Genomic DNA, 263,282 nt, shown 5'->3' with positions numbered 1-263,282 from the left:
AGTAGCCTCAGATCTGAGCTACCTCTGAGTCAGTGCTGAACTGTACACTAATGGGTGACTGACTGACCAACATCATCTGTTGGGGGGGTAGAATCAGCTGCAAGGATACTTGTGCATCAAATGAAAGCAGAAAAGTGAGAACAGGCATCTGAGCTAACCACAGACTCAGCCATTATTACAACACTTAATTTTTGGTCCCCTCCTGACTTTCCCATAGAATGTTCTTTGAATCATGGAGGAAGTGGTAAACGGGCCCTTTATGAAATATTTTTTAGACAGAAGTTTGATAATTAAGGTGTAGACAATGCTGTTCACTGGGCTGCTGTCAGGGCAAACTGGTTTAAAATGTGTTTTGAGGTATTTTAATTATTGTTTGCAACTAGCTTGTTTTTTTTATTTAATGTGCTGTGTTTAAATATTATAAGCCACCTTGAATACCAGTTTGGGGGGAAAGGAGGGATATAAATCTATTAAACTTAAAAATTAATTAAGTGCAACCCTGATATCTCCCAATTTAAGTCAGCTAATTGCACACACAAACACTCCTCCTCTAAAGATGTAGCTAAAGAGGCCATCACCACTCTGAGGCTGTTGTTTAACAATGAAACAGTACAAATTCTATGAAATAAATAAAATAGACAGGGTCCCCTCCTGCTTCCTTATATATTGTGTCCATTTCTGCAGCTGCTTCTTTCCATTTGACCCAATGCAAGTCCCTGCTCTGTTTTAGGGTTATCATTGGATACTGCTTGAACAAAGAAAAAAAAAACTGAAAACCATCTTGTCTAATACAGCTAGATATATCTCACATATACACACTTTACAAGTGTTTATACATACGCAACCTTAGTTTCAGTATACTGTACAAGATGGGTACTGAATGGGAATGAATCAAAAGCTACCTTTTTAAAAGGTTGATGTGTTTCTGTCAAAAAGTACGCTAAGAAAATTAATTTAAGGAGGAACATCTAAAACATACACTTGGAGCAAGTCCCCTGGGCTGTGAAAGGACAAACAGATCACTCCAGGTGCATCTGCATTACATAGTGATAAATTTATGTATATTTCAAATAAGAATCCCAATCCTTTTGAGGAAAATACTAGAGGAATGGGCTTACCATAAGTTACCCTTTTTCCTGTTATGAATGTTCTGTCTCCAATAGACCAAGCAGCATTTCCTAATAGTAAATTCTTAAAATTGTAATTTACAGTAACCCTTAGAGATCAAGCCAGTTTAAAGCAAAAACAGTAAGAATGCATGCAACACACATCTATCTTGTAGAAACAATAATTATAGTTTATACATGGGGAGTTGATTACGATTGTCATTTCTTTCTTCCCCGACTCCTCATTTCAACAGAGAACACACATTCTTCTATTTTAAATTCTGCTTAAATCAAAAACATTGTTGGAAGAGGCCTCTTTAACTGAAGAGACTTCTCACACTGAACACCTAGAGAGCTGTTGCTTCTTGCCAGGAACAATTAAAACTTGCTTCTACAAAGTTTCTGCCTGATCGGCCCATGGAGCTGTCCAAGGTACTTGTTTCAGTCCTGAACTAATGTCATAATTGTTCATGATGCATAATTAGTCAATGTGTTTTAGGGTTTTCAAGTTATTTCTGCAGTCTGGTTCTAGGGAAAATGTATGTAATGACTCTTGGCCCTATTGGTAGCAAATAAAAGACTAGGTAGCTAATTAGTTTTTAAATAAAATTTATTTTTATCCCACTCTTCTACATCAAGCATTCAGGACATTTCACAAGTAAAAAACACAAATCAAACATAAAAATTAGAACAGAAGCAACACACAAAAACTAGAACAGAATAGTGTCAGAACAAAACATTGAACAGATGGGCTATATGCCAGAATGTGGGGACACCCAAGACAGATTCAGAGATCATGCAGACTGGTTGGAAAAGAGACAGAACAAGTAGTATGTGGGTCCTAATCTAGGATTGGGCAGACTTCAGGTTTGTTGGACAGACTTCAGGTTTGTTGGAGCTACTTTGTTTTTTAGTAGAACCCCAAAATTTACTAGCAAGAGCCAGACTAAACCTTATAAGTAAAAAAGAGGGGGAGGGTGCCTCTGAGTACATTCTGAGCCTAGGCATTTTTTTTCAGTAGCAGAACTGAACTTTATTCATCGTCTTCATATTATTTCTGTGTAGCTCTCTTTATTTGGCAGTCTAATTCAGGTGGGGAAAGTCATTTTGTTAGTGGTGCCAATGTTCAAACAAATTGGGAGTCAGAAATCCTTGCAGATCTACTAAAAAGCATCTATCAGATGATCCAGAACTATCTTCAGCTTACCCCAAACCATGTAGGGGAAGTTGAAAGTACAAACTGAACTCAGTTGGAAACATTTAAGCACTAGCAAGCTACAACCCCCAATGCCAGGTCCCAATTAGCATCCCAGCAACTGTGCTCAGAACTAACTACAGTATCAAAATTCAAAAGCTTTTCCAAGGGCTGCACCACATACAGCAGTTCATTACATCCGAGTTCCCCAAGGATCTCGATGCTACAGCACATCTGTTCAAATATTACAAAACATAGACAAACATGCAAAAGGTAAGAAACAAAGCTAAAACACAACTCTAGCCATTCAGTCTTCCACGTACTCTACAAATCTTAACATTCATGTAAAGAATTTTTATGTATATTTTATGCTTACAGGATTTCATTTTACCCAACAAAACAAGACAGACATCATTTTGAGCAGCAATAATAAATAGATCAGTGCAAGTCACTAACATTTGTATACCCAAATGTAAAATTACATTTAACTTCCAACAGCAACACACAGTCACACCGTATTTAAAGAGTAAGGCAACTCTCAAACCATAATCACAAACATTCCAGCCCATATTTCTTATACTTATGCGCAAAGCCTATATAAAGTACAATTTGCTGTAGATTATGTTTGAACAATACTTCATAAACTTTGTATTTCCTTCCCCACTTTAAGAGTGCCAATAAGCTATTGTTTAAAAGTGTTGCCTCAGTATTAAGCACGGGATGAATTTTGAGATTTGTTAAAGAAAATTGCGCACATTTACAAAAATTCAATAGTGTAATTTTAAAAAGAAATATACCTGCTGATGTGTTGCCACTCTGTTCTCCAGCAATGAGCTGGTGGATGCCCTAGCCTAGGTGACAAATGGGCTGGCACACTGGACAGGAAGGGAGGTGGGCAATAGCTTAGAGCCCAAAGGAGAGCGTCCTTGACATAGAGCCAACAAATGTCCAAGCAGACAGGTAAGGGGCAGTAAGTTAACAGATGAGTGAATGGCTGGCAGCTAGTAACACCACAACTAGCCTTTTTGTGGGTAACTGTAATAAGAACAGAACAGGGTTGTAAGTAATTTTAGCAATTCTCCCTCCCCTTGCCACCACCCCATTTGCTCCAGTGAAGATTTGGGGTGTGTGCAGAGAGCAGGGGAAATTGCTGAAAACTGCTTCCTTCCCTGTTCTGCTGACAGAAGCTTAACATCCACTGAGCACCACTGAATACAACCCAGTACCCCTAGAAACACATTCACATTGACAAACCTTTCAACAAATTCTAGCAGCACAAAAACATAGAAATGAGCCAGCAAAAATTACATACATTCTCTCTTTTTTAAAAACTGACAGCAAATACAATGTATTGGAAGTGCAGAAATATTTGCCATAATTAAACATTGTGTTTTAATTTGGCATCGGTGGTTACTAAAATGTCTTTGGCATCTCAGGATCAAATTTTCTGGATTCTTCTGGGTAATCTCCATCTCAGTAGTTGTTTGCCCTAGCACTCCCCTGAAACCAGGCCCTCTCCTCAGGTGATCAGGAGAACCTGGTTTTCATTTCCACCTTTCACAATGCAGGTAAAAACAAAGTTCTCCCCACCCCTTATCCAAAGGGAGTGGAATGTCATTTTCACACCACCACATCTTATAGGATCCAATCAACTGATGGGCCATCTCCCATTGCAATGTGTTGGGAAGGGTGTGCAAGTGTGTTGAAAAACCTCCCTTCCTAACACACTGTGATGGGGTTGAAACCTGCTGCTTCCTGAGCTGATTATGGTGGGATCAGTCAAGGAATGGCTGGTTTTCATCCCCACTGCAATGTTAAGAGTGTTGTCTAAAGCCCTCATTCCATTCACTCAATTTATGCTTGAACAATGGAAATTTCCCCCATAAAAGATTGGGGGGCATGCGAAGGGAAGAGGGGAGAGTTCTGTTGCACAAGCAGAAATTTTGCACTAAGGGAATGAATGACTTAGCACTGCTCAGCTGTTTTGCACAAATCAGCTGAAAGGGTGGGGGATGAGAACGGGGGAGTGATTGGTGTGTGTGTTTTGAGCAGGGCAGAAAATAGTGTGGCACCACTTTGGCCCTCAGAGCATGGGGATAGGTTCCTCATGCCTGTACTAATAGGTGAAGATCACACTCTGAGCAGTTGTATATAGTTGTATCTCTCATTATCTCTATTGGGTGGGTAGTGCTAAATTAAAACCGACACATTACAGAAAATGCCACACAGATGTCCAAATGGTTAGCAACCTATTCGTTAGCTTTCTGGCTAATGGCCCATGTGAAACTTCATATGGAAGCGGAATTCTTCTAGCTCTGAAAAGGTCTTGCCACACAAAGCACAGGTGCGGCAGTTGTCTTTAGCACCGTGTGTGCGCCGCACATGGCTGTCATGGGCAGCATGGGAAGCAAATGCTCTGCCACAATGTCTGCATTTAAAAGGCTTCTCTCCTGAATGCTGGCGGATGTGGGTACGCAGGATGCTGGAGGCGGTGAATGCCTATGGAGATGGTGAACAAAATGATTTCAGGTGGCATAAAAAGCTTTTACACACAAACACACACACACACACACGAGAGAGAGAGAGAGAGAGAGAGAGAGAGAGAGAGAGAGAGAGAGAGAGAGCGCATTCAGACACAAAGCTACAAGTGACAAACAAGATGAAAGGAATCACATGCTCACAAAATTGTAATTAAGATTCAATGCTTGTTTCTACAGCAGGAGAACCAATTGGACTTTTGCTGGGTCTTATATATGGCAGATTGGGACGTGGGTGGCGCTGTGGGTTAAACCACAGAGCCTAGGGCTTGCCGATCAGAAGGTTGGCAGTTCGAATCCCCGCGACGGGGTGAGCTCCCGTAGCTCGGTCCCTGCTCCTGCCAACCTAGCAGTTCGAAAGCACGTCAAAGTGCAAGTAGATAAATAGGTACCGCTCCGGCGGGAAGGTAAACGGCATTTCCGTGCGCTGCTCTGGTTCGCCAGAAGCTGGCCACATGACATGCTGGCCACATGACCCGGAAGCTGTACGCCGGCTCCCTCGGCCAATAAAGCAAGATGAGCGCTGCAACCCCAGAGTCGGCCACGACTGGACCTAATGGTCAGGGGTCCCTTTACCTTTACTATATATGGCAGATAAAATGCCAGCCTTACATGTTCACAGCCAGTGAAGGAGGGATGTGGGAAACTATGTGCAAATCACAGCCAAGCTATGGCATTCTGTAAATAGCCTTGAGCAAGTCATCATTATCTCTCATACAAGCCTAGTTCACAAGATTGTAGTGGAAATAAAAAGGGGACTCGCTCCATATACATTTCCACAAGCTCCCCTAAAGGGCAGGCAGGCAACACATGTGACAAATCAACTTACAAGTCAGTCACCATCAAAAGGTGGTATTTTGTTTTGCAGTCTGTGATGCTGTTAAGGGAGGACTTTGAGGAAGAAATCCAAGGTCCCACTCAGCAAAACCACCCCCCCCGGGGGGGGGGGGACCCAGCAGGGCTGCCTTGCTACTTTAATTATTTATCATCTAAGTGGAAGAGGGCTGCAAGAAGGTTAAATCCAGAGCCTAAAATTTCATCAACCACACCACTGTTTTATAACAGTCTGTTCAGGTGTGGGACCCCAGGAATAAAAGCTTGTATCAGATAGCCTTATATCCACCTAAGGAGGCTGAGACTCCAGTACATTGCAAATAGAAAACATTGTATTCCCATGCCTTCCCAGATGCAGTAATAACAAATGCATATGTTGGGAGACCTGCCGTGTGTTTTCTGCATTACATCTAACATAGTTGGGGCTCAACATTAAATTCAGAATTAAAACAGATTAAACTGAGCATGCCAGAGAACGTAACATCCTACAAGCAACTAAAACCTGCAAAGGGCATGGTTGTCCTCACCTTGTTGCAATACACACATTTATAGGGCCTTTCTCCAGAGTGTACTCTCATGTGCTTGTTTAGACTGGAAGACTGAGAGAAACTTTTGGCACATATAGAACACTGAAAAGAGAGAACACATAGGACAGTTTTGTGGCTGCAGCGACAGTTACAGACATATTTGCTGGCATGCAACATGTATGCGCATTTAGATAACAATACAAGACAAGAGATTTAGATAGGAATACAGACGAGACAGAGAAGGCAAACATAATTGATAATGTGCTTTTTTACATATAAAAAATAATGCATGTAGAATGTAGAAATATACAAGGTTTCAACCTATATGTATGAATCATGCCAAGAAGATTATTCTAGCCACAGCCCCTCTCTGCCTGTACTACGTGCCTTCGCTGTGTAGGCTTGAAGCCTACACACTGATTTGCAGATTCCTCTATAAAGATGCTCTGATCAATTTGTGGGGACTTGGGTGCACAGTGATAACAAGGCCTGAGAGTCTGATTCCCCCCGTCCCCCAGAAAACACTCTGGCATAAGCCTGTAGTCTTGTCCAATACTGGAGCATTGGTGCCTACTATATAGTTTCACGCATTTTCAAAGCATTGTTATGTTAAAGCAGAGGCTGATCACACACACACACACACACACACACACACACACACACACATATACAGGTGTTCTGGCCCCTCGCACGCATAAGTGAACTCGTGTAAAGTGGGGAGCAGCTAACTTTAATAAGGAGGGCATGCAGGGAGGGAGGGGAGGGAGGGAGAGACTCATTATCTGTGGCAGCTGCCTAGCCTGAACTGAGCCTGCCTACCTGAGGGGGGGCAGTGTGTGCAGCAGCAGTGGCTGGCTGGCCAGAGGGCAGGGGCAGAGAAGGGCGTCCAACGTAACTGGTGCCACGATGGGTTCATGGACCCACAATGGAGGTGAGAAGCCGCTAGTCAATCAAAGGCCACCTTCCCTCACTGAGGCAGCAACTTCTGGGCAGCAGCCCCAAACAAGGAGAAGTCTATCTATCTATATCTATCTATCTACCTATCTATCATCTATCTATCTATCTATCTATCTATCTATCTATCTATCTATCTATTATGAGGTCTCCGAGTGGGATGCATGTAAGGGGAGGTGCACTTGTAGTTTGCAACCATTTTACAAAACTATTTTAACATTGTTTATTATCTGGGACTTCTTAATTGCTACCACTTAATTGCTACCAAGCTGAGCCTCTTTCTGTCCCTGTAACAAGGGAAGAAAATGAAGGAAGATGTCTCACTTTTTCCTCCCGCTTAATCAGATTTCAAGGCTAGGGAATGAGACAACTGAGTTGAAGTTGTGTTTATATGGCCAGCTGGGCTTGAAGAAAGTGTAATGCTAGTTCGTGAGAGGTTGTTAGTGAACAGCCATCAGTTCAGAAGTCATGGTTGGATGCTAAGTTAATGTGCTAGCACCTCCCTCCTCCCCATTCCTGTCACCCTTTGTGGAGAACAAAGCACCCAAGAGAGGTTCTACATCTGGGGTGTTCTCTGCAAGTTTTATGGCAGAGTGGTACAAATCAAGGACAAAACTAAAATGTTATAAAGCTGTCCTAAGTCTGTTGGATTGAAGTTAAAGTATTTAAAAATACTTTTGTTAAAAAACCAGAAGCCTTTTTATTGGGTATAGTGGGTGAAGAGATATGAAGGGAAGATAAAAAAAACTGTTTATGTATGCAACAACTGTGGCAAAAATTATTTTAGCTCAAAAATGGAAACAACAAGAAGTACCAATGAAAGAAGAGTGGCAGATGAAGATGATGGACTTTGCAGAATTGGCGAAGCTGACAGGAAAAATCCGAAACAAGCACCATCAAGTATTCCAAAAGGACTGGAGTGAATTTATTCAATATCTGAAAGATTATTGTAAGCAATTAATATCACTAGCAAGGTTATCTGAAGACTTGTAATGAGAAGTTTATTTATTTACATTTTGAGCTATTTTGTAATGAGTGTGATTAGAAGTGGGAAACATACGAAATGTAATGATATAAAGGTTAATTTTGAAAGCCATGAGGTGGGAGGGAAGGAAGTTGATAGACTCTAAAGAGCCAGGGTGGTAAAGTGGATAATGATGATGTGAATGTATATTATTAAATGGAAGATAGTACTCAGCTATTGTCTGGAATAGCAATCAAGTCAAGTGACACCTTTTCAGAGCACATTCCTAAGACTATCTACTTAGAAGTAAGCCCCAGTTAATTTAATCAGACATACTCTGATGCTGTTTCCTGCTTGGCAGGGGGTTGGACTCGATGGCCCTTGTGGTCTCTTCCAACTCTATGATTCTATGATTCTATACTCCTAGGTAAGTATAGGATTGCAGCCTCAGGCTATAGTTCTATATATACATACATACATAAAGGCTGGTCTGTCAGTTACTTCTAAGTAAAAGTGGGTGAGATCAGTTTCTCACTATGAAATGAGTCTTCTTTCTCCTCCCCCTGCCAGGAGCTCTAACACAATTCAAATAAGGAGCTGCTCTTTAAAATATGGCACTTATGGGAATTCCCCTTTGCCTAGTTCATCTTTAATTATTCCAGGCAACCGAAGATACTGGAGAGGCTACAGGACATTTCAGTGCCTGGAATCCTTGGGTGTAGCAGGGGAGAGAAGAGACAGAAAGCACACTTATCTCTATATTTAAAAGTTCCATAACCTTTCCATTTTGTAATTCTGTTTCCAAAAGTGTAGTGCAATTGCAACTAAATGCAACACCACGCTTCTAAATTTCACAACAGGTGAACTATCCAGAACCATTACCTTGAGGAACTCGATCCACCCGATTTCATTGCTAGGGGTTTTGTGTGAAGATCACTACCGTCACAAGCAAACCTCATTGGCTTTGAATGAACTGGGTCTGCTTTCAGACAAGTGCGCTCCAGAGGTGAGGCCGAACGCTTGCTCCAATAAACCGCAAGTAATCATGGTTTTAAAAAAGGAAGGGGGGAGGGAAAGGGAGGGACAGCAACAAAACAAGAGGAAAAAAGATTTCAGGGCAGAGAATCAGCAGAGGTGGTGAGTTTTGCAATTGTGGTTTCCTGGAGCTGCAATCACTCCCTGCAGTGAAGCAGGCGAGTAGCTTGAACTCTCTGCGTTGTTTTTTCTCAAGGGGGGGGAGGGGGCACAATCAGGACCCCTCCCCGGAAGTGTCACCATGGTTTTCCTTCACTCCCTAACTCAGTGGTTCTCAGACTCTTTTCTTTGGGCCACGCTTTCAGAAGTAAAATTTGCAGGCGCCACACCGATTTTTTTGTTTTTTATCGATAAGAAATACATTGGAAAAGACAAAGAAGCAACTCCTAGCAGTGCATGACTTGTAACTCAGAACACAGCTGCTTTATAATACGATGATGGGACACCCAGAAAAAACAATGCACCCACATAATAACATATAATATTGATTGTATTTGAATCCTCCCGCCACCCTCTACTGCCACACCCTTTGAGAACCACTGTTCTAACTAGACCGCAAAGAAAACGTACTCTTAATACATAACTACTGCATTGAGTCTCTGCCTCAGCCTACTTAGGCGGAGCTTAAACGAAATCAAGTGCCCACGGAGAACAACCTATCACAGTCCTTTAGACTCCTCCGCATTCACACACACAAATGCAACACGTAACAGCTGCAGAGGCTTTCGAGGGCATCCTTTGTGACACACCGTATTTAAGCCCGATGCCATACAAAGCAATGTTTACTCGGAAGTCAAATCCCATTGCTATCCATGGGACTTACTCCCAAGTAAGGCTACACGCACGGAGCCTTTTATGAAAACGACCAAAAGACCTTTTTAAAATTAAAAACAGAAGAGTAAAGTTCCCGTTGGATGAAACCACAATCACGCAAAAGCAAGTCACAGAACACACACACGCACAGAGAGAGAGAGATGGAGCAGTGGCGTAGCGTGGGGGGTGCAGGGGGCCGGCCGCACCTGACGCAACATCTGGGGGTTAGGGGGCGCAAATCCACTGGTTAGGGGGCGCAAATCCACGGGTTAGGGGGCGCAAATTACTTGCCTTGCCCCGGGTGCTGACAACCCACGCTACGCCACTGAGATGGAGAAAGATACACGGACCGTTCAACTTGCCCACGATTCAAGGATAATTGAATCGTCTTATTGAGGACGATTCCCTTTGGCAATCCTGAATCTATCGCCTGAGATGTCCCTGCCCAGCAATGCCCCCCCCCCATCGCACACATTCCCCGAGTCTTGCTTCCATTCCTGAGAAGCGTGTTGGGGGGGGGAGTTCGGGTGGCACTCTGCACTCTTTGAAACACTTATTTCCTGCTGCTGCAGCTGCTTCGAGGCAAGGCGGGCTCTCCCGCCTTCAGATTCTAAGAGAAAGGCGGCGGCGCCAGTTGGCGATCCCTTACTTTGTGAGGCCTGTGCTTCTCGTGCACGTGCAGGACGTGGATCCTCAGCCGGTCCCTTTTCTCAAAAGATCGCTTGCAAAGCTGGCACGGGAATTTCCTGTCCCCTTGGTCCACGCACCGGGTGTACTTCAGGTGCTTGTCGCGGTAGTATTTGTAGGCGAACACCTTGCCGCAGCGTTCGCACTTATAGCCCTCCAGAGACTCTGAGGGTGAGAAAGGGAAGGAAAAAGCCACCGTCAGGGGTGGTTGGTTCTTTTATAGCCACCTAGTTTCAGAAGCAGGCGCGCGCTCAAAAAGTGAAAGAGGGAAAAGGAGGAATAAATGCAATGAACTGGGAGTTTTATAAGTGGACAACCAGACTATAAAGTGAAGCATTTAACTTCTTTTGAACTTACAAGCGGTATTAGGGGATGGGGAGAGAGCCAATGTGCAAACAGAGCAGACCGTTCAGATTCCCGGCTGCAACAGCTCTGAGCGCGACTCTTACGGAGCCTTGGAAGGTTGCCAACTGACCTTCACTGTGCGCCTGGACAGGCTTCCCTTCCGCCGTTCCCTTCAGGCTGATAGGGATGCCCAAGAACTGCAAGTAGCAATCCCCGTACCAGACCAACAGCTCCTGGCCGGGCGTGACCTCTTTGCAGCTCTCGTAGAATATCTGCCCCTGGCACTGCAGGGCCGTCAAGTTCTGCTCCTCGGGGAAGCGGGCGCAGTTCACCAAGGACATCCAGTTGCCGGAGGAGCCCCTGCCGTCGATGAAGTGGCTCAAGCGGCCGTTCTCAAAAATCTGTGGGGATGGACACACAAACTTTACACACGGTTGCTCACCGCGCTTATAGCGACAGCAGCAACCCAGGAAGGCAACGCCGCTCCTGGCAGGGAGGCGGGGGGGGGATCTAAACGCCCCTTCCTGCTCCCTCGCCCCACTCACGTTGAAAGCAAGGGGTTTGGCGTTCAGCTAAACCGCAATCCTCATGGACGCGCTTAGTTAGGAGATAGCAATGGGGATTGCTTCTAAATCAATCTGCGCAGGATCTTTTCATAGCCAAGCCACCTATTCCTCTAGAGTAGACAGCGGTGGAGGAACGTCTGGACTTCAAGATGGGACTAAAACACTCGTCTTAACCACTGGCCGTGCTGCCTGAGGTTGATGGGAGTCCAGCATCATACGCCCTTTGTTTATTTTTTTGCATTTATATTCCACCTTCCCTACAAGGAAGCTCAAGGCGGCATTCACGGTCCTCTTCCTCCCCATTTTATCCTCAGAACAACCCTGTGAGGTAGGTTAGTCTGAGAGACTGATTGACCCTAGGAGTTTCATGGCTCAGCGGAAATTTGAACCCTGGGCTTCCTAGTCCAACACTCTACCATTACTCCACACTGCTTTCTTCATAAAACACCCAGCTGAGGAGGGAAATGCGCTATCTCCCTTAGAAAGCTGGAACCGCGTGCGCATTTACTGGGAGTAAGACCCCTTGGAACCAGAGAAACTGGTTTCCCAAGTACTGTAAGCGCGGTGATCAGCTATGCAGAGGCGTGGCTTGAGGCATCCAGCCCCCCCCCACCTCCCCTCGGAGAAAAGAAAGCGACAGTACACCAGCGAATTGTACCTCCCACATCAGGGAATTGTCGTCGTAAGTCTTGATCTCGCTGATGTTGACAACTTTGCCCTGGAAAGGGCCGAACCGAACGCCGACCGGGATGGTCTCGGTACAGAAGACTCCCAGCTGCGGGCTGTCCTCGTAGACGGTCTGCAACACCGTCAGCCCTACAGAGAGGAAACGGGGGGGGCGGGGGGGGGAAGAGAGGAATAAGGGAGAGGGATTAGTCTTTGGGTTGAAGAAAACGAGGAGAACTCAAAAGGATCAGCCTTGATCCCTCTTCCCCAACCACCCCCTTGACAAAAGCCAAACCAAACAAACGCAGCTACCTTCCGGGAGTTGCAGAGAAGACCTGTCCAGGAGCGGCGGCTGACCGTCAACTGCGCCTAACGGGAAAGCAAAGGGAAACTAGTACTGCAATCAGACAACTGGGACTAACAACGCAATCCCAACCATGCCTACTCAGAAGTAAGTCCCACCGAATTAAATAGGCGATTCCCATGAAAGTAGAGCGAGGATTGCAGTTACACGGGGTCTACGGACCCTGCAATAAAATAGGCTGGAATCAGTATTTGCCTCATTGGAATTTGAATAGAAACTCATAGGATTCGTGCCTTTACAAAACGTAAACCCTGTTACACCGGAGTAATACATCCGAAATAAACTACCCCACCCTTCAGTACCAACAAGATAAGGTTAGAAAATAACCGCGCGGGCACAGACACATCTAAAGGTCCCCACTCTGTCCCAGTTTAACCACTTCTCTGAAGCATATGGGATGGATGGTTACAGTGGGGGTGAGCGGGTAATTTATTCCATAGCCCTGCTGTTAAAGTGCAGGATTTCCTGACTCTTATCTGGCAAAGGCGTTGGAGTCTTGAAGAGCATGATCAGGGTCTTCTTTCGCAAGAGGAGCCCTTCTGAGAAAAATTTAGATTCTCTTATTTGGGGGTGGATTAAATGTAACAAAAAAGGGAGTCAAGAGAGACTCTCCAGAAGCATTCAGAGTTTCTCCTTCCACAGAAACATTTTTGCTTTGAAAACGTATTTAACCAATACATGGACGATAATAAAATACTTACACCAGTTCCTCACCCAATGCTTTTTAAAAATCACCGACAGATACAATCGTTTTCATCAGTTTAAGCAATATACAGTAAACACATGGCCAAAATAAACTGTTGGGTTAAAATAGAATAGAGAAATTGACTCCAGCTGTGCCATTATCTAGTTTTTCCACAGAACTGCTCCGATTTTTTAAAACCCAGTTTAAATTTGCCTGCAATTAATGGTTGAACTTCTACTTCACTCTCTCCTCCCACCCCATCCTATTCCAGTCATTGGGGGGGGTTATATAAAAAGGGGGTGTACTTTTCTTTGCAAAATTTGGACAGAAGTTGACCACGGCTGCACCAGAGTCTTTCTAGGATATTGCCATCTGCCCATTAAAAACAGTCCGCAAATTCCAGCCACTTTTCTTTCTGTATGTGCACCAAAAACCCAGAATTCAATGTATTAGAAGGGTTCTTCTTGCCCCTGTTATTTAACCCGGGGGGCAAGAGTTTCATAACGATCTTAAATCTGGGAGCAGATTTAATGGGGTGGGGAAAAGTTCCATTTCTTTTGACGCCACGCTTTACTTTTATTTGAGGAAACGTTCCTATCCAAGGAGCCTCGCGTTGGGGCAGTGAGACGTCCCGGGGAAAAAAGCTTTTGTGCAAACTTGGTCGTCCTCGTCGAAAAGTTTCTTCCTATGAAGCAGCCACCCTCTCACCCCAAGCCCGCCTTCTTCCTGCCCTCCACCCTCCGCCCTCTAGGCTGTGGGGAAACCCCGCGCGGGTGCCTTCCTTACCCGGGCTGCGAGGAGGGTGGCCGGCTCCCGCCATGGCGCCCTGCTGCCTCCCTCCTGGCCCGGCCCCGTAGAGGACGGCGTGCAGCTCCTGAGCCGTGAAGCGGTAGGTGGGCGCGCGCTGCTCGGCGTCCGGAGCTCCGTCGGGGCTCCTCTTCTTGGGCGACGCTCCCTCGGAGACGCGCCGGCGAGGCGACTCGCCCTTCCGAGCCAAGGGCGACGGGAAGACCACTGGCAGCGGCTGGGGCCTGGGCAGAGGAGGACCGGGCGGCGGCGGCGGCAGCAGCTGAGGAGGCAGGAAGGCGGCGGCGGGCAGGCGCGAGAAGGGGAAGGGCGCCAGGCGAGGCGAACCGGGGCTCAGTCCTGCTCCCAGGGGCGTCTGGAAGGGGCAAGCGGAAGGCTGCGCCTCGAGGAAGCGCGGCGCTGGCAGGACCGGGCCGAAGGGGGAGGCGACGCCGGGCCCGGGCTGGCAGCCCCTTAGGAGCATCAGCAAAGACTCGCTGCTGCCTTCGCCTCGGTCAGGCTCGGCGGAGAAGGAGGAGGAGGAGGAGGCCATCGAGGAGCGCGGCGCGGTGGAAAGCGCGGGAACCTGTGGGGAGAAATAATAAGGCAGGGGGGCGTGAGAGGCAGCGCGCGCCTCGGGGAGGGCAGGGAGGGGGAGGGGAGGGGCTACCTGCTGGAGGAAAAGGTGCTCATGGAGACTCGACATGGGGTGCATTGTGGCCAGAGAGCTGAGGGAAGGAAGGAAGGGCCACTTTTCCTCAGGCACAGTGGAGCTGAGGTTACCTCAGCTACTGTCAAGTTTCCGTCCCCGGAGGCTTATATAAGGCCTCCCGATCACTTCCCCGTCAGGGAAACACTCTCCGCCCTTTTGTGCCGAGACCCTTTCATAAGTCCCCACCCACCGAGGACTCTCCCGGAGGGTCGTCATCTGTGGGGTGTGGCGGGAACACCCAAAGCGAACACGAGGGGCTATTGCGAGGCAAATGGACACGAAACAACAGGAGCCCCAGCTGTGACAAGTCCAGGAACGCTTCCTGCACCGAGGAAGGGAGCGCCAGTTATCGACAGAATACAGATAAACCACCATATCTTAATCCTAAGCATGGCTTCTCAAAAAGTCTGCTCAGAAATAAGCCTCGCCGAGTTCAATGGGCCTTACTCCCAGGTGTTTCGGGGTCGCGACCTTCTTCCCGCCATCTCCCCTCGAGCTTCGCTTTTTGGCGGGCTTCTAGTCTGTCACTCTCTTTGCTCGCAGCCTGAACCTTTCCTCAGGTGTCCAAGTGGATTCGTGAACCTACCGATTCTACATGAGAATGTGGCGTGCTGGGGGGGGGGAGCCCCATCCCCATGGATTAGGGAGACTTTCTTCCGAGGGGACCAGAGAGCAATATTAACCTTCGTGCGAAAAATCCATCCTGGGACACCTTTCATCATCGCACCATTTCCACAAAAACAGACCCGCCACACCGTCCTCTTAATGATTGCCATCTGCAGGGTGGTTTTAAACCACTTTCCTAAATTCCAGCCCTTCACCATTTACAGTGCTTGGGAGCCAGAAACATTCAAAATAAATCACTGGGGGGAGGGGATGTAATAAGTAATAAAAAAATCTCCCCATGCTGCTTTTCATGGGGTAGAATAAGTAACGGGAGGAAATGCCTGTCAGTGTTCATTTTTTAGTTTCCCATATCATGCTAGGCTTATTTCTGAATAAAGTTGCCTAAGATGAGGCTGTAAACGCATCTTGGAAGAATAAGCTCCTTTGAACTCTGATGGAGCTACTCGCGAGCAAACACTCCTAGGGACTGCACTGGAAGGGATCTGTGACTTTGGGAAAGCTCTGGTCCAGGAAAGCGGCGCTTCGTGGTCTTGCTCCCGCAGGTCTCCTCGCCCTGACGGTGCTCCCTTTCCGCCAAACCTCGAGGAGCACCTCCGCAAGCAGCTCTCGCAGAGGCGGCGCTCCCCACCATAGCTGTCAAGGATTCCTCGCAAGAAAAGGGGAAAGTTGACAGCTATGCTCCCCATTCGGGGGGCTCCTCCTGCACCTTCCATGGCTGGCCAGGACCAGCTGAAATGCCCCCTTCTGCAGCGGACCCAAAAGAGATGCAGCCGCCCAACCTCCTGAAAGACGTCGGATTGCGCACAGAGGAGGCCCTCCTGCGCTGCGATCCTGACCACCCTTTTCTTATTTGGGAGATAAGTCCCATTGAGCTCCACGGCAGAGGCGCCCTAAGCTAAACAGAGACACTAAAAAGCGAGGGATGCTATTCAGAATCCATGCGGGGAAATTTACTCTGCCTATGAAATAAAAATGACTCCAGGGACCAGCGGTGGGTTAAAGACTCCTTGATGCTCCCTACTTAACCATCAGTGAGATCTTTAAAGGGACTTGTGGTCCACGTCTGGGATCTGGCCCACTGCAGTAGCAGGGCTTGCTGTCGTCCCAGAACCTCCCTGCTTTCTTGCCCTAGAGACCCAGGACCAGTGTCGCCAGCCCAGCCACCTCCTCTTCCGGAGCGAGGACACCAGCACCAGTCCTTCCCGTCAGATCTGGCTCTCCATCGCTGGCAAGGGACAGAGGGGGCCGAGCGCTTCCTACTCCGCTTAAGCAACGAGCACCTCCCAAGGGCAGAAGCGGGCCCTCGCAGGGCAGATCTGCCCCGGCTGGCCGGCAGGCTCGAGTGGGAGGCAAGCGAGACGCCTTGGACTAAGGAGCGGTCGGTCCTCGCCCCGCAGCTAAAGTCGCAATACTCTTCCCAAACACCTACAGAAAGCAGCATCCCTTCTCTCCTAGTAATTCTGCTGGCAAAAGTGATCTGGCGCTCGCTCTAGAAATGGAGTCACTCCGATTTTCTTTGGCAGGCATCTACGCTAGAAGGTGTTTGGCATAGCTGTCAACTTTCCCCTTTTCTTGCGAGGAATCCTATTCGGAATAAGGGAATTTCCCTTAAAAGGGGGGGGGGCGTTGACAGCTATGGTGTTTGGACGCCTCCCGCTCCCCGGCAACGTCAGAGGCTCCCGGGATGGAAGGCAGCCAGCCAAGGAAGGGAAGTTTGCTGCCCGCAGCTGCTACTCACTCCGGAGTTGCTCAACTTGCTCCGCGACGGTTCTTCTGGCCGCCCCTCGACGCTGCGCCTCCCAGAAGCGGCTGCTTAAGGAGGAGCCACGTGTGCCTTGCGGGCAGATGGTGCTCCAAGGATGCTCGCCGGGAGGAGGCGGGCGGGGAGATGCAAGTCTCTCTCCGACCACCACCTTCGCCCGCCTCCTTAGACGGCACCAGCTATTGGTCAAAGACCGGCTTGCTTAGAGGAGAGGAGGAGGAGGAAGGTGGAGAGCCTTCGCTCCGCATCACATCTCAGCAATGACTGCCCAAGATGCAACCGGCACTGGCGCTCAGTTTTGTTTCCAACTCTCTTCCGCTCTCCCTACATCAACAGCGTTTACTACATGAAGTGTTCAAAAAGAGAAATAAAAAAGGAGGTCTTGTCAACTTGTACTGTGGAAACATCCGTAGTCCTACCTTCACCAGGGAAGGTTAAAATAAACCGAAGGAAAAGGAGTGTTCATCCGAGATCTCTCAAAGATGAGGCGCTCCTTAGCATCCAGTTCTACCCAGCCCATTCTCTCAGCCAAGGACCACTCATCTTTGAGTGTCAATAGCTGGGGGGGGGGGCTGGGAAAGCGGGGGTGGTGGTGGTGGTGAGGCACAAAATGGCACCAAACTTTGGCACTGGTTTGGAGTCAATGGGACAAGGATGGATTTTTGACTTGTAACTCCGATTTGTTTTGTCAATTACTCGGTTTGGGGAGTCGCACAAAACGCGGGGTTTGCAGCACAAAACTTTGGCATCAGTTGTGGGGGGCGATCCTGAAATTCGGAATCACAGATTAATAAGCCTTATCTGGAGGCTTATGGGAGAAGCGGGAATCGCGACAGCGACGGTAAAGAACGATCAACTAGCTGTAAATTACAGTACAGTGTGCCGCATTCCGTTTATGTGACATGTCAGGAAAAAGGTTACCGGTACTTGTGTGACTGTCACTTGCTCGTTCGTAATTTCCGCATAGTATCCTTCTGACTTCACCGTTTACACCCCCTCCCCGCAACAGCATATGGAAGCATATTGTACTTTCAACACAGGAAAACATTTCATGCATCTGAATGGTCCGCGATATCTTATGCCGGAATGAATCTGATAACCTTCAAAGTCCCCCCCCCCCCCCAAAATAAACTAATACGGTAATCTTATTGGGAAATGCAAGAAACCGTGCGACATGATCGCATCCAGATTCTCCCATCACACTTCCCGGCGGTTGCTCTGCGAGCATATTCCTGAGAATAAACCAATTTAACACGGTGGGGCTCCTTATTGAGCAGTTTTGTATAAGATTGTGCCGCATGAGGCGTTTTCTGGGCAAACATTGTTTCCTAAGAGTAGAACCTCCCAAAGGGGAGGCGAAGGACAAAGGCATTGCCTGGGAATAAAGACGGCGGCCAAAATAAATAAAAATAATAATACATATTTGGAACAGAGGAAGCGATAACTACTTGACTGTAAGTTCCAACCGCGTTCTGTCCCCTTAATTCCCCGCACCCGCCTCCAAAGTGTCTGATCTACTTTTAATGTTGCAAAAGGGGTTTTATTGAATAGGAGGAGCTGCCGAGAGATTCTCCAAAGGAAGGTGGTCGTGGAAGCGCTTCTTGTTTTCTCCCTTTTCTCCCTACGAACATTTAAGTTTGAGAAAACGCGCAGATACCTACCAGCAGCTGCTAGTGTAGCCAGATGGAAGAAAGGAGGCGGAGTTGTAGAAGACGGGATTTTATTAGGGATAGTTTGCCACGTGACCTACTACACCTGCTGAAATCAACACAACTGTTAATTGTGTTCCTCCCCATTTTCCTTAGTCTTCCTCCAGGTAGCACAAACACCCACGTGTGAATCAGGTTGAGGTAATAGGAACATTCCCCAATTTACATCCCTCCCTTTCAGAATTATTTAACTGGAGGGTAGGCTAGAATCATAGATCAGTTTGCCCAGAATAAAATATTGGGGGCTTTTTTCTTAAAGAGAAAGAACACGCGCGCATTTTTAAGCGTTTTACGAACTGTCAAGAGAATTCCCCGACTTTTAATGTGCTTTGCGACCATTTACAGCCTACGTTTTCCCTATTGTTCCTTAAAGGGTCCAGGAAGTCTTTGTCCATTTCATCCTGGCTCATCTCTGGTTTCAACCGAAAATGACAGAGCGACAGGAAGCCCTATCAATTTAATAAAAAACACCGACGGCTTCCAAATTTTGCAGCCCTCTGGTGAAACCAGGAAAGGTAAGAGAACCTTTGATAATGTAACTGATGTCGGTTATAACTTGAAGGAAAATAAGGGACAAGGGAGATAAAGCGAAAAGGTTTTCTTTTGCATTGTAATTTTCACCCACCAGGGGTGCCAACTTGAATAAAACATTGGGGCGGGGTGCAGATAAGCCCCGCCACACATAACTGATCGCAAGAGTGGCGCACGCGCATCATTTTAATGGCAATGCCCATCAGCTTTGGGTGTGTTCACAGTCATGGAAAAATTAGGAGAAATCACGTTAGGGAGCGTTGCCCGTTAAGAACACAAACTCTTCTACACATACAAATGTGTTAGGCCGGCAGCTGTGAACAATGGCGTGTGAAAGTCTCAAAATGCGGCTCGGAAACTTTGGACTAGGGAGGCCAGCCACTTTTTCACAATGAGACAAAGACGCAGGAAGGTTGGCATAAAAAAAAAATCACCCCCACCCCCGCATTGCCATCAATCAAACAAAGATCTGATACAAGAGCATTTAAAGACTAAGGAGTTGTATGTGGACTAAAATCCATTGAGTCCAGTAGGTTTACTCTGAGTATGATGTCAGCTACAACCCGGCCTACGTTACTTTCACGCGGGCACACCAACAGCGGGAATGAGTTTCCAAAGAGCTATTAGTGGCACGCCCGAAATGTTTATTATAAACTTTGGGTGTTTTGAAAGCCAGTGTCAATTTCTTACCCCCACTTTCCCACTGCCCTTTAGAGCAGCACCCCATGACATGCACTGAGATTTTTTAAATGTTGTTTTTCTATTGAAACCCGTCCTTTTAAGAACTGTGTAGATCCCCTATTTAACTTCTTTTCATAGTACTCCCAAATCATGCAGTCAAAACACACTTTGATCAGGCTGCTCTGCTTTTGGAAATGTAGTTGTTTGAATAATTTTTTTTTAATGTATCCTGGAGATCTCTCTGTGGAGAAGAGATTTCTGTAGGCTACCAAGTCGCTGAAATATTTATTACTATCCATGGTATACTATGCACCGCCCGTTTCCATGTACGCTTACTTGGAGTGAGCCAATTACATGCATTTTATTAGCTAGAATGAATTTAATTTAAAAAAACCCACACACATATACAATGCTTGCTATCAACAATGAATTATTCTCTTGCCGGTAGGCTATATTTTAGCGACACGTTCACCTGTGATAACATTATTACAAACGGAGGGGGGGGGGAGAAACTGAAGGAAAAGCAGGGCCCCAATGCATGTCCATGGGACATCCAACTAGCGCTGCCAGGACTCCTCCAGAATCGTCAACTTAGATTAATTTCTGCAGGAGCAGCTCGTGCACCAAGCTGTCTCCACGGAAGCCTCCCTCTTATTCTACGCAATTCTCAAAAGTGCGGGTGCCTGGTCCTCTTTTGCAGCTGGCCACCCTGCTCCAAGTATTGCGCTTCGCACCTTCGACGTGCAATATAATAAATACAACTTTCTTTTTAAGTGGGGAGGAGGAAGCGAAGAGCACAGCTCCTCCGTTCAGGGGATCTTCTATGTAAGATCTTTTAAGGAAGGCTTGGTCTCCGGGATAAGACAAACCGGAGAGAAGAAAGAAAGAAAGAAAGCCAGCCAGCATCCGCGGAGGCGGAGCATCGCTTCCAACTCACCGCAACGATTTATACGACCCTGAAAGGGCAGCAACCCTTTAAACGTGCTTTAAAGTCTGCACTGCGGTCAAGGAATGGGCAAGGGCTACCAGAGTCCTATAGCCAATTTGACTTTGGTTTCAAAGAGATCAACGGAAGGGGTGTAAGCATCGGCTGCGTGTGCCCGGCTGCGTGTGCCTGCTAGTAACTGGCAATTCGGCAGAGAAAAGAGACGAGCGCTTTGAGTTTCGCTCTGGAAAAAGGACCCGCGTGCAGGATGCAGCCAGGGCTCCAGCGGCAAAGAGAAACGAAGGGGAGCAAGCGAAGGCGCACAGCTTGCCTGCGCTCCCACATTCCCTGCTGAACTTCCGGAGCTGCGAAAATTCTGGTCTCCTAGTTTTTTCTTCGCCGCGACGCCTGTTCGGTTTCTTCATGCAGCCCCCTCCAAAGCTATCTCTCCGGCAGATCTCAACAAAGTTATCGAGGGAGAGTGAAAGGGACAGAAAGAAGGGGAAACAAAGGAAAAGGGACTTGCTGCCCAAAGCAAGGTGGAACAGAGTGCAAAGATAGTCCAGAAGTGGATGTGAGCTGGCGGCAGGCTGCAACCCAGGTTCGCCGAAGGATGCGCTGGGGGCAGATTCTTCCCCCACATACGTGCTTTACTCATCATGCCAGAATCAATATCGGATCCCTCGGGTCTTCGGGTAAGTGCGAAATGTTTAATAGGACAAGAACTGTGGTCAAGGCGGTACCTGGTGCTGCTGCAACGCTCTTGGGGTGCCTGAGCAGCGATAGTTGTTTCTTATACAGTCAGGAGACAGTTGACTTAACTTTGTCTGAAATATTGCCTTGCGTGCAAATATATTCCACTGACACTAGAGGGAGCTATTTGCAGCTGCATGTCTTTAGGATGAACATGGCCTCCTCCGTTAGTACTGTACTTGAGAATTGGCAATGTTTTTCCCGACAACAAAGCCTGGGAGGAAGGTGCGCCGTTCTTTGATTTCCTTAGGCACTATACATTTAAAGCAGCAACACAGCACTTTAAACTATCATGGCTTTCCCCAAATAATCCTGGGAACTGTAATTTAATGGGGCTGAATTTTAAGGGGGATTCCTATTCATCTCAGAGCTACAATTACCAGTGTTTCATGGGAAGTGGTTTACAAAGGAGTAAGCCCCACTGGACAAAGTGGGAAGGCTATATATATATATATGCGCATGCATGCATAAAAGTGCATTGCATATGCAGAACTAAGATCAGCTCCTGGTGGAGACCACAAAGGGGATCTTCCCATTATTCACATCCTTCACCAATGGAGAAAAAAAAACCCTGCCCAAGCTGTATCCCAAGAAACAGGAGTTCCCCTTTCAAGCACAGTCTGTTTAGCACCCAGAAGGTTGACTTTGCAGGCCAAACCATCCTTTCAGTATATGAGACTACTGAGCTCCAAAGGTTGTGCAAGGTTTCAATTCTGACCATGCTGAGTAGTTCCTATTGATTGACAACCACTTTAATCACTCTGTCAGAAAGTAAGAATGTCAAGTAAAAAACTGAATCTAGATGCTAGATAACCTGCACCCAAGTCTTTTTTCCAGTTGGCAATAAAACATTAGTGTGAGCTTATTTGGTGTTATTTGTACTTTCAGACACACCTGCTGCAGAATGCCATCTAGATAGTGATAGATGTGAATGCCATTCCTGTGGCTTACTTTCCATTCCCACTGACGGAGAAAGCGAAAGGCTGAAAGTGCTCAGTGGGTCATCTGAAGCTGCTCTCTGACACCACCTTTGTCTTTGTGGTTTTGTTCTGCATTGGTTTCCCTGCTCCTTACCCCCAATTTTGCTTTGTGTGGTTAGTCCCACCACCTCTTGGGGTTAAGTAGCAGTTTTCCTCAGAATGTTTAAAATTGATTTGTCATCAGGTAGGGGGCTTCATTCCTTTCCAGTGGGGTTTGATGATGTAGCCTTGGCTTTCTGGTGCAGGTGGTACTTAGAACAGTTGCCAGACTAGTAATACTTGGACTTGCCATTTTGGTTCTTCCCGTTTGGCTTGAAACCTAGGATAAGTACAAAGCTGAAAGCAGGTCAACAAAATGACTGTGCATTGCCAAAGAATGAGGCTATATATTATAGCCTGAAGTGCCTCCCGTGCAGAGTAATCAGTGTCTGATAAGTTTCCTTTCAGAGCAATCATAGTTGGGAACAGTTTGGAATCAATTTTGAAAACAGGAGCAATGCCCTGTTAGATATCAATATGTTTACTCTACTTACTTCAAGATATGGACAACTAGTCCTTTTGAATTTGGAGGCCCTCCTGCAATTTTTGCTGAAGAGGGCTCAGGCTGCCTGCCCCAACGACACCAGTGACCACATAAAAGGAGGCTTCAAAAGGATATTAGAAATAACTTCCATTAGCCCCCAAATGTAGTTGACTGAGAGGTAAAAGCACCTGCCGAAGAAAAACCAACTTGCTACTGAGGTACAGAACAAGTGGGAGAATCAGTCAAAGGTGGTGGTGGTCTCTCCTGATATGCTCCACTGTTCAGAATGATAGGCAGCATGTAACTCAGATCTATGTAGCAGCACAGCAGATAACCCAGAAAATTCAGTGAGCATATAGCTAATGAAACCCAGAATAGAATTATTTTCAATCTGCCAAAAATCGAAATGTCAACCCTTGCACTTAAATCTGTCCGTCAATTTCACTGGGTGACACAAAGAAATGTAGTAAGGTGTGGTGGTGCTGAAAAGATGGGGAGGTCTTTATTTAGGAAAGGATCCTGTGTGCAGTAGCCCAGCACCTGGCTTTGTATGCAGGAGTTTCCAGGTTCAATCCCTGGCATCTCCTGCTATCTAGTTGGCAGCTAGATAGCTCCGTTGGTCAGAGTATGGTGTTGGTTATGCCAAAGTTGCAGCCATGATCCCCATAAGGGACAGCTGCATATTTCTGTATCGCAGAGGGTTGGACTAGATGATCCTAAGGGTCCCTTCCAACCTTTATGATTCTATGATTCTGGGAACCCTTCTCTTCTAGAAATCTGGAGAGCTACAGTCAGTGTAGACAATGCTGAGCTAAACGAAGCAGAGGTCTGACTTGGTATAAGGCAACTTCCTGTGTCTCAAAGAAAAAGCAAATGAGAATAGAGTCTATTCTGCAACAAAGTTTAAGCAGCGCTCTTTGGCTGCAATACCTCCCCAGAAATGTGTATTTGTGTTTGTATGCCACACAGAAGGGTTATTTCCCACCACTTAACAATCCTTTCTGTGTCATAGTTTTCCTCAGCAAAAGATATAGTACCATTGGGGGCCCTGATATGCTGGGCTTGTGTGTAGGAGTGGTTCTTACGGCGCTATAATGCTATGCTATAATCCATAGAAGTTGTTGGGGTTTTCCAAGTGTTTCTTGCAACCAGTTTACATTATACAGGCTCTTTAAGATGGCTCAGGTAGCAACTGAGAAACTAATGTTAAAATAGTAATAGAAAAAGGGCTTGCATAGTGGGTCAAGTTCTTCTATAGCCTCTTTTTTTTAAGCCCTGCATTTCTTGAAAGTTGTGTCTCTCTTCCACCACCCACCCACCCACCCTACTCCAATGCAGCACTCAAAGCCAGTGCAATCCTCTTAGCTGTAGTTGTCCTCAAAGGAATAGTGGGGGGAATGCGTGGGCTCACCCCCTCACTGCTTTTTAATAGCCCAGAAGTAATAGGCAAGTTCACACATACACATTCCCCTCAGTTTTTGCTGCTCATCCTGTACTGCATGAGGCCACAGGTGAGAGGGAACACTGGTTAGTAGGATCATTTATCAAGCAAACGGTCAGATTTTGCCCACAGGTTTCCAAGGTATACACATTTAGTATGGCTGGCTGTGCTAATTGCACTTGGACCTAGGCATTAAAGAGTCCATTACTGGAATGACTTAAGCATGCCAGCTCTAGAGACAGTACATCGAGAGGACCAATGAAGAAGCCTGCTGTCTTAATTCAACTCAGCGCCATCTACCAACTGGGATGCTGTGACTCTCCTGGCACAACTTTTTGCACGCACAAATGGCACAACAGAAGAAATGTTGCTATGTCTAAAGCCATGTAAAACCCAAAGGCATTAAAATTTATTAAATGATGCAATAACAGAATTCTTTATTTACAATAGCATTATTTAACATCAAATAAGCAAATAGCATCAGCAAAGCAATATTAACTTGCATAAATGTATTTAAAATTTCTCTGAATATATCTACCTTTGCATAAACTGCTCACACTAGAAATACAAACATCAATGCAGGTGAACAAAGTGATGTTCAGAGTCAACTCAGTCTTGAAAATAAATCACAACCTGAAAACACTGTAAGCTTTCTCCTGAAGAACCATAGTTTATATATTGCTTAGTTTTACCCTCGTATAATCTTTTCATATACACACACTCATACACATCTCAGATGCAACTTCATGAGGAACTGTACAAATAAAACCCACAAATGACAAAAGAAAAAAAATAAGAATCAATGCTTGAAGAAATGTGTCCATCATCTCTATTCAACGACTGAAAGCTAAGTGATGATGCGCTTATTTCAAAATTGTACACAATTCACTATACAAATATAATACATCAGACAGCTATGTAGGAATATACAAGACTTAAAAACAGATCTAAGGCATTATGCTAGATTTTAGCATTTTGAGGTTCTTGCACATAGCTTTACCTGTAGAAAGAAACTAAAAAGATTTTGTTTTAGTCTACAAAGAAACACCAGGGAGAAAATTCTAATTAAAAACCAAAGCCACTACAGTAATTTTCTTTTGTGCAGAGAATGCTTTTGCTCTTAGGTAGCAATACTACCATACAAATACTAGAAAACTTTAAATTCACACCAACAATTAATGGCTTAAGTTGCATTTCAAAACTGATTGTGTATCTTTGGGTTTTGCAAGTAGAGCTGAACCACCTTTTTCATGTGTTAAGCCCATATGAACTCCTTTTTGTAAAAAAAGAAAGAAAGAAAACCCACATAGATTAAAAATGCTTTATATAAATGGCAAAAACATTGCTTTCAGTTAATATAGACTAATGGATTGGTGGGGCCCCCATTTTTAAAAAATCTTTGATTGACTGTTAGATGTTGAAAAATATCAACTTCACTGATAGCACTTTACCTGAATTTGGTTGAATTGAGCTTTCATATAATTGTATAATTGTAGAGTTGGGGGGGACCATCAAGGGACATCTAGTCCAACCCCCTATGCCATGTGGTTATATATGTGTATTTTTGTAAAAAAAATTAAGACCTCTTAAGTTCTTCACACTTATTATAAGAGAACACTGATTATGTTCCAGCATAAAATCCAATTGCTGTCTCTATCAATTTTACTGTGTATGGAATTAGAAACACTGATTATAAAAAAGAAATTAATTTGGCATGGTTACCTTTGTCTCTAGCATGATTAACATACCCAGAAAATGCCTACTCATTGTTTTCAGTTCATTGACCCCAATAAATTTTCTGATGGATATAACCACTTATTTTAAAATTCAACTAAACATGGGCAAACGAAGAAATATTCTGAACTGGCTCAAGTTAAAAATTACTTATTTGCCTACTTTTTAAAATTAAAAATGTTTTGAGAGAGAATATTTCAAAGGTAAAACATTTAATCCAAAACCTAGAGGTTAAAAATGATCAAATTTTAATCCAGACATAATTTTACTATTAATATTAAAAAACTTTTCTTAATGTTATGGAGCTCAGGGCTGACATATCATAGATTTCCACCAGATGGCTCAGTTGTCTGAATAGCTACTTTTGAGTTTAACCGACAAAGTGGTGGGTGACTGCTCAGAAGTGCAGTTTCTCCCAGTGTAACAGGAGAGCCACTCAACAGGAAACAAATGGTTTGAAATGAATTCTATATATTCCTTAACTTATTTTTTGTCTTAGCACTCTATGAAAGTCAGATTCTTTGTATATTTTAACCCTCATCACAAGCAAACAAGATTTCAAGGTTAACAGACCTTCTCCCAAATACATGAATGATGATTGAGATAATATAAAATGCATTGCATTTTAAGTAACATCCAAAATTTTGAGTCCAGGTATGAAAGTGTGTGGATTGTGGGGAAGAGAGAAACAGGAGGTCAAAAACAACCAGCTTCCTGGTATTTTAAGTCCACAGAAACTGATGCCAGCTTATACTAAAACATTACTGGAACCATAGCAGGTAAGAGTAAAACCACCTTAAGCAGTGGCCTGCTGAACAACAGTTTTTCTAAGATTCATTAAGAAAGAATATAAACATACAAAAAAGTCAAGAATTGGCTCCTACAGTGGCTGCATATAATATAAGGTTAGATAAATGACTTTATGAGCAGAATCGCAAGGTTTAGAAAATGAAGTTTCAAGCCTACAAATTAGGTCTAATCAAGGCATTGTGATCCTTTACAAAACACTTTTTTCCCCAGGAGACACACATAGCTATGAAGATATCTAATTTAATACTGAAGTACCTCATTTGGAAATCAACTCCACAACATGTATACCTCACAAAATTATACAATTAAAACACTAAAGTCTTCAACTTAAATTATTGCTTGTTTACATAGAAACTGGTTTTTATGTACCTTACAAAATGTCCTCAGTCCCCGCTGCTTCAAAATAATTAGAACACATGATGGTTAACTCTGTAGTGATATCTGCCATAGCTTAAGTCATTATTTTCCCCAGTTGTGGAGATGGGGGAAAAATTAAGTTTTATCATTTACATCAGATGCCTTTAAGTTCTGATTTTTTTATGCCTCAATCCTGCCACTTCCATCACCAAAAGATGCACCCTTATTTAAAATGATTATTTAGCAACTAGTTACCTGCAACCTAGAACTCAGGTAACAAACCTAGGGATACAATGAGGGTTATTCATTTCTCCATCCTGTAAGAAAAGAAACAGAGAAAGGGCAACTGAAGGCAGGAGAAAAGGGATGCTAACTTTAGTTAATTTTTTAGGATGCTGAAATCAATTGAATGGGAACTTAATTGGTTTGACTCATGATTTTGTTCAAAGTAACCAAAAGAACTTTAAAAACAGCCCTCTCACAGGATATTTTAACCTGTTTACAAATGTAAACCTATTCAAAACGGACTGGTTTTGTTTTCTAGCATGGGATGTCTAGTCAACTAAATACCTTTTCCCCAAAACAGTTAGATGTCTGTTCTCCACATTTTGTCATTTAGCACTATGAGAGTCGTAATCCAGCTAACGCCCCGCCTCCTAAAGTGGAGGTTTTAATATTAACCCACTTATTTCCAGATGGAACTGAATCCTTTGCACCAGACTGTGTAGCGAAGGAAAACAGAAAGAGATAAAGATCTAAATCTACAAACAGAACAGAATGAGAGCATGGTTGGTTTTCCTTAAATACATACATTTAAATACATTCAATCTGACACGGTTTATGAAAACTGGCTATCAACATTTACTTTGCAGGAGAGATCTAAGTTGCACTAAGGTGAATGCAGTGAACAGACTGAGCAACTGTCTGTACGCTAGCTTCAGACTGTCAAAGAAGAGGCTGCTCCTCCACCAACAATGGTTTTGATTCCACTCAAGTGGCGTTGTTCCGTTTGCAGCACTAAACTCTACTTTCTCCAGCAGAACCGACTGGCAGAACAGTTGGGGCAAAACCAAACATATGCAGCTCTTCAAACTGGTAAGAAGTCTGGGCTGGGGAACCCAGTCAGTTGAAGAAATTAGCAATCTTCAGGGTCAGCAATATTTCTAGAAGACCAAAAAGGAAAAAGAGGCATTAATAGCAATGCTTAACTGAGCATGTACTGTTCTTGGGGGACAAGGGGCAGGCGGGTGTGGAGGACTCCCTGGTCCTGAATGGGGTAACTGTGCCTTTGAAGGACCAGGTGCACGGCCTGGGAGTCATTTTGGACTCACAGCTGTCCATGGAGGCACAGGTTAAATCCGTGTCCAGGGCAGCTGTGTACCAGCTCCATCTGGTACGTAGGCTGAGACCCTACCTGCCCGTGAACTGTCTCGCCAGAGTGGTTATCTTCTGCTTGGACTACTGCAATGCGCTCTACGTGGGGCTACCTTTGAAGGTGACCCGGAAACTACAACTAATCCAGAATGCGGCAGCTAGACTGGTGACTGGGAGTGGCCGCTGACACCACATAACACCGGTCCTGAAAGACCTACATTGGCTCCCAGTACATTTCTGAGCACAATTCAAAGTGTTTGACTAGTTTTGAGAATGAATTTGCCAGAATATTTTTCTAAGAAGTCCACTTAGGAAGAATCATATTACTTGCAACTGGATAAAAATGCATCTATTCCTTAAAAGATTCAAGGCAAAATGTGAACCGTTTCTTACCCGTGATGCATCTCCCTCCTGCTTTATCATATCCATTCCAGGTAGCTGGTTTGGAAAAAGATTGCCTCCTCTCATAGCAGGATCATTAACCTACGGCAAGGAGAAGACTCGTTTGTAAGTCACTGGGGGAAATAGAAAGCATCTTTGAATAAACCACAACACTGCATGCATACATGCACAGACACACACACCTTTCTAGCAAAAATATAACAAAATAAGAGAGCAGACTTAATGAGGAGGCACATGTCATACAAGGTGTTGTGCTATGTGCTCACCTCCACTTCTCTCCCTTCTTTACACTGTCATTCTTATGCACATTTTGCTCTTGCCCTATTTTGAGTTGGTTACTGTGAGAGGGGGAGTGTCTCCAGGCAAATGTTAAAATTGGTAATATATGTTGGGAAAAGCTGTATTAAATCAACTACTGGTTACAAATTTGACCAGGCAGAGAATTCTCACCTGCTCAGGACCCATGGAGGACAACCCTGATGTAGGCACAGAGGTTGCTGAGGTCATGCTGATCTGTCCTGTCATCTGGTTCATGTTGTTCATACCGCTTGTGTTGGTCACCATGGATACATTGATGTTCATGTTGTTATTGTACATGCTGGTGTTAGCTTGCTGCCCGAAGTGTGGAGGAGACTGTTGTGAAAACATGCTGCAGGATGAAATACACACCAGCACGTCAGAATCAAGATGTTCATCCTTCGGGCTTTGAACATTCCTGAACACCTCAGAGGGTTAGTGCATCTGGGGACGCCTTCAATAAATGGAGTCTGATTATCAGTGCACAAAGCATGCATTTCTTTCTCAGCTTGTAAGTAATGTGATGATTAGGTCTGCAAAAATTCTCCCCACAATTTGCCAAAATAATATATGTGTTAAATAGACCTACAGCATCTTTAAAAGAGTAATAAATTGGAAAAGAAACTTTTCCTGCTTATCTTTTAACATCAAGATGCAAAGACACTTAAAATATTCTGAGCTAAACCTTAGGGCCATCTAAACATAGTTGTCGTGCTCATTCAAGAGATACCAATGCAGTGATCTAGATGTGTGTGTATATATCTATCTAATTATCTGTCAGTAGGCAGAAAATTTAAAGCCCTGCAAGACTAAGTAGTTTAGTGAGTCCACTGTCTTTGTAGCAGAAAAGATCCTAGAAAACTGAAGAAAAAGCAGTTTGGGATGATTTCAAGTCATAATTTACAAATAATTATCATTTCAAAAAATTTGCTTCACTCCTATTCACGACTACCTGGAAATAAGTCCCAATGAATTTAATAGGACTGACTTCTGATTGGATATACAAGGATTGAACTGTGATTTATATTTTTAGCCCATGGCTGATAAATACACATCACATATATTTTATTATGGATTGGTTTTACGAACATGCAGAATAAAACTCTAATCAGAAATTCACATGTTTTTGTAGTTACTTGATCTTTTTGAAAACTGGGTGACATGGAAATTCCTACTTAGTAATGAGAGGCCCCATAAGAAAAAAGTGTAAACTAGTCATAGTTGTTCTGCTTGAGCAACGGACTTCCACTTGTGTAACAGAAATCCCTCTTCTTCCTCACTGCAGACCAACCATGCGCCATCAAAATCTGCTTCAGGAAGACCACCCCCACCCTAACCAGAAGTAGGGGGAATGCAGAGAGTGGACAGAAAGGGGAAATCCCATTGTATAAGTGGTCTAGAGGGTGCCAATGCAAGAATGGGCCTTTTCTGCAATGGCTCCCTGTTGGTAGAATACTCTCCCCAGGGCGTTCTGGCTGATGTCTTAATGATAGACCTTTAGGCGCCAGGCAATGTTTCTCTCCAACCAGGCCTTTGGCTGACTGACATCTGATGCCCTTTTAAATGTGTTGTGGGAAGGAGGATTATTGGTTTGTTGTCCTTATTTTTACTATGTTATTTTGTGGTTTTTATATTGTAATTTTATGTTGTGAACTGCCGTGAGATCTGCGGGTGAAGGACAGTATACAAATTTAATAACAACTACTGCTACTACTACTATGCAGTGCTGGATATGTCCCTATAGCTCCATAAGAGAATGTACAATTCATATGACATGGCCTCATGTATAGAAGTCACATGTTATATTTCGCTCTCTTTTCCCAATAATGATTCTGGTGTCAGTCTGCAGCACTGCTGTGTTCTGTGAATGCCCAGATTCAACAGGATGATTGCTGAAAAAAATGCATGAATGAGCTATGTGACAACGGCCAAAACTGACGTACCTGTTTCCACCCATATTCCCTTGTGCCCATCCATTCATCTCCGTAGAGGATTGGTAGGCAGGATTGGCCTGAGACTGCTGGATCATGGGACTCTGGGTATGAGCCATTCTTGGGGACATCAGCGGACTTTGGGGAGTGGTAGCTCCAGTGAAGCCTGGATCGGCCTGCTGATTTATTCCTGGAAAACACAACAGGATTCTTACTCATGCTGCACACAACAATTCAGCCAGAAGTATGTAATGGCTTGGAATGGCCTTCACTAGGAGTACAGCAGTAATGGAATCTATTTTGAGGGGACTTTTTTGGACAAGGACAAAACAAGGCTACCATAAACTACAGTGAAAAAAATCCTGCTGAAGACTAATATCATCTTTTTTTGAGGTACCAAAGAAATGGGATAAAGTTCACGGCTTACTTTGTTTTGTGATATATGACTTTTTAGCAAAACAAATGAGTTTTTTTTGGTAGTTTTGTAATAAACCAGAAACATACTGTTTTGCATTTTGAGAATCCCAACAAGTTTAAATGCTACCATCACCCCCCCAACCCAATTCCCAGTATCTCCAGATGGTGTGTCTCATCTGGGAGCCATATAAAGAACAGTAGGAAAGGAGCTGTGATCCAGGAGTTGAGACTATTGTGATGGATGAAAGGTGTTGAAATAAGTGCAATACCATAGTTTGGAGGAAATGGAAATTGCTGGGCATTTGCCTGGGGAATCCGCGGGTTGCTCATTGTTGCTGGTATGCCACCGGAGGCCACCATACTCGGCGTCATATTCATACTCTGTCCTCGCATCATCAGCGTTCGCTGCTGCACTTGCTGCTGCATCTGCCTATGCCTCAGGTGCTGGCTCAGTATCTCCCTCTGCCTCTGGGCTAGCATCTGGGAATTGATGGGTCCCTGCAGGGTAAGCAAAAAACTGCATTAACACATACGATTAGCAAGGCATTTCCATCAGCCTGGCTACTAAAAAAACAAAACCCTAGCAACTTTACAATAATCAGGTGAAGAGCTACCTTTCTGGCACATAACATATGAAGCTGTTTAATACCAGGCCAGACAGATTATTTATCTACCTAGCTCACTACTGTCTACTTGGAGTAGGGCTCAGGCACAGTTTTAACTAGAAATGCCATGGATTGAAGCAGCAACTTTTGCATGCGGCATGTAAATGTGCTCTTCAGCTGGCCTATGAGCTCTCATTCTGGGGTAATAAATTCTAAAACAGATACACCGATTACCATATGAATTCCTAGAATAAGGCAATTTTTCTAAGTGATGTCTAAATTTGGTGTTGCTGAAGGCCCAAATTTTGAGCAGAAGTCCAGCTTGTACATAGCAGAGTGAGCAGGAGAGTCCCTGAAACAGCTGGATTGCTACATTTTGTAGTATGGGGAGTAAAACATATTACCATCAAAAAATCGTGAACCCTGTAATACAATTAAGTCCAGAATCTAAATTTACTTATCCACACTACAGCCTAAAACCAGAGTGTGCACTTCTCACATCCATAAATTGAATAAAGCAAGCTATGCTGATTTGAATAAAATTAAAAATAGCTCTCACGCTTTCTTTCTCAAGTTAAAAATATTCGTAAGCGCCACCTTTCTGACAAAAAGCATAAAACCTCTTGCAAGGTCCTGAAAGCTTTCCACCATTTCAAGCTGTTTCCAGATATGATGTAACAGATTTTAAAACTCAGAGAAAACGATGTCATCCCTACTTAGAATATTTGGATTCATTTAAAGATGTCTAGCCCAACAATACCTGGAGGGAGCCACATTGGCCACCTCTTATTCTTCAGGATAAATTCATATGCAACAAGAGTTGCAGGTTTCACTGCATGGTCTGTGGTCAGTTTGCGTATGGCCTGCTTAGGGAACATAGAGAAATTCTCTGCCTCTCCAGAAGCATACACATACAGCTTCTGGTACAGCATGAAAGAGCTTCACAATTTCCTGCTCCACAGATTAAACTGTGACTATAATATTCTTCGAGATGGAATTAGTCATTTCACCAAAAGCAAGGAAACAGAGCTGCACAATGGCGATGTGTACCGTGACAGAGACTGCAACATCGGTAACGTCAGTATAATATAGTAAAAAAACATGAACTACTAAGTTTTATAGAACATTTTATTTATTAATTAAATTCATTTCCTACCCTTCCTCTTAAAAGGAGCACACAAGTGACAGAACAATGAAAGTAGCTAAACAAAGAGGCAGACTGTGAAAGATCTCGTCTTTAAAAGGCTTGTTGCACCAAAAAGACAAAAGAGAAGGTGCCTAATGTTTCATGGGAGGGAATCCAAAGGCCTTATTTTAAACTGTCTTGTGATCTTTGAATGAAGGACAGTATAAAAATGTAGTACTAGTAATAATAATAATAATACCAATGTTGTACAGAAGGGACCTGCTGATAAGATGATAAGTACAGGGATCAATTGGGTACGTCAGAATAGAAACATTTTCAATACCTGTTCCCTCACCTGTGTAGGTACTCCAGGTCTCAGAGACAGATTCATATTGGAAACATTGCTGATCTGATTCATGAGTGGCTGGCGATTCTAGGGCAAGGGGAAAAACGGAATAAAGAAATCAGTCATATAAGGCAGTGTAAGAAAAATTCTGCTTTGATGGCAAGGTTTAGTTTTACGATACAGTGCTTCTTGAGGAAGAACTTTCTTATGGTAAGAGCTGTTCGAGATTGAATGTTCTCCCCTGAAAGTGGTGGACTCCCCTTCATTGGAGGTTTTTAAGCAGAGGCTGGATGGCCATCTGTCATGGATGCTTTAAGCTGAGATTCTTACGTTGTCGGGGGTTGGACTAGAGATGACCCTTGGGGAACCTTTGAACTCTACAATTCTATGATTCTATGCATGCTGGTAAAAGCATCAACAGAGAGCATAAAAGCATGAAATACCTGCTGTGCTTGAAGTCTATGCTGCAGCTGTAGCCTTAGCTGATTTGGCTGGTTTTGCACTATGCCAGCAGGCCTCAGGGCAGCCCTAGGCTGCATTCGCAGTGATGCATAGCCTGGTCGCTGCGCCATTGGGTGAAAGTTTGGGTCCTGCATTGGTGTGTAGTTGCCTTGGGCCATCTGAGCCTGAGATGCATACTGCTGTGTGAAAATGGGTGCCTTTTGTTCGAGGATGATGTTTGATTCCTGGCTTGAGAATGGCTCTGGTTCCACAGCTTGGCTCTGCTGAAACAAACATCAAGATGTACATGAACATAGAATGCTTAAACAGTTATTGAGAAATATATGTTTTTATAAAGCAGAATAAAGATGTATGAAGCTGAGCAGCATAAACTTATATTTGCTTTAACTCATTCTATGCTTCTATTACCATTTATTAGTACAGTGGTACCTCGGGTTAAGTACTTAATTCGTTCCGGAGGTCCGTTCTTAACCTGAAACTGTACTTAACCTGAAGCACCACTTTAGCTAATGGGGCCTCCTGCTGCTGCCGCGCCGCCGAAGCACAATTTCTGTTCTCATCCTGAAGCAAAGTTCTTAACCCGAGGTAATATTTCTGGGTTAGCGGAGTCTGAAACCTGAAGCGTATGTAACCCAAGGTACCACTGTACTTGTGACTCATTCAGAACTACAGTTGTACCTTGGTTGGAATCCGTTCTGGAAGTCCATTTGACTTCCAAAAACATTTGAAAACCAAGGTGTGGCTTCCAATTGGCTGCAGGAGCTTCCTGCATTCAATTGGAAGCCGCAGAAGCCACGTCAGACATTTGGCTTCCAAAGAATGTTCGCAAACCGGAACACGTACTTCTAAGTTTCCGGTGTTCGGGAGCCAAACCGTACGCGTACCAAAGCGTTCGAGAACCAAGGTATGACTGTAATTGAGGGAAAAAACTATGTGATAAACAGAGTCCTGGTTCAGATGCAAACAAGAAACTATTCTTGAGGAGCCTTGATGAGTCTGGGGGCTTGCACACTCCCCTCTTCTCTTCATTTTGTGCTCATGCAGATCAGAAGAAGCCACAGTTTGATCCTGGATTTCCTCACAAGTGCAAGCAGTTTCCAAAGTTCAGGTGCCACGGCAAAGCACAGCTTGTATAAAAACTGAAGCCAAAGCTTCTGATACCCTCCTTGCAAGTGCGAGGACAGGGGAGACTGTGTGAAGATGAGGTTCATCGTTGCTCATTCACATGGTGGGAAATTACTATTTCCTGTCATGTTTGAGCTGGTTCAATACAGGAGGTCCCTGCTCTAAACCATTCATATCTTTTCTCTTTTAATTTTTTTTTAAATCTTGCCTCAGATTGCAGTGGTGAACCAGGGTTGAACTGCTACAAGAAATACCTGATCAGCCCTACAAACGTGCTCCAACTCTGATCAGAAGCTGGTGAAGAATTCCAGCAAGCAGAGTGATGGTACTCTGAGAGAGGAGTGCTTAACTCACCCTCCTCTCCACACACACTCCAGAACCATTCCCCCTGTTTAAATGAATCAGTAGTTTCTTTTGCTGGAGGTAAAACAAGAAAATAAGTTCTTCTGTGGTTCTCAGCAGGGCTAGAATCAGCTTTGGAGGGGAAGGATTTAGATGGAAAATCTTACAGAAGAAATGGTTAAAAAGAAAGTTACTTAAGAGTTCCTCTCACCTCACAGGTGCTTTTAAATTTAAATAAAATCTTTGGGAGGTCAGATCCCCTAAAATGCATTTGGAGGGTTTTTAAGAAGAAAGCATCATAACCATAATACTCCAGAACATCTCTGTTGATGGACATGACGAAAGAACTTGTAGGAGCTGTTGAAATATAACCTGAGGCATCCTGGGGTGTGGTGCAGTATAATATTGCTCCCAGGATCCCAAGTAACCTTGGTAAAAGATGGCCCAGGAGTCCTTACCTCCTCATCCATACTCTAATATATGATGTTTCTGTCATTGGAATGACACTGAAGAGGGTGGTAGATTAGAGGCTGCTCCCATGAATGGACAAGGCTTCAGCTTGGCAAACAGGCAGCTTACCAGCTGCTTTACAAGAGACTTCCAAAAGTAATACGATCTGGAATACCTTGTACCACTGCTGACACACCTCAGGTTATATTTCAAGGTAAGAACTCCTGGGCCATCTTTTACCAATGTCACTTGGGATCCTGGGAACAGTATTATACTGCAACACACCCCCTATCTTTAGCCTGACAAAGCAGAAGGTAAGTGACGCAGGTTAAACACTCTACCACTGCTTCAAGTGGTATTTGCTTGCAGGCTCTTGAGTCCAAACTTCCGTCCTGCTCCCTCCATTGTGTAGCAAAAGGCATGCTGTTCCCATACATATTGGGTTGGGACTAGCTGACAGGCTATAATTAAGACCTAAACGAACTCCTCCATCTCTCTGAGGCAGTTTGCCTAGGGACGGGAGTGGGAGTGAGATTACATGCAGAAGCTTCTCAAATTAAATTAATGGGAAACACTGCATTATCAATGAAATACTGTAATTTCCATAGTGTTAATATGTGGAGGGATATTTATAATTATTACATCTAGTCAACATTTGAAATCCATTTGAAAAAAGAAATCTCACTACTGAAATACCTTAGCCACATATATTTTCAGAAATGCTTAATAGCAGCACAATACCTGGCTAACTAGTTCTGGGATCCCAAGAGCTCTGTCAATTTCTTCCAGACCGTCAAAATTTCTTAGTGCCAAGTAAAGCTGGTCAAGGAGGGTCCCTTCATCGCTTGGAGACTCTGATGCAGGGTGTTGACACAGCAAGTCATCCGGAGAGTTCCCAAATGGTTGCCTGAAAAAAGAAACAAGCAACGTGAAAGCAACTCAAGCAAGAACTCTCACCACCCAGAAGGCCCAAATTAGTTTAGGGAATTTAATACACACATTTTTATGTGTGTCAGCTCTGCAATGCTAATTGTACACAACATAGTCTTTCTAAATTTTAGGCTCGAAAGCAGCTTTGGGGAACCCAAGAACCCCCAAATGTTGCTGGATTATAATTCCCACAATCCTGGGCAATTGACCATGTTGGCTGGGGCTAATGGGAGCAGGAATCTAATGCCATCTGCCAGTTCACAGGGGCCCTACCCCTGTTCTAAAGCTTGCTTAGAAACAGGATGCCATTTTCTGTAGTAATCACTTTTAGCCTGATCAAAGACCAACCTTAAGAACCAAACAAAACCATGTATTTCCAAGTTTCCCTCAGTCATAAACCTAGGATTTTACAGATTTATTCCAAAGCTATGGCGAAGAAGCCATTTCTCCTTTCCAGCCTTTAGCACATGATTGCCCTACTTGCCAAACTCAATCAATCAGGCAAACGGCAATGCCTAAGCCACGGTACTGATTTACACCAATACATTCTGTTCTTATGCATGACCATCTATTCTATTCTGACAGCTTAATTTTGTAAAAAGCTATATGACTAATGATAACCCTAATCAGATCATTTAAATCAGACAACACAGAAGCTGATGGTTTCTTTCCTTATTCTGTACCATATACAGATCACTGCTTGTTCCCAATAACATACCCACAAAAGATAGTGAAATTTAACGTGCTTTGTCCTCAAAGGTGATGAAATCAAACCACCCGTGTGAAAACAGAGTGGTAAATAATAAATGCCAATGTGGTAATCGCATGAACAGAATAATTATTTAGGTTTTGTAAAAAATTAATAAGAATAACAAAATTAAAGGAAACAAGCAGCACTAAATGCATCACACATGTGATGCAAAATTCAGTTAGTATTATATAATGATGAAATGGCTGAAATGAAGCAAAAAAAAAAAAAAGCTCATTGGTATAGAGTGTCCTTGTAATTGTGAAATGCCTATTTTCCATTCACTTTTGAAGGCACGAAGCAGAACTGTATCAGTTGTGGCCTTTTATGTTATGGAACAGGACCACACATTCAGCAACAGACCAAGCAGCCACAAAGCAAAATGAATGAGAACACAATCTGGAGCAGAGAAGGAAGGCAAGAGAGAAAAACAGATTTCCCCCTGCTTGCTGTTTTTCCCTTGCAACCCTCTTCGGCTGCTTTTCATCCAATGACGCAGCGAACGGGTCTGCAGGAAGGAAGAGAAGATAAAAGTGGCAAGCACAGGGAAAGTGAAGATTCCTTCTCCCACCTGCCACTTTTATGTTGCAAACTGCACTCTCCCTCCGCAGCTATTCAGAAGGGACTTGGGTTCTCAGAGTCTTGACTTTCAATCTCGAGTTAAGTGTCCACTGTTCACCAAGGCTTTCACTTAATTTTTTCATTAGTCTGGTGCTATTTTTGTGTTGTTTATATGGATGAATTTTATTATTAAAATTTGGTATTGTTTTGATACTAAATTTGATAGGAGGCTTGTATGATCCCCTTCAGAAAATCTTCTTTAAGGAGCATACACACAACTGCAACTAAAACTACAGATTATTTGTATTATTTTCTTGCTATACAAAAGTTATTTTAAGGTACATCTTATGTCTTGAATTAATCAGACTCCCATTACTTATTCCATTCTATTAAAATTTTAGTTACATATTGCCTTACTCAAGTTCCATTTTATATTGATTTCATTATCAAAATTCCATTTTACTTTTAAACTGGTAATGTAAGAATTTTAGAAGTTCTGAACAGTTATTAATATATATTAATCTTATGTTGATTATACGTTTGCTACAGATAAATAAACTGCTCTTTTTTCTTTTTACTCACCATGAAGTTGTTACATACAGTAAGTACCACACTTTTAACATTTGGGGGGAGGTGCAGGTACTGCATACCATTGAGTACCCCCAGGGGGAAAAAGCACTGGCTAAATTAAAAACAAAACAAAACACCACTACAGCTTCAGGTAGAGTTCAACTTTTTAACACCACCTGGAATTCCTAGTTAAGCTGAACTTGTATCAAGGGGAAAATTCATACAGCTAATCCCAAAAGGAGCAAGGTAGGGTACAGTATACCACTTTCCTCCTCTAAACATGTCTACGTAACTGACAGTGCCTACATCCATCCACTTTCACTATTCTGATTCGGTGAAGTAAGGCTAGTCAAGGATGGCCAAGACACAATAAACAAATGTATTCAATATGTGCTTGCAAATGTGAAACTGTAAACTTTCCACCTGGATACAGTATATAAATTGAAAGATGTACCAAAGACAACCATTAAATAAAAGACTTACCGGTTCTGATTGCCAAAAGATGTCTGATCTATGGGCAAGATGCTGTCTGGCCATGGGGCAGTCTGATTTGGAGGAGCCTGCTGCTGGGTATACTGGGGTCCTCCCATATTCATCTCTAGTTCAGAAGCCCCTGAAGAAAGGAAATCCATGATCTATCACATCACAATGGAACTGGTAATAACTCTTTTAAGAACAATAGCATTGTAAAGTTCGCTGCGCATACCATCTTTTTCTTACAACACTATTTATGCTTTATACCCTTGAGGGATCTCTTTTTGCCTGTGGACACTGTGCTTGTGGCAGGACTTGATGGAGCCCAACATTGCAGTTCAGATAACAAACAACTCTACAACTCCTAAAGGAAATATAAATCTGTTCCACTGTGTTTACATAAGTATTAAAAAAATCATAGCACAAGGTATTCTCAAGTTCCCAATTCCTAAATGGCATCTAATTACACTTAGCTACTGTGGTCCTTAACGATGTCATCGTGCAAAACCTATTAAAAGCAGAACAGACTACGACCATGCTCCAGCTTACCCATATTCATGACTTGAGATTGAAGCATCTGCCTTGGACCAGGTTGACTGTTAGGTCTCATAGGTAGGCTGGATGTTGGGTTACGTATCATGCCTCCTTGGATTGGCCTGTTCATGGCACTCGTTGTTGGAGCACAGGTCACCCTCACAGCAGCACCTTGGGTTCCCCAATCTCCGGATGGCATGGTAGGCCGAGGAGCATTACTACCCATCATCCCTACTAAAATAAACACAGAAAAGGTTAAATTGAGAGATGTACTAAGTTTTGATTGTTCTTTGGAAACTATTTTAGAAATTAGCATACTAAATCAGATAGCATTTCAAATGCAATGCCTTCCTCCAAACCTCCTCCTCTCCAACACAGTCTTTTGATTATGGAGACTCTGTAGGTTAAACTTTTGACCTGAGCTAAGTCTGATAAGAGTAGACACACCCATTATCTGATTCCACGTAACAGATCCTTGTACTGACACAACTGTAATTTGCATGAACCGTTTATGATGGCAAAAGAATATGCTCTTTAAAAACTATTCCCAATAATCTATAGTTCTTTAATCATAAATCTAATGGCAGACATTATGTTTCAGAGATCTCTATAATAAAAATAAATCTATGAGACATAAAGAACTTTCACATCTTATGGAGAAAAATACTGGACTAATCTCATAGAAGGTAATGGAACTTGTTTCCAAGTAAACAGGATTGCATTTTAAGAAAGCAATCCTATGTACAATTTACATGGAACAAATCCTTCTGAACTCAGTAAGACTTACTTCCAAACAAATATGCACAGGACTGGGTTCTCAATCCCCAACTCTCAATGACTGCAGCAGTCCCAAATTTCATTTACTGATGGGGTGAGCGGTATCAGAGCCAGGTGCAATCACTATTCCTGCTCTTTTCTGTAGAGCTCTATCCATCCAAGGAATGATTTTATACGTTTGGATGATCTTGCTTCCCACAAGAAGTAGAAACCTTTTGCTCTAATCAAGCCAATGACAAAGTTCTCAAGATGGACTGGTGAGAAGGGGCATGGCAAGCTTCTGGCCTCCCAGCAGTATTATCACTGCTGCTTACAGGAAGGGAAAGGGGGTGGGGAGGCGAGTCCTGTGACAATCCAGTGCTCCTGCTGTGGTGCAGTCGCATAACTCCAACCTCCCCTCTCCGGTAAGTGACAAGAATGCCATTGCTGGGAGTCCAGTGATGCCGCTCCCCACTAGTCACTCCTGCAGATTCCAGTCCATGTGAAACATCACACAAAAAGAGAGTATTTAAGTTACCTGGGCTACTATTCCCAAGATTTCCTTGATTTCCCATCATTCCTTGACTGCCCATCATTCCGGGCTGAGGTATGACTGAATATGGACTGTTGTTTCTTATGGGTGGGAAAGCTCCAGCACCTGGTGGATTTTGCAATGCGATGTCAAGTTGTAAATTCTGGTTTGGTAACATCCTTCCCAGCTGAGCTTGCCTTGCATTGGTAAAAGCTAAATAGATGAAAAATAGTTGAGAGTTGTAATTTATTTTATTTATTTATTTTTAAATTGAGATGTTTCGAAACAGTATATACAATATTTCAAAAAGCAACTTGCAGAAACACACACCAATGTAGAAGAGTGAATGGCTTATGAATGGCTCATAATATTTTGTCTTATTTCTGAGAGACTAACACAAGAATGTCATGGTTAGAAATATATATTCCACCCCCCCCACACACACTTTCAAAAAATATATTACTCTTTTTGCATATGTGGATATTTACACAGGGCAATATTCAATTTAAAAAATAAATGAAGAATACTTCCGCTCAACACACTATTTTACTGAAATAGATCAACACCTATATATTGGAAGCATCTGTGGCTAGCTGAAAGGTAAATATTTAAACAAAGTATTTTAAGAAAGATTTCCCTGCAACTTTTTGGGACCTGCTTATTTTTAGAAATTGGTTTTCACGCACAAAACTTTGCCTAACAGGATATTAACCTTGTAATTTACTCACTTCATTTAAAACTAATGCTTTCTTTAAAAAAAAAAAGTAATTCAATTAAATTCATTTAAAGCACATGTCCTCCTATTCCCTATTTTCTAGAGCTGAAAGCACATTCACTTGCTTGGATTCAACTAGGAACAGTGATTTACAGGCAGATGTAGGTTTCTATGCACAGATCTGTTGTAGCAGGTGTATGGGGGGGGAATCCTCCGTGAGTAAACCTGGAGATGCAGATGGGGTTGTGTGGTTCAGAAACAGAAAAACGCACACACATTATGTTGAAACATGAGAACTGTCAGTGATTTGGAAAGCTGGGTGGGCAGTTAAAAGTCCTAATAGCTCAGATTATGAAAAACTTCTGAGAAAAGGTTCTCACAGCAACACTTGCCTGTTAAGTGAAGCAAGAAGAAGCCCAAACTGTTTGGTGCTGACTTCTTCATTCATTTAAGTCAGTTTGGGAGACCTTTGGACTTCTAGTTCTTGCTGAACTACAGCTCCCATTACCCCTGCCCATAGGTCATGCATGTAGGGCTGATGGGAGCTGTAGTTCAGCAACATCTGGAGGACCAGTGGTTCCCCACATGTGACTTAAGTGATAAGTCATACAGATTTTGAGAGGCTTCATTTCAAGTCTGGGGGTGGGGAGTATCTCCTATACGTATCCCATCATACTTTGCTTATAGGAAGGACTCTGAAAAGCTTTTACGTTCCACGATCAAGTGCTCTCTGTGAAAACCATGATCACAGGAATGCACTTCCCTAGTGACCTCATGGTTTTGTGAAGTATGTCTATTTTACTGTAAAACATCAACTCCTTTACATGGTGTAATATTTCATGTCAATAATGTGTGGCAATTCATGCATTAATGATAGAAATAAAGTAAAAAAATTCTCAGCAAGAAGTACATATTTTAAATCGACAGTGACTTAGACTTCCTAAGCAGTGCAATATCATGGTTTCAGGAGATGCTACATCTATTTCAAAATGTTGATCCTATGGATTAGAACAGCAGGTGGTGCTGTTTGATTACTGCAGGGGTTTTTTAAAGGCGCAGACAATCTGAAAGACCCAGAGGCACTGTTGCAAAGCCTACATTTTTCTAATCACAACAATTTCAGTCCAGCAACAACTCAGACTCACTGCTTTGAGAGATCCGCATTTGGGGTTTCTGGGCTCCAACAGGTGTGCCGGGGCTGTTTTCACCTGTGATCTGCATGAGGTCATTGATGATGGCTTGTTTGTCAACTGATCCTGCTGAAGTACCTGGTCGGGTATCTGGGAAAAGCTGCGACAACTGGCTATTCTGCAGATCATCTAGAATCTCCTCCAAATTATCTAGCTCGCTGGCAGGCTTTGATGAAACAGAAACAAGAAAACATTCATTTTTCATAGTTTGGACAAGCTCTCTGGCAGTCAAAGTACAAGATAAGAATACGAGCGCTTGTATCTTCTATCAACTGGGTTGTCTGATATTTACTCCTACAAAGAAAAGTCTAGTGTGGTCTAGTCTGACATATAGAAAAGGCTGACTGTGTGTCTGCACCCAAAGGCCTCAAGCTTCCCCACCACTGTGCTTTCTGTTAGCACAAAGCAGACCAATTAAAGTTCTCTCCTTAAAGCAAATTGCTAATATTCTTTCCCCAGAGCCCAACCATGAATTGGCAAAGAGATATCTCCAAGGGCTGTAGCTTTCCATGAACGAAACAAAGAATCTTTGTTCAGCAAAAATCAGCATTCTGCCACTATTGTAATTCTGCTCGTTTATGACAGGGCTAAAAACCGTTCTATAGAACAGTTACTTCCACATGGCTAAAAATGCTTTACATCTTGCATAGGCTTTTCATTGGTGGCAGAAAAGTACAGCATAGTTTAAAAACATACACAGGTTATCTCCATGTAGTGAGAAATTGCCTACACAGCCGGAATCTTAGTTTGACGGAATGTAAAATTTCCCAATTTACAGGAAATTACTGGTTTGAGAATCAGGGAAATTTACCAACGTACATGCCGCAGGATGCAAAAAATCTTATGGGGTGAGGAAAGTTTAATTGACTCAAAAATTCTTTAAAAAATTAATGCTGAGCAGGTGAACAAACAACTTAAAAAAGCTTATAATGAATGCAAATATTTTTGTACATGGAACAGCCATAAAATCCTCTCTACAGAATGAACAGGCAACAATCCAACAAACTGGCAACATGTTAACTACTCCAGCTTATTCTATAATCTTCCATACTGCGTCTGGATAGTTGTGGGAATTTATCTTAAAATGGTACATGGAGCACTGCCTTGCAAAATGAAGAGTGTATCCCCACCCTCCACAAATACAATTTCAGTCTTTGCAGCACTGATAAATCTTTCTATGAAACATGACAACTATGGAACACACACACAACATTCAAAAATGAATGCCGCGCCTAACTTTGTTAGTAACTGAGACTCATTTACTATAATAGAACGTTAGACAAAAAATGTTAAAGCCCAAGTGTTGAATTAATTGTAAGCTAACTGACAAAGAAATGCAAAGTGTTAAAGATTGCTAAAATTTCCTTTTTTCAATCAAGATACTTATAACTGCAGAGGTCAGAACTTAATACATCATTAATTATATTTAATGAGTGCTCAGTTTGATAGTACTATGTATTTTATATGAACTTTTCTTGTTCAGTTCCTTATCATTTGTAATTTTACCATTTATTTTGTATATTTTATGTTGTGAACGACCCTGATGAAGGGCGGTATACAAAATTAACAAAACATGTATCTATGTTTTAAAAGGTTTGTGCAAGTATTTACTTGAAAATAAGTATTTCAATATACAACAGGCATATACAGAAGCAACTTGAACTATTTTGGACAACTATCTGTCTATCTGTAAATATATGCATATTTCTCTTAACTAATGTGCATCACTTTGCACTTGCAGGCACTGAATCCTACCTACCATTCTTTGCCCTAGTGACTCAGACTCTGGAATGACTGGGTGAAATTCAACATCATGCTATAGTGAACATCCATCCCATCAGCGCAAGCATTGTGGCTTGCCAGACAGAACAATCTTTCCTTTCTTCTCCCGCACACTGTTCTGGGGGGCTCTCCCAAATGTGCAGGGCTTGTCCTTATGGGACTGGGTACATGAATCATGCTCATTCTAGACAACCCACTGACAGCTAGGGATTTTACCACCCTGAATAATATTGAGGAGTACTAGATGAAACACTCTGTCTGGAAGTGCTACCAAAATACAGCAGTCCTGTGTTGTCCCCTACCACTTCTACAGTATACGGGCAAACTCGTGTTTCTCAGCATTTCACCACCACCACTCCAAGTAGCAGATAATGATGGGGAACAAAGGCAATTAACCACATGCTACATACAGTCTGGTTAAATGTTATGTGAAGGATTAGATCCAGGGCAGCCATTTTCAGGCCCCGTTACTTTGGGATCCCTTCCCCCAGTTACTTTTTTACTGAAGGCTGAGGGAGGCATGATTTGGCTAAAATTAGGCAATTTAAGGTCTGGGGCTATTAGATTTCACTAAGGCCCCTAATCTTTCCTCCCATAATTTGAGCATCAGCTCCAGGACATTCAAGGTAGGATTTAGAGCTGAACCCTGGGCTAAAACTGTCCTGTATAAATGAGAAGCTGCCTGATCTTTCAGTGAGTACAAACCATCTAGACTACCACCTCCATCTCCTTATTCTGTAATTGTATTTAGGGGGACAGCACAGTGGTCACCATTCTAAGAGACATCTGCTGGCGCAGGACTTGTAGGTAGGGGGACATATTTAATAAAAAAAAAAAATTTAAACTATAAAACATGCCAGAAGCATTCAACACTTAATTTGCCCCAGCACTCTAGCTGCTTCTCTGCAGCTTTCCATCTAGCAAACTAAAATGTGAATGCTTCCAAAGCCACCATTTCAATATAAGACCATTCCTATACATAGTTGAATGTGTGGTTCAAATTTGGCAGGGACTTCATGTGTTCTGTGCTTTTCAAGGGTGAATGTGAGTTAGGGTTCAACGTCCATATTTAAACTGAGGGGGGAAATGACATCAGCACCAGTAAACTGGGTATACCCTTCTGCTCCTTCCAGCTGCTTTTGCCTATTCTGTGCAGCATAAATTGAATTCCCCAACTAATATCCTTGCCACCTGCCTTTTGTCCTTCCATAGCTTGGGTGAGGGAAGGAGGAAAAAGCTCGATTTATAGAGTCATGTTTATCCAAAAGTTTTTCTCATGATTTCTTTGGAACTATCATTTGTATTTAAAGCTTTGTTATTTTTAGAAGATATTTAAGCATGAAAATCTACTACAGTCTCTGCTAATAACTTTGGAAGAAAAGGGAAACATATTGACAAAGTTGGGGGACAGTAATTTTTACCAAAGTTAGAGGACTGCTGTGTAAACACGACACAAATTTATAATTTGACACCAGAACAGGTCTGAGCTACAGGGGCCAGAAATGCTTAGATAACATGACCATTATTACCTCCTATATAAAAACTGGTGGTGTACATATAATAAACAAGTACTTTTAGAATGTATGTTTGACCAAAATCTAGTAGCTAGCTATAATAAAACTCAGAAACATAAAAAGGGATGGAGTTGTTTAGAAATGAGTTTGATTGAAAAAAATTCTGAAATACTCAAATCTGTATGCTGGGAAGATGACTATTTAAATAAGCTACCTGGAATAATGCTATTTTTGGTGTTATAACATGCTTCAAAGTATATCCTGTTCAGAAAAAGTTACACTAGGAAGGAAAATGTTATTCTTTTTTCCATCAAATTCCTCCTCATAAAATATTTACTCTACTATGACCATGCCATATTTACAATAAAAACCATACATACAAATTAGCCATTATTTTAAACAGATATCACTTCAAAAATAAAACATAAACAATTCTATCCAGTAGGTATTGCAAAAACATTACCACTTTTGTTCTAGAAAGGAGAAAAGGATGAGAAGAAGACTCAAGAGGACAGCGGAACAATTTATAATATTCTCTGTTCTTTCATTACAACAAATGGGTTAAGCTTTGATCTATATTTAGATTATACTTCCTGTAAGTTTATCCTGCCCCAGCTATGATTCTTTCACTTTCTCACTCTAGAGTGAGTTTTTGCTGTGTGCTTTTTTTTTCCTTTTCTTTTTTTGGGGCACAGAAGTATCTATGTCATTTTAGGACACTTTTGTGCAGTTTGCACAACGAACCATTTCGTCCTTCCTCTGTGAAATGCTTTTTTCAAACAGCTCAGTGTACTAGCTTTGCATCTCACTACCTCTGAAGTTCCCTTTTGGCACCCTCCTCACAGAAAGCCGATGTCAGGCACTGAATGTCGCAGGCTTTCTCTAAAAATTGTTGCTTCTTCACGCCTACATTTCCTCCCCAACACCCAGTTGATGTTCTACCAAGAACCACACTGCTACTAACTGGCAAGGTCTAGACTGGACCTTTCAGCCAGCCAGGTCTTGGCAATACAAGCAAGGCAACTGCCTCCAATCACAAACATAATCAACCACCCTAGCCAAAACAAAACAAAAAACAACCCTGTATAAAGGGAATGAAGCAAATGAGTAAGGATCATTTCCACGACAAATTTCCTGAATGAACAACAAAAAAAAGGAGTCTCTTACCTGTTCATTCGGCTCAAAGCGCATCTCTTCTTTTTCTGTCTTTATAGTTACTGGCTTTGTGCTACTGGAAGGGTCTGTCTTACTGTCCGACCGTTCCAGCTTGGGGGTAATGTCCGGTAAACCAATATCTTTAGTATCATCTTTATCTAGCAAGTAGCGAAGTAGTGCATTTTCTTTCTTCTTGGGACTCACCGGTTCCTGTTTTGTAGTCACCTCTGAACCAGGAGCTGTGCTACTGGTCTCCTGGCTCGGTTCTTTCCCTGTGGCCTCTGCTGTGAGCTTGGCTAAGTCTACAGGAGAACTACTGTCCTGCAAGAGCCTGTGCAAAATTTTATGCTTCTCCTTGAGCGAGGTTCCATGCGTTGAACCAGAACCAGATAAACCTCCCGCGGAGTCCTTGTTAGCATCTCCCATAGCGTTAGACAAAGGTGAAGGCTCCATCTGATCAGATTTGGTGGTCAGCAGCTGTAAGAGCTTTGTCTGGCTTTTGCCATCATGAAGTCTGTTCTGTCCATCAGGCCTCTCACCAACAACCTGGGGCATGCCATCATTACTTTCTTTCAGTTCTCCTGAATGGCAGACACTCTCGGCTTGTCCAGCTGTACCTTCCGATTGCTCCCCATGAAGTCCAAAGCCATCTTTAGAGTCCAGGCTTCCCATTTTGCTTAGCTGAGGAGGATTCATACTTACAGGGGAATTTTGCAAATTACCCATTTTTACGTCAGGTGAAGCCAAGGATGACCCCAGAGAGACTCCATGCCCCTCGCTGAGAGCCTGAAGTGCATTGAGGGAACTGTTGGTATAACTATGGCTATTTCCTGTGCTGCTGCAAACCCCAACAGGTGAATGCAAGCTTCCTGCAGGGGAAAACTGACTGGGTGGGATCCGAGGACTGCCTGCCACTCCCGGACTCATACGGTGCCGTGGGGATAGCATAGAGTTTGGCTGACCTGGTGTCATGCCAGGGCTGTTTTGAGAGGGACTATTCATTTTTAGTGCATAGTTACTACCCTGAGGAGTGGATGCTTGTATACTTGACACATGGTTCATCCCGCCTGAACCACCAAACCTGCTTGCTGGCATGCCCATTTGTTCCTTCGGGCCATTTATGGCAAAATTCATATTGCTACTGATGGTCATATCCTGACCTGGATTCCCACTGCACATGGCCTGATGGGCAGGACTGCTGGAGCTAATTGGGTTCAATGGCTTTCCCATTGCTTGTCCAGTTAAATCCTGGTTCATTCCACAAACATTCTGTTCCCTGAAACAGTAAAAAAGAACAAAAACATTATTAAAATTTACATTTTAAATATGATTCATAAAAGACAAAACTGATAAAATAAAGATTTGACAATCCCAAACGCAAAGATGGACATAGCATTTGTTTTATCTTGATGTATTCCTAAGCCTGGGGCCTCTACTAACATTTCTTTATCTTGTTCATAATGAAAGAAAGAGAAAAGAAACAAACAGAAGCAATTACCTTTTTGACAAAGATCATTGCTTTTTCTATTTTACAGATGAACAAAGACAATTTGCTGGAGGTTGCTGGTATCCATTGCTGAGATCCACTGCATGAGGGAGCCAGACCCTAAGGCCCTGAGGTAATGTGGAGACCTATAGTGGATGCAGCTAGACACTCAGCAGCCACACACCTGCACAGGACTGAGTTATAAGCCCCTCCAGTTAAGAATGCTGGTCCCCTCCTCCATGCAACAACACTCAACAGGAGATAGTGGTAACTGTCATGACCTGAGCCTTTTTCAGAGGACCTAACCAACTGGAAGTGCTTCTGCAGGAAGAATCCTTGGTGCCAGCATCCCTCTGGTCAAGGACATCATGTCCCTTGAGAACTCCACCTCAAAACTCCTACAGCAACCAAAGCCTTCTCTGCTCTTCAGAGAAATCAACTGCTAAAGCAGCCTGGGCCCCTTTAAATGAAGTTTCTTCTCAGCAACAGAGAAATAGCTGCAGCTCCTATTTAAGGCTCAATCTGAAGAGCCCTGCTGCTGAAGCAACATCTGAGCTCTGCTCTCATGAAATGTTGAGGCTAAGCACTGCACAGAGCTATCCAGGCAACCCTTGCTTCACCTAACAACAGAACCATCATCTCAAAGTCACCACTGACTGTGGAAATATATTTATTTTGGCACGGAACCCAAATGAGTTAACAGCTGGAAATGGATCCCATGGCTCTTGGGTTCATTTCTGTCTTAACAGATATCTTAATATCACATGAGAGAGAAAGCTCCAATTAGATATCTACAAGTTTCTCTGATAGCAAATAAAGTTTTCACTATTTTGATTATATAAGAGAGAATCAGACAAATCCACTTCTGAAAAAAGAAAGCAGAAAGAGGATAGGCATTTGTTGACAATCTGAAAGTAAACGAACAGGCCTTTTACAGCCTTGAAACTGCTGCCTCATTTGCCAACAAAAATTACAGTAAAAAGCAAGTTTTAAAAGTCATTTCAAAGTACAGCCAAAAAAAATTACAACACTGCTTTAAGTATGGAAGCCAAAAAAACTACAGTACAGCAAACAAGTTCAGAATGAGATCAGCATAGTTAGAGAAAGATTTTGTGGGTACATGCAAGCTAAAGAATGTGCATGAAGGACAGAGATGGGGGGAAGAGGAGGAGGTTTTTCCAGATGACTAACGTGTGCTCCAACCAAATATTATCCCTTGTAGAATAATCCCACAGGTAAACAGCATGTTATTCCATTTGTATGCAATAAATGACTTGGAGTGAGAAGAGGGGGAGAAAACTGTATTACCAGCCCAAAACTATTTGTTTAAAAACAAAAGGATGCTAAATGTACACTGCAGCATGAACATTGGTAGCACAAATCTTCCAATCCAAATATTCTGTGAAGTAGGGAACTCGGACTATTCTAGTGGCTGCCGGCAGTGGAGAAGAGAGATATAAGGCAATTAGCAGGGAAGCTTTGGGGAAAGATCTCCACCCACTACTTTAGGAAACCACTGGACAAGCAGTGATGGCGGCTGTGTGGAGACTGCAGATTAAATCTCCTCTGTGCAGCAGCATATCTCTAAACAGTTTATAAAAAACAGAGAGACATGTCCCCATATCTTCTACCATTTGGGCTTTTCAGTGCATGCAGGTATAAGAAACTGAGTAAGTGCTATTTGGGGATGCCTTAAATCTCATGCAGGGGAGTCTACCATAGGAACCTGGAGAAAGAAGATTTGCCTTGAGATCCACTGCTTAAAATCTCAGGGTAAGTTTTCTTCCCACTCTTTCCTGGATTGAATTCCCTACATGAGCATCTAAGGAAGCAAAATAGCTTCCTTTCACTGCTTCTCTCATCACTTCCCCATGCTGAGAGCAACAGCATACAGGTGAATCACATTCTACACAGTAGCACTATCTAGGGAAGAATCACATTTTTCAGGAACAAGATATTGCTGTTTGAAAATACATTTCTTGAGAGAAGATATGTGCATGAAATCTCTTTGAAGACTATCCAAGTTTAGTTATTTTTGCAGATTTTCTTTTGCACATAAGGTTTTTGTTCTGTTATAAATTTACACTGAATAACATCTGTAGTCAGTTCCTCTCTTCAGACTTAAAAATGGGAGCTATCAATGTCCCCCCCCCAAAAAAAGTTTCTTAAAAATTACAAGTTTGCTAAATTACTGAAAGAACATTGAAGGAAAAGTGCTTTATGAACTAACTATATTTAATAGAGTTTTGGCACTGGTTTAAACATTCCTTTGCAGGGTTTGCACTGAAAGTTCTACAGCTGAAACATTTAAACTTTGCCCTGCTAGTGGCATGAGAACTAGAAAGAAAAGCTGAGGAGGAAGAGAAACTGTCCAGTCAATTCTTGTTAGCATGAGATGACTAAAATGAAAGGGGAAACTTTGTTTAAAAATGCACAAAACTCCCAAAGGTTCATGTTAATTTACTGTTTCTCAGATTGCATTATAAGCTAGAAAAACTTAACTTTCTTGTAAGTATGTGCCCTGTAGCCTAGCAGTTTTTATTTAGCTTGCTGCCTCATCAGCCACCTTCAAAATATAAAAAGGTCCCCTTAATTCCAACAAAAAGTTCTGAATTGTTTAAACAGCAATGTTCAGAGGGTATAGTCAAAGTCAGTAAAGTCTTTTTTTTTGTACAATGTTCAGCAGCTAACAGATAAACAACAACGAAAGATAATTTTTATTAAAACTTATGCATAGTTCATAATTGAGTCTGACACAAATATGCAATTGCTTCTCATAACCAAGCACTGAACTTTTCATATTTAATGCATAGGAACTGCAGATTCTGGAGAAAAAACTGTCATTTCCCTTTGTCTACATTCTTCATTTTTTTTGTCCCATAATGATCTCTCTTGGAAGAGTGAAGGAGATGTTGAACTGGAACAATGGTGAATATTTACATGCAAGGATGTGTTGTCCAAACAGTTCTCTTAAGTGCTTATAAAGTTTCTTACAAAACAATATCATTAGTGCATACAAGAAAACTGTTCAATTTTCCCAATAGCGAAACCCTTCAAACCCCAGAATGAGCCTGAGTTGAGAATGCAACCGGTCCTGCAAGGATTTCCATGCCTGTACACAAAGTGAGGGGCTCAACATACCAAATGTACTACATGAAGTATTAAGATTTTATCTTATGTGGAACGTTAAAATTAAGTGTGGTCAAAGTAGATGTGGATCTCAAAGTGATAAAACAGCTTTTAAACACCAATCTGTATCTTCAACTGAAGTCCCAAATTCATGTGGTTGGTTGGAAGCACTATTTAAATAATTGGTATTTACTTACAAACAAGTGGACTAGGATGTTTTCTTTACAAAACAGATACCATTACAATCAAAACTATACTTTATTTTACTGTCATGCTACACCCAATATAGCTAAAGGGGGCTACTGCAACAATGCATGATAAATTATGTAGTCTAGTTGCAGCTGTTCTTAGGAAGTGAGGTTGAAGATTTTTCAAGGCAGCAAAAATTGTATAAATTACCTGTGAAGCATATGCAAGGATATTACAAGCTGAGGTTCACCAGTAGTCTGAGAACGGATGAGCTTGCTCTTCGTTTGGGCAGCAACTATGTTGCCGTCAGACAAGGAAAATCGATAAACAGGACTGAAAGCTAGTCCCTGCCTCAGCACTGTAAACAAGGAGAAACAAGAAAAAAGTAGTAAGAAATCCAGGCTGCAGGATAATCCACATGAAAATGTGGACTCTGTTTTCATTGCCTTCTTTAGAAAGCTAGGGAAAAAAATCTGCATTTTCTTTTGCAAAATCAGCAAGGCTGTGTTAAAGGAAAAGCTAATGTTTTGCAGATTAAGACCAAAGTGCAACTGCAGTAAAGTATTAACCGAAAGAGTGAGTTAGAGACGGTGCCAGCATTGCAAAAACAGTGCACTTACCTGCGAATTTTCTCTTCATGGAGAATAATCTAAAATAAGAATGATTTCCACCTGTTCCAACCAGAGGAGACAGTGACTCACAACTGAAATTAACTTGCCAGGGACAAAGCTAGTCGCAGCTAGCTTCCTGACATGTCTCCAGATAATTATTACAAAGCATTCCAGCCCATTCTGCTTTAGACAAACTAGCAAAGTACACTGACAGGGATAAATTTGTTAACCAGGAGCATACTTTAGAACGATACAATATATGGACTAGCATCCCAAGGAATGGAAAATTCTCCCTGAACATATGCCAACTTGAGCCATGACATGACAAGGAAGGGGAGAATAGTTTGTCTACAACTTAATCAGGCCTTCCTGCAATTAGCTGGAGATGGCAGAAAAATGAGCAGTGTGGCAGTGAGGTAACCTGCAGCAAAACCTGGGGCCAGCCTCCTACATCTGTCCCCCAAATGCTCTCAGTAGAAAACACAGCCTATTTAAGTAAAGGGAGGAATATCAACATAATATATATTATATAGTTTATAGTACGTTCTGTGGCTAGGCAAACCTACTTTAATGGAAAATGTTCATTTCACATTCCAACATGAGGAAATAACAGAACATCATGGTTTCTAGAAACATCATTTACAATTGCTAAAATCTGGAACAATGACGTCTTCCTTGCTTTCATTTTGGCAAGCTTATCAAGTAAATTGACAGGAGATTTGGTAGCAAGCTTACTTTGTGCTGAGAGGTTAGTGGTGCCCCTTTCTTGCCCTGTGGGAGATCACAAGTGATCCTCAACAAAATTCAGTTTACTTAAGGTGTGCTCACCTAATGAAACCAATATGCAGATGCATTCTTTGGGTAACGTGTATTTCTGGGGAAAAAATTCTAAGTCTGTGGCATAAATTTAGTGTGAAATGGAATAGGATTGGAATTCCAACTGAAAAAAGGTAGGCCCTAGTCTAGGGGTGAGCAAACGTTTTCAGCAGGGGGCTGGTCCACTGTCCCTCAGACCCTGTGTGGGGCCGGACTATATTTGGGGGGGGGGGGAGAGAACAAATTCCTATGCCCTACAAATAACCCAGAGACACATCTTAAATAAAAGCACACATTCTACTCATGTAAAAACACACTGATTCCCGGACTATCCATGGGCCGTATTTAGAAGGCGATTGGGCCGGATCCGGCCCCCAGGCCTTAGTTTGCCTACCCATGCCCTAGTCCCACAGACTCTGGCCCCATATGCTCTCCTGTAAATTTCTATCATCCAAGTCTTTTGAAGAAGAAAAATTGCCTAGTGCCAAACCTTTTTTACTTTCATGAGTCTACATATAATTTTATTAAATAATTTTACTTAGTTCAACAAAAATGGGATTTTCCTTGCACATACCTCCCCTAAATCTGTCTTTCAGGATTTGAACACTGACACAAGACACTTTTAAGTTGCACCGCCAAAAAATGTGCTTTTCCAGATCTGGAATTTCAATTTTGCCCCATCTTTAAATGAAAACAATGAGTTACCAGCTGGTTTATTTTAATGTTTTCTTCACTGTGAAACCTGATAAACTAGTTTCAATTCTTGATTTTCCTGAACTGGCTCAAAACTCCTTCATACTTGTGTTTATGCCTATCCCATGGAATTATATTTATGCATCTCCCTTAACCATCTCCACATTTTGAACACATAATGCTGAAAAACAAGAGTTAAGGTTTAAAATATTTATCTTTGACAACATCTTTGTGTCAATCATGTAGTAGATCAAGTAACATTCAGACTCTGACAATGCTAGACAAGTTTTTCCCCTCCCCTAGTCTTGCAACACTGGTATGGTAAGATTTCCCCCTGTTCCTGCCTCAAAGTTTTCTATCGTGCTACTACATTTTAAATTATTATTTTGGCACAGGAAAACAGGAAACACAAGTTAAACAGCCAGAAGAGTTTATGTAGAGTAGGAATGCAAAGAAAAACAAAGCCTGTTAACTGTGGCATACTGTAAAGTAAAATTTCACACTGAAGGTATGTCATTGTTTCAGTCTAACCTTTGGGCAGAACTCTCAGCAGCAGCAGTGCTTTTAGTTCAGAGCAGGAAATTCCAACACTCCCTTGTCAACAACTCTGATGTTAAAAACGCTGAAGTTAATCCATTTTTAAAACTGGGTGTGTGTATTCAAATCCACAGCTACAGATTTTATTTAGGTTTTTTTTTTTTAAAAAAAAAGATGTCATGTGACAAATTACTTCCAATTAAAGTTAAAGCTTGCCAAATGAAAAAAAGAGACATATGCTCTGGGCAGCTTAAACCAATACAGTAAAACAAAATAAAGCATTTTGACTTAGTTTTGTGTAACATGGAATAAGCACGACATTTTGCACTGAACTTGGGGTGTACAGAAAAGCACGTTACCTGTCCTATTTATGAATGAAATTAGGTTCTTGTTAAAACCAAGGGGGGAAATACTCAATGTGATTCTCAGGACTTTGCTTGACACTCTTCAGTTAGTCAAATTTCAGAAGGCATCTCAAAGTGTTTTCTGGCACTGACCCAGGGCTAGTGCATGCCAACTTCCCAACATACAAAGCTAGAGTCATAATGACTGTCCTAATGCTTCATCTGTTGGTTCAACAGAATATGGGTATAAACCTGATGGGTTGAGAGTTCACAGCAGTGGAGCTCAAAGCAATTTAATGTGCACACCACATTAAGAGGTAGAGCGATCCATCCTTCTAAAGTGATGACAAAGCTGCAACATGTATGCTAAATTAGCTTCCTAAGAGCATGCAGCCTACTGTAGAGGTTCTAATAAGATGGAAGAAAATAATTAAATTTCCTCCAAACTTTAAGTCACAATCCAGTATATAGACAGGGCTTTCATCTTTTCTCCCCAGCAAGCAGCCCCTCATGGTGTGGCAAGTGGAGATTCTAAAGGTCTTTTGAATTTTTGTATTGCTGTTTGGCCAGCACAGGAAAGTGCAACTTCAGGAAAGAGGATGCTCAAGAGCATTCACCAGGCAACCTCATGTTTTCAGGCCCTAATGCTGAATTTAACCCTATTCTCCACAGAAGACACATGAACTAACTAATGACTTAATTCTTGACACTTTCTTTCAGTGCAGCCTTTCAGAAATGAGTGGTGCTTTCAAGATGGATTTCTTGAGGACTGAAGATCCAGTCCTTACTACACTTTAAATCAGCATGGTACCATTTCTTTCTTTCTTTTCTATATAATTTGTGCCTTGTTTAGCACTTATCACATTTTACCCCAGATGATAATAGGAGTAGCACAATGAATGAACCAAACTGTTTCAAAAGACCACTATGGAAGCACAGAACATTAAAATAACCCATCAGAGAAGGGGACAGATTTACGGGAGAGATGGGGAACCAGCAAAATCTTTGTGGAAACTGCAGCTTGGGTGGGAAAAGACCAAATGTAAAAAAGGCTTTGTTCAACCCCGACTGCTTTCTTTTTTGGAGGCAGGGGGAGGGAGTGGAAATCTATGTGCTATGTGTATGGGTGGCATAAGTGGGGGGTGGCCCTGACCAGTTTGTGCATTTCCACACTTGTTATGGCCCAGCCTATCACTGACATGCAGTCCTCAGAGAGTTGGCCAAAAGGGAATGCAACCTCGAACTGAAAAAGGTTTCTCACCCCGCTTTACTGGAACCTTTAATTAGGATAAATTAATACATTTGCATTTTTCAAACATCTCCAGGGAAAGTGTCACATGCCATTTCATTAGTCACTGCATGACACACAAAGTACTTTCTTATTAAATGTATTGCACAAAACAGCTCTCTTGTCCAAACTGTGCCGTCGCCTAATCCAAGTAATTCCTCAGGAGTAAAAAGACATTGATGGGAAAGATACATCATTTCGTGGTTCAAAATTTACATAAGCTCTCTAGATTCATATTTGGGTCAGTCAGATTCCGTTTGATCATATTCCCTTCTTCCTCAGTTGTCTATTCTATTTAAAGTATTTTCATCTATTTAAAGTGTTTTCATCAACAACAGTGCTTAGATGTATTCTGAAAAGAATCTAGCAGGCCAATCTACAGCTCATGGGGTTTTCATTATACCTAGGACAGACTTTTCCATCCACTGAAATGTTTACTTTAATTGGTTTACTGATTTAGATTTTTATTTGTAGTCCATCTAGAGTATAATTTATCATGGACAACTGAGATACAAATGTTCAGATAAATAAAAAATATATAAAATGTAGACAGTTCTACCGACACATGAAGCAGTTTCTGATATTGCTCCTAATGGGGAAGGCTTTGCACTTCTTAGCACTCCATATCTGTATTGTATTGGAGCTGCTGTATGATTTCTGGATCATGACTTGGCAAAAGTTTGTGCTTTTCTTTCTGTTGTAAACATGCTTGAAGAAACAATGGATCCTTACCCTCCTGATGATGCCTCTTGGCAAAAGACATATCTCCCTCATGCTGTGCATAGAATCTCTGGATGCACCTTCTCACCACATCTTCCCAGCCAGGTTTCATAGCTGCTCGCATGGTACTAGTGTCAAGTGAAGTTATCTTGCCTGAAGGTATATAAGGCTGTTATTAGAAACTACATCTGTTTTTTGTTGTTTTAATAAAAGATGATTTGACTTGCACTTTCACGGTACCTTGCAGATCTTGACGAGTGCTAAATGTCTCTGATGAGGGCAGAAGCGGCCTTTCCTTCATTGGAACTCTTCTTGCCACACAAATCAAGCAAGACTGAAGATCTTAAATGGGAAAAAATTATTTTTAATTGGAGGAAAAGGTTTGCTAAATCTATGCTGGACCATATAATTTATTTTTTTAAAACTTACACTAAAACAACAAAGATAAAAATATGACATGTGGAACTGATTATTTCCTTATTGTACCTTCATCTGACAGTCCCCTTAAGAATACGTAAATGGATTTTCAGTCTGCTCACTTTGCTTGCTACGCTGCATTCAAAACACAGCAATGAAGATCTAAATGTATGTGGGAGATAAAACCTAAGTGCTAAAAAACTTACTCTAACCCTTTTTGTGACACCTCTTATCTCACACCACCCATTCCTTCTCCGCTACTCCACATCCATAAGATGGCAACCCAAATCTCCTCTCAAGCTCATAGGGCATAGCAATAACCAAATTGGTTCCTTAGATACAACATTCTATCACCTCGAAACATGATAGCATCACATGAGGATCCTAGCAATTCCTCCCCCCTGGACTTCTCCAAATAAGATAAAGTGCCTCCCAATTCTTTTGTCCTTTCTCTCATGCCATCTTATTCATGCTTAGCGTCATATAAACAGCCTCACATTCAGACATCCCCAATTCAATCCCCAAAACTCCCAACCAAAAGATGAGTAATAACCACACCACAATAACTGCTGTCATACATCTGATACCTAGTGCTCCTGCTCCCTATTACTTCCATGAATTACAAACAGGAAATTTTAAAACACCTACAATGCCAAATGTATAGATGTCTAACAAGCAGCTCTCAAGCACTCCCTGAACAACCCCAAAGCATTAAAACCTAAGGGGTCCTTGCCTGGCAGCTGCCCAAGAGCCAAATGGATGTCTGAGTAGATCAGAGAAAAATAGAAAATGGTCTACACACCAGTTAAAGCCACTCCAGTTCTTGGCTGATAGTGAAAGCATTCTGACTTGGGTCACTCATACTCCAACCACAATAACATTAAAGTGTAGATTAGTTTCAGTGTGTTGGAAAGACCATTATAAAAAATAAGCAGCTGCATTTATTTTCACTCTCACCTGGGTACTGCATACATCTGGAATGCTGCAGTTTCAATATTTCATTCAAAACACATGCCATGTGTGAAGACACTTTGGGAATATTTATAAACTTGAAACATTTCAAAGCTGCAGTACCTCAAAGGTGCATCTCATATTTCAAGATAAGCCAAAAGAAAAGAATAAGCAATTTACTAGACAGTAAAACCGTAATTTCGGGAAACTAAAAGAAGGGGAAGTGCAGTGTTTCCAAAGAAAAAAAATCAGTGGGCCAGTTCTGCTTATACTTTATTCACTGCAGCAAATCCCACCACAATTTCTCCCCTAATTTCTATGCGCACCTATTTTGGAGGGAGTGCCAGTGAAAAGAGTAGGACCCTGTTTAAGGTCACACCAAAATGGTTTAGATGCATTAACTTCCAAAATATGCTTATGATATGCAAGAAGCAAACTATATGTATGCATATCTACACATAATGCTACCAGTGTTTATGTAGTTCCAAAAAAAAGGAGGCTCATCTACTGTACTTGTTAATTAGATACTTTGCAAAGGGTCAGAAAAAATACACATTTCCACCTAAACAATGAGTGCCTGTCACAAAGACAACAATGTAAGTACCATTAATTTAGGTTAAAGATGCCTCAATCAGGGAGGGTTAAAGGAAAGACTGAACATAAAACAATCTCATAAAATATGTTCTGATTACCTTCACCTTCTTCTTTGATGGACTTTGGTTGAGAAACAGCAAAGCACTGCATAGTTTCATATTTCTGATGTGCTTCCTGGTTATCATGGCCTTCTTCTTCAGAATCAGTTAAAGGTTTTACCAACATTCGGCAATTAAAGGTATGGCTGTTGCGTCTAGGAGCTTCACCAGACCAAGGTCCTCCATTCACTAAGAAAAAGAAATATAATACAGAATGACTAGGTGCTGGGCAAGATATTCTGTCTGACCATCTTTAAAATATTAAAGGTGATCTAGCTCTTGGGAAGAGGTGGGGTGAAAATCCTGTAAACAGTATTAATAATAACCAACAAGGGGGACAAACTAACAAGGCTGATGACTTATAGAGCTCCTTCAAATGTTTTTGTTGCACAGCATACACTTCTTGACCTATGTACTTGCCACATAATAAACAAACACTCACTCCATACTTCAAAAGTGCCAGTGCATGCGTTTTCCACATGTCAAGATTATCTCACCGTAGGGAGAGAGAAAAACAGTTGAAGCAGCTTTCTGAAAGCAAGTGGGAGAAAGTGGAATGCCAGGATTTGTTATGTTAATAGCTGTAAAAAAATAAAATTTTGGAGCTGGAAAGCCCACAACCACCTTTGGAGACAAAAATAAAAATAAAAAAGTTACCGGTACGTTTCCTACAGCCTTTCAACCTTCTATCATAAGAAAGTTGATTTTATTAGAAAGTGGCTATTGGAAAATTGCTAAAATGAGATTTAATGAAAATCAGTTAGGAAGGATTTGAGGAAGTCATTTAATAATGGAAATTAACTTGGATTTTTACCTGTAAGAAGTATTGAATGTATGTTTTTCTTTTTTATATGTTTTGTTATTTGTTTGTCATTTTGTGTTTTATTTGTTACAAATTTGGAAAACCAATAAAAAAAATTTGAAGAAAAGAAAAGAAAGTTGATTCTAGACATAATCTGCACCTAACTTCACTAAGATTTAAAAAAGGAAAAATAGCATGAGAAATCTTGACTACTGAGGTCATAGCAGGGATGGCTAACCTTTTTTAGGCCAACGGTTACAGTAACCCATGGTCAACCCTCTGAGGCTGTGTGGCAAAGGACGTTTTAGGAACTTGGAGGACACATAAAACCTTTTGGCATTACACTGGGGTATCTGTGGGAGAATTATTATTTTTTTAAGTCCTTAATATGTAAAAAATTGAGGAGCCCCACAAAAACGTTTTGGCATCATAGAATCATAGCAGGGGACTCATAAAAACACTCTTTTTTTCAAATTAAATAAAAATTATGAATGAGGGGCTAGGGAAGTCACAGAAAACCTCAGGTGGTGGGACTTGTGGCCTCTGAGCTAGTTGGCTTACAGAGAGATGAATGATGCAGCTGTCAGTTATTACATAAAGTGATGCATAAAGTCCAAGACAAAAGTAATAAATTACAATGTCATTTGAGAAGATGATTTAGAGGCCAGAATAGAAGAGGGGGAAACAGCTCAGAACAGAACAGAGGTAATGTACACATTATGATATTATGTTACATCAAACATAAACACTAGCTTATGGCAGAGAAAGGGAACCACTAAAATTTATAGGTTTTTGGAGAACTGTACCTAAAGATTTTGGCAGCAGGTTTCTGACAAATTCATTGTGGTCCCCTACATGCAGGATGCTGTAGACACTTGTGTTCATCAGCTCTTCTTGGTTGTACCTCAGGTACTGTGTCACATTCTCCGATACAAACACCACATTACCTTCCAGGTTCACTACGAAGAAGAATCCATCGAGGGCCTGAAAGGTTAAAAAACAACACATTTTAGTTCGCTGTCGAGAATCTGCACCAAGATAAAAGCTAAGCTATTATCATCTTCCTTAACTATGAATCATTGCAGAGAGGAAAATAAACTTCATTTGTTAACTATCCTGTTAAGCCTTCAAGTAGCATACTATCTTTAGTTTCTCTCTTGACTGGGGGTGGGGAGGTGAGAAAGTAGTTCAGCCTCATTAGAATATATCTGAAAATCAATATGAAGTTTTCATAGAAAAAATGCAGTTGTGTTGCTTAGCAACACCTGCTATACTGATGCAAGCATGACTGAGCGGAAATGCCTAGGAATAACTCAGAACTTTCCTTTTATTTAATATTATACAGTATAAGAGACAGCAAAAACATGGACTATGCCTGCTTTCTTTAGCTTTACTCTCTAATATAAAATGGTGGAGGAACAACATACATTTACTCTTAGAAAGCAGATTGCTCCAACAACGCATCATAAAAGTGGCAGTGAACGGACAAAAAGGCTTTGTGCACAATCTTTGTTTGACAATCTTACGTAGAGTTGAAATGTGTTTTGTTTTCATTTAGCCAAATCTCATCAGAATAGCTGTTCATTCTAAAGGTTAAAATAACTTCGTAACACTTCACCTCAAGCATCATTGGTCCAAGTGCATCCTTGTCAATGACGCTCTGACCTGTTGATGATACATCAGCTTTCTGCACTTCATCTTCATTGGCTGCCGCTGCTTTTTCTGCACATAAAAAGGAGGGGGGGAACGACACAGTCACACTATGAACTGAATAACATAGCAGAGCTGCTTAAGAAGATTATACTTGCCACTAATTATAGTAAAGAGGCATGGCAAGCCAAGATGGAACTAGTCACAATTGTCAGACCTGTTCAAATGCAACAGTTCCAATTCTTTAACCACGGAAAAGGATATCAGAAGTAAGCTGCAGGTTTGTGTTCTGTCCCTCAAGGACATCCCTTCCCACATACAAATCTTTCCCAGAAGGCTTCATCATAGATAAGGGTTATGGTGGCATGGATGTTAACCATGCATAATTTCACAGATATTCACTCGTATCCAGGATTTAAAACCAGTTCTTTGTGTTAGGTTTTTTGTTTGTTTGTTCTGAGACATGTAACAAGGACCAGGAAAAACTCAACATGCCTATTGGGTATGGAACTAAATTATAGGACATTCACATACAATGACTGCTGTGCGGAGCACATAAAGAAGAAATGCCATGGGACGCTTGCATCAGCACAACCAGACACCTTCATCTGCCCCAGCTGCAACAAAAAAGGTCTCTCCCATAGCGGTCTCTACAGCCACAGCAGGCGCTGTAACTCTCCAATGGTTTGAATTCACCTCGAAGGTGGGCTCACTCTTCCATTACCTCCCAGGACAGATGTCAACCAACCAACATACAACTGCAATTACTATCTTTGTACATCTTTCCTACAATAACAGTACTGAAAAAAATAGACATTGTTCGTGTTTAAAGTCAACATTCTTGCAAGCAAATACTGTCATTTATTTATGAATCGCCATGGAGCATAGTTCCCGAACCATTACATTTTAAATGAAATTCTGAAGAGAGACCTGAATTGTATTCTATTGAATACATTAATACTTGTAATTTGCTAGATGAAAGACTGGTGTATCTTTCTTAAAATATTAGTTTTTTGGCCCAGCGTCTACCAGGTAGATTACTAGTTTACTGTTAAAAATCAAATAACTCATTAAAACAATGATAAAATACCCGATGAGTAGAAAAGAGAACCACTTTAAAAAATAGTGCAAAATTCAGAAGCAAGGCAGCAGAATGAAACTCCCCAGGGAGAATTTTCCACTGCTTTGTATCACCACCAAAAAGACAATATTCTGCATTAGCCATTCACAGGAGCCTTGAAAGTTAAAAAAACTGTAACTGAGAAGGAAAGGTTCATATGTGAGAAGGTGATTTGCCCAGGCAAGGAACAATAGAAACTCACCTATAGCTGTTCAGATCTTCTGAGACCAGAAAGGATTTCTGAAAGAGTGGTCTTACTGGCCTGAACAGCCATCCCCTCTCGGCCTGATTTTACCAGACCCAGGAGAAAAGACTTCAAAAGAAGCAAATCCATCCCATGCAGAAATCTCATGGGAAGTTGGTTGGGATGCATAAATTCTATATTTGCTATTTTGATTTAAGTGAACAGAACAAGATGAAGTGGTAAATTCTAAAACATCTTGTAATACTGAAATTCTAAAAGGCTGTTTTTATTGCTATTTTGATAAGACCTAAATAAAGGAGTTTAAAAACAAGTTCTTTCTATGAAAAGCAAACTACAGCTGCTTAAAATAGATGTGAGATCCCACACACCATTTTAAGAATAACTGACAAATCAAAGCTTATTAAGACTGTTTTACACTTCCTACATCTGTGGACAACCAGACGTCCCACACTGATGATAATTACTGAATCACATATGTAGCTCAGCTCACACTTGTATAACAACTGTTGCTTAGGAAATGCAATGTTCATTATGAAACTATGCTATACCACACAATATACCTTTAGTATATTTCACTAAGTAGATTATGTTTGAATTATGAAAACCAGCCATTTCTATACTTTGGAAGATGTTCAATGTTTCTCCAGTTTGCCACTAATTTAATCAGAAACTCAACTCAGGGGCAAACGAAGGCGTTGTGACACCCGGGGTGGCAAACCGCTATGTACAGCTCATGTGTGGAGTTGCAACGCACAGCGCATGCGCCATACGTAGCGACACTGTACATGCGCCGTACATAGCGGTTTGCCAGCGACAGCGCTCCAGCAACGTACGGATGGTGCAGGGATCTGGAGGATCCTCTGTTCACGGCTGTAGCGGCGCCGAAGGGATCCTACTGCCGTCTGTACGGCGCTCAAGCGGCGCCAGCGGCAATCCGCTATGTAGAGCGCATGTGCGGCATTGTTACATACAACGCATGCATGTGACGCTGCACATGTGCTGTACATAGCAGTTTGCCGCCGCCTGGATCCTCTGCTCGCGGCTGCAGCCGCAGAGGATCCTCCACATGCGGCGCAATGGCTGCTTGCAGCAGTGCGAGCCCCCGCGGGGTGCCTTCTTGTCAGTCTCCCCCAGACATGACACCTGGGGCGCACCACCCGCCCGCCCCCCCGCCCCAACACCACTAACTACAAAAGCATCCTGCCACTTTGTACACTATTTTTAATGAATGCAAGACAGAGCAGAGAAATAATATGACTGGAAGACATCAGAGTTAAATAAAGAAAGTAGGCACAAATCTATTTAGTTTTATTCCTGTTATTGTATGTACCCAGTAACTCTCCTTTTAGCCTTGGTGGAAGGAAAAAGCAGGGGCAACTACAGTGATACTGGCATCTATGGCAAATCTGTTAAATCTTTACCTAGTTTGCACGGGTAGCCTAAAGCAGTATTGGAACTGTAAAGCAAAGAAAAATAAGAGGCACGGATCATTTAAAATATGTAATATTGGGGATTTTTGAAGAAACAGTTCCTGGAATTACTTGAAATTTACTTTAGACAGGCGTCAGTTTTGTAACATTACATATTCTTAAGTAGTCACAGTACCAGCTGAAAAAAAACCAAAATGGCACCCGAAACAGCATAGTTTCAAATTTGCAAGCATTTTAACAAACCAGTGTTCTGGCAATAAAACAGGCGTTTCAGAAAGATAGCAAGCTATAAACATGCCATATGCTGGACCAGCGTAGTGAAGTGTTTAAAAGTTGCTCCTACCCTTTGTTAACTTTTGCGAAGGTTCTTTTAGTTTTATTATTCAAAGCCCAGGCTCTGAAATCTGTGAAGCTCTCACGGACTGTAATCACATTTCACTATTTCAGTCAGAAGGAAACTGTCAGTTACTCTTGCAAGATTTCACCAGTTTTTCAAAAGAATATATAAAATTAACTAGCATTCCAATTTTAAAGGCTCAGCAGGCAGGCCGTGCCATCCGTGGCCATGTTTGCCTTTTATTTAGAAAAGTAAGAGAGAAAATATCAAGTTTGGGCTACATTTTACAACAGAGCAGACAGAGGATACATTAGAGCAACAGGCACATTTACTGCTAAAAACCAAGATATTACAGGAAAACATTCATATCACCACAGAAAGGTTTTAGGAGGTAAAACAAGGGAGAATTATGCATCTGCACTGAACTAAAATTAGAAAAGCTGCCATATGGCTTTGTGAGCCAGCAGCACATTCTTATTCATTAGGAAGCATTCTGCCAACATAAAAACACAAGGCCCTTCCTGCACTCTCAAAATGTGTTTATCTTTTCAACATTAATGCGTGATATATCATCAGCTTGCTGAAATCTCCTGCAGTGCATATTTAAAGAGCACAGCTGCACTATTTCCCAGCTTGTTTACTCACTGAGATCAGCCCTAACAGTGAAGAGATTGCTTCATTCCCCTCCTAACACACAGCCCCCTTGTCAGCAAATGAGAGCTTCTCACAATCTGCGGGGAGTGACAGCCATTTTAACCAATCCCTTGCTACCAATGACATCACATTTCCAGCCCTCCCCGCCTCCTTCTCTCCATTTGATGGCTTAGAACAGAAAGCAGACCGTCTTACTTTTATCAGTAGGGATACCGAATTGTGTGAAGTAGTACAGTACACAAACAGATTAATCTAAAATATTCCTAAAAGCTGAAAGTATTTTTACCCTAAAACTATGACACTGTCCGTGTTTCAAATGCCACATTATATGCTTTGCAGAATGTGTCAGAAAAGTTGTTTTCTGCTGTTACAACTGCATGTGTCATATAAGATTATACAAAGGAAATGAAAGAATAATAGAATTTGTGGTTTTATAATTTGCTGGAAACCGCCCAGATTGGCTGGGGCAGCCCAGTCAGATGTCCAGCATAATAATAATAATAATAATAATAATATTATTATTATTATTATTATTATTATTATTATTATTATTATTATTAGTGTCTAGTTCTTCTGGCAGGCATTTAAACTCAGTACAAATGATAGTGAGCATTATTTGAAACGTCTCATTCGTTTACATAAAATTCATTGGTTTAAAACATTGTTTCACTCAGTGTTTTGTCAAGTCAGGGTTTCTATGATAGCTCAGTTGGTTAGAGCATGGTGCTGATAACACCAAGATTGCAGGTTCGATCCCCATACGGGACAGCTGCACATTCTTGTATAGCACATTCTTGCATAAGGACTAGATGATCCTTACAGTCCCTTCCAACTCTACAGTTCTGTGAAATGTTGAATTAAACTGTGAATAAGAATGGGGGCCCTCGTTATCATCAACTATGGTTAGCGCATCAGTGAAGATATAATACCAAGCCATGGTTGAAGGTGAAAAGAGAAAGGAAGGAGCACACATTCTGTGGCTGGCTCCAAATTTGCAAACCATAGTGTGAGGGTTTGATTAGCTGCTTGTGCGTGAAAACGTGCTCCCTCAGAGTTTGTGCGACCCCACAAACCTCCGTGTGTGACGGAGCTCCTCAGACATGTCTGCTCTAGTCACTAGTAGAGTCCGACAGTGGCTGTCTGCGGAAGCGTTTCCAGCAAAGAAGTTCCTTAACGGAAACGCGTCTCCTGGACTCACGGCGTGACAGTTTCCTGCGAGGTGTGGGTCTGCCTATGGGAGACTCCGATACCTCCCCACTGTTCTCGCTGGAAGCCTCCCTGAGCCCTCCCTCCTGCTCGCATTCCCTCAGAGACCCACTCCTCCCCCTGCTGGTCCCTGCTTCAGCAATTGAGTCTCTTTCATCCTGCCTGAGTCCCTCCACCACCTGATGCTCTGATGGCAGTTCCCTGACATCCACCTCCCCTCCAGGGCCCCCCTCACCCCCTCCCAATTCCTCCCCCCTGGGAGGTGAAGGGCTAAAACCCCGAAACGAATCTTCCTCATCTTCTGACGTCTCGAACAATTCTCTCCATCGATCGTCGTCCTGGCCAGCTGAATCCTCTTCCTCTTCAGAATCTGGGAACCCCTCCAACTCCTCTTCCTCGTCGGTGGTGGCAAAGTATTCCCTTCGGAACCTCGCTACCGGCTGAGGTTTACGTGGGAACCTCTGATGAAAAGTCTCTATTAAAACCTCGTCATTGACATCCTCTGCCCTAACCCAGGTGTTTTCCGACTCCGGTTCCCCTTCCCACATTACCAAATACTCTACTTGATCTCCCTTCCACCTGGAATCGAGGATCTCCGCTACATGGTAGCTGTGTTCCTTCTCCTCCATTGCTGGTCCCCTAGTGACCCTCCCCTCACTGTCTCCTCTATACGGTGACAGCAACGACCTGTGAAAAACTGGGTGCAGCTTCATGTGGTTCGGTAACCGGAGCCTGAAAGCCACTGGATTGACCTGCTGTATGACTTCAAACGGACCCAGCCTTTTGGGTCTTAATTTCTTACAACCTCCTTTGAATGGCAACCCTTGGGTTGACAGCCACACCTGGTCCCCCACCCTGATGCTTTCACCTTCCCTTCTGTTTTTGTCTGCCTGCCTCTTATATTCCTCCTTAGCCCTGTTTAAATTGAGTTGGAGCTGGCGATGGATCGCTTCCATTTCTTCCACGAACTGTTCTGCAGCTGGAACGCTCCAGTTCTCCCCCTCCCCCCCTGGGAAGGCTCTGGGATGGCACCCGTGATTAGCCAAAAAGGGGCTCATCCCCGTGGACACGTTCTCTGCATTGTTGTAGGCAAATTCTGCCAACGCCAACTTCTCCACCCAATCATTCTCTCTGTCATTAACATAACACCTCAAATATTGTTGGAGAACCCCATTTGCTCTTTCCGCCTGCCCGTTGGTTTCAGGATGACGGGCCGTCGAGAAATTAACCTCTACATGCAGTAAGCTCATGAGCTTCCTCCAGAACCTGGAAGTAAATTGTTTCCCTCGGTCTGAAACCACCCTCAAGGGGGCGCCATGCAACCTAAACACATTCTCTACAAACAATTTGGCGGTTTCTTCTGCTGTAACCGCATGTGAGCAGGCTATGAAGTGGGCCATTTTAGTTAACAGGTCTACTACAACCATGATGGCTGTTTTCCCTCTAGACCTTGGCAGATCCGTCATGAAATCTATTGCCACTGCTTCCCACGGTCTCTCAGGTGTGGGCAGTGGTTCTAATAAACCAGCCGGCGCCCGCCTCTCCCCCTTGGCTCTTTGGCATTGTTCACACCCTCTCACATACTCCCGCACATCTTCCCTGACCTTGGGCCACCAAAATTCCCTGGTAACCAGCCACATGGTTTTGTGTTGCCCAAAGTGCCCTGCTGTGGGGCTATCGTGCAGCTGCTTGAGTACCTTCTCCCTCAATTCCCCTTCAGGTATATATAACGCTCCCTTATAATACAATGCCCCATTTCTCTCCTCAAAACCACCGGATTTGTCTTCCTCCCCTCTGAGATCCCTGAGTTTCCCCTGGGCGTATGCATCCTGCACCGTACCCTCTACCAATTCCCTTTGCCCCACCAAAGTCGCCCCACACACCCAGCGGTCCTCTGGAATGATATGGGTTTCTTCGGGTGCTCCCTCCCCCTCCAAATATTCAGGTTTGCGTGAGAGAGCGTCCGCCCTAACATTCTCTGGGCCTGGCACATAACAAATCTCAAAGTTAAATTTGGAGAACTCTTGGGCCCATCTCAACTGCCTTTGGTTGAGCACTCGCGCCGTTCTCCAGTACTCTAGATTTTTATGGTCCGTGCACACTTGCACTTTATGTTGTGCACCAACTAGCAGATGCCTCCATCTCCGGAACGCCTCATGAATAGCAAGCAGTTCTCGGTCGTACACCGTGTAGTTCCTCTCGGATTTGTTCAGCTTCCGCGAGAAGAAGGCACACGGACGCCACTCTGACTCCTCCTTCCCCGGCTGCAGAAGAAGCACCGCCCCTATGGCTCTGTCAGATGCGTCTGTTTCAACCCTTAGCTTCTTTCGTAAATCCACATGCAGAAGTTGTTCTTCAGAGGCGAAGGCCCTTTTCAGTTCCTCAAACGCTCGCTCCGCCTCCGCCGTCCATACAAACTTCTTTTTACTGCTGAGACAGTCAGTGATGGGCGCCGTCAGATGGGCGAAGTTGCGGATGAACTTACGATAAAAGTTTCCAAACCCTAGGAACCTCTGCACATCCTTCTTGGTTTTGGGTGTTTTCCATTCCAGCACTGCCTGTACCTTGCCGGGATCCATGGCCAATCCCTTGTCTGACAGGCGGTACCCCAGGAATTCCACCTCCTTGGTATGGAACCGACACTTCTCCAGTTTGACCCACAGCCTGTTGGCTTGCAGTCTGCTCAACACTTCTCTGACGTCTCTCACATGTTGCTCCTCATTCTCAGAATACACCAACACATCATCTAGAAAGGCAACGCAATTCTTGTAGAGCAAAGGGCCCAGCACGTGGTTCATAAAAGATTGAAAACACGCGGAGCCTGCTTGTAATCCAAATGGCATAACGAGGTATTCAAACGCCCCCAAAGGGGTAAACATGGTGGTTTTCCATTCATCCCCTTTCCTTATGCGTATCAGGTTGTACGCCCCCCTTAGATCCAGCTTTGTGAAAATCTTTCCCTTCCTCACCCTGGTCAAAATATCATCAATTCTGGGCATAGGGAACGCCACCGGTTCAGTCACTGCATTCAGCCGCCTAAAATCACATACAAGTCTCGGCTTGTCCGCATTTTTTTTGTCCACAAAGAACACTGGGCTCCCCCCTGCTGCTTTGGACTCTCTGATGAAGCCTCTCTTCAGGTTCTTGTCAATGAACCCTCGCAACTCCTGCATTTCCCTGTCTGACATGGCATACAACTTGCCCACGGGAAGCTGTGCTCCTGGGAGTAAATTGATCTGACAATCAAAGGGTCTATGAGGTGGTAGTTGGTCAGCTTCCTTCTCGCTGAACACGTCGCTGAGATCTGCATACTGTGGTGGTACCTTCACCTTCCCCATTACTTCAGTCCCTGCTAGGGTGGCTTGGGCCCCTGCTGAACCCTTCTCCCCTTTGCAGTGTTCTAGGCAATGTGCTGAACCAAAGGACACCACTCTTTGATGCCAGCCAACCAGCGGATCATGTAGAGCTAGCCAGCTCATTCCCAAAATAATGGGAGCGCCTCCCAGGGTGGCCACATTAAACGCTATCAGTTCTGTGTGCCTTGCCACCCTCATTATCATTGGGACAGTCTGCAAGCGGACTCCTCCTCCCAACAACTCCCTGCCATCAATCGTGGTCACCTGCAGGGGGTTGCTTAAAGGGATGGTCTGTATCTGGTGTTCAGCAGCAAACTCCTTGCTCATAAAATTGCAGGAGCTGCCTGAGTCCAATAGCGCCTTTATTTTTAGGGGGTGCCCATTCTGCAGCTCTAGCGACACTTCAATCACTAGAGCAGGTCGAGGAGCTTCTGGCACGGGCACTTTCACTGCTCTTTGGCCTGGCTGCAGTGCCCCAATTGTGGCAACCAGGCGTTGGCTTTTACCTGCTCCGCTCCCCCTTCTTCTCCCCCCTCAACAGCTCCCACCATCCCTTGCCATTCCTTCCTCTGGGGGCAGACTCTGGCAAAGTGGCCTGGCTGTTGGCAGAGATAGCATTTCCGGGGGCCCTTTCCCTCCTTCTTAGCTCCCTCGCTGGTTTTTGAAAATGCGCGCGCGCGCGCTGTTACGATTTCCATCGGCTCTGCCGGCGGGAAAGCTGGCTCAGGAATGTCTGGAATGCGGAACTCCTTCCAACGTTCCCCTCTCCCTTCCCGCCTCTCCAAGGCTCTTGCCTCCTGCCGCGCTCCTATGGTCAGCGCAGATTTGGTCAGCTGATCCATAGACTCCGCCCTGGGGCTCCGTGCCAGCTCGTCTTTCACCCCCGAAGAAAGACCTTCTTCAAATAGCATTTGAACGGGTGCCGCCGATAAATCCCAACTCAGTCTGTGAATCAGCATGGTAAACTCAGTCCAATATTCACGGACAGATCGACTTCCCTGCTTACAAGCCATTAGCTGTCTGCGCACCACCCCTTCCTCAATATCGCTGGAAAACATGATATCCATTGCACGAAAGAACTTCATTGTGTCCTTTAGTATGTCATTGTGCGTTGCCATTAGGGGTCGAACCCAGTCTCTAGCCCCTTTCTCAAGATGCCCAATTACAAAAGCAACTCGCGATTCCTCATCAGGGAACTCATCGAACTGCACATTAAGGGCATATTGCATCTCTGTCCTAAAAGCATGGTAGTCCTTGGGGTCCCCCCCAAATTTTTGCACCAATCCTGGTACCTTTCTGGGGAATTGCGTGGCTCTCCCCTTCTTGTCTGCATCCTGAGCCCTTCTCTCCTCCAACCTCGCCGTCTGCAGGGCCAGTTGAACCTCCAACGCTCGGTATCTATCTTCCAAGCTTGGACCAGCTCCAGCCCCTGCTCCTCCGGTTCCGGTTGGTTCGCTCATGATGCCTTCTCTTGCACAGGCAGCGTACAAAGACTGTCGGACTGCTGTGAGGGTTTGATTAGCTGCTTGTGCGTGAAAACGTGCTCCCTCAGAGTTTGTGCGACCCCACAAACCTCCGTGTGTGACGGAGCTCCTCAGACATGTCTGCTCTAGTCACTAGTAGAGTCCGACAGTGGCTGTCTGCGGAAGCGTTTCCAGCAAAGAAGTTCCTTAACGGAAACGCGTCTCCTGGACTCACGGCGTGACAGTTTCCTGCGAGGTGTGGGTCTGCCTATGGGAGACTCCGATACCTCCCCACTGTTCTCGCTGGAAGCCTCCCTGAGCCCTCCCTCCTGCTCGCATTCCCTCAGAGACCCACTCCTCCCCCTGCTGGTCCCTGCTTCAGCAATTGAGTCTCTTTCATCCTGCCTGAGTCCCTCCACCACCTGATGCTCTGATGGCAGTTCCCTGACACATAGGTTGCAGGAAACCATTGTTAGAACTGTATGAAACCACTAATCCTCAGATCAGATCTCTGAATAGTTTTAAAAACTGAAGGCATGAATACAAATGTTCCACAGCTAATTAAATATGATTTTTTTTCTCAACATGAACCATGATATCTTTAGACTGTATATGCTGTTTAGTCACATCGTCCATCATGTGTAGTTTTAAAAATATTTCTTTCTTTAGCCTTCAGTCCCTACAAAGTGGAAGAAGTGTGCTTTATTATTAATTTGCCTAAGGCTACATTTTGGTGTGCAAAGTACAAGGGGAAATTTTTTTGAGTATGTGACCATGAAGTATATCACATTTTTTAAATCTCAACTGATGGCCATTTGTCACTCAAGTATGCATGTGAAATGGATCGCAACTCAATGATAAATCACATGTTTTGCAAGCAGAAGGTCTTACGGTACAACACATTTATTTCTTGTTTCTCCAGGAATAAAAAAAAGCACCCTGAAATGAATGCAACCAAGTTGGGACTGGTTTCTACTATGCCATTTCTCTATAATAGGATGTGACATTTCTTAAAATCAAAAACCTCCATTTTCTACAACATAGCATACTTCCATCTTCATAGATGGCCCTCAATCATATCAGTCCATATAGAACTCAAAATATTTCTCCTAGAAATGGTTGAAAAGTAACTTGCTAAAATAAAATTTACTCTTGATATTTTCTTGTGCAAATTGATAGGTGAATTGTCTAGTTTCCGGCATCACTTCAATGGCAGAACCTTTTAAGAATAAACAGAACGTAAGCTGAATAGAGAAGCTCTTTTAAAACCCAATTCTGTAGGGTTTTTCTTCACTTTGCCTCAGAATGCCTGAGTTGTTTTGAAATGAGCACCACACCATCAAACAGAAAGCTATGAAAATGCTATTTTAATCACCGATGACTAGGGTCATGGTGCTTAAATGACTGGTAGAAGCTCAGAGTCATTAAGATTATGTCCCTTTCACTTTGGCTTCACTGGAAGACTTGCTACTCCTTTTACAAAAAGCACAGAAATGCAAGAACAAAAGGAAAGCAACAATACTGTATGCAGCAGAGCCAACAGAAATAAACACAAGGGAGTCGGACTGAACAGAGTACATAGCATCTTTTGTCAGGCAGCAAAAGGAAGGTCTCGTAGGCTCTGCCTTCAAGTGTAGCACTGCCTGTACAACAGGGAAGCACTGTCAGTGACAGCTACTATGAACATTTTTATTGCTCAGCACTTTGCTACATGTTAAACAAAGGCAACCGGCCAGAACATCCTTGTGAACAGAGACTAAGGAGCCAGTTGTTTGCCCTTGCCAGTGCTTGCTCCCTTATCCCTCCTTCTCTTACAGTTTTTACTTCTGTGAGCTACCAGTGCTCATGCGAGATCGCGGGGTCTTCTGCGCCTACAGCAAGCAATAGCAACAAATAGTACTCTGCACACCTCTTCCCACATACAGAGCCCTGTGCAGGGACTAGCTGCAGTTTGTTTTTGGACTCTGCAAGCTCAGAGGCCCAAAGAAAATGACAGCCACTGTACAAGGGCTCCTCTCACTCCAGGATCGTGTCACAAATGGATGTTTAAGATACAAGGGCAGTTGTGTACGCAGTCCATGTGGTACCGCATTCCATTTGTGAATTCAACAGTCCTGCTCATCAGGATGCAATTACTGTACTACATGCTAGTGGCAACCAACAAACTGAGGCTGAACTGAAATTGTAACTGATTTTCATGCATTACAGCAAAGTCAGGATGAAGTCAGCATTGAAAGGCTGACCTCATCCTGACTTTGGGTTGCTTCTACAAGGATTAGAACCATGCACACAGAGAGCTCTAGTTCGCACGGAGACCTCACATGGGTCCAAGAGGTTTCCAGGTGGCTCTGAGGGATTTTCCAGCTGATATGACTGGTGCTCCTGTTAAAAGCCCAGGTGAACCTCTGGAACTTTTGAATGGTTTGGACTGTTGACACAATTGCCGCTGAACACCCTTTCCCACTTCATGTAACCTGCTTGGCTCCCTGGTATACAGACAACTCCCCATTTACACAGGAGTTACATTCTGAACCCAGCTGATGTGGGGGGAAGAAGCTCAAAATCTGCAAACCATAGCTTGTAGGCAGCCATTGTTACAGCTGTATGGAATCACAAATCCAAATATTTGGCCTACAGAGATGCCATAATCAACATGAAAGAAACCGAACCTTCTCCATTCTTGAGGGACAGCAGAGGGTCTTGTTAAGCAGCAAATCAATAGGTCCCTCAGATATAGAATCAAAGCTACATTTATCCTAAACTCAGAGATTGCTTCTAACAAAGGAATTCAGGCATCCAACAAGACAATCAGTGTCCAAGTTATACAACTCCACCAATGTTAGTAAAGCCACTTATAATTTCACACTTACAACAGCAACATTTCATTTTACCAGTTCCAGAAGAAAAACAGAAAATGTGTATTACCAAAATGCAGTTTACATGGTTAAGAAATTAGCAACTTTCAAGGCAAGGAAGCTGTAAAGTCAACCTAACTAGATATTTGACACAAAACCTTTAGCACAATTTTCTCTCAAAATCATAATTGAGAACTAAAATAAAAAGCCAATCAACCTGAAAGTAGAAAACAAAACCACACTCTCGTATTCAAACATGGTTTTCTTTCACTATTTTTTTCTCATGACTGAAGCCCTGAAACTACTTATTTAAAGCAATTACAATCCATTAAAGCCACTTCATGTATGTGCACATTAAGCATCTGTTCAACATGATATAATAAAATGGACCTAAGTTCTACATACACCAGGTTTGGCAAGATGAGGGCAATTTATGCATTACGTTTTAAACAGTTCCATCCTAAGCATCCATCGCATCGCTTGCTTGCTTGCTTGCAATAAGTCCTATTAAACTCACTAGGATTTACCTCAGAGTAAATATGTTTCAGATTGCACTTAGTCACTCCAGCAAAAGCTCCTGATAAATACTAAAAGCCCCAGGAAAGGTTGACATGTCTAGTTCTAAGAAACAACAGCACGCTAAAACATGTTAGGTCCTTTGCATTCTGGCTTAAAAGCAGACACACAAGTCTTCCCTACATTACATTTTAAGATGGAGAAACACATGTGCTTCAAAGAAAAGGAGATAAACAACTCATATAGTTCGGAATTATGAACATGGTTGTTGATCCCATAATTTGGTGAGGCACAGAAACTTCACAGACCCAGAAAGGAGTGGGGAGGATTTTTTGAAGGAGGGGAGATAAACACGTTAGCAATTTTTATGTTAGTACCAAAGACATTGCAACTTATAACATTGTTCTTATCTCCATATAAGAGAATGAAGTAGCCTGCTGTTTCAAAACTCTGTCAGGATGTAAGACATTGCGCAAAGGCATGCATATATGACATTCCACAAAGAATATGTAACTTAAAAAATACCAGACGTAATCCTAGATATTTTGCTCCTTGTAGATCTCAGATTCCTCCTGATAAAGATGATCAACCCAATATCAAAGTGCTGGTGATAGATGGACTGAGAAGCTAATAGGGGTGAGTGGGTTAAGATCAATACAAAGGGCACCACTGCCCTGCGAAGTTACTCCGTTGCACAACATGTTATTTTCTGCAGCACCCTTAAGTTTATTCTGCATGAAGAAAATATTCTCCCAAATAAGGACTTAGCTATACAGCTGCAAATAAAACATTTTAAGTGTGTTATAAAGTGCAATATACAAATATGACACTAGATGGAGACAGTGAGCTATGGGAAATTCAATATATTTTTCAAAACTTTTTTTAAAAAGCATTTTCACAGCATCTTTTATATATGTGTAGATTCCACCTAAGCCTCTGGTATCCAGGAATGGTTTGTGAAATCCTTAGAACCACCAGCACAGCCAAGGGGCATGCTTTGACTACTAAGCGTTTTTTTAGAATTGTGCAAACCAATAATTTCTTGCAATTAATGCTCATCTTCTTTTCTTTGTCAAGTTCATATACATCATTAGCACAATGGTTAACATAATTCAGTGCTTGATGTATAAGCCTATTTTGAAAATGAAAGCTGACAGTTGTAATGTGAGCATTAACAGCTAGATTGTTCATCACCCTCTTGATAACCAGGCAGTACCCTGCTGCATGTTTAACATGCTGATCATTGATCCTCATCAGCAGACTTGGAATTAGTAGGAAAGCAATGGAGTCTGTGACATTTAAAAGTCAGGGAGGCTAGAATGACAAGTAAACTTGCATTTACAGAGTATGGAGCAGATGATGTACAGATTTCATGGCCTGAGTCAAAACAACGCAAGTAAATACAGAAAATGTATTATTAATTTTCCAGGCCAGAATTACACGCTGTGATTATAACTGCAACACCAGAGACCTTACTATGCTGTACAGACATGTTTATTCATATTTGTGATGCTTCCAATCTATGTCAAGCATACAGCATGATAATAAAGAATGGGGGAACTACAGGGCAATCACAACGTACACTGCCTTTGCTTACTTGACTGCAGATTTATACAGAACACCATTACTTAATTAAATAAATAAACGAACAGAAAGGGAATGGGGGACCCTTGCTTACCAGGCTCTGGAGGCTCTTGCATGATCTCATGGGAGCCTCATGCAATTGCTCCAGAACCTGGCAAGAAAGGCGGAGTGCTTAAATAAAAAGCTTCTGCGAAGGGAAACAGTAGGAACGGCTTTCAGTGGATTCAGTGTTATTCTACCTAGTAGCTCCTTGCACCAGCTAAGGCAAAGGAAGTGTTCTCAATTCCCCTAAGCCAACAATTTTCTCCCATGAACTAGCACTGCGCACTTTCCCTCACTACCAGGATTACACTTTGGGGGGGGGGCAAAGGAAATATTCATGTGCAATTGACTCATGCAGTACATTTGAGGGATAATTCTGATTCTTCATTAGGTTTCTGCTGGGCTAGGAAGGTAATCAGTGGAGAGCCTGTTCTTACTCTGTTCCCACCCCTATTTATAAGAATAGGTATAAAAGTCTAGTGGTTGCAGATGATCTAAATGTATAATGAATAGTCACAAAGCACTAAGCAGCAAGGTCTATTTGCTAAGACCCAGGGTTCTAGAAGGCAAAGGCCAACTCCTACAGTTCCTAAAACGCAGAACAAAACACATAGGAGAAAGAAGTTATTCCACAGCCATGATTTCTCTTAAAGGAAATTCAATTACTAAAGAGGTAGTGGCTGCTTTTTAAAATACACAGGATTGAGCACAATGACCCCCATCGCAGTACAGCCTGGGCAGTAAGTGCTGCCAACAACCATCATTGTCATGTCGCTTTGCAGTGACAGCACTAAGATGACTGGTTTAGCAGCCCGCACAAGTTTCACAGGCTTCTACTGTATGGACTAAAGAGCTTTATCATAAATAAAGGAGCACAGGCAAGCACCCCTGTTGCAGCAATAGGTTATTTCCTCACACGCTTGGCAAAAGAAGGAAAGAAAAAAGAAGGAACAGGGAATGACTATTAGCGGAGGAGACCTGTCTCCAAATAACTCTGCCTTTTGAATTCCACTTCCAGTAACATTGTTTTTGTTTGCTACTATGTTGTGTATTTTTGTGTTTTAAATATTGTAACCCACACTGTGATCCTTGGATGAAGGGCAGTATAGAAATTTAATAATAATAATAATAATAATAATAATAATAACAACAACAACATTCCTGAACTTATTGTTGCATATGTGGAAGAAAGCATTTATTTGTCCCACAACATGCATACTATTTGTCCTACAACATGCTACTTTCAGCTACTTTGAAGCTATTCCTCTGCAAACCATATCTGTCACCTGGGTTCAGATTTTTAAATAAAATATATAACACTAGTTGCTACACAGATTCTACACAGCACTAGTTGCTACACAGTTGCTACACAGATTGTGACATGCTTGAGTTTTCACCTTTGCAATAGCTTCAACCTTCTACGGAAGTCTTCATACATATATGGGTTGTTAATTCCAAATTTCATTGACAGCAAAGGAAAACCATTTTGGACCCAAACTATCCATATAGAGCCTACTTCTTTGCCCTTAGTTTGCACTAATATGCCTTAGTTGGGACATGCGCATCTACCTACAAACATAAAAATAAATAATGGGCCCAAAAGGTCTTGAAATACAAGGGGTAGCAGAGCAGTGACAATTCTATGCAGAGCATCATATTCATACCAATGAATCATTGTCACTGTAACCGTAAAAGGTAAAGGGACCCCTGACCATTAGGTCCAGTCGCAGACGACTCTGGGGTTGCAGCAATCATCTCGCTTTATTGGCCAAGGGAGCCAACATTTGTCCAGTTTTTCCGGGTCATGTGGCCAGCATGACTAAGCCGCTTCTGGCGAAACCAGAGCAGCGGACAGAAACGCCGTTTACCTTCCTGCCGGAGCAATACCTATTTATCTACTTGAACTTCATGCTTTCAAACTGCTAAGTTGTCAGGTGCTGGGACTGAACAACGGGAGCTCACCCCGTCACGGGGATTCAAACCGCCAACCTTCTGATCGGCAAGCCCTAGGCTCTGTGGTTTAACCCACAGCGCCACCAGCGTCCCCACTGTAACCGTAGTATCTAGCTATTACTACTATTTAGCACAGGGCAGTTAGACGGAGTGTTATCACAATGATTGTTGTTGTGAATGGGTCACTCTGATTTTATTTTGTATACATTTTGTTTCTGCACAGAAATGTCACAGACATACTGTTACCCCTTTTGGCCACTTCATGTGTTTATAAAAGCGGACACTTGAAAACATTCTTCTTACCTTGTTCTTTTATTTGACGAATCTGCTTCACAGTTTCTTTCAAGATTGCACATTTGTCAGGTTTGAAGTTAAAATTGTCAATATCATTAAAATTAGCAAAGATCAGCTCTGCAAGCTCTTCTATGTATTTATTCTCTTGTTCGCGATTACGTTTTTCAGTGCTTCTTTTAGGACTGAAAATAAAAAAAGGTCAGACTTTTTAAAACTGGCACCTTTTTTAAATGTGGAAAACATACATTTTAATTTAAAGTGGCAAAAAGCAGAAAAACAACCAACTCCCATTTCTCAGATAGATATATTTCATTTTAGAGCACACTTTCAAATATGGAAATATGGAAAGGATTAACCACACATCCATGCTACTCAAAAGTTTTACTTCTTAGCACATATACAGCTTTTAAGGGTAACCGTTGAATTATGGAATAATGGTCAACATCACTGTAAAGTTGTCCAAGCTCCTTTACCAGCTGACAGGTTTATATATGGTGATTCCAGAGTCCCCAAAGATGATCCCCTCTTCACACCATCACCTGAAGAATTCACAAACAATCCACCAAATATCAGGGACAGAAGGTAGCTCTAAATGTGTTGATTCTTGAATCCACTACTTACATTCAAATTAGGGTTGGAGATGATTTAAACTAGAATACCCAAGATCATATTTCAATTGCAAATTGGGAATATTAAACCATTGTACAGTATTACATATACTTCTAAGGCAAGGCTACAATTCCACAACCATATCATAGCTGCAAAGAATTTAGAATCTGAAAGCAATGATAGGGACAAAAATCAAAAGTAGTGGTGGAATCCGAATCCCAGGGTGAAGAGTTCAAAGTGGCTCTCTTTTTTTATTTACTCAAGATTTGCAGATTATGCAGGCTAAAGGTATCATAACTTGCTTGATTGACATAACTTACATGCATCTGAGAATTTAGCTTTTCTAGACACAGATTTTAACTTGGGGTGTGTGTGTAGCATACACACAGTGTTGCTTACAGGGAAAGAAAAGATGTAAGAACAAAAGATTTGGCCACCTGTCCTAACACGAGAGCAAGTGTTATAAGGAAACCAGAGCAGCAAGGTGTACAGTGCCAAAGCTGACTACAAAATAGATCACTCATTTCCTAGAGTTGCTGTGAGTTAAGTCACATGATGCTGATGAAAGCAAAGATCTCCAGGATCATTAGCAAATCTGGTCTTAACTCTTTATTTACAAGTGGAACCAGCAACAAAATATTGCAGAGTGCAAGGCTCCTGTTCAGTTCAGTATTCCATCCACTTATCCTTGCCTTCTTTCAATATATTCCACTCCACCCCTGATTTTCCGTTCCTGCCCACAGCAAGCACTCTGCATTCTGTGGCCAATCATCAACCATTCAGTCTTCAAGGGCTATTTAACAGTCAAAAATTTTAAAAAACCCAGTCTCCCATCTTCCTGCTCAGGGTTCTAGCCAGCCACAACCTTTTCCATGATACTCCCACTCTCCCCCCCCTAAACAGACACACAGTGCTGGGTGCCCATTGAACATGCTCAGAATTCAATTCAGCTTGTTTTGGTGCATCTTCCCTCTTAAGTTCCACCCACAAAGTTTGTTTATCTGCAAACCTTTGAGCTCTCCCCTTGCTCTTCTACATAAAGGCAGATACCACTTGGGAAAATGAGTTTGCTGTAACTATCAGATGTTTTATTGCCATTTACACACATGGTGTTTTACGGAGATTATTTTCTGAGCCTGGGACAAACTTGTGACAGCCCCGTTATCCCATTTTGAAAAACTGGGTGTACTAATTAGTGTACTTTAGCTTATTTAGTTCCCTTTCTCTAAGCTTCATACCTTTCTGGCTGCATTATTTGTATTTACATTCAGACAAGGTTGTATAGCAGGTGCATATATTTATTATATGCAAGTGACAAAATGTCCTTTAGATACTGTTTCTTGATCCTGGGATCTACCATCAGTTCCTATTCCTCTATTATTCATTGTTTTCTTTATGTATGCCCTGGCTTTAAATATATTTTCCCTAAGGAGCCAAGAAGCCTAAGCCATTTACTCACATATGTTCTGATGCCTGTAAATACTATGAGAGCAGCTGTGCTTCCACAGACCCAGCAACCTGAACATTCCTCTTTCTTGCTGCCAGCTCATTATTACACCCTCATCACAAGAGGTGTCTCCTCACAGGAAAGGCCAGTAAGAACTAAGCACCTCTGGGATTTGCAGTTTTTGACAAGAGTATGTTGCATAGGGAGACATGCTTCCTTCCTGGTCCTGAAACTACATGTACGTCCGACAGAATTTTTTAATTGAGAGGCAAGTTTATTCTAACACCCCATTATCTAGCTTACGATGACAAAAATATGGGCTGTACGAAGTGTGTATAAAGGTAAAGGACCCCTGACAGTTAAGTCCAGTTGCGAATGACTCTGGGGTTGTGGTGGTCATCTCGCTTTACTGGCCGAGGGAGCCGACGTTTGTGCACAGACAGTTTTTCCGGGTCACATGGCCAGCATGACTAAGCCGCTTCTGGCGAAACCAGAGCAGCGCACAGAAACGCCATTTACCTTCCCGCCGGAGTGGTACCTATTTATCTGGTTTCACTTTGACGTACTTTCGAACGGGAGCTCACCCTGTCACAGGGATTTGAACCGCCAACCTTCCGAATGGCAAGCCCTAGGCTTTGTGGTTTAGACCACAGCGCCACCCGCGCTCGGCCCACATGCAGCAAACATATATCACACCACAAAAGTTTGTCTATTTGACAATGTAACTTCTAAAGACTTTCCAAGACTTCATGGTGAAAGATGTGCATTATTTTTCAATTGACACCTGCTAAACATTTAAGATTATGTGTGCTTAGAAAGTAATATTAAACAGTCGATGGACAATGGATTGAATAAAGGAGTTGGGCACTAGTTAGTAACTTCAAATAGCTTTGCAATTTTATAGAAACTGAAAGACCAAACCCTGCAACTAAGGTTCAACTGACTTAATACATCCTCAGCAGGAAGATGATGACTCAAAACTGTTTTTTTCTTTCCCCAGAAACAAAATTCAAAGAATAAATGGTATTATAATTTGAAATGACAATAAAATGAAATAACTTGTCATCTATAGTAGTGACTTAAAAGAGTGGTAAGGCAAAGTGAATATATGCACCCAACCAATCAAATAATATATTTTTCTGTAAATCCTTTAGCTCCCGGGGTTCTATAAAGTATTCTAACTAACCTGGGTCCAAGTTGATCAGGACATTCCTTGCGTTTTCTTGACTCTGCCCGGGCTGGGTCAGAGGAATTTTCACCAATCCCACTCATCTTGAACACATATCAGCAACTGAAAGAGACAAAGCATAATAAAACAGTTAGAATAAAGAGACAGTATTCCATAAGTCTCATAGTACTTGAGCTTTCGATAGTCTTTGTACCCCACCACTTTTATAATCCGCTTGTTTCAATAAACAACGTACATTTTCCCCTTAAATTTCCATTAAACTTCCAGAGGTGTTCTATCAGAAAACAATTAATGAACAGTTTTTCTTTCTCTCTGATAAAATTAAAGCAATTTGGTAACCAGGATCTCATTATACACTGTTTCTGAACCTTGGAAAATCTTCTAAGCTATTTCTCCTAGGATGTAACAGTTTATAAATAAGTAAATACGGGACCAACTAGTGTGGTCTTTCAGCTGCTTATATATTTACCTGAATCTTGGGACCTGCCTTAACTGAAATCAGCTATTCTAAGGTCTTCTACACAGATTATATGTTTACAAGCTCTTCTCCTTGTAGTATTAACCACACAGCAAAGCTTCAAAAAATAAGGGAGGGACACTTCCACTGCTTTAGTGCCCCCAGGGAGTTAAAGAGATACACTCTCTGGTCAAAAGAAAGCCATCTTTCCACCTGATTCTACTAAGCTAGTTTAAAACAAATATTTGCAGTCTACTGATTGGGGTGATGTACATCTGTCTAAGTTTTATGCACTATGGAAATACGTAAATCTAAATTACACCAGAAAGATATGCACACATTGCCGTTTTTACAAGGGAATGACTTAAATCTATACAAAATACCAATACTTGCAGGTTTTAGGAAGAACTAAAGCACAATAGTTTGTAGCAAATATAAATCATTCTTAGTCATTTCTTTATAGGCTTCCATGTGTTCTAAATCGTGGGAGGGATGGAGGAGGTGTGTGTGTGTGTGTGTGTGTGTGTGTGTGTGTTAGAGAGAGAGAGAAAGAAGGAATGAATGAATCATACAGTCTCAATCACACACACACACATCCCCAAAGATAGGAAGCTCTCTTAGTAGTCCTAAGCATCATTTAGCAACCTAAATAGAAAAAGGTCTATCCAAAGTCATAGCTGAGCTGAGGAAGCAACCAACTGTGTTATATATAACAAAGTGTACAATAAACTGCATCCTAGTTGGCAGGCTTATTTAATATTAAACCAATCCTTCTAAGGAACTCTCCAACGGTTTGATTTCACCCCAAAGGCGCATTTCTCCATTGTTTCTAGAGATAGATGGATGATGCCAACAACAACATCCTTCTAAAGCAAGACTACTTATGACCCAACATGAAATTTGTGCACAGTTGTAAATTTAATTGCTTACAGTAGAGTTTTTCTCTAAAACTCTCCTCCTCCTTAAAACTTCCCAGAAGAGGCATTTTGTTTTTCGTTTAGTTCTGCATAACAATTCTACAGTCTACTGTGAAAAATTCACATTGCTGTTATAACTAATTATCACATTATCCTTCATGTAGGAGTGTACACAGTCTGGATTTCCAGTGTATGTGGCACAGGTGGGCAGTTTCATCCTTCAGTGGTGCCTTGGCTCTGAAGACTTTTGGGATAGTCTACCATCTGCTATAAAATGAGGCAGACTTTTCTTCTTCTTCTTTTTCAAATTCCCAAATGCTGGAGTTATTGTTTCATTTTCCTTTCAGAACATATCTGATCTATCAAAAACACAACACAGTTCTTTTTCCAAATCATATTACCTCCTAGCGAGCATGTCATGAAGAAGGCTTATCAGTCTGACATTTTTAATGAGTTAAATATTCTCAACCAAAAAGCTTGGCATTAACTGACAGATTAAAAATGGGAAAATAAATAAAAAGAACAATCTACAAATCCAATTACATAGAGCTACTGAAAGTTTACAGTGATGCAACATTCAATACATATGATACGTTCACATCATTTAGTAGCTAGCGAACTATTTTTGTCTAAAATAATATTTAAATATAGGGTTGGAGATTACTGAACATTAAACAACTAACTTCAAGCTCTTCAAGATACCTGAATATATTTTTCAAAATACTATTGTATAAAAGCACTTGTTGAACGTTCTGAGAAAATATTTCCTTATGTCTGTTTGAGTAACCAAAATTCAGGATATGCTCCAAACAGTAGCTTTTAACAGTGATAATAGCATGAAAGCACTTGCCAAATAGGTGTAGTGTATAACTGATCCCATGACCTGATTTTGGACTCACTGACCTGATTAAGACTGCAACTCTGCCATGATCAGATTTTCTCGGTTTATGCTTTTCTTTTAAGTTAAAGAGTCCTGGAGATGGTGAAATAGATGATGGCAATGGTTCTAGGGGAAGTAGTATTTAACCCTTTCTCCCATGCCCTTTTCCAGATCGGAATTTTAAGGGAGAGGATTATATTCGGGTTTTGTCTTTTCCCCCCCCCCCCTTGAATTTTAAAGGTGCGGCTTATATCCAGGTGCGTCTTTTATTCGGTACTTTGGACCTGAACTCTAGCTTTCTCCCTTTCAAGCTACTGTCGACCCCACTGCCCTTTGGAATATTTGTTAAAGTTTATTTTCTTTGTGCACAAACACACATGCTTGCTACTTTCTTTTGCTAATTTTTCAGTTGGTAACCTTGGGAAAGTTTCTCTCTCTCAGCCTAGCCAACATCACATAGTTGTTCTGAGGCTAAAACATGAGCCACTGAGCAACATGGAGGATAGTAAGATACAACTCGTATCTGAAGAAGTGTGCATGCACACGAAAGCTCATACCAATAACAAACTCAGCATCTTCAACTTAAATTTGACAATTGGCTGTTAAGGCTCATTGTACAATTTAATAAAACACCTAAAGTTCAGGATTATTTAAACAAAAAAATTGACATATTGCATTAATTGCAGAAATGAAAACAGCAGGGAGTACCTAATGTAAGGTAAAGGTAAAGGTACCCCTGACCGTTAGGTCTAGTTGTGGACGACTCTGGGGTTGTGGCGCTCATCTTGTTCTATAGGCAGGCTGAGGGAGCTGGGGCTTGTCCACAGACAGCTTCCGGGCCATGTGGCCAGCATGACTAAGCCGCTTCTGGCGAACCAGAGCAGCGCACAGAAAAATAGTTTACCTTCCTTCTGGAGCGGTACCTATTTATCTACTTGCACTTTGACATGCCAGATTTTTGGGACTACAACTCCCATCATCCCTAGCTAACAGGACCAGTGGTCAGGGATGATGGGAATTGTAGTAAACATCTGGCGGGCCGAGTTTGGGGATGCCTGGCCTAAGGTTACAATCCTGTGGTGGTTCCCCACACTCATTAGGTTCAGGTGACCTTCACTAGGGCTAGTAACTGTAGCAGGCTGTGCCTTATGGATCACTCTACTAGTAGATGTTCAGCAAGAACTATCCCTCCCTTAGTTCAGGCATCTTCTGAAAACTATGTTTTAGTGAAACCTCTGCAATTTGAATTTTCTCTTTTTAATCAAATAAGTATTTGCTGAAGTTTTCTGGATTTCATTCATATATGCTGTATAAGGCCTTGATGTATTTTTTGTGGAAGTGTGGATAACAAATATATAAATAAATTATTCAAATAAACAAATAAGAGGATGGTCTGATAAAATATAACCACAGTAGCCTTTGCACTTGAAATATTTTAATTTTCTGTTGATCTAGGATTCAATGAGGCATTCAAGTAGTATATCCAATTACCGTATTTTTTGCACCATAACACTCACTTTTTTCCTCCTAGAAAGTAAGGGGAAATGTCTGTGCGTGTTATGGAGGGAATGCCTACAGGTGGCATGCCTACGGATTTGCCTCCTCCAAAAACTACGTGTGTGTTATGGTCGGGTGCGTGTTATAGAGTGAAAAATACGGTAAGTACACCTTCCAAGCTTTTTATATGCTGTTTACCCCCAAACAGAAGCAGACAGTAGAAATCATTAGCTAAATAATGGTATGAAGATAGGATTTAAGGCTATGTAGACTGGCACCAAAGAAAATAACCCTAATACATTTAACACCTTTCTACTATTTCAGACACCTTTTTCTCAAAAACAGAGCTTAGAAAAGCATTTCAGCGGAGCTTTTAACCGATGACTGAAGTTTTCCGATGCACAAGTTTATTTATTTATTTATTTATTTATTGAAAAAGTAATGCCTCTTTTCCCCCCGAATGTTAAAATGGGAACCATAACACAAACGTTTTCTGAGTAAATTCTCGGGATGTAATTACAATTATTGAGAACACTCTGGTTTCTACCAGATGTTGGGTAAAAGAACAGAGCAAGAAAACTGTTTCCATTTTCTCTTGTTATCAGTATCAAAACAATAGTTTCTGTTTTCATTGTGACAAGCAAACCCTTATTCACATCCTCTACACTGCAGAACAGTATAACAGAAGAGGCCTGAACCTAAGTACAGTGGTACCCCGCAAGACGAATGCCTCGCAAGACGGAAAACCCGCAAGACGAAAGGGTTTTCTGTTTTGGAGGCGCTTCGCAAGACGAATTTCCCTATGGGCTTGCATCGCAAGACGAAAGCCCATAGGGAAATGCTGGCGGTCGGGAGCAAAGACTTTCGCCCACAGCCGGCCTTCAGAAGAGGACCTCTTCTGAAGGACGGCGGGGGGCAAAAGTCTTTGCTCCCCCCCCGCCTGCCTCCCCCCCCCCGCCTGCCCCGGGTGATCTTAAAATGCTGGCGGGCGGGAGCGAAGCGTTCGCTGCCGACCCCCAGCATTTTAAAATCTCCAAGGGACAACAGAGAAGTCTCTGTCCCGGGGAGATTTTAAAATGCTGGGGGTCGGGAGCGAAGCGCTGCCGACCCACAGCATTTTAAAACGCTGTTCCGAAGCGGGGGGCGGGAACAGCTGCCCCAGCCGCCCCACTTCGGAACGATGTTCCGAAGGGGGGAGGTGGGGCGGGGACACCTGCCCCAGCCGCCCCACTTCGGAACGATGTTCCGAAGGGGGGAGGTGGGGCGGGAACAGCTGCCCCATCCGCCCCACTTCGGAACGATGTTCCGAAGTGGGGAGGTGGGGCGGGAACAGCTGCCCCATCCGCCCCACTTCGGAACGATGTTCCGAAGGGGGGAGGGGGGCGGGGACACCTGCCCCATCCGCCCCACTTCGGAACGATGTTCCGAAGGGGGGAGGTGGGGCGGGAACAGCTGCCCCAGCCGCCCCACTTCGGAACGATGTTCCGAAGGGGGGAGGGGGGGCGGGAACAGCTGCCCCATCCGCCCCACTTCGGAACGATGTTCCGAAGGGGGGAGGTGGGGCGGGAACAGCTGCCCCAGCCGCCCCCCTTCGGAACGATGTTCCGAAGGGGGGAGGGGGGGCGGGAACAGCTGCCCCATCCGCCCCACTTCGGAACGATGTTCCGAAGGGGGGAGGTGGGGCGGGAACAGCTGCTCCATCCGCCCCACTTCGGAACGATGTTCCGAAGGGGGGAGGTGGGGCGGGAACAGCTGCCCCATCCGCCCCACTTCGGAACGATGTTCCGAAGGGGGGAGGGGGGGCGGGAACAGCTGCCCCATCCGCCCCACTTCGGAACGATGTTCCGAAGGGGGGAGGTGGGGCGGGAACAGCTGCCCCAGCCGCCCCACTTCGGAACGATGTTCCGAAGGAGGGAGGGGGGCGGGAACAGCTGCCCCATCCGCCCCACTTCGGAACGATGTTCCGAAGGGGGGAGGGGGGGCGGGAACAGCTGCCCCATCCGCCCCACTTCGGAACGATGTTCCGAAGGGGGGAGGTGGGGCGGGAACAGCTGCCCCAGCCGCCCCACTTCGGAACGATGTTCCGAAGTGGGGAGGTGGGGCGGGAACAGTTGCCGCCGCCGCCCCACTTCGGAAAGCTGTTCCGAAGCGGGGCGGGGGGGCGGGGACACCTGCCGCCGCCGCCCCACTTCGGAACAGCTTTCCGAAGTGGGGCGGGGGGGCGGGGACACCTGCCGCCGCCGCCCCACTTCGGAACAGCTTTCCGAAGTGGGGCGGGGACACCTGTCCCATCCGCCCCACTTCGGAAAGCTGTTCCGAAGTGGGGCGGGGAGGCGGGGACACCTGCCGCCGCCGCCCCACTTCGGAAAGCTGTTCCGAAGTGGGGCGGGGGGCGGGAACACCTCCCAGGGGCTTTTAAATCGCCCCGGACAGCGGAGAAGTCCTCCGCTGTCCGGGGCGATTTAAAATGCCGCCCGCCAGCATTTTAAGATCGCCCCGGACAGCGGAGAAGTCCTCCGCTGTCCCAGGGTTTTTTAAAATGCTGGGGGTGGGAAGAAAAGCCCTTGTCCCCCCCCCCCAGCCTTCAGAAGAGGTCCGGGGACAGACTGTCCCCGGACCTGGCCTGAAGGTGGTTTCCCTAGGAACGCATTAATTGATTTTCAATGCATTCCTATGGGAAACCGTGCATCGCAAGACGAAAAACTCGCAAGACGAAGAGACTTGCGGAACGAATTAATTTCGTCTTGCGAGGCACCACTGTATGTAATAGAAGCAATGATAATCTTGCAGATAATATTCCATTTTTAAGTGCATAAAATGCAAGGAAATAAATAATCACACACACACACACACACACACACACACACACATGAAAAAACAGAATGGATCAATGATACAAATATAGCATTCTACTACTTCCTCATCTTTAGTACCCCTGCTAGAAGTTTGTACAGGCAACTCTCCATTTACACACGTTCTATTTGAGTGTGACCATACATACAGTGCCAGGAACCCAGAAGTGGATCCCAGAAATGGAGAGCACCCTGGAGAGCCTTCCTGGCTCATGTGGAGACCCTCCCCAGAGCCCATAGAGGATGCCCTTTTTGGGTTCTGTGAAGGGTCTCCTCACGAGCTGGAAGCACAAGCAGGGCTTTGCAGAGGCCTCCTGTCTAACAGCTGACATGGGGGTAGTGTAGCAGCCACTTTCCTGCATATCAGCTGTGTGAGCCGGAGGGACAACGTGGCTTGCTCAGCTGATGTGTGGGAAAGCTGGCCTATGAAAGGGAAATATGTATTATGCTGAAGGTACTATCTGTGTACCTTTTGCTATCTCTATGGCTGAACTGGTTAAAGAGAGGTAATTGGAAATTCATTGGCTAAAGCAGTGTTTTTCAACCACTGTTCCGCGGCACACTAGTGTGCCGCGAGATGTTGCCTGGTGTGCCGTGGGAAAAATTGAAAAATTCAAAAGATTTTTTTTTAAAAAAAAAAGTCAAATTTTGCCCACTAGGCGGGCGCCGGACTGTGTCCACCCTATTTTCCATCCGTCCTGGGTGGGGATCAGATCGGATGGGATCGGATGAGAGCGGACAGGCGGTCCGCTCTCATCCGATTCCCCATAGAGAGCAGCGGGGCTCTGACATCTCCCTCTCTGAACACAGTGGTGGTGTGCCTCGTGATTTTTTTCATGAAACAAGTGTGCCTTTGCCCCAAAAAGATTGAAAAACACTGGGCTAAAGGAAAGGCCTTGAAAAAATGAGTTTATACATTGTAAATTAAATGACACAAAAATGTTCAAAAAGCATCCTCATGGACAGGAGAAAATACTCTTGTACCTAAAAGTTAATTGACCACAACAGTTTCAACTATGCAATTCCTGCTCTGAGCATACTTTTATAATAAAACCTTTATGATAAGTATTCCCTAGCAATAAATAGTTCATCCATATGCACAGTAACAACCGGACTGGGCTGAAAGCACAACCTGTGACTTTAAAGTTACAAATATAATATATACTGGTGCTAACTAGTAGTCTCATACCTCCTTCTCCTCCCTTCCCTTCTAAAAAAGGTAAGTCCAGTTGCGAACGACTTTGGGGTTGCGGTGCTCTTCTCGCTTTACTGGCCAAGGGAGCCAACGTTTGTCCGCAGACAGTTTTTCTGGGTCATATGGCCAGCATGACTAAGCCGCTTCTGGCAAAACCAGAGCAGTACATGGAAATGCTGTTTACCTTCCCGCCAGAGTGGTACCTATTTATCTACTTGCACTTTGATGTACTTTCGAACTGCTAGGTTGGCAGGAGCTGGAACCAAGCAATGGGAGCTCACCCCGTCGTGGGGATTCGAACCGCCGACCTTCTGATCGGCAAGCCCTAGGCTCAGTGGTTTAGACCACAGCGCCACCCACGTCCCTTCTAGAAAGGAAATAAAACAAAGCACATAATGTCATCACATTGATGAGTGCCTCACTTCTGCAAGCCACATCCAATTAAGGCGGGATTCTCAACACAATGATATCACATCAGAGTTTCTCTTTCGCTCTCTCTAGACATTACCAGCAGAGAGAATATTAGGAGACACATCTTTGAATGCCAGGTTCTGCCCACAACTGCACAATTTTATACAAATCAGTGCGGCAAGATTTAATATCTGTTGAGTTACAAAAATAGATAAAGCCAAAACAAGCCACTGTTATGGCCAAGTGAATAAAGTAAAATAAAACAAAACAATCCAACTGCTACATTACTAAAACTTTACATAAAATAAGAGACTTGGCTTTGCTAAGTGTGTCTTTCTTTGCACAACTGTATTATACAAATCTCACCATACCGAATTCCTTTCTACTATCTATGGCAACAGTAAATGAATGCCAGTTAAGTTGAATTCTCCAATTTGAGATGTACTCCTGCCAATATAAGCATAATATCCGAAAGCAAAGTTACTAGAATTTCCCTTCATATCCCAGGATGATTATTTAATGTTTCATAAAGAACAGTCTATGAATTTCCTGAAAACTTTACTGTTTTTGCAACATCTGTAACTACTCAAAGCCTCCACTCTACACAATCATCACTATTCATTGAATGAAATAAAGGTTCATTGGTAACAGATATATAAGTACACAAAGCCTACTGTACCCTGCATTGAAAGTAAAAAAGTTTAATACGAAAGTCAGAGCATGAATTTAGTAAATGATTAGGTTCCTCTGAAGAGACACAGCTATAGACAGACAGACACTCTATCACAGTTGATAAATTAAGGCTGTGCATTTACTAAAGGTTACTGAACAAATGCAAGCATAAAAATAATAAAGAGGTTGGGTAAGTAAATAATACAATCTAGGTATAGTTTGACAACTGTATCTAGGCCCAAAAGAGCCAACACTGGCTTTGGGCTACATCGTTCCACCAAAGAAATGTTTGTTATACAGTGGTACCTCAGGTTTTGAACAGCCTAGTTAACGAACATTTTGGATTATGACCACTTCAAACCCGGAAATGAGTGTTTCGGGTTGCGGTTGTGGTTTTTTTGTGTACAAACCGATGTTCAGGGGTACCGCCACATTTTCCCATCCTCCAAGGCTTCTCTCTCCTTCCTCCATGAGCCTGGGCAGCCCCCTGGGTTGTTGGTTCTTTGGCAGTGGCGGTGGGGGGAAAGCAGTGGCAGTGGGTCAGGCATGGAAGGCGGAGAAGGAGGGCCGAGAGCGGCGGCAGCAGAGCTGCCACTGCACAAAGGCACTTTGTTCTGCTTCAATAGGCAGCGCGATACCTCCCTTCCCATTGGAGCCGCCCCAATCCCATTCCTACTTGCGTGCAAGCAGGAGGGGGCAGGGATCCCTCAACTGGGAAGGGAGGCTTTGCACTGCCTGAGAGATCCCTGCCCCCTCCTGCTTGCACGCAAGTAGGAGTTGGGATCGGGGCTGCTCCGATAAGCAGCACGAAGCCTCTCTTTACAGCTGAGAGATCCTTATTCTTATGTCAGCACCCATGAGAGTTACTTAACCCATAGGGTTAAGCATGGGAATGCAGAAATTTGCATACATTTGGATAATGTTGTCTTCTCTCCCAGTGTTCCTTCCTTCTTTTTCACTCTGCCTTGGCCCAGCCCCACTCTCACAAAAACAAAGCAGCAACCAAAAACGAAATCCCATGACAGAGGCAGAAGTAAGGTATGGCATTTACTGAGCATGCTAGAGCAATTTATTTTCATCAGATGAAAATGAAATGCCAATGTTTCAATTTGAGAAATGATCAAATTGGTTCTTCATTTATATACAAAAGCACTATTTAATTCAATGTATCTGGTAGGGGCATTGATTCTGTTTGGTGCAGGGGTCAGCAAACTTTTTCAGCAGGGGGCCGGTCCAGTCCCTCAGACCTTGTGGGGGGCTGGACTATATTTTTTTTTGGCGGGGGGAGAACGAATTCCTATGCCCCACAAATAACGCAGAGATGCATTTTAAATAAAAGCACACATTCTACTCATGTAAAAACACTAGGCAGACCCCACAAATAACCCAGAGATGCATTTTAAATGAAAGGACACATTCTACTCATGTAAAAACACGCTGATTCCTGGACCATCTGCAGACTGGTTTAGAAGGCGACTGGGCCGGGTCCGGCCCCTAGCCCTTAGTTTGCCTACCCATGGTTTAGTGATTAACTGTATGGTAAACAGGTTTATGTAAAATTAACCTAGTTGTTACTTACAATAAACTTTTTTTACAATAAAGAATTAATTTTTTAAAAAATACAATTTGCCAGGAAACAAATCATCCCCCACAAGAATACAAAAGATACCCAAATCTGATTTACACTGAATTAGACCCTAGCCTGGTTTTTGTTATCTATCATACACCAGTCACCTCCTATCTGAACTACAACAATATGTTGTACATAGGACAGTTCTTTAAATATAGCGTGGAAGTTTCAGTTAGTTCAGAACACAGCTGCAAGATTGCTAAATGGGACAGGAAGGTATATCTCACTAAACCTGTACACGCTTCATATGCTCCTAGTCTTTTTCTGATTCACATTGCTGTTGTTTTTTTTTTTTTACTTTTAAATCCATTCACAGCTTGAAACGAATCTATGTTGAAGGATTGATTGCCACCCTATGTACTTATCCAGACCTTGAAGATCTTCTCAGGCCCTTCCTTGGATGCTCCACCAATTGAGGTGCAGCAAGCATCTACAGAAGGAAAGCCCCTCACAGAGGTTGCATCCCCACTACAGACTGCCCTCCCCAGAGCAGACTATCTGGTACCCACACTGATGTCATTTCTGTCATTTATCCCACCTGTTAAATAGCTCTGCTGGTAAAGCATGAGACTCTTCATTTCAGAGTCGTGTGTTTGAGCCCCACATTGGACAAAGGATTCCTGCATTGCAGGGGATGGACTAGACGACTCACATGGTCTCTTCCAACTCTACAAATCTATGATTTCACAATGCCAGGTAAATATATTTTTAACTTATCAGGCAAGATGGGCCCAACTTTATTAAATTACATATTCTTTTTATTATACTTAAGTATCTCAGTTCTAAATACCCTCATTTTCCTTTCCCTTCTTCATTAGTCTTGCCCCTCCTCTGACCAAAAGATGGCCATAGCATGACCATTCCCCAGGAAAAGTTGTGAGTGATCAGCGATCGAATGCTGTAAAAGACAGCAAAATGTTAAAGATTCGTTTCAATTCACTATACTTCTCCCACACTGATTTTTATATAAACAACCTTAAAGCAATGTATTAGAAAAGGGAATGTGCCTTCCGCTGTCTGACTGAAAGCCAATAATGCTCATGAATTTTTTAGCTAACACACAGATGCCACTGGGAAGACAATGTAATAAACACATTAGGCAGCAAATGGGCAGCAGGAGCTCTTTACCACATATTGTAACCATCAGATACATGACTAAGATTCATGATCATGATTACTGGTACTTAAAAGCACATGCCTTAGCATCTCTGTCTCTAAAATAAAAAGCTTCCTTTCAAATACTGAGAACTTCAGCTCTGGCAAATCCAAATATCATTTTTCTACTTTAAGCTATAACTACAACCAGGGAAAAAATTAGCTAGTCTGACATCAACACAAAATGGCTTCTAGTATCTGTATTCCCATACACTAAGGTTCTTAATATAGCTGTTCACTGAGCTGCTTACATATTAGACTACGTCAGCCACCTCTAATAAGCCCCTCTAATAAGCCCCAAAATAGCAGGAGAAGGTTTTAACACCACAACAGAAAAGAAAGTTGCATTCTTTGAGTAATGTACAGGAATTTTGATTCAGTCTTCACTCATTCTGCAACTGATGAAAGGCATTTTGCTTGATCAAAAATCACAGCAAAAAGCCTGAATGCTTTTAAAAAGAAAAGTGAGGTCTGAGGAAGGGACCAACACAATCGATGTTAAGTCACGTAACTTATTTTTTAAAAATCTACTGCTATTGCTGACAGCCATTTCAGATACTCGTTTTACAAAATGACAATAAACAACAGCTGAATTATCGCAAGTCTTCCACTGAGAAGCCAGGAGCACTACAGAGATTATTGTGAGAACAAAATCCTGTTTCTTAACCACATTATAAACATGTACACTGTATTAATACATCAAGACTACTGAAAGAAAGAAAGAAAGAAAGAAAGAAAGAAAGAAAGAAAGAAAGAAAGAAAGAATTCCATAGGGTTAGGAAGAAAAGGGGATATAAGTACTGTTAACTGATGTGTTATTTCATCTAGGTTTTGCTGAGCATGAAAATGAGATAAAATGCAATATGCTACAAAATATGCAATACGCTACAAACTATAAGTAGAATTAAGTTCTCTATGGCCATCAACTTCAAGTAGCATTTGACTGAAGTAATACTGAACTGTTTTCAGGACAGTTGTTGCTTTAAATATACAACTCAGCCTACCCCAATTGCTATACAAAATATAGACCCGGCGCAGAGAAATTTGAATTATGAAGAGAAAATCCTTAATGCTGAACATACAAAAATGCTGCATGCAAAAGTATAATATCATCTGGCTAAAAAGTTCTCTTCAGAAATCCAATAAAAATAATAAATTAATCAGTTGTAATTCATGAGCTATAGCGCTTGCTAAACATCTTTTCAATGTGATATTTTGTATTTCTTTTGCAAACAAACAGGAGACATTCATTCTAGTCTGCAAACTGCCAGGATGTGGAGAGCAGGAAAACAGCACACCCCTACACTTTGCGGAGTCAAGTTAGGACGCAATCTGTACACATTAAAAACTGGAGTCTTATTACAATTTTGGCCAAATGTTACCCAAGGTAGCAGCAAGGTAGAAACATATTCTGCAGCTTCCGAAACAAATCCAAAATGTCACTGCGATGTACTTTGTGTGGGGCTACCCTTAGGTCTGAACCATTAACTTCAGTTGCAGCAGTTCAGCTGCTGATGGGAATAACCTTATGACAGTATGTAACACCTGTACTGTCTGTATAGGTTCAAAGTTTTGATATTCATGTTCAAAGATTTGTATTCCAAGCAATGTTGAGTAGCTTCCTTTGTGAGCAGAACAACCTGTTTATGCAACAGGTCTCCCCCCCCCAACTGTTTTGGGGGTTCTTAACAACTACCCATCAGCTACTTAATTGGCACAGAATGAAATCACAGCATGATTTACAAAATGGAACTTAAGCTACAAATCTGTTACGCTTAAACCTTTCTTGGTGCAGATACCTATTTGTAAAAGAGCAAGTCCAAATATCAACCATAAAGTACACAAAACCTTTTGCAACAAAACCACAACAATTTCAGCTGAGATGGAGGCTAACAAATTATATGATTTTCATTTTATTTTATGTCTCTTCATGAATTGGATTAAAATTGAACAGAGATGAAGCTCAACACAATGTACATTTGTATTTGTTTTACATAACACAGACAAAAATACCATATTTTTGTGACATTACCATTCTGTATGTGCTGGTAGAGAACCTTATGTCATACAGTCATACCTCGTGTTGCGTTAGGTTCATGTTGCGTCTTTTCGGCTTGCGAACACGGTGTATACTTCCGGGTTTTGCTGAATGCGCAGAAACGTTCTGCGTGCTTTGCACATGCACAGAAGCACTCTATTGCGCTCCGTGTTTGTGCAGAAGCACCGCTCTAGTTGCGGGCTTTTTGGGGTGCGAACGGCACCCCGGAATAAATCATGTCCGCCTCTAGAGGTACCACTGTATTTTCGAATAAAATGTGGAATACACTGTATCATCTTAAAACTAAAATCGGAAACATACCATAGTTCTTAATAGAGAGATAAGATACAAATTTATCAGAGCCTGAACTAAAAATTGGGGCAAAGTTGTACTTTCACTGCAAGCATTGTTATTCAGAATTTACATGAAGCCTAGGATGCTTTAGGAAATTTACTGGTACATAGAAAACAAAAATCATTGAGCACTGTCATGCAGGCTTACAAAGCAATCTAATAAGACACCCCTAACCACATAATCATGTGCCACATTTTTAGAGTAAAAAAGCAAAGAAGGTTCATCAAACATAGCCTGCAGAGGCAAAAATGAAAGTGCAGCCACATGTCATATGGTATAATGAAAGGGAAAAATGTAAATTAAGAAGTCTATAGGATCACCATTCTGTCACTCCTGGGAAAATGTATTTCTAACCACTAATGGAAAATCAGCTAGATCCAAGTACATGAGTTCTTTGACACTGAACTGATAAGACTCCTGTCTCATAGAAAAACTTCTTGGCAATTGTAAGGAGCAAAAGAAAAATAAACTCTCCACCATCCATGGAAGCTAATAAAATGTCTATGGACTTCAAATTGCATATCATTGTTTAGAATCAAGATGTGATAAGCATTAAATCTGTCAAGCCCCTTGGGGGAGGGGAAAATAGCACTAGCTCTTTTTAATCTCCTAATAAAGGAGTTTGTAAATAAGTTACCATGACTCTTAAGCATGCTGTCAAACTTCTTAAAGATATAGAACCTATAAAATATTGCTAAATTTAGCTCTAGACTATGAATTGTCTTTTCAAAATTACTATTTGCTATATTACATTTCCACAATCCCTGAAAAATGCATGATGTGAAAATAGGAATTAGGGAAATTCTGTTATCAGTATACCCGCAGAACTGACAAAAAATTCTAAAATTCTGGAACTCTTCTCCATGACATCCAGTTAGGAGGGCCAGTGAAGCTGACCCTTCAGAGAGAGTACAATCCTATCCAAACAGGCTATGTTTCAACTCCTGAATCAATATGTCCACTGACCACTAGCCTGAACTGAGTCTATCCTGTTTGAATTAAGTCCAGCTGGTTATCCCACATCCAATCTATGAGTGTTATGAACATATGACTGACGCCCAACTCTGGATGATCTCTCTCAACGGTGTCATATACATAAATGTGTTAAATTACATCACTCACTAGATGCAAACTGAAAAGTGTCCAGTGCAAATTCCCAAACTAAAATGTTCAGGAAGATTTTCCAATTTACATTGTTTTAATAACCTCCAAGTATCATCCTTTAGATCACCCAACTATATAGGACAGAATCCACTGCAAAATACTGCCCTCTCCCATGGGCACTATTGGCCTATATCCCAAAAAGTGTAGTGGCAGAATAGATTCTGAAGTAGCAAGCACTAGGTTCCACCATTGCAGATTCAAGATCTCTCATGATAAGCAATTTAAAACAAACAAACAAACAAAACAAAAGCCATGTCTGTTTCTTGCCACCCCCATCTACACCACTTTCCCCTTCATTTCGGGGGGGGGGGGCTTAACCTAACATTGCCAGAAGAGCCCTAAAAGAATATGCAAATTTTTTTATGCAGAGGCTACTGATAATACTACATATATCAGAAGCCTCTGCAACTCCATGGGGAACATTGCTCCAAATCTGGCTAACCAGGTGAACCACCTAGCTTGGCTCACTTAAGATCCTAGCACAATGCTATTGCCTTTGTTGCAATTGTAGTTGTTTCCCAGCTCTTAATGACATATCTTACCCCTTTATCTTTAAGATAAATGCCCAAGCACTGACCCACACAGCAACAATATTGGCATATACTCTTCCTCAACCATGATAAGGCTTTTTATCTTTAGCCCACTGAATGACTAGGGTTGCAGTTCTAGCCTGCTGCCTATTTATTGTTTCCCACTCTTGATAGGCTTTAAAGCTATCTGAGTCTAATCTCAAATAAAAGTGGAAGAATGCATAAACCACTGTATAAAATACTTTTAGAAATGCCTCTTTTTTTGGTAGAACATAGCTGAAATCTTGGGATACAATAGTAATCTGATACAAAACAGCACTTATAAGAATAAACAACCTGATCATAAGCCTGTTTGACTCAGTAGGACCCCCAAGTAATGGAACCTTTCAATAAGTGTACTCAGAACCAGAGCCTTTGACTCACATACCATCTAAGAACGGAATAATACCAGGCCTCAAAATATATGGGCAAAGAAGGAGGGCAATCACAGAACTTGGAGTGTGTGGGGGTCTATTTCTAAAGGCCAGAGGTTTCGTTCATTCTTAACCATAAGTAATATATTTATTATCAGGGACAGCAACTGAAGACATTACAGTGGACGCTCGGGTTGCAAACATGATCCGGGGGGGGGGGGGCCACGTTCGCAACCCACAGCATTCGCAACCCACAGCGCCGCGTCTGCACAGGTCGCGATTCGGCGCTTCTGTGCATGTGCAAAGCGTGATTTAGTGCTTTTGCACATGCGTGAGCGCCGAAAACCGGAAGTAACCCGTTCCGGTACTTCCAGGTTTTGCCGCGTCCATAACCCGAAAACGCACAACCTGAAGCGTCTGTAACCTGAGGTATGACTGTAACTTGTATCCCTCTAAGTCTGTGGTTTTCTTAAGATCTCTAAGGATAAGGCCCATGAACAACTAGACCAGCGTGCTAAGAATCAGTTTTAAAATTGATGCTACTTTGCAGTCCACAACCCAACCACCTATATAACATACAGACCGCACAGCTATTGAAAGTACGTTGAGAAGTATCATGATCATTGTCTGGCTTGCAAGTTTGACATACGGAGAAGCAATCATATGATGGCTTGATTTCTTAAATGTGAACTCTAAATGATTATTTGATAGAGTGATATTTATCCTACACTTGCATGTACCATTTATCTACACTAACAATACTTAATTGTACCTTACCTTTATTACATAAATGTAACATTTTATAATATATATTCTAATAGGCATGCAAGGAAGAAAGCTCAAGATTCTTGCACAGGAGAAATCCAAACAATGTTAACATATATAAAGCTAGGAATGCATGGTAAATCACATTATCCTTCAGAATCCCATGACTAAATCTCAAGGAGCACTTCACAATGCAGTGAAACCAGTAGGTAGAGAATTACACCAGACATTTTAGCAAAGGTGCTAAATAGAGTACAACCTTTCAAGTAAGTCCAGGGCAGTTATTACCTCACAACATTTTTAGTAGTCAGCCTGGAAGGTGGTGATGGAGGGAAGAACCATGTTTGATCAACCTTCTCTGCCTGATCACCTAGATGCAACCCTGAATGACCCTCTGTGCATGTCATGCCTATGGCCTCTGACTCCCCTTCTTCAGGGAATGAGTCCAGGGGCTTGGAATGGAGAGGAAATTGCCCTCAGGGACAGATCCAGATGTACATAACTAACCTGAAGCACTTGTGCAAGAGGAGCCTGTTGTTCCAGTACCTTTCTGGCTGAAGGATGTCCTGTAATCTGCCTCTGACTCACGACGATTCCAGCTCAGAAGCCTTAGTGGAACCATAGTCTCCCCTACTACATCAGATTGCAAGAGCAGTTGCCCCTTTTAAAGCAAGAGTCTCCTCTCAATGAAAGTAGAAGTAGCAACCAATACTGAATTTTAAAAAGGAACTGCAGCTCCACCTAAGCATGACTGTCACGAGAGCAACATCTGAGCTCTGCTCTAATGGGACTTTTCAATCTGATCTCTTCATAGAAACCTTGCCTTGCCTATGTACTGTTAAAGACATTGCACCAAGCAGTGCACACCTGCTATTACACAAGACCTCCCATATATTCACCCAGCTTTGTGCTGCCTTCTGGAGTGGTCAAGCAGCCAATACTCAAACCCACTATAAACTGTGGGAGGCATGCATGGGCCTCCCATTTTGTGTAATGGTCACTATGTGTAGACATTGGGTGAGTGGTGGAGGAAAGATGGCAGAGTCCCAGATCTATCATTTACCATGGATAGGGATGCACACAGAAAAACCTGTGACTAGTCCTAACACTATTTTGTTCATTGTTTCTTTGCAAAAATATTCTGCAATATGAAATGAGAAATGTCAGAACACAATACAACTTAAATAAATATAACTAGATAAACTTAAGTTTTCAAGCAAAACATCTAAGGAAATTGATGTGGCCATAGTGACATTTTAAGGGGAAAATGAATAACTTCAAGGTTCATAAATTAATATGTTTCTTAATTGTGAACTCTTCAGATACATGCTTTTTTAAAGTAAGAAATAGTGTATATACTTCAGCTCTGCCCTAAACCCTGGGAATACTGTAATATGTAAAGCTAATAAAATATATTGCTTTTAGTCCCAAAGGGAAAAACCTTTAATATTAGATGAGTTAATTACCATGTGGAAACCAACCAACATTTTCCAAAAACATTGGCTGGATCTAGACACATCAAAGTAGCATTGCAAACTTTGTATGAGAAATCAAGTCAGCAAAAACGGAACTCCACAGCACCAACTGGTGTCACAGTGTTAGAATGCATAAACAATGCATACAAGGTGCTTTTTCTTTGCCAATGTAGCTGAGTCCATTAACAAGGTATGCTGAATATAAACTACATGTCCTGTCACAAGAACAAGAAAACAGCCCACTCAACAAGCATAATATAATTTTCATTGTTCTGAGGCATTGTATTTGTTGTGTGGCCCAGATCTATGGGCCTATGCAAATAAAACATTCAGGTTCAAGACACACCAACCAGCATCCAATAATTATTTTCTGCCAATTCAAAATATAATAACTTCCAATGTGCACTATATTAATGTTTCAATCATTATTTCTCAGCTTTCTCAGATTTACAAGAGAATACACACACACTCACTCAAACCCACACCAAAGTCTTAACATAATAAAAGCATTTCCTGCCTCCATAGAAATAAATTATTAAGGAGATGCTAAGCATCAGAGCCACTATCTTCATCTTAATCTATATGCAGGATAACCTACAATGTGCCTATTTGCACTACAGTAACAGCTATGTCCCCACCCTTAACTTAAAAGCGCGGGGGCGGAGATTGCATAAGTTAGGTTTAGTTGTATTTGAAAGTATTGATCACATTCATGAGTACAATGCTATAGAAAAGATTGTTGTTGTATACATTTTCCCCTTAAACAATAGTAACAGTGTTCAGCAGCAGAAAATGCCAACTTGACAACGCCCACCTTCAAACACTTACAAGGAAGAAAAGGGGCAAAGAATACCATTTTCACAGTTACAGATATATTGGATTAAATAACGGAGGAAGCCTATCGATATGTATCAAGCTGAGAATTCTAAGTGTTTCTTCCTTCAAGGTTAAGAGAAAGGTAACAATAGCCAACATAGTTAAATGCATCAAAATGTGCAACATCAGACAAATACACAAGATGAAGTTTAAGTGCATGTCCTTGTACAAAGAGAACTAGACAGACTTAAGCTCTAAGTATTAGAAAATGAAGTTATCAGGTGTAATTGTGTTTACCACTATAGTATTTGACCTATTTTAAGCACTAGGCTAGCAAGCACAAAAACCAAGAGAGTGCACCTTCCTTTTCCCTTAGATTTGTAATTAGTAGGCTTTTTAATTTTCTTTTTTTAAGAGCCTCACTAGATACTGCATTGTAATTACAGCATTGCAAGAACAATGCATACCCCCCTGAGCTCTTCCTCCTCCTGAAAATAGAGCATATATATATTGCTTAGATTATTTTGCTGTGCTTCACAAAATTCTTAGTGTTCGACATTTTCTACTACACACTATGTATGCGCATGTATATATATATATATATATCTTTCAATATAACTGTTACAAGGCAACTGCAAGGTTATCAGTAGTCACTTTCAAAAAGGAGGGGAATAAGAATATGCTTGAAATCCTCACTCTATCTGCTAAGGAATGCTGTTGCTCAATTGTCATGCTCTGCATCTTTCACATTACACAGAAAACATGAACATACCAAATATGAAGTCATTGCACTTCTGAAACACACCTTGCAATCTTCCACAGACTCTGCAGTTCAATGTGAAATCTCATCAGTTCTTCTTTTATCTTCAGCCTGTAATATAAGTAAAACCCACACCCTGCATACTGGCTGTTTTACGAAAGCAAGCAGCAATGAGCAGAGATAACATATTAGAATATCTGCTCTGCGTTAACTTAAACCAACATTGCCTTGATGTAAACCAAAACACATGCTGAGTGAGGATGTGCGCACATAGCAGCTTATCTCCTCTCTCATCTGCTTCTAATGACAGCTGATAAACTAGCCACAACTAATCCTTTTCTAGCTGGTGATCAAATAGACAATCCAGTATGGTGGAGCACTCGAAAATTCCTCCGGCTTCTGTTCTACTGCTGCTCTAAAAAGCAGTTTCCTTTTCATTGAGATAATAGCCTTTTCTGCAGTCACATGACTCGGAACCTACATTAGCACAGCGTTATGATAATAGACCTCACCCCCCCACACACTTTCTACTGCTATTAAGGAGGGCATCTCTTCTAAAAACCCACTTAAAACATTTTGCAGAGTGAAGTGCCAACATTGTATATCTCCTTGGGAAAAAACACACACAATGAAAGCCTTCTGATGCTATGTCTTCTCAATAATGCATACACCATAACTATAAACACTTAATACAGACTGAAAACAAATATTACGCATGATGTTTATTAGGCATAAGTAATTATTTAGTTTATGAACTCTAGATTTCCAGCCTTGATTTAAGTTTAACCATATTTATTTTTTCCTCTGTAACACTTAACACATAAACCCTTTGTAAATTTGCTCCTATACAGACACTGTAAAAACAATAAATGTGTTTTTGGTTCTGCACTAGCCGTGATATTTCTTCAGTTCCCCTCCCCTTACGGCGGTGAAAGTTTTGCAAACCTAACTAACTTTCCAGTTGAAATCCAGATCACTGAGGCAGTTTGCTTCAAATTCAAGAGTACAGTGGTACCTCAGGTTAAGAACTTAATTCGTTTTGGAGGTCTGGTCTTAACCTGAAACTGTTCTTAACCTGAGGTACCACTTTAGCTAATGGAGCCTCCTGCTGCTGCTGCTGCTGCGCCACCAGAGCACCGCCAGATTTCTGTTCTCATCCTGAAGCAAATTTCTTAACCCGAGGTACTATTTCTGGGTTAGCGGAGTCTGTAACCTGAAGCGTCTGTAACCCGAGATACCACTTTATGTATTTTCTTACAAAAGTGAGGATTTGGAAGGTTAGAATCATAGAATCATAGAGTTGGAAGAGACCACAAGGGCCATCGAGTCCAACCCCCTGCCAAGCAGGAAACACCATCAGAGCACTCCTGACATATGGTTGTCAAGCCTCTGCTTAAAGACCTCCAAAAGAGGAGACTCCACCACACTCCTTGGCAGCAAATTCCACTGTCAAACAGCTCTTACTGTCAGGAAGTTCTTCCTAATGTTTAGGTGGAATCTTCTTTCTTGTAGTTTGGATCCATTGCTCCGTGTCCGCTTCTCTGGAGCAGCAGAAAACAACCTTTCTCCCTCCTCTATGTGACATCCTTTTATATATTTGAACATGGCTATCATATCACCCCTTAACCTCCTCTTCTCCAGGCTAAACATGCCCAGCTCCCTTAGCCGTTCCTCATAAGGCATCGTTTCCAGGCCTTTGACCATTTTGGTTGCCCTCCTCTGGACACGTTCCAGTTTGTCAGTGTCCTTCTTGAACTGTGGTGCCCAGAACTGGACACAGTACTCCAGGTGAGGTCTGACCAGAGCAGAATACAGTGGCACTATTACTTCCCTTGATCTAGATGCTATACTCCTATTGATGCAGCCCAGAATTGCATTGGCTTTTTTAGCTGCCGCGTCACACTGTTGGCTCATGTCAAGTTTGTGGTCAACCAAGACTCCTAGATCCTTTTCACATGTACTGCTCTCAAGCCAGGTGCCACCCATCTTGTATTTGTGCCTCTCATTTTTTTTGCCCAAGTGCAATACTTTACATTTCTCCCTGTTAAAGTTCATCTTGTTTGTTTTGACCCAGTTCTCTAATCTGTCAAGGTCTTTTTGAAGTGTGATCCTGTCCTCTGGGGTGCTAGCCACCCCTCCCAGTTTGGTGTCATCTGCAAATTTGATCATCTACTCAATTTTTAATTATTGCATTTATATCCCACCTTTTTCAGCTTTTTCTCGAGTTACATGGTTCTCTGCCTCCTTGTTTAATCCCCACAACTCCCTGAGATAGGCTAGGCTGATGCCGTGAGGGGGCCGAGGTCACCCATGAACTTAAAGGGTTTGAACCCTGGTCTCCTAGGTCCTAGTCAGACTCTCTAACTACTCAATAAACAACTCCCCCAAAATACAGATGATTTTTGAAGTCTTGTAGTATCAGAAAGTCATGTGTATTGAAAGCGTAGTGCAAATTTCATCTTTTAGGATTTTTTTGTTGTCACACTGCTACAAAGAAACAGTGTGAAGGAATCTTGGCTTGAGAATAAGATGGGCCAGAATACAGAATAATATAGCCAATATCTGTTATGTAATATTTTGTAAACCTTTTAAAACATGAAATTCTATTTATGTGCACAGACTAGAAGTGTGAAAACTTTGCAGTAAAGCTACATTTCAGCAAAACAGTGTTATCAGGGGAAAAGATAGTTTATATAATTTTACAAAATATAAATATGAAGTGGTCATAGTAATGATATTACTCTTAATATTCAGCCACGGCACAGACAAGATTCCTAACAGGGAACATTACCAATTGTAGTTTAGACTCTCATCCACTATACTTCACCAGCTCTAGGGGCCAGGTTTGAAAAATTCCTTTAATTCTCAGATACCAACCTTGATCAGAGCTGGAAAATATTTAAAATTGCTAGGTATTGACATGTTTTGGCTTTCTGAAGTTCTGGTTTAAGATACCTTCTTGCAGGAAAGCATATAATCAGACTGCTTAAACACCCTATGCCTTCAATAAATTAAAAATAAAATTGATTTCCCTTATGTTGTACTAAAATTTGCAGTACATACTTAATATTTAAAGGTGAGAGTGCCATGCATGATACCCCTACAGTCCTGAAGAATAAAAGTCTAATGGATGGGATGCATAGCAATATTAGCTGTCACATTTCTTTTATCCATGCAGATCACTTGCTTTAGAGCCCCCCACCCCCCTTTAATTTCTTTTCCAGAGAAAAGGGTGGCAAGCACTCTGATTAAATTTGCAGATGATATGAACATGGGAGGAATAGTGAGCACTGCTGAGGCAGATCTAATATTCAAGAACAGAAAGGCAGTGAAAAATAAAATGAGCTTCCACAAGGATAAATGCAAAGTAACCCGCTTGGGAAGTTAAAATTAAAGGAGCATGTACAAAATGAGAGCATGTTGGCTAGACAGTGGTACTGAACTGCAGACAGATGTTGAGTTAACAGCGGCTGTAGATCTAAGGCAGACACTACAATACAGTGGTAAAAGGCATACTGGCAGTATCACAATGAAAAATAAAGGGAGCAGAAATACCGTAAATAAAAAGAAAGCCCTAAATGCCAATAGAACATAAAATAAAGAGCCTTCAACAATGCACAGCTGATAGAATAACAGCAAATAGGACTGGGAGAACGCAGATGCAGAAGAAATTACTAACCCATATCAACATTTGGTGAAGTTGCCACATGAATATAGCACCCATCAGAGTTCCAGCGATGTCATATTTAGTGTCTCAGTGAACAACCAGTAGCAGTGAATATGGTTCTCATCAGCTCAGTGACAATGACTATAGGATACTGGGGTCCACTGCTCTATTTGATGTAGCCTAAGAAGCAGCAATTTTGGCTCAAAAGCAAAAACTGCAGTTAAGTAGAACACTGGGACCATTCAGTCATAATGTCAAACCATGGTTTGGTGTTACATGACCAAGCCATGTGACTGAGTCCTGGGCAGACTCAGGTTTGCACAAAACCCCTTTGACGTCTGCTCAGCTGCTGATTCTTACTTCCTAGTTTGTTCGAACAAGCAAAGTATGGTTTGCTACAAACAAGGATAAGAAGTTTGGAAATGTGGGGTGTGAATTTAGGAGAGAGGAAATGGAACCATGCAAGTCTAAGGCCCCCCCGAGTGTTTCTTCAGTTCATATCAAACTATAGTCTGTCACTGCCTCTGAAGAGGCCTGCTATTAGTGATAGAATAAGGCATTTATGGGAATATAATAATTGAGGAACCATAATCTAGGCCCAAGAAAATCTAAGTTCAGGTGCGGTATCAAAAACTCAAAAGAGTTTTTTGTTAGGGTGTGAAACCTAAGACGCTGGCAAGTTAGCAATGTCATGTGACTTTAAGTAGTCAAGCTCGTTAAGTTGTTAAGATGCTCAGTATATAAAGAGTGTTTGTTTTCTCTGCCTGTGGGGCGTGAAGCAAAAATGTCCGAAAGCTCCGGAGGTGTTTCTGTTATCTTTCTGCAATAAACCTGTCTTTGGAAAGACAGGCTTCCCTGTGTCGTTATTTCTTTGCTGCTGAGTCTCTGAAGCTTGTACTGCAACAAGAATCTCTGCACTGGACTTAATTAATACTCTGCAAAGAGAGCTGTTGCTGGTGGCGCAGCGGAAGTGTTTACTGGACCAGTACAAACTCTCTTAGGTTATGGATGGATCCTTCTACGTTTCTACAGCTGTATTGTGTGCAGAGAAAGTGAAAGCAGCTTTCGGATGAGAGAAGACCGGCTTGGTCGTAAATTCAGCTCTTAAAGGAGGCTGGAGGCGTCTGAAAAGTGAGTAAAACAAATCCCAAGGGGAAAGAGAAGAAACGGCACACAGAGGGAGTAGCAGCAGACCCCAAGAATGGCAGTGGAAAATTTCCAGGTTCCCTTTACAAAGTTGAACTCTGCTAATTACGTGCAGTGGTCTAAGAGGGCTCAAGTCTGGTTGGAAGCCAAAGAAGTGTGGGCTGACTATGTCCAGAGGCGAAAGCCGTTCGTGGCTGTTGCAGCAGATGCCACAGCAGAGCAACAGGCTGCTGCACATGCTCAGAACAGGGAACATGATAAAATGGACACTAAAGCTAGATGCATGTTGATGGTATCGATAGACGATTCCCAATTACCTCATGTGGAAAATTTAAGGTCTGCATTTGAAATTTGGGAAGCTCTTAGGCGAATTCACCATAGAGCCACGCCCGGAGAGAAGGTGAACATTATACGTGCTTTGTATGAGTTGAAATTGAAGCCAGGGGATAGTGTGGTTGAACACACGTCACAGATGACTGAGTATTTCAACCAACTGTCTTCTTTAGGTGTGAATTTTCCTGAAAATATTAAAGTTTATACTCTGCTTAGCAGCCTGCATGCAGGGTTTGAAAACTTAGTACTAACTTTACAAGTTTTGCCAGAGGACCAGCTGAATATGAGTTATGTGACTGGTAGATTGTGTGAACAAGAATATCAACATCATCGAAAACGTATTGATAATTCAAATACCCCAAGGGTTGGATGTTCAGATAATTCCCAGCGTGGGGAGACTAGCAGGCAGAGCTGTAAGGAAGCCTCACAAGTGTCTGCTATGGCCAGCAAGTCATGTTTTCGATGTGGCAGCAGGTTTCATTTGATAGCAAAGTGTCCAGAAAAGCAACGGGAATTTCAACAGTCCAGGGCCAGTTTCCGGAGCTACAGGGGAAGACGACGTGAGAACTACAAGAATCAACGATCCAGAGGGGGAGCAGGTGCTGATAAGGGACTATCTGCAATGGCAGCACAAAAGAGTCCTAAAAGAAGCCAGCAAACCTTGAAGTGGATAATTGACAGTGGAGCAAGTCACAGTTTAGTTCCAGCGACATCTAGGGGCCGCTTGATGAACTGCAAGACATTGCCAGTTGCAAAAACCGTGACTATAGCAGACAATAGTAAACGAGAAATGAACCTTAAAGGCACAATTTTTGTTAACTGTTTGCAAACTAACCTTCCTGTTTTTGTTCTTCCAGGAATGAAGAATGGACTTTTGAGTGTGTCATGCCTGGTAAAAAGTGGTTTTAAGGTTGAGTTTGAAAATGATGTGTGCACCATTTCGAAACAGGGGAAGGAGCTAGTTAAAATTCCCTGTGAGGATGGGCTTTTTGTTTTGGATAAAGAGCAGTTAGCAGCAGTTAGATGTTCAACAGGTGAAGTGCAAGCTAAGTGTGTAAATAAGGCTCCTCATACAGGTTGTGCACATCTACTACACAGAAGGTTAGCTCATATATGCTTTAAGTATGTAAGCAAGATGCCAGATTTAGCTGAGGAGTGTAACATTAAACCCTGTCCAAATTTTCTGGATTGTTGTGCTTGTAAACATGCTAAGGTTAAGACATGTAACTATCCTAGATCTGATAGAGTAAGCAAGAAACCCTTTGAACTTGTGCACACAGACGTGTGTGGCCCTATGCCAGTCAAATCGCTTGGAGCTGCGAGATTTATGCAAATTTTGGTGGATGACTTTTCAAGGGCTAGTTGGGTTTTCTTTCTGAAAGAAAAATCACAAGCAGCTTCCATCCTGATGGATTGGATTGAAGAAGTCGAATGTAAATTTGACACCAGGGTACGTAAAATACAATCAGATCGTGGTGGGGAATTTGTGAACCACACGCTGGAGACGTGGTTAAAAAGAAAAGGTATAGTTCATAGACTTACCAATCCCTATTCACCACAGGAGAATGCAGTTGCCGAAAGAAAATTTCGAACATTACAGGAAGCCATTGCTGCTTTGCTGTTTGATTCTGGACTTCCACAGCGTTTTTGGGCTGAGGCTGCACTGTATGCGAATTATACTTTTAACAGAGTGTACAATAGCACAGTAGGCAACACTCCTTACTTCATGCTATTTGGAAAAAAACCAAAAATTGATCATCTAAGAGTTTTTGGATGTCGTGCTTATGTGCTGGTGCCTAGGGCACAACGTAGGAAAGGCGATCCTAGGTCTAAAGAAATGTTTTTCTGTGGTTATCAAGCAAACACAAAAGGTTGGAGATTTGTGAATGTAGAAGGCAATCAAACGAAAATCACAATCAGCAGAAGTGCAGAATTTTGTGAACAGGATGGTTGGAATAAAATTCATGGAAATCCTGACATACTATTTGATGTGGTGAACAGTAACAATGAAACTCAGGCCCCAGGGCAGGTATTAGTTCCAGAACAGACTGAGGAATTTGAGTCTGAGGACAAGGGTGAGAAATCGCCTAGTTCACCCAAGTCTGTAAAGTCAGAATCTTCTAGCTCTAAAAGTTCACCTGTACAGCAAGAGAGACGTGTAAAGTCAGAATCAGAAAGTTCTACAACTACTAGTGACAAACAGGTGACGACTAGTGATTCTGGGTCAGAGGGGGAAAGTGAAGGAACATCGCAGGAACTGTTAAGGCGTTCTCAGCGTACCAACAAAGGTAAACCTCCTGAAAGGTACCAAGCTATTAGTGTTTGGGCTGGTTTGGCAAATTGCGAACCTGAAAGTTTTGAGGAGGTTGAGCAATTACCCCAGGAGGAGGCCAGTAGGTGGCGTGAGGCCATGCAAAAGGAGTTGAATTCTATGAAAGAACTGGGTGTGTTTTCCATCACCAAACTGCCAGAAGGTACCAAGGCAGTAAGTTGTAGGTGGGTGTACAGGATAAAGAGAACAGCGATGGGGAAACCAGAGTACAAAGCAAGGCTTGTAGCTCGAGGTTTTACGCAAAGAAAGGGCTTACATTATTCCGAAGTCTATGCACCCACTTCAAGGAGTGAAACCCTACGGGCACTATTAGCAGTTGCTGCTCAGAAAGGGTTCAAAGTGAATCAATTTGATGTCTCTACAGCTTATCTTCATTCAGACTTGGCTGAAGAGCTCTATATGGAGCTACCGCCAGGATTGAAAGTTGGTAAATCAAATCAAGTATGGAAACTACATAAATCTATTTATGGACTCAAGCAATCTGCTCATAATTGGAATGAGTGTTTGAATGACGTTTTGATAGGCATTGGTTTTAGCAGGAGCAAGGCTGACAATTGCTTATATTTCAGAAATTCAGGAGATGCTCAAGAATCTTTGCTTGTTTATGTAGATGACCTGATTTATACTTCAAAGACACAAGAACAAGTAAAAAAACTAGCCAAAGAGTTAAATAAACACTTCAAAGTTAAGAATCTTGGTGATGTGAAGGTCTATCTTGGTGTTCAGATAGATAGGACCAAAAATGGCAGTTTTCTACTGAATCAAAAAGGCAAGATATTGCAAATGTTGAAAAAGTTTAACATGACGGAGTGTGCAGGTGTTAGAACACCAATGGAAATGGGTTTTGTAAAAGACAATGAGTTCAAGGATAGTGCTGAATTCAAGCGTGCTGAAATCTTTCAGTCAGCACTGGGAAGCTTACTTCATCTTTCGCAATGGAGTAGACCAGATATTGCTTACGCTGTTAACTTACTCAGCAGAGAAGCTTCGAAACCTAGTGTAAATGCATGGAAAGGAATTCAAAGAGTGTTAAGATATTTACAATACACCAAAGATTTTTGCCTTGAATTATCTTCAGAAGGACAAGCACAGATTACTTGTTGGGCAGATAGTGATTGGGCAAATTTAAAGGATAGAAAATCAGTGTCTGGCTGTGTAATAAAATTTGGTAACTCTCTGATTGGGTGGAGATCCAAGAAACAGAACCTGATTGCTTTGTCGTCAACAGAAGCTGAGTTCTGTGCCTTATCTGAGTTATGTAGAGATCTAGAATTTTACAAATGCTTGGCACAAGAGATGTATGAAAAGGCCATCACTCCAATCACTGTATGGGGTGATAATCAACCGTGTCTTAAGTTAGCACAAAATGGGCAGTTTAAAGGTCGTACAAAACATTTGGATATCCGCTTTCAAAATGTTTGTCAAACGGTAAAAGCAGGAATTGTTAAATTAAATTACTGTCCCAGTCATGAAAATCAAGCTGATGGTTTTACAAAACCGCTTGGGTTTCAGCGGCATGAAAACTTTTGTGAAGAAATGGGTCTGAAGTAATTTTTGTTTTTTGTATTGCCAGCGAGAGGGGGTGTTAGGGTGTGAAACCTAAGACGCTGGCAAGTTAGCAATGTCATGTGACTTTAAGTAGTCAAGCTCGTTAAGTTGTTAAGATGCTCAGTATATAAAGAGTGTTTGTTTTCTCTGCCTGTGGGGCGTGAAGCAAAAATGTCCGAAAGCTCCGGAGGTGTTTCTGTTATCTTTCTGCAATAAACCTGTCTTTGGAAAGACAGGCTTCCCTGTGTCGTTATTTCTTTGCTGCTGAGTCTCTGAAGCTTGTACTGCAACAAGAATCTCTGCACTGGACTTAATTAATACTCTGCAAAGAGAGCTGTTGCTGGTGGCGCAGCGGAAGTGTTTACTGGACCAGTACAAACTCTCTTATTTTTGACGTCAGATAGAGGTAGAAGACAAACTAACACAGTTTACAAGAGAACCTAAATCAAACCACAGCACAGTGCAGATCAAGGTATTATTATATTTTCTTATTTATAGCTGCCCTTCCTCCCAGAATAGCCCAGAGCCAGGTAGTGTCATTTCTACACTGAGACACCCACAGTTTGTGCATGTATGTGTAAAGGATAAAGATGTCAGGAGATGCAACAACTGGTTGGACTAGATACCCTTTGAGGTTTCTTCCAAATCTACATTTTTAAGGATGATTGGCACAGACCAGTGAATACAACGGTCAGAACTGACCAAAATACTCTCAAAGCATGGTTCTATACAGAATAGAATCATAGAATTGTAGAGTTGGGAGGGACTACAAGGCTCATCTTGTCCAATGCCCTACAATGCAAGAATCTTTCGCCCAAGACCACAACTCTGAGATTAAGAGTCTCATGCTCTACCGACTAAACTATCCTTCATGGACATGTAATAATTAGAGGGTACTCTGTAAGCAAACAAACAAATCGTATTCCATTCATTCATTTACCGTTCCGTTCCATACATCAAACCACTATGACAAAGTCTTGATTACCCATTTCCTCCCATAAGGGTTTAATATCCTGCATTACTGCAATGTCAATGCCTGGCTAAAAAAGCATTTCTGAAACCATACAGCAGATTCTTCTCTTAGATATGTGCAGGATATGTATGAAGGAACTGAGCTAGTTACTGGATTGCTTGTAATGGAAATGTGTCTTGCCTGTATGCCTTGTTACAACTTGTATGTGGATTGTTATAAGGTTAACCTGGAGTCGTACCAGATGCCCTGAGGTTCATTAGGCATTTGTCATTGCTGATGTGTCTAACAGCACATCTCTCTCCTAGGGTGGGAAATTTAAAAGCTTTGAGTAGGTACCTCAATGGGAACAGCATGACTGACTAGAGGGGTCTATCAAAAGAGAGAGTGAGGAGGTGGGTAGAGCAAGAATATATCGTGTTTTGGGGTGTCTAAGAGAAGGGCATGAAGGATAAAGTCTACTTGTGAGTAAGGAATACTAGTAAAACTACAATCTGTTGTTAACACTAGCCTAATAAGCCGCCAAAACATTGTAGAATAGGCTACAGGATCACGTTTATCCAATTTTGGTTGGGTTTTGCTGCAAAAGCAGTATGTTGGGTTTCAGTAATTTTGGGGTATCATTTTCTCTCTCTTTTTCACATTTATATGTCTGTTGTTCTCTCAGCTTATTCCAAACACTCCCATGCCTTTAGATTTAACCTCACACTATCCAAGGAGGCTCCAGAGATACTCTAGGGAACTTTGGGGTGTAGTTTGCTATGGGGCTGCCTGGCAAATAATTATTCGCTTACAGTGGTACCTCGGGTTAAGTACTTAATTCGTTCCGGAGTTCCTGAAACTGTACTTAACCTGAAGCACCACTTTAGCTAATGGGGCCTCCCGCTGCTGCTGCACCGCTGGAGCACGATTTCTGTTCTCATCCTGAAGCAAAGTTCTTAACCCGAGGTATTATTTCTGGGTTAGTGGAGTCTGTAACCTGAAGCGTATGTAACCTGAGGTAATACTGTATTTGGTAGTGGAGATTACCTCAATTGAGAGTACAGGAGAGGGTACACTCTGTTGTTACCAGGTCTCCTTTCCCAGGCAGTACGGGACCCAGGGTGGCTGGGATGTGTCCATCACAATATGTATCTGTAAAATGTATATTTGAAGCGTGTAATACAACCATACATCTCACTGCTCCAAAGAGATGGAATAGTTAATAGTTTCATTTTAGCTCACTATGTAGGCCAACACCAAGCAAAAATATCATTCATAGTAAATAAAGGGCGGGGAGAGAGATAAATGCAGCACAGGCAAACTTTGCTACACAGTGCCAATGGTATTGGATCTTACTGTTATTTTTACACAAATAAGATAATGGGGGTGGTGGTGAGAAATAATGTATACATAGTTCCACTTGAAAATGGAAACTGTTTTATATTGACACAGAATATTGAAAAGGGCTTTTAAATTCATCCGCAAATTATTTTTAAACTAACAATTTAAAGTGACTACAATTAATATAAACTTTCCACCTAACTCTGTAAATATTCACCTTCTGGAAAAGTCTACAGTCTTGGATAAGTCAGGTTTTTCTCCCTTCTGAGAATTTGATATTATTTGAAATGGTAAACATCAGAAAGGATATTTAATAAATATTATTTGTAAGTTTGAGTTGCACCTAGAGTCTAAAAATGAAGGCAAAAATGCTAGAAACTTGTCTTACAGTCACTTTTAAAATCTAGCAAAGACATACACTACAAAAGAAGTTCATACACTATCAAAACGTGGAACCACCATTTTTTTTTAACCTTTATTCCATAACACGGGAGTTCTTTGCCATTAAATGTACACTAGAAAGCCAATGTCGAGTTCAACCTTATAAGTATATATCGTTTGAGCCTGCTAGTCACACAAATCTTAGAATGCCTGACATTTGCAACCTGAGTAACGCAGCAGTGGAAGTGCAGAAGTGTGGCTATCGTAAGTTGAAATGGAGTATCTGCCCTCACTAGTCAAAAGATACCTAAAAATTTATGGTGATGACATGAGTATTTTAAACAAGCCAATGACATTGAGGAGCTGTAGAGTCCTCACATGGTCCCATCAAATAGTCCCCAATACTAATCAACAGTTGCAAGAAGATGCTTCTGTCAAGGAACAACTGCATTCAGCCACTTGATATATTAAAACAAAAAGTCGTTTCAAGTATCTGCTAACATCAGACAATTGCTTGAACATTACTCACTCTGTATTTAAAAGCAACTAAATAGTTAACAAAAATTTGCGCAGACACGTCCATAGTGGACTTTGTGCTTTGTTTTCCCTAAGTTCAGAAGGTCTGTTTACTATGTTTTGAGTGGGTGGGAGTGTTTCTGGTGTTGTAATTCTCTCTAGTTATGACAAGACTACTTCTGCAAAAAAGAAGCAGCGTTGGTTGTTAGGAACGATCCAATTCAAACTCAGATCTGTATTCAATTTGAAATCCTTTCGCAGGAATCCTTTGACTCTTTAGAGCTTTGCAAAGGATACTGTACATAGTTGACAATAATTTGCAGACTACAAAAGGAGATGGAACTACTAGCTTGGAAACTCCATGGATTGTTCCCTTTGCTAGCAAGAAACAGATTAGATAGCATAATAATAACAACAGATAGTGTTGTAGCACACACCCACCCCGCTGCTACTTGTAAGATTTATCCCATGGGTCTGTTTTAACATTTGGTTTTTAATTTTTAAAAATTAATTGATAGGTTTTCTGTTTTTACTAATGTATTTCTTTGTAATTATTTAAAGTTTTTTCTTCTTTTTTTACTGTGTTTTATGTAAACTGCTTTTGTGTTTTCCATGGTTTATAAATATAATCATAACCATAATGTGCTGCTTTAGATTCTATTGCTGTTGTTTTATAGTATATGTTTTATTTTATTTTATTATTACTGTATTTCTGTTTCTACTATAAAACTGTCCTGGGAAAGTTTATTGGAACAAAAAAATATACAACATTTGTTTGTTGCAGGTGGCATTTTCATCGATAAATATGATTAATAATTATTATTTTGTGTGGGAGAGTTATTGGCTTGGAGGGGGCTTGTTCTTGATTTTATTGTGTATTTTGAGTTTTTATCTTGTATTTTATGTTGCGAAGCAGATGAAGAGTGGTATACAAATTCAATTAATAATAATAATAATAATTCTGGAACTCTTCTCAGGGATGGGGTCTCATTTTGGCATCAATTCACTTTTCCAGGGGGGAAAGAAAACTTGCTGTTATTGTATGCAGAACAAAAATACTTCTATGTTTCTGAGAGTGTATCTGTACAAACTTCTAGTGTCTAAGTATGACTCCATTTCATTGCAAAAACACACACTATGAGAAACTGGAAAAAAATTACTTACTATCTAAACAAAGCATTGCTAAGGCGGCCTTGAAATAGGTGTGGTAGCAAGATTACTTCATTAAAGAGCATTACTTTAAAAGATGGGAGTATTATTACTGAAAGCTAGCAAAAGATTAATAGTAAATGTGAGGAACAAAAATCACATTCTATATGTGCCAGGGTAGAGAAAGTATAAAAAGGCAAGCACAAAACAAACAAACAAAATTGGTTTGGGGACGAGCAGAAAAAACATATTTTAAAATCTTCAGCAGTACAGTGGTACCTCTGGTTATGTACTTAATTCGTTCTGGAGGTCCATTCTTAACCTGAAGCACCACTTTAGCTAATGGGGCCTCCCGCTGCTGCCGCGTGATTTCTGTTCTCATCCTGAAGCAAAGTTCTTAACCCGAGGTACTATTTCTGGGTTAACGGAGTCTGTAACCTGAAGCGTATGTAACCGGAGGTACCACAGTACAATGAAGGACAAGATGAAACTGCTACTTGTATTTTGGATGAGGAACATGAGGGACAGAGGGATGCACTTACAGGAAAACTAGTAGGATACTAGAATCTGTAGATGTAGATAGGTAGTCACATGCTTTCTTTCCCTCATTATGCCCCACAATCTAATGTCATAATCACCACTAGTGCTTAAGCAGCACAAGTCCCATTGAAATGATTTGGCCTTACACCTGAGAAACTATTGAAATTAATATAATCTAGAGAAAGTCTAAACCTGGTACTGAACAGTTTTGTTCCCTTTTTAGCTGTATCATATAAATGCATACTTGAGCTGCTTTCCAAGTTTAAATTAATTCTAAACACTAATTAGTATTCCTTTGTTTAGGTAGGTAGCCATGATGGTCTGACGCAGTCGAAATAAATTTCAAAAATTAAAAAATTGTCCAATAGCATCTTAGAGACCAACTAAGTTTGTTCTGGGTATAAGCTTCAGTGTGCATGCACACTTCTTCAGACAGTGTTCCTTTGTGTAAGTCAGGTCTTCCAGCCCCAAAAAAATGAGCGTTTGTCTCATCAAAATTCCCCTTACGGACTGCATAAGGAGCTGTCAAGCTATTGAAATATATACTGAACTACTAAAAGATTCAAGTGTAATGAACAGAGCAAGTAACACTTCTCAGAAGAGCTCAGACTTTGATAATCATATGGATGGAGTGTGTAAACATGCAATATCAGCATGAAACACTAGCACAAACAGAAGCATAAGCATCAAGGAACTTCAGCATGCTTTTCAAGACTTTCTGTCATTAGACATGAGGAACATTTGCCCAACCTTTAATGCAAAACTGCTGTAAGCTAAAGTACGGCCACACAATTTTCCATTACTTTTACTTTATGTTTTAAGGAAATACTAGTAAATTATTACATTATTATTAAAGAAGGCAACAAACATGCCTCCCAGGGAAGAGCATTCCACATGTGAGGCGCCACCAATGAAAAGAGCCAATATTATGTTGCCACCCTCCAATGGAGGGGGGCGCATGAAGTAGGGCCTCAGATGATAATTCACAGCTTCAGGTTGATGCTTGTGAACTTTCAAGACTGATAGAAAGCAAAAGATATGCGGTCCTACATGCCTGGATTACTACAAAAGTCTGAAAATCAAATACTCTTTATTTTCTACCTTGCACTAAGAATATGGCATTATTAACACTGAGTGAGCCATGGAATAGAATGCTAGGTTAAAGAAGCGTAATGTTATGTATGTTTATTCAGCAGTAATTACTACTGCGTCTATTTGGAATAAGTGTATTCCTTTGGACTACAGTCTGAGGCTAATCTTTTACACACTTACTAGATGGTAGATCAGTTGAATAGGGTTTACAGTGGTGCCTCAGAAGACGAAATTAATCCGTTCCGCGAGTCTCTTCGTCTAGAAGTTTTTTCGTCTTGCGAAGCAACCCTATTAGCGGCTTAGCGCTATTAGCGGCTTAGCGGCTATTAAAGGCTTAGAGCGGCTTAGCGGCTTAGAAAAAGGGGGGAATGGAAAAAAATCGGAACACTCGCAAGACGTTTTCGTCTTGCAAAGCAAGCCCATAGGGAAAATCGTCTTGCGAAGCAGCTCAAAAACGGAAAACCCTTTCGTCTAGCGGGTTTTCCGTCTTGCGAGGCATTCGTCTTGCGGGGCACCACTGTACTTCTGAATAAACATGCATAGTATTGCATGCATGTAACCTAGAAACATATACCTTGGCTTGCTCTAGAAATGGAGAGAACAGGGATTTATTGTTACAGATACACACACACGCACACACACACACACACACACACACACACACACACGTACACACACACACACACACACGCTTAAAGAATATAGGTACTGTCTCAGGAAAATCCACAAAATCTATAGGGAATTAGATAGGTTGCTGCACTCTGCACCAATAGCTATTCTAAAAACTTCTCAAATAGGAATACTAGAGTAGTCAACTGAAGAGTTGTGAGGTGCAGGTGACTGACGCTAAACCCATTCTCTCCAGATGAAGGCACAATTAATCAGAGGAAGAAAATAAAATGCAGGCCTGGTTGCAGCTTATTAACAGCGCATTCAGAAGTAGTTTTGAGATGCAAAAACCTTAGAAAACCACATCAGCAATCATCAGCTGACTATCTACTTCTGAAGTTGGATTTCCCAACCCTATCACTTCTGTTTTGCCTGAAACTAACACTGTCCCCAACAAGATCTTCCAGGCACTGCTTAAGAACCAAAGCTGCTCTTCCCATATATGATCTTCACTGAAAACCAGAATTCTCATTATCATGCCACATTTAAAAACTCCACTGAGTCTTTCACAAGGCTTCAGATTGATCTTAGAAAGTAAGGAAAGAACAGAACCAGTATTATAAAATGTATGCCTGTGAATACAAGTTTCTGGAGAACCTGAAGAAGAGTGCTATTGTGCTCATGTGCTGCTTGTGGGCTCCTCTATCAACTTGCTTGGCCAGTGTGAGAAAAGGGTGTTAGACTAGAGGAGCCTTTGGTCATCAGCATCAGCATCATTATCATCATTTTTAATTTGTATACCATCTTTCTATCTTACTCAAGGTGGTTTACAAGCTGAAGAAACAAAAAATGTACATCTTATAACAATCTAATGCAATACAAAAATGTGATAATAAAACATAACTTTAAAATAAGCAACCTACATCAAAAAGTAACAATCTTTAGAATAGTATAAAATAATAGTATCAGCAAATAAAAGTTAAACAGAAATTCACTCTTAACAGTTACGATAAATAATTTCTAAACTATAATCAATAAAACAATGGCAAGCCACAGTACATAAAATAATACAACAAAAATCGAGAAGCAGATACTAGAGGTTGGAGCAAGGCAGGTGGAAGAAAGCCTTGCATCCTATATGATACAAGCCATGATTTTGAGCTCATAATCCTACAGCATGAGTTTTATAAAATTAGAAAAGAACAGAGCCAACACTCACACACTACTTTAAACCACAATTAAGAATAATGTCTGAACCCGGGCTTGTGGTTTACCTCTCTGCAAAACAGGTCATGAGCTTTAACCAATGGTTGTACTCTAGCAGCAGAACAGTCCTATACTTCTCTACTCAGAAGCAATACCCTCTGAGTTCAATAGGACTTGTTTCCAAGTAAGTACATACAGCAGTGGTTCTCAAAGGTGAGGCATGCCACATGGATGTGGCAAGAGATGTTGGCAAGTGTGGTGGCAAGACTCAAGGACAATCAATATTATATTTTGGGATTGATTCGTATTCTTATGTACCTTCATTATTTTATACTTTTTGGGGAACCTATGATCATATTATAAAGTAGTTGTGTACCACGTTATAAATCAAGCACTGCTGGGAGTTATTTTTGTTTTGTACTGTTATTTCTTATCAATAAAAAAATTCAGCGTTGAATTAGCAATTTTTTTTATTCTGATACAGTGGCCCAGATAAAAAAAGTTTGAGAACCAGTGGCATACAGGATGGCATCCTTAAAGGTTTCTCAGCATGAACCATTTTGACTACAGAACTACAACATTTTCAATTTCTCTAAACACTGTACCTGCAACTTCCCAAATCAATACATACCAAACAGTTCAATGCACATATTCAGAGCAACTGCTACAGAAGGGCTACATGTGCATAGGAAGGACATTAACAATGCTTTACTACTAAATTTCACTTTCAAGGATTTCAAAGATTCATTTTCCATCTTCTGACTAATTACTTAATCCCTCAGAGAATTTCCAATTTTCATGAAATTTCTAAAAAATAATTTTGTTAACCTTCCCCTGCTTTCATTGTACAGTGGTGCCCCGCAAGACGAATGCCTCGCAAGACGGAAAACTCGCTAGACGAAAGAGTTTTCCGTTTTGGAGGTGCTTTGCAAAACAAATCTCCTATGGGCTTGCTTCGCAAGACGAAAATGTCTTGCAAGTTCCTGCGGGGTTTTTTTCCTCCCCCCCCCCTTTTCTAAGCTGCTAAGCCGCTTATCAGCTGATCCGATAAGCCGCTAAAAGCCACTAATAGCGCTTATCCGTCAATGGGCTTGCTTCGCAAGACGAAAAAACCGCTAGACGAAGAGAATCACAGAACGGATTCTTTTCGTCTTGCGAGGCACCACTGTACTAAGCTGCATTACACATTTAAATCCTAGTTCCTCTCATTTTTTTCATATATATGGGGGGGGTTATGTATCACTCCTACTATATTCCACATTTGCATAGGTCTGTAAAACATGTTTCTTATGGAAAAATAAAGATCTTTAAAATTATTGTGTAGAAGTTTGTCAGCAAAATCATTATCAGTAATTTCTGTTTAAGCTTCCATCTCATCTGTTTTTCCCTCCACTTTTGTAGATTTTTAGTGTACAGAAGAATGCAGAATACTTTTGAGACTGTACTCATGTTCCTATGATAAGCCTTTAAGGCAACTGCCTGAAAGCTTTCAGCAGCAACTTTCTGGGACAGGTAGAAACATGGCCAAAAAGCAGTGATTTGTCTCAGGAGACGTGTTTACAGGAATTAAATTAATCTTAGTACAGGCTTCAGCATGATTTTTTTCAAAAAAAATAAAAAAATCCTTTGGTGTGTGAAATGAGGCCCATTCTGAGGCTAAAACAGAACTTCCAGTAGAAATTACAACTACAGATGTAATTAGCCAACAGTCAATACATTCCCCCCACTTCTGATTACAATGCAGTTGGGAGAGTGAAGGTGAAACTAGCTGACCCATAAACCGAACAGAACATATAACCAGACTAGTCAAGGTAATTAAAAATGTGTGGGCATCCCTTAAAAAAAAAAAAAGCTTGTACGAGAGAAGGACAATTGTTGCAATATTTTCTCTCCTATGCACTAACAGCCTAATAAATACATGAAGATAAAATGCAGAACATGTACATTACTAGTCAGATTTGCCAAATATATAATTAACTTACTCAAACACTTTAGCATGGTTTGTCTTTTCAGATGGTCCCAACATTACACCAAGAAGCACCCACTAATGATAGTAACATCTAGATGCCAGACACATTTATAAAAGAAGAAGTCTTCTGGAAGAAAATGCACTTGAAATCCACAATTTGCTTAAAATTTTGGCTGTAGAATTGGTTGTGTGTTATTTTTAGCAGCTGTCTTGCACGTATACACGCTCCTACAATGGTCTATTCATGCAAACAGTGTAACAGTGGAAGAAAGTCACAGCTCAGCTTCTACAAGTACTGATTTCTGGTTTCACCTATTGCTCAAAGAAACCACCCTGGATCTTTCACAAGTGTTCTCCTACAACAGTTACATGAGCAGGTGAGAGCAAGGTTATTAACCAGCTGTAAGTAAGGCACAGTAATTTCTCAGATCTCTTGATAAAAGAGAATCAAAACAACTCCTGGACTTGCAAATCACTAGGATTAGAGAAGACTACCGATGTTTTCAAATCATAGAATCAGAGTTGGAATACAGTATACAGTAAATGTTAGTTGTCCATTCATTCAGTTCAGAATGATCTTCTGTTCAAAGGTTAGCTTGGCAAAGTGGCCAGGAAATAATTCATTCTACAGAAGTGTAGGTTTTTTGCTTGTTTGTTTGTTTGCTAAACCTCTTAATGGTCAGACAAAAATTAGAACAACCTACTTGAAAATGCATGCTGTATTACTGATGTCTCCTGAGCACATGGTGTAATATAATCATAATAGTTTTGAAAGGGTGAGAGGCTGGTGGTATGTTAAATCATGCCATCTGTAGGTGCTTTATATAGTTCCATTTGCTAATATCAAGCCATAAGTTTACAGTACTGCTCCTATCATAACCAAGCCGGGGTGTGTGTGTTACTATGTTTAATATTTTACCAACGCTCAAAGCATTTTTTTTTGTTAAGAGTCGGATAGTTATGCAGAAAAATCCCACACAGTTTAAGAATACATACCTTGCGAGTTAGTAGTAGTTGTCTTTTTATGTTGTAATTCCATGTCCAATCACCGGACTGACTTTACATTCCAAGAGAGTGAACTGGGTGGTACAATGGAGTAACTACTTGTCATCCTCTCCCCTTAACATACTAGGAGCTTAAGTAGCTCCATATGTTTGCTGTTTAGTGATGTGTATAGTATAGTTGAGCAGAGCAGTTCAAAGAAGAAAAATAAACCCTGTCTCTCAAAGTTCCTCTCATGATCTCCCCTTCAGGTGGGTCCCTGAAGCCTTAACTGCTAATAGGAGACTAATGGCAATCAGAAATTGGCATCTGATCCATTTTCTACAATACTCCAGTGTTGTGCTACATTGAGAGCATTATAGCAAATTTAAAGGGTGGATCAGATCTAGCCACCCAGTGCATGGGGCCCAAATTACACTACAGAATGGGTCCAGCTCGGACTTTGGGATCCCAGGACCTGCCCAAGGGAGTTTTGTGCTGATGCTGGGCCTGAAGCTGCATGAAGGAAATGCTGTCTAAACACAATTCAAAATTTAAAAATATTTTAAAATGGATTAACAAATATGTCAGGTAGAGTTTAGAACAGATCTTTGTAAAAATTACTTGCTATGCTTTCTTTAAAAACAATTGTTAACTCAGTTACATTCTCACAAACTGAAAGGTCTATGGAATGGCAATATTGTTTCCAGGTAAATAATCCTATGGGGTGGGGGGTAGGTGGGGGGAAATCCCTGCTCACTGCAGACACGTCTTCAATGCAAGCAGCCACCAGCAAGCCAACTTCATTTGAGTATGATGAATCTTTTATTTTCTAAATCAATGATGGTCTATGTTTATGAACCAGCGGGTAAAACTAAGTGTTGTGTATAAAACACAGGACTGTGCCTGACATTACACTGCACCTTTTTCCACTCCTGTCTGCAACAGCCAATGGCACAAATAAATGTCATAAGAATCCAGATAACAAAGGGACCACAACTGTTTTAAAACAAATCATCTATTTCCACAGAATATCACAGGTGGTAGTGAACATCACTCTCACTAGTAAGTTGTGTGGATGTATTAATGATCATGAGAATGTGAGCAACTACATGCATTCTCCTTGCAGATAATTACTCAATCCAAGTTAACTCCCATGATCCTCTATGTATCTGTGGCACACAGTACAGGAACCCCAAGTAATTGGTGTGCCATTCTCTACCAGACAATCTACTGACTATGCATAAAGTTCTTAAATGGTCATGGAATACTTGCAGTGCCCCCAAGTTCATCTATGTGCTCATCCAGGCAAACATTCACAATTAAATGGGTCATGTAGAGCACTGCCACAAAACTACTGATGTCAGGGTCAGCATGCCTCTGAATATCAGTTGTTAGAAATCCCAGTTGGAGAGAGTGCTATTCACATTATATCTGAATGAATTCTAAGAGTCATTTGTACCACAATGGATTGATAAAATAATATTAGTATTGTTTTCAAACAGCTCCTTAAAGACCTCTCCAGAATATATTCTAAAGGAAAAAACTGAACTGTTGAAGTACACAACCTGGAGAAGAGTACTAATGCACACATTGTATATCTCAGCATTACCATATTGCATGCTGATCCAAGTAAAACTTACAAATTAAAAGAAACTGTATTACTGCAAAAAAATAATAATATAAAAATAGAACACGTCTCACAGGAAAGGAATGCATATGGATTCAAACATTTAGGAATGCTCATACTATGTAAATATTCTGAAGTACACAAGACCCATGCTGCAAGAGGAGGCTGAAATGTCAGCTTTCAGATCTTCCTCAGTTTTTTGACTCTTTGCTTTTGTAGAGTTCATGGTACCTATTTGTTCATCATCACAATCTTCAAATGTAAGCCAGCAAAATGCCACAAAGTAAAAATGCTGTCAACACTCTCTATGCAATTTGACGGGCTCAGTGCAATCTCCGTGTGATAGAAAAGAGCTAAAGAAACGGCTAGAGAGTTCCTAATTCAGGTCAAATAGTAATTAGCATAGTTTGTTCAGATATTAATAATGTAATATATAATAGCCAGCGATTAAGTCACATGATATTGTTCACTACTTTCTAAAGTAGGGCAAGTACTCCACACCAGTATTGCGGGGGGGGGGGCAGTGTCACAGCCAGCCCAAATTCTTCCCCTCTGTCTTAGCAACACTTATTCTCTGCTCCATCTTTAAAGGGACAAAGAAATGAACACATATAGAATTCTCTAGTATATGCATTTATATTGCTTATTACCACAAGAATAGAGAGGGGGCCACCAATACACCCCAGGATTATGTACTCAATTATGCAGACTGCGTTGTATTTATGTTAAGGAAAGTAAAATCAGAATATCATTTTCACTTGTTAGGTCTACTGGGACCAGAGGCAGGCTGGGCGTCAAAACCTGTCCTGTAATAATTCCGATACCAACAGCCTTGTGTAGGCGGACTATCTAGCAATAGCTTGCAATCTGTTATCAGCAGCACCTTAGCATGAAGCCTATTTTTTCAGAGAACTACAAAGGGAATTGTGCAATCAACCACTAGAAAAAAAACCCAATGCCTTCGTCAACACCAAGTTGAAGTTGAAGAAGCCAATGATTTATATTATCTCAAATTAACTTTTGCATTTTTAGAGGTTACTAGATTAAAGGACAACGTGTGGGTAATCATGCTAGAAGCATTTTCAGTTTTGTTTTAAACCACAAGTTCATGTTTTATTGCCCCATTCAAGATGTAGAGTGTATGGAACTTGCAACCAGCAACATGATAGAGCACAAATGGTATTTTTGCCACTAGGGAAAGGTTAAACAAAACACTTCTCAAAGGAAAAACAGTTGACAGGAAATGTGATCTGCATATCCACATACCCAACAGTACTAAAAAAAACTGAACAGCTAACAAGAATTGCCTTGCAGCTTGACAGGAAAACTCACTGGTCAGGAAGCACTGAAAGTATTAATAAGAGAGCAAACTGCATATCTGGTGATGTCACGTTTCACATCAAAAAGCTGGTGCTTGACCCAGATAAACATTTACTATAAACATTTCATTGAAAATGAAATCCAAAATAGTGAAGCTATTTTTGCTTACTTCAAACCACAAATGAATCTAAAAACAATTCCACAATGACACTTTTCACAATAACTTCATGATTCCATTATATTCCTGAAACAACCCAGTACTCCTCATTTTGCTCTCTATACTTTCACATAAATTTTGAAGCAAGAGAACTTGTGCACCAGTTTTGTTTGCCTAAGAACAGAAAAACATTTCAGGAGACCAGACTTTGTATAAGCAAAAAAGCAGTCGTCATTTTCCTGACCTAGTTCAAACTTAGATCCAACTCTGAAGATATTTACTATAGAACAAAAAGGTAACAAACAGGTTTAAACTCACCTCTGGGAATAAATTGTGTGCCACTTGTTTTAGTTTTTGGAGGAAAAAGCATGAATATTAAACCACTACACTTACGAAAGAAAAAGAAAAATGTTCAAGTCAAAAGCAAACACAGATCTGCATGACCTCTCTCTCTTTTCCCGGGGTTAGGAAATCTATGAAGAAAGAAGAGAAATGAAGCTGTAGTGCAAGGCACATTGGCCTGGAAAATTGCTCATCACTTTCAGTTCCAGAACATGGTTTGTGCAGAATCAAAACTAGGCACAATCAAAATCTTAAAACCTTTTATTTACACAATCAAGGAGGAAAACAAGACAAATGATTTAAGAATTAAAGAAAACAGTGTTAAGCAGTCAAGTGAGGAGGGGTGGGAGCCACAATGTAAAAAGATGCTTCGATCAAGCTAATGAATAATTCAAATAGGTGGAATTTGCTCAGTTGATAACGCTGCAGTGATATTTGAATAGCCAGCTCCCCTCGGAGTCCAAGTTGTAACAGAATTCAGGCCAAATTATTACTAAGAACTGGGACACTGTGGGAGGGGATACAACTCTAAGGAGAAATGCAAGTTGAAGAAAAAGACTAAGGGAGTCCTTCTCTGGAACCAGAGAATGCTGTCCAACAAGATTGAGTATAACAACATTTCTCTCACCCCACCCAAAGCAGCAAACAGCAACAATTATAGGCTAGAGCCACTACCCTGAAACTAGGACGCAAGGCCATTTTGCAATTAGACAGGGATGCAACATAAATAAATCCTAATAAAATTTGAACCATATTCACAATCCGTATCACCTGAGCGTGAATATAAATGAAAATAAAATGGAAGGAAAAAGTTCAAGATACAGTGGATTCTATTTCCCTCTTGTCTGATTATTCCATTTCCAGAATAGACATACATACAGAAAATACTCCATTCTTTCTTTCTTGGTACACTGGGCAGGAATTAACATATAGATTCCTGTTAGAAACTATTCTTACGCTAAAAATGTCCCAGGTAAAGGAATAAAGAGAAGCTGGGTTATGAAATGTGGACACGGGTAGCTGTGTATGTGTGTGTACATCTACACGCAGAGATCTACTGCTGCTCTACAAGCTACATTCAATTAACTGTTAAATAAGTAAATGCTATTATTAATGTATTTCTTATTTAGAAACTGCCCTTTATCCAAAGATCCCAGGGAAGTGTACAACATTAAGTGTACAACATTAAGAACATAATTTACGCAGCATAATAAAAACAAAATACACAGCATAATAAAATAATGATTATAACAGTCTCTCTCTGCCCCCGCTCCCCAATTTAACAGGCTATATGTTATGTAATGGCAGAAGGCCTGGGTAAAGAGGAATGCTTTCACCTGGCACCTATATGTAATGATGGTGCCAGGCAAGCTTCTCTCTTTTTATATATGATATTTATATTAAATTACTAGGCAAGCTTCTCTGATGAGAGCATTCCACAGACAGGGAGCCACCACAGAAAGTGCCTGTTCTTGTATTGTCACCCCAGGAACCTCCTCAGGGAGAGGAAACATCTGAAGACAGCCCTGTTTTGGGAAGTTTTTAATGTCTGGTGCTTTGTTGTGTTTTTAATATTCTGTTGAGTGGCTGGGGAAACCCAGTCAGATGTGTGGCATACAAATTTATATTAGTAATTATTATTAATAATTATTATTATTAACATGGAGAAGGGCCTTGGATGACAATCACAGGTTCCAGGCCAGTTCGTATGGCGGGGGCAGTTCTTAAGGTATTAATGTCCTGATTAGTGTAAGCCTTTATAGATCAGCACCAGCACTTTGAACTGGGCCCATAAATTAACTGGCAGCCTGTGTAGTCGGGCCAGGATCGGTGTTATATGCTCAAATAACCATGCTCTGGTGAGCAACTTGGCCATCAAATTTTGCACCAGCTGAAGTTACCAAACAATCTTCAGAGGCAGCTTCATGCATAACACTTTGCAGTAATCCAACTTAGAGGTTACCAGAGCATGGGCCACAGAGGTTTGGCTATTCCTGTCGAGATTGGAAGCTCCTGCAGCCAATCGGAAGCCATGGAAGCCCTGTCGGACTTTCGGGTTCCAAAGAACACTCGCAAACTGGAACACTCACTTCTAACTAACTTTGATGTTGTTTCCCTAATTGAAAAGTTACTATCTTCATTGATTTAGTAAATGAGGAACATATAGCTCTTGAGGTGTTGATGGATTCCCTGCTGCAGAAGCTCCTCCAAGCATGGCTAATGGTGAGGGATGATTTTAGCTGGACCAGGGACGTAGGTGGCGCTGTGGGTTAAACCACAGAGCCTAGGACTTGCCGATCAGAAGGCTGGCGGTTCGAATCCCTGCGACAGAGTGAGCTCCCGTTGCTTGGTCCCTGCTCCTGCCAACCTAGTAGTTCAAAAGCACGTCAAAGTGTAAGTAGATAAATAGGTACCACTCCGGCAGGAAGGTAAACGGTGTTTCCGTGCGCTGCTCTGGTTCGCCAGAAGCGGCTTAGTCATGCTGGCCACATGACTCGGAAGCTGTACGCCGGCTCCCTTGGCCAATAAAGCGAGATGAGTGCTGCAACCCCAGAGTCGGTCACGACTAGACCTAATGGTCAGGGGTCCCTTTACCTTAAAACAGAATCCAGAAGGCCAGGGGTTCCCCATTATTGAAATATACCACCAAATTCAATAGGCACCACAACACAAATACAGTGGTACCTCAGGTTAAGTACTTAATTCGTTCCAGAGGTCCGTTCTTAACCTGAAACTGTTCTTAACCTGAAGCACCATTTTAGCTAATGGGGCCTACTCCTGCTGCTGCTGCTGCTGCTGCTGCTGCGCCGCCGGAGCACGATTTCTGTTCTCATCCTGAAGCAAAGTTCTTAACCCGAGGTACTATTTCTGGGTTAGCAGAGTCTGTAACCTGAAGCGTATGTAACCTGAAACGTATGTAACCCGAGGTACCACTGTATAAATTATGAGGTAGACACTGATTGAAAACCACTATATGCTGTTGTTAAAATTTGTATACCACCCTTCACCCAAAGATCATAGGGTGGTTCACAACATTAAAATACAAAATGAGAACACAACACATTCTGAAACACTGGCCCAAAACCACAAGGTTTTTCCTGGGGGACAGGTAAGTATAGCCTGGAGGGATAAATTACACCTTAATGCACAAGTTTTAGAGTAAGCCACCATCAAGCTACCTCATGTGATTATTCTAATTTCCCTCAAGTCAGCTGTCTGAAGAAAGGACTATATGACAGGAGTTGTGTTGTCCTCCCAGTCTGGACTTTGTCATCTGCTTTGGTTGTGGATCTGGTGTGTTGAGTGGGGTAGGGGCTACTTCAGGGGACAGACTGCTCTTTGTCAAGGGCAAGACACCCAGAACCGCCAAAGACATTGTATGGAACTGTAATAAATGAAACTTTAAGAAATTGTGCTTGAGCTTGCTTTTCTCTCCTCTCTCCTATCCCTTTTTTCTAGTATGTCCTATCTTTTTAGATTGTGAGTCGGAGAGCAGGGACAGTCTTAGGACTGATTTTCTGTAAGCTACCCTGACAGCCTTTTTACCCAAAGGGCAGGAGGTATAAATGCTGCAAATAAATAAAGCACATTAAACAGCTCAAAAAAACAAAAAAACAAATTCATCATAGTGAGCCAGAAAGCTATGAACACACTTATCCTTTCTGACTCAGACAGAGACAATTAATGAATCTTTTCACATCACTAAGTATGTATAAATTGGATTTTAACCAATTTCAATAGTCACTGAGCCTTGCTTTGGGAGAAATGCCACCCTCAGGCTAAAGCTTGACTATCAGATTCCTCAGAGGTATATGAGGCAGCTGTCAAAAGAGTATTTTGCCCAAGTTGTAACCAAAACAGGAGCACTCCATTTCTGCTTAGATAGTATTGTTTTAGCTCAGAGAAATGGAGGAAACCCAAACACAGAGGGGTATTCTTGGGCTGATTTCTTTTTCTTTTCTTTTTTTGAGTGTGCAGTTATCTGCCAAAGCAGCCTCATGAGTAGGCAAAAGGCATTTTGTGCAGCGCCATAATCCTGGATGACCTCCCTCATATTTGGCAGTAAGCCACAGCCATATAGCCAGCACAATCATGTCTCACCACACTACAGGCAAGAATTGCTGAGAATAGTAGGTATAATAGGGAGTTATTTTATGCTCAGTTTATGTACATAAATTCAGCCACAAAACACACTAAACACATGCTGATTGCAGCTAAAATTGCTGAATGTAATAAGAACACACCAATAATAATTTCTTATCCTACAAAAGCAGTGGTGTCAAAAGCCCATTCAGCCATAAACCTAACAGGAGGAACTTGGGATGAGAACTCTGTGCCTAACCTACCTGTTCTGAAAATAAAGTGGAACACCATTGTATGCTGCCTTAAGCTCTGCCCAAATAAGACAAAATGCAAAACTAATAGAGAAACTAAGGCTGCAATCTTGACTTCACTTACTGGGGAATAAGTCACATTGAATTCAATGGGATTTACTTTTCAGGAGATGTGGTTAGGGTTGCAGCAACTGCTTGAATACTTCAATACAATACAATTATCACAAATGAAGTTTAAAACATACGAAGTTTCCCTCAGCGAGAGCAACTAACAAGCAGACTCAGTTACTAAACTGATGATTCAAATTTCAGCCAACCAGGTTCATCATGTGAAAAACTGATGGTCATCGGAATCCATCCTAGTTTGTACAAACAGAAATACAAGACAAGAAATAACAACAACAAAACAACATTGGGTCTATGTAAGCAACTACTGACTTCTAACACTGAAGAACCTGTGCATGACATCCAGTTTACTTTATCACTCCCAGTAAGGTTAGCAGGACATCTCATTTTCACAGCCGTTTATATTTCTTTGTATTTAAAATTAGCAGCTAACTTAAAAGATAAAATGAGTAGAGAAAAAGGACTTTGCCAGCTGCTTGCTTCTATATATGGTGAAAGGGCATCTTCAAGCGACTGAGTCATCTCATGAGTATCATTACATACGTAAATCCAGACAAGGAAAAGTATGGGCAATCCTAAAAAAATTGTGCCTAATCATTCTTTTAAAAAGTTAAAATTAAACTTGGGCTGAATTTTAAGAAGCCCCATGTTCTCTTTCAAACAACCCAACTTTAATTTTTTAAAAAAGAGCATTCACTTGTTTTTTTCTGCTGAGCAAGTCTTCAAAGTCCTGGGAATGTAATTCATTTTGGAGTGTATCCCCAAAACATACAACAAAAATGCAGTGCTAGTCGCTTATCAGTAAGTTTAGAAGATACTGTTTCCTGCCTAGCAAAACTGACACAAAAAATTAGGAACCAAAAGAATGCAAAGTTCATGAACGACTGGAATAAATTTATGACTTACCTGGAAGGAAACCATAGAAATTTAAAGACTATAGCTGGTTTGATATAAATCTCGCAATGTGTAAACTACGTATTTACAAATATAAGCTGCAAGAGAGATAAACCATGGATATTAAGAAGCCTGAAAGCAGGAGGGATGGAGGTCAGTAGGGGGATGAAAAGAGGGAAATATTGTCAAGGATATAAAGAAACATAGGTGTAGATAAATAACTGAAATGGAAATCGTTTGTCTTTAATCTTTTGTTTATTTCTTTTTTGTTTGCAATGGTTGATTTGATGTGGGTTTTTCTTGTTTGTATGTTATGTATATGAAACACAATAAAAAGAATTAAAAAAGAAGAAGAAGATACTGTTTCCAATGAGTGTCATTTGCATTAGTGGGAAGGTCCGAAAGGGTAAACGTGACAATGAAGACTGCCACAAGTTCCCAGTCATTCTGTTTCGTGAATATCCTTATGAAGAAAACAAAAGAAGGCACGTACAGAAGACTTTGGCAGTATGCGTGACTCTTTATAAACCCAAAGTACAGTACAGCTTTATTTCTTGGCTATAATTTGATACTACATTCCATGTATCAAGGAAATGGGTCCCCTGCTGGTGTAGGAGGAGCACCTCTCTACTGATGGCAGAGGCAATCTATTTGCAGAAGCCAAGGGCTGCAAGCTCCTATGGTAGTGCTGATAACACCAAGGTTGCAGGTTCGATCCCGATTTGGGGTAGCTGCACATTCCCATATTGCAGGGGGTTGGACTAGACGATACTCAGGTTGCTTCCAATTCTACAATTTTATTATTCCAGGGAATGTTGGCACTACAGGAGCAACACACAGGTGTAAGCCTCAAGAATTAAACAGTAAGCAGATCTGTGTGGAGACATACAGAACCGCGAAATATTTTGTTTTAGAATTTTGTTGCACATCTCTTGCATTTGAGTGGAAGTGTGATTCACAAACGCTTGTAATTAATAATAAAATTAACCAATCAATCTAATCCTGACAGGGGTTTCCCAAGGTCTCAAGTCATAGTCATACCCAGCACTATTATCAGTGAGCCTTTTGCCTAAAGACTCCAGGGGCTATACTTGGAACATTTGCATGCTGTTTTATCCAGCATATGTAGATTACAAATTAGAGGTCTGAACTACTTGTGCAAGCTTTGTGCAAATGCACTGTCAACCCATCTTATGACAGACAACTTACACATCCTGGCCGCCAGTTGCATGGCTAGCCAACTACAGAACTGCAAGGGGCGGAGAACTTGCCTTTTCTTTCTTGATCTAAACTAGTCCACCCTCATTCCTACTTCTGCCTCCTTTCAAGTAGTACTCTTGACTTCACACACACCTGTTCAGACTTCTTGATTAGAATTTTCACTTTGCAATTCCCATTCTGCTCCTCCACGACCCAAAGTATTGGTTGGTTTGCGCAATGCACCCTGCACTGGGTGTATGATGGTAGTAGATAGGGCATGTCTGTGCATGTCTCCAATATCTCCCCCCCCCCACCCGACTTGTATTTCTGCTTAGTTAAGGAACAGAATTGTGGATCAGAACACCACAGCACAGTTCCCACATTCTGTCAAATTCCAATATGATGGAGGCACAAACAGGCCTTCCTGCAAAGGCCTGGTATATTGCTTGCAGACTCACTGTTAATGCAAAGGGAGTGGAGAGAACAGGGCAACTATGCCCTATAATTAATCCTCCATACACAGATGCTACACCTGTGGAAGACTGGAGCAAGCATCTGTTATTTTAAAAATACTTATATCAGTGGAAAGTGGGACTCTCTTATGCTGGTTGCAGGCCTTCCTCAGGAGTCTCTTTCAAAACATGATGTTATTCGTTGGTCATTGATGTGTGGTCCTCCATAGTGGGGGTCAATGATGTCCCCCATAGTGTTTAACATCTACAAGCAGCTCATTTCTTCTTTTTATCCAATACCAAGGAAGCTGTTGATGTTTTCAATCAGTTCCTGGAGGCAGGAATGGGCTTGATGATGAAAGCTAATAAACTGAAGCTTAATCAAAAGAAAGCAAAGGTGCTCCTGCTCAGGAAGGAGGCGCGGTTCTTGCGGGCTTTTCCCCAAGAGGGAGAAGGGACTGACTGGCCACGTCAGTCCCTTCTCCCTCCTCATAGAAAAGCGTGCAAAAGCCGCACAGCCTTTAAAGAGCCGCACTCCCTTTCACTAGCCATGTGGAGCATGTGTGTGGTTCTTGGGAGCTTTTCCCTCGAGGAGGGAGAAGGGCAGCCCGTCAGTGATGGGCTGCCCTTCTCCCTCCTGGGGAAAAGCCTGCAAGAACTGCACACATGCTCCACATGGCTAGTGAAAGGGAGCACTGAGCAAAAAAAAAAATTCATTTGCATTCCCCTTCTAAAAACTAGTTGCATCTAATGGTCAGGTGTGTCATGTGGTGCGTTGGATTGTATACCTTGCAGTATGGTTATTCAATTGGTGGCCAGGAGTGCTTTTGCCCAGTTTAGGATAGTGCAGCAGTTAATCTCCTAAGGAGGTAAGATGTAGTTAAAGAGCACAAGTCTTCAGTTGATCCAGAATGCAACAGCAAGGATATTAGTAGGTTCTCACTCATGGGCAATATGACACCTATTCTATCTTGGCACGGGTTGCCAATCTGTCTCCAGGCACAATTTAGTGTTTATGATTACCTTTAAAATCCTAAATAGCAGGCATCCAAGATCACCACATCCTGTAACAACTTGCTCACTCATGAAGATTAAGTGAAGAGGCCCTTTCTGTGTCCCATTGATGGTGGAAGCATAGTAGCTTGGAACAAGAGAAGGCCTTTTGAGTGGATTCCTCAGTATTATGGAACACTGCACCCCATGAAGCATAGTTGGGATACTCTTTGGATGTTTTCCACCAGTTAGTGAAGACTTTGTAAATTATTCTGGCAAGCTTTTAGCCTATCACAAAGCTAATGTTTTACCTTGGCTTACCACTCATAGTTTGTTAGGAAGAAGGGAACCACAAGGCGGGGTTCAGAAGCATGGCAAGCCACGCTCTGGCATGTTTCATGCAAAGTACAGCTACAGCAGGAGCAGAAAATGGATGCCTTTAAGCAGCATGAACCAAAGTGGAAACATTTAAGCAGCATGAACCATAACACTGCTTGTTCACAAACCACTGTTTCTTCTAAACTAGAGTTCAATCTGACAAACAAAATTGACTACTGAGTACCCAACTACTACTGACTGCTTGTCCTAATGGTGTTGAAGGAGGGGGGAGAATTGCAACAAACTGGAGGATGGAAACATGTGGACACTAAAAATGATTATATTTTCACATGCACTTTGCTTCTGATGAGTGTGCATTTTTCAGTTTCATAACAGCTGAATGAGAATTATATAGAGGAAGGAGAAACAGAAACATCTGACTTTCTTGCAAACTATATACGACCTTTGCTAAAAGCTAAACAAACTATGAAACTGCTTTGACTAGAGTGTAAAATGAATCTTCTAATTGGCTTAGGAAGCTAATTAGTAAGAGAAGCTTTAGCTCTTAAAAACTAATGTAAACTCTCAGAGCTTTTCAAGAGCTGTAAAGGGTTTCATTAATGATTAATAAGAGCAAACGAAATAATTCCAGTTTTGAGAGCTACAAGCAATGTAGTTCAAAGGTCATTAATTGAACCTACATTGGGAAAGTGGGAAAGTTTATTAAACAATTACCACTGTATAAGGGCCACAATAAAACCTCACAGGAATTACATGTATATGCAGTTAGCAAAAAATATTGGGTGATATCCACCATTAAGGCATATTCAGAAAATACAAAATGAACATCAGTGGACTCAAGTATCTTAAGTCCACTGATTTCAATAAATCCACTCTGAATATTACTAATGATGGACATTACCTACATTACCTTTTTTCTTCTATTTGGGGACAGAATTAAATCTTGCAACTAAATTGGATGTGTATCTGGAAAATTATCTTGAAAACAACAGGTAGGGAAAATTGTGTTTCTGAATGCAGAACTTTCAAAGTGTGTACCACTTCAGAGCATACTGCCCATGGTTAGTCAGAAACAAGTCCAACTGTATTCAGTGAGGCTTACTGTCAGGTAATTGCGAAGGAGGCTGAAACTGTAACCATTACTTTTCTTGGCAATCAAAATAATTTTAAAATCAGCTAGATTTAAATCAATCCATCCTGCGCATATATATATATATATATATATATATATATATATATATATATATATTCCACAAAGATAAACTTCCCATTCTGAATGCTTACAGCTGATTGATATTCTCACCGGCAAAACCTGCAAGTGGAAATCTGCAACACATACCGAAACAAGATTAAGCAGACAGCAGCAAAGCAAGCCATTTTGCAAAAGAACTTGCTAAATGTTGCCTGCATAGGAATCAAGATGAGTGTGCACCTCCATTTTTAGCTTACCTCAATTCACAGTACAGCGACAGGCTGCCTGTGAGTGCTTTGGAGCCGCCTTAGAGCAGGCTTTGGCCTGTCGCTGTACTGTGCACTGGAAACTTGTCTTTCAACTTCATACTCAAATAAAGATCACATTGACATCACAAGCTCTACTGCGTCTGCACTACCTCCACTCGTTCCAAATATGACTAACATCAGAATACCCACACATGCCCCCACTGAAAATGAACACACAGTAATAATGCACGATGAGGCTGCATCAAAATTCATCAACTGCAAGGAAATGAAGTAAAGAGCAGAAGCTTATATCATGGTTTCAATTGGCTAAATTCAGGTATACAATGAAGGAACAGAACTTTCTCATAGAATTCATGCGATTTTTAGGAGCTCCATCTATAAGCATCAAATTTAACACCAAAATTTCTGCATGCATGAATATATTCCCTTTACTTCAGAAAGCCCAGTGAGTGGGAGTGGGATCAGAACTAATAAATATGGGATTAGTAATATTTGAGGTTTCCTTGTTTCCCCCCCTTATTTGGACATGATCTTTCAAACATGGGCAGAGTGACCATAGGCAAAGGAATCTCCAGACTTTAGGGGTAGCCAATATAATGTCATCCATGTAATGTTGGAGTTCAACCCACATCAGTCCCAGTCAGCATGGAAAATGGTTAGGGATCAAAGTAGAGTCCAACAAATTATGGAGGGCACCATGTTGGCTATCCTTGCCATAGGACTTAGCAATCCCATTTCTCCCCTTCTCCAATATGTGCCTGTGTGCAGGCAACATAGCAGAGTAGCTTAGGGAATTAGAGGTCTATGTATCGTGGGGTTATGAGATGGGGATACCTGTTCCATATTAACTGCATGTTGTGTTACTTACATGCATGCTGGAAGCAGAGGGGCAGGGCAGAATCAGGGCTCTGTTAGGGATTACGGCGATCCCTCCAAGGTTGAGCATTGCACCTGTACTAGGACATATTGTATTCTCACAATCCTACCCTGATAGAGACTTGAGATAAAATAAGAGAAACTATGTTCAGGATGCTTACATAACTCCCTTGTTGTTTAGAATACACATCAAGGTGTGTATCTCCGGAAGTTCTTTATATGTAATACCTGGAAATGGGGCGATTTAAAAAAAAAAAAAACCACCACCCACCGACTAACAATCAGGAAAAATGCTTTATTTCTTTATGGGGAGAAACCAATTTAGTTCAAACTCCATGATTAATTTTCTACTGCTTAAGGAAACAGTGTTTAACACACAGAGCACTCATACATTTAAACTTAACAGGTGTTAAGTTGTGTTAAGCTAAACCAGGCCAACTGCTTTAGAAAACGATGTAACATCTTATGGAAGCTAGTTTCTTGAACAGTCAGACCTACTACTGTTGTTGCAGCTGGTAATTAAATTACTGCACCTGACAGCATTGACAGGCCTACAGTCAATGCTTGACACCTCTAATGTAGTGTACAAGACCAGGAATAGCAAAACTGGTTTCAGAAATTCTAACAGGGCTTCAAGTCTGAGGCACAACTAGGAAGACTGATGAAGTATGACTGGCTGTTAAAACAGTACTATCTTTAAAAAAGCAATTTTAAAATCAAGAGTAAATGCAATATATTGTACAGTACATCAATGCAATATATTGTGCAAAGGACTTGGCAAAAATGAATATACTAGCACTGGTTAAATATAGTAGTTGTGTAGGCAAAGATGTCTTTTTTTCCTTTTCATTGCCAGTTGCATCTTTTTACAGAACTCTCGTTGTGGTTCATATTAATCTTAAATACAGAAGCAGATAAAATATTCATCCACAGAAATCCTACTTATGGATTGTCAAACACAGTACACCTTCTTCATCATCCACATAGATCCCCTTCCCACCACTGCTCATCAGGGCAGGTACTATTTAAAGAAGCTGATTTTGACCTATGGCACTAAATTTTTTATCCTTCCTCCTTTCAGCCAACAACATTTGCTACATTCCTGCAAGAATGGAAAGGCAAACCAGCTGCTATCCATCTCTGAGAGCTGGCCAAAGTCTGAGCCTGGACATCTTAGATTTTTAATTTAAGCCGACTTTCTGTTGCTATGATCAAATGTGTATATAGTATAGTTTTCATATGTACTTTAACCCAAGAGACAGGCTGGTTTCAACATATGTTTCAAAAACACAGCTTCTAGATAAAACTTTGAGCTTTCATTCTCTTATGAAAGAACACATTCTTATTCTTTTTAGAAGAAGGCAGCAGTATTCAAAACCAGATTTGCTTCCACTGAAGCCTGTCCCCAATACACTCCAGGGCTAGAACAGAGCTGGAATTCCAATAATTAACATACCACTTTGCAGACCAATAACAAGGCAGGATAGAAGAACTATGAATCCACATTTTCAGTCTTAACTGTCTAACAATGAGCTCTGGGGAAAGCATCAATTATTAGATTAGAATCTTTAGGAAATGGTTAGCTTGGGGGGGGGGGAGATCATAAAACACCAAGTATATCTGACCATTAAAAAGTAGAGTCTTCACCCATACTCATTACTAGCTAAACGGCTATGCTCACTACGTTTTATCTCAACTTACCACAAAGAAACAATGGAACCACATTACAGCAGGTAACTGCCTAGAACACTTAAAAAGGAGGTATCTGAACCAATCCGGACCCTGCTATCAGCATCTGGGGGCCCTCTCCATATGCCTCATTGAGAGGGCTGGAGGGCAGCAACACAAGGGCCTTTCCTGCAGTGGCTCCCCGTTTGTGGAATGCTCTCCCCAGAGAGGCTCACCTTTAGGTGCCAGGTGAAAACGTTTCTCTATAACAAGACTTTTGGTTGACTGAACATTTTGTATTGGGAGCTGTTGTTATTGTTTTATTATGTATGTTGTATTCTCATTTTGTATTTTTATGTTGTGAACAATCGCTCACTAATGTATATTAGAGTGGCTGGGGGAACCCAGTCAGATGGGTCGGGTACAAATTATTATTATTATTACTATTAATATCTGATTTATTTAAAACATTTTTATCCTACTCTTTGGCCAAAAAAGGCTCCGAGAACACAAATGTCAATCAAACGATTCTTACAATATAAAATACATGGCACAAAAAGGAAAAAGGATTGGGGAGGAGGAAAATGGATAACTTGGGTACTTTTTATTAGCTACAGAGTTTATGTAGCAATCAGCTGGAATGGAAAGATTTCAGGGAGATGAGAAGCCAAAAGCTGCTGCTCTTTCAGCAGAGCTGATGAAAAGCCCCTACACTCCCATCTCTCTCCCCCTCCTATAGATTGATGGAATAACTGTGGTTGATAGTTGAGGGAGGAGCCTGATATTTTAAAAATGCAGACACGATTTGCAACAAAACAAGTCTACATACCTATTCAAGTTTGAACAGAACATTTTACTGGCCTCAGTAAAATAAAATGAAAAACAAGGACCAAACATTTTTCTGCAGAAGTTATGAAAAGGCCTATATGCTACAAATACCAAGATGTCACTCTCATTAAGTATGATTAAAAGGTGTCTGGCACAGAATCCAGTTTTCACAACAGCAGTTAGCTGTCAAGCCATAGCAATGTGTGGTAGAAAACAACATAACAACAATGATTGTGCTGAGGCTATGAATCCTGCCCTGTAATCAAACTATATACTTCAAAAGTTGATAATATAGAAGAAGACAAAAAAAATTATTCTTGCACAGAACTAGACATGTTAAGAGTTTTATATTTAAAATGAAAATTACTGTCCTTATAAAAGTCTAGTATAACTATGCCACAACTCCAAAAATTTGCTTTTGGAAAGCGTTCAACATATTTTGGATGAAAGAAAGCATAGTGAAAGGAGAAATAAGTTGTTTTGTGTTTAACTATGAAACTTGAAATAATTTAAAATACTGTACACTAAGTGTTCACGCAGATACATTGTTGCAGTCCTATGTATCAATGCATCCATAGTATTACGAATACCGTATTTTTCACTCTATAAACACCAGACCACAAGGTGCACCTAGTTTTTGGAGGAGGAAAACAAGAAAAAAAAATTCTGAATCCCAGAAGCCAGAACAGCAAGAGGGATCTGGCTTCTGGGGTAGCCTCTTGCTGTTCTGGCTTCTGGGATAGCTGCGCGAAGCCTCTTCAGGGCAGTGGGATGAAGGCTCCCCCTGCGCAGAAGAGGCTGCGAGCGGCTATGAAGCCCTCTGTCCCTTCCCCCACCTCCCGCAAAAGCCAGCCAAGAGCCGCACTCCCTTTAAAGAGCGCGTGGAGCGTGTTTGTGGCTCTTGGGCCCTTTTCCCCAAGGAGGGAGAAGGGACTGACGGGTCACGTCATTCCCTTCTCCCTCCTCGGGGAAAAGCCCCCAAAGAGCCGCACACACGCTAGGCATGGCTCTTTAAAGAGCATGTGGCCCTTGCTGGCTTTTGCGGGAGGAGGGGGAAGGGACAGCGCCGCGCGCTCTCATAAATGATTACTTTCCTTGATATAACCCTGGATAATTACAAAACAACTTTATTGTTTTATAACCTAGAAGAAATATATTGCTTGCAATTTATTTCTGATGTTTTCATTTCATCATTTTATAACAGACCTCACCTTTAAGTCTAGAAAATACAGTGTGATCCTATACCTATCTATTCAGAAGTAAGCCTTACTGAGTTCAGTGGGACTTACTTCCAGGTAAGTGGATACAGGATTCCTCCCCAAGTCATACAAAATTATAGGAGTTATTAAGAACTACTATACAAGACTGGCACAAGGCAAGTCAAAGTGGTTGACTACTGATTCTAGACATTTTGATTAATGTGTATTTCAAGGGGTATTTTTACACCCTTCTTAACCGAGTTGCTGTATTAAATCAGAATATGACTAAATGTAAACCACATTTACTTAGGAGTCACTGAATTACTGTTTTGGGATTCCCATGTTCATTAAGCAGAATAGTTATAGCAACTTATGAGTTAAGCAGAGGCTTGACAACCATGTCAGGAGTGCTCTGATGGTGTTTCCTGCTTGGCAGGGGATTGGACTCGATGGCCCTTGTGGTCTATTCCAACTCTATGATTCTGTGATTCTATGATTCTAAGTTTACTTGGAAGAATTTTAGTGCAATAAACAAATAAATTAAGGATTAATGACTCAGTATTATAGACTGATGTGTGCTCTTATATTCTCATTTGTACTAGTCTCCAATTATTGGGAGAGACTGACAATAGGCAACTTGGCACCACAGAGATGCAGACTTAGCAGCTTTCACTTACTGGGGAAGAAGGAAGGGAAGTAGGCCTCTGTACAGGTTCCCCTGTCCACCATCAGACACAGCAAGATAGGGCAGAGGCATGGGCCCAGTTATTTGAAATTATATTCCCACTAGTGTCAGCGTCTAGGACATGGGGTTCATCAGAGCATTCTAGTGCACACAGGTACTGAAGGCTACAATAATAACTCTCACCCAACAGTTCTAACTGTTGATCAGTATGTACAGTACTCGTAGGTCACATATCACTTAGCAGCTTTATTTTCTTTTTAAATTATGTAGTAGTACCTTTATCAGTATTTAAATGATTAGTTTTCAAAAACAGCTTCAGGCCTATTGATCACACGGTAATATTTCCTTTTACTAGTGTTTTTTGGGGGGATTCAATTGAACTAAACAATATGACTGCAATAAAAAATGCAATTCAACACACAAACCCCTGGAAGTTGGTTAGTATTCACCAAACCAAAGAAACAGATAGTAAAGAGTATTTGTGGGATAAAATGTCCACTATAAAATACTATCATATGCCTAACTACAGTGGTACCTCGTGTTAAGTACTTAATTCATTTCGGAGGTCCATATTTAACCTGAAACTGTTCTTAACCTGAAGACCAATTTAGCTAATGGGGCCTCCTGCTGCTGCCGCGCCGCCGCAGCACAATTTCTGTTCTCATCCTGAAGCAAAGTTCTTAACCTGAAGCACTATCTCTGGGTTAGTGGAGTCTGTAACCTGAAGCGTATGTAACCTGAAGCGTATGTAACCCGAGGTACCACTGTACTCATAAGGAAGCTCCACTAAATTCAGTGAGACTGCTTCACAGAGCCTAGGGCTTGCTGATCAGAAGGTCAGCAGTTCAACTCCCTGCGACGGGGTGAGCTCCCATTGCTCGGTCCCAGTTCCTGCCCACCTAGCAGTTCAAAAGCACGTCAAAGTACAAGTAGATAAATAGGTACCACTCCGGTGAGAAGGTAAACGGCGTTTCCGTGCGCTGCTCTGGTTCTCCAGAAGCGGCTTAGTCATGCTGGCCACATGACCCGGAAGCTGTACGCCAGCTCCCTCGGCCAATAATGCAAGATGAGCGCCACAACCCCAGAGTCAGTCACGACTGGACCTTAACAGTCAGGGGTCTCTTTACCTTTATTTACCTTTACTTCCAGAAAAGTACATAGGATTGCAGCCTATATCTTTTGTTTGAAAATACTGAAACAGTTTGAAATAGTGTCAATACAGATAAAACCATTATGGTGATGGATATTTTAAGCTTATTTTTAAAAAGCACAAAACCAGACACAATAACATTCTAGTCCCAACAGCCTAAACTAGTATGCGAAAAGCACCTCCATCTTTAACAGTTGCTAAGTAAGTTCTCTTTTACAAGACTTGTGACAAAACAGATTTCATTTTCTTTTTTATAGCTACACTAATTCAGAGTTAAGAATCAGCATGCCCCTTCATTTTCTGAGGACTAAACATTCCGGGTGATATTGAAAGGTAGTTTATACACAGAACAGAGCCACTCTAAGCAATGGACTTATCTTGTAAACTACAATCTATGATAAAACTACAATGAAGCAGAAATCATAAGAATTTACAACAGTAGTTGCTTTATGTGTTAGCCAAATATCTAATGAGGCAAGGGTGAATTTTACCAAGTGAAAACACAAAATAAACTGGTTTTATTGTTTTATTTAAGGCATGATGACTCCTTACACTAATTTTAACTTACAACTTCAATCTGTGGTTACAAGGCAATAAACTGAGATAAACTTGTGTTTGAACAAGTACTATATATTCACAATACTGAAATCAGAATGTAGTTTTCTAAATCACAATGTACAGGGTTATATCACTATGTAGAAAAATGAAAACAGCAATGCAAGAACTAAGGCTAAAATACAAAGCAGTCAAACACGCATGCTGTGATGCTCTCCCCAACAATGTTCACCTGGTGCCTACTTTGTTACCTCTTCAGTGCCAGACAAAACCCTTTTTAATCTCCCTTTTTTATCTCCCATAAAATTGTAATTAATCCATGACAGAATAAGTTTTATGCTGGTTTTATTCAACTCTTTAAAAAATATGTTGTTGTTCCATTGTATTAACTGTATTTTGTTTTTGTGCATCTGTGACACTCCAGGGGGTGTGCGGAGAGAATTCAAAAGATAGGATAAAAATCCCTAAAAGAATGACAGCACTGCCTCCACAGTGCTCCACTAACTCCACAGACACCACTGCAGCCAAATGGTCCAGATATAATTAATGAACCAGGGTAACCCTAAAGTTGCAAACCTGAGAAACAATGAAAAACAGCAAGAATGACCTGTGTCCCAAGTGTCTCTGGGATACAGATCCTTCTGCCTTCATATTACAATATAACCATAAATATCTGTCAGATTCTGCAGCTGTGTCACTATTTCCTCATGATCCCTTGCTTGTTTCTATTATCCCCTGAAGCACCTTCCCTGTGCCAGTATGCAATCCAAAACCTATCCACTCTTAACTGGTCCTTCTATCTACACCTATGGTTCTTGAGGCAGAAAGATTAGTAAGACCCAAATCATGCCAAATATGAGCAATTTTTGTCTGTTAAGCAGGACAAGTCAGTAGATTCTGCAAAATGGCTGCACTGATCATCCTCATAGCTCTTAGAAGCAGACAGCACCACACATTTGCATCACCACAAATATAACTTCAAGAAGGGCCACTCTTCCATTCTCTAAAATGCCAGCCATGTGGAGCTGCTTACTCGTCTCCTTCCCAACAAGAAGCAAAAGCTAATAAATGTCCTCTATTGCTTCTCTATAAATTCAGCACATGCAAAATGAGCTTCTCTGTTAGGAATGCTGCAAACACTAAAAAAGTTTCCTGACGCTGCATTTTAGACGTCCATCTGTTCTGTAGTGCAAACAGGAAGTTTAATACTAAAAAAAAAAATTGGGGGGAAGGGGCCCAATGAAAGGTTTTAAGTACACTCTCCATTTCCCCCCTTTCTTGGGGCAGGGGCAGGAAATGTTTATCTTCAACAATAGGTCACATTCTCCTCACTATTACAGCTATATTGATGCAATGGAAATAACCCAGAACACAAATTTTAACCGAGGGTATACACTGAGCGAATAACCACAAAATTTACAACTAAACAGACTGCAGCAGTACCCTATGACTTATACTCTGGCAAACTGCCACCTGCATAAAGCAGCCTGCTAGAAGGATTTGCACTGGCTGCCAATCTGCTACTGGGCCAAGTTCAAGATGTTGGGACTAACATATAAAGCCCTATGCAGCTAAGAACCAGTTTACTTGAGAGACCACGTAATTCTTTATACACATTGTAGATCACTGTGGTCTGTGACTGTGAGAGTTTCTTCCGCAAGTTCCAAAGATCTTAGAAGTCCACTCTGTAGTAACTTGGAGCATGGATTTTAGTGTGGCCAGCATCTGCTCTCTAGGAGCCTGCACATTGGCTCATTTGTGCTGTGTCATAGTTCAGCATAGCACTGCATGCAAACCAGGCCACAAGCTAGCATTTATTAAGCTACACACCAGTCCGCTCAGTTTTATTTCCAGTTCAGTAATAAAAAAATCTCAAGAACTGTTATATGTTATCCAATGCCTTAGAAAAAGTGTAAGTAGCAACTTTTTGCAGCAATGCTTGATTCGGCTCTCTCATATCGCTTACACTGTCTTCTCGTATGCAATGCCAACAACACAACAAGACTTGTTTTTTTTGGGCGGGGGGGGCATCTTTTCAACATGCGAAATGCGAATTAGTGCTGAAGCTACAATGATACTGGTAACTTGTGTCTCACAGATGCAAACACCCACCAACCACTAACCACAAATGATAGCAAAGTGCTTATTTGCCTTATGTAGCCCAACTGGAAATTTGGGTGGGGAATTATTTGGGACAGGCATAGTCGAAGTTATTCCTAGCCCCAAATCTGTCACCCTTCATAAAATAAGCTTGCAATTTACTTGAAAGAAAGGAGAAGCAATACAGAAGTTTTTGCTTTGCTGGTCCTCTGCTACAATGTGGCATGACTCTTTGGGATTCAAATAGTGTACTGCTGTGCCTGTTACATAAATTTACTTGAAAAGGAAGAGTAGCACATTGCCTGAATCTGAAAGCATTTCATTCATTCCACAGGGACATAGCAAGTGAAGCTCTTTGGGGATTAAGGTGACATTTGTGTGCACTTCCTTCTAAGCAAGCATACTTGAGGAGCAACAACATCACACTGTTGGCAGAAGTAGTGTTCACAAAACTGCAGCAGCAACAGGACCCTTATGCCCCCCTCCATGAACATACACACACTGTGTGGTGTGCTGATTAAAAATTACACCTCTAAATAACTGAACTTCACTGCCAGAGGAAGAAGATGCTACAACTGCATGTAGGGCTTTGTCATCCCTTCTCAGCTTTGCTATGGAACTGATCTCCATGAATCCCCCATTAGCAATCCTTTAGTGGGTCTAACATTTTTATCAATTATTTCAAGAGATCTACTATGCTGTAATAATAACTTTCTAATATTTTCTGAAAGTAAAGAAGCTGAAGCTCATGCCACTATCAGTACAAGAAGAACAGCCAAGTTTTGATGCAACTACATGTGAAAAATCATAGCGATAACTGCTTTGTATGCCTCTGTGGCATGGCTGTTACCTTTCACCCATTGCTAGTGTGGAAGTAACCATTATCAGCAGCTCAAAACTGCAGTTCTGGACACTGCCACCAAATCTTGAGATTCCAGCCTTGCATAAACAGCAGGGGTACATACCAAGCCTCGGTAATAGAAATAAAAAGGTCAAAATGCATATTTTAAGCTATACAAAGAAACTGCAAGAGACATTCTTGTTTGAAGATACCATTTCACTTGCTTGCTAGTCGTAACCTTCTGGCTGCAATTGAGGGAAATACTGGGCACAAACCAGAGCATCAATCCGAATCATCAAATACTTACAAATCTGAACTGCAACAATCATTTTAACACAACACCAAGTGAGTAAGTATATGCATATGTTTTTACTACTAGAATAAAAAACAAGTGGGACCTATAACAAAATGTTGCCAGAAGTACACTTGATTCCATTCCACCACCCCTTTTTTTAATCTGCCAACCCAACTGTCAGTCAGCACTGCATAGCTACTGAGCATACTCATCACTCCTAGAAGTCCCCCCCCCCATTTACTGTACTTACACAAACTTTACACGCCCAAGTCTGTAAGGACGTGCCTTTTGTGGGGGGGGGGGTAGTGCCATTTCAGTTACATAAGCACTCACAGTCTAAGCATCAGAAATTGAGAAAATAACAATGCAAAAGCTGTTTGCAGCAGAAGCTTAAAACAGCAAAGTCAGCGGCATCATCACACTGAAGTGTCCTTAGATCTTTTAACAAGCTGGTAGATAAACAGAGCTAGAAAATTAAATTTTCTGAAAACCAAGACAAATCTACTGGCCTTCATCCAAGAATCAGTGTCATTGTCAGGCCCTGTATTTAATTAGCACTATTTACTGTCAAGCACTCACTTGGGTAGATCTTTTACCATCCTCAGTAAGGCTTCTAACAAATACTTGGGGGGCGGGATCTGGCTTCAAATATGCACCAGGTCATCTCTGAAGAGGTAAGAGTTCAGGTGTCCTGTTTGTGTTCTTCACAAATTAAAGTGACATTTCCCTCATTGGCAAATCTGTAACACATCCTCTCTACCAGAACTTAAGATTTAATTAGAAAAACAATTTTCCATTACACAACTATTATTTTAAAGTGAAAACACAGATTTAGAATAAGCAACATAAAACAACATAAAATACTATTTTTTCTAACATTCCTATTCTTTGAATCCATTTCTAGACAAACCACACACTTCCATAAATACTTAACATGCTAATTATCTGCCATGAAGGTCTGATTTTGAAACCATTTTATTTCATTCAACAAGATATATTAAATTATAACATCTGTCATCCATGCAGCGGAAGCATAGGGTTGCACCCAATGCTGCTATTCTACACTCACAAGAGAACTCCCCCCTCCTCTCACTTGCACCCTCTGCATAAATGGAATACATGACCATCTATGATTCTGCGGTTAGTCCTCCTCACCCCGCTTTCACCTTAAGGTCCCAGGGTGGGTTACAAAAATTTGTACACTTCTCTCTCCCCACCTATGTTAAATAGCTCCTGGTGTTTCAATATCTGAAGCAGAGGGGCAAGAGCTGTAACTAGTCTACCTACACCTTTTATGCAAGATTCATTAATATTTTTTTTAACAATATTTTTAAATCACAGCACTACATACAAGCTGGTATCTAGTCCTCTAACACTAAAAAAGGAAGTGGATATAAGAGATGGGTGCAATATGGAGCAAAGGTATGACTGTGCATTCTTAATCTCTGTTTACATCAGGGGTCAGCAAACTTTATCAGCAGGGGGCCGGTCCACTGTCCCTCAGACTTTGTGGAGGGCCAGACTATATTGGGGGGGGGATGAACTAATTCCTATGCCCCACAAATAACACGGGCCTTAGTTTGCCTACCCATGGTTTACATGGCCAGCTCAGAACAAGATGACCATTGTAACTCAAGTCCTGGTGCTTGTGACAGCCAGGACAAAAGACTAGGGCTGGAGAATTCTCATAGTTCACTGTGCCAGTTCCAGAATGGTGTAGCTCAGGGCCCCCAAATCAGTTCCCTTGGGGATCTGTCAGACTTTGGATCCCACAAAAGCAAAGCTTCCACCACCACAGGTCTACCTCAAAACGCCTGATTTCAAGACTTGCCATTGGTTACTGAAAGCACCTTTCTTGCCACTTGGGCAACCTCCATACACCACCTGCGGTGCTCTCTTTGCCAGTGGAGGCCAGCACTTAACACTATGCAACAAAACGGTTGCAGTAAATGGCATCAGGTAGCTCTTCTGAGACCATGAAAAAAGAAATGATTTATTCATCTGCTAAGGAATAAATCTCTCTGATCAATCCCATTTACGGTTCAATCAAAAATGTATGTTACAAAAATGAGCTCCTCAGCTGAAACATGCCGAAGAATGATACCTATAAAACATCACATGATACATTGTTGTGGGCTAGAACCTGCTTTGTCAGTGTATGTCACAATAAATGTATTAACCACAATCCAGAGAAAGTTAGTCACATGAAATCGTGCAGAACTCAAGATGACAAATTAATCAGTCATTACTAGGTCTCACTGATTTCAACATGAGTACATTATACTATCTGTCTCTGGATCAGAGATTTTGTTCAGTGGTACCTTAAACAATCTGTTGTAGTAGGAAAAATATGAGTAAAACAGCTACCCTCCTCTGACATTTTGGTAATACTTTTGTATATGCTTTTTCTTCAGCATCAACATATTATGTGAGCATATGCTGATATTATATCTAACTGAAGTTTATGCCAAATCTCAAATGTGCAGCATATTTAAGCCAAATTGCTATCTCTATGGAATAACACAATTTCACGCACATTACTTTATTAAAATCTATACTCACCTACCAAGTCAATGGATTAAACATAAAAGGTCCATTAAGGGAGAAGTATTTTCTTTCATGTTACAGACAATTTGGGGCGTATTGGGTAGGGAGCAGAATCTAAGAACGCTTTACATCTTCAGGAATAGTGTATTCTATTACTTAAGCCTGAACCATCACTTACATAAGATTTTGCACAGAAGATACTACTATACCTCCTTCTTGAAATCTACAGGTCAAATCACACTAAGGCTGTTTTAATCTCTGGGTGCTTAAGAAGTTTCCTCTCCAGTATTTGTACATCCCTGTGGGACTAACATGCACCATTACTGGCTACAGTTCTCAGGATATCATTCAGAGGCATCTTGACAATGAAACATTAAACCTACTATCCAGGTTTTTCAGCCTGCAGTACATTCAAAGTATCAAATTTAATCTAGACAACAAGTCTCTTCTATAACCAATCCAAGATAGATCACTAGTCTACTATGCAACTAGCCTGGCCTTTCTAGATTATGTCTGCGCCAGCAATACTTCTAAAATTTGTCTACAAAAGATACAGACTGTATCTAGACATAACAAACTATTATTTATCTATTACATGAACAAGTCCTGGGTTTGTGTACTACCACCCCTGCCCCTGTATCCTCCAGCAGTTGTGAGACGATTGGAAGCCTAGCATTATGTCCAAACCCTAAACTGTGGTTTATTTTATTATGATTTAATTAAGACATCTTAATAAATTATGGTTTGAACTTGTTTCAACAAACCATACAGTTTGTCTGGGTTTGGACACTATATTAACTTTTGGTTAGTTAAAAATGAAGCAAAAGCTTCTAATTGTATCCTCACAGCCATTATGGTGGAGAAGGGAGGCAAGAGCTGATGGGCCCAATAAATGATAGTCCACATGCAGGAACTACAAGGATGTCATCACAAAAATCACTGATAACTCATCACTGAATAATCTAAATATCACTTTTCAATCCTCATACTTCTCAACCTTTGTCTCTGGTATGGTTGATCACTCTCTCTTACTAACTTACTAAACAGGTTTAACTTAGTCATGATCATTCATCTCAATGGGTCTGCTCTAGGTAAAACTTAGTTGAATACCACACAAGGAGGATATTTGTTCATTCCAACTAAATTATGTCTTTCACATGCAACAACCTCAACTTCCTCTCTGATGGCTAGATGCTCATTACGCCAAGCACAACCCATGACTTCTGTGTAGCAGGTAAACCATTTTTTGTGGAACATTCTGTACAATACACTGAATAGCCCCCACACCGTTGGCTTTCTATTTGAAACCAATTATTATTTATTGAGCTTCTTTACTATGGAATTTTGGATCTGTTAGGAGGGGTATAGTCTGCCTAAGCTTCCCCTTGTTGGCTCACTCACATTATATTGTCACTTTGTTATCTGGGGCTTCCCTCTTGCTTGTAAACTGAGCTCCCTCCAAGCTCCCTTGCTAAAGTTATAGTCCTGGCTAGCTTCTCCCAGCTGTTACAACTCCAGCCAATCAAATCAGGAGGTTCTCCTTTGAAAAACAGAGAGTTGTGGCTCAACTACTGGGCTAAAAGAAATTCCAATGAACAAAAATTTGAAATGGGAGATTCAGGTCAATTTAGCCACCTTATAATGGTACAGTATGTCACAGGAACAGAAAATAGGTAACGAATTCATCAAATTTAAGATGAGGATATAGGCAGTTGAAGACCCCCTTGGAATGCAAGGGTCTGATTGATTGAAGTATATAAGTGAGTACAAAAGATTGATAAAATTAAATTACAGCTTTTCTTTACATTTTAAGGTCACAACAGTTGCAAAAGAACTATTAGTAGGCTCCAAAAGGGTAACTAGTACAAGGGCTTAAAACTTTCCTGTGGGATATTTCATAGCACCTTTCAATAGAAAGGTTCCTGTGCCAGATCATAAACTGCTTTTGATAATCCCCTCATATTCAAACTCTGTTTAGAAGGATATGGTGGAGAAGCACACTACATTTTGTAAACTATAGTCCTCAAGTCTACAGCTACACTCTAATGCAGGTGCTTCCATTGTGACACCCACAGGTACACAGGGATCCATAGAGATCTTCCCTGGTAACTGCAGGGTCCCCTCTGCCCAGATGAAATTAGGCTTGAAATAATTATTCTATTGTACCAATAAGAATAATAGATTGTTTTGTGTGTGGTGCCATGACAATTCCTCTAGTGTGAAAATATGTCCATGGACCAAGAAATGGTTGGCAACCCTGGCCTTAACGTCTCAGACATCAAAATTATATATATCACACACACATAATTGCCTGATTTAAGAAGCCTGAATTTCTAGGCCAGTTCAGATGCAATGAACAAGGCACTGTGTTTATTTGCTCTTCACTTCTTGCATACTCAGCTTTCCTTCCTCACTTTCCAATTTACTAACACGTTATGGTTTGTCTACAAATGAGAATTCTAGATCATTGTTTAAACTGGTTTTACAATTCTGCTTTGCCCAGTTAGGATGCTAACAGCAAACTAAGGTCTGAAACGAAACTGGGCGTGAGGGAGGAGAATGCGTGCAAGTGCAGAGCTCATTTACATAGCATAAAATCATGGTTAGGAGTTACAGCTGGACCAACTAAGTGTGTGTGACCATACAAGAGGATTTCCATTACCCCAGATAGATATAGGTGTGATCAAAGTGGATACAATCTTTCCCTCACTTTCTTATGGTGCTCTGACCTCTGATTAAATGTTTAGTGCATTGTAGCCAACAAATCATTTTCATGTATGAGGCCAAAATTTCAGTAAAAAAACTAAAAAAAAATAAAAGAGCAGCAGCTTTCTCAAAGAACAAAATGGATAGTTTATGGATACAATTACATAAAACTACATTTCCATTCATAAAATAGCTATTTTAATATTAAAGACAACTTACCAAGACTCAATGAGGCAGTCAAATCAATAGCACAGGTTATGTGTCTGAAAGGTTCAATATTCAGATACATCTCAAGCATGCTATAAAACAAAAACAAACAAACTGTAAATATTCTCTATTTACCACTGATTATGTCATTCATGCTAAAACAAAATAACTAGAGTATTCGGCATTCCCAGTTATTACAATTCCCTCAAGCATTTCTAAATAATTCTACTGTAACAATGTGGCTGTGTCCAGGCATCACACTAAAAAGTGTTTCAGCATTATGTGACTAAGAAGAAGAAGAAGAAGAGTTTGGATTTGATATCCCGCCTTTCACTCCCCTTCAGGAGTCTCAAAGCGGCTAACATTCTCCTTTCCCTTCCTCCCCCACAACAAACACTCTGTGAGGTGAGTGGGGCTGAGAGACTTCAAAGAAGTGTGACTGGCCCAAGGTCACCCAGCAGCTGCATGTGGGGGAGCGGAGACGCGAACCCGGTTACCCAGATTACGTGACTACCGCTCTTAACCCCTACACCACACTGGCTCTCTAAGTCTAGCCATCTTTAAGTTGTACATTTCCCTTCTGCTGTCTTCGTCCTGTACCACTCAGAGGTGTAGTTCAGAAGCTTTCAATTCTACTTGCAGTTAACCATGACTTGTCATGTTGTCCAAACTGTGAATTGTGGTTAATATAAAATATTCTTGGTTTCAACAAGGCAGTTTATTTAAAAAAAACAAACCTTGAAAATTAACCATAGTTAGTTTTAATCACACCAGATGACACAAACTGCAGTTAAAAGAATGTGAAAGCAAAATGTTAACAACTACTAATCCTGGCTGTGCAAAAAGGGGAAGGAAGCCTGTACAACATCCGAAAAGACCCAAATGTTTGTTTAATGTACTCTATTTGCAGATCAGATGATCTAACCACAGAATTCTGCTGCTTGAAAATAGGGTTCAAGATACTCAACAATCTGCCCCCTCATTCTATCACACGGCTATACTGAATACAGTAAACAAATGACTGAATATGCCACCCAAACCCTAGATATGTGCACTTAGAAACACGTCCTACTGTTGAAGTGAGTGAGCATGCACAGGATTGCAGGCCTGCCTCTGCTCAGAACATCTGAGTGACTCACCAAAACACAATGTTATTTATTCTGAAAAAGATAGAGACATCCTCCAGAATTCTGCAGGATTCAAATGCACACAGAGTTCTCACACAAGTAGGAATACAGTAGGATGCAAGGACTGTTGAGCAGTCTCTACCTCCATAAGCTCACTGGGCTGGGACATCTGCACTGATGTAAATTAAAATAAGCTTTAGAGCAGAGGTGGGGAAGCTACTGCCCTCCAAGTGTTGCTGGTCTACAATTTCAACCATCCCTGACCATTTGGTCATGCTGGATGGAGTTGACATGGCTTAGAATCCAACAACATCTGGACAGTCACAAGTTCCGCCCATCTCTGCTTTAAAGAAAAAACTAGCAGTCTTACTGTATCATTTTACAGCCACTAAATAGATCAAAATCCCAGCCCCCCCCAAAAAAAAAACCTAGGCACAAACTTCACCATTACAGGACCAATTTACAACTTCACAAGCACAGTATGAAGTTTCAGAATTAGAACTGAACATATTCACTTTTTAAGTTCTTGCAAATTCTCACACTAACTTTTTGTGAATAACTTCACAAATTAAACATAGAATTCCAACCCTTCTTCCCAAGAAAGGGTGTTACATTTCTTCAGTTTATGTAAACATCACATTTTCTACAAATTTATACTATATTTATGCTATAGTGTATACATATTTTACACACACACCCAAGTCAGTCCACCAACTCATTCTACACTGAAAGCTGAAAGGAGTAAGATGCAAGTATACTATTAGAAAAAGATTTAGACCCTTGACAAGTTGCTAAGTTGGACCATGAATATGTAGAATATATATTCCTACAAACTCCCAAATCCACACAAGTGATGGTTCTTCATGGTACAACTGTGAAGAATGAAATGTTTCTTTTTCAACCTCAATATCAAGTTATAAAGCACTAGCATGTGCATGGATGGGTTGGAGAAGAGAATTACAAAGATTTTAAGCACTTTTATTAAACACCTTGGGATTTTCCTACCCCTGGCTAAAGGTCTTCCTGCACAGCTTGATTTCTACATGTCATTTTCACCCACCACTGAAATGTCAACCTCATGTTTTTACACAGACTTAAACCAGGCACTGTGAGAATCAGTCATGTATACTATTACACCCTCCATTCTAACCATCACCATCCTGCATAAACAGGGAAATAAATTATTATTTTATTTCACAGCATTTATATGCTACCTGATTGTAATAAAACCTCAAAAAGGATATCTAGTATGGAACAGCAGGAAATAATTCTCTAGCACAGTACTGTCTATGAAAAAACACAGGAGAACGAATAGATGCAGAGGTAGGCAACATGAACATCCTTAAGGATTTTACACCCAAAAGGTATCAATACCACAGACTGCAAACTCTTGGCATAAGCTTCAAAGTAGAATGTCTGCATCCCTCACAACGAATATGACTAACATTTGAAATCCTAGGATATGAAAGAAAGATTATGTGTTAATAGGATGCAGCCTTACCACAGTGATTTGTGCTCTGGTAACCTCCTGTTAGAACTACAGTAATGTGGTGTGTGTGTGCTGTATGCGTGGTTACATTTGAAGACAAATCCAAGGGGTTCAGCTGGATGGAATCACAAACACCAATTCTAAAGGACTTACATTGACTGCATGTTCACTTCTAGGCCAAATTCAAGGTGATGGTCTATAAAGGAATGCCTTTCCCAGAACCAACCTGCCCTTGCCCCAATATCTTCAGAAGCAGCTCTTCTCTGCATACAACTGGTGGTGGTGGGTGTATATTACATTGTGATGCAGGAAAAAAAATAAAGAAGCAACAGATTTATTTGTGGTGGCCCTGGTATTGGAATGCCCTTGCTCTAGTTCCAGTAGTTTGCTTGGCACTGACACTATTATCATTTTGGTGCCGAATACAGACTCACCTGTTTGCCTGAGCATTTGCATTGTCAGTGGAACCTCGGGTTAAGAACTTAATTCGTTCTGGAGGTCCGTTCTTAACCTGAGGTACCACTTTAGCTAATGGGGCCTCCCGCTGCCGCCACGCTGCTGCTGCGCGATTTCTGTTCTCCTCCTGAAGCAAAGTTCTTAACCTGAGGTACTTTTTCTGGGTTAGCGGAGTCTGTAACCTGAAGCGTCTGTAACCTGAAGCCTATGTAACCCGAGGTACCACTGTATTGGTATATTTATTGTCCCAGGGTGAAGAGCCTGCTCCGAAGTGGTAGTCAACTAAGTTTTACTCAGCGCAAACACACTGAAATTAATGAACACAACTAAGCATAACAGGTTTACTCTGGGTAAAATTTGGTTTAATATGTTTTCAAACTGCTATTGTTATTTACAGTTTATCATTTTATTTCAATATCAAGTTTGCTGTTTTTAGTTGACTTTTTGTTGTAAATTGTATGTTGCACTCCACCCTGGATAGGGCTTTGTACACCAAAGCCAGCACCTTGAATCTAGCCTGATAGCTAACTGGCAGCCAGTGCAATTCTTCAGCACCAATGTAATATGATGTGACTATTCCATCCCAGTGAGCACTCAAGCCTCTGCATTTTGCACCAGCTGCAGTTTCCAGGGCAACCCCAAGGACAGTCCCACATAGAGCACATTGCAGTAATCCAATCTGGAAGTTACCAGCACCTGGACAACAGGCTATCCTGATCACGAAACAGCCTCAGCTGTCTTACTAAATCTGATAAAAAGCACTCCTAGATACTGAGGCCTAGAGAGATGGATCCAGGAGACCAAGACTGCTATGGAAGTGAGTGACTTCGCCCTCGAAGTGCCTTGCAAACAAACAGCAACAGTCTTCCGAAAGATGAAGAAGAGTTTGGATTTGATATCCCGCCTTTCACTCCCTTTAAGGAGTCTCAAAGCGGCTAACATTCTCCTTTCCCTTCCTCCCCCACAACAAACACTCTGTGAGGTGAGTGGGGCTGAGAGACTTCAAGAAGTGTGACTGGCCCAAGGTCACCCAGCAGCTGTATGTGGAGGAGCGGAGACGTGAACCCGGTTCCCCAGATTACGAGACTACCGCTCTTAACCACTACACCACACTGGCTCTCTAAGGTCTAAGATAGACCTCAGAAAATACAGGTTCAACTGGACAACTTGAAGATGCAACAGAATCAAAGAATTGGGCCTTCTTCATTGCCCTTATTGCCATGCAGAAAGACTCATGCAATAAATAAATAATTACAAGGATGGGGAACCTTTTCAAGCCTAAGGGCCACATTCCCTTCTGAACAACCTTCTGGGAGTCAATTGCCATTAGTGGACAGAGCCAAAGGCAAAAGTAAAGTGAATGCAAATTTTACATATGTACAGTAGCTTAGTTTTTCCAAACATCCCTTCTCTATCCTCCATCCAGGCAAACAAGAAACAGCATTCAAGGACACATTCCAGCCACACAAAAACATTCAAGGGTGGTGTGGAGCAGGGTAATATGAGCCGTGTTAGTAATGCAGGAATATAAGCTAATCACTAAACGGCACCTTAAACTTAGGTTATGGGCACCACAATGGAATGTCTAAGCATCTTTTTTGTGGTGAAATTTATTTGCTTGGAAATAAGCCCCGTTGTGTCCAGTGGGGCTTTCTTATCCTCAAGTAAGTGCACCTAGGATTGCAGCTCACGTGGCAGCACAGACGCCAAGTCTGCCGCCATGTGAGCCAGCTAATTCACACAGCAGTGCAGAAGCACAAGCTACATATCTTTTGTTGTGGTGCTGCCACATGCAGTACCGCAGCACTAGCCAGCTAGATGGAGAGGTCAGTCATCAACCTGGCATCCAGAGATCTCCACGACTGCAAAATGTACCTGGCACACTGGGAATTTTGAACACTGAGTATGCGGTATGGCTGGGAAGGGGGTGTGGCCCACGGACAGTCTTAAGGGACAGATAGAGAGGATTATAGGGCCAAATTGTGCCCCACCCCGAGTTCCTCACTACTGAACTATTACTCTGCAGATAAACCATTGTTCCATTAGAGCAGTGATGGCCAAACTTGGCCCTCCAGCTATTTTGGGACTACAACTCCCATCATCCCTAGCTAACAGGACCAGTGGTCAGGGATGATGGGAACTGTAGTCCCAAAACCAAGTGTGGCCATTACTGCATTAGAGGAAATGAAATCCCATCGAGAAAAGACTATCTACTCAACTTCTGGATACAAGAATCACCTGCCAACAGGACCCACGTCACAGCAAGATTCACCTTTAGCTTACTGGCCTCATGCCCTCTTTCAACCCATTATTACTTCCAGTCAGCAATGGAATTACACTGCTATCTTTCTCTTGCCGGGATACTTTATCAAAATAGTATCTGGTGGCCCTCTCACAAATTATGTGGTCAACACAGCAACAGCAACAGCTTCCTCCAAATGCTCAGCAGTGGTTTTCACAGAGGAAGATGTATATTCAGTCCTCTACAGGAAACAGTTATTGCTGTTGTACAGGTGCACATCCTCCTTCATGCTGCTTGGTACAAAACAGTCCGTCCCCCCGTCCCCCAGTAGTTTTAGACCTCAGTTCATTCTGTGTCTTCCTCTGAAAAAGAAAACAACCTTCTTTTCTACAAGTCCCAGTTAAGAGTCAGGAGACCATGACTAGTAACCAATAGCGATCACAGTTGAAGAAACATATTAAAGAGCATACCCCTAACATTCAAATTAATCGGAGTTTTGCCACTGGCTTTGTTCTATGTTTTTATTTTGTTCATAGCCTCTTTATATCACCCATTAACAGAAAACTATCTAGACAGTGTGCAATTTTTAAAAACCCTCATAAGGTGTAAAAATGCAATACGAACATAAAAGTGAGTTAAAAAATCAGAATAAAACAAGCCACAATGAAAAAGCAGTCTAAACCATTAAAGGCAATCAACTGAAAATGAAATGTATTCAAATGTTGCTGAAAGGACAATGTAGCATTGGACCTCTTTGGGCAGCTCCTCTTTGGTGGGGGCATTCCACAATGAGGAACCACCACGGAAAAGGCCCTCTCCTTAGAAGCCACCTGCCTCAGCCTTATTTGGCAACAGCATCTACAGAAAAGCTGCCGAAGATGATCTGAGGGTCCAGGTAGTACTTTGTTTATACTCACTAGATTTAATTATATGTAACAACATTACATTGTTGCCTTCAAGAGCAGCCTTTGCAGAATTATTTTAGGGGAACGAAGTTATCCAGAAAGGAGCAGAGCAAAAACCATGCTGCATGTAAGTGCATCTCTACAACAAAGTTCATACTAAGTCCTAAGTGTTTATGTACTAAAACTTTCCAGGTTACATTCAAAGATTTTTTTTAATAGAAAACAAGCACTGCACTAAACAACGCCTGCAGGTTTGTATTTTCAGTAAATAACTACTACAGTGGTGACTCGCAAGACGAAATTAATTCGTTCCGCGAGTTTTGTCGTCTTGCGATTTTTTTCGTCTTGCGAAGCACGGTGTCGGGAAAGTTTTGGAAAAGCTTCAAAAATCACCAAAGTCTTTAAAAACCTCAAAAAAGGCTACCAGACTGCGTTCTATGAGTTGCTCCTCGAAGTCAAGTCGCAACTGTATTAACGGTGTTAAGAAAAAGGAAACAAACTTGAAAGACGTTTCCGTCTTGCGAAGCAAGCCCAAGCCCATAGGGGAAATCGTCTTGTGAAGCAACTCAAAAAACCCAAAACCCTTTCGTCTAGCGAGTTTTTTGTCTTGCGAGGCATTCGTCTTGCGAGGTACCACTGTAATCTTATTTTGTTTTTGAAAATGTGAAACAAATTGACAGTATCACACCTGTTTTTACTCCCTATTCAAATTCCCAGTTATATATTTCACCATGTGATTTGATACACAAAGCGACTGACCCTCTAAGCTCAAGGAATGTTTGCATAATGTATATACCACTAACAAACAATTACTAATATAACTACTGTACAGATAAGACAAAGCCAATATGAATCAGCCTATTTCCCACATAGTCAGCATATGATACTACTAAGAACTTCACTTACATTACCTCACTGAAGGAGCAATGTTGTTTTAGAAGAATCAACACAGCACACACACCCTTACTAGCTTGCTACTTTAAGCTTCATTGTCCTTGCATCTTAAAGTCAAAGAACTCCTCTGTCAGATCAAAATCCCCAGGAGGAAAGAGAGCTCCATGCCCATCTGAAAGCACACAATAGAGCCACAGCTGACAATGCGCATCTTTCTGCATATCTGCATATCTACAAGAGGTCCTTGCCTACCCCCATCACATTCCCTCTCACATTATAGAACTTGCTACTATCCAATATCATCAAACAGCATTTTTCATGGAATGAATAAAGAAAGGTGCAGTAGTGTGCTGCCTTTTATGCAGTGTGTTGTGTAATTGCAACAATGTGTAATTAAAATGCATGGTGTGGATCAGATCAGGGTAGTTTTTAATAACGTATGAACACACATATGCAATGCATGCACATACAGAACAAAAATGTTCTTTGTTTTCCCCATTTAATACCCGGGAAGTAGTAAATGTGTCTTTGAAGATTAAAATCTGGATTTGCTACAGGTCATACACACACCATGAAGTCAGTTTATTACTATTACTAGAGCTTTCCTTTAAAATAAGCAAAAACAATGAAATGAAAAGAAAGAGCTTGTTACAAACACAATTAGATTTTAGGGTTTTGTTATGCTAAGTAGTCTTGAATACTGTATGAAATAGAATTCACAAGCACAATCTCACACCAATTTATTCAATACACAAACTATTATTTAGAAATTATTTCAGAACTTTTCAACTTTCCTTGCGGAATCTTCACAGCTCAGCTTTTAAAAATCTAAGTTATGTAGCCTCCCTGCCTGAGTTTCATTTTTGCATAGAACGTCAGCTTATGCCAACATGTCAGTGACATCATCAAGAAAAGGACAGAGAGCAGAAGACTGTGGGCATTGTAGTAGCAGCTGTCTTTCTAAAGAACTTTGCTATTTCTATGGAGCGACCTGTACTTTTTTTTTCTTTTCTTTTTTTACAGATGGGTGTGCTTACTATCATTTTGAAGTGAAATGCTGTGAAAGCCAACCGGGGCAGTTTAAATCTAACAAAAAAATCCCAAACCTTTAAACAGTGTTCAAGATGAACCCACTTTAAATTTATTGTATAAATTCAATTTAGTAAACTTGTCAGAGATACTGCCTTTAACAAATTCTTTCCAGCCAAACATGTTGCACCTATCATTATCCCATCACAAAAAGCATGATTAGCTCACCATGCTTTCAAGCATTATGTCTCTTAACGATTCAAAATTTAAAACGATTGAGTAATGATTACAGTAAGTTCTAAAATATATTAATAGAAGCATAAAATTCAAAGCAGAAAAAGATAACCACTCACGTATATCTAATCTCTTAAATACAGTATACAGAGGGGAACATAACTTAATAGAATTTTTAAAGAATTACAAAAATATTTATGATTCTGAAATTCTGTGATTTAAGATCTGTGCCTGAAACATTCTGACTTGTTATATAGAGCACTACCTTTGAAAGCAAAGAGTACATAAGGGGCTAGTAAACTCAATAAAGAGTTTTGAGGCACCTTAAACACAAACAAATTATTCTAACAGAAGTAACAGAATCCATTTCATGAGATGTATGTAGTACCTTCCTTTGGCAGGTTATATTTGCAGGGACTCAGTGGAAGAAAAATGGTAAAAGGTGGCATTATGGTAACAAAAAGTCTGTGATAATTCAATTAAAGAAGAAGCTTATTTAAAACAAGAACAATGACTTCACAAATTTAGCAATCTCTGATAACACAGCCATCTTAGTATTACTAAGTAAATTAACATCAGAGGGACAAAAATTCAGGCCCAAATGAACAGAACCCAACTTCCTTATAAATTATAATTCAGATTATTTATACTTGTCTCTTTTGGAAAAAAAATAGAGCCATGTAGCTAATACACCTTACCTACAATCACCCACCCAACAAGGTCAATAATCTGTTGAAGGCTCCTCAACTGGGCAAAGGGAAATCTATCCTTGCCTTTGACTTCAATCCATGTATGTTAACTCAGAAGTCCCTCGAATTTCAGTGAAATTTACTTCCTGATAAAAGTTCATAGCATTGCAGTATAACAGTGGTACTAAGAAGCCCTGTTGAATTCAATGTGACTCCCATGTAAGTAGAGTTAGGACTGCAGCCTTGATCTACAAAGACACAGGTGGTAAGGGATAAGCTGAATTCAGTATAGTGATATTCACTATAATCAATACAACTGCATTTAAAACGAGTTGAACAAGAATATCGCCATCTGATTATGTTTCTCTCTATTGAGTGATATTTTCTCACTTTTTCTATTATGAATTCTGCAACTGTGTTAAAAAAAATTGTATAAGATACAAGAAGTGATTATTCTCTTCTACTAATTTATCAATAGTCTCATATGCTATATGGGATTTTACCACTGACCAAATCTGAGGTGTTACATCTGATGTCCAACATAAATATTCAGTAAGAGGACCATGAATAGTTTTATCCTACTGAAATTATAAATGAGTGTCTAAAACCATACTTATTTAACCTATATATCCTTCCTTTTATTTGAAAATCTAAATGCAGCTAAACCAAAATTATAAGATCTGTATTATGTAATTATATTGCAATGTTAGGCCTACTAAGAGTAGAACAAATGAAATTAAAGAATGCAACTTAATCATGCCCACTAACTTCAATGGGCTTACAGTGGTACCTCGGGATGCGAACAGGATCCATTCCGGAGCCCCGTTCGCATCCTGAACAGAACATAAGATGCGACAGCGCATCTGCGCATGCTGAGTTTCACCGCTTCCGCGCATGATGTCATTTTGACCGTCTGTGCATGCACGAGCGCGAAACCCAGAAGTAACGCGCTCCATTACTTCTGGGTCGCCGCAGAGTGCAACCCGAAAATACTTATCCTGAAGTGTATTTATCCTGAGGTATGACTAAAATATTGAGTAGAACTGGATACAACCCATAATCCTGCAAAAGAACTGTAATTTGAGTGTTAAAATTTGAGAAATGGCTGTTAACAAATTGGTTTGTCTATGGTGTAGATATGTCTGAAGGGTCTTTTTTTATTATTATTAAATTTTTAAACTGCCCTTCATCCAAAGATCACAGGACAGTTCACAACCCAGCAATTCTGTATGAAAAAGGTCATGTCCAAAAGGAACATCTCTGAAGTGGACAGCTGAGAAACCAGTGTTTCCCAAGACTCTAGCTATCAAAACATTTCTCATGGAAAGGAGCTGTTATGTGATTAACAGGCAAAGAAGCCAGGTACATTTCCTTTAATTTTTCTTGCCACCTTGCACACACATTTCATGCATATTTCATACATCAGTATCAGCTCCGAATGAGCACCAGGTTGATTACAGAACATATCAAGTATGGTGCAGAAGAAAACACAGATGACAGGGGAAGAAAAGTCAAAGTTGCCAAGACAACCAATAACCCTGGATACCTTTGCAACAGTACTGTTGTGGGCAGGAGCCACGACTACAAGAGCTTCTGCTCCTAAGAAAAGAAAAGAAAACGCCATCACTGTGCAAGAGATGAAATCTCTGGCGTCGCCAGACTGAACCTCGCCAGTTAAAAAGCTGGGGCAGGATTCTCGGCGAAGGCGGAGAAGACATGTGGGGGGAGAAATAAGAGCATGCTGCCTGCGTCGGATACACACTCGCAGCCTCCCCTTACACAAGGGTAGCAGCTCAGGGAGCAGGTGGAGAGGGGATTAGACGCACACCCTCCGCGCTACACGGCGGAAGGGGGAGGGAGGAGGACAAGGCCATTCTCCATGTACAAAGCGGGAGGGGGAGCAGAAATGCGCGCCTCTCTCCCAGCCCCACATTCAACAACAAGAAGAGTCCCTCGCAGAAAGCAAGGGGGAGAGGCCCGCCGCCCCACCACCGCCACCCTCCCATTCATAGCCACACACTCGGCGGCGTCAGGCTGCGACGCTGGGTCCCCGGGGACTGAGGCGCGTAGCAACCCCAACACCCAGAAGCCCGCGACTAGGCCTCCGCCCTGAGAGGCCGGCACCAGCCGAGCGAGTCCCGCACGAGCACCAAGGCGCCGCTGGGGCCGCCGCCGCCAGGGTCCCCTCCCCCCACCCAGCCAGGCGCACGGCAGCGGCAATGCGGCTCCCTAGGCTGCGCTCTCACCCAGCGGCGGGCAGGGCCTAGTCGGGTCCCCCGGGAAGGGGGGACTTCGAGGGCCGCGCGCGCACACAAAAGTTGGGAGAAGTTAAAAGCCCGTCGCTAGCGGCCGCGGAGGAGGGAGAAAGAGAGAGGAGGCGACACCGCCGTCCCGTCACTCCACCCACCCACCCCAAATCTCGATTCCTTCCGAGGCGATTGTCAGGCAGGCGCTCCGCGCAACTCACTCTCTTCCCTCGGTCGGAGCAATCGTTTTTCTCCACAGAAAAAAACGACTGGGGTCTTGCCACACAGTTCTCCCCCCGCTCCGAAGAAGAAGCCACACAGCATTCTCGCCTGGAGAAAAGGAGAGACGGTCCCTCTCCCGTCTCTCTCCCCCCCCCCCGCCACCCCCCATTGTCAGCCACGCAGCTGCCACCCCTTCAGTCCTTTCTATCGAGGAACGACCCTCCTCCATGCCGAGGAGAGAGGAGGGGGAAGCAAGTCCGCCTTCTCCATTAACACCCCCTTCCACTTCGCTGCGAGAACCCCGCTTTCCCCTTCAGACAGCTCTGCTCTTCTCCCACCCATTTAACCAAGGCGCCCCCTTTCCTTCATAAGAAATCGGGGGGGGGGTCGGGGGTGTGGGTGAAAACCCCCAACTTCAATTGTATTGTTACCCCCTTTTTTTACTTTCATCTCCATGCAGATTTCGGGGTGCGACAGAAAACAGGAGGTGCAGCCACACACCCGCCGCCGCCACCACTCATAAAAGAACACCAGACACCCAGGCTGACACCTCTCTCGCTCTTCGTCTCGGGAGAGAATAAAACCTCCACAACTTGCCTTTTTTTGCGGGGAGGGGGGTGATGGGGGGCAAGAAAAGTCTCGCGGACACCCCCCTTTTTTCCCTCCCTCGCCCCCGGAGTTCTCAAGGCAGCGGCTCCAGACACTAAGCAGCCATCCCCAGCAGCGCGCCACACAACCAGGGTTATTATACAACACACACACACACAACCGGGGAGGGACCCCCTCGGCCAGCCCCTTCCCCAGCCTATCCCGCCGCGAAAAGGACCCCGCGGCGAGGGGAGCGAGGGTGCCTTCCCTTACCGAGGTCAGCAATGTCTCCGGCTGCCGTCGCCCAGGCTGCTGCCAGCGCTGACCTTCGCTTTGTAAGAGGAAGCTGGAGCTGCTGAGTCCTGCGCGGCCGCCATGTTCCCGTTTTAATCACTGGCTGCTTGTTTATTTCAATGGGGACCCTCCCACAGCTCACTCTCCTCCTCCTCCTCCTCTCCGCAAAGCTACCCAGAGAGAGGAGGGACTGGGAGGGCCGAGGAGACGGAGAGGGAGAGCAGGGCCGCCGCCACTCCCTTGCCTTCACCAGGCGCAAAAGTGGCCTGGGAGGCGAGTCCTTTCGCTCGGCAGGGAGGCAGGGCGCGCACACACCAAGGCACGCACCCGCACCACTGCTTACTACCGGTGTGCGGGAGCGGAGAGGAAACTTCCTTCGCCGCCTGCGAGGCTGCGTTCTCGCCCTGGAGCCGAAGACAAATGAGCTCGGCCGAGCGTCAGCTTGCAAGGGGGTGGGGTGGCGGCTGGGGGAAGCAGCCTTGCTAAGCCAGCGCAGGATTTGGAAATGTTGCCATTGTGCCATTAACAGAGAGGGAGAAGGAATCGCTCGAATCTGATTTCTTTTGTTGTCCAAAGGAAAGGAAGCATCCGTGCGCCACCTACGCTAGCGATTATTAATATTAGTAGTAGTGTAGTAGTATTAACGATGGAATGCTTTGGCAGCTATAGAACAAGGGGGAGCATCGTACAAATCTGTAAAAACTCATAGAGTAATATGCCCAGTTATGCAAACCTGAAAAGTCATATATTAAACGTCTGAGAATAAATCTCTGTTCATTTTCGAGTGCAGTACAGACAACAATGATGGCTTTGAACATCGGCCTTTGCTTTTTAGACTGGTCTCTTACACACCTCTTTTAAGTTCTGGGTGTTCCTACAATGTTTACAAGGCTCATGTAGTGACATGCAAAGTCTGCAGGTCCTTGTCTGCTCAAATCTCCTATATGGGGGATTTTAAGTAATTTTAAGTTCTACTTGACACTTTTGGCCCAAGATTTTCTGTTTACCCCCTTGATATGGTGGTGTGCCCTCAATCTGATTGGTTGTAAAGGAATGTGTACATTGGTAAACAATATGTCATGTGCTGCAGCTGAAAGGCAATATAAACAGCTGAACTTAGTAAAACACACACACACATAACTATCAGGAGGTTTAGCGAGCCTAGGATTGTGGAGGCCATTCTTTGCTCTTGGTATTATTTTTTTGTATCTATAAAAGCAGTCACATTGTGGTAGGTAATCAAGTTGCTCAGCTTTTGTAATGGGCCATCATCTGTTTAGAAGTATTGTGCATGATCATTTAAACCTGTGTATTACTTTACAGTTTGTTTGTTTTTGAAGACAACACTTTTTGCATTGCTCTGCAGTTCATGTAAACTAAATCGGTTACGTGAGTTTATTAACACTCAGTACAGAAACAATGTAAGTGCAGCAATACAGCTATAAAAAGTGAACAGAAGGGATTTGTTTGCTTAAATACATTTATATACCACTCTGCAACTCTGAAATCAATATAACCAAATGAAACCACAATGGAAAACTGACAATGAAATAATTTAAAACTCAGAATTTTAACAGTGTGGAAGAAGAAGAAAGCTTTTGCTTATTACCCCAAAGCAGATGCCAGGTGCGCCTCTCTGAAAAGAGCTCCACAGGCAGGAAGTCAATGATGAAAACATCACCTCCCCATTTGGCACATAACTTCAGCTGGCAGAGGCATCAGGAGAAGACCACTGATAACGTCAGCTAACTGGAATTAATTCATCCACTTTTGTTATAGCGTGTAATAAGTTAACACAGAGAATACTGAACAATAAACAATAGCAACTTATTAAAACATAAAAGCAGTATTGTAGCACCTTAAAGACTAATAAATACATTACAGTTTCCACACCATATATTTAAAGTGTATCACTTCCTGCAAAGAAGCCAGGGAATTGTAGTTTACCCCTCATGTAACTGCAACTCCCAGCAGCCTTAACAAACTACAGTTTCCAGGATAATTTAGGGGAAAGCAATGTGCTTCAAAAGTATTGTGTGATTTCATCAGATGCATGAAGTGCTCTCCTAATTTACAGGTATCTATATACATGTGGGTGGGTATGTTTGTAAACGGTGAGGTCAGAGGGAAATGAAATGTCGAAAGTACAGAGATTGTGATAGTTACATAATTAAAAGCAGTAATTCACAAAACTGTTGTAGCTGATAACACAAACATCATTGCATTGGTAAGAAAATTAATAAATGCAGTGTAATAAAAAGCAGTTGTCCTGATTCAGTCCAGAAGTCATAGCACTGACTTTCTTGATGAACTATAATACCGTAAAACTTCAAAGGGGGGCTGCAACATGAAACTACTAAATTAGAATTAATCAAGAGGTTTATGTGCTATTACTTGTAGATAGAACTGGGGCAATGGATTTCTGTCACATCACATATGTCATTGGTTTACCATTTAACATGTCATGCATCTGATGAAGTAGACTGCAGTCCATGAAAGTTAATGCAATTAGAAAGCTGATAATCTTTTAGATGCTGCAATACTCTCTGTTAATTTTGCTGCAACAGGCTAACTCAGCTACCCCCCCCCCAGCAAGTTATTGGAATGTGTTTTCTTCTATAAACAAACTTCCCAGAGAAAGTTAACATTCACAGGGTGTCACTATATTAAATTTCTCATGTATGGAGGGGCTGAATAAATTCTGTAACTGCCATTGGCCCAGTACACACATAACACTCAACCATGTTTATTGAACCATGGTTTAGCACAGATTTGAGGAAGTGGATCTGATCAGTGGGCTGGATCCTGGGTCCCCATACCCTCAGGAGGCCATTTTTAGGGTGGGGTCTGCTCACCTCTCAATCACCTTACATGATTGTGAGGCCAGAGGACCCATTTTTCATTTCTAGCCCAGCTTGAAAAATCCAAGATGCTTGAAATTACTGTAGCAGAGCGATTCCCAGTTTGCTTGCTCTCACCACCAAATCACAAACCTCCCTTGTCGATGTACAATTGGGGTCACAGTTCAAGGTTCCTAAAAGTACATTGGCAGCTGTGTCTCCACTTGCTAGGGGCTCCTCACTAGGGAACTCACTAGTCCTCCTCTGAAGTAAAAGGTAAGGCTCAGGGCTTTTCACTTCTCGGATCCCCAGATATCTGGCATGCAATTTTTTAAAAATGTATTCAATATGCAAGCAAGTGAATAGGTTTAAAAGGGCCACCAGTATGGACCGGAAGTCATTGGCCTGGTTTGCAAGACCATACAAACATGCCCAAGCATTGCTTCCTGGGGTTGCACAGTGGCGGCTTCCAGCCAAATCACGTGGAACCCACATGAGATCTTGCCAGAAGCCACTGTCACATGACTGCTAGCAGTGGTGGCAGGAGCAGCACATCTTTGCACAGGATTCGACCTCCCCAAGTTCTGCCTCATGGGCAGGCCAGCCCTGACAGAAGTGAAGGTTTGTTCTTGGATACAGCTCATGCTTTCTGAGTTGAGATTTTAGCCATGCACACTGGTTCAGAAAACACACTAAGCCAGTAGGTCCCAAACATTTCCCCTGCTACTGTGGACCCATCAGCCAGCATTTAATGACCACTGACATGCTCAGTTCTTCTTTGGCTGTTCAGTGGGGCGTCCCCTGCTTGTGCCTCCCTCTTCCTAAATATCTTCTGTACTTCTGCAAAAAAAAGGGGGGTGGTTCATCAAGGTTGCCAATACTTCTGTGTGAATTTGGCCATTTTGGCTTCATAAGCATTATCACCTGAAGAACCAGGAAAAAAAACATCATGCACATTCTCCTACTCAAGAACCCTGGGAACCGTTTTTTAGCCTTCTCAGAGCTACCATTCCCAGCACCCTTAACAAATTACCATTTCTAGGATGGTAATGATGATGATGATTTGGGAATAGGGAGTGTGCTTTCAAATATTTAAAATGTATAGTGTGTAGACAAGATGTTACACTACTTGTAAAATGGGATTCACATAGCTACTTGGATGCACTCAAGGGCTTGCTTAATTCAGGTTGTTTTGAAATGCATGCACACACCCTCCCATTTTACAAGGTCCTTTTGAAATTCCTCTCAGTTTCAAAGGCAGTTCACTATGCAGAGCTGAGGGGGTGGTTGCAGTGCTTTTCAAGAAACACAGGTTCAAAGTCTTTGGGTACAAACTGGCCAGTTCTTTGGATCCTAGCCATAGCATTTACCTGAGTTATTTTTTAAATACATTATTACAGGTACTGCAGGTATTTCTTGTACATCATCTTGAGCATTTTTTGGAAAGGCAGCAAAAAAAAAAGAAAACCATAACACTGTATTGTGCGTGTGTGGGAGGGGGGGGTGATAATCCATAGCAGACTGAGCCTGTGGACTGTCTTGCCAGAGTGGTGCATGCTCTAGTTATCTCCCGCTTGGACTACTGCAATGCGCTCTGTGTGGGGCTACCTTTGAAGGTGACCTGGAAACTGCAGTTAATCCAGAATGTGGCAGCTAGACTGGTGACTGGGAGTGGCCGCCGGGACCACGTAACACCGGTCCTGAGAGATCTGCATTGGCTCCCAGTACGTTTCCGAGCACAATTCAAAGTGCTGGTGCTGACCTTTAAAGCCCTAAACCAGTGTTTCCCAAACGTTTTTGGGCAACGGCACACCTGCTTACCGGAAAAAAATCTCGCGGCACACCACCATTAAAGCCCCGCCCCGTGACGTCAGCGCGCAGCGTCACGCGGGGGGGGGGGGACGCACAAAAGTGAACGTTTTTTCCCTTCCCCTTGCCGGGGTGGGAGGAGGCAGCAGAGCGAGGGCAGCTGAGGCGGCGGCGGCGATAGTGGGCGGAGGAGGAGCCGTCGCCGGGAGTTGCTGCTGCTGCTGTTGCTGCTGCTGCCCGGACATGCCGGCCTCCTCCTCCTCCGCTGTCTCGCGCTCCTCCCTTTTGCGCGAGCTGCCCCGCCGCTCGGCACCACCACCGCGGAGCTGCCCCCGGCTCGACGCGGATCCTCGCCGCCGCCGCCGCCTCTCGCCGCCCGACTCGCCCGCCTCCCTCCCACGGCACACCAGCCGGTGTCTCACGGCACAGTAATGTGCCGCGGCACACCGGTTGGGAAACACTGCCCTAAACGGCCTCGGTCCTGTATACCAGAAGGAGCGTCTCCACCCCCATCGTTCAGCCCAGACACTGAGATCCAGCGCCGAGGGCCTTCTGGTGGTTCCCTCATTGCGAGAAGTGAGGTTACAGGGAACCAGACAGAGGGCCTTCTTGGTAGTGGTGCCCGCACTGTGGAACACCCTCCCTTCAGATGTGAAGGAAATAAGCAGCTATCTTATATTTAAGAGACATCTGAAGGCAGTCCTGTTTAGGGAAGTTTTTAATATTTAATGCTGTATTGTTTTTAACACTTGATTGGTAGCCGCCCAGAGTGGCTGGCTGGGGAAACTCAGCCAGATGGGCGGAGTATAAATAATAAAATAATAATAATAATAATAATTATTATTGAGTAACTACCATGTCCAAAGCCCTGCTGGTTAGCTATGGGCAGGGTAGGAGGTGGGAAGAAATTGCTTAGCCCCAAAATGATTGAAAGTAGGTTTTCAAAGTGCCACCTGAAGTTCACTGTGGTTGTAAACACCCAATGCGTGTGAAAAAACTTTTTCTTCTTCAGAGGCAAATTTGTTGGAACAATGGGAAAAAATAGTGTTGAGACTTCTATTTTGACATTATGGTAATTACAATGACAATAAACATTTTGGAACAGATTTCTCTTATTTTTTTCACATTAAGGGCCTTCCATTCTTCTTTTTGGTTAAAAAAAATTAATTACACCAGGGCTTGTGTAGTTTTTGGAGTCTGCTTGAGGGAGTGGTGGGAGCAGGGAGAAATAAGGCTTAGGACCCCATGTGGATTTGTGGCCTCCTCTGACACCCCACCCAAACACCCCATTTCAATCCCACAGCTGGTGTGCACTGCCAGCTGGACACCAATGCCAGCAGAGTTTTCCACAGGTAAAACCGAAGGGTCTCTGGGAGTGTTTGTACTGTTGTGCTGGCACTTACGCTGCTTTCAACAGTCCTTCAAAAATCCCTAGGCCTCCTTCTTCCAGTCAAAGCTTTCAAGGTAAAAGTTTATGGCTCGTCATAACAGCAACAGCAATTTTGCATAGTTCAAGAAATCAAGGAATTGCCTTGGGTTTTTCCTTGTCCTAATCCCAATTTAAACAGCTGGACTGTCTGCATTCCTGAGTGAAATGTTTGGGCTTTGAATATACAGTTGTACCTTGGTTTTTGAACAGCTTAGTTCCCAAACGTTTTGGCTTCCGAATGTTGCAACCCAGGAAGTGACTGTTCTGGTTTGCGAACTATTTTTGGAAGCCGAACATCCGACGGGACTTCCACAACTTCTGATTGGTTTCAGGACCTTCAATTTGGTTTTTAAATGTTTTGAAGTCAAACAAACTTCCTGTGATGGCCTGGGAATCCGATTCGGAGGATGAACCGGAGGAATCCCAGCCTGCACAGGAGTCCCCGCCTCCAGGGCCGGCTGAACTGGGGCAGGGCCTTGATTCTGAGGCGCCTACACCTGTGCCGGATCCTCAGGAGCAGGCACCAGGTGAATCCATTCTGGCTCCAGAGGTGGTTGAGGACTCAGTGCCTACAGGTGAGTCTCCCCCTGGGCCCAGTAACCCTTCAGCCTCTCCTGAACTGCAGAGGCTCAGGGCAGAGAGGCGAAGGGAACTGGTTTCTCCCAGGAGGAGTGCTCGCCTTAAGGCCAGGAGAGGCGGGTCTCCTGGGGGCCGGGACCGCCCCTGGCCTCAGAGAAGATAAAGGCCAGTCAGCCCGGTCCCAGGTTGCGGAAGCAACGTTGTCGTTGAGTACCTGCTCCTATCCGGACCCAGACCTGACCTTCCAGTGTTCCTGTCCCCGCCCGGCTTCCTGCTTCGGACTTCGCCTTGCTCCTTGTGAACTGTTTCCAGGCTAGTGACTCAGGACTGGACTTTGACTACGACAACGGTAACCTTCCACCCGGGAATAGCACACTTCCAGAATGGATTCCGTTTGACTTCCAAGGTACGACTGTCCTGACTAAAGAAGTTCTTAGGATGGAGTCTACTAGCAGCCATAAATCATAATCCTGAAAAAGCACATATACCAGCAGCAACTTTTACAATCGGGATTTCAGTTCTGCACTTAAAGCTAGTTAGCCCATGAGACACTGAACTGTTCCTCTACAGCTGATTTTTTTTTACTTTTTCACTGTGAGGCATATTTTAATTTAGAAAGAAATGCATTCAGTAGAATGATTTCCTATCATTTTCAAATATCATCATGTTCTTTATGTCCATATCCTTGCCCCAATACTTTCTTTCAACCGATTCTCTGTAAGCAGAAAGTATAGATTTAGATTACCTTTTTAATAGACTACAAAATTGTTTTGGTCTTTCAGAAACAGGATGTTCTACTGTTTCCTGTTGTAGGATATCAGCTCAAATATGCACTGAATCAAGATATTAAATATATTTCACAGAATAGTCACTGTCAGTTTTATCCTTATGTCCAAATCCTAAACACATTACTAACAGAATTCAAAGGTTGGATATATATATATATATATATATATATATATATTTGTTTTCGTAGATTTTCACGGGTACAGGAATGCAGGTTTTGGTGTCCTCGGGTGTCTTCCCGTGTAAAAGTTGGGGTGTCGTCGAAACGTCGCCTAGACACCCCAACTTTTACACGGGAAGACACCCGAGGACACCAAAACCTGCATATATATATATATATATATATATATATATATATATATATGTGTGTGTGTGTGTGTGTGTGTGTGTGTGTGTGAATTTTGATCACAGAATTCACTGCAGTGCAATGCAAATCATGGTGCATTTTAGTTGTGCATTTGAAAAGTGAAAATTACAGCAGTAAAATCAGGCAGCCATGTTCAAGCTGCAAAGTCTCTCTTATATATTCTTATCCTTGATTCAAATCCTATTCATTATTTGGAAGTAAGAGCCAGTGGTAGAGTGGACAGAACACTGAACCTTGGACCAGGATGACCCAGATTTGTATTTCTGTTCCACTGCAAAACTTACAGTGTGGTCTTGGCCAAATTACTCTTAAGTGAAACCTATCAAACAGAGTTATGAGCATAAAATAAGAAAACCACACGGATGTCACCCTGAACTATTTGAAGACATATAATTAACTACTGAATACTGAAATCAATTGGAGATAAAAGTACTTAGCTTTGGCTGGGTTGTACACTGAAGTTCTAAGGAAATTATTATAAATGTAGTAAATCTACCTAGGATTGGAACTAGAGGTTGTTTTCATATCAGATTTACCTCCTTCCAGTCATTATTTGGGTCCCTTAAATATGCAGTCATTGTTCCAAAGTTACCACAGCACCACTTTTCCAAGGTTTTTTTGTCATTCAAATTAATGCTTCCGAGCTAAGTCTTTCTAGAAGTTAGTCATTTTGAATTCAATGGGGTTTACTCCCAGGTAAATGAGATTAGGATTGCAGTGCACCAAAATTGTAATTTCAAAGGAAACACAATGTTTTTTGAGCAGATCCCATACTGGTTCAGGTATAGACATTGCCCCCAGCCATGTGAAAGATGCTCTTGAATAAGTGGCCCCAATGTTTAAAGGACATTAATAGCATGGGTGGTGCTGCTACATCAGCAATAGTCATTCTAGCCTCAGGGACAAACACTGCCCCCAGCCATATGGGATCTGCTCATGAATCAGCTCCTATGCACCTGATTATGTTTGAAGGATACCAGTACCCTGAACAATGCTTCAACATTAGCAGTAGCCATTCTTGCCAATAACAGACAATCCAGAAACCATTGTTCTTTCCACAGTACATTTAATTAAAATAACACATGGGTTTGAGAATTATCTGTATCAGAGGTCAGCAACCTTTTTCAGCCGTGGGTCGGTCCACCGTCCCTCAAACCATGTCGTGGGCCAGACTATATTGGGGGGGGGGGGAATGAACGAATTCCTATGCCCCCAAATTAACCAAGAGATGCATTTTAAATAAAAGGACACATTCTACTCATGTAAAAACATGCTGATTGACCATCCGTGGGCCGGATTGAGAAGATGATTGGGCCACATCTGGCCCACGGGCCTTAGGTTGCCTCCCCCTGATCTATATGATTTACCACTCTGTTCATTTAGGAAAGCCTTTCTGGCTTTGCGTTTTCAAATTATGCCATCACAATATATAGAAGGATGCTATAGGAAAATTGCAGCGGAATAGTGTTGTTGTATATGTGGCACCCAAGCAGAAGATCTATACCATTATGTTCTCTGTATTCTGAACTGAGAACTAAGTTTATCCTTGATTTGTTATGTAAGATACCTGATGCAGATGACCAAGTGAAAATCACACAGCTGTTGTCTGGTTTTGACAAAGTTGCAAAATTGGCAGTCACTTCTCCAAAATTGAGGAGAACAAAAATAACATGGTGGACTGTAAAAAATTAATTAGGAATGACATATAAAAACCTATTTATATTGTGTGTGTGTGTGTGTATGTCTATCTATCTATATATTGTATAGAACGTACTTTTTTCCAGTGGTTGCTATGACCACAATAGTTGAAACAACAATAAACAAACAAACAAACAAGGCACCTTCCCCGGGACCCCCACAGGCCAGGCGCAAAAGGGGGTGGGCAAAGACCCTGGCTGGCCCTAGGCGAGTTTCTGCAGACACCCACTCGCTCCCCAGACAAAAGAGAGGCGGCATCAGAGTCCACAATAGTTGAAACAACAACAAACAAACAAACATTCTTGCCAATAATAGTTCAGACAAAACTGTTGTTGCAGGATTGGACCTTGTTACCTACTTGGTAACCAAAAGGTATTTTGCCCATCACAGAGCCAGCAAAATTAGCCTCCTGGTAACATTTGTGCTGAAATCTGAAACTCGCTAGAAATTAAGCCCCATTGAACACAGTGGTCCCACCTCCTCTTCCCTGATTTACCGGTATTTAAAGGCTGTTTTTTACATGCTATACTTTCATTGTTTTAGCGTTGATTTGTTGTTATATTTCTGTTCTGCTTTATCTTCTAGGGCACAAACCTAAACAGAAGGTTCACCAGCTGAGGCCCTACTGAATGTGGAAGGGGGTTTGATGTGGTGTTAATCCACCTTCAATCACAGCACATTACCATTAGTTTTTATAATATACTGTGAAGCTACAACTTATTGTAGGGTGCACTGCAGGAAGCTAGAACTCTCCAGCCCCATCTAGGGCAGACTTTGAGCATCACAAACACTAGAGGTGTCTTGATTTTGTATACACAGTTTTTGTATGTTTTACTTTATTTGTATTTTCCAGCTGTGTGTACCCCCTTGGGCTAAGAGCACACAGGATACAGCACGTATTCCCATATATAACATTCTGTTGATAATTTCCCCCTGTTGGGTTTGTTTTAGAACTCAAAAGTAGATTATTATAATAAATAATCATATTCATATTTTTATATAAATATTTATTAAAGTTTTCACAATATTACAAAATGAAAAAGGAAAAGGAAAAAATACAAAATAAAAAGCAGTTAAAAACAGTTCCAACTTTTTGTCACTTATCTTTCATTTACTTGTTTCCCAGACCTCCTCATACCTCCCTTTTTTGTATTCCAGTTCAATTTATTAGTTCAGCAATTCCTTTCCCTCCTTATTTTATCCTGATCTTTAATCTAGATATATTGTAGCATTAAATTTTTACCTGTTAAAAATCCATTTTTTTTTTCATATTCTTTTATACCATTACAGCTAGAAACCACTTAACCTCAATCCGACATCATTCTAGCATTCATTAATTTTGCAATATTTCTGTAAATAGTCTTGAAATTTCTTCCAATCTTCTTTCACCGTCTCTTCCCCCTGGTCTCGTAAAATAATCATATTCAAAGGCATGCCACAACGCAGCTTGCTGCAGAATCTGCATAGTCTGCTGGCCGAATATGACAAAAGTCTGTTCTTTCTGACCAATACTTTGCACAATGAAATTCAGTAAGCTCTCTTTATTTATGGTTATACATGCAGCTCATTGTCCAGTTGTCAGGGATCTAGTCTTAGAGCAGAATGCAGAAAAATAAATAATATGTTTTTCAGGTGGTTGGGAGAAATGCTCATCTGCATCTATCACATCCACATATACTGTACTTAATGTACCATGTTCAATATTACGGATACCCACTTGCTTCCTTGCTATCAAATCAAGAAAAGTAGAGGGAGATAGGACTGGCAAACCTTTTTTGGCCCAAGAGTCACATTCATCCTTGGCCAACCTTCTAGAGAGGACATGCCAGTCAGGACACGATTTGCATCCCTGTCAGGCACTGGACTGGGCAGATGGGTTTAAATAACTCTGTTCTCCACAGCAATGTGATTTACACACACTTACACCCCCCCCCCCCAGAATGAAACATGTCCTTTTCTTTTTATTTATTATAATAATTTAAATTCAGACATTTATATACATAAATACATGGGCACATGTGCCAATAATAATGCATCTTTCTCTATATACAAATCTATAAAAACAAATATTAACATTCCAATAAATTTTAATATTTTAATTTACAACATGGGAAAACTAATAGTTTGTTTGTTTGTTTGTTGCATTTATATCCCACCTTTTCCTCCAAGAAGCCCAAGGTGGAGTACATAGTTCTCCCCATTTTATCCTCACAAGAAGCCAGTGAGGTAGGTTAGGCTGAGGGTGACTGACTGGCCCAAGGTCATCCAGTGTCCTTCATGGCTGAATGGAGACTTGACTCCTGGTCTCCCACATTCTAGTCCAACACTCTAACCGCTACACCACATTAGATATGTGCTTTTCATAAATTGAGGAGGGTGAGGAAGTTATTGGTTTGCTTTTATTCTTGTATTCCTGTATTTTTTTATCTTGTATTTTTATGTTGTGAACAGCCCCAAGATCTGTGGATGGAGGGCAGTATACAAATGTAATAAATAAACCTACTAATAATAAGTAATCCTCCTTTCATCATTGGTGGCGATCTGTTCTTCCACTTATTTGCCACTAGTATGTGGGCAGCAACTCTTAAATTCCATATCAACTTTTTATCCTTGAGTGGTTCAGCCAAACATCCTGACAAAACTGTCAAAGGATCTAAAGATAATAGCATAATGGACCATCAATGAAAATATTTTAATCAATGAGTATGACCACCAAACATGTTGCACATATGCCCTTGGTGATCTACACCTCCAACATTTATAATCTCATCCGGTACAGTACATATTTTACTCAATCTATGTGTTTCCATGTACCACTGATAAATCCATTCACAATTATTGTCTTCTATATATACACAAGCAAATCTTACTGGTCCCTGGTTAAAGAACCCCCCCCCCCATGCTTGTTCAGAAATTTCTCTGCCAACTACTTTCATTTACTTTCTCTGAAAACTTATACCAGGTAGATTTAAGCTGCACAATAACACATACACATTGGAAAATGCCTCCTTCAACATTTTTTTTAAATTATAAAGGTAAAGGGACCCCTGACCATTAGGTCCAGTCGTGACAGACTCTGGGGTTGCAGCACTCATCTCGCTTTACTGGCCGAGGGAGCCGGCGTACATGTGGCCAGCATGACATGTGGCCAGCATGACAAAGCCGCTTCTGGCGAACCAGAGCAGCGCACGGAAACGCCGCTTAACTTCCCGCCAGAGCACTACCTATTTATTTACTTGCACTTTGACGTGCTTTTGAACTGCTAGGTTGGCAGGAGCAGGGACCGAGCAACAGGAGCTCACCCTGTCGCAGGGATTTGAACCACCGACCTTCTGATCAGCAAGTCCTAGGCTCTGTGGTTTAACCCACAGCGCCTTAGCTTTTTAAAAGATCATTGACATATATGCCATTTTTTTTTGCCCTCTCATAGTCTCTTCTATGTAACTTCTAAACTTCCAGTTAACTGTGATTGGTTGTATTTTACTGTAAAGTTTGCAAAAGTCACAATGCAGAACTCCTGAGAACAAATGTGCAAAAGATCTGACTGTTCCGTCACAGGGACTTTCTTCCGGACTTGTCCTGTGGCAGCACCTAGCAGCAAACTACTCTTCAGCATTCACTGATTTACTGCGGGGAGCTGCTCTGGGGAAAGCGAAGGAGAAATCTCAAAGTATGTATGAATATATTTTTACACATGCACACACTGTTATTCTGGTTTGTGTTGCATGTGCATTTTCTTTCACTGATCATTGGGCTTATTCCTCATTAATCCTGAGCTATGTTTCATATTGTTATTGATGTTTTTATTGAATTTGCATTCTAATATAATCCTTCTAGGCACTGAATTAGTCTTTGGTGCTGCAAATATTACTGTAAATAGTACTTACTTGTTAGAGGACAAGACCAACCAACCACTGAGTTTACTACCCAACAAGAGAGATAAAGTACAATGGTGCCTTGACTCAAGGAAGAAGAGGAGTTTGGATTTGATATCCTGCTTTATCACTACCCGAAGGAGTCTGGAAGCAGCTAACATTCTCCTTTCCCTTCCTCCCCCACAACAAACACTCTGTGAGGTAAGTGGAGCTGAGAGACGTCAAAGGAGTGTGACTAGCCCAAGGTCACTCAGCAGCTGCATGTGGAGGAGCGGAGACGCAAACCCGGTTCTCCAGATTACAAATCTACTGCTCTTAACCACTACACCACACTGTAATCCTGTGCACAGTTAGGCTATCTAATTCCCATCTGCTCCAATGGGTCAAGCAGTCTGCCTGCGTACACAATGGTTTACAACAGCCAAAAACAGAGGCAATGGCATTTCAGAATGCCCAGGTCTTTGGGGTGGAAAGGAAGGATCATTTGTGTTGAAGCAGCAGACAAACATCAGTTGGTTTCCTGCTTGCAGACTTAAGTCTTGGACACAGTGGAGTAGTGCTTTATATTTAAACAGGCTATTCTCCACTTATGGGCATACTCTAATTATCTCCACTAGATGCAGTCTCCAAAGGCTCCTTAATTACCAGTAGTATATGTGCTCAGCCTTGTACTCTGTGTAGACAGAAGGGTTCTCCCTTATTGTTTTTGTTTGGTATGGATCCCAGCTTGAGACAAGTCTAAACACAGATGAGATAAAAGGACTAAGGATGAAAGGGGTATTGGTTAAATTGGCAGCTTATGTGGATATTGTTTTGCCTTGCCTTGCCAGACATTATTTCTCAAAACGTTTTGAAGTGAAAGCAAAACTTAAAACTAATCTAACTCTTACAAAGCCAATGTCCATTACAGATAAGTGCTTCACAAAAATAAGAGAACAGGGGGAAAGGCCTACAGATTCTGAAATGATGGAGGGGATGTGTTGACTATACTGTATTAGAAACAAAGGCTAGGATCCAAAGAACGATTCTGTGGTCTCCTACAGTCCAAATGAGCTTTGGATTTGCTCCTGGAAAATCAGTTCTCTTTGACACACTGGTTTTGAAACCAAAGGAAGTTTCAAGTGCTGCATATGACATGCTATGTGTGATCTTCCGCTGAGAGATATGGTAAATACTTTAGAGAATTAAATGGGAGAGCCCTGAATAGCTTTTTGTTTGTGCTGGCTTTCAGTTGCTGAAGTCAAGCTATTACAGGATTTGTGTCCATGATCATTTTTTGATGGAAGTGTTTGCTGCCCAGCGGCCCAGGATTCCTTTGCAAGTATAATAAATTTAATAAGAATAAGAATAATTTATTTGTACCACGCCCATCTGCCTGGGTTTCCCCAGCCACTCTGGGCGCCTTCCACAAAGACAAAAAATACACTAGTATGTCATACATTAAAAACTCCCCTGAACAGGGCTGCCTTAAGATGTCCTCTGAATGTCAGGTAGTTGTTTATCTCTTTGACATCTGATGGGAGGGTGTTCCACAGGGCAGGCGCCACTACCGAGAAGGCACTCTGCCTGTAGCTTTGCTTCTCGCAATGAGGGAACCGCCAGAAGGCCCTCGGCACTGGACCTCAGCGTCCGGGCAGAACGATGGGGGTGGAGACGCTCCTTCAGGTATACTGGGCCGAGGCCATTTAGATCTTTAAAGGTCAACACCAACACTTTGAATTGTGCTCGGAAACGTACTGGGAACGTATTTAATAAATAAATAATGAATTAAGTAAGTGGAAATCATGAAGGAAGAATATATTTGCACAGAGAAGCTCAGGCAGGCAAAAACTCAGAATAAGCTGGAGCTCAGGCTTTTCTTTCTTGTTGCAATCGTTTGCAGTTGTGCCTTCAGTATCTCACCATTAAATAATAAAAAGGGCATCTAAAGAAACCAATGTGTCCCGCGTAAGGAGCTTACAGATTTAAAATGGGCATATTGGGTAAAAAGTCAATCAAAGCCAAATTACACCGTGGTTGGGGGCATGTAAAATGCCACCAGATGGGATAAAGAATTTCCTCCAGTTTCAAGATTCTACTTCTCGATGGCAGAAACCATTAGGGAATAATCCTATTCATGCCTATGAAAAAGTAAGTCCCATTGAGTTCAACGGATCTTGCTCCCAGTAAGCAAGTATAGGATTTCAGCCCAAGGCTGAGATAATACAAACCCAATTAATCCTTCACACAGTTACCTGTGAGCAAGTTCCAATGAATATAGTTGGACTTACTTTGAAATACCGTATTTTTAGCTCTATAAAATGCACTTTTCCCCTCCTAAAAAGTAAGGGGAAATGTGTGTGCATCTTATGGAGCGAATGCAGGCGGGAGGCTCTGCTCAGCCGTGTGGAGCATGTCTGCGGCTCTTGGGGGCTTTTCCCTGAGGGAGCGCGGCTCTTGCGGGAGGTGGGGGGAAAGTCAGTAGGCTTGCTTTCAGTGAAGCCAGGAGGGCAAGAGGGATCGGTGCGCACCGAGCCCACTTGCTCTCCTGGCTTTAGGGATAGCCCCACAAGGCCTCCTGAGCAAAGATGGAGGAGCACTCCCTCTTAGCTCAGGATGCTTTGCGTTGCTTTTTTATTTGTTTTCCTCCCCTAAAAACTAGGTGCGTCTTATGGTCCGGTGCGTCTAATAGAGCGAAAAATATGGTAGGTCTTAAGTACCCAAGAAGAGGAAGCTCAGGCTGAAAGTCACACGTGCTTAAATCACAAGAAAGCCAGGCTATCAAATTAGAGTGCCCCCCCAAAAAAAGTCTTGTAAAATATTTCTTAAATACCATTTTTATTTATGGAAGAGTTTTTCAGGATACGATGTTTACTGTATTCCTTCTGGTCCCAGGATTTTACCTCAGCACTACCCTTGCTCTGAGCTTCTCTTCAGCCAGTCAAACTTGAGTTTAAATTCCACTGCTCAGTAACTTAACAGTTATGTTTAAAAATAAATAGGAAAAGTGCTATATTCAGTGTAACAACAGAAAATAGCACAGAAAAGCGTAAGCATTGGTTCTATTTCAGCAAGCTCAGGGCTTTCTTTTTAAAACACTAACCTGCAATCTGCAGCGTATTCAGCCCTACTTTCATTTCCTCCCTAAAACAATCTGGAAATTGACTTTGCAGTTTATTTTAATATTTCCTACCATCAAATTACATGGATAAGAAATCCTTTATATTCAAGCCATAATCCCATTTCCAGCAGCAAAAAAGTATATATGGGCTTATATATGGGCTGGCAGCAGAATATTGTCACACCAGCTAATCAGTGTCTTTGCATTTTAGACTGCCCAGACTCAGAAATCTATTCATGTTACCAGGATCCCCCCTCCTCCCACCCAATAAAATTGTTGGTAGAGGAACACAGGAACTTCTACTTGGGAAAAAAAATGAGATACTATCTTTAAAAGATGACCAAAATAATTGATTGTGAAGTTGCCATATGGCATGAGTTCTCTTAAAATTCCATTAAGAAATGAAGAACAGCACTGTAACCACTGCAGAAAAACAACATCGCACAAATTAGATTTTTCTTAAACAACATTGAGACTGGATACGTATTTTGCAATGGAACAAACAAAACTCCATGTATCAGAAAAACAAACCCCCAATCAATAAATGACTTTCCTTCTGCTTTTATGTAGCACATTGGGTTTTTCCTCTGACATCATGCTAAGATACAAAATAATCATAAAAATAAATTTAGTTTCTTACAGAAAGTATTTTGAGCATTCACTTCTGCAGCATGAACTAACCTGCTATGATTGAATTCAGTAGAAGAGCTGCACAATTACGGCTGTAAACACACCATACATTTAAAGGGCATTGTTTTTCCCCAAAGAATCATGGGGACTGTAGTTTACCATTAACAGAGCTACCATTACCAGCACCCTTTACAAACTCCAACTCCCAGGATTCTGTGAGAAATCATGTGCTTTAAATATGCTTTAATGGTGTGTATGCAGTTTAGGAAGCAGAGAGACAAAACAGGCAGTGAGGAAGAGCAGCTTCACATGGCCATTTTCCATTGCAAAGGAAAAAGGGCAACATGAAAATTCATCTGTAAAAAATGGATTACATTTTGTATCACTTTAAGTCAGGCAACAGTATTTAAAAAAAATTCTTGGAAAAGCAAATACACACATTTTTCACTCTTCCCAGTTTCCTAAGCAGACAATCTCACTGAGGTCAGAAAAGAAAGCAACAAATGATAATCTTATTTTAATTGCCAAACTGCAATTTGTTTGCACAACTTCACTATCTTCATGCAAGTAGACCCAACCACCCTCTAGTATGCATGTTGGGAGAATCTCAGGTATGAAGGAACACATGAATTTTCACAGCCAGGGGCGTAGCGCTGACAATGGACTGTCCTTTCATTTGTGTTATCATGAATGGTCTTGTGGGCAAATACTGAAAAGACAGGTGAGATGTTTGTGACAGTTGTTTTTATTTCATTTCGCAATATATACTAAACATCTTTTTAACAAAATTTATTGATTTCTGGAGATTGGGCTGCTACGACTAAAGTTGTGTACACATTATACCTTTAAAGCAGGTTCAGAACAAATTCTTTGCCTCAAATAGTTAAGGTCACAGTAGTATGTTGAATAGGCTTCCAAAGGTATAGTGTGTAGACAGTCTCAAGGCACAAGAACAATCGGCTTCTGGCTCTGCAGTTCTGTCATCAAGCCTTCTCCAAAGCTCAGCACTCCAGGCAGTGTAGAGTGGCTGCAAGGACTGCCAGCAGAGGCGTCAATTAGAAAAAGGATGTTCAAAGAAAGCTGATGTAGAAGACCCAAGCAAACAGGTATCCAGTGGTGGTAAACAAGCAGAAAACCAAGCAGGCTGAGTGCAAGTAATGAGTTAGGTAAAGGACCCCTGACAGTTAAGTCCAGCCGCAAACGACTCTGGGGTTGCGGCGCTCATCTTGCTTTATTGGCCGAGGGAGCCGGCATTTGTCCGCAGACAGTTTTTCCAGGTCATGTGGCCAGCATAACTAAGCTGTTTCAGGCAAAACCAGAGCAGCGCACGGAAACGCCATTTACCTTCCCGCCAGAGTGGTACCTATTTATCTACTTGCACTTTTTGGCGTGCTTTCAAACTGCTAGGTTGACAGGAGCTGGAACTGAGCAATGGGAGCTCACCCTGTTGTGGGGATTCCAACCACCAACGTTCTGATCGGCAAGCCCAAGAGGCTTAGTGGTTTAGACCACAGTTCCATTCGCGTCCCCCAGTGAGTTAGACAGGCAAGGCCTAAGCTAAACTTTTGTTAGCCTGGCCTGGCAACATGTTTAGCAAAGGCACATCAGAGGAAACCAATGAGCTCTATGAATGGTGGAGCTATGCCAGACCCTGAAGTTTCAGCCAATGGTGTGCTAGAATAAGGGGTCAATGGAACACTAGAATCCAGGCTGAACCTCTTGGGTTATACGGAACAGCCTGATAGAGAAGCCTGACCAGCATGTTTGGCCACAGACACTTTAAAGCAGCACTTTTCTGCCTGAGGGCCACATTGCCGCATGGAAAACCTTCTGAAGGGGCCGCATGCTACTGGTGGGTGTGGCCAAAGGAAAAAGTTGGCAGAGCAACCAATGCAAGACTTTCCTTTGTACAGTAGGCTGCATTCCACCCCCACAAAAGAGGTTTCTACACACCCATCTCACCATCCATGCAGACAAGAGGTATCGTCACAGTTCAAGAACACACTTAAGGAGGATGCAGAACAGGGCCAGTAACAGATGCGGCCTGGGGAGGGGTATGATTCGGGGGGAGTTTGACCCCTTTAAAACTAAGATATATGCAACAGCATAGTAGCAAATTCAGAAGTGCAAGGTCATGTCTTCATAGCCACAGCCATATTCCCTTCTAATATTATACAATCTCATAGTATAATAATTAATAATAATGATGATGATGATGATAATAATAATAGATGCAATGCAATGACCAATCTCCATATGTTGCCTTTCAACTAGATCTACTATTTTTTGTGCACATGCATGGACAAATGATTTGGAGTTCATTTAATATCGTCTTCTAGAGTGACTTTAGGTGTGTTTTCCTTGAAGTTCCATTGTGAATAGCAGAACTTGCACACCATTCTCTTGAAACTGAAGCTCCTTGTGGTTCCTTGTGGTACCTCAGTGTTCTTCCTGCCTGCCTTCTCCAGAATGACCCTAGGAGCCAATCCTTACCTCCTTTCTCTCTGATTGCCTCCAGTCAACACAAGAGGTGAGAAGATTTCTTCTCATTGGCCAAAACCCTCCAATTTCATGCTCATTGTATGGCTCTGGGACACTGGAGACAGGAACCCTGCTGCAGAAATAGTAATGGGTCTTCAACCTTGCTGTACCCCAGATCACTACACCACTGAATATATCAATGTGGGACATTATGAGGGCTTTGTGATGGCCAGCATGTTCCTAAAGTTATGTTTATGTTGGCATTCAACTCCTTCCAATGCCCTTTAAATGAAGGGCGGTGGTTTCGTTACAGTTATTTCTAATATCACAGTTTTGCAACCTGCACAAGTTGCACAATAATTCTGCAATTATATTTTCTTACTTGGGTTGAGAATAAGTCCCTTTTTACTCAGTTTTTGGTAGAAACGTAAAGGATTGTGCTGTGAACATCTGTTATTTTGTACAGTTTTTTCATCAAGCACAGAGAGGCTTTACTCACCTCTTTCCCAGTTTCCTGTATTGCAGATTTTAGTCTTTTCCATGACAAAGAAAAGGCAGCTGAATTTAAGTTACTGAGACCATGAGAATCAAGTGAAAGTGGGCTCCCCCTCCTCCAGGAAGTTTAATACAAGGATTTAAGAGGCGGCGCTGTGGGTTAAACCACAGAGCCTAGGGCCTGCCAATCAGAAGGTCGGTGGTTCAAATCCCTGCGAAGGGGTGAGCTCCCGTTGCTCAGTCCCTGCTCCTGCCAACCTAGCAGTTTGAAAGCACGTCAAACTGCAAGTAGATAAATAGGTACTGCTCTGGCGGGAAGGTAAACGGCATTTCTGTGCACTGCGCTAGTTCGCCAGAAGCGGCTTAGTCATGCTGGCCACATGACCCGGAAGCTGTACACCGGCTCCCTCAGCCAATAAAGCGAGATGAGCGCTGCAACCCCAGAGTCGGCCATGACTAGACCTAATGGTCAGGGGTCCTTTAATTCATTACTACAATGCAATTACTTTTTCTGAATAGCCACTATACATTGTATCAACATGCATATTATTAATTTGCAGAGAAGTGAGAATGAAATGTCAGTAATGCCTATCACTTTACATTTAGTAAATGATCTCTGAGGTGTGTTACTCCCCTGCTCAACCCCGTCGCTGTTATACAAAATACTGCCTGCACAATATAAAAATGACACGGTAAATTTAAAATATTAATGTTAACCTTCTCTCCTCCTTTTCTGCTTGTTTTAAACCAGAAAAAAAATGTATAGAAAAACAGAACACAAACATAGATTGCTTGTCCACTCAGTTCTGAAATCAAAGATAGCACAGAGCAAACAAGTGTATGGCATATTTAATTTTGCACCAACAAAAATCACATCTATTTTTACATACAGTTCTACCAGGCATATTGTATGTTTCTAAAAATGTAAGATTTGAGGAGAAGCAGAAATAGAAATAGAGGGGTGGGGACAGCTTGCTAAGAAGAGCTTTTTGTCTGGCAACACTGTGGGTAAAGATAATCTTTGTTTATCTTGTATGTTTAACTAGTATCTAGTATATCCAAGGTGTTGGAAAAAATGTGGAATTAGAACTGAGTGAGTGAACACACCCATAATAGAGGGTATAATTTCTAGTCATGCTGAAGGCAAGGAAAAACAAACTCAGCAGTTATTATGGCATATTATTTTCTCTGTAATCTCTCCAAGACTTCTAGTAGGATAATTTAACAACTAAAATATACTCGGGCTGGCAATTTTACATCATGAAAGAAAATTATGCTGCATTACTCATGCGGGCTTCCATACTTGAAATGCATCTTCACTACAGTTTGATTCTGAAACAATTTAATGATAAAAGTTCAAGAGAGAAGGAGAGAGGGAACCCGGTAGGGCTTATAGCTGCAGAAAACCGAGAAGAATTTAAGCATTTAGAGCCAGCCAATCACTGCAATATGATTAATGCAGCTTGAGGAAAACTCTGCTTTTTCTTCTTCTAATAACAAAGCAGGCTGGGAGCTGGGAAAGACATATTGAGCTTTTAAATGAAAAAAGGCAGCAAAATTCTACAAAGCTAAAGCACAAGTTATAACACAATTGCTTATTTTCCTCAGTATGATTATAGCCTCCCATTTCCCTCATTACAGGCTAGATATTATTGAAGTAAAGCCAACAGCAAGTTAGCAAGCCAGCAGGAGAGCAAATTGATTATACAGTTAGCAGTGGAAAAACTGAGGGATTTTTTTTTATTAAGGGAAAATGAAATACAGTCAATTTATGCTTCATCTCAGCCCTTTCCACACTGCACTTGCTTAGTTGACTCTTTAAAGACTTTCCCAGATGGTAGGTTCCTCCATGTAGAGTTTGATGCCATAGTACTAAACCAGAAAGGGGGAGATGAATGTACCATAAAAGCAGGTACCATGTAACACAAGGTTTTTGGACTGTGATGCTACTCACATGGATCCTGCCCAGACTGGAAGGAACCAGCACAAGGAATTGGCACAGGTTCACACAGCTTGCACATGTCAAAGTGCCTACCACTCTGAATCTTAGTTCTGAATATATCTACTTGAATCCACAACGAAAGAGCTAATATTTAAACATTGGGCCAGAACTTCCACTCTCTAAATCCCTGGTCAGCAACTAATTTTCTTGAAAATGGAGTGAAGGTAGGTGAACTAGTATCTCAACAGGCTTCCTGGAAGCAATCAGCAAAGTAAACACAAAATAACCCAAAGCAAATCCCAGCAGAATCAGCAAAGCCATCAACATCACCCAAACCCTGCCTGAATAACTGTGTTTTAATCAGGCATAAGAAAGGAAACAAACTTAAGTCCTGGCAAACTTCCCTGAGGGCAATCCATAGTATTTGTGTCACAACTGAAAAGGCACTGCTCTTTGTCCTCACTTGTCAAAAAAGCAAGACCTCAAATGTTGACCAAAGTACCCATATATATGGAGAAGGTCCTTTCAATACTGTGGTTTGAAGCTGTTTAGGACTTTAAATGTGAGAACCAGCACCTTGAATTAAGTCCAGAAATGAATAAGTAATCAATGAAGGCAATATAGTACAGTGGTACCTCGGTTTTCGAACGTAATCTGTTCCGGAAGACCGTTCGACTTCCGAAACGTTTGAAAACCAAAACATTTACTTCCGGAAAACTCAATACGGAAGCCATGTGGCACGTTCGACTTCTGAAAAGCGTTCGAAAACTGAAACAGTTACTTCCGGGTTTTCGGCATTCGAAAACCGAAACGTTCGACGTTTGAAAACTGAGATACCACTGTACTGAAAATAATATGCTCCAGCCAGACAACCCCAAACAAAAAAAATGGTAGCAGCTTTTGGCATGGGCGTAGCCAGGATTTTTGTTAGGGAGGACAGAACCTCAGATTTCTATTGATTTGTATGCCCACCCATGACTTTTGGATGCTGTATATAAGCAGTTCCAAGCAGAGTAAATAAAGCCTACTATAAAGCATGAATAACTGTGACCAGTCTTCTCCAGGAAACAATGTGGCAATTCTGGCTACTACCACCATCTAACCAAACACTTACAGTGCCTTTGGCAGGTGATTTGTAGAAACACGAGGTTAAAGTTGCAAGTCCTGATTTTCAGCATCACATTCATGACTCACAAATATCAAGGCATCCTAAATTTACTAGGTAATTGGGTAGAAATATGATTCAGGATCTACAATTACTGCTTATGCCTGGCTTCTACATACAAAGTGCTTACAAATTGCATCCAAGTCCCTCCTTCAGAGGCAGGTGGCTATCATACAATGCAAGCCCAAGGCCCAATGTGTCAGGAAATAGGCGCTCATAATTAGGCGTAATCACTACTTTGGCAGTGTAACATCACACAGTCTGTTGTGCCGGTACTTTGATTCAATAGTGGTACATGTATACTTGACAACATGTCCATGTCAGCTGTACCTCCCTCTGATTCAAAGGCTAGTTCCAACACTAGCACTTGAATCGGTGGGAGGGATTGTTCAGGAAAGCATGCCTTATTTCTGTACTGTTCATACACATCAAAACTTTCCTACTGAACATATTCTTTTTCACGAGGGCTCAGAAGGTACCATTCTCCATAAAGATATTGACCTCAGCTCTTTTCTAGGAAGAGGAGTGGATCTCACTTTTGTGTGAACAAACAGTTCAGTAGTAGATGAGCATGCTGGTCTTTAAATAGAAGCCCATAACTTGATTCATCCTCACTTCTTCCCTCACTGGGGTAATTTCTGGTGCTGAAAGCATCACACCAGTTTCATGCTAGAAGGAATTTCCTAAATTCCGAGGGCTTAGCTGTACCTCCTTCACTCTGCTAAGACTCCCCCCAGTCTCCAGTCACCATGCCATAGGACCAAAAAAGTGTAAAGAGAACCCTGCTGGATTAGAGCCAGGGAACATCAAGTCCAGCATCTTGCTTCCCACAGCAGCAAACTGGATGCCTCCACAAAGTCCACAAACAAGACAAGAAGGTGTCTGCCTTGCATGCAGAAGGTCCCAGGTGCGATCACCAGCAGCTCCAGGTAGGGCAGGGAAATACTCCTGCCTGAAACCATGGGATGCCACTGCCAGCTGATCTAGGCAATGCTGAGCAAGGTGGACCTTTGTCCAGACTGGAGCTGGAGGGCCTAAGGACCCCTGCCTCTAATTTAGAGGCATAAGGCTATCATGCCTAATATCATGCCTGAGCTATCATGCCTAATATCGGTTGATAGGCCTATCCTCCATTATGAATGTATCTAATGGGCCTTTAAAGCCATCCAAGACAGTGGTCACTACCATATCTCATGACAGACGTTTCTGTCTGTATGTACCCATTCATCCATCCACATGGAGTGCATGAAATATTAGGGGAAGGGTAGGCGACATGTCATTTCATTGGGTGTTCCCAGTTTCTAGGAGAGAAGGGGAAAACTTCTCTCTGTTCACTTTCTTCAAAGCATTGGCGTCATCTGCCTTCCCACGACAGAAATATCTTGCTTCCCTCTGCGCTGCCAAAATCCTGCACCTGAGATGGTTCTTTCCTTTACATTTAATAAGGCTACTTCTGGGGATTGCTTCTGCTTACAAAATCATGGGCTTATCTCCCCTGTCAGAGAGAAAACTAGCCCTCAATGACAGCAGAACAGAAATTAAAATATGTTAAAGATTTGTTAAATAGAAGTACTCACCATTCCTGTAGATGAAGCCCAAGCCTTGCCTTTTTCCTGCAACAAAACGAGCATGAAACTCTCTATGTCCAAGCTTATCAAAACAAGACTTGCTCGTCTCCCTTGTCAGAAACCAGTAAGTTGCATGTCGGCTAAATTTAAATCTAGGAAATAGCATTGCATAATAAAGTTTAAATGATAGGTATGACAAGCTGAAAAGTTTAAGTAAATACTGTGCACACAAGTAAAGCTTTTGTTCACTGTCTCAGCTGAGCACTGAATAGAACTTTATTAGTGCAACTCCGAGAGCAGCTACAGGGGTGGGGGGTGGGGATATGTCATTTTAGAGGAGCACAAAGCTGCACTGAAACTGTTGTATAATGCAAGCCCTGGGTGCTTGCTTTCTGACACACAGGGAGTTGTCTACACAAGGAGTCATTGCAAGGTACACAAGGCTGAGTAATGAGGAAGGGCCTCAGATGCAAAGCTGATCAGGTTTCCTAAAGGGAATACAGGAAATTCAACAAAAACAGGTATGTAGCAGTAGTAATACATCTGAAACAGCATGATTTCACACCCTGTGGTTTTAGTGATGGGATGCAAACAAGAGAACTCTCCTTTCTCCTCCCCCTTCCTATTGTTTTATTTGAGGTTTTTTTAATATATATTTTTAAGCTGTTCTCTGTTTGCTAGACAGTGATTCTCCCATCTGCACCTGTCTTTGTTTGTAAGGTAATACTCCAGAGGCACAGTGCGGTCTGGATGAATAGGTGCCATGAATCTTTGGACGGGAGAAATTTGACATTTCGTATCTTCCAAAGAGTTGGTTGGAAGAGCAGATTCCACATCATAATACCCTGCCAGTCACATATAAAACCAGCATCCCATTACTTTACCTTGCTGCCTGGAATTAAAAAAAGCTTGCCACCTGCAACCTCACCTACTAGAGACAAATTGCTGGAGTTAATTGCCTCTTCCTGCAGCATTCCCTGCCTATGCAATTCCCCCTCATTGGTCAATTATGCTTCTAACTGTCAGTCACTATCACCCCAATTAAGCAGCATAAAATATGGCATCATGCCCATATATGTTGTCACTCATCTTTTAGCTACCTCCAGAAGCTACCAGCTGCATTAAGTGAACTGGTGGTTGAGTAGGAGTGAAAAACAACAGTTAGCATCAAATAAAAGAATTCCTGTTCTAACTAGGGTCTTACGTCAGGTGTTTAGCTTTTGAACGTTTAACGGTGCAACAATCTGCAGACAAGTCAATGGATAATGAGGCTCCTACATACAGCTGAGTGCTTGATTTGGCCTGGGAGGAGGCAATTTAAGTAAATTGATCTTTGTTGCAATCTGAGATGTATGAATGATTTTTGACTGCAAATCCAAACCAGCCTCACCTCTGACTTGCAATATTGCCAGTGGACTGTATTGCAAGGATGCTGGGTGTTACTGTCTCGCAGCACAGACCTCCAGCTTACAATACTGTAGTGGTATAACAGGCAACCACTCTGCAGCACTGTTGTAGTTTCTGTTATTGAAGCCTGAAGGCATGGAGAAGCTTCTTGGCCGGATTTGTGCAACCACTTGTGTCTTGGGCCCTTCCTCTCGTGGCTTGTACAATCTTGCAGCTGGACGGGCTAGGAAGATAACAGAGGCGCCAGCTTGTGAAGGCAATGGGGGGGGCAGCATTGTGTGTGTGATGTCATTACATTAGGGGCGGAGCCAAACACAGCGGTCACATGGCTCAATGGGTGGCAGTTCCTCTTTCGCCGGCTCTTGGTCCTTTGACCCTCCTCTGCAGCAGGATTTAACTCATTACTGAATGTATTTTAAAAGGTAACTATTGTCAAACAAGGAAAATAAAAAATACCAACATAATTTTGTGATTTTACAAAGCATAATATAACTAATAACTTTCTTAAATTATTGGGGGGGCAGAGCCCCCCCAAACGATTTTTTGAGGGGGCTCGGGCCCCCTCAGGCCCCATGGAGTCGGCGCCTATGGAAGATAATCAACACCTCACTTCAAGAAGGAGAGATCGCAGGCTGCCAGAAAGCAGTGGTACTATGACTGTTTCTAAACAAACCTTCTTTGGACCCAGAATATCTTGACAATTATAGACCAGAAGCAGAGGTCCACTTTATGGGCAAATTTATTGAGAGGGCCATTGCCAACCACATCCAGGTACTTTTGGAGAATACAGATTTTATAGATCCATTTCAACTGGGATTCAGACCTGCTTTTGGTATGAAAAGTGCCTTGATCTCTTTGCATAATGATTTCCCTGTATTGGGAGAGAGATGGGGGGACGTGACTCTGACAGTTGAGGTAGAACATATCCATTGTGGCTAGTAGACATTGATAGCCTTGGAATCTTATTGGTGACTGGAAAACAGTGAAGCCGTTGGACAGATGATAATCACGGTTCAAGTAGGCAGCACAATCAGACAGTTTAGGTCAGTTTTAGGATGTTTGAAACTGTAACTGGCTGTTAAATCCATGTGATGTATTAGCTTTAAACAGGACAGTCAGGCACACACATGTATAAGATTGCCTCTGGATTTACAGTGCAATTCTACACATGTCTACTCAAAGGTAAATCCCACTTAGGCCAGTGGGACAGGAAACTAGGTACAGGATTGAAGTCTTAGAAAATAATTGCCACCTCTTCCAGGGGACGGTAGGGACAGGAAGAGGCACCCTTCATTTTAACATGTTATTGTACACTGACTCATCATTGCCTAATGTTGGTTGGACAAAAAGTAAAAACCAAATGGTAGTTGGGTCAGTTTAAGAAGTTTAGAATGATTCACCTGCCAGAATTAAAAACATTTCCTGCATGTCACCAAAGAAATGAATGCCATGTTGCAAAACTAGCTAGATGTTATGCTGCCTTGCCTCCATGAAGAAAAGCTAATGAAAACAGACTAAAATAAACCCTGTGCACATGCATAAACATTTGTTCTTTTACAGTTTTGTTCACTTGCAAACCACAGTTCAGAGCCAGTATCATTGGTTCTTCTAACCTAATGGCTACTGGTTTTAATGTCCAGAGTTCCTGTTCTCTGATTCTAATGACTGCACTTCCTGGGAGAAAAGGAATTAAGAAAAAACATATAAGAAGAGGAAAAGGCCAGTAACTACAGAAAGGCATTGACACAATAAAATGTATTGAATTAGTGAAGGGTAAAATCTAGCAAAAAAATACCATTTTAGACAGCAGTCCTATACAGTGGTACCTCGGGATGCGAACGGAATCCGTTCTGAAGCCCTATTCGCATCCCAAACGGAACATAAGATGCGATGGCGTGTCTGCGCATGCACAGGCCGTGTTCCGCCGCTTCCGCGCATGCGTGTGACATAATTTTGAGTATCTGCACATGCGCGAGCAGTGAAACCCAAATCCGCTCAACCTGAAGCACATTCAACTTGAGGTATGATTGTATTGACATACCTTTGGGTAGGTTCCATTTACTGGTGACTCAATGGGACTTATTTCCGAGTAGGCCTGTTTAGGATTGGGCTGCTAAGGCTATAATCTTAAACACACATACAATAGAGTAAATCCTGTTAAACTAAATAAGGCTTTTGAATAAGCATGTGGGTGATCAACCCACATATTTCAATGGGGGAGATTTAAATCAGTGGTACCCAAGTGCTTAACTGCATCATGCCCAAAGCTTAGTGCTTTAATCGTGGTCAAAACACCATCCTTGTCGGAATCAGGTTACAAAAACTAATTGCAATCCAGCCACAGTTTATGCATTTTTTTAAACCTACTGATTTTAATGATGCTGCCAAACACAAGCATTATTGGAATTCAGTAGAGCAGGTAATCAAAGTCAACTAACTTTGTATGTGTATGCACAGAAGCTCTTTGATACTATCCCCTTCTCAATGAAACAGTGGCTGCTGTGAAGCGAACAGCCTTTTACTTCATAAGTAAGCTATTTAAAACCCAATTCTTGCAGTTGTTTCTTAAAATCCTCTGAGGGGCTTGTTTTCCCGTTCAAATCAGAAACCCTCTCTTGTCCCCAGGTGTGTTTGTTTTGGGGGCAATATGACAAGGTGTATGAATGCCATTGGCATGCATGCACCCCCATTATGAGCTGGGAGAGAACCCTGGGAAAACAGACAAGCTTTTTCTGAATGCTTGCCAAGAAAGCTTGTAAATACTGAGATGGTTCCAAATTGAGCTGAGGGGAGTTCGCCCATCACTAATTGATTTCAGTGGGAGAAGTTCATCAGGTAATTAAGCAGGCCATAAAAGTTGCCTTTTGTCTAAAAAGCTAACTTGGAACATCATGCCCATCTGTTAATGTGGGAACTGCAAAAGTCCAGTCTGGACTTTGGTCTGCATCGAGGAAAATGGAAGAAGATACCTAAAGTAATAGGTTTATGGAGCTGGCTGTTGTTCTCTTTGATCTCAGGTGCTGGGGTTACTTGGAGACTACTGCCATCTGCCCCTGTCCCTAGCTGCTTGCATGTACCTGCTCAGCTTGCATATCTGTAAACAAATTGATAATATGACAGAACTATAAATCTCCGCTGTGCCCTTCTCCCAAAAAGCTTTTCCAGAATTGCCTACCTGGGAAAATGGGAATAAAGATGTATGCAAAATCACAGGAAACCAAGACTAATATTTCCCGAAGGGGATTCTTCATACTCATTCAGCCTGCAGCAAAACACACTAAAACAGGAAAGCCTATTGTAGCTCATTCATATTTTCATTTCTAAATAGTCTCTCATTTGGGGTGCATGGGGTGTTAGAGGAGAGGTAGTACATCTAATGGGGGACACATTGTGCTACTTCTGGAATAGTTTGTTCACCTTTGATCCCCACCCTGCACTCGGCTCTCACCTGTGGCTCCTACAAGTTGTCAGCATGTGACAGCAGCCACCAGTGGTGGAGGAAGGGGTGTGTGGTCACCCCGGGTGTCATTACCGGGGGGGGGGGAGGTGACAAAATGAGTTTTCTAAAAAAAGGGGCTCATGAAACATTTTAGGAGTGACAGGCCTGCAGGTACTTTGCCTTTGCCTACTGCCTCTCCCTCAGCTGCCCTACAGGCATAGGAGAAGCTCACCCTGCCCCCATGGGCAGCTCACCCCGCCTTCATGGGCGGATTACCCTGCCCCCATAGCTGTGGATCGCCCTGCCCCCATGGGCTGATTGGGACCCCAGCGGGACCAGGGACCAGGCACCCGAGCGGCTAGCTACGCCGCTGGCAGCCACACTGCGGAAATGGCTTTGACTGTCCGGCTAAACCAGGTGAGGGTAGTCAGTGGGTCTCAAGCCCTCAATGAGTTAGAGACTTCCCCTGCATATGAAGACAAGCTCCAGTGGATTGAGTGGATGAGACCAATAGTGGGCCCCATGGTCAAGAAGGCAGTTTCTGCGTGTGCTGTAGAGGGAAGTGAGGGGCAAGTGGGACTCGTCAACCTGGGAAGGTGGCCCATAGCAGTTCCCCATTTATTCCTCCTCCTGTGTCAGAACCTGCCAATCCAAAATCGTTCTCAAAAGTGCTGAGGGGCTCATGGCAGCTACATAATAATCAACAGTGTTGCTACCCTACAATACAGAAGATGTCATGAAGCACACATGAAGGTCACTTGGGACTAGTCCTTTGAAAACCCAAGGCGGTTGGGTAAAATTGATAGCAATCCTTTACTTATCATTTACTTTGCCTGATAGACAATCCAGGTAGGGAACGTCACTGAATACCCCTTTCCCTGCCAACAATATCTCATATATTTCTCTGAATTTTCTTTTTAACACTATGCAGTTTCTACACTATCTACTCTTATATTAAAATTATTAGCTCTAGAACTCAGTTTTTGTCACCTCTTAGGTTTGAGAGAATATAAAGAGGAGGTGTTTAAAAATAAACCATTTAAGAGGCAAAATCAATCAAAATCTACAACTCCAAATGCAAAATCAATTTTAGCAGCTTGATTTTCCAACTAAAACTACTAGCTGAAATATATTGTCTTCTGTCTTCCCAAATATTCAACTTGACCAGTGTTTGCTAAATTTCCCCCCACCCAAAGAATCTAAAGTGCAAACATTGTTGCTTTTACAAGTTTCTTTTAACATAAATATACCTATCTGTCTAAAGCAGCGATGGGGAACCTGTGGCTCTCCAGATGTTGCTGGATTACAGGTTGTTTATTTATTTATTTAATTATTATTATTAAAATAAATAAAGTTATATCCCTCCCTTCATAATAAGATCTCAGGACAGTTTGATGACACTGGAACATGCTGTGTGTTTGCAACTGCTACATTCCCACTAAATTTATGTAATCCACACCCTCAGTCAACACCAGTCTAAGTGCTTTCCCCCTATAAGCTTACCCTATATGGGGATAATCCAATAAATTCAGGAAAATTGGGCTCCAAACCATTCCACTCTGGGTTCCTGGTGATTTGTTTCTGTTTTTGGAGGGATGGATCAGTGTTCACTTTCTGATACTCCCCTTTCCACACCCACTACTTCTTCAGTGTTTTCATTTCTTTTCCTGCCATGCTCATAACTATATCTGGCACACTCCTGAACGGAGCATAGCCTTAAATTTTACATTTCACTTGATTCATCAGATCTGCACAAAACCAGAAACCTTACAGTTGTCTGAGTGCTTCTGCATACTTCCTGGGTGTTGTTATTGTGTTTAAACATGGTGCATGTGCCCTGTCAGTGCTTAATTGGGCATAATAGAGCCAACAAACTAGGAGGTGTCAATAAACACACAAAAATAATGCTTACTGGTACATATGCTCCTCATATATAAATTCAAATATATGTGGGTGTGAACTACAGTACTCTGGTTTCATTCGAGTGGGGCAAGGGAGTGGATTAGCAACCAAACAAGGCTGCATCCTCACTTCACCTTGGCGCTCACTGAGTGACCTTGGGGCCATCATCAGTTCTCAGCATTACCTACCAAGGTGAGATATAAATGTGATAAGAATGAAGTAATACACTAATTATTCTTTCAGCAACAGCTGCTTCTCCCCACAATGGTTTAAAAGACCTTTCCCTCACTAAGGGCCATCTCCCTGTCAGTCAAGTGGAAGGCTTGAAAATATATTCTCCAGACAACAAAAACAGCATCAGTTCACAATCCCAACCACTTTATATACACCTCATACTTACGTTTATAATACACATATAAACAATCCACAGTTCCTTTGGCCCCAGAGGTGGCAAACCTTTTTCGAGACTATAGCACTTTATACTTCAGACGGGGGCTTATGTAACAGGAATGGGCCTCTAAACTAGGGGTGAGTATGGAAGTATATGAAGAGAGGATGTGCTGCCCTCTAGACGTCCACTCACCACATTCCTGTTTGTATATATCTAATCCTCTGCAGGGCCAAGAGCAGGGGAAACCAGCTCTACCAGTCCTGAAGCAGCCACAACTGGCTGTGCACAACACTGTTGAGCTGGTATTGTGAAGCAACAAAACCCCTCATCACTCCCCCACCAACCTGTTTTGAAGTTGTTGTATTTTAAATATACTTTTAAAAAAATTAAAAGAAGACGTTGATTTGATTGTTTCAACATACATTTTTTTAGGAGTTCAGGGTGGCTTACTTAGTTTTCCTCCTCTCTTTTTTATCCTCACAACAACCTTGTGAGGTGGGCTAGGCTGAGAGCGAGTGAAATGCCAAAGATTTCCCAGTGGGCTTCGTGGCCTGGATAGCTCAGTTTGTCAGAGCATGCTTCTGATAACCCCAAGGTTGCAGGTTCAATTCCCATATGGGACAGCTGTGTATTCCTGCATTACTGAAAGCCAGTGTGGTGTAGTGGTTAAGAGCGGTAGACTCGTAATCTGGTGAACTGGGTCTCCGCTCCTCCACGTGCAGCTGCTGGGTGACCTTGGGCTAGTCACACTTCTCTGAAGTCTCTCAGCCCCGCTCATTTCACAGAGTGTTTGTTGTGGGGGAGGAAGGGAAAGGAGAATGTTAGCTGCTTTGAGACTCCTTCGTATAGTGATAAAGTGGGATATCAAATCCAAACTCTTCTTACAGGAAGTTGGAGTAGATGATTCTCAGGGTACCTTCCAACTCTACAATTCTATGATTCTATGAGATTCGAACCACTTAGGCCTCCCAGATCTTAGTCCAAAACTTTAACCACTATTCAACACTGTCATTTGTTGTTGTTTTTTATACCACACTGTCAGTTTGAAGAATAAAGAAAGGGGGGAAGCTTCATTGAAGTGGGCAGGCTGGAGCTGTGGTGGGGGTGAAATAGTGATGCAATTGATGGCAAGTACTTCCCCCCAATGTCTTATGGAGGTGGGGGAAGCTGAGCTCACTAGAGGGCAGAATAAGTATGAGACCCCTAATCTCAGGGTTGTGAGCACCATGTTGGGCAAAAGATCCCTGCATTGCAAATGGTTGGACAAGATGACCCTTGGGGCCCCTTCTAACGCTACAATTCTACAAGTGTAAGTACTGTTTGGAGTTAGGTCTTGTAATAAAATCTGCCCTTATTCCCTTATGGGGGACACAAGAGCCCTTATACAGTCCTTTGTAGGTTCTTCATCGGTAGGAGAAAATAACAGAGGCCAACCAGAGAATATTGAGAAGCAAAGCAGCTAGTAAGCCTGATCTTTATTGAACTGTTGCAACAGAGGGGTCCCCTCGCATGCAGGAAAGGAGGACCACCCAGAACCAAGGTGTGCCTGCCCTTATATAGACATTTTAAATTCCCTGCCCTGGAGCTCAAGACCACCCCTCCATACATCATACATACATCACAGAAGGAGTGTAACCCAAGACCACCCCCACAAACATCATACCTACATCACAGAAAAAGTGGTCTACAACAGAAATTTGAATGTTGTTGTTTTTCTTGTCTGTCAGGTTATCTGATAATGCCTTATCTGATTGCCTTTCCTGGTAGTCTGACCATTCCTTTGAAATGGTGATTTCCCAATTCCTGAGGCAATGGGAAGGTTCCCTCACCCCCTCCCCTCCTTGCAGAGAAAACATTTGGTCAGTTTAGGAGTCAAAATGGTTTAAGGCCGGTCTTCCTGTGCTGCTCCAGACATGTGGTCCACATATCTATGTATGTGCTTGGTTGGTACATTTCTGAACATTTTATTTTAATATATATATATATATATATATATATATATATATATATATATATATATATATATCCTTAAATTTTTTATTTCAGTCTATAACAGGGGTCCCCAACCTATGGCCCATGGGCCCACAGAGGCCATTTAACCAGCCCATGAGCTGCCCCTGAACTGAGCTGCCCACTCGGTGAGTCCCTGGTTTAGTACAGCGTGGCGCAGGGACTCTCTTCCATGGCTCTGGAAATCGCTTCTACGCATGCCCAGACACCAAAAATCGCTTCTGCGCAAGTGTGATTTTTTGGCATCTGGGCATGCGCAGAAGCGATTTCCAGCATCGCGTTGCGCCAGCCTGGCCCACGGAGGATTGCAGGAGTGATCTGCCCCATACCCAGTAAGCCTTGCCGACCCCTGGTCTATAATATACTCAATATCAGAGGTGGGAAATATGGAACCTTCCAGTGTTGCTGGACTGCTATATCATTCAAGTTGGCTGGGGTTGTTGAGAGTTCTATATGCATCCTAGATATTAGGGACAAATGTCATAGATTAGCTGCCAGACCTGAAATATGGTTGCCAACAATGCTTTATATCTGTGAAAAAAGGTGCCGGTATTCACCAGGCCCCCCCATCCCACCAATGTTTGCCTGCTTGCATCGCCTGCCACCATCCTGCCTCTGCCACTTACCGCCTGCCCACCCGCTTGCTCTACCCTCACACCTTTGCCTGCCGCTGCCTCCTCCTCATCTGCTGCTTCCTATGGCAGCAGGCACAGCCTTCTGGAGTCGCTTTAGAGCAACCCTTTTACTTCCTTCCTTCCAGGAATTTGCCTGATGACCATAAGAGGGTCATTCCAAAGCGCCTCTGCTCTGGCACAACCTTTTTAAGATCAGCCAGGACCTTCCTGGAAGGTGCTATGGTGTTAATAAAAGGGTTGTGCCAAAGCACTCCCAGGAGGCTGTACAGTGGTGGTGGCAGGCAAGGGAAAAAAGAATTGGTGGGACACTGTAGCAGCATGTACCACCTCAACAATTAAAAAAAGGTGGTTGTCAACATATTTCAGCAACAGCAAGAATAAAATTTCAGAGTGAGACTCCAGCCTGAAACCAATGAGTTTCATTAGCAAATCTGAAACTTGGACTGGGAGAGGCCAGCTCCTTACAAAAAGTAATCTCCCTCTTTAGATGCTTATTTACACTAATATATTCATGTTGCTTTTCTAATTCATAATCAGTAGCTTCTTGATGAGATTGGAACACACCCACACTGACTGAACGTTTCTGCCATTTGGTTGGATCTTGTCTTAAGTTGTGCTCTTCAGAATAATGCAGCGTGTCTGCTGTTCATTGCAAACTTCTTAGAAAAAGAAGAGCCCATATTTCTCTGACATTTCCCCATCTAGTAAAGTGGCTTCTGCCACAATTAATGTGTTAGTTTTAAAGTTACAGATAGGTAGCCGTGTTGGTCTGCCATAGTCAAAATAAAAAAATCCTTCCAGTAGCACCTTAAAGACCAACTAAGTTAGTTCTTGGTATGAGCTTTCGTGTGCATGCACACTTCTTCAGATACACTGAAACAGAAGTTGCCAGACCCTTCTATATAGTGAGAAGGTGGGGAGGGGTATTACTTAGAAGGGTGGTGGGAATGGGATACATAGCAAAAATAAACTAAGAGGCAAAACCCTGAAAACAACCTGAAGAGAATTGAACTGGACTCATAGAATTGTAGAGCCAGAAGGGACCCACCAGAGTTCTCCAGTCCAACCTCCTAAAATGCAGGAATTATTTGCCCAACATGGAGCTTGAACCTGTGACTCTGAGACATGGGTGTAGCCAGGATTTTTGTTAGGGAGGGCAGGCCTTTTGGTGGGGGGGGCAGAACCTCTGTTTGCTATGTATTTTTATTGATTTGGGGGGCAGCTGCCCCCCCCACACTACACCCATGCCCTGAGATTAATAGTCTCATGCTCTACTGACTGTGCTACCATGCTGCAGTGTGACTGCTGGAGATGGGTGGGGGAAAACCGGGAAGGACAAGGGAATGAAGTGGCTAAGATCCTGAATTAGAAGCAATCCACACTGCACCATTTTAGTGCAGTGGCCCAACTTGTCCTGGTTAATAGACATTGATAGACTTGTCTCTCTTGATCAGTTTCTTTGGATGACTGAAATTCTGGTATTATGAGCAGGAGGGAAACCAAATTTATCTTCCCCCACTTTCTTCACACCCTGCATTATTTTATAGGTTGTGTGTGTATGTGTGCGAGAGAGAGAAAGAGAGAGAGAGATATTGCAGATTCACTTTTAATCCTGAAATGATAACTTTACAGTGCTTCATAATAAACTGATCACCTACATTCCCCCTGGAACTAAACTCCTGACCCCCCTCTAGTGTTACAAAATTGAACTGTAATATCTATATATGGAACCTGCTACTAGATTATGGCTTGATTTAACAAAATACTCAAAACAAAACCCATCCTGGATAAGAACAGCACAATAGTACTTTTGATGCATATTTCTATCATCTGTATTGTTCTGGGGGGGGGGGGAATCTAGCTTGTAATTCACTCACAATGAGTGATATTATGAAGCAGATATGTACCCATTCTTTTTATGTATGCAGCTTTAAAAATTATCCACATTTCCCCAAAGTGTTGCAAAGTCCCATTCCACAGACATACTGAAACAAAAACCAATTTCTGCTGGTTTGCTGTGTCTTTCAAAATTCCAAGTAAGTGATAGAATGAACTTTTAATGACATCTGTTGAATGAGGAACAGCTGCTAGCATGAAATAGATAAGTTTCTGCACACACAGCCAGAAAGTGGGATAAAGCAGTGCATATGCTTAGTGAAATAATAGACATGTAACTTTGACAGGCAATTTCAAACAGCATAATGTCAATATGTCATAAAATATGCTACGCAAGCAGACAGAACAATGTTGCGTTAATGTAGCTCGGTGTAATTATTATCACATAAGCAGCATTTCAATGGGAAGGATGACTATTCAAGTCCTTTCTTATTTTATTCAAGCTCACAACAGCCTTGCAAGGTGGTAACTTCTCCAAGGCCACCCTGGGAAAACCAGAGCAGATGCAAGCCTGCCAATTGCTTGACCACAGTTAAGCAAGCAAGAGTGGACCATAAAATCAAGCTGTCCCCCCTCCCATTCCTTCTGGAACAAAGTAAGAGTGAACTGTAATTACTGGCAGCAGGTTAGGACTAATCAGAGTTGCTGCTTAATCCAGAATCTGAAACCAATTCAGCAGTGGTTTGATCAACTGCGATCAAATAAGAATGAGGTATGTGTATTCTCATCATGCTTAAATGTCACCAGGCCCTGTTCAGATAAAGCCTGGGTTATTATCTGTTTATTAACAAGAGTGCTTAATCTTGTGTTGGATTGATTTCTTTCCACCAAAATGACAGGTTAATAATATCGAGCATTTGGGACTAGAGATTCAGAAAGACATGTTAAAATAGTAAACCAGCAACTCAACGGGGACACATTTTTGTGTTTCAGAAAAGATAGACGGACAGAGCATAAAGTGAAAGGACACTGCCTGGAGAAAGAAAATAAATAGTTTCCTCACAACCCTAATTGTCTGAGGGAATAACTTTGTTTGAAAGCTGCGAACAACATTTTTTATTTGTTCAGGCTGACTTTAAGTACGTTATGTGCAATACTGTCAAATATGAGATCTGTTGCACCACTGAGGACAGAATTTTCACAAGCGCTCAAGGACAAAGCCCTGGCTTTGAAAACATTTGTTTATAAACAGCTGCAGCTCAAGGTAGAACACATGATTTGTATGCAGAAGGTCCCATGGTCAGTTGTTGGCATTGGGGTCGTCTCACCCAAGAGGCAAGGTGAGGCTTCTGCCTCAGGTGGCAGGATCCACAGGGGCAGCAGATCCCAATGTAGATATTTATTCCCCCCTTTCTTGGTGTAGAATAGATCTTCAGTCATCATCACTTCTTCCCAGTGGGAGACGGGAGGCCATTTTGCCTCAGGTGTCTTGGGCTGGCCTTGTCTGACATCACCAGGTAGGGCTTTAAAAAGCCTGTAAAAAGGCCCCTATCTGAAATCCTAATCTATGGTAGACATTATTGACTTGGTATAAGGTAGCTTCCTATATTCCTACAGCTGTAACATCCAAGTGATGACCATTTTAGGTGTGCCCAATTGTTCACCAACACATGGATTCCTTTTGGACCCTGAAGAGGGCAGAACGGGGGCATAATGGGGCCAGGCTGGACTCCCAATACATTTCCGAGCACAATTCAAAGTGTTGGTGCTGACCTTTAAAGCCCTAAACAGTCTCGGTCCAGTATACCTGAAGGAGTGTCTCCACCCCCATCGTTCTACCCGAACACTGAGGTCCAGCGCTGAGGGCCTTCTGGCAGTTCCCTCACTGTGAGGAGCCAAGTTACAGGGAACCAGGCAGAGGGCCTTCTCAGTAGTGGCGTCCTCCCTGTGGAACACCCTCCCACCAGATGTCAAGGTAAAGGTAAAGGTACCCCTGCCCGTACGGGCCAGTCGTGACCGACTCTAGGGTTGTGCGCTCATCTCAGTCAAGAGGCCGGGAGCCGGCGCCATCTGAAGACACTTCTGGGTCACGTGGCCAGCGTGACAAAGCTGCACTGGTGAGCCAGCACCCATGCCACACACGGAAACACCGTTTACCTTCCCGCTATAAAGCGGTACCTATTTATCTACTTGCACTTAGGGGTGCTTTCAAACTGCTAGGTGGGCAGGAGCTGGGACCGAACAATGGGAGCTCACCCCACCGCGGGGATTCGAACCGCCGACCTTACGATCAGCAAGTCCTAAGCACTGAGGTTTTACCCACAGCGCCACCACACCAGATGTCAAAGAGAACAACAACTACCAGGCTTTTAGAAGACATCCGAAGGCAGCCCTGTTTAGGGAAGCTTTTAATGTTTGATGTATTACAGTATTTTTTTATTTATTTTTTTTTGAAGCTGCCCAGAGTGGCTGGGGAAGCCCAGCCAGATGGGCAGGGTATAAGTAATGAATTATTATTATTATTATTATTATTATTATTATTATTATTATTATTATTTATTATCAACGGGGTGGGGTGCACTTATGCCTGCTCCACCGATGCGTGCAGGAGCCAGGAACCTAACCCCCACATGAAATGGTCCTCACCTGTCCTTTTTTTATTGTAATAATTACAGCACTAAATTGTATCAAGATTTTACTCCCAAGTGATTTATAAAAATTTGAAGTTGGGGGAACCTTAGGAAATACTGAGTACTGGCTATGTTATGTGGCTTAAGGAGAAAGAGACAATCCCCGGAATAAAGATTAATTAGGAGGTAAAAGCTAACACTGGTTTTCAGTGCAGGTGGTGAGCAACACTATAAATATTTTACAATAACCTTATTGCAAGCATATCAGGTAACTACTGGAAAGGCATACTGTACTCCACATATGCAGTCTCCACAGTACAAACTGTATACACGTACAAATAACGGGGGGGGGGGGGCTAAATTGATGAGAGGATTATTTTCAATTGAAAGAATTACTATTGATCTGAGATTGATCTGTGATTTGTAGGAGGGCATTATTCAAACAAAAGCTCCTCAAACATTCTAGGAGGTGTAACATGACCAACGTAGGTTCAGTGAGCTTAGTTCTCTTCCCATTAAAAATTTCCAGTCAGCCAAGAATGCGCAGTATAAAAACATCTATGAGGACTAGTGTGGATTTTTCACAGCATCTGCTTGGCCAATCTTTAATCATTTCCTAGAGAAAATCCTTTGCTGCCAGCTAGTAGAATGTACTACTAGCTGGCAGCAAGGTTGGTGGTTCGAATCCCCGTGACGGGGTGAGCTCCCGTTGCTCAGTCCCTGCTCCTGCCAACCTAGCAGTTCGAAAGCATATCAGAGTGCAAGTAGATAAATAGGTATCGCTCTGGGGGGAAGGTAAACGGCGTTTCCGTGTGCTGCTCTGGTTTGCCAGAAGCGGCTTAGTCATGTTGGCCACATGACCCGGAAGCTGTACGCTGGCTCCCTCGGCCAATAAAGCGAGATGAGCGCCGCAATCCCAGAGTCTGCCACGACTGGACCTAATGGTCAGGGGTCCCTTTACCTTTACCTTTACCTTAGTAGAATGTAAGGAAAGTGCTTATGTTAGGTTGGCCTTTGGGAACTCATCATCCTGCTTATTTCAGCTTAATTTTACTTTGTTAAACATTTAATAGAGCAAAATTGCCCAAGAAAATACACAAAGTAGTATTAATTACAAACCTATTAAAATAAAATAATAACTTTTATATTTATGTCTAATTTTTTTAAGAAAGCAAAACAGGTTGACAAATCTCCAACAGGGCCCATTTCTCTTCCTTGTTCTTATAGGAGCACTTAGCAATTTATTCATATATTTGAAATATATTTGTCAACCAGGCATTCTAAATGGATGTGTATGGCTTCTGCACTCTGTAGTTTTATAAATATTTTTACTGCCATATGGTTTATCTTTTAATTTTTTAAAATAAATGTTACTTAGGTTTTTTAAAAAAATAATTAGTATTTGTCTCAAGCATTCGGATAAGTGGCATAAAATTTTTCAAGCAAGTTATTACAAAATAGTCATTGATCCTTATCGGTTTGATATAAGGTTAGTTGAGCTACTCAAGGAGAATATTTCCTAATAGGAATGCTAACTAGGCTAAATTGGTATGGCATCTGAGTGCAATGTAAATTAAGCAGAGCTCAGCAAGCTGAAGATAGTCACATTTTTGAAAGTGTGAATTTGAATGCCCAAGGGGGCTTTTGCTGAACTCTTAGATTTCAGAGGCAGTTTGAACTCTTAGATTTCAGTGTCAGCTGCATAATTGCTTCAATTACTTACTTAGTAGCTGGAGGAACAAGAATGCTGCTGTAACACTTTTAAAGAATATCTAACGTTTGCATGGAAATGGGAGACTGAAAATACAACTCCATTTGCTGACATAACACTGGTTAGTTTCTCTCATTATTGCTTATCAGTATAAGGGCCAAAATTTTGTCAGGCCTTCTGATACTGAACTTTCAGTGTGTGGAAGTCAAGGGGAAGGAACATTTTAAGTATCTTTCCTGTGACGCAATGGGTCAGTGTGTCTGGCTGTTAACCAAAGGTTGGTGGTTCGAGCCCACACAGAACTGCAGGGGGTTCGACTATATCACCCTCAGGGTTCCTTCCAACTCTACAGTTCTATGATTCTATGACTGAAATGTCCAGCCATGTTTAACGTACCCTTTTCCACCCTGTATACTAAGAGAAATCTCACTGCTCCATGTACCAGTCTTTAAATAGCCATAATGGCACCACCCAGACAGAACGTTAATATGCTTGTGTGAATGTTCAGGTCTGCAGAATTGCTGCACATCTCTCTTTTTTAAAATATAAATTTTATTAGTTTTTTTTAACATATCATTTTCAACAGTAATTAAACATACTTTTACATCTTATTCAAATTTTTGACTTCCATCAATCCTGTCTGAAAATTTTCCAATCTAATCTCTCAGTATGCATTTCTTATCTTCCCTATTACATTTCAAACTCATAACCAATATCTCTATCTTTTTCTACTTTGTAACACTTTGTATATTTCTCCTTACAAAACTTCTTGTAGTCCTACTAGCGTAATTTGTTGATTACAGTTGCTCTTCAAATAATTCATATACTTCTTCCAATCTTCTGTAAATCTCTGGTCCCGCAGGTTTCGAATCCTTCCTGTCATTTTATCCAATTCTGCATAGTCCATTAATTTCGTCTGCCATTCTTCTTTCGTCGGAATTTCTTCTTGTTTCCATTTCTGGGCTAACAACACTCTTGCCGCAGTTGTTGCATATAAAAACAATTTAATGTCTTGCCTATTAATGTCCTGACCTATAATACCAAGTAAAAATGCTTCTGTTTTTAAAAAAAGTATATTTCAACATCTTTTTCATCTCATTATATATCATTTCCCAGAAGTTCTTTACTTTTTTACATTCCCACTGCATATGATAAAATGTTCCTTCTTTTTCTTTACATTTCCGAATTGCTGCACATCTCAAGGAAAATAACTCTATGGAGGCAAACAGCCCAAGCATGTTCAGGAGACATGGAATACTGACTGTGGGAAGAAAAACAAAAAACTGGATGGGGAATCGAATGAAGTGCCTGTGCTCTGAACCCCTGGCCTACCTGGTAGCAAGTCAGTATGTCAAGTCCAAAGTCTAGGGATCAAGCCACACAATCAAAGTTCAGAGTCCAAGAAACACAGTCCAGGGTCAATCCAATTAGCCAAGTCTGAAGTCTAGCGGTCAGAATACAGTCCAGAGTCAAACCTGAAGCACAGTCCCATAGAGGTCCAGGAGCATCCAAGCCAAGGACCATCTTGTGGAGGATGGGGGCAATAAAAATAAATAAATCAATCCTCCTGTCCAATTGGAAATATTCCCTCACTCATGTAGTTTAGGATATTCCACCATTCTTCAGCAGAGTTTTCTTCTCTTTCAGCAAAGTAAGCGGCTCACGTATATGTCAAACAAAGCTTTAATAACAAAGAAGATCATAACATAATAACATGCCGTCTGAGAGAAACTATAACAACTTGAGGCAAGAAAGAGGCAAAAAGCAAGAATGACAGTTGGTATCTAACTGAACTTAACTGAACACCCAAAGGAAGGGGCCGATTCCGGAGCACAACACAAAAGCTCCACCCACCAGATGTCAGACATTCTACTATTCAAATTAGGCCTAGTGTTTTCCTAACACCATTAACATGGGCAGTTGAGCAGACACAGCACCTCAGCTCTGCTTCCCTTTTGTACTTTGCATGTTGATTGCAACATCTGGGCTTGATGAGGCAGATGACCCCCCACATGTTCTAAGTCTACTGAGGAATCACACACCTCCTCCCAGAGCTAGCAAGCCCCACCTGGCCAGCTGGGCTGTGGGCCCTTGCCTGCCTCAGCCTCTTAAAGCACCCCTCCCACTGCCCCCTACAACTCAGAGCCTGCCATGTTTGTGGGGACAGGGCCCCCTCTAGCTCTGGTGATGAGTTCAGCTGCTCTGGGTCCCATGTATTGACCTCCATCTCCTCACCATCCTTGGTCACCCTGTGAGTACTTCCTTCACCATCCCTCGCATGCCCCAGTGTGTCCCAGCCCCAGCTACACCCCTCACTGGGATCCTCTTCCTTCTTCCTGTCCTGCCAGTTCACGACAGCCCTGATGCTGATATTGTTTACTGTGCATTTAAAAATATGTAACTGATTTTTACTTTTAAGCTGCCTTGGTAGGATTTGTAACCTGAAATGTGGAATGTAAATAATTGTAGTAAATCTGATATGTAATTTGGAAAAAAAACCAAGGTTTGTTTCGCATCATCTACAGCATAGCCATTTCTGCTTCGAGTGTGTAAGAGATGAGCTGTGCAGTACATTTCCACATAAAAGTAGCCAGAAGCACCATATTTTTTTGCTCCATGACGCACTTTTCCCCTCCTAAAAAGTAAAGGGAAATGTGTGTGCATCTTATGGAGTGAATGCAGGTGGGAGGCTCTGCTCAGCGCTCCCTTTAAAGAGCCCCGTGGAGCATGTGTGCGGCTCTTGGCTACTGGGCTACTCTTGCTGTTCTGGCTTCTGGGATTCAGAATATTTTTTTTCTTGTTTTCCTCCTCCAAAAACTAGGTTGTCTTATGGTCTGGTGCATCTTATAGAGCAAAAAATACAGTAAGTTCTACAGACATTCTGAGACATTTGGACAAGATCACAGATCCTCCTCCCTTCCCCTCTCAATTTCTGCTGAGATGCTATGTTTCTCTGTTCCTTCCCCTTCCAAGAAAAATTACCGGCTAAGCAGAGAGGGGCTGTAGGACAGAGAAAGGTGGCCAATGGCTCTTAGCTATTGTGTAATTGCCCACAGGATATCCCAGTCATCTCCAGGGGAAGTTTCAGCATTCTCAAGAGTGAGAGCTTGCTTACATGTGACTCCTTGTCAACTGGCGGATATAACATGTCACCAAGTGTTGAAGCCCTTATTGAATGCTCAAATGTACATTCCAAAAGATGTCCTTTCCCCACATCACACTCCCAGCATATGCCACTGCTCATTTGTAGCCAAGGCTGTGCCAAGGCAATCACAACACAAAGGGATAAAGGGGTGAATTTGCCCAAGGGAAGGATCAAAACTCTGTTTTGGCACTTTCTGAAGCCTGCAATCAGATCAGGCTCTCTCTGCATTGCTTGCTACAAAAAGAGTTTCCCTGAAGACACGAGCCATTCAAGGACACTGCTGGAGTCTGCAGCTCTTCACCCATCATTCAGAGAAATGGAAGTGACAGTTGTTGATGTTAATACCAGTTCCACTCCCTTGGCAAACAAGCACCTGCCATCCAGTTGTGCAACACGTTATCAGAGCCGACTTATAACACAAAACTGATTTAAAACTCGCTTCTCCTTTGACACATTTTCTTGCCTTAAAGATGGAAACTTGCCAGGTTCTGCCAAATACATGAAAGCAGAAACTGAAAGAAGGCATGCTCTTTAAGTGTTTATTATATATTTATATTTCCAAAGCAATAGCATACCCAATCCATCTTGCAATAGCAATAACTTATTCCCAATCCATCTTGAAAATTTCTTCCAGAAGCTTCATCTGCTATGATCTCCATTTTGTAGTATTACACCTTTTTTTGAAACTTGTGATGGATGGACCTTGGGTCAGCCTCCTGGGGATCCAGAAACCAATCAGGGCTAGGTAGAGTGTTATCCAACCAGGAGAGAGTGGGTAGTTAGATTCTGACTTAAACTGTTAGTTAAATAGGCTTAGCTACAGCCTGGATAAGGCTTAACTGTCAGATAGGGCTCAGATTACAGCCTGGAAAGGTCTTGGTTAGTGGTTACCTAGGCAGGGAAACCCAGTTTCTCTCTCTGAGGGGAAGATCCTTGAAGAGTGAGCGTAGAGAGTGTTTTGACTGAAACAGTGTTGTGCCTTATCAGAGTAGCCATTAAGCCATAGCCTGCATTGTGTTTAAATACAATTTTTTTGTATTTTTTTGTTTACAAAGTGCCTCAACATTACATTACTTTTCTGATTGAGGGATAAGTGGTCACAGATTTTTCTTCATATTATTAGAAATCCTTGCTACTGGATATGAGGAAACATTACCACATACAGATAATACCAGACCTCTCAAGTGTTACTGATAGGGAGAACCTAAATTTTAAAGCACCCAAATCTTGTCATGTTACCTCACTCCCATCTTTATTGAGGGAGGTTGCCAGAGAAACATTTTCCCAGGTGAGAAGATTTGAATCTTTACAATGCTCCACTTTAGGCAGAAAAGGAAATCTTAAAGCAATTAAGATTTAAGCTTCCAGGCAACAAAAATCAGTAAAGCAATCCAATTACTCCAGGTAAGGAAACATTCAGCAAAGACTACTAATTCCAATTGTAATGAAGTGCAATCTTAGGCGCACCCTGGTCGCAAGGGAAACAGACCTGGTACGTATGTGGGATGGGTCTTGGATGGGCAAGATGAGGAGCCAAATGTATGGGACTCACATCTTGTGTGCGTAAGATGCTTGCTTTCATATTGTTTTAAGGTTGTATTTTTCTTTTAATGGATAGCATGTTTACTTTGTACATAGTGGACACCATTTATGAGAATTTAAAAATATTAAATAGCTTAGAAAGAGTTTTAAATAAATAAACCTATGATCAACAGCACTGTTTGGAATATTTAGCATTTTGACTGCTGATGGTTTTTCCTGTAGAGCCCAGTACACTCTGTATTGGGAGATTTCTTGGATACTCCTTCAGTTGCATGTGGCTTGCTAGATGACTTGACCCTTATTATCAACACAGCTTTAAAGACCTGAGTGTTTTCTAAGTAAAACTGAAAGACAGCTGTGGTGAGAGGACAGGACTTGTTCCTTAACCAAAGAGCAACGCTGGAAGCTACTCTAATGATGCACTCCTAGCCAACTTCCAATGATAGGGTCACTCCCAGGACCCTATGTCTAGCCTATCCTACAATTCTATCTCCTCCAATTGTAACCAGGATACTGCTGCTGTTCTCTTTCTTACTACGTACTCAAACACCTCTGCTCAAACAGTGATCTTCCAGGGTGGCAGCTGTTCCTCTGGTTTGACCACTGTGTCTTCAAAGTTACATCAGGTCACTGAATTAAGGAAAACTCTGTAATAGCCGCTACAATGTGCCTTTCTGAAGAGTCAATACTGGCTCTTTTGAGCACCATGCTAGCTACCACCTGCCCTATTCCATACTTCGTCTTATAACCGGTCCAAAATGCAGTGACCAGGCTCCACTTAATGAATATCATCCTTGTTTTAAAATAGTTGAATTGGCTGTCAAGTTGTTTCCAAGCCCAATTCAAGGTGCTTACTTACACTGATACTTAGGGCTTTAAACAACTTAGGCCCTGTCACAATATATTGTCTTCATTTTTATAAATCCTCTTGGGCATTCTTTTAGTTCCATCACTAAGAATTGGGGGGGGGGGATGGGAGGAGGAAATGGAAGCCTGGGAAAGGGTTGTCTCCATGTCAGCCCGAAATTGTGGAATTCTCTCCCTACAGAGGTGCATCTAGCTCCATTGTTAGTCAGCTTCTGACGTATACCAATGATGCATATATTTACCTGGACCTTTAACAGTTTAGCCATTTCCTGCCTTCAGACATTCCACCCAAAGATCTGAGGCTGCAGCTGGTGGAGATGGGAGACCGGTGTGACTGGGGCTAGTAGTGTGTGATGCTCGCTCCTGTCTCAACATGCTTTCAAGGGCACACTTGAATATGGCTTGGCAGAACGAGATCCGATGCCCTGGTTGGTGTGTAGGCACCAGGAAAAGGGTGTTGTAGCTGCTTTGCTGGTGTGTTTGGCTTAGTGCATTGTCCACATCCAGTCCTGTGGTTTAGTTTCTCCCTGACAAACCACAAGCCATAAAACAAACTTGTGGTTAGTCAGGAAAGAGATAAACCATGAGTCTGGATTTGGATGAGACACGAAACCAAACTATGACTTAGCTCACCATGGCACAGCAGAAAAACCACCAGGGAAGAGGAGCAAAGCAGCTCTGGTATCTTCACAGGGAGCCTTCAAATTCAGGAATTTGTGAATGTAAACCAGGAGGATGCCACATGAGCTGTTCAGCAGCAATCAATATGTACTCGCAGTGTTTTGTCACTGGCTATCCAGACATGCTGATGGAAGTTCTGATGGCAACAAAACTCACAGTATACTTGACAATATTCATACACAGCAACATTTCAATCAGTCCAACTGTGTTTTAATAAGGGAATTTCTTGAATCATGGTAGAGATTGTCTACAAAGTAACAAGGATTATTTTGGTAGTTTACAAATTCTGTTCAGAACTGTAAAATCAAAATATACACCTAAGTGTTAAGAGAATATCTAAAAAAAATGCATTACTATTTTATTTAATTGTTCAATTTCTCCTTAAACAGGAATTTCATATTGTCTTTTTTGGAATGGACTAGATTCATCACTGTAAAGCTGGAAGGAATGGCAGATTGTATCACTGATTTTTGGCAAGTGGATTCCAATTAACACTCACAACATTTTCAAAGATACTAAAAAAATAATGTGGCCCCCTTTTTCAGTTTAAAAAGCTGCACAAACGTTATGGTAGCAATAACAAAAAAGTATTAATTTTATTTTATTTGTTAACCATAGGAACTCGGGTGCTGAAGGACTTTCCAAAGTAAAAAGCAGTTCTCTTTGGGGATATTAGTCAATTAACTTAATAAAGTTCTGTTTTAAGAGGATTTTTCTTTCCTGCTGCGAGGCGAGTCTGCTCCATTTGAGGTTAATGTTCCATTTATTCCATTTTCTAAAAATAAGACAATATACATTGTTAAGCTCTTTTCTAGGTACCATATCTAGAAAGCATTTAAAAATATATTATTCATTTAGTAAAAAGCTGAACTTAAAACAATACAAGACTAGCCCTGCTGAATCAGACCAAAGATTGATTTTGTATAGCATCCCATATCCCACAGCAGCTTTAGAAGAAATGGTAAAATTATGTCCAGACAACTTTATATTACAACCAGATTTTCAAAAATAACATTCACCATACAAGTTAGGTGTGGGGAACCTTTGACTCACCATATATTTTTGGACTACACATCCCATCATCCCTAGTCATTGGTATTGCTTGTTGGGGCTGATGGGACTTGAGAGTCCAGCAACATCTGGTAGGCCAAAGTTTCCTCACACCCAATATAAAGGTAAAGGTAAAGGTACAGGTACCCCTTACCATGAGGTCCAGTTATGGCTGAATCTGGGGTTGCGGCGCTCATCTCGCTTTACTGGCCGAGGGAGCCGGCATACAGCTTTTGGGTCATGTGGCCAGCATGACTAAGCATGACTCTGGCGAACCAGAGCAGCGCACGGAAACACTGTTTACCTTCCCGCTGGAGTGGTACCTATTTATCTACTTGCACTTTGACGTGCTTTCGAACTGCTAGGTTGACAGGAGCAGGGACCGAGCAACGGGAGTTCACCCCATCGCGGGGATTCAAACCGCTGACCTTCTGATCGGCAAGTCCTAGGCTCTGTGGTTTAACCCACAGCGCCACCCGTGTCCCCACACCCGATACAGATATATGTTAATAGTGCCCAGAGTGGCTTAGGACAAATAGCTACAATAGTATTCTATGCTTGGCAGAAAGGCCACGCTATCTGAAAAACACCATTGAGGGCTGCCGCCAAGAATTAGAGCATTGGCCTAGAAGTGGGTAGACTTGGAGAAGTGTTTCCCAAACTTGAGTGTCCAGTTGTTTTCGGACTACAATTCCCATCACCCCTGACCACTGGGTCCTGCTAGCTAGGGATGATGGGAGTTGTAGTTCAAAACAACTGGAGACCCAAGTTTGGGAAGCACTGAATTAGAGGCTCCTCAGTCTGTCATGAAGCTTGCTGGGCGATCTTGGGCCTGTCACCAACTCTCACCATATCCTACTTCGCAATTGTGAAGAGGAAATATAAACACAATAAAAAATCTAGATTTCCAAATAGGTAAAGCCCTGTAATTTATGTCATTTACAGAAGATCCAGCAGGCAATGAATGCCTAGGGGGGCACTTGGTTACCCCTTTCCTGCTCTTCTTAACTTTCCATCCCAGGTCAGCTTGCAATGCAATTAAAAACCCCAAACAGTAAGATGCACCAGTAACAAAAATATACATAATAAATTTAAGAGTCAACGAGTGAAACTAGGCAATGACTCCGTATGTCTAATTTTCAGCACTTTCATGACTGCATGCAACCCAAGAGTCTAAAAATAATATAAAAAAGAACTGGGGCTTGAGCAGTTGAGTGCCAACCATTCTGTGATCCACCCTGAGATCTTATGACGAAGGGCAGGAATCCAGTAAATAAATAACTTAGCCAGAATTCTGACATTAGAAACTTCTTGCTTTATTTGCAGAGACCTCTCGTCCTTTATGCGCCGCTAGAAGGTGCAGTAAATTAAGATCACCACTCAAGCTTGTGGACTGTCTACACTCTGCAATTGTGATCACTAACCCAGGGCAAGAAGATAAATGGAGAGAGACAAGAGCTCCTTCCAGAGACAGAATACTATGAAAGATGCTATGTGTGACACACCCGCACCATACATTTAAAGCATTCTTTCACCGACTTTTCACAGTCATGGCTTCCCCCAAGGAACCAGGGGAGCCATAGTTTTGCAAAGGGTGCTGAGACTTGTTAGGAGAACATTAACAAATGAAAGTTCCCAGGATTCTTTGTGGGAAGCCAATTTTATCTCCCAATGAATCTGTCTCACCAATACTTGGTTATGTAAGAAATTAGTACCACTGCCCTTGAATTCAGGGAACGTAGTATTGGCTTAAGCGTCACTGGTAACAAGGTTCCTCAGTGTCTTGTGGAACTTGTTTCATTTCCCCCTCCACCAAAACTGTACAGGGTAAAGGACTGAAATACAAACCTCTTTCTTTTTTAGAAGGCTTGCTTTTAGCTGTTGCAAACTTCTTTTTCACTGGTTGGGGAGGTGAAGAATGTTCTCTCCACCTTCTCAGCTGGAAATTGATGAACTTCCACATCATAAAGGCCTGTGTGAAACAGATAGATGCCAGTACGCTGATTCTACAAAGAGAAGACAGATTACTGTACTAGGATTCCTGAAGATCCGGAAATTAGAAGCATCAGGAAAACTGTTCCCACTGGGCAGGATGTTTCTTGGCCATTTATCAAGCCTTTTATTTCCTTGTTATCTAGGAAAGTACATAAAAAGCCCAGAGAGATTAGGTTTAATGGAAGCATAGCAAAGCTTCAGGAATTTAACAAGGTAATAACGCAATAGGAATGCATAGACTGAAAAGCATGTTCTGAAATTGGCAAATTCTCTCGTTCCCATGCAATAACTAAACTACACTTGGCTGTGAGTCCTGGAAGACCTGCTCCCTGCCTTGCAGGCCTTTTCCCACTTGGCCTGGGAAGGCAAGGCCCTGACTGACTCCAGCTACAAAAGCTGAGGCTGCTGAACAGACTCTTGGTCTCGGGTTTTGTCTGTGGGGTTTAGTTGTGAACTGCCCGGAGCATGGTTTGAACTGTGGAAAGGCAACATACAAATAAAATGTATGTATTATGACAAAGATGATAACATCCAATTCTCTAACCAGGAGGGCGGCACTTTTTGTACTTGGATCTAGATGAAGATATTTCACACTTAGTTATCAGTGACATACACTATGTGGCTAGATAAACAGCAGCCCATGATCTGCAGCTCACGGAAACAACATCCTTCCAGAAACTATAAATATAGTCACGGTACTATGTAACTAGAAGCTGAAATTCATACTGAAACTGAGCCAAAATTCTTTGTGGAATGGTTTCAACACTTTCTGGGGTCATCACAGATAGACCCTAAACATCTACCCTCAATGTGAAGGAGTGGGACCAATATCATCAGGTGGTCAACATGCTCAAGTGTTTAAATTTAAGAATTTATGCTTTAACTACAAAAAGAAACGTTTCCTGAAAAGACAGGCAGTGCACACCACCCATTTTTAACAGCATGTTTTACATCACATTTTATTCTGCAAAACATGTACACAAGGAAAGTTCTTATTTACTATTTTTATAGTTCTACATCTCAGCTAATTACCTAAATTCACCCTTAACGTACCCTAATCCTGCATAGAGCGAGGTAATTTTCATCTGTTTTACTGTTTTAACTTTTGTATGTTTTAAAAGTATGGTTGTGAATTTTTCTTGATTTTAATGTTTTATCTTTTTGTAAACCAACTACTTTGAGGTTTTTTTTTTAAATAATAAAGCTTAATTATTATAATAATAACAACTATACTATAAAGTTCATGAAATAAATTAAAAATAACTTTTTGACAGGAGCCAAATATGACCCTCCAGACCTCTGTACCCTGTCTTTGGGATACCCCTCCACCCCTCACCAACAACACTGCCCTGTGTCCTCTTCATTTTTGCCTGGCTGGCGCGTGACCCTAAACCACGAAAACAATTCTTGCTTGCCTTGACAGAGGGTGAGAGATGGGGCAGATGGGATGTAGAACACACAAATTAAGAGCCTCAGCCATGGCTCCACCCACTTGTGGCTCTAGTCCCACCCACTTTTTGTCTTTCGCCCTGCCCACCAATGGAATGCAGCTTCTGGAAGGCTTCCCATCCCGCCTTCCCCTGGTTTATGCAAATGCTGATTAACTGGGAATTGTACAAGTTCTAGATAAAGCCAGTTCATACAAAAGCAGACGACTCAAACAAGTCTCATTCACATGAAGCTATGACTTTAAAGCACCACAGAAGAAGCCTGCCAGCTGTTCATCTGATGCAGCCTCTTCTTTCAGACAGAAGCCCACCAGATGCTTTTAGGAAAGTGATCCCCAAACAACTCATGAAGTTTCACCGTTTCTAACTATGAAGCTGTGCCTGTCATCTCATACCTGATGGGCAGCACATTAAAGTTTCCGGTACTAAAATCCAATGTTTGATCCTCTGCTCTGGCAAGGCCAAATCCAACAGTAAGGACGGAAAGAATTAGGGTCAGAAGTCTTCCCAAAACAAAAAGGACGGCCCAGATTGAAAACCTAGAGGGAAGAGACCAGGTATGAACATATTATTACTGCCCCTCAGTAGAATTCCATCCATTCATTGTACTACTTACAGCAATTATTTCAGAGGCAGATACGATTAACATACGTGTTGAATATTAAGGTGTCATGGGCCAAAAGTACTTGACTTCACACAACATTTCAGAACACCGTTAAGCCAGAACACTGTCCCTTCTCACACATCCAGGAAGGCATTCTAGAGGATACAATGTGGTGGGCTCTTCTGTGATACTTCTTCCATCTCTGAGGGCTCAGAAAATGTGTGAAGCCATCTAAGCTTCAAATAGCTTCTACATTAAGGAATTGTTCAATGTGGATATATATATCTTCTATAAACAGGCTGGTCAAGTCCTTTCTTCAAAACTAATGAAGCTATTCCAGGTTGGGGGAGTGTTTGTATGCGCATCTGAATGCACACCAATCTCAAGAAGTAATTGGTAACTGTTTTGTGCATAGGAATTCTGTGGTTGTACTGAAGGTAATGAAGGCTTAGTAACTGAACAGCAAGTTGTCTTTATGCCAGAGGGGAAAAGGAAGGAATATACCTGGCTAAGCTGCACTGATCCTTGAGGGTAGGAGGTGGCAAGATCAAGGGAGTGAGAAGTGCCTGGAACATGGTGTCAGAAGTGAAGAAAATGTAGGAGAAAGAGGTGAGGGGTGCACCTGACCAAGAGATACACAGGTAAGTCAGGCCAAAGTCTGTGTACCTGAAGTAATCAGCCAGATATCTGCTTGCAGACTTCAATTTTTATCTTAAACAGAGAACTTAAAACTATCTCTATTATTATTAGATGTTCTTTTAATGTACAGAAGAACAGGGAGCATTTGCTGAAGCAGCCCAATGTTAACTGTACAAGTTCAAGCATTAATTAGAAGTTGCATTCCCAGACATATTTTTAAAGGTTGGAAGTTACCGTAAAGTACTTACCCTTTCTGATATTTTTCGTCACTGAAGTAAAACAGCCTGGAGATGTGGAACAGAAACTCCACAAAGTAATGTAGCACAAGAAGAACAAGGCCAAGGTGGGTCAAACTGTAAGAACAAAAATGAAAGGAAAGAAGTTTCGAGTTGGTAGAGGGACGCAATGTCTTTGATTAAACCCACTCATTTGGCCTTGCATTAATTAAATTTGGCACAGGAATTCAGGGCTCAGTGACAGTTTCCTATGTCCGCTTTCAAACAGGCCCAGGAATATACACACATGTTTTGCAGCAGTATAGATCCCTCAGTGATGCAGATCATCAGAATGAAAATCTGATGCATGCCTTTTGGTTCCTTAGCCATCCAAGGCACAGTTCATAGGTGTGAAGGACAGGTTCACTCAGTTGTGGTGCCAGTTACAGAACACCTTCCTGATGGAAGCCCACCCGGCTTTGCCTTTATCACCCTTCTGCCAAACAACGAGAACATAACTCTGTCCTAGAACAGTTCAGGGCAGGTGTCCTTGATGGCAACTGTTCTGAATTCTCCTGGTCCTTGTACTTTGACTGCCTTATTGATTTTAATGTTTTACTGGCAATTTTAAATTGATTATCTGCTGAAGCAGCTCTGGAGATATATATATATATATATATATATATATATATATATATATATATTCACACACACACACAAAAAACCACCTTGATGTTTCAAAATTTAAATACAAGCTTTTCTAGGGGACAAGGAAATTTGTAAAAATGCACTAGTGTAAACACCTAGTGGACGTCTACAGTCATTTTACAGGGTACAGTGTACTGTATGTTGGATTGCAGTATCTGAACACTTGATACTGTGTTTCACTATCAAATTAGTTATGTATTATTGAATTTAACCCCACCCCATCCTCTCTAAGGGGCTCTGTATGGCAGCAAAACAAGTAAGTCACTTACTTTAACAGATAAGCTCCAGCGATATGGAAAAGATAGAGTCCAATGTAAACAAGCTGGCGAGGAATGTCTTCCTATGAAAAAGCCACAGCTTTATCAATTCTGCAGGGAGTTCTCATAATTTAAATACATTCACCAGTTTCTGGACATTACCAATCCGGACAACCATTTCTTGTCTTATACTATTCTGTTTCTAATAGCTGATCCTGGAGTTTGTTAGTACCCTGAAATCTTACTCAAATCTTTAAAATAAATGTTCTGCTTGATTTATTTCACAAATGCTTAAAAGACATACAAACATGTTTCTATGTGTGCAAAAATAAGAATAAATGTAGAAGATTTGCATGGTAGTAAGATTTCTACAATATGCAATCCTCAGTTCCCCACGTCTAGGTTTCAAATTGCAACAGGCCAGAAACTTTGCCACCTAAGAATAATAAATGTACCAGTGCTGCTCCAACTATTCACTGGATGTTGCAACACTACCCTTGGATAAATGGTAAAAACCACACACTGGTATATTGTGGTCATACAAGACCTTATTCACTGTTTGCTAACCTGCCATCTTTCGGAACATAATGACCAAATTACTCTTATTATCATTCAAACCATGAACTGTTCAACCAAGCAGAAAATTAATTTTTGTTAGCAGGAAATGAGAAAGATCTCACTGTATTTGCCCTGGTAGCTGCTAATAAGGCTGATTACAATGCTGAAAGTTGTAAACGTTTATACCATGCAGCTGTTCTGCATCGAGATCATCATAAACCAGAGCTGACAGCCACTGCAATATGCAAAGAGGGGGAAATGACTGCGGTTACTTTAAAAAAGGAAATGAAAGCTTCGTGACTATGCTGGAGGATGGGTGTGTGCTGCTGCTGTTGCCCGTAGAGGCTAAACCTTGGTTCTGTGCTGGGCCTCACCATTTTGGAGCTTAGCAAGGCAGCGACACAGCCTTCAGAGGTTTGCAGTTCAGCAACTAACTGTATTTTTTCATGTATAAGATGCACCCATGTATAAGACACCCCCTACTTTTGGCGACCCCAAATTTAGAAAATGGGCATATGCACTATCCGTGTATAAGACGCTCCCAGATTTTTAACCTTATTTTAAAGTAAAAAAGCCTAGTCTTATACATGGAAAAGTTTCCCAGGTGCAGTTTAGTGTTCCTAACTAACAAAAGACTCCTAGGCATGTCTATTCACTTGTCCCACTAAGTTCACTGGCACTTAATTCCTAGATAAATGTGTATAGCAGTAAGGAAACTTTGGCTCTCCAGATGCTGCTGAACTCCCATTAGCCCTAGCAAACAGGGCCAAAGGTTTTCAACACCTGCTGCATGGGGTTCCAGCCTAATCATTAGAAATACAGGGTGATACATAATGAAGTATGCAGTTTCCATTTGATATAAATGGAAACTGTATACTTCATTGTGAATCAACCTGTATATCCAAGTAAAAGCAAAGTCCCTTGGAAAAGTAACTCACAGAAATCTTCCCTACCTCTCAGAAGACCCAAGTACAGTGTGGAAGAATGCTACAAATGTTGACAGTAAGATATACATAACTAGGCAACAACCTTGCTTAAAGCATTGCCATGAGCAAAGAGTTTGCTTTTAGAAGAATTTACTTTTCTTTCCTACCAGCTAATTAAGTCTTTAAAATATATACAGTGGTACCTCGGGTTACATATGCTTCAGGTTACAGACTCTACTAACCCAGAAATAGTACCTCGGGTTAAGAACTTTACTTCAGGATGAGAACAGAAATTGTGATCTGGCGGCACGGCGGCAGCGGGAGGCCCCATTAGCTAAAGTTGGTGCTTCAGGTTAAGAACAGTTTCAAGTTAAGTACGGACCTCTGGAGCGAATTAAGTTCTTAACCCAAGGTACCACTGTACACATATTTTTAGAGGCTTCTGAACATGAAACTAAAGGTGGACTTACTTTTTTTGTCTTCTGGAAATAGAGTTCTGGAAAAGCATGCAACCAGTATGCCAGTTGGGAGATGTAAAAAAATTTCATTTGGAACCTACAATACAGCATGGAAAAGGTCAAAGATATTGAAATAGCTCTCGAATAAGACCTTGTTTAAATTAGGTGTTACAATAGAGTCATATCTGAAATGTTTTCTACAGAGTTTAAGAACTAATGGTAGGATGGAAACTACCAGTCACACATTTATGAAAGAACAACATGCTTGGAATTGACAACAGAAGACCAGGAGAGCAGGCTTTTGTTTGAAGAAAAGAACTTGAAATACCTGCAAGCAAGTTGCTGGTTGATTTAACACCCTGGGACAAGTTAAAGAAACTATATGACACATGCCCCACCCCGCAACTCTGATAAACTCACGGCAATGATGTATGTGGATAGTCCCGCCAGAGTGATGTTGGGTCAGCTACATAATTCTCCTGAAAATAAGAAATAAACATGTCAAATACCCTTTATGGTTAAGACTAAACTAACTACAGGTCTATGGAGAAGTTAGTCCCATTTGAGATCAATGGGGCTCATTCCTACTAAGTGATACAGAATTGCAGCTTGAGTATGTACAAGTGAGATACTCACAGAGACAAGAATGCTTGTTCCCCAAACACAGGAGAAAAGGTAGAACGCACTGAGTTGTCCAGATTCATTGAACTTGCTGTGCTTTGTTTTGGAAAAGTGCATCTTCCTGTTAATTTTCTAAAAGAAAAGGAATCTGTGTTATTGATCTGAGTAACAGCTTTCATACGAAGTTATCTGTCATGTGAAGCCAAATCCAAGACTCACGTTGACAACACATCCATACACTCAATCAAATACCACTGTAGCAATACTCAATATTGTCCTGACAATACTTACATCTAACACATATTCTTGAATGATAGCATGTATGATTATTGCAACCAGCATGTAGAAGAAAACCGTAGCCAAATCTTTGATGCCATAGTGATACAATGTGACTGTTTCTGTAGATTGTTTCTCTAAGAGAAGAAAAGACAGCATTAAATATACACTTATTTTACCAACCCACTCCTAATCTGAAATTGGAACTGAAGAAATTAAAGAGTTATTTCAAGTTTAATGAAGACTGCAAGGGCTAGTTTGTTATTTACTTCTCCACTAACACAGCATTAGTTAATGCAAGTAAAAGTCTAAATTACAATATATGCAGTATGCTAAAATGTTGGAACAAATCATGCCTTTATTATTTCAGTCACCAGATTCAAAATCTTATTTATCTTTAAGAGCAGCACAGCAAGGAAAACTTAGTTTCCACCCAGAGCTAAGCTCATATTGACAATAGGCAGGGTAAGACAATGCAAAACTGTGGTTTGGTGCTAGAGCAACAAGGGAAGCAGGACCATTGCATTTGTGTGCCCCCTTTCCTCCAGCATTCATGATTCCCTCCCTGGGTTTGTGGTTTCTGATCCATTGTTTCTGATTCTTGTTTGCAGGGAGTAAGTGTAAACCATGTTGCTGGAGGAAAGACAAACTATGATTTGCTGCAAATCAGGAAGGAAGGGATGAAATAATGATATGTGATGGGTGGGGAAGGGAGGGGAAATTCTACAGCCTTTCAAGACTCATACATGTTGCACCAAGCCATGGCTTGGTGATACATTCAAACTAGCCTATAGGTCACAAAGCAAACATCATTACTGGTGAACTGACATGGAAAAATTGTGCTGATGTTTCTCATTCTTCAGCTGTTCCACTAGGACAGTGTTTGCTAGTGTAGCATGTTTTAGGACTAGCCTATTAGATGATATGGTAATATATTAGCAGTGAGTCAGTATTCCTTTTCTATCTAGGACAAATGCTTAAATATTTTTTAGAGCTTTACCTGTGGCAGGGATGGTAACATTGTACTGAAGTGTAACAAAGACAACAGCTGCTTTTGCTGTAACCTGAAATGAAGCAAAACCCAATTAAATAAAATTATTTCTACAAAGAACACACCAAGGATGAAATTCTAAACATACTAACAGCACAACCCTAACCATGCCTACTCAGAAGCAAGGAAAATAACATTATTATTACAATTATTATTTATTTGTGTAGCTGAAGCCATTACAAAAGAAATGACATCAAACTAGGACAATGGGTCACAGAAGACTGGTTATTTCCACAATTCTTTACTATTTCAACAAATATACCCAGTAACTCAAGATTACCTATAAAACCAACAGATATTTCAGTCCCCTACCCCAATCTTCTTGCCAATACATTCCTATTGTTGGCTGTTATCTATATGCAAGCCTAACTAGGCTTGCCACAGTGGCCCAGATGAGTGGCTACTTATAAGCTTGTGGCTGTCCAAATAACGCAAGCAAATGCACTGCTGAGAACACATAACTGCTCATGCCACTTTTAAAACAGCTGTTCCCAACAAAAATTGCCTCAGGACATCACTTATGGGCAAGCTGGTATAGAAAGAACATAAACTGCTGCAATCTTTAGCTTCAAGAAAGAAAAATGCTAGACACATTACTTTTTACCAATGTACTGCATGGAAAACCAAGGACAACTATTTTAGAATGGCATTTGCATACATGCTTATAAAAGTGCATCTGCTCCTCAGGCTACTTTCCTCCAAAGTGTCATCAGAACTTGGGGCAGCAGCTACTGAAGCAGGTTTTCAACAGAGCCTTAAAGTTATAGCGCTCAAATACTTTACAAAGAAGCACTACCATTTAAAACTGCTCTGGCGCAAGTCACTCAGCTGCTTAAGTCTTCCATACCCTCATTAAGCTCTGGGACTAATAAGCTCAGTTTCATGTTTTATTGCTTTCATATGTTTTTTTAAATGATATAGCAGTATATAAATATTTTTATAAGACAGTTATTTAACTATTTCAAGGACATCTTCCCCTTCCCAGGTTCTAATCCAGAGCCATGGCATGCACACACCTTGACACGTGTCGCATCCCCTATCTGGAGGGGCGCCAGGAAACCCCATCTGGCTGCGACCAACGACTGCAAGCGACCGCCACGCTCGGGAGGCGGGCGGTGGGGCTCGCTCTATGTACACGTCACCGTCCAGCTCACCTTCCCTGGAGCCGAGAGGAGGGGAGGAGCCGCTTCCCGCAGCGCCTCATGGGGCTTGTAGTTCTGCCCGTTGCACACAAAGGACTGCGCGCCCTCTCCCCTCCCCTTAGCCCAGGCAACGGGAGCCAAATCTGTCTCTGCGCGCTCCCCGCTCCGCACACCCTGCCAGCACCTCCCGTCTCCAAAAACGTCGAGTCTCCCCGCCCTCCCCATAGTGCTCCAGCTCCGAGTGCCACGTAACCTTGACGAGACCAGGAACTACTCAGCAGGCAGCCAGGCAAGCAAGCAAGCAAGCGCACAACCCGGTCAGAGAGGCGTGCACGGCGGAGGCTCTTTCGCCACACACTCCGAAAACCCCGTTTACACTGCGGCGGTTGCTCCGCTTCGGAAACCCTGGAGGCAGCAAAGGCGACGGGGGCTGTACCTACTTCCCCTCTCCGACAGCGGGATGCTATGTGCAGGCTTACTCAGGAGTAAGCCCCACTACTGTGCTCCGTGTGGCTTACTCCCTGGTTAGGATGCTCAGCGCTGCAGGTCTGCATTTCGGCAAGACGGAGCTGAAGTGGGTGTGGAGCACACCCGGCTCCCCCAAAGGAGAAACGAGTGTGTATATGGGGGCGGGGGGCATGAGAGACAGATGTCAGGCCCAGCAGACTTTGACTGAGGACGGAGGCAGCCACATCTGCCGGGGAAGGGCGGCTGCTCCTGCTCGCAGGATGATGCACCGCTCGGGCTACCTACCAGCTGCTCCTCCGCGCAAACCCACAACAGCAACTGCTGACGCGGACACAACAAGGCGCACCCGCCTGCCTCCCTCGTGCCCCCCCCCTTGACACAAGGACCTGCTGACTTCCCACCACCCCACACTCTCCGTCTGCCAAGGCGAACGGCTCGAGGAAGGACCGAAAAGCCTGCCAGATGTTTCCCGGGGCGGGGCGGGGTGGGTGGGTGGAGGAAGCCGCTGCCTTAATCACCCAACTCCGTGTCCTCTCCCCCTCCACCACCCACGCCACGCAGGATCCTTTCTAAGACCCACACAGGTTTGCGGCCAGGGAGGAACTCCAGCTCCCCACGACCATGTTGCTGGCAGCATTTGGACGGCGATGAATGGGTTTGTGGATACACTTAGTATACACGCAATCGCCACACCACTCCCCTCCTCTCTTTACACACACTAGAAGGGAAAGAGGAAGCGGGAGGGACGGCGACGGCGGCAGGGACTAGAAGCTTGTCCCCGTTGGAAACCAGTCTCTTCCCCACGCCGCGCTGGCTGAGGCCGGGGAGAAGCGGACCTCGCTCCCTAACGAGGCGCCTCCTTGACCGTAGGAAGGAGCCGGCTCCCCTCCGCCTCCCCCCATCCCTCCTGGGCGCCCTGGTCCTCCTTCCTCACCTCGAACATGAGCCCCAGCAGGAAGACCATGGCCATGCAGGAGACAATGTCCGCGTGGTTCTGCACGACGAACTCATGGCTGAGCACGGGCGGGTTCTTGCTGCTCTTCTTGCGGATCGCCATGGCGGGCAGAGCGCAGCGCGGCCACCAGCCCTTCCTTCCTTCCTCGGCCCCTGCTCCAGCCGCCGCCGCTAGCCTATAGCCCAGCCCAGCCCCGCTCGCGCTCTCTGCGGCGGGCCCCCGAGGAAGGGGAGGACGCCCAGGCAGCTGCTCCGCCCAACTTCGCCTCCTCCTCCTCCTCGCCTCCCTGCCCCTCCCCCCTTCCGAGTCTCCAGCAGCCCAGCATTCGAAACCGCGACTCGTCGCTTCTTTATCTCTCCGCCCGCAGAGAAGGCTCCATACCGAGAGGCGTTGGGAACCTCCGAGAGCGCCACCTTCCGCTCCGGAGGCCCCAGATCCGGAACTGGACGTGGATTGGGTTAACGAGAGGGCGAAGCGGGAGGTTGGGCCCCTCCCCGCCCCTTTTAGAAAGGGCGCCCGGCCAATCACAGAGGCCGGCTCAGAGTCCTAGAGGTACGAAGGGGGAAAGAGAGAGAAGAAAAGTCTATGGTGAATTAAATCAGGGGTCGCGTGTGAGAAAGGTGAGCATGCGCGTAGGAGTTGCTTGGGTTACCTGTTACTGAAAGAGCACAGGTTGTCTGCAGCAGCCCTCGAGAACTATATATATGTGTGTGTGTGTGTGTGTGTGAGAGAGAGAGAGAGAGAGAGAGAGAGAGAGAGGACGGACTTTGTGCCCTCTTTAGATCTGTACTTTCTGCTTCTTAAGTACAAATGTGTGGGTTTCTGTATCCCAAATTTCTATATCTCAACTGAATCCGGCAAGGCGGGGTCGTCACTCAGTAAGGGAACACCAGGTTTTGAATGCACAAGGTCCAAGTTCAGTCTCTGGGAAAGTCTCCAGTCTGAAACCCTGCAGAGGTTTCAGATATCTAGATTTTGACTCTCTACATGGCTGCATCCCATTTACTTTCCCTTAAGATTTTACGGCTAAGAAACTTATGGCTTGTTTACCTCCAGTGGCATATCCAGAACAGACAAGCTGCTCAGTGCATCCAATTCCTCCTGTGTACAAAAGCAGGTGTTCCAACTCACCTGCACCCTCTCCATCACTTCACATGGCTGATATGAAGCTTGCACACCTGGACTAGTCCTCAGCAAGCTTTCCCCAAACCAACATGGCATGTATTCAACCGAGTTTGAAATAATGTGGAACTATTACCACTATGGATAGGTAGCCGTGTTGGTCTGCCATAGTCAAAATAAAAAAATTCCTTCCAGTAGCACCTTAAAGACCAACTAAGTTAGTTCTTGGTATGAGCTTTCGTGTGCATGCACACTTCTTCAGATGGTATCCGAAGAAGTGTGCATGCACACGAAAGCTCATACCAAGAACTAACTTAGTTGGTCTTTAAGGTGCTACTGGAAGGAATTTTTTTATTTTGACTATTACCACTATGTTACCTGCTAGCTTTTATACATCTTTGTACAACCCTAGTTTCAGGGCCAGCCCATCTGTGAGGCAACCCTCTCAAGCAGCAGGATCCACAGAGCCAGCAGATCTGGCCTCCAAGGACTGCACTGTCCATTGCCTCTGCCACAGCAGTAGCAACAGCTGCAACATGCTTCTTAGAGGCCAGATTTGCCACCTCCTTGGCAGCCCCCACAATGCTGCCTCTACAGCAGTTTCTTGGTGAACAGGAAGCACTGCTGGTTTCCACCTACCCTTCTTCCTGTTGCACATCTTCACACCCCACTTTGGCACCCACCTTCAGCTTCGTCTCAGGTGTCAAAATGCCCTGTCTAGTATTCAGCATTTTCTTGCCCCCTCCCCCCAAAAAGTGCTTAACATTTTTTTCTGAGTGGCATGCTTCAATATTTATTTAAATAATTTATTATCTCAATCGAAGAGATGTGCAACAATTTTTAAAAGAAAAAATCACCACAAATAAAAATAATTTAAAATAGTTCTGCTATTTTACAAAATAAGACTGTAGACATGCCATTATTTAGACAGGAAGGCCTGTATAATTAAGAAATTCTAGTTAAGACAACACACAGTAATTTGTATGTGAATAATTGCACTTTATTCATTTTGCAGAAAAACAGAATTAAGTAACTTGGTCAAATTTTATGAATTTACTCTTGCTATGCTGAAGTACTCAAAATATCTTTTGAAAAAAGAATACTGTGTTGACAATTTGGTGCTTCTTTAGCGAGAGGGCACAAGAACATCAGCCTCACACTTACTTTGGTGTTTTATCTATAAACTGCTTTTCCATCTGAAGCTGGGAGAATTTTCATTTGCTGCAAAAGAAGAAGAAAATATTAAATAAGCTGATATCTGAAAACATTACCATTTAAAACAAAAGTTTTTTGATGCAAGACGTTAAGCAGAAAGTGATTTACAAGCACAACTTTAATCTCAAATGTTTTCTGTTAGTATATTGCATCTTCCAAAGATTAGCAACTTGGGAATATGAATATTTTTTAAAAAACCAGGAATCTGAATATATTTTTTAAAGCCCATTATATCTATTTGAATATCAGACTGAGGCATTTAAGTATTTTGACAAGTTATCCTCTATTAAAGTTCCAAAATGCTGTTTTTCTAAATAGCAGGAAGCTTAACATTTACAGTTCAGAGATGTTCTATAATTATTTATGATCCAGTGAATTCTCTTGGGCTTTGTTTTGATGCAGTATGCCCATAACCTAAGACTGAGATGCCAATGAAGGCAGCGGAGATGAAAAAGTAAAGGCAGCATTTTCCCCTTCCACTCCTGGGGTGAGATGCTTTTGCAAGCACCCTTTTCCTCACTTGAGAGAGGAACAGTGCTGCATTTTTGCTTAAGACACTGTGTGTGTGTGTGTGTGTGTGTGTGTGTGTGTGTTTGAAACAGACTGCTGTGTGCCAGCATGTGTGGTCAGGATGCGTGTGAATGCTGGGGAGCGGGGAAGTGTGCTTGTGCCATCTGTACGGGTGGAGTGTGTGCACTGACCACACCCACTACCGACATATGACCCTCAGGAAGGTGACTGACAGTATGTAACACTTGGGCTGAATATGGTTAGCCACCCCTGATTTAAATAAATAAAATGTTTGTTTGTGTCTACAGTGCAGATCTATTAAAAAGGCTCTGTGCAGATCTGGGCCTCTGAATTCAAGCAAAAATAAAAATAAAAATTTGGGAACAAAGAACTGTTGCATTAAAAACACCTTATTAGAATGATGCACAGCTATAGTATACAGTGGTACCTCTGATTATGTACTTAATTCGTTCCAGAGGTCCGTTCTTAACCTGAAACTGTTCTTAACCTGAGGTACCACTTTAGCTGATGTGGTCTCCCACTGCTGCTGCGCCACAAGAGCACGATTTCTGTTCTCATCCTGAAGCAAAGTTCTTAACCCGAGGTATTATTTCTGGGTTAGTGGAGTCTGTAACCTGAAGCGTCTGCAACCTGAGGTACCACTGTACAAGCATCCAATAGTACATTCCAGATCTACCTTCCGCCCACCCCTGGCTTAGACACAGAAAAATTCTGGAAAACTGGATCATAAACATGTTGCTGGAATACAACAGATGTGTGTTAAAGACAAAGTCACTTACACACTTTCCCTTCTTTTTCTAGTTTCTTCAAGTGATGGCTGAGGTTAATCTCTGCAGCCCTATGCAAATGTTCAGGTGTGTCCTAGAGAAAAATAATTAAAAACACATGAATCACACATTTAGGAAGCTGTCTTATACACACTATCTGTAAGGAAGTTCAACTGGGATAAAAAAAGAAGAGTCTTATTTCTGAGTTGAGATGTATAAGGTTGAACTGTTAAATGGCAACACTGTTAAAATGGCATCTTGGTAATTTCATTTCAGTCAGGATTTTAAAAAGTCACACAAGCACACTAATGCCAAGTTAAAGAACAGAACAGAGCCAAACGTTGAACTAATTAAAGCACTCTTGACAAACAGAAAAAGGAAAAAAGTGGTATGATTGCAGTACCTATTCATATATTTATTGGCAGGGAAATAAAGAACTACTTAGGCTCACACAAGAAGCTTGTGTTAGCCCAGTGTAATTTTTGACATTTATTCTTATTATTATTTAATATATATTCATACTACGCCTTTTTCCCTGACAAGACTCAAGGCAGCTTACAGGGGGGGAAAAGAACCGCTAAAAAACAGGAAAAATCCATAATTAACATTAAAATACAATAGAATTAAAACTATATACAAATATAAAATATGTTTAAAACATACAAATAAATATAATAAAAACAGAACGACAACAGCCCTTTGATTAAAAGCAGTCAATTCCCAAAGGCCTGTTGGGACAAGAAATACTTCACCTGCCAACAAGGACAGCAAGGAGGGAGCCAGTCTAGCTGCTTTAGGGAGGGAGTTCCAAAGTCTGGGAGCAGCCACTGAGAAGGCCATTTTTTATATCCCTACCAAATGTGCTTGTGAGGGTGGTAAGACCAAGAGATGGGCCTCCCTGTAATGTTTCAAAACCTAGGCAGGTTTGTATGAGAAAATACGGTCTTTCAGATAGCTTGGACCTCAGCTGTGTAGGGCTTTATAGGTCATTTCCAATGTTTTGAATTGTGCCTGGAAACAGACCAGTAGCCAGTGAAGCTGTTGTATCAAGGGAGTCATATGCTGCCTATAACCAGCCCCAGTCAACAATCTGGCTGCAGCTCTTTGACTCCATTGAAGTTCTGAGCACTTTTCAAAGCCAGCCCCACAAAGAGCATGTTAACAGTAATCCAAACAGGATATAGCTAAGGCATGTGTCACTGTGGCCAAATCAGACATCTTTTCTCCAAATAACTTCTCTCCACACCAGATCACAAACTGCTATTTAAATATTTCCCTCAGTTTCAGAAGCAGTAAGCGATCAAGCACTGGGGAGATGGGCAGATATAAAGAACCAAACACAAACCTGAAGCCCCCTTGGACTCACAGAATAAATTACACCATTATTTGGATTTGGGCTATTGTCATTATATTTTTACTCCAGCTTCCCCCGCAATATCTGGTAATCACATGTATTATTATTATTTTATTTTACAGACTTGTGTGTGTTCATAGTATTAAGTACATGAGCGCCAACTGGTAGTGGACAACAGACTATGGATTGCTTGATATTGTGTTATTGTTTTTATTTTGATTATATATATATTGTGGTTTTATATTTTGATTTTGTTCTGTGATCTGCCCTGAGACCTCCAGGTACAGGGTGGTAAGTAAGTAAGTAAGTAAGTAAGTAAGTAAGTAAGTAAATAAATAAATAAAGGGTCCTAGGCTGGGCTGCATGAATCCCAAACCGGAATTAAGATTGCCGGAAGAAATATCAACAACCTCAGATATGCAGATGACACAACCTTGATGGCAGAAAGTGAGGAGGAATTAAAGAACCTTTTAATGAGGGTGAAAGAGGAGAGCACAAAATATGGTCTGAAGCTCAACATCAAAAAACCCAAGATCATGGCTACTGGGCCCATCACCTCCTGGCAAACAGAAGGGGAAGAAATGGAGGCAGTGTGAGATTTTACTTTATTGGGCTCCATGATCACTGCAGATGGTGACAGCAGCCACAAAATTAAAAGATGCCTGCTTCTTGGGAGAAAAGCAATGACAAACCTAGACAGCATCTTAAAAAGCAGAGACATCACCTTGCCAACAAAGGTCCATATAGTTAAAGCTATGGTTTTCCCAGTAGTGATGTATGGAAGTGAGAGCTGGACCATAAAGAAGGCTGATCGCCGAAGAATTGATGCTTTTGAATTGTGGTGCTGGAGGAGACTCTTGAGAGTCCCATGGACTGCAAGAAGATCAAACCTCTCCATTCTGAAGGAAATCAGCCCTCACTGAGTGCTCACTGGAAGGACAGATCATGAAGCTGAGGCTCCAATACTTTGGCCACCTCATGAGAAGAAAAGACTCCCTGGAAAAGACCCTGATGTTGGGAAAGATGGAGGGCACAAGGAGAAGGGGACAACAGAGGACGAGATGGTTGGATAGTGTTCTCGAAGCTACCAGCATGAGTCTGACCAAACTGCGGGAGGCAGTGGAAGACAGGAGTGCCTGGCATGCTCTGGTCCATGGGGCCACGAAGAGTCGGACACGACTAAACAACAGCAAGTTCATATGCTTTGTATGTGGAAAGTCCAGGTTGAACCCCTGGCATCTCCAGTTAGGATTGAGAAAAAACCCTGTCTGAAGGTCTTGAATACCATTGTTGCTCCGTGTAGACAACCCTGAGCTAGATGGACCAACAATCTTAACTAGAGATGTGGCAGCTTCTATGTCCCTAATATTTTTGCTGGTGTATCAGCTTAGGAAGCCTTGATCACATAGCAGTAATACCAGCATATTGTACAAATTGCATTTCCATGCTGCATCTTATATGCTTTTGCATATGTGACATATTCTTTATCGTTTAGCATTTTGCATATTTAAAATGCAAGAGTTTGAAGATCTGCTTTTCCTGCAAAGGGTGTCCCAAAATTATTTTAGTTCTGGGGAAAAAAGGAAATTACTTAAATTCTTAATTTCCCAACAAAAACAAGAAAGTTTAGATACAGGACAGCTTCCAATTTGCCTTGCTACAGTGAACACATGCACACGTCAGTTTTTCCTTGTCATACAAACTATGATGTTTGTGAGCCATTCATTTTATTGTGACTGCTTCTACTAGGGAAATTAAACATCTTATTCCTAATTAAAAAGTAAGAGTCAGCTAGACAGCTACCTTGTATACAATTTTCACCAGTTCCTCTACTGTAAGAGATTTCTCAGCATTCTCTTTCAAGACATTGAGGATTTGCTGTTCCCGTGCATTTCGGTGAGAAATGTACTCTTGAATTTTAGCTCTTGCCCCTTTTACTACTGGGCCATGTCCTGTAAGGGAGAAAAAGTGGTTAATATAGAAAAACTACAACAACAATACATGTTTACAATCTCTACTTATGCTGCAGTATTTGTTATTATGATGTTCAAAGCAAGAGGAATAGCTGTCACGTATGGTTCCAGTATCTTCTGATTTTGCTGCGTGTCTGCACCAGTAAGTTTAGAGGTATTATTACTTTCTCACCCTAGCAGTTGCATTAGATCACCGCAACACTAAAATTTTGAAACAAACAAAAAACCCCAAAACAAAACTGTTTAAGAGCAAAGCCTTTACGTTAATATTACTATGATTTCCAGTATAGGGTGTCATCAGACAAAGACATACTCAGAGCAGACTCACTGAAACCATGTCTACTGATCTCAACAGGCCCGCTTCCGAGTTCATCAGATTCCACCCCATATCTTTAACATCTCTTCTATAGTCACTTTTAAGCACTGAACTCTGAATACAGTTAGGTCAAATGTGAAGAAAAATGTTGGCCCTCTAGTGGCGAAAGGACTTTTCACAACTCAGACCATTAGTACACACCTACCCTAGGAAATGGTCATGTGCTATCTATGTATGTGGCAATTTGCAAAGAACCGGTATAGCCAATTCCTACCTCAATGGACTTATGAACTAAAATAGAGACTGAGAGACAACAGAAGAAGCGAGGGGGTAGCAGAGGTATCAGTAGGTCGAGGAACAGCACAGTGGTACCTTGGGTTAAGAACTTACCGTATTTTTCGCTCTATAACACGCACCTGACCATAACACGCACGTAGTTTTTAGAGGAGGAAAATCCGTAGGCATGCCACCCATAGGCATTTCCTCCATAACACGCACAGACATTTCCCCTTACTTTCTAGGAGGAAAAAAGTGAGTGTTATGGTGCAAAAAATACGGTAATTAGTTCTGGGTGTCCGTTCTTAACCTGAAACTGTTCTTAACCTGAGGTACCACTTTAGCTAACAGGGCCTCCCGCTACTGCTGCACCGCTGGCACGCAATTTCTGTTCTCATCCTAAAGCAAAGTTCTTAACCCGAGGTACTATTTCTGAGTTAGCGGAGTCTGTAATCTGAAGTGTTTGCAACCTGAGGTACCACTGTATGTGATTACTTAAATTGCACATACTTTGGCTTAGTTATACAGTCATACCTCGGGATGAATACGCTTCAGCTTAAATATTTTCGAGTTGCGCTCCATGGCGACCTGGAAGTAATGGAGTGCATTACTTCCGGGTTTCGCCACTCACACATGCGCAGATGCTAAAAATGACATCGCGCACATGCACGGAAGCAGCGAAACGCGACCCGCGCACGCGCAGACGCATCTTAAGTTCGCTTATGGATGCGAACGGGGCTCCAGAACAGATCCCATTCGCATCCAGAGGTACCACTGTATAGCGTGAGGCTTCCTGCAACAGGTGAATCTCAAGGAGGGACTTAAGGGAAGAGATTGCACGAAGGCATCTTGGGAGGCAGTTCTAATCATAAGGGGCATCAAAGGAAAAGGACAGTAGTTGCAGAGATCAGGAAGTCTCTAGACAGCTGAAGGTATCGGGCATCTGGTTGGCCACTAAGAGAACATGCTTGGCCTGATCCAGCAGGCTCTTCTTTCATTCAGTATGACATTTTTTCATCAGTAGTTTGAGCACTGCAGAGATTCCAATGGTAGGTGTTAGCCAACAAAAAAGTTATCAAAACACACCGAATCAGTCTGTGTCCATATGTTTCATTCAACAAGGATTCACAGAGAGATGGCACCACAATGCATTTTCTCCTTTTGGCAGTTACATTTTATGTATCCTCTCAATAATTTTCAATAGATTCTAGGAAACTATGGGCGCTATCCAACAAAGTAGTTCTGATAGCACAAGGATTTCTATTTGCCAAGAGTGTTGGGGAGAAACCCAGAACAAATTTAGGGAACGAGAGGAGAGGGAATGCACAGCCGGAAGCCCTTGTGCTAATGGGACTTTTTCACTGCATACTGCTCTAAATTATTTGCAATAAGGCCCATAAATCAAGGATGCACTCTGGCAACATACAAGGCTTTTAAAAAAATCAAATGTAGTGCAAGTTCAGGCTGCAATTTCAGCTTATTATGAATAGGAAAGCTAAAGCATCACAAAACACATTGTAAACAGGATTCAAGAGACACAGGAGACCTTCTCTATGCTTGTGGTAACCTGCCATGAAAGGACAACAATCAACAGAAGGATCAGAGGGCTCTGGTGATAAAGAGCAAGGCATTAGGGATTTTGAACAGCAGTTCTAGTCATAAGAACTGTACCAGAGGAGGTCAAGAAGTGATGTGTTCTGAATTCAGGTCAAATGTGGAACTAACCAGGGTAAATTAAGTCAGCTTTCACTTCTAGTAGCTTTTCCAACGATTTCATGTAATCATAAAGGTCTTCAAAGACTGCTGTTCCTTCTCCTAAAATGCAGTCACCAGAAAATATAGCATTTTCTTCTAGGAGATGTAAAGCCATGTGGTCATCTGTATGTCCAGGGGTATATAATACCCTGCAGATTGACAAAAGAAGATTATTAAACTCATATCTGACCTTTCCACAATAGAGCCCTCAAGGCATCCGACAACAAATACAAATACATATAAAAAGCATGAAACATATGAAGCGTTAAGAATCTGTGGTAGAGTTAAAACCACTTGAATAAGGCAAAGCCCTGTCTAAATATGAATTTTCATTTGTCTGTGGAAGATTAACAGAGACAGGCTTGTGTTCCTGCTAAAGGCACTTGTGATGTTTGTGGGACTTGGAAAAGCAGCCTTCCTGAAGATCCAAGAACCCAGACAGGTTTGGGTCCAATCCAATCCCACAGATACACACAATTTCCCAAAATATATAGTAGATAATACCATGATAAAATACATAATTGCGCCAATATTAAAAATCTTGCACATGAAAGAGAAAATCTTCATACAGTGGTCAATGTGCAGAAGTTATCAGTTACCTCAGAGTAGCTCCCTCTGTCTTTAAAAGATCTCCATCTCTAAGGTATGTATACTTTTGCTTTCCTTCTCCTATTATTTCTTCAGAGTGTGGGTTACGTGGAAGTTTGCTTATGCAGTACTCAGAAGCTAGTTTTGAAAAGAAACGTGGCATTAAATATGTTTTAGAAGCAGCTTAGTCACACATTATTTAAAATTTCCTGAAAAATCACAGTATCTTAGTTTTTAAACACAAAAATAAAAAAGCAGCATTGCTTTATTTTACATGTTGTAACATTGCTCCCAAAAGTGCATACTGACATTGTTTTACACATATATGTCATATAAATTGCTCTTAAGACATGAATGAAAAGATTCTGGAGTGACATAAGGATAAAGTGTGCACCAGCAAATGCTTATAGGAGGAGAGGCAAATGAGTCATAGGACCTGGGCTAACATTAGCACAAGGTAATGGGCTGATCCAGGTATGAAACATGACTGCTTTTGTTTAGATACTTGGGCCAATAACCCAGAGTCCGGTGTGTTTAGGAGACTCTTGCTCTCTTTAATGGAAAGGCAGACTGCTTCATCTCCCAATGGTGCATGTTCTGTAGCTTCCTGCTGAAATCCTGTAACTTTTCATATCACTCAGGCCTCTTCAGACTGGGGCTGGTTTTTGCAAGTGTATTCTGTAACACGTCATTGACTCAGTCATAGTGCATCAGTGATGGATTTACACTGGATCAGCCACACATCATTCCAATTTGCTAGTTGTTCTGCAATGCTTCCCCGACACATAATTGCTGTCTGTAGGGGCACTCTTGCACGACAGCACAACAAACACTAGAATAGGATTTTGGCAGGAATCTACAGGACATACGCCGATTCCAAGTGAAGCAGTTTGACCACCTCAGAACTTTTGCAGAAGCAAACAGTACTGAAAGCAGGATTGCCATCATGAACATAGATCAGGTACCATCATGAACGTAGATCAGGAATGCACAACAGAAAGAGCATCTGGAGAGACCCCAAATGTTCCCCACAGATGGCAATAATGCAGTAATGCTTGGGAACCATTGAAGAACTACTAATGAAATTATGTGTGGACTAATGCACTATGACTCTGTCAATGACATATTGCAAAAAGACACCTGTAAAAAACTCCATCAATCTAGAAGGGCCCTTGCCTTCCATGCACCCACACTGTCTCTTAGTTTTTCTTCTTCTTCTGCAGGTTAGGGGTAATGTTAAAACTAATGGCAACTTGGCGGCCAGAACGACCAAGCAATGCCCTGCCAACAAGCTGCCCTATACACTTTACATTTGGGTTGAAAAGAATGGCATACATTTGGTAGTGATGGGTTGACAGATAAAGGATGTAGACACACACACACTTAGTTGCCCAGGGCAACTTTCTATACCATTATGATGCTAACAAGAGAAGCAGTTTTTATGAGTAAGCATGCAAAGAAATGGCTTTGCAAGAGGTCTGGCCAATTTAAAATGCGCAAGTTAAATTTCCTGACTTTATAAGCATAGCAAAGCAGTCTTGTTTTCACTTCATGAGCTGTTTCCCATGAAACGTACTGAAACAATTAACAATAAAACATTAACAATAAACACATACAGTTAAACCTCAGAACTCGAACGACTCCATTGCCTGAATGCCAAAAACCCGGAAGTAAGCGTTCCGGTTTTCAAACAATCCTCGGAATTTGAGCGTCCAAAGCGGCTTCCGTTTGAGTGCAAGAAGCTATTGCAACCAATCGGAAGCTGCACCTTGGAACTCAAACGTTTCAGAAGTCGAAAGGTCTTCCGGAACAGATTACATTCAAGTTCTGAGGTTTGACTGTATTAAAAAAACAATTACAAATAGCTACACAGACTAATGTACTTTATAATGCAAAAACAGTTACCTTGCTGGTTTTACTTATAGCCTGTGAAGTAAACAATCAACTATGTAGAAGTTAGTTGCCAGCATTCAGTGTTTACCAGCAAGAATTTTATTAGACACTGGTATACAAGCCTTCAAATGTTCTTCCTACTTTATCTTTCTGCTATTTAACAGTATTTAATGTCAGATTAAAGTACTGAAAAACAGCTTGGATACATTTTGTATAAAAAACAGAATACAGACATTTTAGACAACAACAAAAATAATGAAACTGCTTACTAGTGGGAAAGTTTTTACAAATATCAGATATGCCTCCTGTGTGATCTTGGTGCCAGTGTGTTACTAAGATTTCCTGGATTGAGATGCTGAATTCGTTGAGCGCTTGTTTCAAACAGCCAATATATTCAGGGACAGCTGGTTCTCCTGTATCAATAAGGATCCTTCTGTATTAAAGACAGAATCACCCCCCCCCCCAAAAAAAGACACCATAACTGGAAAAGTCAAAGCACAATTAATAGAAAAGTAAGGTTGGATCCTAGTACAAAATGTCTGTGACATGGAAAGCAACATTTTCTTACTCCAGAACATCACTGCATCCTTACACAAGTGGGAATCCTGATGGATAATTTCTCAAAAATAAAGAAAGGTTCCCTCTTCTCACTTGGCAGGTCTTCTGCCTTTTTCACAACACCTGCAGCTGCTTTACATCTAATGACACCCTTTATCTCAGTCCTCAGCGCATCTTGGCTGCAAGTCCTGAAATACCTGCTCCTTGCCCTGTAGGGCTTTTCTTACCTGGCCTGGGAAGGCAGGGCCCAGACTGACTCCAGCTACCAAAGATGAGGCTGCTGACCAGACTCTTGGGCTGCGATGTTGTTTGGGGTTTTCTGTTGCGGGGTGTGTGCACGCGCGCGCTGTTACTGGTTTTTTTGGTACAGTATCTTTATTTGAGATCTTGTCCTGGTTTATGTGGTAACTCTTCAGTTTGGTGGAATATTTTTTATTGTTTTGTTTGTTTATGACCACTTTTGTTATGTTGCAGTTATGCATTCTTTTCATGTTGAAAGCCACCACCTTGATAATGGTTTGAACAGTGGAAAGGCAGCATACAAATAAAATGATGCCTGTCAGTATTCACTGACTGGCAGCAGCAGCAGAGATCTCATTGTGGATCTTTCCTAATCCTACCTGGAAATGCCTGAGGTTTGAACCTTGGACCTTCTGCAGGCAGTGCATGCGCCATACCAACTGAACTCGTGAAACATGGGGGGCTCACTACATAAATGTGTGTGCGTGTATTTATGCGCTCACAAAGGTATGTATGTGTGGGTGGTGCTGTGGTGTAAACCACTGAGCCTCTTGGGCTTGCCGATCAGAAGGTCGGCAGTTCGAATCCCGCAACGGGTAAGCTCCCGTTGTTCTGTCCCAGCTCCTGCCAACCTAGCAGTTCAAAAGCACATCAGTGCAAGTAGATAAATAAGTACCGCTGCAGTGGGAAGGTAAACTGTGTTTTTGTGTGGTTTCTGCCACGGTGTTCCGTTGCGCCAGAAGCAGTTTGGTCACGCTGGCCACATGACCCAGAAAGCTGTCTGTGGACAAACGCCGGCTCCCTTGGCCTGAAGTGAGATGAGTGCTGCACCCCATAGTTGCCTTTGACTGGACTTAACCGTCCAGGGGTCCTTTACCTTTACACCTTATGTGCTCACACAAACACAAACACACATGTATATGTACAGATACACACACACGCCTACTCTGGTGAGGAAGAATCCCCACCTGTTGAATTTCTGCCTGCCTATGCAGCTATTACGGGCAAAGGATGCCCTGTCCATGAAACAGTTATCCGAAGCCAGCTCCAAATCGCTACTTTAGCACCAGGGTAAAAGGGAACTATAAGCCACTCTCTTCCGCTGGTCCCTCCTGGGGAGGCCGGCGGGGGCTGCTACGTACCTGGGGCCGGTCCCTACCAGGTAGGTGTTGGTGCCCTGCAAGGTCATCGGCCCCGGGTTGCAGCCCAGCACGCGGACCACCCGCGACGACAGCCTCTCCACCCGCGGCAGCACAGACACCATCTTCGCGGCGGGGCTTCTTCCAGCGGCTGAGCGGCCGAAACGTAGAGATAGGAATTCTGCAGAGGTGCTACCGCTAAAGAAACAGCTTCCTGGTTACCTCCGACACTACTTCCCACCCGCCTCCCTGGGCAGGAGTGAGAGCTTATAAGAACCCCCTGGGTTTTAGGGTAGATGTGATATGTGTGTGTGTGTGTGTGTGTGTGTGTGTGTGTGTGTGTGTGTGTGTGTCTAACGCCCAGAAAGAAAGAAAAAGCAGCTGCATGTTCATGCACTTTCAAAACGCAGGCTTTCTTACGAACCTTGTTTTCCTCCCAAAGCGTTTGAGCGTTTTAGAGATTGCAGCTAATATCGCCATATACTTGGAGAACGGGGAGATGTGGCGGAGATAAAGCGGCTTTTGACAGCCCCTGCAGTGTAGGGCAGCATATATTGTAGGTTAGAGGTGGGGCTGGTTTGGATTTCCCATCCAAAAGTCGCTGACACAAAACTCTTCTCAGAGCGCAGGAAAGATCAGGCGAGCAACGTCCCGCGCGGAATAAGAAGACCTAAGTTGGAGCACGAATCCTATCTTCTTTGTTGTTTTCATTCGTGAGGGGGAGGAGGGAAGGGAGATGATAACAGGTACCGCTAAAATCCTAATTTTTCTGTCACTTCAGCTCTGACGATGAACAAAAATGGCGTCGAAAACTAACCCGGAAGCTGGCCACTCCGTGTGAGTCTGTAGAACTCGAGTCCCGGCACAAACCGCTTCTCCTAGCGGGGTTTGTTTACAGTCACACGCTTGACAGAACGGGGCGTTCTAAGTAACGCACTGGATTTAACTGCGTGCAGTTAGCGTGGGTATTTTTAAATTTATTTTTGCCCATTCCCTTAAATGTGCCTCTCTTCCTCCCCTCTCCTCTCCCAAGAGCAATACATAACGCTGCTCCACTGAACCGGGAAAGCAAGGAAAAATACGATTACGCTTAAATTACTCCAGAATTAATTTCTGGAGATTTAGCTGTAGCAAAACAGCAAGGAGTCTGGTGGCACCTCAAAGACTTAAGACTCGTTGTTTTTCCATTGTTGTAGATTGCAGGTTTTGCCCTGGGAATGTTTCTGAATCTAGGAACAAATTAACTTTTCCAGAGTGAACAACGGACTTTGCTAACGACGAATGCTTAGGAAAGGGTTGAAAGCTGGTTTAATATTAACAGAAATGTATTTCACTAATAAGACGCTGAAAAGGCCACACATTTTGTTTTGTGAACTGAAGCTGCTCTTGATGACACCGACAAAATAAGACTAAACAAGTCCCAGCAGGGTCAGTCAGTGTCTGGATGGGTGAGCATCTGAAGCCACATTTATGCCGCCTTATCTTCCACAACGGAAGAAAGGCGGACTGTTAAGTTGTGGGTGAACATATCAGACGACACAGCAATTCTTCAAACAACTCTTGTTTATTCACAGGCCAGAAAAGAACTGAACAGAAAGGTTCAGCCTGCTTATATAGAGCTCCACTACAATGCAACAGTAACCACTTTCTGTAACTATCCAATCACTGAACGTCACTTTCAATCCCTTATTTGCATACGTGGACCTGAGTGAAAACTACAGTATCCCCCTGCTGGCCCAGGGTGACAACTTCAGTACATAACATGGACTATAAATGTAATAAACAAACCAACTAGCCAGCCAGCCAACAAACAACCTCCTAGGGGCCCAAGTCAGATAGCAACAATGAAGAAAACCCACTTGGCTGTTATAAAGAAAGCAACACAAAGTGCATGTGGTGAGCTGCTTGCTGCCATTGACAAAAGTAATGAATAATGCTACCGGCCAACATCGAGAGTAGCCCCATTATCTTCACTAATAGGGAATGATGTATTCAGGCTGTCACCACTGACAAAGCCTTGTCTCTTGTGTAGATTTATCTGAGTGGGTGGAACAGAGAACAAACCGTCTGCTGCTGATCTTAAAGTCCAGGCAGGTTCATGAGCCAATACAAGATTAGATATGAGAAGGCAGGAAGTCTCTGTCTCCTGAATACGGGTTGCCTTCCTTCCATTACCCTCTCACTTTATGATTTTCAGGCAGCCTATGCTAACTTCTGCTTCGGTTGTGTGTACACTATACATTTAAAGCACATGGCTTCCCACGAAGAATCCTAGGAGCTGGAGCTTGCTGCTCTCACAGAGCTCCAGTTCACAGCATCAGTAACAAATTACAGCTTCCAGGATTCTTTGAGTGGGGAGAGACTCTGAATGTACTCTGAATGTACTCTGAATGGTGTATACACAGACATGGACTGAAGCACTTGTGTACATGCCGATGGCAGATGTGAACTTAGCTTGAATCAGCTTTTGGAATGCCACTGCTGAGTTGTTGAGCATTGCTTTCCAAGGACTTGATGGAGGCATGCAATGATCTGGACCAGGTTGACGATTGTGCATGCCAGCAGCCTTCATATAACCCCCGTATTGTTCAATCACATGACTAGAAATTAGCACAGGCTAACTGGAAATCACAATTGTTCTCGGCCTTCCCCCCCCCCACCAGCCCCACAAGCTCGGGGAGCAGCGGAAAGGCTGTGTGCAGCCTTTCCGCTGCTCCCCGACCTGCTCTTTGGGTCGAGCAGCTCTGGGGTAGCCCAGGAAGCCTCCGCAGGGCAGCGGGGAGCCTTCATCCCGCTGCCCTGGGGAGGCTTCGCACGGCTATCCCTGGCTTTTGCGGGAGGTGGGGGAAGGGACAGAGCGAGGCTCTCTCACTTCCCTCACCTCCCACAAAAGCCCCCCAAAGCCACATTTTTTCTCTCTTTAATCCCCCCCCCAAAAAAGTAGGTGTGCCTTATGGTCAGGTGTGCCTTATGGCGCGAAAAATACGGTAAATAAATGTTCATAGATCTACAAGGCAAACATAAGTATATAAACCATGTGTCTGAAATACAGGAGTACAGGAGAACAATCCTGAAGCCATTTTGACTCTCCCAAATTGACCTCAAATATTTCTCTGCAAGGAGGAAGGAAATGGGAATTGCTTTCCAATTGCCTTTGGACAGTAGAGGCTTACACCTCCCTGTAAATACAGTCTGGCAAGTATCTATTAAGCTGAGCACACTATTGATATGCACAACAGATTCAGGAACTAAGCATTTACCATCTCAAAGCAATGGCCAGGCTACCCAGATAAGGCAATCAGATAAGGCATTATCAGGTATCCTGGCAGACAGGAGAGAAGCAACACACTCAAATTTCTGCTGGGGACCACCTCTTTCTGTGATGTATGCATGATGTTTTGGGGGGTGGTCTTGAGCTACAGGTGAGGCAATTTCAAAAGTCTATATAAGAGCTTGCACACCAATGTTCTGGCTTCCTCTCCTCCCTCCTTGTGTGTGGGGAGTGGGGGACCCTGTTGCAACAGTTTAATAAAGATCATGCTTACTAGCTGCTTTGTTTCTCAATATTCTCTGGCTGGCCTCTGTTATTTTCTCCTACCAATAGAGAACTTACATAAGGACTCTATACGGGCTCTTAGATACCCCATAAGGGAAAGGGAGCAGTATTTTTCTTATAATACCAGGTAACTCCGAAAATTGTAGCTCTGGGAGTATTGGGGTGTATTGATTCACAAAAGGGGCTTGTGATAGCCCAATTATATTTTTGGCACACTCACACACCGTGTCTTAAACACAGAGCATGGGGAATAAATTGTATTGTCCAGCGATTGTCAGTGCTGGACTGATTTTAGGCAATTCTCCCCCCAAAAAGCTCAATAACTCAGTCTCTTGGGAGTCGGACGTGTCTATTGTAGACTTTTTTTTGAAAAGGCTGCTAAGTCATATTTGGTCTGTAGATGGCAGTACCAACACCATCTGAAGTAAATTACAAGTTCTGTCATAACAAAATTGGTGCAGAATGATGATGTAGCTAATATGCTGTGTTCTCAAAACAGGGTGCAGCCTTCAGAGCTTATTTACACATACAATCCTGAGCAAAGTTATGTTATTCAACTCCCATTGAGATTGAGAGGACTGAAGCATCCTTTTAACTATGCAGTAGATTGTAGTAATTTGTTTTAAGACACGTTGAACACTTCTCCCGCCTTTGCATGCAAACAGTTGTCAGCTGAAACCCTGGAGATATTTCTGAAGTGTTAGCAATTTTGTCAGCTCAGCTAGAGTGGTTAAAGTCAAATTCCTTTCCCCCGATTTTTTTGCTTAAAGCACAGTTCTGTATTTTTATTCAAAACATACTGAAGATGGTTTACTTTTTTTTGGGGGGGGGGATAAATTGACGCATGTGAGAAAAATGAACGAAAGACCCCCAAGAAGTAATATGTTAGCTTTTCTTACACTGCACAGCAGCAGAGCTTTCTCCCACTACCACAGGGGAAAATCCAGTGTGGCTAGATTTCTTTTTGTGTGTTGATTTTGTTTGACTCCCAACACCCAGTGATGCTCAGACAGTAGTAACTGGTGCCCCTAAATGCTGATGCTATGCAGAAGGCCTCCTAACCAATCTGTCCTCTAGGTCTGCCTAGTAGCAGCCTGCAGGACAGGTGGAGGGCGAAGGTTGGAGGGTGGCATTTGCTATACATATGTACACACTTGCGCAATAATGTTGCCTAAGGCAGGAGTCAATATCTGTTCTGTCTGCACATACAGGTGGGCATGTTTACGAAGCAGTGTACATCAATGTTCTCAACTCTCCTCCCCTCAATCAGTCTATGCATGCCTCCTAAGCATTGGCAGAACTGATGCGAACATGTGCATGCACGCTTCCCTCCGCCACTTAATTTTTTTCCTGTGTCTTTTTTGATATACCAGAAGTATGATAGGAGAAGGCGAGTGGCACAGCCCTGCAACTTCACTAAGTCAATAGGAGGTGACCTAAGAAAACATTATCTGTGTACACATGGCAGCAGCAAGCACCTGAGAAGTGTATTCTCAGCACAAAATAGATTAAAACAGTTCCTTATCATTATCATTTAGTGCAGGCTTCTTCAAACTCTGCCCTCCAGATGTTTTTGGCTTACAACTCCCATGATCCCTAGCTAGCAGGACCAGTGGTCAGGGATGATGGGAATTGTCATCTCAAAACATTTGGAGGGCTGAGTTTGAGGAAGCCTGATTTAGTGTGTACCCGCCCACTGTTGATGGAAAAATGGGAAAGGAGCATTCCATCCTGCAACATTTTGTTGCAGGACTCTTTTATTCCCTCTGCCTCTGATGTTCAGGTTATGAGCTCTGTTGATTATGTATGCAGACCACCAATGCACAAGTGGGCAGACTGAGAAGGAACCCCGAGGTTTGCAGAAGTACAAAAGAAAAATTATAAATGAAAAACTCTTAAGCACGAGTAAGGGGGGAACCCAAAACTGTCCAGTCAGGAGAATTAAGCATGCTCAGTACTTATGGGATGCTGATCCACTCTTGGAGTGGGGGATATGGGGAAGGGAAATGGAATGGAGTGACCAGAATCCTGAAGAGAGAGGATTCCACATAGCAACACTTTGTTGCAGGTACAACTTGTCATCACCATTAAATACACAGAGCCTGTTATTTAAGCATGTGGAACAAAGCAGGCAAACAAAGGATTCATTTTTATATCTTGCAGGGATTTAGGAAAGTGGTCACAGATGATTTTTAATAAATGATTTATTTATTTTTTAAAAAGGTTGACTCAGTCAAAGCAATGACAGTCCACGTAGCTAGAGTATTATTAATCACATGGCCCAGAGGAGATGGGCGTTTCAGTTTTCATTCTATCCCACACCCTTTACCTTTTCCTGGTTGCAGATTGCAAAGTATCACAGTTCAACAGTGTAAACCATCCAGACTTTCAAGGCACCTCTCTGACTATGGATTTGCTACTGGGATGTTTATTTATCTGGAAAGTTTTAAGGTAAGTCTTTATGAGAGGGGTATTGCCTGTAGTTAAAAAATCTAGGTGATCATATTCTACATCATCTATAGTCTTAGAATGACAGTCCAGAAGCCAACCAAAGTAGATGCGTCCTGTTTACTTCAGTGGTTATACGTCAGGGAAACAAACAAGTATTACTGTGGGTTCCAGAACTGTTCTGTTATGGTTAACTCATGCTGTCAAGAAGTCTATCAAAGGATGTATGTTTCCCTAGATCTTGGAAGAAAAATCAGAGGGATTTTTTGGGGTATGGAATAATAAGGGATATGTTTCTTCATGTTGATTCTCAGTAAATGCTCTCCATGTTATTGAAGATGTTATTGTAGGTGGGAGATGAAAAATTGACACTGAAGGCATTTTCAGTTTGTTTCATTCTCTGCATTTCTGTCATGCTTATGTCAAACTTACATTGGGTAGAAATAAAACACATTCAGTTTCGAAATTCCCAATTCCCACTTTCTGTTCCACATAAACAAACACACACACACACACACACACACACACACACACACACACACTTGTGGGTCGCTTTCAAAATGCCCTAGGGTCAAATTGCCCATCTGATAAGGTTGCAATCATAGCCCCACTTATCTGGGAGTAAGGCTCCTAGAATTATATTAGGCTTACTTCTGAGTAGAAAAGGTTAGCACTGCACAAGTGCCTGAAGGAACTGGCTATGCCTCTTTGAAGAGATTAAACAACAATTGTTTGCCCCTGAACCACACAGACAGCAATTGTCTGCAGGGGTGTGTGTGACTATTGTTTATCAGTATCCACAGCACTAATCTAAATTGCTGGGATACTGGGATTCTTGCCTAAGCACATACAATTAGCATTTAGCTGTGTGGATGGCAGTTGTACTAATGCCATAGGTGACTGTCAGACGCCATGGACACTATGATGCAATTGCAAGCACCTTTAACCGTCTACCTGTGGCATTTTAAATGGCTTGTTAAATTGTTCTTCTTTTGGGACTTCCCCCTTCTTTTTTCCTCAGTGACCACGCTCTCTAGCCACAAGCATCTTACCATCTCTTGTGCCTTCCCACAACGCCAGCCTTTCACCCTTTTAAAATGTAATGGGTATTGCTCCGTATGGCTGTCACTACCAATGAGCCATAAAAACGGCACATTGCTGCGCAGGAAAGGATTTCCCCCTGGAAAGGGTCTCAGAGTTAAATTAAGCGAAATGCTTCGGAAAAGAGTGGCCAATCGTTCTGACAAATGTGCCAAAGATCAAGTGCAAAGTACAAGGCAAACATGCCATGGAAGCATGAAGGGGGAGGAGAGGAAGTAGAAGTCCTGTTACACCAGCAGAACTCTGCTGGCACAGCATTGGATATACCGTAATAGTTTGTTTTCAGATGTGTTTTCTTCCATTCCAATCCCCTGAGAGAGAAGAGGGAGTGTCTGTCCTGAAATGCTGCCTTTCATTTTTACTTTTTGACATACCTATATTAAAAACAAGCCACTTAAAAAACAACAAATGTGTTCCCTATTAATTTCTTTTGTAAAGGCTTTTATGGATTAATCTATCTGATTAGTAGTTTAGGGCTGCAATCCTATGCACAGTTATCTGGGAGTAAGCTCATTGAACACAGCAAAACATGCACAGGATTGCATTGCATTTGTTGCTGCTGTAATCATTATTTATGCTGCTGTTAAGATGTTTTTACACTCTTCTGATCCAGCTAGTTACCTATCCATTTATTCTTTTCAGGACTTATCAGGAGGAATCAGCTTCACCAGTACCATTCAATGTGCATATGGATATGTACACAAATGAATCTTCAGTACTGAAGCAGAGCTAATCTATCCGAGTATCTGTGGTTTTGATTCAATTTGCCACTTCAACAAATACACACCCCAATTTCCCCAAGGAGAAATACGCTCACATATTTTCTTAGTATGTGATGCACTGAGAAATGGCATATTTTGCTTGTGACCTGAGATGAAATGATCAACCAAGACAATGAGATATACAAAGCAAGAGTTTGCTACGATGGTTCTTGGATTTGTGGTTTATGTTGCGGATATTGGAGCAGATCTCTGGGTAGCAAACAAATATTTCCACGAGGGACAGTATCTCTGGTGTGCCTTGACATTGGCCACAGGGCTTCTTTCATCACTAGTTGTCCAGTATTTCAGTTACACTTGGTTTAAAGATGATGGCACTCACAAGCCGAGTTGGATTTCTTCATTACACCTCTTACAAGCTGGAATATTTACAAGGTAAATATAAAACATAGAACTTACAACTAGCTATGCTTGTAATGTCCTAGATGACTTTTAACGGGAAAGAAGATGATGGTGACTGGTTAAACTTTCAAAATTTCAAATGTGTGCAAGGGTGTGAGGCATAGGAGCAAACTCCTAGGGGCCAAGGGGTCTTCATCCCCCCCAATAAAATATTTGAGGGGGCCAGCCTCCCCCAAGTTGATGGTCACTGCCATTCAAATGGTGTGCATGCACTGCGTCATGTGATTATGCGGGGCAGGGCTTACCTGCCCTCCATGTTTTATTCAAGTTGATACCCCTGGTTTAAGATAAGTAGAATGGGTTGCCTAGCTGCCGTTTGCTGACTTGCTTTATCCTAAAGAGTGACAGTTAGGAAGGAGAGGCAGGGATCTGGAGTGATGTACACATGAATTTGCTGGTACGTGATCAAACCCCACCCCAAAACAGCAACAGTTTGGAGACTACCAAAATTCCTGTTGTTCTTTTATTTTTGTTTAATATTCTTTCATCCCCCCCAAATAATTAAGGTTGTCAAACACTGACAAAGGAGCATCTATGTACATAGCACCCAAGTGACAGTGTAGCAGTTGCTTTGCCAAGATTCCTTTAATGACTGTCATGAGAACTTGTGTGATTTAGAATGTTCTTAACTAATTATGTTTCTCACAGTCACTTTAGCCAAAGGAATTATTAGACAAATTAACTTTTCCTCTGTTCCAGGCTGTGGATGTTGGAAGTGCTAAGGATGCTTGCTTTCTGTACTTGCCACTAAAATGTTTCTTCGTCATCTTAAGAAGGCAACTAGAACAAAAGAACCACACATTTGCTATCTTTCCCACTATATGCTCCATCAAGATGAGCGCAGTTTGTACAAGTAGCAAGCAAGTGACCACTATGGAAATGGAATGTGTAATATCAAACAACCTGTTAATAATAACAACAACAACTCAATAGGGGATGATGTGATGCCACCACTTGTCTGACCTCTGGTTGGTTGCATTGCTGTTGCATACCAGGAGATAGATGGAGAAGGGCAAGGCAGTGGCAAGGGTAGTGCACTGCTAATGCACCAGCAGAGCCAGTCTAACCCTCCTACTGGTGCATTCGCACCATGCCAACCTCCCTGCCCACTTTCTACCTTTCAGTAAGCAGGTCAGGGTGAGCAGTAGTACTGAGCAGACTTCAAATTCCGAACATGTTTGTTGGGTGGTGGTGGCGGCAAAGGGGAGAAGGATACTCTTTTATCATTTGTGATGTAAGAAGCATTGTGGAGCAAATGGTCTAACAGGCCAGGCATTTGTACATTATTTTTCCTTCCATAACATCAGATATTCAAAATAATGTGCTATTTGTAGAATATGAAGCATTTTTTTTTAAAAAAAATGCCCTTTATTTCTATTTAATATTTTCCCCATCCAATCCAAACATATATTGGTAAAACTTTTTTTTTTTTTTAAAGTGGTTAATGTATTTAATTTGGCATTAATACAAGGCCCAAGAGCAGGTCATATGTCTGTCAAGAAGCAGAAGCTAAACATAACCCAACAATTTCTCCCTAGGTAAATGCCAAGTGATATTCAGTAAGCACTTTACTTTGTGAGAATCCTTGCCAGGCGTCCAAAGGTCACTTCACACCTTATCAAGCTTCTCAGTTGTGAACTGGGGAGGTTTCACATAAAGCTGCGAGCTTGCCCCAACACACCGCTTGGACAACCACAAGCTTAGGTGTATGAGTGTGTGTGTGAGGAACAGATTGATTTACTCAAGCAGGTTTTCTGGAAAATACTGGACTACACAGATGCCTCAGTCTAGGATACAAGAACCAGATGTTTGCGTTTCTGATTGTTTTATAAACTGAGAATACGGCAGGGCTTTTGTCATTCAGAAATATAAATGTGTGTCATCAGCACCACACAAGAAAGCAGCTCTGTACAGTATAGAAATTTTGTTCCTTGTTCTTACATATTAAACTCAAAGCCATGAATGGGATCCCTACAGTTTCTGTCAGTGCTGCAGGCATTCCCGAAGGAACAGGGAGCAGGTCTTGGATTTTTAGTTTGTTATTCCACAACTTCTCATGTATCTTAAGGGCAGCAATGAACTTCCATGAAAGAAATATGCACCCTTCTTTAGAGGGCAACATCCCTGAAAGGAATGCATATCCTCCTTTAGAGAAAAATGGCACCATCATCTGATGTGTTACAGGTAACCTGCTCAAGAGCCTATGCCCAGCCATTTGCCCACCCAAAGGACTTTTGCTACCCAATTCAAGAGTTGTTAGCAGTGCCTCAGAAAGAGCAGGGAGGGAGTCCTTGCATCTGTGCATAGTTATTAAATCCTATGGTTCAATCCTCCAGATACAAATTAACTTCCATCTGCCTCAGCCAGCATGATTAACGATAAGGGAAAATGGGTGTGGTAGTCTATTAATTATTATTATTTATTAAATTTGTATTCTGCCCTATACCTGCAGGTCTCGGGGCAGTTCACAACATAAAACACAAAATACACAATAAAAACAAGAACAATCAAATAATCCCCCCTCCACATGTTGCTAGGTGTAGTCTAGCAACATTTGGAGGACCACAGATTTTTATTTCTTTGGGGGGGGGGATAGATATAGATCACCCATGTGGGATAATCAATAAAAGACTGGCTGGATCCCTAGATCCAAAGTGCAGAGTTAAACATATTATCCAGTAAGAGACAGCTCCCAGCAGAGTTTTCAAGTCACAAAAGAAAGCAGCAGAATAGCATGGGGATATAGGCAGTCAAACCGTTTAAATGTATCCTGTCCTGAGTAAGTTTTAAAATGCTTTACAGTGGTACCTCAGGTTACAGACTTTTCAGGTTACAGACTCTGCTAACCCAGAAATATTACCTCAGGTTAAGAACTTTGCTTCAGGATGAGAACAGTAATTGTGCTCTGGCGGCGCAGCGGAAGGCCCCATTAGCTAAAGTGGTACCTCAGGTCAAGTACGGTTTCAGGTTAAGAATGGACCTCCAGAACGAATTAAGTCCTTAACCCAAGGTACCACTGTACTTACATAGTTCAAAAGGTCAAGTTCATGCATTTATCCATGCAGCAGCAAGTAAACACAGGCAATAATCTTAGGATACAAAATATAATAAAATAGCTCATGGTCTGAGCTCCTAGTGAGCAAACTCAGGCATGTCCTATTTTGATGAGGTCACATGGGGATAGAGAACTAAAAAAGGAGGAAACAAAAAAAAGGAGGAATCTGTCCCTGCTGTCTTGCCCCTCACCTCTAAGCAACTGGCAGTGATGTGTGGCTTTGGGAAGTTAGGTCAGTAACGCAACTCTGCCCACACCACCAGCTGCTACTGCTTCTAGGGGCTGGAAGGTGGGGCAAGGCAGTCATTGATGACATCCCCTGATCACAAACATAGGGTGTGTTGGGATTCAAGCCTTTTATCAGGAGAAACTGGCCACTCTCCAGGCTCCCGGCTTGATCTCCGGTTGACCTCCCTGTCTGCATTCTCTGGCAGGATCCAGGCAAGGTTGCGATAGGCGATCCTCCTCAGCGTGAGAAGAACACACCACTCTTTCCTGCCCCCCCAGGCAGGGGAAAGAGATAGACAGAAACGTATTTACATGCCTTTATTTCTGTCTTTGCAGCGTCACAGAAAATACGTTTGCTCTCTTCAAACTCCAACAGCAGAGAGACAAACTCCTCCTGTACTTCCTGTACAGCTCATATTACACTCTGAGCTAATTCCAGTGCTTCGCACTGTGAATAGACTGTCCCTCTGTTTCCCACGGAACAGTCCCAACATTCCCATTATGTTTTGCTTTCAAGCTACTAGCTCGCGGCAGCATTGCTTCTATATCGTAACAGGGTGTCTCTGCCCTGTGGACTACATAAGCATGCATACAGTAAGGCAGGGATCGGCAAGGTTTACCTTGTCTGGACTGGTTCACTCCAGTGGAGATCCCTCCGTGGACTGGATCATGCATGTGCCCACGATTTCCGGTGAGCGTGTGGCTCGGTTTGGGGGCGGTTAAATGACCCCCATGGGCCGCTTGTGGCCCATGGGCCTTAGGTTGCTGACCCCTTCAGTAAGGTTTCATTAAACATCCAGTGCAATTGTCAAATATTTCAAGCCATTCAGGCACACTGTGCATGGAATGTCTACCCTTGGGTTAATCTTTGCTATAATTATCAGAATAATGAGGACATTCTGATACCCCAAAATCTATTTTAAGGGCTGAAAGTTGTTTTCAGTGTTCAGCTAAAGCAATGTGAGGTGAGCCACACGTATGGAGGCCACCATTGCTGTTCTGTAGGAAGATATTTATGTATAAATTTACCCAAGATTTCTGCAGCGTACATTGGAGCTTGCCACTGCCAGCATGTGAACTTCAAAACATTATTCAGAAGTTCCCACAGGGCAATCGGTACTTCTTGGGATATGTTCTTGTAAGCAGAGCTTTTAAAAACAGCAAACTGAAGAGGAGCGAGTAAGTGCCCTGTCATTTTGAGAAACAGCAGAAAATGAGGTTGGTTAAAATACGTTTTAAGAGGGGATTTCTAGCTTCCTTTTATCTCTGCTTGCAGTTGCTTCTTTGCTCTGCAGATGCAGAGCAAACACACCTTTGCATCTGCTCAAAAATGTGCCTTGTGCTCAAATGAGAAGACACTTCTGTTTCGAAAACAAGCGTCCAAATCAGCAACTTGGGTAATGGGTTAACGTAATTCTTGCGGAAACCAAGGACTCAGCTATACAGCTGCAAATAAAATGTTTGAAGTGCAATATACAATGTGACACCTGATGGTGATGGTGAGCCTTATGGAAAATTCAATTTATTTTAAAAAAACACTTTAAAAAAAAGCATTTTCATACCTTTTTAAAAATACAGTGGTATCTTGGGTTACAGACGCTTTAGGTTACAGACGCTTCAGGTTATAGACTCTGCTAACCCAGAAATAGTACCTCGGGTTAAGAACTTTGCTTCAGGATGAGAACAGAAATCTCACGGTGGCGGTGTGGCGGCAGCAGGAGGCCCCATTAGCTAAAGTGGTACCTCAGGTTAAGAACAGTTTCAGGTTAAGAACGGACCTCCGGAATGAATTAAGTTAACACTGTATGTGTATAGATTCCACCCAAGAGTGTTTCTCATCTTTTCTTCAGTGATGTACGTGTTCCTTGCCAGAGGATGTATGCTGTGATTTGATAGTGGGAATAAAAACTGCATCTCCCAAAAGAAAATAGAAATATTTTGAGAAGCGATCGTTCTTCATGAGGCAATGAATTAACCCCCCCCCGAACTGTTTAGTGTGTTTTCCATCTATGTTTTATTTTATAGGAAATTACTTCATAGCCTTAAGGACACATTATTCAGTGTATGGCTGTGGGAGTTGAGATATAATGCAGTAGTAAACATTAGCGTGCATTAGCTCCTCATTTTCCACTGTCTACCAATGAAATGCATGTCACCACAAGAAATTCATGTGCCCTAAGAATTACAATAGAATTTGCATGTCTATTTATACTGAGCAGCAGGTGCCTTCTGTTACAACCTTCAAATATCTACAGAAAACAGTTCCTCTAGGCTTATGCAAGCAGTTAAGAATACATCTTTCCATAATAGTTAGCTGATCTCTGATTGTAAATTTTTATGTGGATTTATGTATCGCTGTTGTAAATAGCTCTGATATCCATTTTGTGAATTGTGGTATATAAATAGGGTTCTTAAAACCAACCAACCAACATGCCTCCTCAAAAGTAGGTCCCGCTGAGTTCAATGGAGTTTACTCTCAGGTAAGCAAATTGAAGACTTAAGCGGCTTTTGCCATTCCTTGTAAGGATAGCACAGGAATTCAAGGCTTGTTTTTGAAAGCAGGCATGCATATCTGAGGATTGTGGTGGTATATGGGGTTTTGACCGCTGGCTGTAACAGATGAAGCTCTGCACATAGATACATGTCATTTTGGTCTGCAACTGTTATCAATTGGAGGGCATCCATCGTGCAGGAGTTATGTAACTGGATTGTGGCCATACTATATATTTAAAAGAAAAGCACAGGTGGAATGTGCTGTTACCAGTAGGATTGTAGAAGCAGGGACTGAATATAAAATTTTCTGATATAAGTTTAAACCCCCAAATACCGTTACTTTAATATTATTGCAAGCCACATTGGATTTTTTCTTTAAAATGGAAAGCAGGCAATAATTTTAAATAAACAGATAAGGGTTTGTTTCCACAGGGGAGGGGGGACGCACAGCTTTTTATAGAGCTCTGAAAAGTCCTCAGCAAGTCATTTATCCTATCTAGGGTGGCGCTCTTGATATAGGAAATAAAGTTGCCATCAGTAGAGAAAAGCTTAGCATGTGCAGCAATGGGCCCTATCTGCATTATATACTGAAAGCAGTATCATACCACTCTAAACAGTCATGGATTTCTCCAGGGAATCCTAGGAACTGTAGTTTGTTCAAGATGCCGAGTCTCCTGTTCTCCTCCCAGAGCTATAATTCTCAGAGTGGGTTTACAACCAATCCTTATTCTCCAGGAACTCTGGTAAAGCAGCTAGCCCATTTGCAAAAGCTAAGCAGGGTCCGGTATGGTTTCACATTGCGTTGGGTTACCTTGCATTTCCTGCACTGCAGGGGGTTGGATTACGAGACCCTCAGGGTCCCTTCCAGCTCTACATGTCTATGATTCTCAGCACCCTTAACAAACTGCAGTTCCCAGGATTCTTTGGGGCAAAGCCATGGCCATTTAAAGTGATACGATCCTGCTTTAAATGTATAGTGCAGATGGGGCCACATTCTCCCATATTTTTGTATTAAGTTTTTTTTTGGGGGGGGCAGATTCTGAAAAAAGAGGGGAAATAAAATGGAAAGAGGGAAGTGGGAGCAATAGTTTCTATGGGATCTGTCACCATGCCAACATTTTCTTTCCTTTAAAATTTCAGAACTTCCCTGCTCATTTTGTGTTTCATTTACCATATTTTTCGCTCTATAAGATGCACTTCCCCCTCCTAAAAAGTAAGGGGAAATGTGTGTGCATCTTATGGAGCGAATGCAGGCTGTGCGGCTATCCCAAAAGCCAGAACAGCAAGAGGCTATCCCAGAAGCCAGATCCCTCTTGCTGTTCTGGCTTCTAGGATTCAGAATATTTTTTTTCTTATTTTCCTCCTCCAAAAACTAGGTGTGCCTTACGGTCTGGTGCGTCTTATAGAGTGAAAAATACGGTAGATGCTTCTTAGAGGTTGAGTTTCTCGCACTCCCTTTGTGTGAATGGGTCTGAATGTGAAGGAAAGGGATGATAAGCCAATTGTGCACATGGCATGATGTGTTTCACGCTCCCACTGTGAAATTCAAAGGGGAGCAGAAGAATGGCTGGAAGAGACAGACTTAAGCAACCCTCTCCCTTTCCGGTCCTCCATTGCTGCTTTTCATTTGAAGAAACAAACACCGTGAGATTGTTAGCCCCACCTGTTGCATCATGTTTACTTCGGCCCTAAATCTTACAAAATGCCCGACTGTGCCTTTCTCCATTGCAGATACTGGGCTGCACTGAAATGTGGCTACCAGGCAGCATTTAAAACGAACAACTCGGAAGATGGATTGATTGATGGTTGCACCAGCCCCATTCACAAGAGCGCCATTTGTGCAATGACTGATATAAGTATGCTCAGACTATTTAGGGCATTTCTGGAGAGCACGCCCCAGCTCATTCTTCAGATCTACATCCTGATGACATCTGACAGTTCTACCCCCAGTCAGTGTAAGTCTGCTTGTGGTGATGGAAGCCATCTCCTAACAGTGTGTGGAACATGTGATGGCGCAGAATGTTCACAAACATTTAAACTGCTCAGAGAACTACTTCAGTACATATGAAATGCACCTTCTGTGCCTTAAGACAGAGATCAGCCACCACCAGTTCATTCCTCACTGATGTTTATTTGGCATTTGATTATTGTTATTTGTCTCAATGTGCATCACTTTAGACTCACATTAAATAATGTTTGCCATGCTGTTGCCCATTCACCCAACTCCATGGTTGGAGTGTCTTTAAATCTATTTATGTCTCCATATTTCTTCCATTTCCCCTCTAGATCACTCATTGCTTCCTCTGTTTTCTGCTTCTTAGTCTACTGCTCCCGGCTCTACTTTCTTAAGCCACTTTGTTTCTTGTCTTCCCTTGTACCTCTCACTCTCTTTCCCTTCCTCCTCCACCCATTCATAGCACAAAATCTTTCACACCTCAGTACTCTCTCCACCCATTCATAGCACAAAATCTTTCACACCTCAGTACTCTCTTATTTACACCTTTCCCAGGCCATACCAATCACTGGTCTTCCCTCAAACCATCCTCCCATTCTTTATTTTTTTATTTTTTGACTGCCTAGGATGTTCCTTTGGACTATAATAAAGGCTCCTGCTTGCCTGGATAGAAAGATGGGTGCATAGATGATATGCATCCCTCTTGGCCCTTTGGTGGATGGACTTCTAACCTATTGTACAAAGTTAACAGTCACACCCCTTGTGCCACCTAGTGTTGGCATGTAGCCCCTGGAAGGTTGCCCACTAGGCAAGAATGCCATCAGGCTGAGAAAGGTTCCCCACTCCTGAGATAGGCCTCTGGTCTGATCCAGCAGTGCTCTTCTGATGCTCTCAAAGTAGGAGCTAAGGAAAAAGGAGGACTTCATGAAGAGCCTGGAGGCCAAAGTGGCTGTGTGCATTCATTAGGGAGGGAATAATCAGGCAGAGTAGTTGGGACAGTGGGCAGAGAGCCAAGGGGCTCTCTACTGCTGTCTACTGCTGAGAACCTGCCAGGTCAGCTGCACCTTCATGAACTGCATAGAAGAGACATTCTCCCACCCAGTGCTATTTTTGTAGAAAATGAGGTGCCGGAACTCTCCATGAACGCCTCCCTTGTTCTCTTATAATGGCAAAAGTGCCCACCTGAGAGGTGCCAGAACTGAGTTCAGGTGAGTTCTGGATGAAAAAATGCCCTGCATCATACTTGTGATTTCTGTTGACATCTTTCCTCTGGGATCTGGCAGCTTTTGTAGGGTAGTGAAGGAAAACAAGTTATGGGATGGGACAGGCTGAATTGATATGAATTCAGTACCAGCCAGTTATTTGACCAAAAGCTTCCCAGTAGTTAGTACAGTCATACCTCGGGTTACAGACGCTTCAGGTTGCGTTTTTTTGGGTTACGGACCGCTGAAACCTGGAAGTACTGGAACAGGTTACTTCTGGGTTTCAGCAGTCGTGCATGCACAGAAGTGCCAAATCGCAACCCGTGAGTGCGCAGATGTGCAGCTGCGGGTTGCGAACGCTGCGGGTTGCGAATGTGCATCCTGCACGGATCACGTTTGCAACCCGAGCATCCACTGCATATCTAATTTCCATAGCTTCTAAGAGTATGTATGTCTGTCTATCTAGTTCAGGCTATTGTGCCATTTTTGTGTGAATATTATTTAATAGAAAAAACTCTTCTTTTTCTAACAGGGCTAACAACTTTTATTTCCTTTTATTTAGATGTAACCATTGCAATGTCTTTCTGCGGCATCTCCTGTGCAACTGTGGACTATCAGATAGCGTTACGAAAATCCCTGCCTGAGAAAAAAAACTTTCCAGGGATATTTTCCAAATTAATATATCTTTTCTATAAACTGTTGACTTTGACTTCTTGGATACTCTGCATTGCTCTGGTCATCATACTAAGTATAACGTCTCTCGTTCTACTTGTGTTTCTTTGGCTTTTGAGTATATGTTGGGTCCTGAAGCAACACACAACATTTTGTACATCTAAAGTACCAGAAACTGTCTACAGGACTATTGTGGGAATCATTCTTATTTTTACCTTCTTTAATGTCAAGGGAGAAAAGACCAAAATACCTCTGATTGTTTATTATACTGCTCGGGGGTTTATAACTGCAACAATAGTGTATGTTTGCATGTCCTGCAAATCAGTGTTTAATGGGAAAATATATTTGTTATCTGTAATTATGGTGGTCGTTATCACCCTAATATTGGGCATTATTTTTCTTATTTCATATTATGCATATTTTCATCCTAGGAATTTTTACACACAAGATGTAGTTGATGGACCAGGAATTTATTACACACAAGAGGTGATTGATGGACCAGGAAGTGAAAGAACAGAAAACTGTAGAATGAGGGGATTCCTGATGCAATAAATCTCATGACAATTATCTGTTGCAGCTGCTATGCTTCTTTTTATTTAATAAGATATGATAGCCATCTTCAGATATCTAAAGGGCTGCCACATGGAGGATGGAGCAAGCTTGTTTTCTCCAGTTCCAGAGGCTTGGATCTGAACCAGTGGCTTCAAGTTACAAGAATGGAGATTTCGACTAAACATCAGGAATGATTTCCTGACAGTAAGATCTGTTTGACAGTGGAACAGACTCCCACGAGAGGAGGTGGTCTCTCCTTCCTTGGAGGTTTTTAAGTAGAGGTTGGATGGCCATTTCATATGTGTGATCTAGTTGAGATTCCTGAATTGCAAGGGGGTGAACTAGATTACCCTTGGGATATCTTCCAACTCTATGCTTCTATGATTTCCTCAGTGCAAAAATTCACTGATGCAGTAATAGTGCATTGGAGGTCAATTTATACTGGGCCATCCTGTTTTATTTTCCCAGTAGTGATGTATGGAAGTGAGAGCTGGACCATAAAGAAGGCTGATCACCAAAGAATTGCTGCTTTTGAATTATGGTGCTGGAGGAGACTCTTGAGAGCCCATGGACTGCAAGACCTATCCATTCTTAAGGAAATCAGCCCTGAGTGCTCACTGGAAGGACAGATCGTGAAGCTGAGGCTCCAATACTTTGGCCACCTCATGAGAAGAGAAGACTCCCTGGAAAAGACCCTGATGTTGGGAAAGATTGAGGGCACAAGGAGAAGGGGATGACAGAGGACGAGATGGTTGGACAGTGTTCTCGAAGCTACCAGCATGAGTTTGACCAAACTGCGGGAGGCCGTGGAAGACAGGAGTGCCTGGCATGCTCTGGTCCATGGGGTCACGAAGAGTCGGACACGACTAAACAACTAAACAACAACAACATGAAGGCTGCTGGCATGCACAATCGTCAATCTGATCCAGATCATTGCATGCCTCCATCAAGTCCTTGGAAAGCAATGCTCAACAACTCAGCAGTGGCATTCCAAAAGCTGATTTAAGCTAAGTTCACACCTGCTATCCGCATGTACACAAGTCCATGTCTGTGTATACACCATTCAGAGCACATTCAGAGCACATGTCTCTCCCCACTCAAAGAATCCTGGGAGCTGTAATTTGTTACTGATGCTGTGAACTGGAGCTCTGTGAGAGCAGCAAGCTCCAGCTCCTAGGATTCTTCGTGGGAAGCCATGTGCTTTAAATGTATAGTGTACACACAACCGAAGCAGAAGTTAGCATAGGCTGCCTGAAAATCATAAAGTGAGAGGGTAAAGGCAACCCGTATTCAGGCATGACTAAATGACTAAACAACAACAACATGATGCTCCCCCAATGTTTCCACATTATTTCTGTCTGGGTGAATGCTCTTGCATATAATACAACATCAATTGAAAGATAACCCAGAACAATTGTGGCGTATGAAAAGTTAGAGGATTTTAGCAGGAAGCTGCAGGACATGCACTGATTGGAAACAAAGGACCCTGAAACTTTGGCAGAATTGAAAGTGTGATCACATACAACTAGTACGCCAATATCATAATGAGCCCAAATTAAGAATGAACAATAAAATACATTTGGAAGGCTCCCGAGTTTTTTTTTTTTTTTTTAATTTTTATTGGGTTTTCCACTTTTATAACAACAAAACACACACACACAAAAAATGACACATAACAAAACATGTATAAATTCAGCCAATCCTCGTTTCATGACCTTGTTCCCTGACTTCCCCCCACCCCCCCTCGTGCATCCCAATTCCCAAGATTATATCAGCAAATTGGTATTTCTCCTCTTAACCATCTTGTTCTTCTTATTACCTCTTTTGTAATTAAAATTGATATTCCTAAGTTGGACTTAAGTTCTCTTCCATCGATTTTTCATTTTGTCTTAATTAAAAATCATATTAACCAAACCTAAAAGTCTTAAGAGTTTCTAAGAGTCTCCTCTTCCCTCCCTCCCATCCCCGGTTTTTGTCCCTTCCCGATGAAAGTCCAAAGTCGAGATTCTCAGCCTGGGTTCCTCACGCCCGAGGCTTTCAAGTCCCTTTCAGTCCCTCTCCGCCGTTCTTGTTGGTAGCCTTTTATATCAGTCGTCGAGTCTGGAAAAGGCATCCAAATATATTCTCTTCCCACAAGGAGATTTGTAATCAATTGCTGGAAAATTTCCACCAAGCCTGTATCCTCAAAACCAAAGTCCAAACAAAGGCCCCAATCATGCCTCTTTATTTTAAATTCCTGTATTCCATATTGTCCCAGGGCCTCTTCCTTCTTCTTCTGCATCTTTCGCAGACTTGTGGTAGATGTGTTCCCAAGATCTCCTTGCTTGTATTCCACAGATGTCAGCTTTTGGATGTTGCTTCCCAAAGTTACTTTCTCTTTTTCTTGTTTAGTCTCTTCCACCTCTGAAAATATTGTTTCCTCTTCAGCTGTGGATTCTTTCTCATTCAAGTCCTCAACACAAACAGCAGAGTTGCCTGTTCCCAAGGTCATAGTCACAAGTTGTTTATTCATAGCCAAACTCTGCTCTTGTAAGGTTCCCACCAACTGAAACATCCTTTCAATTTCAGCTAGTAACTTTCCATCCACAGCCATTGTATCCATTGTAGTTTCACAGAATTCCCCCTAGGGGGAATCTGGTTACTTATTAATCTTTTACTCAACAACCCTTTAACTTCTTATTGTTACTTTGTTTCCAACAATTTTGATTCAATTGTGTCTTAGTCCAGGGGGATCTTAAACAACAATTTTTCCGCTTTAAATTGCCCGTTTGTCAGCTTTGACAGCTCCAACACAAGCACTAAGGCAGGACGTTCCCGAGCCCGGGAGGGGGGGTAGTTTAAAACAAAAAGAAGGCTTCTGAAACTCCACTCTCCAGCATAAAATTTCCCTTAGCGAAATCTTGAAAGTTAATGTCCTTTTTAACTCACCCCACCGAGGGCAGGCTCTCCAGCTTAGCTCTTATGTCGTTGCTTAGATCTTCTGCAAGGGGGGGGGGTGCGGACTTCCTTTTAGCACACCCCCCGGTCGTCTCTAATTCAGGGTAGAAATTTTTAAAGTCCCAATCCGTCTTACTCACGGGTAGTTCTTTCAGTCCAGATTTTCAAGGAAGGAAGTTGGCGCTCTCTGGTTATGGCTCGCGGCTTCGCTCCACCGAGGTAGCGATCGACTCTCAGTGCCACGCCACCCCCGTATCCCCTCCGCAGCCTTTAAAAAGGCTCTTCGCGAATCAGGGGGGGCGCTTAAGGCACCCGCCGAGTCTTCAGTCCGCAGGCATCCGCGCCTGCGGTTTTTAAGGGTCCCCGCGTCGCCGGCGCGGCTAAGACCCATCCTCGGTAGAGCCGATTCCCTCCGGAGCTCGGAGGGAATCCGCCATTTCCAGATCGCGTCAACCCGGAAGTCCCCTGGAAGGCTCCCGAGTTTATTAGACTTGCAGGCTTGCTTTGCTCTTTGTCATTCAGGTAGGAACTATAACTAAATCCTTTCAGTAACTTCGCCTGGAGGGAAAAATGCAACCTTTCTTTCAGTTTGGTCTTGACAACTTCATTCATGCCTTTCAATGCCAAGACTTGATTGCAGGAATGTTTTCTGCAGTGTTTCTCCTGAAGATTGCAGCTGATGCAGAATGATCTGGACAGTGCATTAGTAATCCAGGATGTTCAATGGTTTCTTATGCCCTTATAATACATCACAATTTGTGATGCTAGTTTTGATCTGTGAATATGTGAACAGCTTGAGCCTTACATGACTTTTCTGTGAAATGTCATGTTAATGGCAGGCTGGCATTTCCTGGCTGGAATTATTGTGTGTACAAAGCAATTTTCAGTTATGGTATAATGAGCCTTTGTATCTACAGTATATCATTTTATTTTATGTGTTGTATTTGGTTTGGCTTTCTGTTTTGTTATTTTGGGGTGACTTTCTATATACTCTTTACAGGGAAATGTCCCACTCAAGGTACATTTCGCTGCAATTCCTTTGATATGCATCTTATAAGCATGTGAAACTGACAAAAGGCTAGGTTAGTTCAGCAAATGGAATTCACATGCTTACATGTCATGTTTGACTTTCACCCCACTGGAAAGAAAAAGCCACAGGTGCTATGAACGGTATGTTGTACAAAACCAGGGGAATGCTTTATATAGCTTGACCAGGAAGCTCTTTGTGAGGGCAGAATCCAAAGGGCTGTTCCACTTATTGTTTTGATTCATGACAGAACCACAGAATCAGGAAGTATCTCTTAAGGAGGTACTTCTTGTTGGAAGGATTAAGAGCTACCATAACTGTTGTTATACAAGAGTAGCTCTGTCTCTATGCTGTTTCTGCTAGGCAGGGACTAAGTCTGCATACCTTAAAGTGTATAACTTCTCCAAATAATCCTGGGAACTGTAGTTTGTTAACAATTCAGGGAATTGTAGCTCTGTGAGGGGTAAGCTAGGAATCTTTGTGGTAAGTCGTGCTTTAAATGTTGGGTGCCTATGCAGCCAGGGACTGCTGCTGCCATGAGCTTGTGGTTAGTGGGTGGTTAGTTTTCTGCTTCAGGTGCCAACTGCCTGCAAAGTGCTTTGTGTGGAAATGCCCTCAGTAATACTATTGGCATCTGACAATAGCCGGTGGTAGGTTTTAGAGCAGCAGTAGCCCACTTTGTGTTCTCCAGATGTTGTACTGCACCTTCCAACAGCCTCAGCCAACCTGACAAAGTTCAGGGTCCGACAGCATACAGAAGGCACCATATTTCCTCGCCTTATTTCAAAGAGAATGGAAGTTATGGAGTGAACTGGCCCCAGCACAACATTTATAAAGATATGGCTATCCTTTTCCGCACATGCCACATAATTCACCATTGAACCTCTCTCCTGTTCTTGTGTTTATGTGAAAAATAGTAATGCAGCTCAAAATAGTCTTGTATCAGGCTTTTTAATCCATTAATAGTGGCAATGAAAGGTAGAGTTGCATCATAACCTTCTTGCACTTTCTGTTACCTGTGAACAGCTGTGGTCTGTCCGAAGCACATTTTTTATCTTCCACTCACCATTTTCCTGCAGTTTTTCCTATAACACCACCTCCCTGTTTGCAAATGTTGTTATTGACTGGCATGCCCTCCTTATCAAATTCCTCTTCCTTTTCTACAAATCTGGCCTTCCACAGTATGACCGTTCTCTTCACTCTTTGTTCTTCCATGAAGCTTACAAGGTAAGAGAAACTCACTGCTGCAATTGTTTTCTTCTTTAACACGTCAGCAGCTCAGGTACAACCAGCAGCTGTGACAATGACAATCTTTTTACCGAATCAGTTTCATGGAGAAGTGGGAATAAGTAGCAACGCTCATTAACAGTTGCAGTGGAGATTCCTGAACGTTGATTAAAGTACTTAAAAATGCATGCATGATTTCAGTCTCTCTCTCCACCCAACTTGCAGGACAGTCCTTCCGTCATGTTATATCTTGATTTCACCACATGAGGGCTTCTTTGTAAGAAACAGGAACGAGTAACTACAGAATTACAGCAAAATGTAATGATAGCGTTTCCTGTAAACATTGCCTAGAATAAACCCTAAGGCTATAAAACTCGAATGACTCAGATGTGCTTAAGCCTCGTGTCAACTGAATGTGTCTAAATCGGTACCAGTGTATCTGAGGTCAGGCAGAAACATGCAAATATGCATATAATTAAGGGTGATATTTCAAATTAAAAATGGCCACCTCGAAAATAAAATGGTAAAGGCCTCTTTGGATTTCAATCTATTACAGATGCTCACGCACACTTCCGCTTTCTATTCTGGGCAGCCCTTAAAATCCAGCTGCCAGTCAGACCGTGGATTGTGCTTGACCTTGTCATTTTAATCTAACTGCAAATTGAAAGCAAATGTTACCCGCCACATCCACCCCCATCCCCCAGTATGGCCATGACATCTTGCAACAAGTATTTTAATAAGTTAAATGAAAGATAATAAACAATTTCTTCCTGTTTTGACTACTGTCAGTGCTGTGGATGAGGGGGCAGGATCCCACCAAATTATTTTAATTACTCTGCTGGTCTCAGCTGCGGCATCTGGTGGCACTGGCAAGCTTGCCTGATGTGCCACAGAGAGTCCTGATTTATGAAGCTGTAATTGGCTTTCCAATAAACATTTGTCAAAATAATGTACTCATTCAAACCAAAGCCTGCTTTATATGTTCATATAAAAGAGCACTTAACTTTCAGCAAAGAATTGTCTGCCATCAAAAACACTCTATAAACGGGGGAAATTTATGAAGACTAAGTACTTGAGGGTGATCACTGGAGGACTAAAGTTCACTTTCAACCTTTGGCGTGTTGAGTTCTGCTGTATGCTGGTTACTGATACTATATGTATCTCTCCCCCCTTCTCCAAGACTTATACTGAAAACCCAGGGTGCCCCCCCCACTCTGGCATGAAAATATAAACCTATCTTTTCAACATAAATTATTTACTGAGCAATCTGTAGGTAAGTAGGAAAATAAGGCATAAAGGATGTAATTAACTGGAAGGAGATTTCACCTTAATTACTGAGTTTATTTAAATAGATGCATATCCCATTGTTTGCAAGGACCTGCTAATAGTTCTGTTTAGAACTAAATGGCTGACGTGGCTGTTTTTTTATGTTACTGGTTAGCTACAGTTTTTGCACAAGACTATTGATAACGTGTTGCAGAGGAATGAGCACCTGTTTAGAAATGAAGCTCCTTCTCTGGACTTGGACGAAACATCATGGCTGTAACAAGCCGGTACTGAAATAACAGAAATATTACTATAATACCAGAAATGGAACGACTTTGTGGATAATTCAGTCTTAGCCCAAGAGGCGAGATGTTCTATGTATGCCTAGAGAAGTTGTAAGGCATCCCCATGGACTACAATTCCCATCATCCCAGATCATTGGGGCTGATGGGAGTTAGAATCCAACATCTGGAGGCCCAACGCTCCTCCATCCTTGATCAACTCTAGAGCTTCCTTGGACACTTCTGAAAAACTGCTGAAGGAGAGTTTGTAAACTCTCATGTCAGCATCTTCTCTTCGTAAATTGTTCTAATAACCAAGAAAGAAGGAACTGACTTCCCGTGATTTAGACCCTAATGCATCTTGTGTTGGTGCAGAGATGTATGCATGAAGAGGAGGACCGGGAAGATCCGTGTTCAAATCCCCACTTGGCTATAAAGTTCCCTGATGA

General features: G+C 42.1%; 5 protein-coding genes across 34 annotated transcripts; 1 reads left to right on the top strand and 4 right to left on the bottom strand.

Annotated features, from left to right (window-relative positions):
• Positions 1 to 4,196: 4,196 nt before the first annotated feature.
• PRDM14 (PR/SET domain 14) lies at positions 4,197 to 14,617 on the bottom strand (the record flags this gene model as incomplete). Its single annotated transcript, XM_083518408.1, has 7 exons — positions 4,197 to 4,800; positions 6,200 to 6,301; positions 10,615 to 10,817; positions 11,128 to 11,398; positions 12,222 to 12,379; positions 12,542 to 12,598; positions 14,065 to 14,617. 7 exons carry the CDS (start codon positions 14,615 to 14,617, stop codon positions 4,570 to 4,572), a joined length of 1,575 nt encoding a protein of 524 aa, XP_083374534.1. The 3' UTR covers positions 4,197 to 4,569.
• A 10,473-nt stretch (positions 14,618 to 25,090) lies between these two features.
• Positions 25,091 to 164,012, bottom strand: NCOA2 (nuclear receptor coactivator 2). Of its 26 annotated transcripts, none has more exons than XM_083517204.1 (24): positions 163,575 to 163,970; positions 151,193 to 151,272; positions 125,701 to 125,855; positions 82,530 to 82,634; positions 79,297 to 79,469; positions 62,241 to 62,344; positions 61,429 to 61,606; positions 59,821 to 60,009; positions 58,001 to 58,102; positions 57,773 to 57,913; positions 52,962 to 53,109; positions 47,960 to 49,223; positions 43,452 to 43,662; positions 41,598 to 41,804; positions 40,319 to 40,537; positions 39,779 to 39,908; positions 37,228 to 37,393; positions 34,551 to 34,832; positions 34,105 to 34,194; positions 32,300 to 32,528; positions 31,626 to 31,803; positions 29,836 to 30,034; positions 29,377 to 29,466; positions 25,091 to 28,772 (listed from the first exon to the last, which is right to left on the bottom strand). In XM_083517204.1, the coding sequence occupies exons 4-24, from the start codon at positions 82,613 to 82,615 to the stop codon at positions 28,761 to 28,763; spliced, it is 4,398 nt and encodes a 1,465-aa protein (XP_083373330.1). In that variant the 5' UTR covers positions 82,616 to 82,634; positions 125,701 to 125,855; positions 151,193 to 151,272; positions 163,575 to 163,970; the 3' UTR covers positions 25,091 to 28,760. The 26 variants fall into 26 exon arrangements, with proteins under 26 accessions (XP_083373330.1, XP_083373343.1, XP_083373332.1 ...); XM_083517217.1 differs by having other exon boundaries at positions 34,551 to 34,829; positions 163,575 to 163,969; XM_083517206.1 differs by having other exon boundaries at positions 34,117 to 34,194; positions 40,319 to 40,534; positions 163,575 to 163,969.
• A 46,731-nt stretch (positions 164,013 to 210,743) lies between these two features.
• On the bottom strand, positions 210,744 to 224,369 carry TRAM1 (translocation associated membrane protein 1). Of its 2 annotated transcripts, none has more exons than XM_083517375.1 (11): positions 223,906 to 224,369; positions 221,311 to 221,374; positions 220,326 to 220,447; positions 220,050 to 220,166; positions 219,834 to 219,892; positions 219,426 to 219,510; positions 217,484 to 217,554; positions 216,540 to 216,644; positions 215,444 to 215,587; positions 213,454 to 213,611; positions 210,744 to 211,330 (listed from the first exon to the last, which is right to left on the bottom strand). In XM_083517375.1, exons 1-11 carry the CDS (start codon positions 224,026 to 224,028, stop codon positions 211,257 to 211,259), a joined length of 1,122 nt encoding a protein of 373 aa, XP_083373501.1. In that variant the 5' UTR covers positions 224,029 to 224,369; the 3' UTR covers positions 210,744 to 211,256. The 2 variants fall into 2 exon arrangements, with proteins under 2 accessions (XP_083373501.1, XP_083373502.1); XM_083517376.1 differs by lacking the exon at positions 223,906 to 224,369 and adding an exon at positions 222,378 to 222,541.
• Positions 224,370 to 226,026: 1,657 nt separating this feature from the next.
• LACTB2 (lactamase beta 2) lies at positions 226,027 to 238,210 on the bottom strand. Of its 3 annotated transcripts, none has more exons than XM_083517410.1 (7): positions 238,078 to 238,210; positions 235,986 to 236,149; positions 233,835 to 233,961; positions 233,206 to 233,384; positions 230,719 to 230,867; positions 227,574 to 227,655; positions 226,027 to 226,269 (listed from the first exon to the last, which is right to left on the bottom strand). In XM_083517410.1, exons 1-7 carry the CDS (start codon positions 238,131 to 238,133, stop codon positions 226,226 to 226,228), a joined length of 801 nt encoding a protein of 266 aa, XP_083373536.1. In that variant the 5' UTR covers positions 238,134 to 238,210; the 3' UTR covers positions 226,027 to 226,225. The 3 variants fall into 3 exon arrangements, with proteins under 3 accessions (XP_083373536.1, XP_083373535.1, XP_083373534.1); XM_083517409.1 differs by lacking the exon at positions 238,078 to 238,210 and adding an exon at positions 237,657 to 237,820 and having other exon boundaries at positions 235,986 to 236,146; XM_083517408.1 differs by lacking the exon at positions 238,078 to 238,210 and adding an exon at positions 237,657 to 237,819.
• Positions 238,211 to 243,341: 5,131 nt separating this feature from the next.
• XKR9 (XK related 9) lies at positions 243,342 to 261,665 on the top strand. Of its 2 annotated transcripts, XM_083517373.1 has the most exons (7): positions 243,342 to 243,660; positions 245,401 to 245,912; positions 253,447 to 253,670; positions 255,434 to 255,619; positions 255,975 to 256,984; positions 257,419 to 257,681; positions 259,505 to 261,665. In XM_083517373.1, the coding sequence occupies exons 2-5, from the start codon at positions 245,653 to 245,655 to the stop codon at positions 255,995 to 255,997; spliced, it is 693 nt and encodes a 230-aa protein (XP_083373499.1). In that variant the 5' UTR covers positions 243,342 to 243,660; positions 245,401 to 245,652; the 3' UTR covers positions 255,998 to 256,984; positions 257,419 to 257,681; positions 259,505 to 261,665. The 2 variants fall into 2 exon arrangements, with proteins under 2 accessions (XP_083373499.1, XP_083373498.1); XM_083517372.1 differs by having other exon boundaries at positions 243,343 to 243,660; positions 255,434 to 256,984.
• Positions 261,666 to 263,282: the final 1,617 nt, after the last annotated feature.

This window comes from Podarcis liolepis, assembly GCF_965112155.1.
Source record: "Podarcis liolepis genome assembly, chromosome: 8".
NCBI lineage: Eukaryota > Metazoa > Chordata > Lepidosauria > Squamata > Lacertidae > Podarcis > Podarcis liolepis.
The sequence above is the reverse complement of the archived record's forward strand: the minus strand, read 5'-3'. Positions and strand labels throughout refer to the sequence as shown.

Excerpts from the sequence above, each read along its gene's own strand:
- XKR9 (XM_083517372.1), top strand. The coding sequence starts at position 245,653 with ATGAGATATACAAAGCAAGAGTTTGCTACGATGGTTCTTGGATTTGTG. Across the intron at positions 245,913-253,446 it reads CAAGCTGGAATATTTACAAG|ATACTGGGCTGCACTGAAAT; the intron begins GTAAATATAAAA and ends TCTCCATTGCAG. Across the intron at positions 253,671-255,433 it reads CAGTTCTACCCCCAGTCAGT|ATGTAACCATTGCAATGTCT; the intron begins GTAAGTCTGCTT and ends CCTTTTATTTAG.
- LACTB2 (XM_083517408.1), bottom strand. The coding sequence starts at position 237,778 with ATGGTGTCTGTGCTGCCGCGGGTGGAGAGGCTGTCGTCGCGGGTGGTC. Across the intron at positions 233,385-233,834 it reads ACAGAGGGAGCTACTCTGAG|GGTATTATATACCCCTGGAC; the intron begins GTAACTGATAAC and ends GTCAATCTGCAG. Across the intron at positions 230,868-233,205 it reads AGCTGACTTAATTTACCCTG|GACATGGCCCAGTAGTAAAA; the intron begins GTTAGTTCCACA and ends TCTCCCTTACAG.
- NCOA2 (XM_083517204.1), bottom strand. The coding sequence starts at position 82,615 with ATGAGTGGGATTGGTGAAAATTCCTCTGACCCAGCCCGGGCAGAGTCA. Across the intron at positions 31,804-32,299 it reads TCCATTTCCTCCAAACTATG|GAATAAATCAGCAGGCCGAT; the intron begins GTATTGCACTTA and ends TGTGTTTTCCAG. Across the intron at positions 30,035-31,625 it reads GGGAATATGGGTGGAAACAG|CATGTTTTCACAACAGTCTC; the intron begins GTACGTCAGTTT and ends TTCATCCTGCAG.
- TRAM1 (XM_083517375.1), bottom strand. The coding sequence starts at position 224,028 with ATGGCGATCCGCAAGAAGAGCAGCAAGAACCCGCCCGTGCTCAGCCAT. Across the intron at positions 221,375-223,905 it reads TGCTGGGGCTCATGTTCGAG|GTTACAGCAAAAGCAGCTGT; the intron begins GTGAGGAAGGAG and ends GCTTCATTTCAG. Across the intron at positions 219,511-219,833 it reads TATCCACATACATCATTGCC|GTTCCAAATGAAATTTTTTT; the intron begins GTGAGTTTATCA and ends GCTGTATTGTAG.